We start from the raw sequence: 257,804 nt of genomic DNA on the forward strand, positions 1-257,804 counted from the left end.
CAAGTAAGGATGTGTTACAAAGAGAAATGTCATAAATATAAAATGATTTTTAAGGGAACCTTTTTTATTAAAATTTACAATATTAAAATATGACAGAAATTAAAATAAGAAAAATTTAATAAATTTCAAAATGACAGAAATTGTATAATCGAAATGGGTGTGTGTTTATTATTTATTTTAATGTCAAAAATATAAATTAAGGTGTCACAAGTGTAATAATTGAAAAATACTTGTTACTATATAGGCTATAAAATTCTGAGAATTTTATTATTTGAAAGAATTTGTTTGTCGAACAATTTTGTTAATAATAACTACAAAGAATTAAAAGAGTTCTATATAAAAGCAATGGGAACAGCATTTCCACGTGCAAAAAGAATTGCTTTACTATATAACAATGTTCAATCCAAAATAATCCATATGAAGGCCATAAAAGGGTATAGATTCAAATTAATATAAAAAGATAGCACTGATTTTACCAAATTTTTAATATCCTTCAATACTCTCAATAAAAGAAAGCCTACTCATCCAATTTGCAATTGTAATTTAAACTAAATTGATTAGATTTAGATCATGCTGAACTTATTCAAGGTGTACCAATACATTTTCCTTTGAAATTTCCAATCGAAATATATTACTTCTGAAAAAATTCAAATAATTTTGATTTGAAATTCTATACAGAGGCGTCTTTTGAAATTTGTTTTCCTAATTGATAATATTCCCTCCGTGCAACTGCAAATTATTTTCTTTTTGCAGTACGGGAGTGTTATTGTTGATAAACACACAAAAAATTCAAGATGATATCATATTCATATTGTTTTGTACTACAATTGTCTTAAATAACACACTATATAAAAATTCTGTGTCATAAATAAATATTCTCTTCTGTATCATAATTATTCTCTCATGAAAATTGAAAGATTCTCTCAATAATTTTATGAAAATGAACAGTTTGAGCTATGTTGGGCGAAATGAGGGCGAATTTTTTTATATTTTTTTTTTTCCATTTTCCCAATCTGACCAATAAAATTTTCGAATTAAATGATTGAAAAATTTTTGTGAACATTCTATAGTAGTTGGTGAGCTTTCTTTCGAATTCTAAAGGGAAAGCATAGTTTTAATGTTCTCGGATAATGGAAAATGTATTGGATTTTCCAATATGGATAATCGGTACAATTCCACTATTAATATTATGTTTTTTAATTTATAAGTATAGTAAGTTCAGACATCATAACATGGTACATTCTCTTCCCCATCCAATTTAAAACCCCATTAATTAGATTAATGGTGCGACATAGTCCTTAGTTGTGGTACACTTAAATTTTACTCAACTTAGTTCTAGTAGTTTTCTATAGTTCAGATTCATATTTTACAACTTTTGTCCCATAATATTTCATATATTTATTCATGTGGAAATTTTTTTGAATTAAAAAATATCCTGAAATAAATTTCAACTGATAAAAGACCTGTTAACATAAAAACATTTGAACAGAAAATTCTTATTTTATTTAAAATTTAACATTTTTAATGACGTGTTAACTACCATATTTATAATTGTTAGATTCCAGATTATCACAGTTTTTCACAGACACACACAAAAAGAGTCAAAATTTAATTTCATAAATTTTCGAAAAAAAACACATTTTTCCTCTTACTTTCTCCTGAAATATTTTGATAGTATGTGGAAGTAATTTTCAAATTTCAATTCTAACAAAATTTATAACTAATTCTAAAGATGTATGCGTATATAAGTGCTTAAGTGTATAATGATAATCCTAGTTATAGTTTCTTGTTGACTCTTTTGCAATTCTCATATATAATTGTATAATATGCTTTTGTTAAAAACAGAAAGAATAAGCAAAAGAAGAGAGAAAAAATGAAATGCTCTTTAAATTTTTCATTTACCTAAAATGGTTGTTTTTTTTTTTATGAAATTTACTTCGGAAATAATTCATCATTGTGTATATGCACCTATTCTCATATGGTAATGTAAAATATGGCTAAAATGATAAAAATTTTTGAAAACCCTAAACGATTTTCATGATATTTTAAATCTGATTCACATTGTTTCTTTGAATTCTTTTGTTCTAACCTATATATAACAAAACTATGAAGAGAATCAAAATTTTAAAAAAAAATTACAATTATATGCTTTACATTTTGCATTCATAAAATTATTTGAGGAAAAAAAATGATTTCTATAGAGTGGAAAAGAATTTCCATTGTTATACTTGTTATACAATCTCCAAAAATACTTCAAACTCTGTTTGATAGGGCAATCTTACGTTCAAAGAACTATATTTTATGCATAGGTACAGATGTATTCAAAATTTCGTAAGCCAATCTGTTGAAGTCAAACTGTTATACTCAATCAAATCTATTTTGGTATTTATTAAAGTAACATGAAATAGCAACATACAGCAGAATAGTTTTAATTCTATTTCAATTACGAATATAGACGACAATTTTTGTTATACATTTCTGATAGTTATTAGTACATAATATGAAAAAGCAAATATAAAAGTTCAATTCCATGAACATTCTTCAAGTAAATTTTGTAGATAGAACATTCAAAATACACAAAAAATTCACAGCCTAAAGTATAACAGTTGTATAACACTATTATATAACTGTTATACTTAGGGTATATAACAGAAAAATGCAGTAGCAAAGAACAAAACGCCCAAAATAAAATCCTTATCAATTTTCCTATACTAGTATAACAGTTGTATAACACTATTATATAACTGTTATACTTAGTATACAATAGCAATTTTATATAATTAATTTAATATTACTTTTTCTTGTTCAAAAAATATAGTAGCAAAGAACAAAATGCCTAAAATAAAATCCATATCAATTTTCCTATACTGAAATAAAAATTAAATTTTGGATTCAATCTGCAAAATACTCTGCTAATAGCAATCAAAACCAATATATACCGAGTATATCAAAGTATATACACGTTCATCATTTTAATACTCACATGACATTTAAATATTTTATTTACAAAATATTCAGAACTTCATAACTGGTATAATAATATGTTAATGCAAAACCCACAACTTAAATAATTTTGCCCTAGAACTATACAACATGCACCATAATACCTGTAAAATGTATGTATAGAGAAAATACCATAATATTTGAAAAATTTTCAACTATTAAAAAATAATTTGTATCTTCATTTTTGAAAAATGAAAATTTACCTGAACATACTAGTATAACATTGATATATTTTGTATGTATAACTACTATTTCACCTACTGATCGCATTTATAGGACCAAAAATATCGCTTACTTACAAAACTTGTTTTTTTTTTTACTTCTTTTTTTCTTGTTATCTGTATTACTGTCTACTTTTTTTATGTATCCTTGTTGAACTCCAGTAATGTTTTTTTCCTAACAGAATGATTTAGGGAATTTGTATAACTATACACAATTTACAACTAAAATCTATATATAAATATTAGTATGATATTACATATATGTGTATATGAATAAAATTATATAATATTATATACCTTAGAGCAAACAAGTCCTGGTTTTATAGTTATACCATTTTTTTTTCTAAAATTAGATACAAAAAAGAAAAAATTCATATTCAAAATTTTTCCTTAAAATAGTTAACACAAGTTACATGAATTTGTAATATTTTGTTATAAAGAGTGCAAATGTATGTGGTGTATAATCTGACAATTTCGAATACTATTATACTCTCTTCGTCTTTCCGATCACTCTGCTCTTTCTGTGTACGTATGTCTAATATAATATGTATATGACAATTTCCTTGAAGGAGTGCAGAAAATATAAATTTCGATACGATATGACTTTTGTGTCCTTTTTCTTCATTTTTATTACTATTTTTTTTGGTGTTCTTCCAATATTATGCCATTTTTATGGAGAAATATAAAAGTTTTCTAACAAAAAAAAAGGGATAATATGCATAAGTTATTCGTTTATATTTTTTTTTTGTTCCGCTTTTATTTTTCCTAATTTTCCTTCTTACCTTCACTTCTCGAATATCCTTTTATTTTTTCTGAATAATATGACTATCCTACATTGATATCATCCTCTAAAGGTATTACATGAATATGAAAAGAAATTATGAAATCAACTGACTTTTTTGAATGGTAAACGAGAAGAATTACGAGTATTTATCATCTGGAAAATTTCATAAAATCTACATTTTTGTTTTTTCATGTTATACAATATTATACACATATTATGAGTAAATCTATTCTCTTTCTCTCTCTTTATCGGCATATCATTCATATTTATACGTATGTAATTTTTGTTACTTCTCTATTTCTCTATTTGTTATCCTCAATATATATAGATATTAAATGAATAATCTATGTGAATATATTTAAAATACATGGCAACATATGCGATCCCCTTAAGGGATTTGAGAATTTAAATATTAGAAATGATTTTTTTTTTCTTCGATATTTTCTGTGGTTTTATTACTGTATAGTTTTATTAAAAATTATTAAATAAAATTTTTATATGAATAAAAAATTTAAATAATAAATTTTACGAAAAATTCATAGGCACATTTCTCACAATAAGTGGCATACAATTCGCAATCCCTAATTATATTCAATATTCTCACGATTCTTAAATTAAATTCTTAACAGTTTTTTCAAATGGAGTCATAGAGCGTCTATAAATAAAGGGAGACAAAATGAAAATGCAAGGTGAAATAAAAATGTCGCTAGATCATCAGACATTGAAAAATTTAAAATTAATAACTGTTTAAAAAATAACTGTTGCCTCGCCACTGTCATCATTGGTCTACAAAATTCTAAATGTTCATACAGATTTTTTAATATGTAATTCCCTTATGGTTTCTTAATTTAATGAGAAATAATTGAAAACTTGTACACCCAATAATATTAAACATCTGTATAAAAATTAAATATTATAAAAAACAAGAGGACAGTAATTCACTGTCCAGGCAGTAGTATAGTGTTATTGTTATGAAGAGAATTTAAATTTTTCAATTTTTTATGCTCTCACAATTAATATTATTAAACCACAATTAATTTATTAAAGATTTTAATCTTATAAATTTCTATATCAGGAATCCTAAATAAATTCTGCTTTTTATTGAATAACTATCATGACACTTACTATCATATACCATTAAAATACTTATATTAACAATATTATTAATTTTTTTACTCTCAATTTATTTTGAATTCTCATTTCATTTGTCTTTTATTTGATATTTTAAATTTCCGAAACATTGATTTGCTTGATGTCCCAGAAAAAGGTGCTATAATTAGGAAATTTATTATAAAGCGTATAACACCTTAGTACCTTCGTACCTTTACCAATATAATTATAATTGCTTCAGTAGTATATTATATATTATAGTATAGTATACAGCAATTAGTGCAACACTAACTAATATATAAATGGTATCGTATAAATATACTCGCGTATAACAGATTGGTATTGTGTTAATATAACAGGAAAAGGTCATATATGAAAACAAAATCTAATAAGAAATTTATGAAAGGAAATTATTAAAATCTAATTAAGGGATATAACAGTTAAATATTTAAGATATGATAGTAACTAAAATTCATGAAAAATTTCATAATATTATTTTTGACTTATTTTTAATAATAAAATATATTCTTGTCAAATTTTTCATATATGTATAACATTATTTAAAATTATTATATAATTAATTATAATTTTTAATTTAATAAATAATACTTTGTTAAATGAATTCAACAAGTTAAAAAAAATTAATAAAATTTTGTATAACAGTTTTAACAAATCCCTTTATAATAGATTACACTTTTGCAATTACTATAAAAAATAAACATATATTATAAAAATTTTCAAGTACCTACATATTTTCCAAATAATTTCGTTGGAATACACATTTCATCCTTGTATTTGACTGACTGACATAATGATAAATTCGTATGCCATTTTGATTTTAACAGTTTTCTTTTGTATTTTTCATCAACAGTTCATGGCAATTTGTATTAAGGATTTCTTATAATAAAACATATTCTATAAATTTTTCTCAAATAAAAATTATTTCATTTAATTTTCGTTTTAGTTTCTTTTTTAGTGATTTTTAAGTGCACTACAAGGATATAATAATATTTCAAGAGCATATACAAAAATATAAGTATACATATGAGATTTTTTAAGTAATTGTTTAATTGATCCCTGTTATAAAAATTGTGTTATATAAATAACAAATTTTTCGACATAATAAGTGGCAAAACAACAGAGCTGTAATAAGTAAATTAAGTATATTAAAAATACGATCCCACTAAAAAAATGGTTTATAGAAAATATTGTCAAAGCGAGATCATTATGGACCGCAGTGTGAAAAAATAATCAAATTTCATGTAGAACCAAGTTATATACGTATACGCCCTAACTCAATATAAATTTTCAACTCAACAAATTCTTGCATATTAGTCAAAATAAATAATTATTTTGAATTAATTTATTTAAAAATTTCCAAAACAAAACGAAATAAGCGAGGTGGATTTAATGAGAATTTGCTCAAATAATATTATTAAAGAAAACAATTTTAATATTCTCAAAAATTAACAATATTATTAAAAGAAGTAATGACATATAATATAAGGAAATGAGAGAGGGACGAGAAAAAATCGAAAATATTATACTCAACATCAGTTTTCTTTAGATTTCTCTGGGGTACGAATATTTTTTCAGTGATAGTTGATCTCACTTTCCCTTACTTAAATATTTGTGTCATGACATATGTGCAGTAAAGATTATTTATATAAACTCAACATAATATTTTCTAATTTCCATTCCAATATTTGACAACCTTATGGTGAAAAATTTTTACTTTTAATTTAAAATTCTGACTGATAACCCATAAATTATACATTGATCTGAACTTAATTTTCTATTCCTACTATAATAAATGTATAACAATAATAATTTCTCTCAGACATATATGAGAGAATATAAATTTGTATGAACATTTGCAAGAAGATTTCTTTAATATTAGATTTATAATATGGGCCAATGGTTATTATTATTCAAATGAAAAGCTAATGAAAACAAAAAAACAATAGAAGGGAAAATTTATTAAAAAAAAAAAAACAAAAAAATCATACAAACGAGACATGAAAAGAAGAGGCTAAAAATATCACTTGAAATACGAAATGTGAATACAAAAAAAAAGGATAATGAATGAAAAAAAAATTATTTTCCTTTCACTGCTTTTTTTTTGTCATTAAAATTCTGTCTTTAAATTTTTTTTTTTTTACATAAAAGTACCATAGGAGAAATATGATCCCTATAAATCAGGATTTCATAAAAAATTTTATGAAATGTATATATATATATACCCATATGAATATCACATACATACCCGTACATTTATATGCACTTATATTTTACACTTTACTCTGTTGGGTTTTTGCCTTTATTCATCATAATAATAAAATAGGATATATGAAAGGATAATGGAATATAAAAACCAAAAAATCAATATGAAATGGGCAGACAAAAAAATGCAATGAACTGAGGTGAAATATATAGATATATATAGATTTTCTTGCCGGTTTTTCTTGTTACGTAGGTTCGCATACATTCATTTAACAATTTATGACCTTTAAGGGAAAGCATATGTATATATATGTAGAATACTCCAATTCCAGTTGATTTAAAATGAAAAGAGATAGATTTAAATATAAAAATTTTTTTTTATTAATAGATGGGAAAAAAAACAAAATTATAACCGTATGCTTTTATAAAATTGAAAAACAAAAATAAAAAAAATTATTCATATCGTCTTTTATTGGATTGGATGTGTATTTCATATGAATTATTGCCTTATATAGATCAGACCTATTCCAAGTCCATTTTCGAATAAAACAGTTTTTTTTTTTCTCTCACATTAGATTTTAGTACTATTGTTTGCTCCTCATGAGTAAATTATGATCTTTAAAATTGGTGATTTATTAATTTCGGAGTATATTCCTAAAATTCGAAACTGGGGTATGTTATCATTTTACTGTTTATGATTAAATTTTTAAGCATTAAAAATGAAATTTAAAAAATTCATAAATTTTTGCTAATTTTACTAAATTCCAAATTCATGAGAGCAACAAATTTCCAAAAAATTTTCCAAAATTTCACCTGGGATGGTACTGATGTAAAGAAACGTTATGTTCCCTGTCTGTATATCGTATAATTTGTAAACTCTTTAAAAAGGATTACATAAATTAATTATTAGAAACTTAATAACTTAATAAATACTAAAATCGAATAAAATAATTAACATTTTGCCTATATAAATAAAATAATTTAATTTTATAATATTAAGTTTAACATTTGCTCAAGCTAAATTAAGCGAAAACTGAATTGAACACAACACAAATACCTCTAACATTTGAAATTAGAATTACAATTTAATATTGTTGTTAATTGTGAGAGCAAAAAAAAAAAAAATTATGTTGTATTGTATTGTAGCTTCCATTTTGTAGCAAATTAACAATTTTCTCTCTCATTTAAAAAATTGAGTATTTGTTACAGTAATCGTTACAGTATTTTAGCAACTTCATTATTATACTGTCAAATTAAAAACACAAGAGAACAATGTCATGTCATTGTATTTTTTTTTTGTTCTTAAAATACACTTATTAAATTGTCAAAATATTAATTAACTTTTTATTTGAAAAATTATGTTCATTCCTTCTGTTGTTAATTAATAAGTTTAAAATAGAAAGACAATAATAAGATTTTTAGTAATTAACAGATTCTCTCAATTTTTATCATAAATTCAAGTTCTCTTTAAGTTGGAAATAAACCGTATAACATATATTATATAATATGTGTGCATACAAAATGAGTGCAATTAAATTTTCTCTGACTTTCCACCAAAAAGCCTACGTCAATTCCTCTTCCCATATTTTCCGTCTAGAGAATGAAATTTCATATGAAATCATTTTATTTAACTGTTTATCAAATTATATTAAGATCTAGTATAATTTTCCTCCTGCGTATATTATGGCAATCACATTATTTCATTCAACTAACCACATTCCATAAATTCCGTAAGGAAATATTTTTATATGCAAATCTTGCACAATACATAAACTATAATAAAATTATTATTTTATTATATTTTTCCTAATTATATCCTGACTACCCCCTACTCTTTGCCAATAAATTCTTATTTAAATTGAAAACAAAAAATCTTCACTCCCATTCCCTACTACTTTTTTTTCTAATTTTTCTATCATTAAATTTAAATTTCACTTTTTTATATGATTTTCATCCATAAATTTCCCTTTAACCATTTTTACAGAATTGTATTATGCAACTGTTATATACATACATACATAAAATATAATAAAATGAGAATATAATATGGGCAACAATAAAAACATGAGAGAAAAAAAAACACCTGTTAGACATCATTCATAATATTCCCAATTTCCCATAATAGAGACTTTTGTGTACCTGTGCAAGTTTATTATGCAAAAAAAAAAATAAAAAAATAATTTTCTTTTTTTTATATTTTTTTTTTATAATAAAATTATATTTAAGTAGTTAAAAAGAACAAAACAATGTAAAGTATGTAGAATTTTTTTTTCTATATCGTAGAAGTAAATTAATCTTCATTATAATTGTAGTAGGTACACACACAGTACACATACACGTGTACACATTTTGTATAATAATGTGCATAACATAAACTTTTTACCGCAACAATAAAATAGCGAATCAGAAAATAGAGGGAGAAAGAGCAAAATTAAGAAAAAGGAAAAGAATAAAAGAAAACCACTTGATCTAATTTATCATAATTGTATTTAAATTTTAATTTTCTTGAATAATCTTACTGGTATGTAAGTATTGTATATGTACAGGGAAATTTGCTCAATATGAAACCAGTGTTTGTTCTTAAATTGAGTTTTAAAATACCCTTGGTAATTTTTTGAATTAATTATTCTCATATACTTAATTTGAATTTTTTAATTTAAAATTAAGCGTGAGTTTAATTAAAAGTGTCATCACAGTAACTGTTATGAAGTACAAATTTTAGAAATTCAAAAATTTAATCTTACTTGTTCTATTCAAGCTCGATTTACACGTGTACGTGAGTAATATAATTTAAAACACAAACTTGTTTTAGATTTTCTTGGACTTCTATAGGAATGAAATTAATTTTTCGTGGCTTCAATTCAAATCAGTATTGTTATGATAATATTTTTCAGATATTATTATTAAAATAGTAAATATTGAGTATGATTGCGAGTGGCACTTTTGCAAATACAGTATATTTTCAATTACGGAATACCATCCCTAAATATAGATAAAATTTTTTGTCAATTTTCTTTAAATTATCATTAAATCTCAATATACTTACACAACACATTTTATCATAACGATCAAACAACAATAAAATACCATAAAAAGAACAAAAATAATCAATAAAATTACATTTATAACATTAGGAAAAAATTTCCTTAAAAAAAAATTTTAAATTCATAGCACAAATTAAAAAAACAAAGAAAATCCTGTGTTGAGACATAAAAAAAAACTTTTCTATACGGATAATTACACTAAAGAGGCATTACCATCATCGTCATTATCATTTTCATTACACAACACTGGCAAAACCCAAAAAAAAAACAGAAACAACCAAAAATAAACTACCACAACATTTAACTGAAGGGAAATTTCGTATTTTGTTCTCTATTAAAATGAGAATTCTATTATAATTTCGGAATTTTTTTTTTAATAGCCTAATTCCTTTAGGCATATTGGAAATATTATATTGTAGGTATATATATAAAGAAATTCTGTTTTTTTTTTTCAAACTTTATAATAGTATTATTTACCTTTAATGTGCGATACTATGTATAATTTTTCTTTGTCTCTTGTTATTATTTAAATTCGTGTATAACAGAAATTTGCTTGTTATATGTGTTATGTGTGCTTGTTATATGTTTTTATTACACATAATAGTATTTTTCATAACACATATATAAAATAACATAAAATTAGATGACACAACAGTTTATAAGCAAGTTTAGTATAACAATAAATTTATTATTCTCAATTTTAATATATGTACTTAATGACAACAGAGCGTTACTGTTGTCATACTCATTTATTATTGTAGTATAGAATATTATTGGGATATTTTTTACTCTATAAAATTATTCATGTAATGAAATTTAATTTAGGTACAATTTGTTTTGGAAAGGCTGATATTAAAATTTAGAGAATTTGTTGTATTAGAATGGTTGTACATATTTTACTAGCATGCTATTAAAATTGCTGGTGTTAAAATATTATAATGAAGTATATTAAAATTTGCATCTTGCATTTTTTGAAATATAAATAATATCATATAAAGTAATTATAAATGTATATATAACAAATTTTACATATGTACTTGTATAACAATAAAATTTCTTAGATTACAATAACACCTACATTTATGAGTTGATCATACTTTTATGTCAAAAAAATCTAAGTACACGATGTGTGATGCATATAATATTATGTTTCTTTCAAAAACAAATAAAATTCTAAATGTATAACAGTTCAACCGTATAACACTCTTAATAAACTCTGTTATACAGGAACACGTTTCAAAGAGTATAGTTGAAGTGAATAGTTCATCAATTCCGGTAGTTGGCTTTTATAGTTTTATATGGAAAATTATAACAGAATGTCTAAACAAAATAATATTCTTTATGGAAACTATTTGCACTTGTTTGCAACAACTCGAGTTGTTGAATTCGATCGTTATTTGCTCCTTAAAGGAAGCAACCAAATTCAAATAATATGTTTGGATCCATAAATAACAATGTCGGTAAAATTATTTAATAAAATTATAAAATAAATCTTTATAATTCTTTATAATGTTTCCACTTCATAGCTAGAACATATTGAGTGTCATGTACAAAACTTTTAAAAGCATATACTTATGTATATGATTATTCATACTTATATAAACATGAATAACCCAAAACTTATATATTATAATACGACATCAAACATACCCATGTATGTACAAGCGAACTAATTTTCTTCCCGTATTTTTTGTAGTTGTTCTTGTACTTCTAATGCGTGGTACAAAATATAATTGTTTTATATAAATCTATAAGTCGCAGCACAGTGTTCTCTTCTCTATCATTTCATTATTTATATATGTATACGATATTGTAGTCACCAACTATTAAGTGTAGACGTCTATACAGCTCATAAAATTTCTTCTTTTAGTATGGTGATTTCATATTTTATCACTTTACTATACCCAAACAGTTATTAAATTCGGGAACTTTATTTATTGTTGTTATAACACTGTTGCTGTTATACGTGTTTTTTTTTTTTTGTTTTTGTGGCATTCATTATTTTCTCTTCTATATACACACTTCCTTATAGTTTTTTTTTTTCCAAAACTTTTTTCTAATATTCTTATTATTATTCTTGTGTTGTCAGTTTTGTGTATCATGTATTGTTATTGTATTAGGCAACATCATTGAATTTTCATTATTAAGAAAGTAAAAACACACAAAAAAGAAATAATAAAAAAAAAAAATGAAAAAGAGCGGAAAAATAAAAGACGAACACTCGTTTTTTTCCCACCAAAGACAACAACCACAAAACACACGCTTTCATTAGCATTTTAACATAAGTATAGAAAATTTACCGTGAAATTTAAGAGATTTTTGAATAATATGATCTTTATCGTGTTTTATAAGGATAAAAGAAAAAACAATTTTTTTGATATGTTTTCTCTTCCATTTTGTTTTTTAATTTCATTGGGTGCCACAGTTACTTTTTCCACTCAAATCATAAATATATTAAAAATACGAAGAAAGCCGAAGATTTGTATGTTTTCCTAATTATAGGATATAGTGTCAGTTGTTTTTTATTTTTAAAGGAATGTCAATGTTTTTTGGTTAGCTGAGCTTCCAAAATAAAAAAATTGACATGTACATAACGACATTAAGATTTCTGAATTCATTAATTTGACTGCTAATCAATCACTCTGTGAATTCAAGAGCTATAGTTTAAATCATTCAGTAGCGGAGAATGCAAAATCATGCGTATGAGAATCAATCAATATAAGAATGATAACGATTGTTGGCAAGTATACCCGTAGTATGTATACAAGATGTACACGAAGTTTATACGAAGAGTATACGAACTGTAAGAGAGCTTTATACGAAGGATATTTTTTCAGTTATACTCGTAAGTCTGTAGTTTAAATTTTATTTAGAAATTTGTTGAACAACCTTATATTCATCCGAACACTTTTCACGCGTTCAATGAAGATAACAATTTACATGTTGCTTTAAAAACGAACTAAAAAATTTATAATAATTTGTAATATTGTCACTTTTATGTGTTGTAATTATAGTTTGTATAATACGGATGATATAAAGAGTGATAAAACGAAAAATTATTAAGAATGAAAAAATTCATATAATAATATTAAATTACAGGTATATATACACACTGTAAACAGATATAATTTACATAAAATCTACATAATTATTACAAACATATATATACAAATTATGTAATATAATGTTCTCAAAAAAAGAGAAAATAAAAAGTAATAAAAATTCATTAGGTATATGGTTTACGATTATTATTGATGAGATGTTACAGATAACAGGAAAATATATTATATTATGCGCCTATTATGCTTGTATACAGCTATCTAGATAAAAATAACAGATGAGAACAATAAATTTTTTTATTGTTTTTGTTGACATTCTTAAGGTTAATTGGCGTATCTCTCTCTGTGTTTTTTTTTGTTTTTAATAATTAAAAAAAATTCCTTCTATTTTTATATAAGAATAATTTTGTAGGCGACACATTAATTTATTTTATAATTTTTATTGGATTCTGTTGAAGATTTTAATGCTGTTAACTGGGGTATTTAATGTTAAGATTTATAGGACATTATACACAATAGTGGCGATGATTGTTGAATATTTTGTAGAAAACCTGAAATAAATTTGAAAAATAAAATGAAAAATTCGAAAAACATTTATTATGAGATTGCAATGAGTGTAAAGGGAAAAATATTTTTAAGAGCCGTATTTCATTCAATTTCTTTATAATAACGTAGTGGGTGTGTCAGAGATATAATAGCTCTACGAATATTAGTTTGAGTTGCTAGCAAGATATAGTAAGAATATAGTAAACAATATAGCCCACAGCCTTATATTCAATTAAGAGTTTAATCTATTACTCATAGCTATAGTTTATAGCATTTTCCCGGCAACCTCTTAAATTACTCAATATGGAGCAATTTCTTTTACTTCTATTCCTACGTTTACAATTGATTTCTTTCGTAAAAGAAAATTTTTCATGGAATTCATTTACATTAATCGATTCCTTAATAATGTCTTTCCTGTTAGTGGTCCTAACATTTTCTTATTAATTTCTCAATTTCAAATTAAAATCCAAATTTTCTCACCATTAAGATCATTGATCAGAAATTATTACAAAGACTTTCATATACTAAAAAAATGTTCCTGTTTCTGATGCTGTCCAACAATTTTCTTCATATCTTGATCTTTCTCCTTTTTTTTATGTTTTTGTTATAATTTCCTTTTTGATTTCCCGCTCTCCATTATGAATATTGAACAATACACTCTTTTTTCATTTTTATGCTAAGATATTGATTTTTAATTTTTTACCGCATCTCTTTAAAAAACAGAAAAAAACATGGAAATGCTTTCTTATTTTTCCTACAAAATTAAACGATAATCAATTTGATGATGGCATTCATGTACATTTCAATCGTTTTTATTGAAAAGCAAAAAAAAAAAATAGGAGAGAAATGTGACACAGGAAATGATGAACTTTTTCTTTTTTCATCCTCTCTGTACTATTACTTGTGTTCTGTTATACGTTTTTTCTTTTTGTGCCAAAGAAAATTCCATTTAGAACAAAAAATTAAAAGAAAATCCATTTACACTAATCACCATCATAAACATTGTTATGGTTTTCCTACAACATTTTTTTCATATTCTCTATAAGCATATAAAAAAAAAATTTAAGTGTATAAAAACAGAATTCATGCCAAAAGTTGATGATACTTGCGTGTAATAGACAAGAGAAAAAAAAAATTTGTAATAGTAAAAATGTTGCAAAGAATTTTTCAAATGTTTTTCTTCGCATACTTTTATTTTTCTGCTTCATATTCATTTCAAACATTCATGCATAACATTTCTTCTCTTCTCTCGGCCCTTGCTCTTGATCTTGCTATTCATATTTTTTGCTGTAGAAAATTCTTTATTGATGTTTTCTTTGTTTTTTTCTCTTGTATAATATTTTGAATTTTCGTATATAGCCTTTAATGAACTGGAAAACAAAAAAAATTGCCAGGTTTTTTTTTTCTCTCTTATTTTACTCACACTCCTATTCATTTATTTCATGTTGCTGATATGATTGTATACACTGTGCTTAATTTACGTGTTGGTACACTTAATTAGATTTAGGAATTATATAGAAAAATATATATATACGTACGTATGCGTATGCTATGCGAAGAAAATGATTATTGGTATTCTGTTTTATACCATCATATCAGAGATCATACAACATTGGCATTGCTTTTATATCATCAGAGTAATGTTGATTGTTATTATCTGAAAACTTACTTAATTTTATTTAATCCATATATAGTATCCAATTTACTGTCCTGTATATACTTGGATGTATTTTGTTGTTTCTTGTTTAGTGTTTTGAAAAAGTAATCGGTAGCAGTATGATGGTTACAATATTTTAATTTCATTTAATTTTTTTTTTTTTTTGTGATACAAATAATAACGTTGTATAACAATTACTTAATGTATATATACTAATTACGAAATGTATATATACGTTTCTTGTATATGATTTAATTTTAATAAATATTATTTTTTCAAAAGTACAAGTATATAGATGAGAAAAAGAGTAAATACAATAAAGTAATTGGACTCAAAAGCTCGAAATTTTTATTATTGTATGCGTAAAATTTTTGCTCTACATATTTAATTAAATTAATTTTAGCTTAATCTAATTAAATGGAGTACATTTTTAATTAATTTTGTTGACGCTTTTTTAAAAAATTAAAAATAATTGAATTGATTTTTATCTTATAATAAATCATGGTATGTTTCTACGTACATACATATAAAAATAGTGCACACAATTTTAAATAGAAACAAGTTTACTCTTAGAATGTCAGAAATTTTAATTTAATTACACAAAATTTATGTAATGCATGATATAGTTTAGCAAATGCCCGATAGACTTCAAAACAATACATACAGAGAATAAGAGTAAGAAAGAAAAAAAAGAGAGTAAAAAAAGTTATTTATAGAACAAGATTCAAGAATAGTAAAAAAAGAATAAAAAAGAGTAGTAAGTATGAGGGTAAAAAAAGTGATTCTTAAGGGTAAAAAAAAATAATCCACAAGGGTAAAAGAGAGTAATTTGTGAGGGTAAAAAAGAGGTAATTTGTGAGTAAAAAAATTTTTAGGGGTAATAAAGAGTAATTTGTGAGTGTAAAAAAAAAGGTTTCGAGGGTGAAACAGGGAAATTTGAGAGGGTATAAAAGAGTAATTTTCATAAAATTGGACGGCAATCTATATTGTGAGAATTTGATCATCACTCCGGCAAATGGTGGATATAGAAAACGTCTGTTTTTTTTTTGTTTTAAATTATTTTCATAATTTTTTTCCAATATATATTAAAAATTAGACATTTGTCTTAATAAATATACCTTGAAGTCTAAAATTATGAAAGTGTGTAGTTGGTCAGTCATTCTTGAATCCCATAATTGCTGCAAAGGCAGTATGAATAACAAGTTCGATTTTAAGCTCAATTTTTTGTTTTTTAAAAATCACCAACTATTTGAAGTTGTAAAACGGTAACCCTGATGTAATATATTCTCAATTATAGACATCTATCGGAAAAATTATTAGTTAAATAGAGACTTGTATTTTGAATAGACTATATTGAAATTTAATGATTTGTTCCAGGTATTTTAACTCAAATTTACGCCAAACATATTTTATTTTATTTAGTAAAATTTTCAAGCGTTAAATTTGATTACAAATCAATTTGTAAATTAATTTTAAAGAATATTGTTTATAAATTACAAAAAATTTTTGTTCATTATTTATTGATGGATTTTCATCCCTATACACAATTCAATAAAATACACTTCTCATTCGAATTGATATTATGCCAAAAAAAACAATAACCAAATTTTGTGTACCTGCCCACACCTTTTAATTTCAATAATGTGCCTGCATATGAATGTATATACACCTATTACATTATATACAAATTTATACATAAATTTTCGATTTGTTTTACATTATTTTGCTCTTATTGTATTTTAGTTGCTTAACCGTTAACATCGTATTAAATATAGATATTTTAGGCTTTTCCACCAAGACATACGTTATTGCATTCCAGAGGATAGAAAACATTTTTGTGATATTTTCTATTACATATTCCATACATATCTTAATATTGAAACATATTCTCCAACAAAAAACAAAAAAGCGGAAAAGGAATGACTATGAAAAATCCGATAAACTCATAGAATTTATGTTATGGCATACACGTAGGTAAGTATGCCTCTAGTATGGATAGTAATAAAATACAGTGTACATTTTCGATTCTTTTCAATCAAATTGATTTTGTTTTTTATTTTTTCATGTTTTTGGATTCATTTATTATCATCGGGGCCCATGATTCAATATGTATTTGATGGTATTATCATTAAAATCATCATTGATGTTGTCATCAATAAGAGAATTTATTTGTACACCACCCCCATCTCTTCATTATATACATTAGAATGCTATATTATATTGACATATAGTATAGAAGATAAAAGTAAAAACTTGTCATCATCAAAATCTAAAAATTATATATACATGAGACATTATTATTACTATTATTATATTGTAGAACTAGATTATCGATTTATATGACAATTTTCATTCAAAATGTTATGTTTATGAATTTATATAGTGTTATTTGCTTTTTAGAATGATGTTTTGTGGTTTTGTATAATATTACATTATTTTGAAATTAAAATGAACTCAAATTCTCCGAGCATTTTAGAGGAAATATGTAAATTATTGTTTTTATTTTATTGACAATGTTTGGACTTAATTGTTGCTCAGGCGATTCGTAATGTTGTTGTTATAGTAAAACGGCTTAAAATTGTATAAAAAATGCTGTAACATAAATAGAATAAAATGATTGCATTTGAAAAAAAAAACTAGCATGTAAATTTCACAAATTTTCTAAATCAAAAAATCGTGCAAGGCATTCAATTCAATTAAGATTTGACGCAAACTGTTATTGCAAACAGAGTTGTCAACTGCAAAAATCCTAAAATCGTGTAATATTTGAAGCTTTGTGACAGAAATTTCGGAAAGAAAATAGTTCATTCCGTTTTCCAAATTTCTGACACCAAAATAAACTTTCTTCCTTTGACATTAAAATTTTTAATGAAAAAATTTTCAAAATTTAAATTGTCAATCCTTTAATTTTGTAATGTCAAACCATCTGTTTGAAAAATTGAATTGAAATTTGTTTAGGTATTCTTGTTTTTCTATTTTCATTGAAAATTTCTCAATTTAGAGTATGTAACTATCATCAATTTTGATATTTGAATATCTATCCCCTAAAATTAATCGATTTTTCTTGTTTTGAAATCTAGGCAAATTTACAAAAAAATGTGTGTCAACACCATTCAAGTACAAATGTTTAAATACATACACGTATATTATGTAGAATTTTTGTGTATTAAATCAGATTGAGGCAATTTTACAGTAGAATAAAACTCGGAAAAAAGAAACCCCTAATCTCTAATATCGTAAGTATTGTGTCGTTGGTGCTTAACCAAAAAAATAAAATAAAAATGAAAACATTTTATTTGAATACCTACAAAATAACAAAAAATAAAACGAAATAAATACGAAACAAGTAATTCAAGTGTATCATAATAATAGCACCATCGTCATCATCATCATCAGAAAAAAACCCAGAAAAATATACGGAAGAAATGATGAAAAAAAAAAGCGTCAAGCTTAGGACAAGCAATCATCAGAACGAAAATGTAAGCATCCAAACCAGAATCCAATTTTTAGAAATACAATATTTTCCTTATCCAAAGGAATTTTAAATCGGGTACAATAGGGAATAAAATGAGGGTATGAGATTTAGATAAAGTGGAATTTTATCGGAAATAATTTTTTTTTTGTTCCTTTCTTATGCTTTTGTTTTTGCCATTTATGTGTTGCCGTTTATATTTTCTCATTTTATTTGATTTTTCTTTTCTTATTTGAAAATGCAAGTAATATATAGATGGTATGTAAATTAGGCATACGAACAATGTATTACAACATGTATGATATGCGTATATTTGCATACATACATGTATGTATGCATATAAAACGTGTATTATATGCGTATATATATTGAATATTATTATACAGATATAGAATTGTTAATGATATTTTGAAAGCTAAATGTGGGTTCTTCTTTACTTGCATGATAATATAATCAGAATTAAACAAGAGTATGTATAACAACAGCTACAACAGCAATATAAATAATAAAATGTAGAAAAGAACAATAATAAAATGTAAAATGTAAAAAATTTTATATGTAAAAACAACAATATCATATGACACTACGGGTAGCCATCATTGTTTATCATCAATATACTATCACCATATCTATCATTATTTTTATCATTATCATGATCATCATCATAATAATCATTATGTATATTTCTATATCTGAATAAGAACAATCATTATTATCATTATTATCAATCTATATGTTCTATATTTTGTATATTATGCATGCTATGTGTTTGTTGTGAGTTGTAGTTTATATTATTATGGTTGTTTTTTTTTGTATATTATTGGTGTAATTTTGATTTAAATTTGAATCTGTCTACAACAGTGTGGGAAGTTATCAAAATATAAGAGAAAAAAAAATTGAATATAAAAGGAGAAAATGCGTTGGTTATTTTTGTTTTTTTTTCTTGTGTGCTGGAATTGGAATTGGAAATGAGATGAGATGAATATGGAGTCAGCATTTTTCTTTTCTTTTGTTATTGTATTTTGATTTTATTTTGTCTTTTTCTTATTAATATAAAATTTATTATTGTTATTTTTTTGGTGTAGAAGTCGAGCTGTTGTGCGATTCCTCGATTTTTATTTTAAGTATTATAAAGTGATTTTTATTTTACTGTTGATTGTTTAGGGTTTTCAATCTGATTTTCTATTGTTTAGTTGTTATTTTTTTTATTATTTTTATTAATTTTTCTCTTGTAATTTGTACAAAAGAGATTAAATGAATATTATCAGGTTAGAACAAAATTAACTTTCTTATATTAGCAAAGGTCACTCAATGGCAGTTCTTTTTATTTTGAAAATTTGATTCTAAAAGCTAGAACCATAATGTTACCAATTCAATGTAAAATTCAAATTAACTTTTTACTGATTTACTCTTGTGTGAGAGGCTAATTTTTAGATTTCTCTATTTTGTCTCAAATAAGATGTTTCAATATCGCGCCAATTAAATACGACTGATTATCTACCTTAAGCACATTGGAATGTCAAATTATTAAATTTCACTTAGCGGAAATATTCACTTAAGAAAAAATTTATTGATTTAGCTTTGATTCAAACCTTTGCTACAAACATTTTTGGAGTCTTATAGGAAAAGTATTAAAAAAATTTGTTTTTAGAACCGAAAAATGAAGGTCGTACCATTTTTTTATGTTTAAACACTTAAATAAACTTTCCTCATATTTTAAGACTTTATAAATGTGAATTTGATTCTCGTATTTTTGACATTAAATTGATGATGTTAACTAATATTTTGATACAAGAACTGTAGGAAGTCTACCAATTTCCTCTATTTTTTTTATCATTTCGTATTCAGCATTTTCTATGAAAAATTCTTAATACTTAGTATGCAATTGAAATTACAAGTCATAATATCACGATAAGTCCTTTGATCGTACATTTTTTTTTTGGTTCAACTTTTTGTTTCTAATCCTTTATTATAACATGATTGTTTTTATCATGGTGATTTAAATGTATAAGTCTGGATTTTATGATTCTCATTTATACACGCACATACATACATGTTATCTCGTATGTGCTTTGAAAACAAAAAAGTTCCCGTTGTGCTGAAATTGTACTTTTTTCTTAACCCATGTTTCATATTTTGTTGTTGGTTTTATTTAATACTTTTGATGATGAGGTGTTAGAATTTGACAGTTATGGTGCTAGATTTAACTAAAATAGCAATTTTTTTTTGCTTTCCTTGGTTATATATACATAAAAAACGTGTTATTTGTATATGAAAAGTCATTCAAGGGGTTATATTTTTTTTTTTCAATAAATGAAGATAATTCCATACGTGTTGTTTTCTTTTTTTTTGTTAATAATCCGAAAAATAAATGACAACTCTATTTAAATTTTTGTGTGTGTACATACATGCCTATACTATTAAAAGCAGAAACGAAATGATAATAATAATATTATGATGGAATTTTGTCGGAAAAAAAAGGGGAGAAAATAAGACTAATAGGCAGATTAAATTATATAAAGATTGTCAAATAAAGTGTTAACTATTAGCTAAACATGAAAATTATCAAGAGAGAAAATGGCCAGTTAATGCTAAAAGCAATGAACAAAATGAATGTTTTTGATGTTTATATTACCCATGTTATACATACATATGTATATATGCATATTTGTATATTGTATATGTGTGTCACGTGTGTATCAAATAGAATAAAGTATTATTATAAACACACAAATTTAAAGTAGCAGCAATAGTAAGCAGCTCTTTCATTTATGTTATATTGCGGTAAATTGTGTCATAAAATATAACAGCAATGAGAATATTACAATATTAAAGGATAAAATTGTAATTTAAACTCACATTAAAAATATACTTGAAAATTTTTACATTTGAATGATTGTGATTTATTTAGTCGTTATATAAATTACCAAACCAAAATTTCCTAATAAGGAAGTTTGAGAATAAGTAAATAAACATTTATTTCTTATATCATGGAAATTTTTTGGATAACATAAGAAAAAAAAAAATTGTAATTTCTAAACATCAAATTCTTTCAATCATTTACATTTACTTTAAAATTCACAATATAATATTTTATAAATTACAACTATTGGCAACACGAAATTATAGAATATACAAATAACTATTAATTATTATTTAAGATTTGTCAAAAATTGTGTCACCTCTCAAAAAATATTCATATTCTCAATGAATATTCACCTCCTCATTCTCCAATCCTTTCACCTTTCCCAACTCTTCACCACTCCCACCATCTCACCACTCATTCAGCTATCACAGTACATAAAAAGTGACCATTTTACGCGCAAAAATAAAAATTTAACATACTTATATTATTGTGTACATTATACAGAATTTTTGTAATTACACAATAGAACTACATTTTTTTTAAGTGGCGCTGTTTTAAATTAAAAAACTTAATATACTCACTACTGTCGCTCAAAAAAGTAGCTGTGAATTTACAAAAATTGTCTTATCTACAGCACTATTAATTATGTAAACTATATATACATTGTTGTTAATGTTTATATTAATTGAAATTCAAAAATATCGATTCTCGATATCGATTTTCTTTTATTAAATGTCATTTTTAAATAAATTTCATATTACGTTGAAGATGACAACCGCAGTATAGTTATTTTATTTTTAATATCTCAATCTCTTATTAATTTTAATAAAAAATAAATGATGTTCGTGTGTATCTATTTCAATTAATAAAAATTTATATAAAAAATATTAAATTAAATTGTATTTTATAATTGAAAATATAAAAATAATGTTTTCCTTTTCTTTTATTTTTAGGTAAATAAGACACACACATCAAAATTAATTTAATAATTAAAGCTGTACAAAATTTCAAATTGATGGTCATATTTTAAAGTCCATAGCTATATGAGATAAGCTCGGTGAGTGAATGAATATTATTTGAAATTAAAAAATGTTTTTGAATTGATATACAAACACTCAAATACAAATGCCACGAACATATATGTACATAATCATGTAGAAGGAGAAATTTTTATTGATTCTTAATTGATATTGATATGTTCTTGTCAATATTATTAGACAATTAAAAATTATTAAATTTGAAAATGTTCAAATTTGTTAGTTCCAAATTTTTCGTATATATTTATATACATATATTAGTATATTTAATAATTGTATACACCATGTTGTTGTCCAACATAAATTAAAATGAATTGGGATGGAAGCAATCATTTTGAAAAAATTTTATCTAAAATTCATTAATTGATTCGAACGGGTAAGAAATATGGCTCGATTGCTGGAAAATGAATGCATATGTACATATTTACAGTAGCTTTATACTTATATATTTTACATAGCAACTTGTAAATCTGGTTCAAATCCTAATATTAGATCACAATACTCATAATACAATCAATACTTAATTTCCAGTTCATTAACAATAAATTGTTGTTCTCTTAATATTTTGTCAGATAAAAGAAAGAAATTCATCTTTTATAGTTTACATACTTACATATTTTTTGTTTTCTTCACAAATATTCTACGTGGGTGCATAATATAAACTTAAAACAAATTCTGAAAAACTTGAAATTTCCATTGATAATATTTTCCCAATTGATACTCAAAAATTTCTTTACAAACCCAAAAAAAAAAACACTAAGGATGTTTGCATAGTACCTATTCTTGTAAAGTATAAAAAAAACGAATGTAATCATTCTGAATGAAATCAAAATTCAAGAACATATTATTACTTAAAGAACATACTTAAATATTCAATTTTTATTACATTGTTACAACATCCCAAAAAAAAAAACAACTAAAATTCTACAGCATCACCTTCTGGCTCACTTTATTTTTTTTTCTCTATATCACAAATTGTTATGCAATAAAAACAAAAAATGCACTGAAAAAATTTTTTTTTCTTGTTGATGATTTTTATCTTCGAAACGCATGCTAAGAATTTCAAAAATTTTTCTAATGAACTAAAATTGTTTTTTTGAGAAAATCAAAATCAGAAATGTATAAGACAAATCAAAAGTGCTTTGATTTTTAGATGAATATATGGTACAGAAACCACGAGTACGCGAATTTAAAAACTATTAGAAATCTTTGTAAATACAAAATGAAAATTGATTTTTTCAGTCGATTAAAAATTATAGTTTAAATTTTTGTCTGCAAGTAGATTGTATTCAAAATATTTAGATTTTTAAAATTAAATTGAAAAATTCTTCAAATATTTCATTCGAAATCATTCGAAAAAGGAATTCTTATGGTATATAGCAACTAGTTAGTTGATGCAAAAACGAATATTGATTTAATGGGTCAAAATAAGAGCATGCTACAAAAGAAAATAGTTGATCTGTATAAAGATTAACGGACGTCTATGTGTATAACAAATTTTTTAATATTGTTAAATATTGTAAAAAACTTGCAACTAGTTTGATTTTTTAAAATGAGCGATTCCACAATAAATTTTTGAATGTTCCTATGAATTTATAAAAAATAGTCAGCTCTCCAGATAACTAAAGAGCAAAAGAGAGTATTCGGGTGTCCATCTAGCACATGAAAGTTGAACAAAATGCATTAGTGGAGTATGCATTATGAAAGCCATAGCGTAGAGCATAGGCAAATACATATATAGATTTTTGTGATTGCATATTGCTATTTACGTCCTTTTAATCTAGTATATTTTTGTAAAATAAATACTTAATTATACAATCAATGGGCTCTACGAGTATTATTTCTGGGTATATTCTTTTGCGTTATGCATCTCTCTTATTGCGCTTTAATAGAAATTTTTAATTATATAGATTGCATTTTCTCCAGAGTTAAGCTTAAATCAGTCAATTAGTTGTGGTAAACCTATTGTTGCCATACATTATAATGAATTATCTTTGGAAATTGCATTCGCTTTATATAAATATTTTTAAAATTATTAAAATAAAAACATTTTGCAAATACTGAATGCAAATACTTTAATAATAATAAAAATGATGTCAAATGAACTATAAACTTCAATAATTTAAATATTGTGAATCAATAATTTTGATATTTTAAAAATTTGAATTAATTTTTTTTTTTTGTTGTAATTTTATTAAAATTTCATATTTATGAACTTGACATATGTATGCAGGCCCGGTTCTAATTTGTTCGGTGCCCTAAACAATTTTCAATAAGTTTACCCACTTTTTCAATTCTTTCATATAGCAGTGAAAAATTTGAAATAAAAATTGCACATTGCCCACAATAAATCATTTTCTTGTAACTTTAAGTTTTCAATAGCGCCCCTGTTTTCCAGCGCTCATTTCAAATGTTTATAATTCATATATACGAGATACGTCACTGTATGTTTGTATATAGCCTGTTGCAAATAAAATATGCAAGATTTTATTATTTGAAATGAAATGCATAATATTATAAGCCATCTGTTTTAAACAGCATTAATAATTTAAAATAATAATTAAGATTATCAAGAAAATAATTATAAAAAAAGGAATTTTTAATTTTAATTTTTCACAAAAAAAGCAGAAAATATTTTTTTTTTTGTTTAAAAATTGACATTTTGAATTTTCTTTTAAAATAAAATATTTACTTTTGAATAATTTTTGTATTTTCATAAAAAAGTAATTTATTTTTAAAAATCACTCAAATTTCGTAGTAGTGACTATAAATGCAATTATATATGCAGCATTAAAACTAAATTAGTCAGAATATTGTTTGTTCCAAATATATAAAACACTATACTTAATGAATAATAAATAATATTAAAATTTTCTGAGCATATAACAAAAATCTGTTAGACATCTGTTATGTGCTAACAATTATTTCTATCTTAATAGCAATATTATAAATGTTCGAATAACATGTACGCTTGAACCGAAATTATTTTTTCCGTAACATTTCGAATAGCTTAGCGTCACGTAAAAATTTATCGAATGTCGAAAGTGACGCAAATAACCAGCAATACGTATACTCTGCTTATAGTTTTTTGAAAAATGGCATTTATAAATTTCCGAACTGTACGAAGTATAAATACTTTAAGTGTATGTTTGAATATAAGGCATATAAGGGCAAAGTTTTAACGTTATTTAAAAGCTAGTTTAGTTTCATCTTTGAAAATCGATAATAATTCAGAATGTTAAGATCAGGGTAAAAAGTTTATCTAAGCAAAGAGTCTACATAACCTCATTTTGAATCTAAACTGATTTTATATAGAGTTAAATATTGTTTTTCATAATTTCAAAGAGTTATTCTTCATTTTTGTCAAACGTAGATTAAATAATTGATTTTATACAAAAAAAATATGCCTACAAATAACACAGTAAATAACAACAATAAGTGAACATTTTAATTATATACACAATATTATTTCATATATAAGTACTATATTATGTATGTATGTATACTATGTATTTAAGTGAAATTGTTTCATATAAAATACACAAGAAAATTAATAATATAATTTCATTTTTAATGTATAAGAATTAAAAAGAAAAACATTTTAAGTTTTTCATACTCATAAAATTGAAAATAATTATTTTAAAATAAAGCTGATTTTATTATTATAATTTATAAGGATTTCTTATACCTTTATATTCTTACATTACACTTTAATTGTATAACAGTTTGTACATATGTAATATCTTTGTAAGTGCTCAATACTTATGTACCTTTAAGGATTTACATTTTTACTCACTTTAATTATATTCTTTGAAAATTTTTTTTATTACCCTTTATACGATTTCTATATACGATTGAAACAACTTGTAGTTACATACTCTAATAATATTACCATATAACATGGTGTTTTTCCACTGTAGATTCATATATAATTAAAGAAATATATAATAAATATAATATGTAGCATGCCTATCATATGAACTATAGAGTACTAACGTCTTTGGCTTAAATCCAAAATGCATACCCATAAACTTGTCCTGCTTGTATTCAAAAACTTGGATAGCTGTTGCTTTTACTCATATATTTAGGCAGGTGTTACTTGTATACCCTTAAATCGAGACGGCTATTGTTTGTACCCATAAATTTAAGCACCTGTTTCTTGTATCCATAGACACGTGCAGACCATACTATTACAGCTACTTCTTAATGGAAATCAAACATTTTAAGTGTACATTTTGTATTTTAAATATCGATACTTAATTATTATTATTATTGTAAGTACTTGAAAATAAAGTTATTAAATGAAATTAAAAATAAAATATTATTAAATAAAACTGATTACATTATGTATATGTATGAACATATTTTATATACATATGCTTGAAGAGCATTTAATTGAAACATATAACAGTTTTATGTGTCATTCATTTTTAAGGCATTCATAAAATAATAATTTTTTATATCTGTTTTTTTTTTTTGCATTATAATCTTATGTTATTTTTAAGTCAGAAAATGTGCACAGAATTAAATTTATTATACAGTGACATAATATACATTATACTTATACATAAAACGTATTATAAATTATAATTCCATGATAAAGAATGGCTTTTATATTCAATTTTTCTAAATATTTTAAAAATTACACTTAATCTTTTAATATTCATACATTTTTTCTTATATAATGCAGTTTAAAATTCATAAAAAATATTGAAAATCCTTCTTTTAACCTGAAATTTATGAGATATACGGCAAATATGCCCCATATAACACATTAATTTATTATGTATAACTTAAAATTCTATTTCAAATTAAAAATTTTAAGTAAGACGAATAAAATAAGGATCAAAATATTAACCATTCCTGAAAAGTTTGAGCATTAAAATTGTAAGATAGAATATTTTTCAACAAAATTTTAAAATAAAGAGTTACAGAATAGGGTTAAAATTAATTTCATATTCAAGTAAATAAAATCTAATTCCTTTACATTTATTCCTTTTTTTATACCCGTACGAACGTATGTTCGAAGGGTATACTAAATTTGCCTTACCGTTTGTAACGCTAAGAAATAACGGTGTTAGATATAGACTCAAGTGTATGTTTTTGATCAGCGTCAAATTCTGAGTTGATTTAGCTTTGTCTGTCCGTCCGTCCGTCCGTCCGTCCGTCCCAACGATAACTCAAAAACTAATAGAGCTAAGTTCACCAAATTTTCACAAATGATTTACTGTAGTAAGTGCCAGAACCCTATTTAAATTGGACATGATCGGGGTACCGGTTCGGGTAGCTGCCATACAACTTCAAAATTTATTTGGCTATATCTCAGAAACTATAAAAGTTGTGGTATTGAAATTTCACACAAACGAATATATTAGTAGGGCCAATGTGTCTCATAAAAGTCGTTGAAATTACTTGGCTCCTTCTGGTACCTGCCATACAACTTCAAAAGTTATTTGGCTATATTTTAGAAACTATAAAAGCTGTGATATTGAGATTTCACACAGGTGAATATATTAGTAGGGCCGATGTGCTTAATAAAATTCGTTAAAATTCCTTGGCTCCTTCTGGTACCTGCCATATAACTTCAAAAGTTATTTGACTATATTTCAGAAACTATTAAAGCTATGGTATTGAAATTTCACACAAGCGAATATATTAGTAGGGCCAATGTGTCTCATAAAAGTCGTTGAAATTACTTGGCTCCTTCTGGTACCTGCCATACAACTTCAAAAGTTATTTGGCTATATCTCAGAAACTATAAAGCTGTGATATTGAGATTTCACACAAGTGAATATATTAGTAGGGCCGATGTGCTTGATAAAATTCGCTAAAATTCCTTGGCTCTTTCTGGTAGCTGCCATACAACTTCAATAGTAGTTTGGCACAACCAGTATTTTGAAAAACACATACGAGTAGTACTGAAATTTTGCATAAATTAATATGGTAATACGGCAACTTAAAGTCATAGTCTGCCCTATAGTTAGTTATGGCACATTAGTTATTCGCACATAGGATAACAAATTCGTACGGGTATCACAGAGTTGACAAGGTCAACTCTATTTTTTTTCTCGTTTTTAATTATACTTCTTTATAAAAAAAAAACTTAATTTTTATTCAACTAATTGAGAACTTCTTCTTATATATAACCATATTATTAAAATAATCTTAGAAAATTTTCGTATTGTAAAAGCACATAGTATAAGAATTTAAATATTTTCAAAGTTTTCAATACCATAATAGTTTTAATGGGAAATAAAATTCTCTTTGATTTCTATATATGTGCTCTCTTTCTATTTCTTAGCATTGATACTCGTAATAATAATTTTTTGGTATACTTACGAAATACTAAGAATTTTGTATATAGAATTTTTCAATTAAAGTATTTCATACTAAATAAGGCTTTATTATTATAGGCTTAAAAATAAAATACTAATAATAATATTCTTTTATTATACTATAATGTATAGAATTAAATAGGTAAGAAAATTAGAATCTTCTTTATTTTCATTATAGAAAAGTTTTATATTCTTAAAGTTTTTAGTTAAGATTTCAAATCTTTTTCCAAAATAATGTTGAGATCTCTTTGTGAAATTTCTTGAAATTTAAAGCAATTTCACGTACATATTATTTATAGTATACAGGTAAAAGGTATTTTAGGATTAATTTTCTTGAAAATTAGTTCTATTGTAATTTTCTACACATATAAGAATATTTAAATAGAACTCGTTTTTCTGCAATAGAGAGAAAATTTTGAGATTCAACGAATTAAATATTATTAAGAATTTGATAAATTAGAATTTAATAAATTAGGAAATGTTTGATAATATTTTAGCTTTTACGAAATTTAATTAAATTAAAAAAAAATTTTGTTAAAATTTGTAAATTAAATCATTAAAAATGTATTCAGTTTCAGATAGAATACATGTTCAAATTATTCGAGGGCACTAAGGTCAATTTCCATATTATACTTGAAAATTATTTTTAAATTATGAAAAATTAATATTATTACAGAGGCCTAGACGGTGTAATGTATTTCAATGATATTCGTAGACTTCTAATATAAAATTAATTTCGAATAACAAAATTTCAAAATTTAATTTCGAATATACCTTTATATTATGAATATTTTGGAAATATCATTATTATAGAATTCTAAAATGTTGAAGGGAGAGAAAATAAAAGCCTATATATACTTCCAAAATTATATTTTAAATTAAATTTTAATTCCTAGGGCCATTAACATTCACGATTGTCGTTTATATTTTATGAAATACAGAAATTTCAATTAAATTTCTAATATAGATGAAAAAGACATATAGTAATTAAAAATATTTTTAATAAATTAATTTAGATTCGAAATTATATACCTTGTGAGGCCACATATAAAAGTATTTCTAATTTATTTGCAAACTGATTTCTGTCCGATAATTTATTTTCATATTGTATATTTCTATAGTTTTAGTTTTTTCATAATATGATAATAAGATTCCACGAAATTCGTTCTTGTACTATTTAAGTAGAAAATTTTCATACAGTAAATAAATTTATGAAAATTTTAAATTTCAAAAATAATAATTTCAAAATTCACATAAATAATATTATGTAGGTGTAGTGGAGGGAACACCTGAACTTTCCTCACTCCATTTACTTAATTAAGCAACATTTTCAAGTTAATTTTGAAAATTTTTGTAATATATAAGAGTATTAAAATCTATTTGCTTCTATTTTTTTTGTAATTTTTGTAAATTAAAATTTTCAATTGTGATGCGTGCTATTATAATTAATAAGTATCCAAAAATATAATTATTAAATTAATTGTTTATATTTATTAAACAATAAAATTTTTTAAAATGTGGGTATACAAGTTGTCATACTACTTAATAAATTTAAATTAAATGAACAATATTTGTAATATATAAATAAATATTAGGGCTTTTTAATAGCTTGTTAAACTAGATCAATGCTAGAATTTGGAATTCATTGATAATTTTCCATATATTAATTAAGAGAACAAATTTTAGCATTAAATATGGGTCCCATACGTGTATAACAGAAAATTGTCAGGATCATTTTTAGATAGCAGTCAATTCAGAATGTGTTAAATATTTTTCGTTGTCTTTGAACACAGACTTATCTTAGTGATTCTAATAAAATTACAGAACAACCTGTATATACACAAAAGATATTTAAAATCTCTAAATTTTAAAAAAAATTTCAATTACAGAATATTATAATTATTTTTTAATTATTATATTTATTTTTTGAGAAATACAATATGAATATGCATGTGTTTGACAAGAAAACAAAAAAAAAACATTATGTTAATTGGTATGGAAAATAATTATATAATAGGTATATATATAAAAAAAAAAATAAATAAATGATTTTTCATTTGAAAATACAATATAATTGAACAAAATTATTATCCTCTATATATTGAGAGTTAAATTTGGCGAAACAAAACAGTGAACAATTTTATATTATAAAAAAATTATAATAATTATAATAAAAATAATATAGTGGGTGTGGTAGATGACACAGAGTTCGATAAACTTTACCCAGGAATATAGAATTATTTGGTATAAAATTAATATCTAAAATGATAATCTTCTTTTTAATGGATTAGAGTAGCATGCTTATTTTATTTCAAAGTCTGCAGAATCGGTTTCGTAATCCAAGTCAAAATCTAGGACTATATCAATATTTATTTATAATATTCCAAAATAATTTGAATTGCAGTCAAATCAAAATTATTTGCAATCAATTCTGCAAACCCATTCTTAGTTAATATTATTATAGTAAAGAACAAGTAAAAACGTTTCAGTCGGTATAAACCGATTGAATTATACCCTGCACCTTTCATTGCGGTAAGAGCAATTACTCGAACCTGTGAAACTATTTTATATGAAGCATATGAATGTCTGACCCATAATTGGACACACGTCTGTCAAGTCATGAATCTAACGTCATGAACTAAATTGAACAAGCTTCATGAATCTAACTTTATTATTTTTCCAAGTATTTAAAATTTGCTTTTGGAGTTGCGTGGCAGCCATCCGAACCGGTCCCGTCATCCTATTAAAATTTTTATAGCATAGATAGAATGTTTTTGCGTATTCCCTTTGTATTTGGTATTGCGTATCTCGTTTTTTTTTTTCTAAAATGCTTACAAAATTTATTCACTTTGTTTTTGAAAGTGAAACGTTCAGTCGATAATTTTAGAAAAAATGCAAAATCCAATTAGAAATAGTGAAAATATTGAGAGCTCTTATTTGAAAGTGAATAAAAAGTGAGTAAAAAAGCGAGATGAACGATCAGGCTGTTAATGTGTTATTCAGTCAATAATATTATAAGGCCACGGAAATTTAACAAACATGGCATTTATCTCATTTATTGCCGGTTTTGATTCAGAAATCTAATTCCCTTTCAATTACATATATTACAAAATATTTTCTCTACATCCTGTATACTTCATTAATTTTGTATCATATGCCTTATGTGTTATATGTATATCATTTTCAATTATTATTAAATTTTATTTTTACAAAAAAAAAAAATATGTATAATAACATTGATTATATAAATATCAATTAGTATTTTATCGAAACGACCTATTATTTTTATAATATTTAATTATTTTTAATATTGAATGAATATATTGATTCAAAATAATAATAATAATAACAAGTAAATGTAATATTATATGAGTATTTTAAATAAATAATTAAAAAATAAAAAAATTAAAAATATAAAATACAATAATAATTATTTTAATGCAGTATAACTTACTTATGTTTATGATAATACAAAAATCGAATATTAATATTTAAACATAAACAAATTTGATCCCTTCCCTATAATCCCTTCCATATAAGTAATATATTCATATGGGAATTAAGATATGAACAGTGCCTTAAATTAAAATTTTTAACATCAAAATTGCTATAACTAAAAAAAGAAAATTATAGTAAAATATTTTGTTTTAAATTCAAACACAATTCACCTGATCTAATTGTATAACCAGCTAGGTAATTTTATAATGGAATCTTACTATGGTGATCCTTTTTTACAACATCAAATACAATTGAACTATTCCGGCAATATTAAGCCCTTCAATTCTTTAATCACTCTCTTGAAAAGAAAAAAACATTTAATTTTTAGATACTAATTTCAATATAAACCAGATTAAAATATATTATACAAAAAGTATCATATATAACTTTAATCCTATTTAAATTGAAATTAATAATTAAAAATAATATTCCGATTTTACAATACATTAATTTTATTTGAAAACCAATTAATAATGTGCATAAAATTTTATATAGATTTTATAAATGGATTTGATTATATGACTGGAATTTTATTAAATATATTATGTATAATTGGTTTTTTTCTTTCTAAATAAATTGGGTATTAGCCTTTTAATGTAAATTAAATTTATTAAAGAAAAATCTGCATGCTAAATTAAAATTCATTTGTGATGCGTTTTCGGTATCTAAAAATACAATATAATTTTAAATTATTTTGCAAAAATTTATTAAATTTTATGGTTAAATTTTTAAAAAATTTAAACTTAGATTTCTATAAATTTTGAGAAATTCTTGAAAAGTTGGTTCCACAATTGGGCAATTTATTTGCAGGTCAGTTTAATTGTATCTCGTACTAATAAAGTAACAAGGAAGGTGTTTTAATTTATTTACTTTTTATTAAAAATTAAAATTCTGATGAAATTTTCTTATTTTGTTCGCATTTTATGTATGTGACACTTATAAAAAAACTAAAAACTGACAACGACAGTACAATATTCTGACATCATCAACATTTTCAATTCACACTATTCACAATATTTAAAGTAGATGAAATGTGGCGCCACCCTGTGAACATTAGATATAATGCAAATGTGTATATATAAGTAGACATGAGTTTAGTCCTTCGTGCCCCGGTCGCTGAATTTACATCGCTGCGTACTTGATCTGCCATTTTTTTTTATAAATATGAGTTAAAGGGCCCATGCACAGTGACAAACCACGATAGAACCGTTAGTGAAGAGCGGCTCCGCCTTACAATGTCAGGAAAGCCCGCGATCTGTCGACTAAAGATAGAATGGCTCACTCTCGGACCAGGCTCGACTTCGACCATTTACACCCAACTTCGCCAGAATAACTGCAATATAGCTTTAAGGTCATAAATTTTAATTTCAAATTCAATACATATAATATTTCCGCCTTTTGTTTTCATCACAGTATATCATTCTACGACGCAGAGTGTAGTCATACAGCATAATAAATTGCTAATAATGATATTATAAAATTAAAATTTCATTATTTTAATTTTCAAAATTTAATTATATAAAAGCTTATTTTAAAATTAACTTATTTTTATTTTAAAAATTTTCTATAACTATCAATTATTATTATTGAATTTTCCTTATATCTCCAATATCTATATGTTATATAAATAATAATATTTTCTTGTAAAATAAATCAACTTGTATAATAATATAATAAATCAATCAAGGTCTAAAAAGAATTGAAGTCATTATTTTCTTCTTTTTGTTATTCTGCTGTTTATAGGTTATGTAAATGATAAGATCACAAGGATAAAACTACACATTGTTGTGACAAGAGTATAAAAGAAAATGGCGTTAAAACTATTATACTAAATGTTATAAAAGCGTTCTTGTAATATACAGAGTATTTTTCATTGAATTTGAGGAAAAGGGGGGGGGGGGGGGGGAGGAACTGGTACATTTTCCATTCTCTCTCTTACTCTTTCTATTTCTTTTGCTACTTATTTTCTTTTTGTTTTTCCTTCTGAATATTTAATTTTTAAGAAATTTTCTTCGTTTTCAAGACTTTAAATTCAAATTTTTAATTTTACAAAGTCTATCCGTCCACTATTATTTTACCATTTTTAGGATTTAGAAAAGATACTTGATTTAATAATTTTAAAACTAAAGCTGTTCACCCGAAATTTTTTTATTATATTAAAATCCAGTTTTGCTTGTGAAAACAGTAGCTTAAACTGCAATACACAGTAAGAAAACGAAATCGCATGCCGATCCCTTTCCTATAATCCAGTAAAGTACGACTTCAACAAGTTGCCTGATATTTTGCTGAATAAATCGAAAATGAAAAACCTTTTCTATTATATGAATTTATCTCGACAAATGGCTTCAATATTTTTAAACGTAAAATGAATGTCAAGTCGTTGTTATTTAAATTTATAGGTTAGGTTTTGCTTCTGTATAACAGAATTTTCAATTAGAAAAGCGTTCTATAAGTAATTTTAAGGATTGAACTTTTGTTCCATTGAAGATAAACTCAATTTTTAAACAGAAAATCAAATTTATTTTTACGATATTAAAAATATTTTCTTTCCAATAAATTCTGCATATATCGGAAGTTAATTATTAAAATATTGCACTCTATTATAAAAATGCATTATAACATCAACTTTTCAATTATTTTTTAATGCATTTATTTTCTTTATTCGCAATGTTATCTCAGAGATTTTTAAATATTCATGTAGACTTTTGTATACGGAAAAGTTTCCTTTTTAAACTTTTTTTTATTATAATTCTTTTGCATACATTAAATAAAGTTGGGTCAAACCAATGGTTTGTATTGTAGCACTTTTCCCTTCAACAAGTGAAAATTCTGCTTTTAAATACAGTCTATATATACCTATCACACTATTGTATTAAAATTATTTTCATTCATATACAAAGCTATTTCAAAAAAGGATTGCATATATTTAGGATGACGCATATATGCAGTCTTTGAAATAAAGCAAAAATTAATATAAAGAGGGGTTAACATAATGCTCGATTTTAAGGGTTAATTGTGTGAGTTAAGAAAAATAATTATATTTTTTAATGTCATGGAATTTACCGTTAGCTTTTTGCGTTTATAGAAATTTGAAAAAGCTTGCGGTTTCGGAAATATAAGGTGTCAAAAATTCAAATTTTACAAATTTCAAGTGGCCATAACTTGAGAGGGGGTGGAGATGGAAAAAAATTTTCTTCAAACGAAATGAAGCATTTATTAATGTCTAAAAGCTCCAAAAATTTCAAGCTTCTACAGGCTGGGGTCTAGAAGAAAAACGGCATCAAAAATTTGGAAAAAAAGGACTTTAGATAACGGTAAATTTGAACGGCCATTTCGTTTTTCTAAAGTTTAACTATAGTATACCGCGGTAGGGTAAGCAAGCCACTGCCTTTCTGCGTTTGCAAAATTTCAAAAATGCTTGTGGTTTCATTGCAACAAATAGTTAAAGTAGGCTATTTTTAGTGCTTTGGGGGGGTATAACTTCTAAAGGGGGGGAGATAGGTAAAAATTTTGTTCTACGAAAATAAGTTTCTAGTAAATATCTATGTACGTATTAAATTTCAGCTTTCTATCTTTAAGAATGTAGAAGTTTTGTAAACAGACACACGGACGGACGGACGGACGGACGGACGGACGGACGGACGGACGGACGGACGGACGGACGGACGGACGGACAGAGTGAAACTAATAAGCACTTTTTTTCAAAAAATTTTTGGAAAAGTGCTAAAAACTATAATGCTCTTGAATCTTTCAAAGATCTTAATTTTAAATTCAATTTTCTTATAAACAAATTAGTTTTACTTTAATGTTTTTTAATAAAATATGAAATTCAAGTATATTCATTCTATATTTTTTTGTATATATACAGCAGATATTTATCCGTGTATTATAGATTTAGTAGTTATTTTCTTTAAACTTCAATACAATATGTGATCAATATTCATAAATAGAGCCATAACAAAGAATATATAATAATACCGGTAAGAATATATGTGTTATGTAAGGAAAAATGTAATGTGAGAGTAGAAAAAACAAGGAATCCTCTTCAAGGACTCTTAACTAATTTGATTTTTCTAATAAATAAATTACATTTTAACATGTTACAGTGAATTTCTGAAATAAATTTATAAAGTAAATTGACTGTAATTTGCTATTCTTTAAGACGTTAAATTGAATTAATTGATCGATTGAATATTGTTTATTCAGCAGAGAAATTTTCTTAAAAGATTGTTTATCAAAAATGAATTTATTCGCTGAATAGAAAGCGACCACAAATATAATTCAAAATAAATCAAAAAAGCGGCCTTTCTGAATTTCTCTCTTTCAATAGGGCGGACTTTACGGTGTTCATTGAGATAAAAGCCGATCATTTTGGTATACGTAAGCATTATGACGAAAAAATGAAAATTGACAGAAATAGAAATTTAATGAGTCGTCGTTACCTGGAAGAAGAAGAGACTATCCCGTGTGTTATGCAAAAATCTGTTGACCAGTACGAGACTGGCTGTGTTTTAATCCATTTATTTACGGTAAAAAGAAATTATAGGATTGTGTATGTACTATCCTATAGTGAGAATTGATACAGGCTTTAAGGAATATCAGTGCCCTCGACGTGTTTTAGTTTATTTAAGGTATATTCCTACTATTTCGAATTAAAGAAAAAAATATACTTAGAATTAATGAGATGGAATCTCGTTCATAAATTGTAACAAATCCAAAATTATATAAAATAAATAAGATTTTTTTTTTTGCATGAATGGTTGGGTGATGACAATTCAATTCGAATTATGAAATAAGATATTTCCGTTACAAATAGTGAAAGTTTTCATTATAATGAATAAGAAAATTAAAACTGATCATCTGATTTGCTTTGGTTTTCATCTACAGGTTTATTTTAGTCTTTTACTTAGCACTACCAATATTAAGAAGTTTGAAAACTTATGCATATGTTTTCTGGCTAAACAATAAAAGATAGAAGTTTTGTAAGAGCTTTCTAATTAAACAATAAGAGAAAATAATATTTCTACAAAATTTATTATTTTCGATAGTACAACTCATGGCATGGACGTAAGGCTAATTTTAAATTAGAAAAAAATCTTTTACATATAAAATATTTTTAAATCTACAAGTCCTTTTACATAAGTAGATCAAGTATACAGTCCATTTTTATGAAAAAATCATTAAAATTTTTCCACTTAAAGTATTGATTGAGTCAATGTTCTTAAACCAAATAAACCTGAGTTCCTTATACAAAATAATTTGAGTGCAAATTGAAGGATTAAATCATTAAAAATAATTAATTTATTACCACTTATTAACCTTCTTTTATCTAAATTTTATATTTTTGTCATAAAACATGAATTTCATTGTATTTTTGAAGGACGAAAATATTTTAAGATTATTTTTTGTACAAGTATGCAGTACAAAATAAAATAAATGTGAAGTATTTTTTTTTTATCTTGGAATCTTAGAATTTGAAAATAACAATGGATACTTTCAAAAATAATTTTATTTTAGTACTAAAAATTTATATTTTTATTTTTTTTTCCTTTTGTTTTATTTTGTACAAGAATATCATTATTTTAATTAGAATTTTTATTTTTCTGTTATATTAGAAAGTTCTATTGTAAATACATGTATGTACTCTATGTTATTGTATTACACGATGGAATAGTACCTCTATAAAAATAGATCATTATATTTTCTTAAAATTCAAGATTTTTCTATAGTAATCAGATTTATGTACGATATCAATTAATTTACTTGAGTTCAAAAATTATGATTAAGCAAGATTTTTCGGTTTGATTATAACAACTAGTTGTACTTGAATTTTCCGATACGATAGCCTACTGACGTAAGATTAATTCCAAAAATCATTAATTGAATAGTTGACATAATTTATTCTAAGAGAAAACAATTGTATAACAGTTTATATATTTTTGTATAACAGTTTCATATATGTATAACAGTTATTTTCTATGGTCACCTGTAAAGCTTCTTACTTTTATAGATCCCCTTCCTAATTCACAAAATCATTAATCGGATAAAAATCTATATAATTATTTGTATAACAGTTTTATATATATCTTAATATGTACATAAAATATGAAAAATTGAATATTATTACTATAACCACTTATAATCTTACTCTTACAAATCCCTTAATTCGTACAATCATTATATGTAAAAAATATTTTGACTTCGTTATCTTTAACGTAGAAAGGAAGACAAGAAACCAAAAATAAAAAAAAAAAAATGGATCCTTTCCTCTTATATACAATCCTGAATTTCCTTTCCAAATTTAGCATCCATATATTCATCTATACTCTATTTACACTTTATATAATAGAATAATCAATCATATATGTACATAATAATATATTTAAAGGAAGAAGGATACATATATTACACATGTATTCACATATAACTTATATTCACATACATATTTATATAACAGTATATTATTGATTTGCAAAACCTTTTATACTAAAGACTGACTGTGTTAAAATTACATGTGTTTTTATTATTTTTTTTTTTATTTTTCTTTTATCAAATCCTAAGTTATAATAGAAAATTATGGAATACAATAAAAAAAAAATAAAAAAAAAAATAAAATAATATGAGAAAAATTTCAGGAAAACAAAGTTGAGAAAAAAAAATAAAAAAAAAAATAAATAGAACGGAATTGAAGATAACAGAAAATAACATTTACACAGCAACGGTAACGAATAACGGTAAAAACGATAACGAATAAAATGATCAAGAGAAGTCGAAAATGTCTAACATTTTATTATGAAAAAAAAAATATATATATATATTTTTTTTTTGTTAAATTTTTACAGGAAACAACGATAAACTTCTTCTTTAACTCATGATATTTTTTAATGGGTACATGAATAAAAGGAAATTATATTATTCTCTATTATATATAGAATATAAAATTGTGTACATGTACAATTGCTTCTAGTTGTAGAATAACATATGGTCTTATATATATACATCCAATACAAGAACCTGATGCCTTAACAATATGTTATGACCGAGAGCATTTTATATTTTCTAAAATTAATATTTAAAAAATTTCAATGAATTCAGTTTTATTAGTCAAGCAAAGGAATTATTAAATAGCTTGGAAATGCTTTTGATTAAATGTTTTTTTTTTTAAATTTCACAAAAAAAATCAAAATACCGGCAGAAATGCAAAATTGAAGAACTGTAAGAACTTGATATTGTTTGTGATCGAACTTAATTATCTACGTTAAAAAATCGAGTTTAATTGAATGCAGATTATTTATAGAAAACTGTTATACAAATTTGAATTCTATCCTAAGGATAGATGATAATTTTATTGCACTCAGTCCTAATTATATCTGGGCTCTGATTTTAATTAAGTGATCAATTTCTGACTTAAAATTTTTATATAATTTTCTTCTAGTAATAATTGTTATGACAAATATCAATTTTATTCACAACAATTTAAATGGTTTTCACTTTCATTTTCCTACAAAAATATTAAATTTCCTTTAATTAAAAGTTTAATATCTGCATATTTACACACTTGTATCTCAAATGCGTACATTACATTCTATTAAAGATTTTCTATATTATGTATATAATATAATAGAACTATTATATTATATAATATTAATTCCATATGTAAAAAGTACACAATAAAATTCGACCTGAACATGTTGATATTTGCATATTAATTTACATAAACACAATGTACACAATTATATATATATTATATTTATACATATTCATTTGAAAAGTGCTATATCATGTTCCCATCCTTAAAAAGAAACCTAAAAAAATTTTAAAGCTCTTAAATAAACATATAAATCAATAATTTCGTATGTCATCTTATTTATAATAAATTTTTTTGTTTCATAAATTTTATCTGTTATACATATTATGTATACATGGTATATTGTTTTTGTAACACATAAACCTACATTAAATATATATAATGGTCTTGTTTTTGATTTTGAAAAAGGAATCATATCTTATACATCCATATACATATATGAATATGTATAATAGAAATTGAACTATTATACTGTCATAGTTTTAATATATAAAAACATGATTATAATGTGTACAGATCTATTTATTATAGTTGTATAAAATATGTATATTTATATTTGTATATTTACTTTTATACATAATACAATATTATGTTATAAAATGTTATAATATCATTAGATATTTATCATAGGGAACATAACATAGACAGGACATTAAAATATTGATTTATTAATAATATTATTATTTTGCATTTTTTTTTTTTTTTTTGATGAGCATATATGGTGTTCCGTAAAGCAAACCAGAAATAGAGAGCGTGATAGTATCGAGTATATAAACAGTGCCAATATTGAAATACAATTCTCAAACGTAGTAAAGAAAAATTTATAAATTGAATGTTGTTTTGCAGGAAAATTCTGTTATACAATATACAAATAGCCTATTAATTAATATAATAGAATTTAACCTTTATTTTATATTGAAAAATATAATAATAACCATTAGGACTAAACGCACATTAATGCATTATTTTACAATCTGCTTTATGTATAACAGATGTTGATGAAAGTGTTATACTGGTGAAGTGTTATACTTTAAAAATATTACAAGTACAATATCCTAATGTTTGTATCTCTATACATTTTTAATAATTTAAAAGTGTATCATTCTTTAACAACACCAGTTTATGATTTATATAATAGTTGAGAGAACAGGACTTACACAAATTTATTCCAGTAGATGGCTTTATATTTCTTGTATGGCAAATAAAAATCAAACTCTTGTAATTCCATTAAAATTACAAAACTTAGTAAATATTTAATTGTGATTTTTGCAATATTTTTCAAAATTATAACAAAAAAAAATAATATAATTTCCAAAAAAAAAATAGCCATAAATTTTCAAGAAAATTTCAAATTGAATTTCAACTTTAATTACAAAATAGTGCGATTACAATTAATTTAAATCGAAAAAAAAAATTCTTATAAATCGAGCACATCCATAACAATTATTTGAATTGACTCATTTCCACTCAAAATCATTTTAATTCCCTGAACACACTCTATAAAATCATAATTCTAAAATTGCTATTAAAAACAAAAAATTAAAAAGAAGACAAGAAAAATATCCTATAATTTATAAATGATTATTATAAAGTATGGATGAAGAAAGGATGTAGTTATAGTAACCATGTTGTTTTAAAAGAAAAAAAAAAATTTATAAAATTTATATACTATACATAGTATATAAGAAGAAATAAATCAAAAACTTTAATACCACTTTAGAAAATTACTAACTGTAATTGACTTACTTTTATATTTTATGCATAAATAATATTATTAATGTAAATTTATGTACATATACAAGGATAATAAAGAAAATAGATTTTATTAAAAATGAATTTTTTCTTTTTATAACAAAATTATTAAATGATTGCTATTATTATTATACATATAAAAATTAAAATTGTTATACAAAATATATAATTATTGCAAACTGTTATACTTTAACATCTTAAGTTTATTTATACAATTTAGGTATCAGTACTTGTCTTATATTTATAACATAAATTAAAAATATTGTAATACCTAAATGAATGTTAATTATTAAGGAAATATTTATCTTTCAAATTCATATATGTGTACGTAGATATATTATGCAATTATTATATTTATGAAGGTAATATGATAAAATTTTTACATAAAATCTTACATATAGAATTTTAATATTTTCATATTTTATATGAAAGTTTAAATTATGTTGGGTATAAGAATCTTCGGCAATAATATTATGACATGATAATGGAGCATAAGATGTTATGGTGAATTTTAATACAATTTGATATTATGTGAAAATTTTTTATAGAAATCTTAAAGATCAATTTAGTTTTTAATATGTTATGAAAATTAATTTGTTTTTTCATAAAATTTATTTAAATGCATTTAATTTTTCTTAACAAAACTTTTTCGAATTAAAAATTATTTAATATAACAGATAATTTAAATTAATTTGAATGAAACCAATGATTTGAAAAGGGGTCTTTTATCTTCAAGAAGTGGAAATATTGCTTATAGTCAACAATCTAGTAAATAATTTATTGTAAATTACTTTCACTTATATTATACCAAAATATTTAAAAAAAATTGCATACCTTACGGATGAGACAAAAAAAAATTAAAGAAGAACATAATGGTGAATTTTGGCGATTAAGCAAGTGAATTATAATAAATAATGATATTTTTTCATATCGTGGAATATACCATTATCTTTTTGCTTTAATAGAAATTTGAAAAAGCTTGTTGCTTTAGAAATGTAAGAAGCCGAAATTCAAGTTTCGCCAAAAATTTACGCTTTGGAATGGATAGACGAATGGCCGGAAAAAGTGAAGCTCATAAACTTTTTTTTATAGAAATATTGATGAATATTAAGGCATAATTCTGGTTAGTGAAGTAATTCAGGAGCTTTATTGCCTTAACATTGCAAAAAAATATGTTTTCAATCAAATTCTTAAATCAATTAATAATATGTTCGTATAGTAAAGAATAGCCTTCATTAAAACCCTTAATAATTCATTTAAATTATTTCAGAAATTTTATTTAATATTATAGAAAATTTTTGTATTTAATTGCTTTTTTTATAATAATTGTTATACCCGCATCATGTAATTTTTATTAATGCGTTTCATATATACTGAAAGTCATTATTTACATATTAATATTATAATAATTACTATATAATACGAATTTATAAAGCTATATACAGATGTAAATCAGTATTATTAAAAATAATATAAAATTCACATAAATCATAAGAAAACAAGAACAAGAACAGAAATAATATTTTTAATCTACTTGAATTTCTGAATAAAATAATTGAGTTCTTTTGTTTTTTTAAAAAAAAAATGTATATTTTTTTACAAATTTTATAACCAATTCATTATAAATTTAATGTTGTAAAATTACAGGGACCATTATACTATACGTACATTCTAATTTGTTTTTATAACGATACCTGTTCAATTGTTTATAAACGTGTTGGGCTCAATGTGGTTCAGAACAGTTTGAATTCATTTTACAAATGATTAATTTTGTAATAAAAATAAAAAAATTTTTGTTCATTAACAATACGATTTTGTTCTTTTTTAAAGAAATCTCAAGTTGAGCTGATGCTATATTTAAGAACCAGCTCCTAGCAATGTGAACTAGAAAAAAAAAATTAGAAAGTGTAAAAATAAATTTTAATTCTGACAATGAACCAATAAAAAAATCATAAATTTCAGAAAACCAGCATTTTTAATCCAGTTCCTCTATTCCACGTATAGTCCGGGTATTTCTGTACTACAAATACGCTACACTGTTATATGAAAGATTATTTACTAGCAAATAATAACAATTCAATAATGATGAGCACATATACACAATATTATGTATACTCACCTTACAAATCTCACAAAACTAACATATTAATTTTCTACATTAATGTATATTTGTATTAAAATTTTTATTTTATATTTTTATTAATTTTATTTATTTAAAAAAAAAAAATAAATAATTTCATATGCATGCATAAATTTATACATAAATATTTTTTAATAATATTATGTGAGAGAGAGAAAATTTCTATTAGATTTATTCATCTATATGATAAATTAATTTTGAATAACAATATAATTATTAACTATTATTATTACATAACATGTATAATTGCATTGCAGACATAATGTCTTAATAATATTATAATGTTGATTAACATTCATAATAATTACATATAAATTTTATAAGTACTGAAATGTGATAAGACTATGGAATTAATCTTGTATTAAATTTAATATTATATACCATACTATGGTATAGAAAGCATTAATGAAGTTTATAATACATAGGACATATTTTATTTCTGAATCAATATTTTTAAAGATAAATTTAACAAATAAGAATATAATTGAAAAATTTTAACATGTTACTTAAAAAATAATTTCATATCTGCCATCAGTTTGATATTATAAGAGATTTGAGGATGCCGCTAATAAGACGAAAAATATTCATATAATATGACGTTGCCAGTGAGATTTTTTGCATTTTAATATTACTAGCGCCGCCTATAGTTGCCACAATATATTATAAAAACTTACAAATTGTATTATACATATATAAAATAATTGTTATTTTACTGCGATAGATGGTGTAAATATGTTTTTAGTGGGAGTTCATGTAAAATTTTGAATATTTTAGTGTTTATAGGTTAGTTTTTATATTTGTATAACAAAAATTTTATTTTAAAACTACCCAAAATTTTTCTTTGTAATTACTTTTGTGTAATAATCAATTTCTTTATACATTATTACGCAAAAATAGTATCAATTTCTATATTAAGACGCTAATATAACAGTTTTCAGTAAATTTTAAAAATATAAATTGTTTATACTTTGTAACTCAATATTATATTGACATATCATTCGTATTTTTTAATAAAACTCTGTTGTTGATGGAAAATATCTTTTCAATATATCAAAAGTAAACAAATATACCACAATATCCTAACAATAAAGAAACTAAAAATTATACAAATTAATTCTGCAATTGCCATTTTGTTTCTGTTTTTTCTTCTTTATATATAACATTATTTGACAAATAAATAAATAACTTTCTATATATTTTAATAATAATGGCATTCATTTTTAAATATTTGTGTATATCACATACACTTTAATGTATACAAATAAAGAATATTTTCATATATTAAAATATTAATATTATCTCATATATTTCAAAAATAATATTTAATATTTTTTGATATATTTACATTTCTTTCAATTTTGTTATAATATACTGCAAACATGAAAAAATTTTCATATACGAGTATAAAATTTTGAATTTTTTTTTTCTCTTTTTGAGAATGAAACAAATATCGCATTTATATAACAAATATTCTTAATGGTAATACTCGTATGACAAATATTTAATATTTTTGGGTAATACAAAAATGTTGTACATATATACATTCATAAATCATAATACGTTATACTATTATATATGTACAATAATAATACTCTTCAGCATTATATTTATTCAACTTGTCAAATAACAATAATATGAGTGAAAAGTAGAAAAAAAGATCTAAAGATCATGGAATATTAATTTTTAATTTTTAATATTTAGATCAGATTTTAATATGAATAGAAGAATTAAAAATAATTTTTGAAAATTAATGTTATACAAAATTTAATTTAATTAAAAAAAATTATTAAAGAATATTTTCAAAAGGTGATTTTGTTTACAATCAATTTTGTGATAGTTTAAGAAAAATTCCGTACGCGTCGCTAACATACAATTCACAATTTATATCAATAATTTAATTTATGCGATATTGAAAAATTAAAATCAATTATACCATTCATTTTCTAAATATACGATATTAGATTATTTGTCATATTCGATTTCAAGACAAAACAAGACTCTTTTTTGACAAAATTTCATTTCTTATTGTGAATGAAAAACAACTTAATCTTATATGAAAACTATAGTTGAAAAGTTTATATTTCATATAAAATTCATAAATATTATTGGAAATACACTCCGGCTGCAGCACGAAATGAAACATTATGAAACCAAATTTGAAATTTTAGTTGAGAAGTTCATTGAATACGTAAAAAATTAAATAATTCACACTACAACAAAAATGAACTACATTTTTCTAATAATTCTGTTATAAATTAAATTTTTAGGAGTATTTCATTTCGGTCAAAGTAAAATAAATTAAAGAAATCTTCGTCTATATTGCATAAAAAATATTTTCTAACTCCTAAATTAAGTTTCATATTTAAATTCTATATTTAGTTTTTTTTTTTTTCCTTCATTTGATTTGTTTAACTCAAGACATGGGAATAAACATTTAAATATAAAATAGAAAATTATCACCACAACAATATTAGAATTTTTTTTTTTTCGTATCCTTGTTAAATTAATTTGTTTTATGTAATAAATGATGTATGCAAGTATATAGTAAATTATTAATACAGTAAAATCTATTTATATTGATTGCTTAGCATCTGCTATTTTAATAATTTTTAATATTTTTAAAATAAATTGACAATCTTAAATAATTCATAATTAAATTCAAAACAATTTGTGAATATGCGTTCCAGTATAATACGGAATACCAGAGGCCTGGGACAATAGACAACTGCTGGAAATTTTGACATTTCATTCAAATTTTAGATTATTAAATTTTGAAATATTTAACAGAGCGTTTATTCGAATATTTTAAGTAGTGCTTACGTTCCTAGTTCCTAAAATAGTTTAAGTCTAGCCGGTATAGCATATACTAAATATTTTAGAAATAGTTGAGCAGTTGTTTGTAAATAGAATGCCGTTTTCCCCTAGAAATTATTTATATTATTTAAATATAAATTATTCGATATTTATTTTTCATATGAAAATATTATGAAACCATCTACCGGAATTAATATGAACAATAATTGCATATATACGTATTTCCAAACAGAACACGAGCCCAATATAAAAATGTTTTATTGTATGTATTGCATTTTACATATAAGTAGTGTATCACATATCATCTGTGTAAACAGAAAATTGGATCTCACTTATAACTATAACAAAATCTCATATATATTCATATATGTATATATATATACACGCACACACACAAATCTATTTATTCTTATGGGTCAAATTAAGATAATTCTTAAATTTTTCTTGTTTGTTATTCTTGTGGTGTTCATTTTTTGCTTACTTTGCATTAAGGATATTTTTACAAAATAAATAAAAATATATGTAGATATAGAAGAAAAACAAAAATCCTTTTACATTTATTTATTCTTTTCTTTTGATTTTTTTTCATTTTTTTTATTTACAAATACTTACTTCTTAAATATATTTATGTGAATGTTACGTATATGTATATAAAGAAAATCTCCAATATGTGCTTCCAAATGTGCTTCTTCTAACTCAAAACTAGAAAATAAATTATTTACGTTTTGAAGAAGAGGATGAAAACCATAACAGCACTCTTTACCATATTATCGTCGATCTTAATTTGAATAGTATAGAAAAAATTATATGCATGTAGTTGAGAGAGCTGTTGTTGTACGATGTGATATATATCAGAGCTACAACTTATATAATTTCGAAATTTTTTCCTTTGTACGTGATAAACTAATAAAAAATTGTTTGTACTCTATATTTTTAAGAAAAATGTTTGTGTCAGTAGAAAAAAATTGTTATAGAATTCAATTATAATATTTTTTTGATATTATTTTGGTTTTAGTAATAGATGTTCTTCTGCTATATACTGTATATTATTGTGTGACATTTAGCCATTATATTGATATATATGTATTATATTTTGTATATATGTATATGAATGGTTATATGTAGTAGTCATGAATAAAAAAATAATTTGTTCATTCATAAATTATTGTAAATTATGACAATTATGTCATAATAATAATATGTTATACCAACAATTGCGCGCACACAATGCAAACAACTCAAATGTTATACTTTACAGTTATATAAGGGAATTATGCTGAATTTAAAGCTGAAAAATTGATAAAATAAATTAAGCATGGAAGAACGAAATTTCTTTCCGGATTCAATTATCATTGTTGAGATAAAGATTTACTATTTAAAAGACAGAGAGAGCTAACAATGACTCATCCAGAGAGTTGAATCATTGCTAGAGCCTACTAAATTGAAATTAATATATTAAACGACAGCACTACTCTTATTATTTTTGTTAAATTCTCAGATATTAGACTCAGATTAGCTATGAATTCAATAAAAACGGAAAACGCTTCAGATAATTCAGATAAAAACAGTAAAATATTTTCGCCAAAAAAAGTAAACTGATTTTCAATTAAAACTTATTGTACCGTGTGAGTATAACAGATTATGTCTGTGTAATCGTATATAATTCTGCATCTGTGTACTTTCAGTCTAATCGTATATAATATTAATATAAAAGAGAACAGGGAATTGTTATTCGATTTCAGTGTCATCTATATCTTAATATTTCGCTTTGTGGCGACATCTTTATCGTAATATCTCGACATCTGAATCTCTGGTATCTATAAATTCAAGGTGATTGCGTTTACATAACGTTGTTACCCTTACATAATATTGTTTTATGAAAAAAAAACTAAGTAATTTTTCAAGAGAGCAAAACTTATTGTGCTCTTTCAATTTAATCTTATTAAAATATCAATAAATCATAAAATTTTCCAATAAGATTTAAGAGAATTTAAGAGAAAATGGTTTAAATACAAATGGACATTTTGTTTTCAAATATTTCTTAAAAAAATTTAAAGCCAAAAAATTACTTCTTATAGTTTCAAAACATAATCTTAATGGAAAACACCAACTCTAACAGTAAAACTTTTTTTGTTCTTATAAAATTCATTTTCAATTTGTGCAATACACTTATGTACGTACTTATACACACCCACACACACACACACATAATCGGATAGTGAAAAATTTTAACTTTTCTAAAGTACATGACTTGTACAGCATGTTGCCGTCAAAACTATTTAATGTTTTATGTTTTTTTTTTCCATTTTGATTTCTAACATATTTCATATATATAAGGAAATCTTTCCAGAAAACAACCAGGGAATTTACACTTCTTCTTGTTATCGTCTAACAAAATATCTTGTATATGTATTTTAACATTATTATGATCCTTTTATTCTTATAGGTGCATATAAAAATAACCATAATTATATTTTTAAAGAAAACTTTTTAATAATATGAAATGAAAAATTATACACAATATATAGGATGAAAAGAATAAATTTCCAAGAATAAATATGAACAAAACTTTAAATCAGGCTGTCAATGGTTATTATAGCTAGATTCAAAACACCTGCATCCTTTTTCCTTTTGCGAAGAAAGGCAATAGAACTAAAAATAAAACTAGGAGAAAATAAATAAATAAATAGTTTTGAACGATTGCTCTAACAAGCAAGTATGCATTTGCAAAGCTTTATATAATTAGAAATATTTTGAAATGTTAAAGAGCATTTTTTTATGCACTCAATTATATTAGAGCGGTTATATGGAGGCAAGCACTTAAAAGCAAATAACGTAACACGAAAAATAGATAATAAAGGAAAGTCCAAAATCGATAAGAACTGTAAGCATAGGGAGTAATTACGGAGGGTAAAAAATTTTGATATGAGAGTAAAGAGAGTAGTATGAGAGGGTAGAAAAGAGTAATTTTGAAGAAGTAAGATAACTTGAGAATTTGAAAAAAAAAGTAAGCTGAGAGTCTAAAAACAAAAATTTAGAGGGTAAAAAAGGGTAACTTAAGAGGGTAAAAAAGAGTAAATCTTTGTTCCCACCGTAAAAAAAGCGTAACTCGAGGAAGTAATGAAAGGGAAATTTAAATTAAATTACAAAGAGTGAATAAGAATAATTTTCTTAAAATTTTAGAGTAATTTTAATTGTTAGAGGAATGTCAGTATCGTAAATGTAAAACTTTATACAAATTTACTCTAAACATATAATTTTTCTACTTTCATCTGTATTCTAAATTTTCTTTAATTAAAATCTGAAATATTTAATTCTCAAAATTTCTATTTTCCTCACTCCCAAAATAAAATTTTGATTTTCTCAATAAATTTACTTTTATACATAATTTCTCATGTTGTCTACATAAGATCACCCCAATTTAGTTATGTTAGAATACAAATACGTACAAATATTGTATTAAGCTACCATAGATAAATTATTCTCAAAAGATATATAATAGATACATGACTTCCATTTGTATATCATTGCAACCACATATCTTAATTGAGAGCAAAAAACTAGACAGGAAGAAAGGAAAAAAATAAAATAATAAAAAAAAAATATATAAAAAACAATATAGAGAAGAAGTTTAATAAAAATAAAGAAGCTGTAAATTTTTTTTAAGAAAATTATTTTGGTCAGATAAAAGGTGCATACCATATGAAAAACATACACTAATGTATACGTACCGTATATAAATATAGATGAATATATAAATAGGATTTCGAATAGATTTAGTTACGATACAGATTTTATTTATGTAATAAAGTGTTATTCTGAAAAATTATTTGCGATTTATTTGCTTGTTAATTTAAAATTAAAGTGTAATATTTATAAAAAATAAAAATATATTTGAAGTGGATAATTTCAAAAATGTGAGGCAAATTTAAATTTATTTCAATTAAATTATGAAAATCAATTTAGAATTATAAGTATAGTATTATAATTGCGAAATCGTTTATCAAATATTTTTTACGTTATTAAATGTTAAAATATTAAAATTATTTTCCTTAACAATATTTTTTTAGTTAAATCAAATAATTGCTACTCCTTACTTAATTCACGTGAACAATGTAATGCAATACAAAGCATTATATGCAAGTGATACCAAATAATAGACTGGAAAAGCGAAATTATTCCATGTGTCTGCTATTTTAGAACAAGATAGAGCAAAAAGATTTTATGTATAGGCTTACTTTTCGAAAATGAGTTTCATAGACTACTTCTACTCACTCATATTATAATTTCTTTCAGAACAAGTACTCTTAACACCTCACATTTCTTATATTTTATCTTGTTCTTTTAAAATTACTTTTCTTACTTGTAGTATAAAAGTTTTCGTCCTTATACTGTAAAACGAAAAAACTTTTCAATAATTTAAACTATACTAGACTATGGCTTATAACTTTTATAGTGTTATATTTAACCGCAAATATTGTTTTCTTGTTTTTCTTTGATTTGTTTGTTTTCTTATATTTTTTATTCTTTTATAACTTTTTAGTCATGTATTGTGGTTCCGATTACATGGGTTAACTTTTGAAAATCTTAACTTTTAATAACATTATAAAAGTATAGTGTATATATATATATATATATATATGAGCTTGTTAACCCATTGATTCATATTGATAGGTCATGTGTTATACTTTTTTTTGCCTCTGTTGTTTTATATGAACTTTAATTGTGTTTTTACTGTATTCTCACGTTTATTAATTTTTTACCAGAACAAACGGAATTAATTTTATGAAAACTTTTTTTTCATGTTTATTCATATGTAAGATAATTGAGCTTTCAAGTGTTATTAGCTAGCATTAATAGCTACTGTAAGGTCTAGGATTTAGAATATAAAATTTGTGACTCTTGGCAGTTTAAAAACTATGCTTAAATTAAGTAAATTAATCAAAATACAAAAAATTTTATTTTTAAGTAATTGGGAACTCGGTTCTGTAGGGGTTAAAGCACATAAAGTATAAAAATAAATTAATACTAACCAAGAGAATAAATACATGACGTTTTAAAACAAAAAAAGGAATATAAGAGAAATTTATTTTTCTCTTTCTTTTAAAAAACTTTTTTTTTTCTATTGCTTGTGTGTGTTTTATTTTGCAGTTATACACGTTAAAAAATTTTCAATGTTATCAAACAACAAAAAATTTATTGGATGTTTTGCTCAAAATAATTTTTGTTTAAAATTTTTATTTTGCCCACATATACAGAAACAATAAAATGAAATTACTAAAAAATTTATTTGTTTCTTTTTCTTTAATGGTTTATTTTTTTTTTGTTATACCTTTAAGAAATTTGAAATTTTTATTATCCTTTTTTTTTTAATATAAAATTGCATTTTATTTATATTTAATTGTAAAATTTTATTTTGAGAATAAAAAAAAAAGGTTATTCTTTCAAAAATCGAAACATTTACAATTTGCTTTTAATTTATTTTGCGGTCTGGTTTTCTGTTATTGCGGTTTGAAGGAAATTTTTTTCTTATGTGGGAGTTTTTTTTAAATCAATATTTTATTAATTTTCTTTCTTGTTATATTACAAATACTGCCCAGTTTTTCTTTTTTGGAAAATCAGTAATTTTCTTATGTGGTTTCTTAAATAAATTTGAGAATAAATAATTGAAATGTAATTGATTTGTATTGAAAGAACATCAAAATGTTGATTTTGAGATAAAATTTAAAATTGCTTAAAAATATTTTAAAAAATTTGATAATAATATGAAAGAAGCTCAAAAAATTTTAATCATTAAATTCCAATAATTTAAATCATGTTCTAATGTAATTTTGCTTGATCAAAAACTGAATTTATTCAATTTAATTTCATTACTTTTATTAATACTTTCCCAGAAGTTAATTAACTTTTTGTATAACAGTTTTCTCTAACTGTTATACAGAAAATTTTAATACTGACTACACAAAAAGTTAATAAAATTTTGTATAACAGTTTTGATTAACTGTTATACAAAATGTTTCAAAATGAAATCATATTCTGTTTTCCATTGAAAAAGAATTTTAACAAAATTTTAAAAATATTTTTTGAATATTTTTATATCAAACTATTCTATTATATGAAAAAATATTGCAGAAACACCTCACATATTAATATTTTAAGTTTGTGTCTGTGGTATATAAGTAGATGCAAAAACTGTAAACCTATATTGATTTTGTGTAATGAGGTTAAGAATGGAAAAATGGGTTTTTTGGTTGAATTATTTTTGAAAATTAATTTTATAAGAAAAAAAGAAAAAATGAAATTATAACATAAGTTTAATACTCACATTATATGTATTTAGTGATAATTCTATATCTTGTTTAAAGTATTATGGTAACAGAGGTGTTAAAATTTTATTTCACCAAAACACTAACAATATAATGACAATTAAAGCGAGTAATAAGAGAAAAATAAAAAAAATATTTAAAAACTTTTTAAAAGTTTGAGAGTAAATTTTACTTTGAGAAAATTTGTGATATAAGAAAATAGTTTGTAAATGTAATAGAGCTAACAGGAAGGTGAAAGAATTGAAAATATTTTATTTCCGAACTGGTCTCGAACTTTCTGCTTTTCCGAACTTTCTGCTTTTCGGATCTATCTGTTCTGCTTTAACTCTTAAGTGTATTATAAAATTTCCAATCTTATATTTCTTTCGAGAAATAGTTAATCACACTGAAAGACCATAAGTCAAGGGCCTTAACATTATAAAAATAAAATATCCCAAAAAATTTAAAAGATTATTCAAAAATTGTTTTAATTTTAAAAATAATTTAAAAAAAGTTTTATTTAAAATTAATTTTCATGTTAAAATTACTATTTATTTCAAATCTTATAGCAATTTATTACAGAATGCAGGTGTTTACACTATTTGTGATAAAAAAAAATGCTTTTAATTTATATCAATTGTATTTAGAATGGTATTGTGTGTGTACATTCATATAAATACTTTTTATATATGCCCTATTAAGGGAAGTGATACATAAATCAAATTGGTTTTTATAATGAAAATTTTTTTGTTTTGTTGAAAAACACAAAAGAATTTCCTTTATTGATTTAAAATTTTGAAAAAAAACAATAACCTTTCCTCCCAGCTTAACATTAGAATTTTATTCTTTTCTATAAATAAATTTATTTATAATTTCCCCTATATACGAAATAATTGTATTGTTGAAACAAAAACAATTTTCATGTAAATTAAATAAATCAAAAGATCAAAAGAAATATACACACAGAAAAAACAATGTAAGAAAACAATTAATTAAAAATATTCCAAATTTAGAATATTGAAACAATATGAAAGAATAGAATAGAAACTAAATTGTAAGAGTAGGGAAATGTATTCATTTGCGAGTATAGAAAAAGAGCCCAAATAAAATGGGTCTCTAGTCATATATTAAACAGCATATTTCATTCAGTGAGTTCTTTGAAATCTCATAATATAATTCATCTATTTTATTTTTTGAGACGGATTACAGTTACTTGCGCCGCGCCATCTATTCAAACTTGTAATAATTATAATAAGTTTGGAGTTATTTTTTCCCAAAACTACATAATATTTGAGTCGAGACTCTCTCCTTGTAAATGAGCCAGCCATACATGCTTTATTAATTACTTTTTCTGTTGGATTCAGTTAGTATTATCTTTGATAAATGTTTTAGTTTTAAGATTTTATGAGGTTTAACTTGTGATTGTTTTTGGATCTTTGTTATATTGGTCACTTTTGTTTCATATAAAGAAGTTCAACTGTAATTCTCATTTAGAAATTTTAATTAAATTTTACATTTTATCACTTATTTTTACTTAAGTAAAAAAAATTTATTTATATTAAAAAAAATAATAAACACAATAATATTAATGGAAATTTTCACGATCTGCTAAATATAAAAGAAACTAGTATAAGTAGTTAAAATTTACTTAAATAAATTAAAATTCAGATAAATGATGGCAGATTTCCTGTTATAGAATATAAATTTATTTAGTATAGTGATATACATATATATACATTCAATTTGTCACGACGTAATGTAACACTAAGAAAGAAACATTTGCTTGCTCAGAATTAAATTATAAGTCAATCTAGCTATGTTCGTCACGCACGGGTAGTGTGTTGTTGAAGTGGTCATTTAAGAATGGAAAACTATAGAGATTTGAAATTTGATGTACATGCAAATTTGGGTATTGAAAATGAATAAGATTGGTCTACTAAAACTGTGACCTCCTGTATAAGTTTTTAACGGTAGAGATTATCTTAAATATAGATCTTAAACCATTATAAAAACGTTAAAAACTAATCTGGATCCAATAAGTATGCAATATTTTTTAAAATGGTGAAAATTTTTTTATGAGCATACATTTTACCGTTATTTTAGTATTTATACCCTTATCAAGTAAATTGTGTATTTAATAATTTCATTGTGCTTTTAATTTATGATTTAATTTTCAAATCATTTTCATTAAATTTTATAATTTTTGTAATTTTTGAAATATTAATAATTTACTTTAATTTTTACTTTCAGGTAATGAAGAATTTTTATTGAGAAAATATTAAAAATTCACAATGGTGAGTTATTTCGAACATATTATTTTTTAAATGACTCTCTTCTGTCAATGAATAAAAAACGTTATTGCCGGCTTTAATCTGTATATAAAATGCAAAAATTTCCGCCCCGAATTCTAAAATTTAATTTCATTGTATATAGGCCGGAAACGAATTTCTTACCATTAGCCTTAAAAGAATCTATACGGAAACACAGAACAGCATAACTAATAGTAGCAGCAACTACATATTTTATTACATACTTCCGTTTTCTCGTTTCCCCAAATGCTTAAACACATATAACATGGTACGTAACGCATTAATATGTTTAGTCTTGTTTTCAATTCCTCTTGGATATTAAAAATTATATAGAGAATAAAGAAACCGTTTCATGGTATTTAACATTAGAATAAAAAACTTCAAGTCTGTGTTACCGTTATTCTGTTCTTTTGATTTAACGTGGTTTAATTTTCGATCACAAACAATTAAATGATAAAAATGCTTTTAAGCAAATTTTTAAACCATGTGAATACGTTACTCATTTGTATTTTAAATATAAGAACTTGAGGCAATTTTCACACACAATAAGCAAAAATTAAAAAAACAATCCTAGGCAAAAAAAAAAAAAAAACAAATTAAATAAAAATAAGGAATTATCCCAGAATACCCAGAGGCCTATAACAATTCGAAGAATAAAATCGAATTAGGTCTTCCGCATTAGGTTATCCTATTTATTCCTTTTCTTCCTTTGATCCCGTTCATTCTCACAATCAAAATATTTTTATAACAATCCAAGAAATTTTCCATTCCTTTAATTTTTATCATTTTAATAAAAGTTCCATTTTATCATAAAAATTCATTTGATACACAGAAGAATAAAGAAAACTGAAAATAAAATTGAAAATTTCATTAAAAATTTTAAACAATTCCAAAAAGAAAAAAAATTGTTTTCATGTTCCATTTCTCTAATTTTTTATAAAATTTGATGATTATTGAATTTGGCCCTTTATAAGAAATTAATTTTTTGTTCTAAGAAAAAAAATAAACATTAACAATTCCCAAAATCGAACCAAAATTTTATTAAAAGTAGAGCAATTTTAAAGAATTTAAGCACTACTAAAATATTAATAAATAGCCATTTTGGCTTCTGTACAATCATAGTCCATTTGTTATACTAAAATTTATTTTTATGTTTGTTGTGGGAATTAAATTCAGGGACTAAGCACATCATCTCAACGATCTGGCTCACAGAGTTTTCTATTTGTAATGTACCCAAGGAATTAGCACTAATTGTTGTAAAAGAACTAAATCTAAAAGTTAATTTCAATTAAATCTTAAGTGTTACATTCATTAACTTTAATATTAAAGGATTTATTGACTTAGTTTCAATATTTTTTTTATATGTATAACAAAGACTTTCTAAAAAATTCCAGTGAATAAACAGAAAAAGAAAGTTTTACAACTAAAATAACCAACCTTTGTGTGTCATAGGTAAAATAAATTTTGAAGTTTTTTTTTTTCAAAGAATTAAGGATTTATTTAGTTGAACTTTACAGGTGTTTGTTTTGTTTTCTCTTTCATTTTTGTTTCTTGTTATCCTATGTTATTCCTTAAGCCCATTTGAAATGAGTAATTATTGGAACTTAACACTTAAATAGAATTATTATATTAAATAAATACTAAAATATCCTTTTTCTAATTCTATATACAGTGAAGAGAAAATGAAAATTCAAACTAAACTTCGAATAATATTTTAAGTACCTAATACAACAGAGAAGAAAATTTTTTCTTTTTATTGTATTTCGGCCGTGTAAGTTATAAATTCATTACCATGAAGATTAATACCAATATTTTATAGGATATAATTTTTATAAAATATCAATAGGCGTTGCCGAAATCATGTATTTCGATGATGATCAAAAGGTCGAATGTAGATTGATAGGTGCGAAGAAAAAGTCATCTATAATTTCTTCATATCTCTGTTGCTCAGTTAATAGAACGTTCACATTGAAAAAGTTACTACTCAGTCACTAGCTAAAAACTAATCTGAGTCCCATTTTTTTATCGTTGAAACAATAACTCAGTTGATAGAACGTCCACCTGTAAAGCTACTCCTAAGTCACTGATTCGATTTCAAGCTGAAATCTGATTTGAATCCAAAGTTTTAATCGTTAAAACAATTGCTTAGTTGATAGAACGTTCACCTGAACAGCTACTACTAAGTCATTGGTTCGAGTCCATAATAAAATCTGGTTTGAGTCCAATCTCTTAATAATTCATTTTAACCACAGAATCCATCTGTTTTGTAGTCGTACTTTTGTCGAGTTATTTTGTTTTCTTGTTCGTAGTTTCAAACCAATTTAGAACGATTAATGTTATCAGCTGCTTATCAGAAGAACTCAGCTTTTTATTTATGTAAAAACAAAATTATACTTTTGGTTCTGTTCCTCAAATTCTTTTTTGAAAGCATTGAAATTAAATAATGACTTAAAAACAAGGAAAATATCAAAATTAAAATTAAGGATTTGCTCGATTGATTAAGAGAAAAATTATTCAAGCAGAAAAAAAAGAGGGAAACTTTTGTTTTTTTGGCCTCATCTTTTGCTCAAATTTCTTTTTCTCTTTTGTTTTTTTTTTAGATTTTTTTTTTTATTTTTTTGTAATTTTTTTTATTTTATTTTTGTTATTTTTATTTTTACTCTACATGTCTTTCTCTATCTCTTTTAATTTTGAATCTTTTCTTAAAATTCCCGTTTATCTCTTACATTCTCGTTAAAATCTATTCCAATCCAGTAATATTTTCTACGTAGATCTCATTTACCTTTTGTTTTATTTTTATTTTTTATAATATTTGATCCTTGTAAATTGTAATTCTCAAAAAAAAAATATAATAAGAAAATATAAAAGAATCGAACGGACATTCGATTTTTTATGTGTCTAAGCACAAGGTTCATAATCCGCTTTTAATATAGGAGGAGTAAAAAATATACTCGTACTCAATTTTGAGTCTTCGAATAAGTTCGAATCGAATATGAGTTTTTATTTTTTTTATTTTTCCATTCTCTCTTACGTTTTCCTTGTTTTTTGTTTGCGGTTCATTGAATTTCAAAAGACATAATAAATAAATATTTCTTATATAATATGTTAAAAAGGAGAAAAGGAGAGAGGGATTCCAAAAAAGGATACAATATTGTTAAATAGATGCACACCATTAGAGAATAAATATTTATATTAAAAATAAAATAAAATGAAAATAAATAAAGTATTTAATTTATTTAAACACACATACGTACACACTCATTCCCTCGTTTATCATTTGAAAAATTTTCTAAATTCTTCTTGAAAAATGTAAAATAAAAAGTTAAAAAATCAACAACAACAACAACCTTATGATATTTTTTGTCTTATTCTTTCTTTTTATTATTAAGTCATTAATATTTATAGTAAATGAGAGAAAAAAAAAAGGTTTATTTACTTGATTCCCAAGGGACTAAGAATTTTTATTTTTGCATAACTCTGTATACCCTTTACATACACATATGCATGCTTAAATATACAAAGTGTGCGAGACCAGATTGTGCTCATGAAGTTAGTGATAGAATGGATCTAGGCATATAAGACATAATGGCAACATTTTTATTTCTCCGTCTCCCTCTTGAAGTGGGAACATTATGGGATTGAAATCGGGAAGGAGACGGAACCATATTTAAACAATATGGAATTGAATGATTTGTCGAAATTGCCGCATAACTAACGTGAAAGCCGATATTTCGCCTGAACTAACGCAGATTTAACAATATGAGAGATAGGAAGGAGGGCCAAAATATCTCCTCCTGCAGTACCATCGAATCTCAGATACCCTGTATTAAAATTTTATATATTGTTTTTTCTTTTTTTGTTTTTGTTTTTATTAAGAGATTTTAATCGATGAACAGATCAAAGAAAGAATACAAATTCACATGCTCTTTTAAATTGACTACACATAATACTCTTATACACATAATGCTCTTGTATATGTACGACATTATACCTTAATATTTTTGGAATTGATTGAGAAAAGGTTAACATAACATTTTGGTTTTCGATTATTTGATCTTTTGACCATAATAAAGATAAATTTTTTAAATTTATTTTTTTTTTTTTTTGTTCTTCTTAAAGGATTATGAGTATATTTTTTTTTGTTTTCGTAATAAAAGTATATTAAAATTTATTTATTAGATTTTTATTAAATTTAAAATATTAATATTATGTGAGAAATATTTTAATACTCTAATAAATTTTTTGAATTAAAAATTTTCATTTATTTTTCATTTGGAATGGATGAGGAAGGTGAGACAAATAAATGAAAGTAAATGTAAGGTTAGATTATGAATTATGTATAAGATTCCTTGTCAATTTTGGATTCTGGAAATTAATTTTCAAAAAATTTTCTTGTGAAATATTGTATTTCTAATTTAAATGAAAATCAACAGTAATCTTTAAATATAATTTAATAAAATATTAATAATTCTATTTTTAAAAACAATTTTTAACTCATCTAATAATGTAAAAAAAGTGAGTGGTTTGCAAAATTTTGTGAGTGAAGTATAATAAGTAAAAATCACAAAGCAATCTTCTCAAGTTAGAGTAGTTTTCCAAGACTCATTTTGGAAATCCTGAAATTGAAATTTACTTGATGATATTAATGTTATCTCTACAAGATACTCGAATTTGTCAGAAGGATAGGTGTTGAAGGAGTGTTTTAGGTATGATATGTGTAAGGAGAGGCCCAATAGATCCACTTCTTGGAATGCGGTGCATTATTAAACTATGTAAAATCATCAGTGATTAGCAGGAAGTCAATAACAAATAACATCTTTCTTTCAAGTACTCACTAAATTTTAAAAATAATTTTAATAATTTATTTTAAATAGATTAGTATCTATAATTTCTCTATATATTATCTCTAAAATTTCTCTTTATAGTCTCCATAATTTTCAAAATTATAAGAATGCAGCCGGTTTCTAAATATATAAAGTAAATATTTCTTAAATACAATAGGGAAACTTTAAAGAGAACTATTTTCTTGCTCTTTCAGTAAGAGCCATTGAAAGACATTGTTAATTTTTTAAAAAAATTTAATAAATAACAAAATATGTTTTTCATTATCTAAAGCAGGGGAAAAAAACAAGAACTCAAATTTATTTTTGGTATAAACGAGCAGTTTATCTTTTGTTTTTTTCATTTATTATGGAGCCTACACACGCTAGTAACACAATAGCACAAAATCTCAATTTTACTAAACTATACCCGAAAAAAAAATTTTTTTCAAAGAAACAATTATGATAATAAAGAATTTTTTTGTTTTTGTTGTTTTTTTTTCTCTTATAATATAATTTTCGTTAAAATTCATTGAGATCTCTTCATATTAATTCAAGAGTATATATACAAGAGGAAAGCACCATAAACTTCAAAAGAATGAGAAGAACCATTCACAACAACAAGAGAAAAAATTTTTGTGTTTCTGTTTTTCTTCTAAAATTTTCTTTTTCCTGTTTTAATGTAATAAAATTCCATAGCGTAACAACATAAAAACCATTTAAATATTTCAATTTAACCTTGACGGTTGTTATTGTATACCTTACACTATGTATATGTATATGTATACATAAGAATAATATTAAACTAAAGATATACTTGTAAAATGATATACCAAAAACCTTTTTATTATTATTATTTTTTTTTTGCCTTACAAATATTTTTGAAATATCCTTTTTACAATAAGAAAAAACAAAGCAACAACAAAAAAATTAATATAAAATTTTCCCGGAAATTCTCTAAAAACCAAAACTTTTATCACAAATTTATCAAATATCAAAAACAAAACATCATCATCAATCAATATCAATAATCATCATAAAAGTATCATTAAAAGCTGTCCGCCATTATTTATTTTCCTATTGTCTAAGAAGTGATATTTTTCTTGCAATTTCTGTTTTTTGTTTTTTTTTTTTTCTTTTTATTTTTCTACCTTATTAAATAAGACAAAAGAATAGAAAGTTTTTCTTGTTTTGTTAAAGAAGAAAGTCGTCATAGACTTGAAATTTTTTTGTTTTTGTTCTGTTCAGTTTAGTTTAATTTTTATATTGTTGTCTGATGGTAGCGCGATGACAGTAACATTATACAAAAAACAAGAATAATGGGAAAATAAATTAAAAAGAAAAAATAAAATAAGAAAATTTAAGGAAATTCCTTAAATTCATTTGTCAACTTTTTCCTATTCTCGATTTCATTAAATTTTTTTTTCGAATTAAATTACGTAAAATAAATTTGGATCAAATTAATTCGTTTTATAAAGAAGGGAATTTTCGTTAAAAAAAACTGTGTCAGCGTGGCTTACAACAACTTCTGGAACAACTTATAGTTCCGAATTTGACAAAAATTGAAATTTTAACCATTTTCAGAGTGAAACAACATGAGAGAAGAAAAAGGTTGAGCGAGATTCTAAATTAACTGAAGTATTAAGTTTATATGTTTCAATGTCTTTGGAAGAAAAAAATTGTTCATGTTTTCGACACTATAGCTTCTCGAATAATGACATTTTTTGAATTTGTGTTATACGGGGTTACAGACGACTACAGTCTCTAGTAGGAAAGAGAAATCAAAATTTTTTTTCGAATGAAGGAGACCCGCTATGAAGGCATATTCATATCTTACAGGTTTCCACCTCAAAGAGTGTAGAATTTTCCAAAAAAAACGCATAAATAGAGAATCAAAATAGCATAGTGAAATTATAAAGCACATTTTCTTTTTTTTAATTTTCTTAAAAATGCGAACTGAAGCCATCAGTAAAGTTATTCATTCAAAATTCAAAAGAATTTTCATTTAAAACAAAAAAAAAATCATAAAAAATCAAGTAAAGTTTCAATGAATGTACAAGTAACCTCTGCAACACTTGAAAAATTATTGTTTATATCCTTAAAAAAAGGATACATATTTAAAGTGTATCGACTTTTTTATTTCGGATTTTTTCTACTTTTACTCTTCTTCTTATCAATTTTAAATCTTTGTTTTATAAAGTATATATACGAAAAAAAAGTACTTCTTAATATTGTATTATGGATTAAATTTTGTATGAAAGCAGAATATTTTTATATAAGGGTTAAGAAATGAGAGAAGAAGGGAATTACGTGACAGCACAAAAAAAAAAAATTTTTTTACTTTTTTTTTGGTAAAAATGAAAGAAAACAAATCAAAAATGTAAAACGGGGAAAAATTTTATTTTGGCAATAAAAATTTTCTTCATTCTTTTTAACAAAAATTTATTGGTTTATGTCTTAGATAAATGTTTCCGTTTTCGTTGCGTTTTTTTTTGTTTTTTGGACAATATAATTGTTCTTTGGGGAATAATGATTTATTATAGATTGTGCCATTTTTAATGGTTCCAAGTATACCTTTGTTCTTTATTAAACTCAATATAAATTAAGCATTACTATGAGCAAAGAAAATTTGATTTATCATGGCATTGTTTACGACGATAATTTAAATATTAAATTCAGAAATATTTTGTTCTTTACTTAACTTTAACCAACACTATACTTTTCCGAGAGGACTTTATGATATTTTACTACAAACAAACAATAATAATGAAATTATATTAGTATATTGCCCCTGAAAATATGCAATTTTATTTATTTTTAATCCCTTTCATATTTTCAACATTTTAAACTTTTGGATGTTAATCTGGTAAATTACGCGCATCAAGAAGTGAGTTATGGGATTCGCATCGAGGGTTAATTGAGTAATTACCCGAAATTATAGCGAAACCATCTTATGGTAACTATTATTTTTTTTTAACAAACCAGTTTAGTTTTTGTTCTATAGACACACCTAATTTCTTCTTAAATTTTTGTATCTTCCTAATTTTATTCTCTCAAAAAAATCAGCTTAATTGAAAATGAATTCCGAATTTTACAATATCATTCCTTTTCCTTCAAGGGTTACATACCTCTTCCAACTTATTCACAATAAATTTTATCTGTTTCTTACGTTTCATCATTATTATTATAAAATTTTCTTCTTGAAACCAACATAACTTCGCCTCAAATTTAAAATTTAATTACAAAATTCATTTAAAATTATTTTAAATTTTTTCATAACTTTTATAATTCTATTTCAGAAATAACAAGATACAATTTAAAAAAAAAAAATAAATCAAAAAACAGCACAAATAAATTATTTTGAAGTCACAGTATTAAAACTTTTCTAAATTTCATTCACTCTGCACACTTCTTCCATTCGTTGTACAACAAAGAAAAGACAAAAAAAAACACCAAAAGCATAGTAAAAGGTTTATGAAAAACAAAAAAAAAATTCACTTGAAAATTTTCTTAAACTTTATTTTTGACCGATTTTTTATTTTTTGGTTTTCTCTTCTTGTTTTTCTTCTTTTGTTGAATATTTAATCCCATATCCTTTAACAAAAGAAAAACATTATAATATAAAAATTATTTATGGAGACAATCAGTGGAAGACCTTATAAAAAAGAGAGAAAAATTAAGAAAAAATTTCAACTTTTAAATAAGTGAAAAACCAACATTGAAAATGAATGCTTTCAAAAAGGACGAAAACAAAAAAAAAATGAAAAACATGGTGTGGCAAAAATTTCAACATTAAAGGTTGAGGATTTTGAAAATAAATTCAATTTTTTTTTTGCTTTTAAGTCTTGATAAAGGTTTAATTTTTTGGGGTTTTGTAAATAAAAGAGAAAAAATGTAAACGAATGGATTTAAATTAAAATAACAAGGAAAAATTTTTTTTGGTTGATCCTTAGAATTTTTGGTTTAAAATGGTTGGGTTTTGAAATTAAATTAAATTTGAGGAAAAAATGCATTTTATATTTCTGTTAGAATTTCATTAAGTAAAAGGTATTGAATATGTGAAATATTTGATAAGGTGAAGACATTTCTGTCATACAAACCTCTAGAATTATGGATGAGGTCCAAAATCTAAATAATTTCGATTAAAATTTTTAAATAATAATCGCAAAATCAGGACTTACTTAAAACTTTTTGAATTTTAATGACTGTGAAATTTTGAAAACTCTCCTATTTCAGAATATTTGAATTTTTTTATTTCAATTTCTCCTACAGTTATGCAATTCATAGCACAAATATTAAAGTCGTTACGCAATAAATTCTGGAAATAACTCGTGCATTTAAATACAAAAGAATATTATTCATGTTTAGAGTCTTCTATTTCGTGAAATATAAAATTTTTTACTCTTTACGAATATTTCTTCTAAAGTTATGCAATTGATAAGATGAAAATATTCTTCTTTATTAACTCATTCATCAAAATGTAGTAGGATCAAATATGTACAATTTTTCAATTCAACCTCTAGTGCATGCTTCTCAATTCTCTACTAAATTCACTTTTCAATTCAACCCCAACAGGTAATCAACAATCGAGAAGACAACCTATTACATTCAATTTTTATTAGCCGTTCTTCTCATCTGTTTACATTATGAATGAAATACCAATTCCATACATCTAAACTGATTTGTAAGCCATAAATTGGAAGAGGAATGGTCGAATGATTTTAGAAAATTTAAGTTAATGATTTTGTTGAAATTGCAAATTTTAAATGTATATACAAAAAAATTGATATTATAATCAATATGAAAATTGAGAAAATTTCAAAGCCTTATTAAACCATTGAAAGAGAGGTGAAAAACGGTCTTAAAACTGTAATTAGAGAGAAAAAACAAAAGAAGAAAGAGGATATTTTCGGGATAAAATTTTTTTGGTTTCTCGTTTTTCTCCTAATTTCTTTTGGATTTTATTGATTACATAAGGGTTTCTTTTTCCAAATTCAAGGTCAACATTTGCCCATTAAATATTTACGTTTTTTTTTTTTTGTTTTTTTTCTTACAATTTTCTTATTGACGTCACAATGGTAATCATTTTTTGGTTTTTTCTCTTTAAATTTTTGAAAATTAAATTTATTTTTATAACAATTCTTTGAAGAAATTAAAGTTTATAGGTTCTCTTATTTTATCTTTAAATTAAATTATAATATTTTTTAAATTTATTGTGGTGAACAATTGATCAATTATTTAATAAATTTTTGGTATTGGTAAAATAATTGATTGAAAATTATTTTTTAATAATGTTCTATGGGAATATAAAAGAACATTAAGTTAATTTATGATTTCTTAAAATAATTTATATTAATTGCATATGTTTAGGCGTTATTGTATATTTTATTTCTTTCTATAATTATTTAAGTTGGGTTGAATTTTAAATTCTGATACTTCCTGATATAATGAAATTTACAATGCAATTACAAGTTTTTCAAGTGGAAAATTTTTTTTAATAATTACTAAAATAATTGATGGCGTAGGTGGAAAGAAACAGAATTTTTATAAAATTTTTAAAATTGAATCGAAATTTAATTGCAAATTATATAAAAAGTTCACGAATTTCTTTTAATCATACGGAAGTTGTTGTCCACAGTGATAAAAGTTATGTGATGACAACTATTTTCCAGTTTAGACTCACCTGAAACCGTTCCAAAAAATTAAATTCAAATAGAGTAAATTAAAATTTATTTTCTCTTTTGATATATGATTTATTTGGATTTAAAGTAGAAAATAAAGATCTCCACCTTCCTCAGAAAATAAACATCTGTTGTCGGTGTTAGAATTATATCCCTTTTAAATGGTGTGCAGTCTCTAAATGATCATATAATTAAAGCTTCATAAAAGGGTTAATCTTTTAAGCACAATAAAGTGGAAATATTTTGTAATTAAAAACTAATGAAATTTTATTCCACCTTATTATAAAATTATTTTTTAATTCTTTAATATCCTTATTTAGTAAGGACCTTATAAATATACAAATTTTAACTAGTACTAAACTATATATTGAAATACTGTGGTAGAAGGAAAGTCTAACCAAACATAGGAGATTTGGTTCATGTCATATTTTACGACATTTTATTTAAAATTTTAAAGCATAATTAAAAAAAAAAGGAAAAAAGATCCTCAGGTAAAAATAGCACTCACTATATCAAAATAAATTTGAAGTAGGAATTTTATTAAAATGTCAGCTTTGTAATTTCTTTGAAACTTCATTATTTTCTAAGAAAAATATGAAAAACTTTTAATATGCACCTAGAAAAAATATTAATAATTTAATTAGAAGACTTTTTACTCGCATAATTAATTTGAATATCCTTTTAGGATACGAGAAACTTTTGTGAAATTGTAATTAGTTCTCTACTTGTATCGAAAGCTTTAGCAAAATCTTTTATTTTTAAGTAAATTTTTAATTATTTCACTTTGTGTGAAGTTTAAAATAATTTTTTTAAAATTTAAAAACTGTTTATCTGGAAAAATCAATATTGCCCCTAAAAGTATGCAATTTTTAAAATTTTCAAAAAAAGCTATTTTCATCAAATGAATTCAAAATTTTCAAAAAAAGCTATTTTCATTAAAATAGCAAAATTACAAATATAATATATTGGTTTCAGATGAAATGAAATTTAAATTTGAAAAATTCATTTGAAATAATTAATCTTTAATTTCAATCCAAATTGGAAATACAAATTCATATATTTTCCATCAAATCTTGATTTTGTTCCAGTTCAATACTTCATTTAATATTGTTATCTTGTAATTTACTCGGACAACTATTAATTTCCTTTTTTTTTTCATATAAAATAATTTTTACTTTCTTTAAGAAACTTTTTGATCCTTAACTAATAACCGAACAATAACATAACCATACACACATTTAAAATGGAAGAGAAAATAGAAAAATATTATAGAAATTAAAATTTCATTTAAAACACCATCTGTTGATGTCATCCTTTATTTTTATAAAATAAAATTACAACAACAATAATAATAATAAAATGGAAAAAGTAAAACATTATTACTACAGTCTTTCTTTTTTTTTTTGCTTCTCATTTTTGTGTTTTATAAGTGTCCTTTTTTTCTGTGTTCGAATGCTTCATCATATTGGTAACTGAGAAGAAAATATGAATTTTATAATTAACAATGAATTTTATTAAATCAAGAATATCCTTGTGTATATTTTAATATTATAAGGATATTATGCTTGTTTTTGTAAATAATTTGTATAAATGTATGTGATTTGTAAATTTTATTAAAACATTGACATTTTTTTTTTTTATTAAAAATTATTTAAAAAGGAGACATAGAAAATTGAGTAGACAAAATAAATTGACATTTTCTGAAATAATTTTTTTTTTCTAATTCGACACTTCAAATTCTTTTACCAGAGTCTACAATTTATTATTGTTTAACTGGTTGAAATTTTGGGGTTGAAGTGTTAAAGGAGGAGTGAAATAGGAAAAAGGGGATTTTTAAGTTGTAAAATTTTTTATGGAAAATTTTTTAATATCACATCCTTTTTATCAATTTTGTCTAATAATAAGAATTTTTTTTTTGTCTACATTTACAGATTGTTTAACATGTCATGAATTTCATGTCCTTTTTATTTTTTTTTTGGTTACTGATTTCTCTTTTGTGATTCTTTTCGTGTGTGTTTTTAGCTTGCTTAACAGAAATGTTTTATATTTTCAAATAATTTTCTGATTTGTAAGCAAAAAATTAAATTTTCTTATTAGAAATTTTATGCAACAGATGATTTTCTTATAATTTAAATAATTTTTAAAATCAATTTAAATTTTCCCTTAAAATTTTGAATATTTCACATTTTGCATATATATTGAATTTTGCTCAATGGGAGCAAAACGCACTTGATGCTTTTCAAAAATTTTTAAAACAATATTGTGAATTTTTCATATTAAGACTTTTGCTAAGGACCATTCTTTTAAAATTTTTAAAAAAATTGGATTTAAGAACCCTGAATTTTCGAATTTTTTACTGTAACTTATCCAATACTCATTGTTTCAATAAAACCTGGGTATTCAATTAAATTTTTGTAAAATAATCTCAAGCATTTGATGAAAAAATTTTTTCTTAAATAATTTTTTTTTACTAATCATCAAATTCTAACTATATATTCTACTTATAATCCTCATATTCCCATATTCCCCGCATATTATATTCAAAAACAAATAACTTAATATAGAAAATAAATAAATAAGTATAGAAAAGAACAACAATAAGAAGAACAACAAAATATTTTTGTAAAAGTATATAAAATTCTAATTAATTGATATAAGATTTATTTGTTGTTCATTCTTTGAATTCATAATGACCATACACGGGGTGTATGGTATATGTAGGTACCATAAGAAGAAATTTGTAACAAAATTACATGAATAATGTCCTTGTAATATTTACAAAATTTATTAAATATAACCTGAAAAGAAAAACAAAAATTCTATTGACATTAAATGACCTTCAAATACAATTAGAGTTTTGCCATTATTTATTGATTTTAATATTCAATATACATACATACTTATATTAATTTTGAGAAAACATTCATAAATTTTACTTTAATACCTAAAAATTCAACTAAAATTCTTTGAAAATTATTTATTTCGAAAAACCTTTTCAAAAAACTTTTATATATAAAAATTTGTAAAAACCTTTTGATAAGTTTTTTCATTCACTTTCCTTAATTGATTACAAAATTAAATTTCTATTATTTATATATATGTATATATATATATATATATAAGTAATATATAATTATAAATTTATTTAATTTCATTTACACACAAGCACACGAGATTTTCTAACTTCAGAAACATGAAAAATTATTAGTATAAGAAATCTTAACACTCATTCCATTCAATATTTGTAACATTCTCATTCCATTATTACTCAATTCTTACTCTATTCTCACTTCATTCTCACTCCATTCTCACTCTATTCAATTATAACTACATGCATGACAGTAAAACGAAAAAAAAAATTTTTTTTTGGCTGTAAAAAGGTAAATGGCCGTTTCAATGTCTTTATGTCATTATGTCAATTGTATAATAATAATTTTAACAAAATTACGAAAATTTATGAGATTTTGGGGGTTTTGTAAATTTCTTTTCTGCCTCATGTACACCTACATATGTATATAAATACACGTATTTACTTTAATTCTATTAACTATTATTGAATTTTCCTGTTAGTTGTAATTGTTACTTGTTATACATGGTTTTCTTTTATAATTTTGCTACTTACTTGCTCGTATGTAATATTAAATATACAAAAATAGAGCTATATTATATAAGATTCACGTGTTTAAAATAAATTTTCAAGAGAAAAATTTTTTTAACATTTTATCCTACATAGCTATAAATCAATAAATGATTTGACACGTGATATATTAAAAGTTTTTCTTAACTTTACCACTTGACTTATTTTTTGTTTTTTTCTCTTCTCTAAAAATATTATTGTAACTTTCTCCTCTCTTATATAATATGTATATGTATGTATGTATATATACTTAGTAACTATATATATATATTTATTTAATATGAGTAATTGCTTTATTTGTCTTGATTTTGGTTAAAACATGTTTGTTAAAAACTTGAGCAATATAAGAAATTTTTTTTTGTTCTTTCCAATTTAATATTATTTTGAAGTTTTAACTGCTTGTGGTGAGGAGAATGAGATTTGTAAACTAGTATGAATTTTATAATTTTTATTATTAAATTAGCTGCGAGATTTAAGAACTTTATTCTGAAGAAAATTTCTCATACTGTTCATTGTTAACATTTTAATGAAATATTGGCTCTGTAATTAAACTTGTTTTAACGAAATTCGTATACTGTAAGCTTTTAAAAACTCCTTGACATCTCTTCTAAGCCGATATTTATGCAATAACATTAATCAAATTGTTTTAGAATAGTTTCACAATTGTCCATAGAGTTTTGAAGTTCTATAACAGATATGTATTATAAGATTTATTGCAAATACAAGCAAATTTTATTCACTATTCCTATGAAAGCCATACACATAAATAGATAGCGCCAAATTATTTTTTAACTTTTAAGGTAAATAAGCTGTAAGAATTTGTACAAAATATAGCAAAATTTTATAAAATATATTCTAAATCGATTCTGAATTTAATGCTAATTAAAAACCTATACTTGTACCCATTTTGTTTATGACATTACAAATGTAGTCGTAAATTTATAATACCCTTCGAAGATTCATTTGTAAGCGTATAAATATAACAGTTTCGCATTAAAATATTAATCAACTAATAAATATTTCGAAATAATGAAAGTAATTCGAGAGTATAAAAAAATTCACTTGAGTTGTTAAAACTTACATATAAATAAAAGATTCCATTAACATATAATAGACTCAAACTGTTATACAAGTATAACAATTATTAATGATTAGTTCTTTCATTCATTTTTATATAACAGTAAGCTATTATTACTATCCCGCTGCAAGTATAGAATAAAAATGCAATTGAAAAAGATGAATTTTCCAGGTACAAGTACCAAATACATAAGACAATGCAAGTGAATCCAATTATTCTCTCAAGTCATACTATTTTAATAAAAGCAAATGCCATATTTTAGATAAAAGGACTATCTGCTAATGCAGTAAACATTTAACATCCTTTAAAATTTAGTTCTAATGTTATGAAAACCATGATTGACTATTAAAAATATGATGGGCACATTGATAGGTTTGAAATTTTTGGCTTGGATCCTTACATTATATTTTTAATACAACAAAATATTTTCCTATAATATTCTATTATAAATTACTGTACTACATCCCAACTGTTTTATAATATAAACTTGGCAAATTTTTAGTGTTTATTTGCAAAATTTATCAAAATCATAATTTCAATTTATTAATACAATCTTTTAGTAAGATTCGTAAAAGAACACATCATGTCCATTAACTTATTTTCTTGTATGTTCTTTCTTACACAACACTATATATATATATATATGTATACAAAAAGAAAAACTATATAACTATAAACATAAAATAAATGTAATAACAAAATGATTCTGACAGGATTTACTTTATAATAATCCTTGAAAAAAATTAAAAGCAAAAACAAAAAATAAAAAAATTAACAATATAACTAACATACTTTATAAAATAAATCAAAGCAAAAAATTGTTAAGATATTTAGAAAATCTTTAAAGAATTTCATAAGTTTGGGATTAATGTCTCTTAAGATTTTTAATTTTTATTTCAATTCTTTGGATAATACCGCAGTAACTTCTTTTATTTCTTATTTTATTGTTCATTTAAAAGGATATTATAAAGTTATTAAATTGGATTGAGAGAAAAAAAGAAAACTTAAAAGGCTAATCTTTTTGATGCTTTCTTATTGTTGCATTTGGAAGAAGAATTTCTCAAAATATTACTTAGAGATTTATTGTTATATTAAAAATTTAGTGTTTTTGATTAAATTTTTTTAAAAATACATGAATTATGAAATGGCTCAAATTTTAATTGAGTAATAAAATTTATTTTGAATATTAAAATAAAGGACCCTATTCTCTTTCAACCTGATTTGCCAAAATTTTTGACTAAATTAAAAAAATCGGAAAAACAGTTACTTATACTTGAATTATTATTAAGCTTTCCCTAATAATTTCACATAAGAATTGAAGCGGTATTCAGAATACGTTGATGCAATTACATTGATTTCAAATTTGGCTCCAACAAAGATCCGATATATTAATTTTCAGAACATCTTTTCTAAGAAACAAATTGCATTACTGCCGGAAATCAAAATATAACAAAAATACCGTCTAATAGATAATCTCTTTTTAAGAGTATAACACTTATATATCCTCGAAATAGTTGAAAATAATTTGCAAATATATCGCTATTTCGTATATATTAACAATCTTTTATACTATCTGTATAACAGTTGGGACTGTAACACGTAATTTTTATATAAAAATAATATAAAGCCATCTACTGAAATAAATGAGCGTTATTACTCCTACCACCTAGTATTTTACGAAAATTTATGCAATTGAGAGTAAGAGAATTATAATAGTGTTATAATATTATTTAAAGTGTTATACATTTTGAGTATTTTATATAATTTTATGATTATAAAAAAGTCATTTTACATTTTTAAAATGAGCTCAATAAATTATTAAAATTTATTTTTGAAAAATTTTTATTATTATAAAAAACGCAATAATATTTTGATTATTGCATATTTCTAGGTACTATATTCAAAATATTTATTGTAAATGGTATAAAAGAAAAAAAAATATTGAAAATTGTAATAAAATTTATTGATCTAAATAGAAAATTTATTGAATGTTTTTTTTTCTTGTATCCCTTTTAAAGCAATAAATGCTCACTTCACTCTCTATACAGGTTTCGATTTATCTTCATATTTCTTTGAATTTTTTTTTATATTTTAAGATGATAAGATAAGAAAAAAAATTTCTAATTTTATATTCAATCTTATATCAGCACATTATATAAGACTTTTTATTTATACTTATGTATACATATTTTGTATAGGGTGATATAGAGTAGTGACCTACACTAAAATTTGAGAGTACATGGAACTTGTTTAGAGTAGAGGACTACTTTTTATATTAAGCTGACTTGAATAAAATATGAAGGGCATTCAATGAACGTGTCCGTTTTCAGACGGTCTTATTTTACAAGATATTATTACACACGGTATTATTTGCAAGCAATATATTGAATGAAAATCCCTGCCACATGAAGCTCATTTTTTGTCGTTTAGTTCAATATTATATGCCCCAGAGAAAGAAGGTATTTCTTTTATACTTAGATTATAAGTTATGTTAGGCTGACGCGACCATCCTATTATACACTTATGCCCGATATATCCATTGTGATACCGTTCGAATCACGTTTTTATTTTTTGCCTACCATCACGTTCGTATTGCCACCATCATATTACCAGGTTGAGTTTTAAATAAAACCAGTTTGAACTTTCGGCATTTACATTCTGTAGGTCTTTAACTCACAAAAATAAAGTAGAGCAAAGGAATATCTGCTTTCCCTATGCAATAAAGCAACCGTCTCCACTGCCTTCTCGTCACCCCAGCTGCTGCAGAGAATATAATTGAGGCGTCTCATCGCCCTGATATGTTCACATATCATACAATTCTGCGTTATAATCCCCATTACAGTTTTGCTACAGTCCCGAGAGAGTAATATCAAATATGCCATGCGGTCTCACTTATATACTTAATTCCATTCTCCATCTATTGATTTTCAAGAAAAACGATGGAAAAACAGTGAATATGCGGCAAATACAGGGTTTTTCAATTATAAACTAATAGTGTTTATGAAAAACAGATAAGAAACTTGGAAATCCTGAAAATTTTACATTGTTCGATCAAACTCATCAAAATATCTATAAGAGACGAAATTATGAATAATTTTTCTTTGCGCTCATAATGCAAACTTAACAAATTTTGAATTTAAATTCAATTTATCTTTTAAAATTAAAAAAAAAAACACTAATACATCACTGTTTTGGAACATTTATCATTTTACATCTCAAATTTTACAATATTTTTTATGTTTTGTACACTTTGTAAGTATATTTGAAATTTTTTCTATAAAGATTGAGTAGATAAGTTATAAGATGAGAAAAAAATGAGAATTTCATAAGTGCCAATAATTCTTTTTCTTTTATCTCTTATCAAGAATATTGAATATTTCTCTAACAGACAACACTAAAGAACATGATTCATACGAATAATAAAAGAAACAAACGAAAATGAAACAAAATACAAAACATCACCGTTATTACCTTTACAACAAAGCAATAGAAATATTGAAATTTTGCAATACCAATTCAACTTCGTCATTTTTATTATCGTGAATAAACACAAAGAAAAACTTCGATTAAATTGTGTCTTCCGAGTCCAATTTTAAAATAGTACAAAGGAAAAGATGAGTAGAAGAGGCGATGATGATTTTCCATGTGTCATTTTTTTACCATTTTGAAAAAATTTCTTTCGACACGTCACTTACAATAAAAGGAGAAACTTTTTTTTTTTTATTTTTTTTTAGTTTTGAAATTTATATACTAAAAAAAGAAGGAAAAGATGTAGGTAAACTTTTTAAATTTATTTATTTATTTACCTTTTTTATTTATTTTTATTTATTTATTTATTTTGCTAACACTTTAATAATATTTATCTTAAAAGAGAAATGAGAATGAAAGAAAGAAAAAGTAAAAGAAAACAAAATGAAATTGAAACAAATTTTTCAAAAATAATTCAAGAGAAAATTAGATGATCAAATAAGAGGGGACAAAGAAATAGAAAAAAAAAAAAACTAATGAAATTGATTTTCGTCCATTAAAATTCAACTTTGTAATGTGACATTGACGTGTGCGTCATAATCTCACTAAACGAGTTAATGAGTACTTTATGTTTTCTCAACACTAAAATTATTCAATAGAATACAACGATTTGACATGTTTTATATGACAACAATATGATTATTCCAGTTTTAAGAATTTTAAATTTTGTTACTAGAGAAGACAAATAAGATGTTTAATTGAGAACCTTATTCTCTTTTTAATTTCCCATTCAATAAGTGAGAGACAAATGAATGAAAATATTGATTGTACTTCATTTGATTTCATCGATTCCGAAATATACACACAAAAAAAATCACTTTCTCTACTTAAATAGTTCAAGCAAAGAGAAAAAAATGAATTCTTACCCAGAGCTTTATATAGGTGGCGTATAATCGATTTTCTCTTTTCTTTATAAAATTTGTTCGATTTTTATCAATTCTAAAGAGTTAAACAGGTCTTTATCTCCCCTCCGCCTCACTCTATCTCTCTCACTCTCTCTGCAAACAATGTTTTTGATTGATAAAGTTTTTTTTTTGTTCATTGAATGACACAATCTCAAAGAACTTTTTTTTAAAACATTAATTTAATATTTGACATTTATTACTATGTACAAATATATTTACAAATACATGTATAAGCTATTCGCAGCCTTATAAACACATGTGTAATATGACGAGCAGTTTATGCTATTTATAGTGACAAAAATCTCCCATTAGATTTGCCCTATATATGTACATGCTCTTGTATAAGAAAAACTTTCTTTTAACATTAAAGGATTTTTGTGGATCGAGTATTTTTTTTTAAAGATTTCTTGGTATTGTAATGGAAGACGGTAATAAAAGTTAAAAAAAAAAATATTTCCTTTACCCCTCATGGAGCATAAAACTTTAGTCTTATTTTTAAAATTTTTTGATTCTACAAATAGTTATGTGTGTTTGTTCTATATGCATATTGTACATAGAAATGTACATATACATAAGCAGTTTATACATGTGAATAAAAAAAAAGTAAATATTATTAAATTTATTTTTTATTTCCATTTTGTATTTTTTATTAAAGTTTTATTTTTTCTTACCTTTTCTATATTTTTTTTGTACTCTATAAGAAGGTTGGAAGAGGGAGGGGGAGGAGGGTTGTAACCTAACATTGTTTCCTAATTTTTATTTATTTTATATTTGTTCTATTTTTTTTGTCTATTTTATTCATATCACGTGTTGATACATGAATTTCCTATAAACATTAAAACCAACAATCCGAAAAAATAAAAAATACAAATATAACTGTTATACATAAAACTCTATATTTATATTATTTTTATAAGTGTGCGTAGGGGTATGTATTCAAATTAATTTTTTAGTAGATTTGCTATTTTAGTAGCGTATATAAAGTATAAGAGAGAGATTTACTTATGTGTATATAAGGCGAAAGTATATAATATTTTTATAGACTATACTAATTTTATAAATGAATAAATTTAAAATAATTAATTTTTATTTAAAATGATGTTCCATGATGAATTTTGACTATATATTTAATAAACTAGAAATTAATCTTAATCAGTTTCCAATGTAATATGAATTCTGAACTATATATGCTGACTATATGAATATTTTAGGGAAACTCATTGAATCTAAAGAAGAATAATTATAAAATGAGAATAACCAAATATGAGGAGTTCCATATGAGGAACAGGACTGTAATTAATGAGTAGAACATAAGGGATGTATAGAGAGAATGAACACGTTATTGAGAATTTATTAATGTAAAGTAAGGCATATGGTACACTGAGTACAAACGAAAAAATTGTGTTATTAAACAAGACCAAATCAAATATATTGTAAGAATCTAGCAAACAATTACGATTACATAAATATTTTAAATGTTACCGTAAACGTGTAATGTATAATCTGCGACATATTTTATAAATGCCAGTGGCAGGCAAAAATACACAATATAGTGAAAGAAAAGCTATTTGAACAGCAACAGAACTATAGATAATTAATCAATAGAAATAAGAGATTTAAGAAGATTCAGTTCTCTCATATTAAATTGCAATTTAATAAAAAGGTAAAATGAGTAGAACAAAAAAAACGGTAATTAGTAAAATATAAGAGATATGTGACGTAAATAAATTAATTATTAAGTGTATAAATTATTACCAAGAGTGAAAGCTATTATTTTAAGTAAAAACGAGAAAAAAAGTAGAGTTGACTTTGTCAACTCTGTGATACCCGTACGAATTTGTTGTCCTATGTGCGAGTAACTAATGTGCCATAACTAACTATGGGGCAGACTATGACTTTAAATTGCCGTATTAACATATTAATTTATGCAAAATTTCAGTACTATGTGTTTTTCAAAATACTGGTTGTGCCAAACTACTATTGAAGTTGTATGCCAGCTACCAGAAAGAGCCAAGAAATTTTAGCGAATTTTATCAAGCACATCGGCCCTACTAATATATTCACTTGTGTGAAATCTCAATATCACAGCTTTTATAGTTTCTGAGATATATAGCCAAATAACTTTTGAAGTTGTATGGCAGGTACCAGAAGGAGCCAAGTAATTTCAACAACTTTTATGAGACACAATGGCCCTACTAATATATTCGTTCGTGTGAAATTTCAATACCATAGCTTTAATAGTTTCTGAAATATAGTCAAATAACTTTTGAAGTTGTATGGCAGGTACCAGAAGGAGCCAAGTAATTTGAACGACTTTTATGAGACACATTGGCCCTACTAATATATTCGTTTTTGTGAAATTTCAATACCATAGCTTTAATAGTTTCTGAAATATAGTCAAATAACTTTTGAAGTTGTATGGCAGGTACCAGAAGGAGCCAAGTAATTTCAACGACTTTTATGACACACATTGCCCCTATTAATATATTCGTTTGTGTGAAATTTCAATACCATAGCTTCAATAGTTTCTGAAATATAGTCAAATAACTTTTGAAGTTGTATGGCAGGTACCAGAAGGAGCCAAGTAATTTCAACGACTTTTATGAGACACATTGGCCCTACTAATATATTCGTTTGTGTAAAATTTCAATACCACAACTTTTATAGTTTCTGAGATATAGCCAAATAAATTTTGAAGTTGTATGGCAGCTACCCGAACCGGTACACCGATCACGTCCAATTTAAATAGGGTTCTGGCACTTACTACAATAAATCATTTGTGAAAATTTGGTGAACTTAGCTCAATTAGTTTTTGAGTTATCGTTCGGACGGACGGACGGACGGACGGACGGACGGACGGACGGACGGACGGACAGACAAAGCTAAATCAACTCAGAATTTGACGCTGATCAAAAACATACACTTGAGTCTATATCTAACACCGTTATTTCTTAGCGTTACAAACGGTAAGGCAAATTTAGTATACCCTTCGAACATACGTTCGTACGGGTATAAAAATTTAAACTGTATAATAAAGCAAGTGGAATATATTGTAAAAAATTGCTAAATATTAAATTTAAATTTCAATTTCATTTTTATATGAGAATTTGTAAGAATTGAAATTATTGAATTTGGAATCCAGATTATATTCTCTCATTTCCGAGAAATTTAAAATATTTTCTTTCAATCATAATGAGAGCAAATCTAATTAATGAAAAATTGAATGACAAATGGATTATGCTCTCAAATATCTCAGTGGCAATCTAATCACATATACTCTACAAATATATTTGAATTAATCCAAAATAATCAATAATAATCACACTATACTCAATACATACTTGTTGTTTTAAAAATGACAGAAATTTTTTTCGTATAAAAGTAATAAAGTTAAAAGAAAAACAAATTTATTTTCTTTAGAAAAAAACTTGTTTACATTTTCATAAGTACAATCCAAAAAAGAAAGAAGCTGACATACTAATAAAATTACCTAGAAATTGCATATATATGTATTTAATATGTATGTAAAAAGTAACAAGTAAAAAAAAAATATTATGTAAAACAAAGTAATAAGAAGCCATTTTTCTCCATCATTTAGAAAACAAAACCACAACATATAAAAAAATTTTCTCTTTAAAACTAAATTTAGAAAACAAGAAAAAAAATGTAAAAAATGAAAACATTTACGAATATTATACTTTTTTTTTCTTGTTCTACTGCTACCCACACACCATACACCCTCATATACACAAATGTTTTCCTTATACAATCCTTTTTAGTTTCCTTTTCTTTTCATTTCGTTTCGTTTCGGTTTTTTTTTAATATTGTTATTATTTATAGAGGTTTTTCTTTTAAATTTTACAAAAAAAAAAAAAAACTTTCCCGCTTTTCATTTTGTTTTTCATACTTTTTTTTTTTTAATTTTTCTTCTTTTGAATTCGTTTAGAATATTTGTAATATTTTTAAAAGTATTTTACATACAAACATGTACATGTGATATATGCATGTACTACGATACATTTGCATATATTTAGGAATAAGCATGTTATGTATGCACGTACAACGTGTTATTCAATGTGTATATTTAGAAAGACAACACCATACGAGTATTACCCAAAAGTGTGGTGTTACTCAAACAAAATGTTACATGGAATACGTAATATAATTTTAAATTTAAAATTTTCTTAAGAAACCATCAGCATTAAATAATATACAAAATTTAATTTTTAAACTGTTAACTATATTTGAAGTTCCAATCAGAAATGCTATCAAATTTATTTGTGACAATGCTATACGTTGAATATTTCAATAAATTGCATTGCAATGTAAGGTAGTCCCCAAAATTAAACACTAATATTTCATTAGAATTTCAGTTTAAATTATTTTTATAGAACCACAATTCTACAAGATATAACAAAAGAGCAAAAATATAACCAAAACAGTGTTCCAATTTCAAATTTAATATGAATTTTTTAATTTTTTGTATTATAGAGCTAAGTAGATAAATTTTATATTAATCTCGTAAAATGTCTAAGGCATAGCAGTTAGACTACATAATCATAGAGAAATAAACTATGATTTCTTGTAACTAAGCTCAGAACAATTAGAATTTAATAAAAGCTCAGAAATTTTCCAATTGTAATCGAAAAATTATAGAATTTTTTTAATAATCATCGCTCTATTTCATATTATGTTGGCAAAATTAATACAAATTTTAAAATTTCCTAATTGAAACACCATTTACGTACATAATATTTATTCTTATTACCCACACATAGACAAAACAAAAAAAATTTCAAATTCTTCAAAAAAAAATTTTTTTTTATTTTCATATTTTTGGTTATTTTTTCATTTTTATATTTTTTGAAAATTGATACAAAAGAGGAAACATTTTTCATTTCTTATTTAAAACAAAAAAAAAAAGGAAAAACTAACGAAAACAAAAAAAAACAAATAAATGTAAAAATGAAACAAAAATAAACTATAGAAGATGAAGAGAAAAATAAAAAGCAACATCACAAGCAAAGCTGAGATAAACAAGAAAAAAAAATGAGAGAAAAACACAAAAAGAAAATATCATGAGATAAATTTATCTCATATGATAATGCGTTGCGTGTGCAACATTTTTATTTTAGTTTTCTCTTTCTTTCTCATTTTATTTTTATTTTAGAAATTCTTCTTCATCTCCTCTTAACGTTTTCCTCTCCACCTCTTCGAAAACTTGAAACATGCTAAAATTGAAAACTTGAAACTCGTATTATATATTGTATAGATCCACAATATTACACGTAGAAGGAAGTGACATATACATAGTGTATTTCACGTATACAACACACGTAATATTTGTGTATATAGTACAAATTTTATACATGAGTAACTGTTATAAATTTAACATTATTTTTTGTTATTTATTTTCGATTGTTGCATTTTAGAGGCAAAATGAAAAGATAATAACAAAAATAAAATATATGTGAAATGAGAGAGAGAGAGAGCAAAAAAAAAACAAAATTTTTAATATCAAGGATAATAATAGAGTAACTATGGAATATATAGAACAAAATATGCAAAAATATATATATGTAAAATAATGTAAAAGAAAAAGGATAACAAAATATTTAAATAAAATGAAAAATGAATAAAAAAAAAAACATGAAAAGAAAAATAATAAAAAAAAATTTGAAAATAAAGTTTATTGGCCTGGTTGGTAGTATTCATGAATGAATAACATTTTATAACGGGTCAACTATTTCTATACAGATACAATTTTCATATATATATATGTGTATGTATGTGTATGTTCGGCTTATAGCATGAATGTAATTTTATAACTTTTTAAAGTTGGATAGTTTTGTTGTTCTTGTTGATTTAGTTTTGTGTTTTACTATTTTTAAATATAGGCTTATTATTTTTTTCTTGGTTTTGATGCGGCAATCTCTCTGACCTCATTTTTTTCTCTCTCACTACTTCTCTGTTTTGTTTTTTTATTATTTTAATTTTTCATCTCTTATTCATAATTTTTTTTCTACTTCTTTTATTTTATATTTTAGTTATTATTTATTCATAATGCGTTTTCAACGTTTAAAATTATTTTTTGATCTCTTTTTGTTATTTTCTTGTTGTTTTTTTTTTTTTGCTAGCCGTTTTTTAAACATAAAAATTTCATTATATTATTTCATATTTTTTTTTCATTTTATTCAAAATTATTATATTTATAAATATTTTTTACATTCTCTGAACATTTTTGTTTAGTTGTATAATAATTTTTTAAATAAAAACAAAAAATTCTGAGAAATATTTATGAAAGAAAGTTTCGTTTTTTTTTTCTGCTCGTTTTTTGTAATTTTTGTTTTTCTCTAAAAGGATAAAATTAGACTGGAAAGAAATAATTTTAATGTTAGACTTCAAAGTTCAAAATATATAATAAGCGACGAGTTATTTAAGCAACGAAAAAAAGAAGAATTTTAAATAAAATTTGTAAAATAACAGAAAGATAATGAAATGCAAAGAATAAAAGTTTTAAATTAAATTTTCATAAAGAAAAAAAGCATAATAATAATAAACAATAAAATTTTTCATATAGAAAAATTATATTGTTTATTTTGGAAAATTAAAATGTTCTAATTTATCATTGAAATTATAAAATGATGCCATCATTTTATAACCTTAGAAATTATTGGAAAGAGAACAACTACATGGAGTATACATGTAAAATAATAAATAAAAAACAACTCATTTGAAATTTACCATTTTTTGGAAACTCTCCAAAAAAGTCTCCACTAGTGGAGAGTTTGGAGACTTTGGAGATTATTTACAGTTATTGCTTATAATATGAAATTTTAACAAAATTATCATATAAATTATGAAAACTTGATTTCAGTCTAAAGTTTCGATTTTTAATGTTAGATTTTTAATTTTCTCCATTCCAATTACAAAAACTGTATTATATGGTATACTATCACACTAGTACAAACTGTATTATATGGTATACTATCAAACTTTATTATATAGTATACTATCATACTAGTACAGTGTATAACATACAATAATAACCAGGAGTATTTTATCAAGAGTAAATCATGTTAAAATGAAGAAAAAAATTTTGTATTTGACCAGAGACTTTTTATTCTTCATCAAGAACACTATACTCGTGTAAAATATTGTAGAATACAATATCGTTAGCAATTTTGTATAATATTAAAAAAAAATAATAAAATATTCCCTATATATAATTTTAACAACAATTTATTAAAAATGATAAATGAGAAAATTTTTATTAATTCATAAAGTTTTATACAAAAAAAAAAACTTGTGGGCGTTATTTTATTGTGCGGGTATAACATTTATGTCAGAAAACTTGAGTATTTTTGTTTTTTAATATTTATATTATGGAACTCCAACTGACAACAATATAAATGTATTCACATATATACATTCATAATTCAAGTGTTATACACAGAATTTTGTTATCTATAATGTCACTACTATGGCATTTTATTGTTTGACAATCTAAATAAAAATTTTGTAAATTATTATCAAAAATATATTGTGTCCTTTGACTGACCAAAAAAAAATATACAGTCTATGTACATAAAATATAAATTCTAGCACATATTTTGTATATAAATTGAGAATAAAAGAAAATTATGGATGTTCTTAGTAATAATTTTTTTTTATTGTAATGACAACACATTAAGCCACACCCGAGTGAGCATATTAATAAAACAGTCGAACCTCATTCATACGAATCACTATTTCATATTAAAAATAGTTTGTGTTAAGGAGAATTTTATCTTGCGGTGGTTTGTGCTATAATGGTTTGACTGTATGTGATAAAAGTTATTGAAGGGACATATAGTATTATACATGAGCATGTCTAGAGCCTGTCATACGAAATTGGAAATTTTCTAGGATTCGCTCACATATTATCACATGGTGTACAGCAATTTCGTCCCGAATGTTGAGCTCCAGCTTAGAATTACTCTTATTCCATTTAATTACTTTTTGTGGAGGTTTTTCTTAACATTTGTATCTATATTTTTGTTGACAAATGAATGATGTTCCATCAGTAATCCTTATTACAACTGATATACATATCATATAATACATTCAATTTATTGTTATACACTTACAAATTAAAATCAATGCCCAAAACACATCTCATGTCCCGTTCATAAAACATGATAACTGAAAATACGAAAATATTTCAAAAAAATACTATGAATATTCTTATAAAATTTATGCTGATTAATAAATGGCTTAGTTACATAAAATCACGGAATTCACTAGATTTTAGATTTTATATTTGATTTACTATTATATTAATATTATTAACTATTACATTGTTAATAATTTTGTTGCCAAAAGCTGTTTAAATATTTCTGTTTTTCATATAATATGCTAATTTAATAATATTTTATCTCTCTTTATTTGTACCACAAGAAAATTTATTATAACATTCTCGTATATGGCGATTGTTAATAAAAATAATCTTATATACATTTCAAAAACAATCATCCTTGTTAAAGACTATGAACAGTCGTATATTGTTATGCTATAGCACATAAAATAAGAATTATATCCGCATAATCTCCATACAAAATAACACATAACAAATACAGAGTGTTTCGTTTGCAGCCCAAGTTATTGCATTCTGCAATGACCGCGCGGAAATATTGTATGATTGCACTAAATTTCACTGGTTGTTCTTTGACATATTGCTAGTTCAGTATAGTATTTTTTTTTTAACTTTTTTTTTTCTCCACGGGGACCGAGGCCCTTAGGCCCCCTCACGTTGACCCATAGGATCCTAGGCCCCTGACAAACCGCAGCATGGCAGCCACATCAAGCTACGAGATCCTCCCCGGGGTCACAAAGCCACCCCGAAGCATCTCAGTCGCAGGCGAGAAAGTCACACAGTAAGTGCTCCATGGTTTCGTCCTCCTCCAGGCATAAACGGCAGACCTCATCCGCCACCCTGCCCATCCTTTTTAGGTGGACCCTCGAGAGGCAGTGTTCAATGAGAACCCCCACTTATGTCTTCAAATTTGGTCAGACCATACAAGAAGCATTTTCACCAAAGTAATAATATATCCGTTTCCCTTCTCTCTTCTCTCAAAATTTACCCATTTTATTGGTCAAATACTTGGTTTCTCTGCATTTTTAGCTAATTACAAGACTACTTTTTGACAATAAACATACTCAGTTAGGCAGACGTTTCATTGATTCACGTTTCATACATAATGAAGCCCTAAGTAAAACTTAATTTTCATTTATTTGTATTGGATTAAAAAATCAACCATCCTCTAAAAAGTTCAAAGACAATTAAATTTAAATTTGACAATTCCTATTTGACAACTAAATATGGTTATCACAGTTCTGATTATTTTCCAGTATAAAATTTCATCATTTTTCATTATTTTATAGTTGAAATTAATGTCTGCACAAAATTTATAGTTAGATGGAAACACTTTACATTTTGAAGTTAAAGAGTTGCCGTCTTATTTTAAAAATTTTCTTGTTATCATGGTTGCGGTTTTAATTAAACACTCTGTTAAATGTTAGGAGTTATTTCAATATAGTTATACAATATTCATAATTCATAAATTATATTAGATTGATTGTATACTACAGTGTGACCATAATTATTTGTTTTTCATTTTGATGTGGTTTATATTAAATGGCTAAATACAAAATGGCTGTATAATTGTAGATACATTATGTTACATTGCAGTACATAATATATTCAAATTAATAAGGAAAAATAATATTTGTAGCTTGATTGATTTAATTAATTGATCTGCATAGCATATTTTAATATACAAGACTTTTTGTTATTTAGCTGCAATATTGTAGCAAATTTCATTATTACTTATTAGAATAAAATACTTAGTAAAATAATATATATATTATACTTATGTATTATACGTATAACAATAACCATTATAATTGTATAATAGTAGTGTATTTTAATTTGATATTAAGAATTAATTTATGATAGAAATATGAAATTGAAAATATATTTTGTAACCAAATATTGTGTTGCAAGTTCTATAATATAAAAATTTCTATATGATGTGTTTGTATTTGTGTAATCAACAAATAAAATATCTTCTTTATTCTCAATAATAAATTCTCAAAATGAGATAATTTTGAAATTGGGGAAAAATTTAATTTTATGAATGTGGTTTTATACTCCTAGCCATTCTATATACTTAAAATTTTATATAATATTATTTTTACTGTTATACTCGTTATGGTAATAATGATAATATAATTTTATTATTAAATTAGAGAAACTAATTAAGTTTATTTTAGAAAAGAATATTGTTTTTTATTCTTTTGTATATAAATGATATTATAAATTATAATTGCTTTATAGAGAATCGGTTTATGTACATAATTGTTTATAATTATATAAAATATATTCAACACTTGCATACCTATATGCATTCAACATGAGGAATAAGCAGTATAGAAGTTTTTAAATCAAAATACAAAGTAAACATTACTTTGCTCTAATTTTTTACACTTTATTTTACTTTTTCACAATAATATAACTTTGAGAGTAATTACCCACAAAAAGAGTAATTACCCACAATGTGGGTAAATATTTGATTCTCGTTCTCGTAAGGACGAAAAGGTTGAGAGTGTAGTATCTGGTGAAAGGGATAGCTTTCTGCTAAGCGTATTTAAAAATCTGAATATGCTCTCTGTGTTTTCTCTTGATTGTTAAATGTAAAAATGATATGAAACGATTGATAATGCCCACATGCTTTACGAATACTAGGCACAACACCATGTATGGCATTAGTTAACTATTATCAGAAAAGTACAGAAGTAGTCGTAGGGTCAAAGGGTTTTAAAACGTATTGTTATACTGCACATTAATCCATCAATACTGTTATATAACAGCTATTCAATAAATTCGTAGAATAAAATACACCCTTCAAAAAAATTGCACCACCAAATATTTTTTAAGCCAAAAAAAAAAAAAAATGGAAAGCACTTTTGTGACTTCCCATATATTATACGGTCTTCATTTATTACAAATCTTTAAAAAGTATATAACAGATCCGATAACCAAAAAAATAAAATCTATAAACTTAATCTAAATTTATTCACTTAATATATCGTCCTTTTTTTATATTTGAAATTTTCATCATCATTCACACTTTCTTCTTTTTTTTTTTTATAAATGTAAATATTTTTCAATTGCTTCTCCAAAAAAAGAAAAAAAAATTAAATCTTTTTACATATCGTTTAGTATTAAAGGGATTATTAGATTTTCAATTCGATTATTTTCTATATTATATCCTTTAAAATATCCTTTTATACTTGTATAATATTTTATAATACTTTTATATGGTATTGAAAATATAAGGAGAATAAAATTTTGTAATGATTTTGAACTTAACACTGTATGTATAGGTTATATGTATAGGAACATGTATTGGAATCCATATACTCGTACAAGTATATATGTGTTATATAGGATCATAAAAATAATAAAAATTTACTATTGTTAAAAATTGGGTGAATTTTATATTGAGGGCAAAATGAATGAGAAAAAACAAATTTCTACTTGATTTAACGGACATAAAAGCAAATAATATTTTATTGACTTTTCTTATATACATACGTATATAAATTTTCTTCAAATTATCCTTTATAGAAAAGAAATAAAATTGTATAAGTAGACATTTTTTTTCTCCCATTTTTTTTTTAGAAAACTTAAAGTTATAAATTTAAATAAGAAGAAATTATAATTATAATATTAAGAAGGATTTATTTAAAATGAAATTTTAGAATTTAAGCTGAAATTATATGTTAACAATTTTAATTTGGATATACTGTTATACAATTATATATTTTATATAAGTATTATACAGATATATATTTTATATTTTGGTTATAATAGGAATAACTGAACTTTATTTCTATTTAGAATTTTAAATAAATTTAAAGGATTTGATGATGATAAAAGTATTTACTTTATTTGCTTAGACTCTGGTCGGATTATTTGTTCGCTAGTACTGACTATATACGTACATGTGGCAACCCTTTCTCATCGATATTTGAGATTATTTCTTAAGAGTCTAGCTCCTTGATTACTATACCTTATAGAGATGACCATGGCCTTATTGACATACTTCTTGTTAAAATATTCCTCTTTTTACAGATATAATGCATAAATATCCGCCTGATAGATATGCTAAACTACGTTCTTATCCCATACTCTTCAGATTAAACCTCATCTTAAGACCAGCATTTAGTCTAGAATGTATCTGTTCGCGTATACCATTCATGTTTCATTCACATTGATTTCCTTGCTAATATAAAATTTTATATTATATGTACTTACATTTTCTTTGGACTAATTTCGCTAGTCTACTGAACCTAAATATATAAATTTATTATAGAAGAAATTTTAAAAATTTCGATAGCTGAATGAAGAGCTGAATTTTCAAATCTATACAAATAACATTGAGAGTGGTTCAAATATCTAAATATTTCATAAGCATTACTTGTAAATTTTTCTAAATTTATTAAAATATACGCCCATTTCATTGTTATTTAAAGTAATTATCTAACTATTCTTTACTGTCATGATATTGTTATTAAATTGAATAAGAATTCCATTACTGTTGAATTTATTTTTCTCATTTCATATTCTCATTTGAAAGAAAAATTTCCAAAAATTAAATTTTTAATTCAGGTTTAATTGTAGAGTTCATTTAAAATTTTATTAATAATTATTCAAATAAATTGCTTTTTTTATAAAAAAAAGCAATTTTTTTCTTCATATCATATAAAGTATAAAGTCATTAATTTAAAAATTGCCACCAGGAAAAAAAGTTATATATGTATGTATATAATACCATACACTTATACAATGAATAACAAATTTGTTCAATTAATTTGTATAATTATTTTCCAATATTTGCAATCAATTGTTATACAATTTATTATATAACAGCATATTATGTATATTTAAATAAAGTGACAAATGTACATTCATTCAGAAATCAGATCGAAAATTTAATTAAATCATTTATTACAAATTTTGACTTTTATATTAAAATTTCCAAATATGTTATAAAATATAAAAATTTAAAAAATTTTTTAAATAAATTCAAAAACTCAACGTAATTTGTTAAATAAAATTTTTGTTTTTAAAATGTTCAATCTCACGCTTTCCCCGGATGGTTGACGGAGTGAAATTTGCATTTAAAAAACAGCATATTTAAACGCACTTATATTAAGTTAACCGCATTATCAATCGAGTTTTGTTTTTCATCAAAAACAGAGCATAGAAATGTTTGGGATTTCCTGAATGATCTCACAGCAGAAAGCTGCACGTCTTTACTGCAATATTTAGTAGCTATTCTTTATAGAGAAAAGTAATTAGTATGACTATTTATTAGTATAATGTTATGCATTTAATCGTTAACGAAAACTAGAGAGTAAACGCACTTAAATTAAAGTTTCACTTAGTGTTTACTTTCGCTGCTGTTGTAAGCAAATCAAATGTATATATATAATATAAATTCTCTTTTTATCAAGAAATTAAAATCGAGTATTACAATATTTTAAAATTAAATATTTATTATATTAATAATTTTTTATATATTTTATAATAAAATTACAAATCTATATAAAATACTAATTTAATAATATTTATTATTTTTTTTTTTATTTACAGATCTTTAACAATTACTCAGCAACTAATAAATAATAGATGAAAATTGAGAAAGTGATTTGGTTTGCTCTATTAACATGACAGTAAATAATAAAAATTCTCAATATTAAATTGCTTCAAAAAAGCTGCATTGTACTCTTCTACAAATTATTAACATAACAATACAATAATAACAAAATAACCCAACGATAATTGCAACTCATATTTTACTCTCTATAAATTTTATTACTCAGCAACAAAATAATTATGATAATTTCATATTTATTGCCTTGTCTCTGAAACACTGTAAACATTTTTGATGCCACATTAATAATGCCATATACATAAACATTATAAATTAAATAATATACAAAAATATTATAATTAATTAAATTGTGATCAAAAATATTAAATAATAATAAAAATACGAGTAATTAATAATTTTTTTTTTTTTTAGTTTTTAAAAACAATTAATCATTAATTTTATAATTCAAAAAATATTTTAATAAAAATTATTAAAATTGTTGCTCTAATTGCTATACAAATTAAATGTTTATAGGAAAAAATATGAGAGTCAACATTTTAAAAGAATTATGAGAATATTAATGAAATAATTAAAATATATTTTATTTAATAAAAATAATTATTAAAATTAAATGATAATATAGTTAACAATAAATTAAAAAATTAATAAATATTTAAATTATAATAAAATAGTAAAAATCATTTTACAAACAAATAAAATCGAACAATAGTGAATACAAAATTTGTTTCTGAATTCTTTGAAATCAAAAATTTTTTATTATACATCACAAACACTTATATAACACATAATATGAAATATGTGTATAAAAGAAGTTACCATATCCTTCCTTTTTTCTTATAATATAAAAAATTCAATTGAAAATTATATTTAAAAAAAAAATATTTGAATATTTTTGTATCAACTTATAATTTTTATATTTTATTGAAATTTATTCAACTTGAAAAATATCATTTTTCTCTTCTTTTCTTATGAACTTATATACAAAATTTTCTCATCATCATACACAATAATTATTTGTTTTATAAGAGAAAATTGAACGTGTATAAAAGAAGATAGAAAAACACAATTTCTCTTTCAATTCTACATACATTTATTTTTTTTTAAATCAAATGAAAATTTATTTGAACTGAAAATAGAGAAATAAAGAAACAATAATATTAATATAGAAATAAAATTTAAAAATTAAATTTAAAATATTTAAATTTTGTTAAAAAACTATTAAAAGAGAAAGAGAATAGAAGTAAATTAATGTGTTCTTAAGAGATACACTGAAAGAAATTTGTGTAGGCAAAAAGCACAACGACTGAATATAAAAAATAAGAATTAAAAGAAAATTTCAATATTTTTTTTAAATTTTAAAATAATAATTAAAATATTTCAAATAATTTATAGGGCAAAAATAAAGAAGAAAGAAAACTTTTTAATAAAATATTTTCTCCAAATTATTCTCCAATTTTTTTTTTTTTTTTTTAAATGTATTATAAAAGAAATTTAATATTTTTTAATTATATAATATTAAAAATAAACTTATTTTCAATATTAAAATTGAAATTTAAATAAAACAATGGCAATTGATTTTCATTGTTTTAAAAAAATTGTTGTTTATTATAAAATTTGGAAGCATATCAAGTGGCGATTATATCAAAATTTTTTTGATTATTAATAAAATACCAATAATTATATCCTGTGAAAAAAAAAATTTGTGAATTTCATTTTGGTAATTTTTATTTAAAATACACAAAAAAAAAAACAAGTAATTGATTCCATCAAGAAATTTATAATTGAAAAACTTTATAAGAGAAGAATAGAAGAAAATTTTTAACAAGAAAAAAATTAAAATTGAAGAATAAATAAAAACAGAATATTGGAAAAAAAATTTATTTAATAACTTTTGAAAACCAAATAATTAAAATATATTATTGAAGAAATTTAAAACCAGAGAGAAATTTTTACTCTTAAGAGAATTAATTTTCAACAAAAAAAAAAATTTTGGGGAACAATTTTTTCCTTTTTCCCCTTGGTTTGTTTTTGGTTTTTGAATTGAAAGAGAGTTTTTTGGAAATTTTTTTTGGCAGAAGAATAACCCCCGATTTTGTTCAGGTAATTATTAAAAATTTGAAAATCTAAAATTACAATTATTGTTTTTGTACTTTCGGTTTTCAAAATATAAAATATTAAATTACAAAATTTGCTTAAATATTTTATGTGAGCTAATCCGAAAATATAGAATCAACATTTTTTTAATAAGAAATTGCATTCACATTACTACGATATTGTGATAGCGACAGTTGCACTATCAATATATCGAAATATTATTTCAATTTTTGATATTAGATTTAAATTTCTAATAGTAGCAAGGTACACTAACAGTAACTATGATGTAAGAAAGTTTTAATAGTAGCTATGATATGAGTGGCTTCTAACAGTAGCTATGATATAAAAAAGTTAAATAAAAAAATTATTTAATTAAATACATCATATTTTTTCATAGACACCTAGCAGCAGGTCTTCATGAACCCTTGGAGATCTATATTCCACTTTGAGAATAACTGATTTATTGCATTAATTTAAATTTGGTAGCTTATATTTCGATTGTTTTGACTTTGCCAATGCACACAACCAATGGCAACGCAATATTTACTTGAAATTTAATTTTTTTTTTGTTATTCCAATGCAACATACCATATTACAATTAAAAATGGCAAATGTCATTGAAAAAAAATTAAAAATGTAAACAAAAAATGAATAGAATGCAATCAAAAAGCAAATCAATAGAATTATTGAAAATTAAACAAGTGACGTAATATAAGACTAATATTAAAATTACATTACTGTTGCTGTCACAACAATGTAGAGTGAATTGCGCTAACGATTTATAACTGCTCGTTACTCTTTAGGCTACCGCTGTTGCATTATATTTTCAATATAATTTTAATAAATCCATGTAATTTCCTTTTGAATTGCATTTTATTGAATAAAATTCAAAAATATTAGATTTTAGCGAATTAAGTTTAGGGAGTCTCTAGAAACAAGCTTGAAATCGAAATAAAGGAAGAGTGAGTGTGTAGCTCGAAATATATATATTTTTTTTAAGCACCAAAATTTGCAAATCACAATGCATTTACCACATTTACACATAACACTCATAAAAAATTTTTACTCCCAAAAAAACTTGTGTTAACAAAACCAAACATTTGCAAAAAACAAAAATTTTTTTTTTAATAAATTTGTTATACAAAAACAAAATAGGAATATGGCCGGACAATTATGTGTTGGGCATAATTGTAAAATTAATATTTTTTTTTTTGTTGTGTTTTTTTGTTTTTGTTATATTGTGCACAATTATGTCATTTTTTTGACTTGTTCCCAATGATTAATTTGACTAATTTTGATTGTATGTTTGTTTTTTTCCAATATTTTTGTTTTTTAACCGATAAAATATAAAATTAATTGATGCTCTTACATGTAATTAAATGTTAAATGTACAGAAATTATTAAAAACATAATTGTGAAACAAATCGATTTTTGATTTTTTTTTTTTTATATAATAACATAAGTGAGTGGTTAATTGTTAAAAATTGGTTTTGTATAACAAAAAAAATAAAAATGGGAAAAAATAAGGATTGAGTGAAGTATGGGGCATTTTTAAAATGAAAAATTTTTATGTTATAATGAGAATACCGGGAAATTTTTTTGATATTATTAAGAGACCGGTTCCAAACGTAAATGAAATTCAGATATTAAAATTAAATTTAGGATTACATAAAATCCTATAGTCACATTTGAATGAGAGAAATTCCAAAAGACTACAATGGGTTGTAGTACAAGAAATGTTCGCTCGCATTGAAAAGAAATTTTTTTTCTGTGTATATACAATAAAACGTCATATAAGATCACACCGAACTACACAGAATTTAGTAACGTGCCACAATTGAAATAGTGCTGAACAACACTGCGTTAATACACTAAAGTATTTATATCGTATGAAGCTTTATTTTCATATTTTCATATTGTAATTCTTGACCAGTACAAAAAAAAACTCCATTTTTCAATACGAGTACAAAATTCATATTTTCCTTGTATACCCGTTATTAATTTGCGGTCTATAATAAAATTATAGACCAGTATTTCGAATAAAAAAAGAAAATATAATATAATTGATATTCAGATTAAATTTCAAAAATGATTTAATAAAATTTACGAATACTATACATACGTATATAATTTTTACATACATATATGTACGTATATATATGTACGGCTACAATATGAAGTACTTAAATGTTTACAAATTCAATTTTACATTTCATTGAATTGAAAATGACAAAATAAAGGCAGATTGTTATTTAATCAATAAAAAAAAAGTAAAAAATCAATAATTATTTTTTGAATATATTAAAAAAATTGTAAACAGTATTTGGTTGAATAAATTTCAAATTAAAAAATTAAATTCGGACCAGTCCGAAATTGGTGTCCTAAAATATTACATAAATTCTCATGTTTCATTCCGAAATTTTAATCGTAACACGAATTGCATACTTTGTCGTTTATTTGTCAGAGTCACGGTGTTGTAATTTTAAAAATTTTAGTTTAACTATATTATAGTCGAAATTACATTGCAATTCAAAAAGTAAAATAAATATCACTGTCGAATTCGGAGTTGTCATCATGCTGTTTAATTTTCAAAAGCTGTTAAAATAAAAATTTTTTTCGTATTACTGCTGTATTGCGATCATATTACGCAGAAATCTGAAATCGGTGCCAAACTGTCGAAATATAAAGATTTTGTATTTCATTTGGATTCAAACTCGAAAATTCAATTATATTATGTATTTTTAAGAGCTTGTATACAAAGGTTACGGCCGAAATCTGAGTTATATCCAAAATTTAAAGAAAACGAAAAAGTTTTGCAACCAAATAAGATTTCGCAAATTCACTCTCTCTGAAAATTCTGAATTTAATTGGTACTTACATAATAACATTATTCAAATAATAAGTCATAATTGCCATTTTATATTCGTTTAATTCATATACAGTGCCGAGACAATTTTCTCATACCATACATAACATTTTTGTAATACTTAGTTTTAACAGTGCACAAACACATTAAATGCAAAATCATTAAAAGTAATAACAATTTAACCTCACACTATAATATGGAAGGAAATTTTTTACCTGAATTTTAACACCTATATACAATTATTATTGCAGTATAGTAAATAATACATTTAGAGTACAAATGTAATAATAATAAAACATATTTATTAAAAATCGGCCAAAAAATCAACGAAAAATTGGTATCCGCATTATAAAAAGATTTTACATATACTCACAAATAAATAAATTCATACATATATAAAAAAAAAACATAATAATGTTGCATTAAATAAAAAGTCAATAATAAAAAAAAATTTTAATTTTTTTTCCATTTCAGGAAAATTAAGTCAAAAACAAAAATTAATATCCAACCAAACACTTACTCGTTATACGTTAATGAACCTTTTATAAAAAAATTTATATATATCAACTGAATATACGAAATATTGTGCACCTTTACACCTATAACACATACCTACTTATTTAATAATATAAAAACAACAAGCAAATTAAGCTTCTCTCTCTCTCTCTCTCTCTCTATTAAAATTAAACTCTTCTGTTTTTTATTTCAAATTAATTGGGTTACAAATAAATCCAGTCATAAAGCAGGCAAGGCAAGCCAGAGACATAAACATAAATATAATTAATATAATTATAAAGGACGAGAGAAAAACAAAAACAACAGCATCCAGAAACAACAAGAAAAAAATTTTATAATTGATTTCATTCGATTCATTTAAATTAAACAATTTTTTTTCGTTTTTTTCAATGCATCTGCAATTTTTATATTTATGTAGCCGCATTCACCAATTTTCATTTTACATATTCAATTATTTTGTATGTAATGTTCTTTTGATAAATGCCTCCTGGTGAAATTTTTTTTAATTTTTGTTTTAATTATTATTTTTTTTTTCCTGGATTTCAGTTTTACATCCATATACTACCAAAACCAACCATATTATTTTAACCAACAATTTTATTGACAATGAATTGTAATAAATGATTATCTACAAAATTTCCGATATAAAAATTTTTTGGTTTTTATTTTTGATTTTCATACATTAAATTTAAATTATTTTCGAAAAAAAAATAAATATAAAAAAAAAACACTAAAAAATAACAAGAAGAACACGTCTCCTTTTCATCACCAATTAAAATCCAAAAAAAAAATTTTGAGAATATAAAACAATAAACAAATTATATACAAAGAGAGAAAGAGAAACAGAGAGTACGAGAGAGAAAAATATAAGAGAGAAAACGGGCAACATTAATTTGATTTTAAAAAAAAAAATTTTTTTAAATAAATTTTGTCATAATGATTATATCAGAAAAAAAATCACCAATATGGAGAACAAAATCATTAAAACATCACCAACAACAACAACATCAACAACAGCACCAGCAATCAAATACCATTTTAACAAATGGAACAATAAATAATAATTATAATTTATCTAATTCAAAAACATCACTATTATCAACATCATCATCAACAGATGATCTATTAAATTCTACATCATCAAATTTATTATCACCAATATTATCTGCGACATCATCACAAAATCTAACAACAACAACAAATAATACTGTAACATCAACAACAGTAACAAATCATATACAAAATAGTCCAATAGCAACAACATATCTACCAGGATTATCATCATATAATAATAACAATAATAATAAAACAACAATTTCAACAACTAGTTTACATTATAATAATGAATTAGTAAATGATAATAATCTAGATATAAATAAACATCAACATAAACAATTGTTATCTGGAACGTCATCAAAACAACAGCAATCAAATTTTAATGAAGAAGAAAAAATTTCAAAAATAAAATTAAATTCTAAATCATCAACATCATCATCACAATCAACAACAGTAGCATCACCATCATCATTATTATTATCATATGATGACCCACAACAAAATACTCCGTTATTAGAACAAAATCATGATTTAACAATAACATCAGAAAAAATAACACAAGGAGAAACAAAATTAAAAAATTTTAAAAATACCAAAGATATAACATCAATATTAATAGATGACAAAAATAATATAAATAATAATAACAGTAATAGTAATAATCATAATAATAGTAATGATCATCATATAGAATGTCATTCATCAACATTAAAATTATCAACAAAAAAATTTAATGGAACAACTGCCATAACACAAAAATCTTTAATATCAAATAGTAGCAGTTATCAAAAACATAATAATAATTTTAATGATAATAGTAGTGATAATAACAATGATAACACAACAACGATATCAAATAGAAATATAAATAATGATTATGATAATTATTACAATAATGATGATGATGATGATGACAATGATATAGATAATTTAAGTACGAAAAATTTAATATCAATGGATTATAATAGTAATAATCAATACAATAAAAACAATAGTAATAGTAAAATTTATAATAATAATAAAATACATACAAATTCAATATTATCAACAAATACTATAACAAGTGGTTTTAGTAACAATAACAATAATAATAGTGGAAATAGTAATAATAATAAAAAATTAAATGATAATAATGAAAATAATAACAGTAATAGTAATATTATAAATAATAATAATAGTAATGGCAGCTATGGAAATGGAAAAATATATAATAGTATAAATAATAGTAATTTATATAATAGTAATTTTAATATAAATAGTGATAATAGTAATAATACAAATATAAATAGTAATATTAATAATAATATTAATAGTAATAGTAATAGCACTAATAATAGCAGCAATAGCAGTAGTGGTGGTGATGATGATGATAATAGAAATTTTCAAAAACAAAAATATCATTATTCTTATCATACATTCGGTAATAATAATAGCAGTACCACATATTTAGCTAGATGTTGCCTTAGATTTCCATTATTAAAATCGATAAATGTTAAACGTTGTGTACTTGGTTTACTTGTTGTAACACTTGTTACAATATTTTATTATACACATTATGTTGATAATGGAGTTTTTGTTGGGTAAGTTATTTATAAATTTTTTTTCATATTTTTATGTAATTTTTTTTAATATTAAACAAAAAAAAATTTTTCCCCTTTTTAATATGTGATTTGATTGTATTAAGAAAATTTTTAAATTAAACTAAATATTCTTGCATTTTGTTACTTACATCATTCTGGCTCTTCTTACATATAAAACCAAAGTTAAAACGTATAAAATTTGATAAACTTAATCTACTCATTTCTAATTTCGAAATTGAGTATTTTTCAAATATATTTTAAATTGCTATAAAGAGAGATCTTCAGCAATGTTTGAATATTTCCGAAATATTTTGAAAATATTCGATTACCATCCTCTATTATTGCTATTTACCCCTTATTATATTATTGAGTCATGTAAATAAATCAGAATAATTTTCTCAAAGCGAAAACAATTAATATAGTCGTCTCATTTAACTCATCTCATATATTGATTGAGTCATTTATTAAAAAATATTTCGCAACCAGAATTTGATCTTAAGGAATTCCGTTCTCAGATTCAGCTACTATCTCTCGGAATAAAGGAGGCCCTACTAAAAGTTACTTTGTCTAACCACGCTATAATACTAAAGGCAAAGTATGGTAAGCAAAGTGTATAACAGTTTAGTTTATCGCTCTTACATGATTCAACATACCAAATTTATTCATCATGGTACCTACTTTGATTAATTACTTTACAGATTACTATCTCCTCTCTTTAGAATTTCTTATTAATATATTTGTAACCGTCAGATTCATAATGCAGAGGACCCTTGTTGTTGAAACATAAAAATATGATTTTTTTTAATCTGAAATTTAATATAGCATTTTCAATTTTAATTTTCTTTTACATTTCTTTTTTTTCTGAAATAATAAATTGGACATCTGGATTTTTTCTCATTATTCATTTAAAATTACTCTTTCAAGAAAATATTTACTATTCACCATTTTTGCTTTTTTGCAGCAGCCCTCCTTATTATGGTGGATATAAAACGTTATCATTACTTTGCACTTTAATTTGTTTATTTTTATTTTATTTTTATTTTTCTACCATTTTTCCTTTATAAATTCTTTTTTATACTTCAACAATTTTGTTATTTTTATTTTTCTCTTTTATAATTCGCTGGGCTGTAAACGCGCTACTAAAAACAAAAACATTAATCTTATCCAAAACTTTACAAATTTATTATAGTTTTTTCCCCTCACTCATTTGCTCCCTCTCTATGCTTTTTATTCTCTTTTTGAAAGTTATATTGTATAAATAAGAGGGAGGGTGAAATTTAGGTTGCAACAAAAAAAAAAATCATTGAAAGCAAGAGAAAAATATCCTTTTAAAATGAAATCATAATCATGAATAGTTCTGAAACGGAAATGCGAAAAAACGCCTAGCCTAGAATTTAAATGGTATATTGTATAATGTAAAAACTCATATACAAGCGCAAGTTATCTATTAAAATTCTCATATAAATTGCATTTAACTGTTAACTATATGCATGTACTGTGTATGCAGACGAAAGAAAAACAAAGAATAATAAGAAAAAGAGCAACAGAAAGTAACGACTTCGTTTTTACTTTTTTACTTTACTTGCGTTTGCCATTTTATAAAAAATAAGTGCTATAAGTATGCTATGCTTTCTCTCGAAAGGTAATTGTTACATTTTTTTTCTTATATTTTCTCTTTTTGATTCTCTTTGTTTTCGCAAATACTGCAATTTACCCTTTATTTATATTTACATTTAATTTTTTTTTTAATTTATTTTGAAGTAATAATAATAAATTGAGGGAACTTAAAATAGAATGCAGTTGTGCCATATAGTGCCAAGAATGCTGTTAATTCAGGTTATGTTTGATTTAAGATAAGGTCTTGAGAGAATTGTTTTAGTAATTTGATAGACGTATTACAACAATAACAAAGATATTCTAAAAAGAAATTTAGTCTCCCCAATTTGAATGTGCTAAGCAAAAGAATCTCCTCATTTTGTTCCCAAAACTTCGTACTCTAAAATAAGTTAAAGTTTTATTATATAAAGAGTAATTTATTCCACAAAGTGTCTAAATGTGATATATTGCTGCGAAATGTGGCACCTGCAGTAGCTGAATTTTTTGTAGCTTTGGCATAGTCCGCCTGTAATATTCCTGTTCCAAATATAAAGCTCAAGATATTCCCATTTGAGTTGTAACACAGTTAACAAAAGCTTAGGAAATCCTGTCTAAAACAATTGTGACGTCGGAACGCTAGTACTGGACAGTCGGAAAGGATGTGTGCGATGGTTTTGTGTCCCCACAAAATCAGCACTTGGAGAATCCCGATTTCTCCAACCAATGCAGGTCATGTTTTACTAGATTCAATGAAAAAACTTGCGGTAGCACGAATCTGGTTCCTTTCCCTATCCAACAACTCAGCGGTGAACTTTCCTGAGCGTGATAGAAGAAAAAACTTCGAATGACTCTTTCGTGTTCCGTCAGTAAAATTTGCATTCCGCAGTCAGTAAGCAGGCAAGCCTAGTCCCGACGGCGGAAGAAGACAGGCTACAGAAAGGGAGCGGCTACACGAAGTCGGCCCCAGATCCCCTCTGCGACAACTTATCGGCAAACTCGTTTCCAGCATCTGGGCAGACACCCAAACGAATGATGAAAATTTTAAATTTTTTTTGAGCACGAGTGCTATACTATATTATAAAAATAGTTACTTTTCATTGTAATAAAATTTTAAATTGCCAGAAGAAAGTACAACTTTAATTATTTTAAAAATTTTATCACCATATTACAATTATATTTCAATATTTAAGTGCAAATAAAATAAAGCTACTATATTGTAAGTGTTAAATTTAATAGGTTTCTCTTTAAAATAAATACATACATATAAGGAAACGGAAGTACGTAATATGTATGTGTCTACTGTAATATTAACTACACTGTAAATTATATGCATATTTAAACATTTTACATATAGTACTACGAGTAAAAGAGAACATAATTTTTTAAATCGGCATTGCCGACTCTTCATTTGAAAATTATTTTATTTATTATGTTCAATCTTGTAGTAAAATTCGCATTCGGTAGATTTCTTGGCACAACGTAACATTAATTTTATATTAAATAACTTCCTGTCAAAGCCAGGCATGAACAAAGAAGATGGACCACCGTTTCTTCCTCTTCCTCATTACAGCAACTCCTGCAGAGATCGTTCGCAACTTTGATTAGCTTGTCCATCTTTGATTAGCTTAATCAACTGCCACGTTACGTAGCAGCAGCCTGTGCGTACTCGGAGGCATTGCAAGGTCCTCCTGTTCAGGTGGAACCCCAAGAGTCGTCCCATGCCTCGCAAGCTCGTCTACCCTACAGTTTCCTTAGTCATTCGTTATGTCCCGAAATCTCAATCAGGTGTTTCTAAAAGTAGGTGTTTCTTATTCTAACGCCCTTATCGCTGCCTGGCTGTCGGTGAACATACTGATTCCTTTGAAGAATATTATATTGACAAACAGCCAGCGCATAACTTCACTTATTGCAACCACTTCCGCCTGAAAGACGCTACAGTAGTCCGACACACGAAAGGTAATCTCAATGCCGAGCTGCTCGGAGAGGAACTTCTTTGCTCAAATTTGAAAATTCTCATTGTTTATGCAAAATGTGCTTCATTCAGTATTCAATTATTACTTTGTCAACATTATTTCGGTATATGAAGCTCATTTACTCCCGAAGTTATGAAAATTCAAAATTATAATCACGATTTTAAACCTTATTTACTTGAAACTTTTAATTTTTCAACTTAACAACTTACTTATTTAAGTAAGTTAACAATATTTCTGTCCTATACTATAAAATTTTCAGAAAGAAATAATTTTTTTCTTTCATTTATTTTAAATCTTTTTTATACTGTAAAAACTGTTAAGACTGTTAAAATGAATGAAAATAGTTTTTTGAAATAATTTATACTTGAGAGAAAGAAATGAGACTGAACGGAAACTGTGTATATACTGAGAAAAAAAAAGAAAGAAATTTTTTTTTTTTTGTATTTTGTCATTAAATTAAATTAATGTTATGGAAAATACCTTTAGTTTCTCTATTCCTGTTTCTCACATCCACTTAATATTATTATTATTTTTGTAAATATAACGGTATTATGTTAAATCTTAAATTATATATAGTATAACAGTAAAAGAAAGTATAAAAAAAAAAAAATCCTTACATTTATCATATACATTTACTGATTTTATATCCGGTTTCCTTTTATTTTTCAACACGAAACAAACAAAGAAATTGCATACAATTATATACTGTTATATGATATATACATACATGCATACAGGAGAGTTTAATTTTCCAGGAAATAAAATTTAATAAGAAAAGTATTTATTTTTTTTTTTGCTTTGTTGAAAAATAAGGATAATTTCGAATCATCAAGTTATTTATATATGGTGGAAAAAGAGAAATACTTACCTCAGGTGATTTTCTAAAGTAATTTTTTTTTATTATATTAATTGTTATATTATAAAACAAAGTATGTTAAAAGGTCATATAACTACATAACTGTTATATACGGTGAGAGTAAAATATATTATATAAAAATTATTCTAGATTTTCTAATTAATTATTAAAATGATAAAAAGAGAAAAACAAGTTAAATAAAATTGAAAATTTTGAAAAGATTGCAATTAACCATAAGTCTATTACAGAACTATTTTAAGAACGATTTTAATACTTAAAGTGTAGTATAATTAATATAAGGAAATTATTGTAAGAGAAGGATTATAAGAGAAAGTCTTCTATCAATACAATATGTATACGAAATTAAGTTGAATTAAACTGACATATTGTTGTATTAATTAATTTTTCTAAGAGAAAAATAAAAAGATTATTTAATTCTAATTCAGGGACGTATTCAATTCAATATTTAATAATATTGTTATTTAAGAAAAAGAGCTCAGGATTCCAAATCTATCATAATTATAATTTCCAATTAAAATTCTAAATCTACAATCATTCGGTTTCGGTTCGTTTCAAACCGAAAATGTGCTCGTTCAATAAGACAATTTGAATGTTTTTTAAAAAAAAAAAAATTACTCAATTATAAATAGGAAAAAATGAGTAATTGAGTCTTTTCTCAAAATTGCTCAAAATTATTTTTTTGTTTCCTAATTTTTCTCGGATTTTTAATGTCATTTAAAAATTTTGCGAAAAATTTATTAATTAATTTACATAATTAGCTTTCTATATTTATTATGCATAAAGAGAAATTTATAAGAATTTCTTAATTCATGAATCATGAGTGTAAAATTAATATTTTAACTCATAAGAGAATAAACTATATCTCACATCAATCAATTGTAAATTTTTGATACGCTCATAATATATTTAATTTCAAATGCGCGTCATCACCTGTGTTAAAATTAATTTGATTAAAATTTTCCAAAAAAAATTTTTAAACTTTCAATAATTATGACACAAATTATAATTCATCTCATTTTTTTTTCCCCGTTCGCTTTATATTCTCATTTGTTCACATAATTGAGAGAATATGTTGCCATTTCTATTAATCTGGTTTTAGTAAAGAAAATATTGTACTCAAACAAATTGAGATTTTATTTTGACAATTAATTAAAGTGAAAAAAAACAATTTTTTTCTTGTCACTTAAATTATCATAAGAGTGTTAATTGAATGCTCAGTCAATGTTGCCTTATACTTTATTAAAGTTTAAGTATTTACGTAAATATTTGAAAACTAAAATAATTAGTGTGAATTTTTTTTTTTTTGACATCTTCTCTGTTTGACAATGTATAGATCAAATATTTGAAGAAAGTATTTGAAAATTTAGTCAAAATTTGGTTTTTTGCTGTTTACTTTTCTTATCTGGCACGTGAGAATTTTTTAATGAATTTTAATGAACAAAATTATTTTATTTGACGACGTTCGTGCCTTAACAAATTGAACTTTTATATGGAATGTTATGCATTTGTTAAATCTTCAAATTCTGTGTATGTACATAAAATATATCGAGTACTAATTTGGTGAATGCCACGTTTGTATATCTAGTACTGGCAAGTAATAGAAAAAAAAATATTTAAATAAATTGCTTACTCTTCTTTATTCTAGTAATTTTAGATTTTCTCACCTTTAAATCAATGAATTCTATATGTTTCCAAAGTGAACTTGTCAATTTTTACAGTTTACTGAGAGTCCAATTGAAGTGATCATGACGTTCATTATTGAGAATTTTGAATAATAATAAAATAAATTTTAAAAAATTTTGCTTAACTTCCATTTGGAAATATTCAAAAAATACCTTTAAAATGCGTGTTGTATGACAGTATGAAATATACCTAAAATTTTTGTACTTTATATTCAAATACATAAAAATTTGTTATATCCGCAATGAACTTGTGTATAACACTAATATGCTAATTAAAAATTTAATAAATTAAAGCTAACATGAGCAATTCTTTTTTTTTTATACTTATTCTTATTTTTTGTTATAAAATTTATTTTAAAATAAATAATATTAATAAATTAGATCTCCAAGGTCTAAAATATTCTGAGTTTATAACAAGAAATTCTGATAAATATACAACTTATTTTACAAATACACCATCTGTTGTTAATTTTATAAACCTTCAAAATAAGTGACATCAATCGATCAATTTACTCTTCTAATTTCTTAATATTTGACAAAATATGAAATTGAATTTTTTTTTTTGAGAAATTTATACTCGTGTTCCCTTCACTTTTGTTAGAGAACATGGATACACACATGAGTTTTATGCTTATATTGTTGAGGATTTAAGAGCATGCTATTTTTTGTAGTTTAGCTGTAAAAAAATGGCTTCAAAATTTTTAAATATCTCGCGCAAAATATCTGGTTTTTGATTGAAAATTGTAAAAAATTCACCTAGAAAGGCTCTTATCTTTTCTAAATAAGTGTTAATTACTGTCATTGCGTATAGAAAAATCACAAAACTACATAAAAAATTTTAAATTTATTTTGAGTGTTTCAATTTTAAATTGACCTCAGTTCTCAATACTCTAATAATTTCAATTAAAAGAATTTAAAAATTCTTATATTCTCTAAACCCCCACTATTTACTTAACAACATAATAATGAAAACTACACAAAATTTTCTCTATTCCCTCTTTATCCATAAAGTGAAAATTGAAGTTTGACTCAACTTTTTTGTTTTTACAATTTATCCCACAAAAATTAATGTCGGCAATCCTTCATTTGTATACACATTTAATAACTTTCTCAACTCAACTAAATGTATAAAAGTTTGAGTGTATATATCTACACACAATATATTGCATATATGTGTATGAAAAAGAGAAGGGCTCTTAAACTCCTTGTAGTCATTATTACTTTTACGCTTACTATTCAATTTTTGTTTCACTTTTGTTTTTCTTGCCATCAATTCACTTTGTAAGTTAGTTTGTGTATTATAAAACTCCTCACTAATATTTGCAAGTCATATACAATTTATACTTGCTAAAGGTAAAGTATAGTAAAAATAAAATATTTTATGTATAAAAGCTTACCTCATAGGAAATATTTTTTGTGGTTTTTTTCTTCATATTTTTCCCTAAATTTTTCAGTTAAAACTTTTTCATATATAGAATGAATTCTACAAAATTAAAGTACGGTAAATGAAAATAACGGGGAAAAAAAATTCCAGTTGTACTATCTAATGTGGCAAATCAACTTCATTCATCGTGTTTTAACTCATTAACAAAACAGGAAGGAATATACTTTTTATTTTGTTCTCATACTGCAATGTAGCAAAAATTTATTAATGTATAGAAGTACAGGATGTGCTGTTGTAATGTGGAACAAATAAATTTCTGTACTATTAACGATTTTAAAAAGTCGCAAGCTTCTAGTCAAACTTGTACATTTTTCATTGAGTGTGAACCATTCTGCAGTAAATTGTATGACTGGGAATATAATCTATAATGTGCAATTTGTCGTAAAACTCTATCGTAAACTTTATCGTAAAATTTTGCGACAGATTATTTTTCTGTTCAATTTATTTATTTTAAATTCGAATTCGATTCCGGCCCTGATCACGACCTAAATTCCATTTTTTTATCCTAGATTCTGCCAATTCCCTCTACGTTCAAAATTTTCGATTACAACTCTATTAAATTTCTACACCCCACCCCGTGCGATAAGTAATTTGGAATTTGGAACACTTTATATAGAAAAAATATTTTAAAAAAAAAATTCTTTTTGCATAAAAAATGAAGGGAACACAAAAGGGTTAATGTTCTTTTTTCCCCCTTACTTTACATTAGTTTAAAATAGTTACTAGCAAATATTTTAGTACATTTACACATAGACAAAAGTACAAAACAAAAAAAAAAGGACCACATTTTGCGCACTTTCACAACAAGTACAAATGACGATAATTGCAAAACAAGTTATAAAACAATTTTGTTAAAAGTTTTCTTTTAAGGGTAAAAAAAAACATTTTCATAATGCTTTTTTACTTAGGACATAACAAATTACGAGTATAACCATCATTCGCTTATCAACGCTACCCTATAAATTTGCTTTTTTTTGTTTGTTATTTTTTTGTTTTATTTTGAATGAAGTTTTTAAAGGAAAAATAAAAAAATTAGAGAAAGTGGCCGTAAAATAATAAAGTTAGATATAATTCATTTCCTAGTTTGTTGGTTACTACAAAACTTTACAGGGTTAATCTGTAACGTGGTGATAATCTCTTAGGAGCAAAAAGGAGAGACAATTTTATGAAAGAAGTCGTCGGTTGGTAGCAAAAGGGGTGGTGGACGCAAATGAATATTTAACCCCCGCAAATTCCAATTGAAAATTTTTGGTTTCGTGAAAAAAGTGTATCGACTTACATGGCTACAACTTCCAAAATTATTAACCGATTTGAAAAAATTATTATGCAATGGATTTTTTCTGGAAATCGTTCAATTTGTAACCGAATTATCCCGGAAACGGGGTATCGCACAAAAAAAAATTATTAAAAAGGAGTTTGGAGACCAACTCAAAATCTTTCAAATTATGAAAAAAAAACAATTAATAGGGTAAATTTTTTAGTAATTGGCCATTTTGGAAAAAAAAATTTTACGTTTTTTTTGGATTAAATATTCATTTGCGGTTACTCTTTCATCCCGTCTCGCCCCCACGAACGATTCTTTTTATAAAATTATCCCACTTTTCTACCTCCAAGAGATCATATCACGTTACAATATCACTCTGTGTACTTATACTGACATGCTAATGCTTATAATGTTGTTGAAATAACACAACTTTAGTATTAACAACTTTTTAAAATGTATTAAAGGGTCATATATTTTATTATGATTCTTGTGTAACAACATTTTTTTTTAATTTCTTTTTAAGTAATTAATTTGTTAAAAATATGGCAATTAGAAAAGTCTTTAAAAAGAATTTTTAAGTGAATGTACAAGGTAGCGATTTAAAATTGTGTTTCTTTCAGAAGGCAACAAAATATATAGAAAATAAATGTTTATGGCTAATTATTTAATTTGAAAGCTTCAATAAATTTCAATTAAAATTTAAAACATTGCTAATTATAAAGGACCCCTTTATAATTTTTGGAGGTGATTTTAATTATGAATTAAAGAAAATTATTAAAATACAATACTAAATTTACTGATTATGATTACAAGGCCTAAGGACGATTTTATTATAAATTATTCCTATTGAAATTAAACTAATAAATAAAATAAAATACAGGGACCTAACTAAATTCTTCATCTTGTATAATGCAAACTCTTAAATTATTTTGCAAATAAATTTTGTAAGTCAAAAAAAAAAAAATTATAGAACAAAATTTTTAACATGTTTTCCAGCATGTTGTCTTTAATGTTATGTTATTTTTTACTTACAAGTAATATTATATTTTATGTTGCATTATACATACATTAAATTTATTGTAGCAACAAGAAAAACCACAATATACAATTTATATATATATGTATATAATAAATAAAATACAAAATTTTAAAATTCAATTTTACATTGCAAACATTTAAAATACTGTTATTTTCCTGTACATTAATATTAAATGTACATGCATATGTAAATATTTATAAATACATTAATTATGAAATTGGGTTTTTTTTTTATTAAAAAACTACATATTAAAATTAAGTTATACCACAAAACTACAAAATACTCTACTCTATACTCTCTCTATTTGTGGTATATTTTACTGTAAATATATTATTTGTTTTTATATATAACAAAAATATTGTTACAGAAAATATTGAAAACCTTTTATTTTAATAATTTGCGTTTAAGATAATGAAGATTGTTTGATTTTTTTTTGTTATACGTATAACAGACCTATTTATAAACTTCATTTAACATCATAATTATTAGTAATTTATATTGAATAATATGTTATACAAGATGATACGTAATTATATTATAAAAGTCTCTCTTTTCCCAATGTTTTGAGTGAAAATATACTTTCATTTATTTTATTTATTTATTATTATATGTATTCTAGATTCAGCCACTCATAATTTAAAAGAGAAGCGATTAATTAAGTTGATATTTTAAAAATTTTACCTGATATTTTGTAATTATTTTGGGAGATGAGATAAAAAGATTATTTTAATAAAATAATGGGAATAATTTAATTTAAAATAAGAGTATTATAATATGAAGAATTAGAATTGAGAACTCGTAATATTTAAAATTACTGTCCAAATCTTTGTAGACAAAGATCGGTTTTCAAATTTTCAAATTTATGAGTTTCTTAAAAAATTTATTCTGAAAATAAGAAAGGAATTTTAATAAAAAATCTCTTAATTTGAAACTCTCTCTCACTTTTTTCAACATAATTTTACTGCACATTTAAAATTAATTAAATCCCTAAAAGTATGCAATTTTAATTAATTTTTTAAAATGCTACAATTATAAAATATTTTATATTTGAAATTGAGTTTTAATACAAAAACTTTACGAAAATTTAAAATTCAATTAATTAATGAAAATATAAACGAAAAATTAATAATTTTAAGAATAACTTATTCAAATTTTGTATAATTTATCAATTTCATGCTGATAATTTGCATAATTTATTATATGATTTGAAAACCATTGCTTCTAACTCACAAATTAAGTTAATTTTACAATTAAATACTAAGCTCGTTGCTTCCAATATTCGTTTTTCATTTCTTAATTAACAATCACTTATTCTGATTATGAACTTGGACGAGTAATTGGATAATTTGTTGGAATTCTATTATTCTGCATTGAATAAAACTTAGTGAAATTTAAACATCAAATATATATTAAATTTTAACTAAATTAGTGAATATTTGTGAACAATCAATTTACAATTAGTATTAATAGTAATTTATAAGTAACACACTCTGTGTTATTTCAAATTTTCTAAACCAAACTTGTAAAAATCCAATATAAAAGTAATACAAAAATTTATTAAGATCAATTTGACTAATTTGTATATACCCCAACACATTCCTACAAATACATCGTGCCTACTTTTCTCATATATTCTTTTCCATTTGTTACTGTTTTTTCCTTAATTTTGTATCCAAAATATTTCAGAATATAATCAGGTTCCTTTATTTCACATATTATTAGTATTAAAGAATGATTCTTATAAATTACGATAAATAAACGTGCCCATTTGAAAATAAGAAAGTGATAAGAATGTTTTATATTTAATAAGTTTAGTCCTTATATACTTCTTAACTTTCATCTATAAACACAACCGTATATCTGATATATTTATATACAAATTTACTTTCATAAAACTTCTTACTCTTTCTTAAACTCTTCCGGGTGTTCTTTAATATCCTTACAAAAAAAAATACTTCTTATTCCTATTCTATAATATTCTAACTTTCTTTTTAAAATTCTCATCATCTTTTCATCTACATATAATATAAGGATATAGGCTAAACGAAAAATTTGAAATCAAAATTCCATTTTTAGGATTCCTGGAGGGCTTCTTTTTTCTTTTATTCTCGTATTTTCTTTATTTATCCTTAATATTTTGTTTCTCAAGAAAAAAAAAACAAAGAAAAGAAATGAAACCACAAACAATAATATTAAGAAAAACGAAAAGGAAATACAATAAAAACAAAATATCTCTTAATAGGAGACATCAGCAGAAAACGAAAAAAATGAAATACTAAGAAACGTGCAACAAAAGAATAAAGGATTAAAATACAATATGAAAAAAACAAAAAAAGAAATTTACGAAATTTGTATTTAGTGAAAGTTCCGGCAATTTATTTATGTTTTCACATAAGTTCTTATCATATTTCTACAATATACAGAGAGAGAGAGAGAGAGAATCTTAATATTTAAGTAAATGTGATTATCAAAAATTCTTCCATTCTGCATCATCAGAATGTTAGAAGAATATTGCTATTTATCAAGTTTTCATTAATATTTTCGATAATGTAATGGGTGATTTTCATTTATTTTAAAATTTCGAGGAAAACCCGGAAAAATTGAGAATTTCTGCATACCGGTAATTATTACTTACGTCTATAGGTCACAATAAGTACGGTTTGGCGGATCCATTCCAATAGACTGAACTGAGAAATTTTTCAACACATTTTAAAAAGAGCGAATATTTTCGAATTTATTGAAACCTTCAATATTGTTTTCTACTTTTGAAATCCTTACCGGATATTTGATAGAAACAGCAATTATCACGCAGCCTTAATTCAGAGAGAACATTAATCTTGAATTTTCAAATAGCATTATTTCAGCAACAAAATAACAAGTGTCCCAAACATAAAATTAATTGCCAACTAGATCCATTGCTATTTATAATATTTTCTTCGGGCGCCAGCGTCTATTGTGAATTTAAAAACAAAATATATAATTTCATGATTTACCTTTAGAACAATCACCCTCTATTTATTTTTTTAAGGAAAAATTTTTCCAATACTCGAATATAATTTAAATTTATGATGATTGTGTATTAAATGATTGTGTTATGGTTTTGCATTAAAATTACTCTTAATTCACAATAATAATTTAATTTTTTTTTTTGGGAAAAAAAAAATAATTTAAATCACAAATCTATAATTTCAATTTTTTTACGAAATTATTATTAATAGAGGGCAGAGTTTCTATTATATTTGATAACTTGATTTAAGAGCTTTAGAAAATTAGATATTAAGGCGAATTTCTGTTCTTGTTCTTTTAATGAATTTTGTGAATTGTTTGCTAGAAATTATAATTTGATTTTAATCTGAATTACTGAATTTTCTTAAAAAATTTCGCCCAAATTTATGAAATTCGGTAGTACAATAGTCCAAATCAAGTTAAAAATATTCAATTTCCAGGATTAATCAGATATAATTGAATTCGGTTGTCAATTTTGGAAAAATTAACGAAAGCCCAATTTTTATATTAATTTTGAGTATTTATTGATAATTAGCATACTCCGAACCTTACAAAAATTTATTTTTTATTTGAATTAAAAAAACTTAAGAGCTACTACAATTTTAACCGATTTTAACCAATAAATGCGTACCCCAAAAAGTATGCAATTTTTTGTAAAATATTTTTATCTGCTCAAATTACGAATAAATTGATTTTAATTCGAAAAATTGCTTAAAATAAAATTAATTTCGAATTATTTGCCTATAACATACTTCAATTAGTCCTGATTTTTCGACTTTCATGAAACAGTAATGAGAAAGGGATGAAAATATTTCAAAAATTTTGATTACTAAAAAATTCATTCCCAGAAACTTTTTTATTTACAAAACATTTCCCTTCATTCAAAGGATATGTGATGTCAATGAACACATTTATGATTTCAAAATTACTCACAAGTTTACTGTATTTAAAATACAAAAAACGTAGTATAAGCAGAGCTCTTTTTAATGGCCCCCATTCTCTACATATTTAAAAAAAAATTAAAATAAAAACCAAAGTGGATAAACTTAACAGTTTTCTAATTTTCTACTTCTCTTTTCCTCTGAATAACATTTTTTTTTTTGTCATTTTCATTTATGTGCTCGTCTTCTTCTTTTTCTTTTGAATCCCTGATTCTTATTTCAATTCCTTGTTGCTGCTATATAGGAAATAAGAATAGTATAAAAAGATTTCAAAGAACAAATGTTGATTCTTTATGACCACTAAAAAAAAAACAAAAAGACATACATGTGTACATTTGAATTTTATTTTTTTTTCCTGGTTTCTTTAATAAAGTTTATGAAGCGAACAGCAATGAAAGTTAAAAGGACAATAGTAGTAAAGTTTCTTAATAATATTGGTATACTTGTACAACTTTTCTTTATAGTCTTTAGCAACAATTTATTTGTATATAAGGAAGAAAAGGAAGAAATAATAAAAACTTCGAGAAAATATTAGGAAGTTAACGATGTTTAAAGCTTTAAGTTAAATTTAATACCATCACAGTAAGTTTTGCAGCTGTTTGTCAGAGAAAATTAGAAAAAAATAAAATTTAACCCTTTCATTACAGTTCCAAGTATTGTGGATTTAAATCGATTCATAGGCTATTCGGGTAAATTTCTGATAGATTATGAATGAATTGAGTTACAAATTTCACGATTGAACTTTAAAGGCCGCATTACTGCATTACCAAATTCAATTAATTTTAAAGTATCGTACTTCATTTTTTAATAATCCAATTTTACAGAATTATGATTGTTATTTCAATGGCGTTATATAGGGAAAATATTAATCAATTGAGATCTAGCATATTCTACTGTTCCAGAATATAATCTAAGTAATGAATTCGTGTGGTTTGATGAGAAAATTTCAGATTTCAGTAAGAATTTTTTTTTCAAAAATAATCTAAATTATTAAATGATTGAATCTAGCTAGATTGAATGTATGTTTTTATTACTTCTGTTATTTATTTGGTAGAGTGTCCGCCTTGAAAGCAATTGATCACTAGGTTAAATCCCGTTTAAGGAAAAGTAGTGTTGTAATTTTTCTCTCCAGACTCGTTCCTTTGATTTTGTCATTCATCTGTTCTGCATATTAAATGAAAAAATTTTTCATAAAAAATTTATTTATAATTTACCGTAAAAAAAAATATATACCTTTTGTTCGAATTACCCTTACATACTCCAGGACCCGAAACAAATTCAGTAAATATCTCTGGTACACATGCTTTTGAAATTGTACGGTATGGTGTGCGCGATTAATTCGAAATTAACGAAAACACTACTGGCATTTTACAGGTTACTGGAGTAATCACAAGAATCACAAAATTTAAAGATCTCTACTCTAGACGCACAGATTTCAATTCCACTGTTGTTGACTACACTTCCTATTAATGCTGATTCTGATTTCTTTTTAATTAATTTTTGAAGTTATTTTCATTTTACAGACAATTTACTTACAATTCTACTGAAATATTCGAAAATTATACTAATTGATTGCCTTATTTTTTTTTAAGAATTTTTTTTTCAACCTTATTTTGTAGATTTCTAATCACAAGAACACACGTATTGTGTTATGTAATTTTATAATTTAATAGCAAATACTTTATCTCTCACTTACAAAATAAGCACATCCGTAAAGGAAAATGCAGTCATATTTTTCCTTTAAGTATGAGCGTAGTAAGCAAAGTCTTTAAAACTTACATATATAAAAAATTTTTTCTAATTTTTTTATTCTCTATTTTTTCAATTTTTTTTCTATTTTTGTATCATGTATACCGTAATACTTTAAACACGTTCTTATTTTAATTCTTGATTTATTTCATCTACAATACCAAAAATAAAAAAATTACAAAACAAATGTTTTATTTTACGAGAAAAAAAAAGAAAACTTATGCAAAGCTTTATTAAATCTCTAATGGGCACATAGAACCAAAACAAAACCAACAAGAAAAAACAAAGAACCCGAAAATAGAAAACAAAAAAAAAATCAGTGTAAAACTCTTGGGGATAACATAACACAAGTCCCAGGATAGTGTACACGCTTAGGTGATTTTAACAAATAAAACAATGATTAAAAGAAATAGAGGAAGAGACCGAACATTTTTTTCTTGTTTTTTTTTCTTAGTTCCTACAAAATAAAACAAAATAAAAATATTGTTCTGCATTTTATTTTTTTATTTTTAGTTTTTAGAAAAATTCCTTTTATTATGGTTTTAAATTTTCTACCAGAATCGTAACCCTGTATATGATAAGTTCAGCATATCATAAGTTCGCATCTATAACATGCATAATTTTTGTAGTTTGAGTGTTATTTTAACTTTTTAGAAATATATTTGATCCGGAGTATTGTTGTCTCAAAACATTTTTTTCAAAAATTCAAAAACCTACTGGGATTTCAATGATAGTTTTCGGTACAGTTCTCAAATACACAAATGAAGTAATTCTTTAATTACCATTTTGGAGGAATCTTAAATTAATTATCTTAAAACTGGCATATTTAATAGTGTATTGAGCCTTAGTAGTGAATATTTTTTTGAATAAGGAAAAAATAAGAGCTACATTTTCCTGTTTTTACAAAAACTCAGTTAAGGAGACAGAAAAAAATTAAATTACCAAGGGTTCGGATAAATAAGTGATATTTTACAAAGTTTGAAGGGTTAAAACTCGGACTAAAATCAGGACACTGCAGGTAACTTATCACATTCCTGCATTTCCCTGCATTTAAAAATTTATTATGATTTATGTATAATAAGTTTGACCAAAACTTGCAGTCTCACAACTTCAGAAAGTTATTAATTGAAGAGTAGTGAAATAATTTACGTCAAAATTTTAATTTAAATCAAAATTTTTTGCTATTCACAGTGTGAGATTTGTTTGGAAAGCAAATTTTCGTAAATAACAAAAGTTAACAAAATAAATTTAGTAAAAATATTTTAACTTTAAATATGAAATACTAGTATTTCCCCCATAAGTATGCAATATTCGATTTTGATTTCCGTCCTTTTGTGGAATATTTCCAAATATTTTTTTATTTTGACTAAAATTATGATACAAATTTTATTCATGTGAATTTCATTAAAATGACCAACCATTACAAAATTCCAGAATAAGAACAGAATGACAGTCAATTTTGCCCCTAAAAGTATGCAAAATTTTGTATAATTTTCAAACATATTTTTTTTTTAATTTAGTCACAAATTAACATATTTAAACGGGTAATTCTAATGAAATCACATAATAATTTTTAATCCTTCTGAATTACTATACCTCAAATCCCATTAATTCACTTTTGAAGCTCCCCCGTTTTTGAGTATTTTAAACTTCGAATTCATTCCACAACACAATATTCACTTTTAATATACTCAGAAATTCCATAAGAGATGAAAAAATTTCATAGTATACTTTTAGAAATATTTTGTAAGGATACCTTAAGACAAAACAATAAAAACAAAGCAAAAAATTTAAAAAAAAAAACTAAAAAAAATTCTTTAAAATTTTCTATAAGAATTTTGTTTTTGTTTTTTTTTTCACTAACATTATATAAAATGTCCTTTTTCTGTTATAAACTTGTGATTCATAGTGAAATAAATAAACAAAGAAAGGAAGCAATATCCTTGATTTAGTTTCACAAACACAAAAAAACAAGAAAAAAAACCAAGAAGAAGAAACAAGAAACGTTTACCTTCTGCTGCTCTTCCTTGCATTGTTCAAATTTTTCTTTACAATAAAAAAAAAAAATTTTCCATTTCTTTTTTTTCATTTTTGTTTTTTTTTTGTTGGTACATTCGGTATGGTTCCATTTTTAGATTTTTCCTGTAATTTCTTTCTTACTTTTTTGTTTTTTGCATTTTTATTATTATTTTTCTTCTGTATCTTTTAGAGGAAAAGTTTTGAATCTACACACATACACACATTTATTTTTAAGTTTATTTGTGAATCGTTTCTTTACTTTTCTATTTTACACTCTATTTAAAGTAGGAAAACAATGAAATAAAAAAAAAAATCTAAAAATTTTAAATTTTTTGTTTTTTAAAAAGTTTCCATTTATGTTATGTTTTTCCTGTTTCTTGTTGTTATTTTTGTTGGTTTCATATTACTTACTTAAAGGATTCCATTCTTAAATAAAAATACAAGTTATTTATATTTAGGTGGTATATATACGAGTATGTTAGTAATCTTCTCGAAAATATCAAATTTTTGTTACACATATTGTGCTCTATAGAAAATTTCCTGTTGCAAGAACAAGAATTTTGTATAAGCTCTAAGGGATAAAAATTAATTTATTTGGCTGCAATTGTAATATTAACATTAAATTTTGTGTTATAAGAATCACGTTATTACGGAAATATTTAGAATAAACCAAGGTATAGTGTAGGAAGAAGCAATATTGTAATTATTCGTGTATGTAAGTTATAAATTCTTTGTTTGAATTTTATTGAATTTTTGTGCAGTAGAAATTTTAGCTAACTGTTAATCAGGATTTACAGGGTACAAGAATTTTTTATGAAAAACATTCATGTTAATATTTTAGCAATATTAATTGTGAAAAATTTTACAATATTTTCAATATTTTATAGAATTATGAATGTTCCACAAAAATCCGCTGTCCTGCTTGTATCATATCCGCTGTTTATCATATGTAAGAGAAATTTAAAACAAGACCAAAATTAATGAAAAATATAAATGAGGCTTAAATTATTAAAAACAAGTAATTTAAAAAAATCTTTGATGAAAAATTTTCGAAATGAATTAATTAATGTCTTCCTACTTCTGGGGTGACTTACATCAAAGAAGTATTAAGTATGTGATAGTGGTTCATTTGTATGTCTTAAGGAAGTAAGGAATTGAAAGGTATTTGACCTGCTGAGGGGTTGTGCTGAGTAATTGGAAATTTTGTGTCTGTTTACATATAGAGGCCATGTATTGATCGTTCAGGTCATGTTTGAATTTATTGAAATTTCATAAAACATATACAATATTTCATAAAACAGTGAAGAAAAACATGTTTTATATTATTCTATGCTTTAAATTAAGTATTAAATTTCGAATCAGATTGAGATTTTGAGTAGTTGCGAAACAAGGACTTAACTACTTAAAAATATTTAATTATCCTTAATATTTTAATATAAAATTTTCCAAATTTTCATTTTTTCAATATTCAGTATCTTCAAATTTACATTTTACAAACTTATTTCAAATTGCAATAAAAATTAAAAAATTTTTTGATCTGAAAAATAAATCCCAAAAATTAAGTTTTTTCAATTATCATTTGAGAATCAAATTAAAAAATATTTAATACACTTAAATTTTAATAAAATCAATGTGGCGGGTATAAGCCAAGGATTCTTTCAATAATATTTTAAAATAAAAGAAATAATAATGATTATGTAATGATAATACGAGTATAACCTAAATGTGCAATTTCACCTACTCTGCCCCCTCCCCTTTCCGGCCATTCCTTCCCACTGCAGTCCTTTTCTCATGTCTTTCCTTATCATACAATAACAATCAAACAAATACGAAAACTAAAATAATTTCCAATATATACGGAAAAATTCTCTCCAATTATTCTCAATGGGAATATTGAAAAGAAAAAAAAAATTTTATTGAACTCGTTTTATTTGCAAATAAAATAAAAATTTTAAATGTATCCAGGGCAGGCAGGAATCAATAAAAAAAATTTCTTTTCAAAGTTTAAAAGATAAAAAGTTGAAAGGACCAATTGCATACGGTTGTTATTTCAAATAATTTAGAGCATTGGGAAGGGAGAGGTCTACAAAAATTATTTTAATTTCAATCACTGATTTTTAATATTGTAATTACAATTCTTGTTTATATTTTAAGTAAATAGGACCATTTCTGAAGGAAATTTTCTGATATGAATTACAAAATTTAATTTTGCATCCTAATTTATTTTTAAAAATCTATTTTTTCATCTAATGAAATATTTGGGGTTGAATTTTTTTTTAATTTGCAAAAAATTTAATTGAAAAATGTGGTTAGGGTGGAAATAACCATATTAATTAGGCAACTCAACAACTCAAAGAGATCATGCAACAATTGACAGAGATTCATATAGTTCCCTCTAGAAATTTTTTGTTTTAAGTGAACCACGTTATAAAAAAAAATTGTTATCAAACTTGAATTGTGCAAAATTTGAATGGATTTTGGAATATAATAAAATTATTTTTGAATACAAATACGTTAAACATAGCAGGGAACTTATATTATAGTTTGCGAGTACTCTAAGTTGCATGCTATAACATACTCTAAGCAAGTTTATGAAAATGCACAGACAAGGTTAACCTCACTAATAAATCACTACTGAGCAATCACACATTTCATGTCTGTATCTAAAATTTCTATTTATGAGAGTTAAAAATGTAATATCGTAACTGGTAAATTTAAAGAAAAGGAGTTTCATTTTTAATTAGAAAAAAAATTGTCTCTGGATTATTCTCAGTAGATTGCTCAATAAATGTATCTCAGTAGAAGATAATAGATTCTAGATTGCTGGTACATCTCCTCCATCTATACCTCATTACAGCCTGAGCAGGACAGTCATACAGAATATGGTCGTCTCCTCGTCACCCCAGTAGAATCTACACAAAAACGGAATCCGATTTGCCCAATTATATTTCTCCGGATAATGTCCAGTAAAGAAACTACATAGGTTTGTATTATTACAACCCGATTTCGACCCATACCTGTGCCGCTCTCAGTAATAAAACATTGGCCATTAAAATGAATATTGTAGCCGTAATCAATTTTATTAAAATTTTAACTACATTTTACAATCTAAATTAAAGCTATTACGATGTTTTTTTTAATTTAGATCTTATCTAGAATCAATTTATAAAATATTTCTACAAATAATATTGACTTGCACATTAAACTTTGAACTTGTACTTCTAGTATCTGCATTTAAAATTAAAGAAACGATAAGCCAGCAAGAACACATGTAAATTTTTTATGAAAATTAAATATAAAAAAAATAAAAACATTTTCAAACTTTTCTTATGGCTCCTTTGAATTGCATGAAATAGGAAACAAAATATGAAAGTTTCAAAGATCAAAAAAAAAAAAAAACTTTTATCGTTTCATGTACGAGTCGATAGTTTTTATTACTTTTATATTTTTTTATTGGGAAATTGATTCTTTTCCTTATAAGTTCATAAAGTATTAAAATCAAATATTTTAAAAATTTGTTCAAAGTATAAACAGTGCGATGCTTGTAAAGCAAATATTTGTGAAAAATTGGGTAATTTAAAAATTGGGCCAAAGCGGTTAACTCAAAAATTGGGCCGAATTGGAAATTTTTTGTTAAAAGATTAATCGAATATCGCGATGTGAGACACCACTTACAACAGGCATCTCTTCAAGAGAGGAACACTCTGAAAACTTCAAATCTCAAAAGAGAATCCAAACAAAGCTTAAAGGGAATATAACTTTATATGATCAAAATGTCTAAATGATTTTGACAAATCGGACGGACACACGAGACAATCTACATTCCGAAAAGCAACAGTAAAAAGGTGGAAAGGTTTTGATATATAGTTTTGATGAATCGAACATACGAGACAACCTACATTCCGAAAAGCAACAGTAAAAAAGGTTGAATTGATTTTAAAAGGAAAATTCTTTGGCATGCCACAATTGTAACTTTTTCGTGGCTTTTTTTTCATTTACTTATGGTCAATACAGCCCGTGTGTTAATAATTGTTTCTTAATCATAAAAGGAAATCCGAATCTTTAAAAAATTCAATCGATTCATTACTGCAACGATGTTACAAGTTCAATTTTTAAATCTCTTCCAAAGAATCAGTAGAGATTTGGGTTAGAGAAGTCTGTCTTGCTCATTATTCCACAAACACATTTGCCAATGGACTTGAATACACAATGGGTTGTTCACACAAAAATACTCTAAATCCTTTTATATGAAATAATCATTTATTTATTCAGGTTTTGTTTTTTTTTTTCGTTTTTTAGAAAATTCATTCCTTTTACTAGACGATAAAAATTGAATCGTGATTTGATTTTCAATTCGATTTAATTTTTTTATCAAAGTTATTGGAAAATAAAAGATGAAAAAATGAAAAACAAAAACCATTGAATTTGAAAATATCCCGCGATTTCAATAACAATAATAAAAGAATTTCCTTTTGTTAAAATTTCTTCTCTTTACTCCGTTTCTCACTCATACACTGCAATCATACGTATAGGTGGAAAACGATTCAGGCAAACAAAATTATTTTTTATACAATTTTTTGCTTTGATTATTCTATTTAGACTCTGGCTTTTTGTTTTGTTTTCTTGCAATTCAATTCGCATATAGCAGTAAATAAGCACAGTCTCGTTAGTTAGATATTTTTTACTTGAACATCGAGCTTTTGAATTCTCTTTGATATTAAACATTTCTAACAAAAAGTATAATTTGATCTTGTATGATGCGATTTGATCTGGTATGATCGTGTATGACCGGGTATGATCTGGTATGAAAAGGTATGAAATCAAAAATTTATTATTACGCTATACAATTTGGTATGATTTCGTTGGATCAGGTATGATCTGGTTTGAACAATTATGATTTGGTTCGATCAAGTATAATCTGTTTTGAACAGGTATGATTTGGTTCGATCAGGTATGATCAGGTTGGATCCGGTTTAATCTGTTTCCAAAACTTGAATAAATCGGAAGTTTTACAACAGTTTTTACTATTTAGATGAAAAAATTAAGCAGACCGTCTTTTTCTTTCATAGTGTAATAACAATTGAGTTGCTTGAATATTCAAACTTGTTGTATAAATTTATTGAACAGTAATGTATGTTTTGTCTCTAATATAATATCAAACTAAAAAGCTAAAAGCGAAATGAAATTTTCTCTTGAAAATGAAATCAATTCAAGAGTAAATGTACATACAATTTTGTATTTTATTGCCAATACTTTTTAGAAAATAGACAATATTTTTGCTTTTCTTCCTTTTATTCCAAAGAAATAGAGGAAAGTTTGAGTTTTCTTTTACTTAAAACATGCCAATATTGAAAGTGTTAGAAGTTAAATACAGTGGTGCCTTTTATCATAACAATTGAAAATTGATATCCACATTTTTTGTTATTTTCTTTTTTTTCTTTGTTTGAAATTCAAAAAAAAAATCTAAAGAGTTCTCCTTTATAGAAATGATTATAGGGTGTTTTTGAATAAATAATATTATAGTGTTGAATTTTTTTTTCATACATTTTGTTCCGTCTTATTTAATACTTTCACATTTCCACTTTCATCTTTGAAAATCAGTTTTATTTAAATAAAAATTCAATTTAATAAAAAACATTTCAATAAAAATTTAAATTTTTAATCGAGATTTTATTGAATTTTTTATCAATGATTTTAACAATATATTCCATTTTAAGGTATGCGCACCATCTATATGCTCTAAGACAGCAGGGTGGCATTATTGGCTCTCTAGTCGACTCAGGTTACATATTTTTGTGTAGATTCTGCTGTCACGGTGAGGAGACGATCATATATATTCTGTGTGAATGTTCTGCTCTGATCGTTGGGAGATGCAGAGGGTTTGGGCGGGAATTTCTGCTCGCATTCCTGAGGGATATCTCCGGGTATTTGCTTAGAACCGGGGTAACGTAAGCGGGATATGGGGAAACTATTTACTTTCGTAAATAAACTATTTACTAATTATTTCAAATATTTTCTTTTGTCTTAAAAAAATTTTATTTTGTTTTGAAAATTTTCAACAACTTTTTTAATAAACTCACAATATTTTTTTAATAAACTCACTCATAATATTTTCTAAAGTTTAAATTTTATTAAAGGTGGTTAAAAATTTGTCACTGGAACCCAAAATGAGTAGATCCTCTCTGATTGCTATTCATTTTTCTATCACTAACTTGTAAAATCCGGCAGTAATTTTATAATAACTAACTACAGGCCACCTATCAGAATCAACTCATTTTTGTGAAGAACTTGTATCATTCCCAATACTTTTCTAGGGATTAAGTCCAGGTATGCTCCCTCCGTCCAATGAAAATGATCTATCTCTTCTAATTTAAAGAGGAGAGAAGAAAATTTTAAATTTACGAACATTAATTGCAAACAGAAATTAAATAAAATATTTTAAATGAATTTTTATTACTGGAATTATTCGAGCTTTAATATTTTCCCAGTTCACTTTCACTCACATCAATATGTAAACCTATATCCATAAGAACAAATCTCAAATAATTATTGAATATAAAAGCTATCACGTGTACCAAAAAACTACTCTACTTTCTAGTGGTTCTTTTTATTTAAAATACAAATCATTTATACAGAAAATATAGGTTAATTTATTATGATAGAATTTAATATTATACATTATTGTTATATTTTTTTTTTGTATTGCAATACAATAATAAAAAAAACCTACATAATATCGAGTATAGTCATAATATTTAGTTTTCTATTTATAGAAATTAAGCCTTAAGGCACATATTCTTTAATGAATGAATTTTTGTTTTTTTATTTTTTTGCTAATAACAGTAAATTAACAAGAAATCATGTATGAGAATCCATTGTATATATTATGTTTTGTTGTGTTATAATTGTTTTATTTATAATTGTACCCAGTTTTAATTTAACGTTTATAATCTCAAATATTAAAATATAAATGCAAAATGGCGTATGGAAATTTTTTCATGTCGTCTTTAATGGCGAAAGTTAAATTGAATTTATTTATAATTAAAAATAATTATCATTTCTGATTGACCTGACCATTGACGCAGTGGTTATGGTACGGGTTCTTTAATCGAAGAGTTTCGAGTTTAAACCCTCGTCAGGGGTTTTTGATGGCAGGCTAGTCACCTACCTAGTTAATAAAATCTATGACGCAGCCAGACTATGATTGAAAAAGGAAAAAGGATTGGAGATTTCTCTTAAAAATTTTTTTGAAAAAATATGAATGTTAAAAAGGAAATGCTCATAGCTATCTAACATTGTCCATGTTCAACTGACATATTATAAAACAATACATAGGATATTTTGTGATTCTCATCCCCATCTACATTAGTCCTATATCCAGAGGCCCATGACAAACCGCAATATAGAAGCCGTGAGATCTTCCACAGGGTCATAAAGCCCCCCCCCCCCCCTGAGGCACCCCAGTCAAAGGCGAGCAATTGCCTCGCAATCACATAAAGAATGTTCCATCGTTTCGTCTTCCTCCAGGCACAAACAACAGACCAAGTCCTCCGTCCTGCCCATTCTTTTCAGAGGGACCATCAAGAGGCAGTGCCCAGTAAGGACACCCACCAATAACCTCAAACCTAGACGACCAAGCATGACCAGCATATCCTTGTAAAAAGGTTATAGATCGATTTTCCTGACCAAGGCCGATATCTTTAGAAACTGGACTTGAATCTGAATGAAAATCATGACTTAGCCTAATTCGACAATTAATTTCACAATTCGAGGAAACTCTAATAAAAGTTTTATACATCTTATATTAAGTAGAGCGCCTAGTGGTATGCTAATCAGGTCCCAAATCCACTTTGTAATTAAATTTTAATTTCTTTCACATTCATCTTCACCAACCTCTCGCACATTTATCCTCACCAACCTCTGAATAATTTCGCTCAATTTCTCTAAATTAAATCCTTTGCTTTAATAGTATAGAACCAATTTTATTGTTCTTTTGTACAGTAGTATCCCATAATTGTCATTTGAATAAATAAATAAATAAAATAATATTCTATTTTCCATAATAAGCAGCATTTATAATGCGCCAATTCTATTAAAATGTATAAACAATTACTTATTCCATGCTATATTTTTCCCCCATTTTGTTTTGTGTTTTTTTTTAACATAAACAGCAATAATTTTCATATCCTCGGTTCATTTTCTGTTCATAATTTTCAATAACTGTGTATTTTGTTGGTTTATTTTTTCACTTATATTTTCTATTTCTTGTTTTGCAACATTCCATACATAATAAATTTTTTTTTCAATGAAATGAATTTTAATTCAAGAGGAACCTAAAAAAACGAAAAAAAAAACAAACATGAGAAAATTTTTTTTTGTATAAAATATTTGGGTCATGAATAATTACCAAGTTTGTGTATATTTTTTTTTGAGTATATAGCGGCGAAAAATAAAAGAAAACAAAAATATCCTTTTTTTTTGTCTTCGTTTCCAATATGTAGGCAGTAATGATTACCCTAATGGGGGAATAATCGTGTAAATTGGGAATGAAAAATGTCGAAATTTTTTTTTTGTTTTCTTTTAGAAATTTTCATGTTTTTCTTTTATTGTCTATTTTGACAATATTTTCTGAATAATAAAAGAAAATATTTATGCACTGACCTATTAACTGAGGCAAATATTGTAATGTCGCTTTAATGTAGAAAGTGAAATATTGAAATTTTATTTAAAAATTCTGAATAAGTTTTGTATTTGGGTGCAATAAGCTTATAATTTAAAATTGATGCAGTATGGAGAGAAAGAAAAATTAAAATTTTAGTGTTTAAAAATAAGCAAATAGAAGCTTGCAACTTACTGTCTAAGATCGGACGTTACGAGTCTTATTTCCCTTATGTATATATAGGAACAGAGACTGAATAGAGACTGAGACAGGTTTAAAATATTGTAGTATTCTTGATGGCATAATTGAGAAATGTGATAGAAATTTCAATATCATTACAATCACACCGCAAAAAATTTTGTTAGTTAAGACAATATAGTTAAGGCTATAAGTGATAAATTGAAATATTTCAGTTTTAACATCACATGAAAATTGTAATATACGATACGTTAGTATAAAAAAATTCGTCAATTTTAAAATTAGTCTATCAAGCTGATTTCAAAACTGTTATATCTGGTGAGTTGTTTGGAAAAAAGTGTTAACGAAGAATGCTTTGCAGATAAGTCAAATTAATGATCCAATAATAAGCTGGAAAAAGAGAATTTCCCCTTGAAAGTGAACGGCTCATCCATCTATACTAACCAACATTCCAATTAGTACTTACAACTCTCCTGTTATTGGCCTTTTGTTCTAAACTTTCATTTTCTAAAAGGGGGTCGTGCAAAATTTCAAAAAATTTTCAATTTTTTGACAAGGTAGGGGGTGGGGCAAAATTTTAAAAAATTTTCAAATTTTTGACAAGGTCGTGCAAAATTTTAAAAAATTTTCAATTTTTTGTCAAGGAAGGGCGTTTTGCAAAATTTTAAAAAATTTTCAATTTTTTCCCAAGGAAGAGCGTTTTGCAAAATTTTAAAAAATTTTCAATTTTTTGACAATGTAGAGGGTCATGAGAATTATTATTAAGAAATTAAGAAATTTTCTAAAATATTCAATGTCATTTTTTCAATGAAATATTCTAAAAATTTCAATGTCATTAATAATTTTTTAAAAATTTTCACCGAAAATCCTAAATATTTAATTTGAACTTGAAAATCACTCGTGTTTATTATTTTCTAGCCATAAATATTTGATTAATATTCATTATTGAGACTTGTGTGCGTTCCTCCGCAAAAAAATTCTGGAATAATTTCTCAAAATAATTATATTTGTGTTGTCCTATTCCCTCTGTATATATAAAAGATGAAAACTGACATTCAAATGACCGTTCATTCATGACCGTCATGAATTTTTTATAACCAAAATAATCTCTAGGTTTCTTAAATAATTTCAGGAAAAAAAATTTTTTTTTTTTAAATGCCTTTTCCTTTGAGGTTTCTATAAAAATAAAAAATAAATTATTTATTATTTTTTTTTTGTATTGTAACCTTAGTTACCAGAATTTACAGACCAAAGTCTCCTCCTTGTGGCCGTATAATTAAAAAGTTTCTTTTTTTCTCTCATTTCTTCTCTTCCTTTCATTTTTGTTTATTTGTTTTTTAAAGTTTCCTTTAGAGTTTTTATTTTTTTAATTGTAAAACATTTTTTTTTTCTGTTTTGGTTATTTTTTTTTTTTACTCTGCTATACTTTTTAACTGAAAATCTAATTAATAGATCATTAATTTTTATTTATATTTACACAATAAAGAAAAGAGAGAAAAATAAAAACTCAAAACTGTAATTGGATTGTTCTCATTCTCATTTACTTGCTACTTTTTCATTACTGTTATTTTTCTCTTTTCTCATCACTTCTTATACCATGCTACCGTATATACCCGCCGCCATTTTATTATTTGAGTCCGTCTTTCCATCGTTAAGGTAATTATAGTAAATAAATTAATTTTTTTTTGTGATTCACATTTTTGTTGTTTTTTCCTTTACTTCCTAAGAAACACACTCACTAACACGTCATATTCACTTATATATTTCGGTTTAAAACGAAAGCCGAAAGCAATTTTTAAGTTTTTAAGAAAGAGATAAAAATCAAAAAAAAAAAATTTTTCCCATCTTTATTAAGAATAAAGACGGAATATCGCCGTTCATTCCTCTTCCGTTTGTGTTTGTTTATGAAAAATAAAAAAAAAATTGGGAGAAAATAAAACTTTTACTATAAAATTAAGAGAAAAAAGAAAACTAGAAGAGGAAAAGAAATTGATGAGCATAAAAAAACAAGAACTTAGAAAGAAAAATTAAAAGCAAAGGTTCATTAAAACTAAACTTAATATTTTTATGCTGCAAGTATTTATGCACCTAGGTATCGACTTTTACAATGACATTCTCTTTATGTAATTATAGCATTGTGTTCCGATTTCAACTTAAATTACGTCATATTTATGCACGTAATGAATAAGCAATTCTATTATACGAATATTATTAAAAAATAAGATTAACCCATTACGAACCAAACTCTTTCTGTGCGAATGACTTTTTGTGAACAAATGATTTTTCACATGAAATTTTTGTTAAATTCCATTTGAATTTAACAAAAATTTGATGTGAACACCACAATACCGGGCCGCATTCTTGAAGTGTTGCCCGAATATGATGTTTAGAATTAGTTAATACTTTTAAATCGACCCGTGAGTAAGAGTCAAAGACCTGAAATCTTTCAAAAATTGATCAAAACCGTTTCATTCTAATAGTAAATTCAGATATAAATTTTTGGTTAATTCAGCTAAAAATGAGGTACACACAAGCGTATACAGTCAAACTGATAGCCATACAAGCAAACATACAGAGTTTATGGTATGCATTTCAGTCGGAAAAAAGAAGAATTTAGGGCAAATATTTCTTTTTTGTCATAATATTATTGAGTTAATTCTAATTACTTACCACTTTCTTGTCTTGAAATCTTAAAAGAACTATGAAATTTTTTTGAATATTTCAAAAGATCATCCATCCTTCTCTTAACCTTCAAATGTCAGCCGAATGTCATTCATAACCCTTTTGGAATATATTGCAAATATATGTGTTGTGTTTTCCATATTTCTTATATGGCTTTCGACTAAAAAAATGATTATAAAAGCAACAGTTTACCCTTTTATCTTTTAACAAAATTTACAAACTATTTTTTCGAATTTACACAATCAAATGTTATACTGTATAGGAGAGTTTTGATTCAAAAACTTATGTAATCTTTATATAACTTTTTAACTTGTTAATGATTGCCATTTTTGATTTATTTTTCTTTTTAAAAATAATTCATATAGAAGATATTGCAAAAATTTTTCAAAAAAAAAAAAAAAATTATTCTTTTTTACTTGAAAAAAGATTAAAAAACTTTTTCCTTCTTAATACAATCAAAATATCAAAGTAAAGTTTCCGTTTCTTCTTTAACTTTAATTCACTCTGTATCAGAAAATTTTCTTTTCTTGCTCTCTCTCTTTTTATTTTCTTTAATATTATTTACTTCATTTATTTATTTATTTTTCTTTTTGAAGAGAAAAATCACAACAATAACAAAAGAAAGAAGAGAGAATAAGAAAAGTTTAAATGAAAATTTCAATAAAAATTTTTTGTCTTTCTTTTTTGTTCTGTCTCCTTCTCTCATTTTTGATTTTCTTTCTTTTTTTTCTAGATTGATTCATCGTGATACTAGACCGGCACCTTTAATACATTGTAGAATGTTAAATGGTGGTAATAATAAACAAATTGTATCAGCACAAACACCAGATCATCGATCTGAAGCTAGATTACGTATTGATCCAAAAGTTTTGGTATTTGTTGAAACAACTTATTCTCGTTTAGGACGTGATATTGCTGAATTGTTAGTTTATAATCGTATAAAGTAAGTATATATTATAAATTTATATATGAATTCAGAATAGTATGTAAGATTATAGTATATAAGATTATTAATATACATAAACATATATATATATATACATAAATATTTTTGAATATAGTGAGAATATGTGGGTAGTTTTTTGACATGTGTATTTGTTTAACAAGAAACATGAAAAAGGCAAAAAAAAAATTTGATTGAACTATCTGAAATTTTGTATCAAAATAAGAGTAAATCCTTTTATTTTGTTTATATTGTAAATAATACCCTACCTTACTTCTGGAATCAGTTAATTTTTGATGGCCATTAACTGCAGAGGGTTTTGATAGGAAGTGAAATAATTATACTATTTTTTTTAGTCCAACATGCTTTGGGTCTAATATAATAGTTCAATCTCTTAAACATTCGTGTTTCGCTTCAACATGTAGGTGATCTAGAAAATTTTAGAAAAGTCTTTTAAAACTACAGCCCTTTATAACCGTATTGACATAATCAGCTAATAATGTCATTTGGCACATTTATACTCGTACAAACGTTAAAATTCTGCCCAGACTCCGGTATATATGAGTAATATTTTTTAAAAAATTTATAATCCTTGAATTTTTCACTCCGTTTATTAAACTGTGTCCGAATCCAAAATTTCGACAATTACCCTAAACTGGAGTGGCTTCTTGGCAAAGATGCTGAAATTTATAATTGAAATGTATTGACTTCGATGATTTTCTGCGAGATGGCGGGAATTCTACTTCAACACCCCTTCGTTGACTCACTAATTAAGAAACTACCTCAAAACCCAACTGATCTATTCCAATATTGCACTTTAAACGCCTTGACTCCAGATGCGAAATTCCGAAACCTCGATTCTATATTTTAATTTAAAATTCATTATATATTTTAATTTCTGACTGTTATAGGGTTGGGTGTAAATCTTATATTTATAGTTGAGCATGTTATAATAAAGTTGACAGAAACAAAATTTTGCTTGCTTCAAAATTTTGTAAAGTAGCAAATTTTTTGCTTTTCATTTTTATAGTAAACATTTTGATTTATTTTTTCATTTTTTTTTTTTAAATTTATATTTATTTTAACAAATTGAAATATTTATCTATATAATATTTTTATTTTGTTACTAGTTTATAACAAATTGATGTAAATGTCATTGTTTTTTGTTTATATATTCTTTTTTTTTGTTTTTTAAATGGGATATGTACATAAGACCCAAATAATGTAATTTTGTAAATAAATCTAGTGAATGGTATGTATGCATAAAATGTGAGGACAAATTTTTCAAATATAAATATTTTTCAAATTAATATTTTTTTGAATAAAATTTCAATAATAAAATAGAAAATGGCAGGATATTATAAATTAAATCATTTATTTTTATTATTCTTTTCAAAAAATAAAATTATTTTTTTCATAAATGCAATAGCTACAATTTCAAAAAATTGCATATATTACGGCGAAATGAATTGACTACGATAGCAATTCAGTAGATTGTTATAAGAAAAATTTACACAAATAACTATATTATTGGAAAAAATTGCATACTTTTAGGGAACGCATGGAATTTACTGTAAAGGGTACATGGCTTGGATGAACGCATGGAATTTACTGGCAATTTGCTACAAGGCTCATTAATAAATTTGTAAAGGGTATATGACTTAGCAGTTTTTTTTTATTTGAACTATACAATCCAATTTCCAACTAAGAATTCATTATTCAGAACTCCTTAAATATTCATGAACTTCTCTTTGAAGATTCATTCATTTTAACATAACATTCAAAAATATTAAGATTGCGTTTATTTCTGTAATATTTCTTGATTTCAAAACTGATTTCTGACATTCTAAATAGTTCTGATTATAGAAATTTGACTGTAATATGGTTGTAATTATGATGACATTGCATAAATTCGAATTTACATATATGAACAAATATTTTTCTTAGATATTCACACGAGAATCCTTTACCAATTTAAATTTCATAATATGAAAAAAATTTATTTATTTTTTCTTTATTACACCATCATTTTGTTTTTTTAATCATCTCAAATTTTTAAAATCTCTCTATTAAATTTTTTTCATAATTAAACCATATAAAAAATTTAATTTACATTCCTTCTTAAAGCATGATGTAAAACAAGAAGGTAGCGCCCACCCTTAAAATCATAATTACGTAATGTGTCATGTAAGATTTGCATTAAAAAAATTTTTCATATACTTTTAGAATTTGCATAAAATTACTAATTTTTACTTAAAAATTCATAATTTTAGAAACGCCAAAAAAACAAACGGCAATAAAATTTATGAATAAAGAAATTAAGGCTTGTCCTTTGTTTTTAATATGGTAGAGAATTTTCCCTTATACATAGAAAAACAATCGGAATTTTCTTCAATTTTCTTTTCCATTTTTTTTTTTTTTGCTTTCTTTTTTGATGTTATCCTTTTAACACGTACAAGAATTCGCATGTTTTACAAACATTTCCCATACAATATAAAATGAAAATCTTAAAAATAATTTTACACGATATGAGAAAAAAAAACCTTCAGTTGAATTTTTTTGCGTTTTTTTTTTACGCTAGCGCGTATATTTTTGAACATTTCGTTTCTTGAGGTTTTGTTCTGTTAAAAGGTTTTTAGTTTCTTTTTTTTTTTAGTTTTGCTCGTAAATGACTTTTGATTCATTTATATCCGGATTTATGGGATAGGCACGTAAGCATAAATTTCCGGACTTTTGTAATTTTTGACATTCATATTAAAATATAAAAATAAAAATATTATTCATGCCATCCATGTTAGTCTAGCACGTACATATATAGAAAATATTAAGGTGAAAAAGATTAAACAAAAGATTATGCATCTTAGATATGTCAGTATTAGTAAGACATTGTGAAGTTTTTTACTATTTTCTTTTAATATTGAATAACTATATTTATAAAATTAAATTTTTTGTTAAATTATTAAATAAAGGGTATTTGTATTTAATTCTCGTTCCTAATTTAGCAAATAAGGGGATTCATTTAAAAATATCCGCAAATTTGTAATTCAAGAGGTTTAAAATTCTATAATAATAGTTCTAGATTAAATATATAAGGTCATTCAACATGTTGTTCACACCTAGATGTTGTTTTACAAAGCATGCAAAAATTTAGTTAAAAAAACTTTTAGTAGGTCAATAATGAATTTTTGTTTAAAATGCAGATTATTACAATCATATTTGAAAAATTATACTACTTAAATGTCCCTCACAAGCACATATACAAGTTGTTATACGAAAAACAAAAATTTTTAAAGGCTCCCTCCCAGAATATCACATTGAGTGCAGCAATTCCATTCCAAATGTTGTGTTATTATCAACGATGGAATTGTTCTATCTTCAGTTAAATATTACTTTTCCTGGAGTTCCTTAAAAAGTAAAATTTCCTTATAATTTAAATTCCTAATTAGAATTGCAGAATTGAAATGAAAATTTCAAGAATTTTCAATTACCGCAGTCGTGACTAAAATTCAAAACTTGGCGTCGCAATATTGTTGACATATTTTATCGAACTAATATTTGAATAACACATAAAAGTTAATAAACTTCTGAGTTTTGAGTATGAAGACAGAACTAAAACTGTTTTACATATGAATTATAAACGGTTGATTAATATAAAATTATTATAAAAGATCATTAGGCTATAACACTAGTAAAAAGGCAATAAAATGACTAAACAACCTAATTTTCTATTATCTAACGACCTAAATTAAATTAACAACCTAATTTAAGTACAAAATTTTCTATTTAAAAATTTCTTAATAAATTAAGTCCTTTTGGAAATTTTTCTAAATTAAATGAACTGTGATCATCAATTGGAACAAATTTGGTATATGCAAAATCATTATAATTAGAACTTCTTATGAAAAATTTAAATAGTAGGGTAAGAGGGTTAAAACATCATTTAATAATAATTTTTACATAATTATAATAATTTCCTTTAATAATACTTTTACAACTCCACAATTTTTCCATTAATTCAAGACAAAAAAGCATCAAAATGGAAAACATTACATTTTCACTATAAAATTTTCAAAAAAAAATTTCTTCTATTTAAAAATTCTTAGTTGTTATTTTGCTCAAGAAAAAGTGGTAAATTTTCAGCTCATTAAAAATTTAAAACGCTCCTGTAGTCAAAAGTAAAACCGAAAAAGAACAGTAGCAAAAAGAGCAATAAAAATTCAAAATTTCAAAAGGTAAAAAAATATTTGTTTTCTTTACTTTTCAAAAAAAAAAAAAGAAAAGTCATCATCACAAGTTCTACTTAAATTATTCCTAAAATAAACAAGTTTTTCTGGGTGTGTACCGCCCTCTCTAATACAGTAATAAATTTAAGTTGCATCTAAAAGTCAATAGATATTATTACTGTTACCTTTACAAGTTGAATTTTTTTTTTTTATTTTAAAAACAAAAAGTTTTAAATTGACGTTGAGCAACAAAGAATATTTTTGTGAATCCTTACCATAGGATATTTGCTCAATATGTTCAAAATGTGAAGAAATTAATTCATTCGAAAGTTGATTAAAACGCTATGATTTAAAATTAAAAAATAAAGCGAGCCCTTAATTTAATTGACTAGAATCAAATTAAGTGACTCCACACAATTTATAAAAATTTATTGTGATATTTAAATCTTAAACTTTGATTGAACTCATATATATTTAATAAATATTAAGTAATTTAATGCCATGCCAAACATTATAAGGACTACAATTCTTTGCACCTGAAAATATGCAAATTAATATTAATGAAAAAAATATTCTATTTGCAATACCTTAAAATACATCCTTAATTCCTGTACAATTTAAAATTCAAATACCCATATTACCGTAAGTTGAATTTCTTATTTAGTTCTTCTTCTTTCTCCTCCTCCTCCTCTTTTTTTTCATTTCTTCCTCAACTTTTCTTCATTTGAACTGATACCTCCTCGTTCTCCGCTCCAACTTCCACTCCCTCTCCTTCTCTTCTCTTTCATTCACCTTTCCCTCCTCCATTCACCATTCATTCCTCCTCCATTCACCATTCATCATTTCCCTCCTCCATTCACCATTCGAACTGATGTTAAAAGTGTTATTTTAATGTCTTGTTCTATTTAAGGCAAATATTTCTGCTCCCCCTAAAAAAAGGGAAAAAACAAATAAACACAACTATAAAAAATAATTTGAATGATCATAAAAAATGAATAAACTGAGAACTATAAATAACAACAACAAAAAATAAAAACTACAACTTAAAAAAAATGAATCGGAAATTCAAAAAGTGAACAAATCGTAATGAAATTCAAATGAACACAAGCCACAAAAAAAAAAAAATATTTTTACTCTTTTTTTTTTCTAGAGGATTTTTTTATGATAAATTTTCGTGTTCTCCTCTACTTTAATGCTGTTTTCTTTTGGCGGTGGTTTTTATTTGCGATAAGAATTTTCCATTAAGAAATTGTTTTTTTTTTTTCTGTTGCTATTTTTTTGTGTCCTCTATACAAATTTCCTATAGTTTTCTAATTATTCTATTTTTAAAATAGAAAAAACATAAGTCAAATTACAATTTTTAAGCATTTTTTTTTGTTCTTTGATTGCATGACCGCTTTTATTTTACTTTCTCTCTCTCTCTCTCAATTAACACTATCTTAAAATAAGTGTAATAAATCATTTAAAACCCATATAAATGGGTCTAAATTATTTTTTTTTTATTACGAATGGAAAACATTAAATTTGGCAGTCTATATTGGAATGATAAAGCAATTTGTTTGGAATTTTTTTTTTTTTTGAGTGTATTAAAACAAACGCATGTGCTCATTGAATTAAATTGAATTTCTGAAAATTTCTGAATTTTGGAACATTTAATTTTTTACTAGAACTTCGGTTCGGTCAAACAAGGCTATTTACAAAACAATTGATGAATTAATTTTATATTCTTAAATGTTTTATTGTAATTTTTAACATAAATTTTTTTACAGTGTACATACTTATATTACTCTTGTAAATTATTCTATTCGATTGTCGGCAGAATGCAATAGTTGTTCACTATTATAATAGTAGCATTATCACAAGAGTAGTAACAGTAAGAAGAAAAGACAAAAAATATTCGTCTTCATTTAAATATTAAAAAAAGAAAAGATGAAAAAAAGGACAACACTATAGCTATAAAAAGAAATTGTGAAATGGAAATATTTTCTCTATAAAAAAGGGGAGGGGGATGGAAGAAACTCAGAAATTAAAAATAAAATCAAAAATTGAAAGAAAAAGAAAGTTTTGATTTTCATAAGTTTTTGATTGAATTTTATTTGAAAAAAATTTCTAAAAAAAAAAAATTATTGCATTACTGAAAAAGACGAAGAAAAAATAGTAGAAAAAAAGAGAAGAGCAGCAAATAGCAACAGCAATGAGTACCAAATATTTTCAATTCTTTCTCTCTCCTTTTTTTTTTTTGCAACAACTTTGCGGAAAAAAACGATGTTCATTGATTGATTCTTGTAGAATTTTTTTTTTTTATTTTTCTAGTATTCGCTTTTCTTCTTTAGTCTCCTGTATTGCTCACATTTTTTTTCCAATTTGAAAATTTTCTCAGTATATTTTACTTTCTTCGATAATCAAATTTTTTTGTTTTCTTTAGAATTCTTCCAAAAATTTTAAAATTAGCTATAACACTATTGTCATTCTTATAAATTGAAGAATAACACAAATATTTAGTAATTTCTGGTTATGAAGATTTTGGGAAAAAAAATTAATAAAATATTTTGAAATTGTAACGTGAAAAATTCTTTCTCGAATTAATGATTGCTATTTTGTCCATATCCCTCCATTAGAATATTGTCTTCAGAGGAGCGCTGTTGCTATTTGAATAAAGAGTATGATTTGAATATTATAGATAGAAAAACCTCCATTTTTTATAAATAACTTTTCTTTGAATCAAAAATAATAGTATACTTAATTTATTATAAATTTGTCAAAATTCAGAAAATCATAGTTTAGTGATCCCAAGTTCTATTTAAATTTTGTGAGCTCAAATCTATATTTGTGTTAAATTGGTTAATTTGTTACTATACAAAATTTAAAAACGACGGAAGCAATAGAGGATAATAACAGTTACATTATTTGATACCGGAAAATAATTCAAACTCTTTCAGTTTCTTTTGATAGCTTTCGAAGACAAGAAAGTTACGTTAACGCAAATTCTCAACGTTTTACTCTGTTTACATCGAAATATTTTACTCTCAATTTCGTCCTCTCATAATTCTCTTTATTTTACCATAATTTTTAAAGTTTACATGAAAATAGGGACTGTCATAAGTTGACAATGTGTTGTATATCGCAATAGTAAAGTATAAATTACGATAACTGCTGAGAATACTGTTATGAATAATTTTTAATAACAAAATACTTGCATAACAATTATTGTATATTTCTAGATTCGTTCAAATTTTATTAAATTATTTATGAAAATTATTTTACTAATTTTTATTCTGCACTATACACAAAATTACGTTATATAAAATATTTTGAAAAAAAAAAATTTTTACAACTACCATTAATCATTACTTTGATTTTATTGCACTTTGACATACTTTTAAAAATTTTTAGTCATTTTAATTTTTGTTTTTTTTTGATTTACTTTAAATTTGTTTTGTAAAAAGGGCCCCAGAAGTTTTGAGTTCCCTTCAGTATATTTTGGTACATTTTTTTTGTTTTTCTTATTTTTTTTTGTATTTTTGAATTTTTAATGTTTGAACATTAATAATTTTTGTTTTGGGAATTTTTTTCTTCGTTATATTTCTTTCCCGTTTAATTTTATTAGCTCACTGCTACCCCCTACAGTATTCATTTTTGAAATTTTTCCCATATTATTATAATAAACGAAAATATACACACACTCACACATTTAGATACATGTACACATAGATATCATCGCATATTTTTTTTTTAATTTATTTGAAAACATTTGAAATGCGAAAAGTTTTATAATATTTTTTTTTTTAATTTTCTTCTTATTTCCTCCATTTTTTTTTTATTTTGACAATAAATTTTTTGGCACGTTTTATTAAGGATATTTTTTTCCCGCATAATATATGTATATCGTATTTAAAAAGCAACTGACAGGATGTTTTTAAAAAAAAAACGCATTGGGAATGGGGAAGTTTGGGGGTTTTGAAATATACAGGAAATGATAAAAATTCCAATCACTTGAGCAAAAGGAAGATAAATATTTCGATTGCCTCAAAGGACTGAATTGTTAGTTCTCAAAATTTTGACAACAAAAATTATTCTATAAATTACATTTACTTTATGTCAGTGAATTATTCTATAATATTGTCAAAATTAATTGAAAAATTTCGGACTATGATACAAAGCTGGATATTTTCATAAATGTTCTTAAGGCTTTAAAAATTATTGATAGTTCTTGTTACTAGACATAAAAATTTAATTGAATTTTATCAAGCTCATATTTTTATCGTAATATTCAAATAAATGGTAGAGGTTTGCCATTAAACACTCTGTATAAGAAAATGTAAATTATTCAGAAGAATACGAATTATTTTCCTTAATTTTCCACCATTGATATTGTCTTAAATTAAATTTATTTACAAAATTGATAAAATAACAATATTTAAAAAAGAATATTTTTTAAAATTAAAAATAAAATTTGATTTTATCAAGTATAATTTAAGGAAAATTATAATTACATGTACATAATTTAATATACAATTCAATTCATTTATAAAGTCTTACAACAAATAATAAAAATTATTTGTTATTATGATGTTGAATGTAGTTGGGACGGCAAAATTTAATTTTTCTTCATAATATTTGAAAAAGCGTTCAGAATTCTCTGTGAATGTAATTATTACTTGATATTCTTGTGATTACAAGAACTTTTCCAAACTAGAATCAGGCAAAATACCCTTATTAAAATAATTTAGTGTTAAAATAAGTTTTAAAAAAAATTCACCTGTAAGAAATTAAAAAGTAATGGCAATTTATCTTGTGTTGTAAATGTAAACACAATTCCTAAATAATATAAATTAACAACAACTTCAAATTACTGGCCCATAGCGACATCTATGATTTAATGCGAAATCACAAAAAAATTTTCAAAATCATGCGAATTTCAAATTCTTGAATAAAAATTTTAATTTAAATTCTAGGAGTTCAAATAAAATTTTTTCCCTTCAAATTATTTACTCGTAATTTTCTCAGAAATATTAATTTTGACTTACACAGTTTTCCCTGGTTGCCACACAAATGTATTTAAATATAAAAAAAAAAAAAAATTAATTAATTGAAATTATAAAATATTTTTTTTCGTGTTTTATTTTGCTTTTTAAGAAGAATTCATTAATAATTCAAGAACAATAACGTCCCTTGCTTGACTTGTTTCGGAAATTATTTTTAAATAAAATTTATATTTCCTGCGATGATGACCTTCTCATCCCCTTATTATTGTAATCTTATATTGTTGAACGAGAATCTAAATATTTTTTATTCTATAATTCGTTTTGTAATATGTGAACGAATGTTTTTTGTTTAAAAAAAAAAATAAATGGAAAATTAAAATGAAAAATTGTCTTAAATTTTTATTACAATATTTTCATAAAAATTAAAATAAAAAAAAATCGAATATGGTCAACACATAATCGACCGCAATGTGTACTGTCTAGTTTAGAGAACATGTTACAGAAGTTTATGAAAATGCATTTTGAGCACTTCTTAATAATTTTAAGGAATTTAGTAAAATTTTAATTAACATACGTAGCAAAATGTAAATATCTACCCAGAGTACCTGACTATAAGGAGAAGCACCTAGTAAATTTGGTTCTTAGTAGATTTTCGATTTGTGCTATCCGAATTCGGTAAAGAATTCCGCTGTGAGTTTCGATAACGAACAGAACTGAAATATTAATTTTCAAGTATTTTCATCAATTAGTTCCGTAGATATGGTAAAAAATGTGAAATGCAGGCGTTCACACATAGGCCGACAAATAGACAGGGAGGAAGAAAAATAGACACACCGACATCTTTCTAAAAATAGTTTAATTTACGCTTCCCTTCTATGGAAAATTACGTTCCCACTCGACATCCGAAATTTGGTGCTATCACATAACCTCCCTTATTGTATGCAAAACGGTCGGTAAAAAAAGAAACAGTAAAATAAATAATAAAAATAATAATTTTTAAATTGAAAAAGTTTAGGAAAATATAAAAAAAAAACTGGGTAACATTTGTTATAAATTAACCGAATTTTAAATATTTAAAATAAAGTGAAAAGGTTTTCCGATAATTCAAGTATTCTGGTGATATTAAGAAATATGTGACACTCTTTTAATTATTCAGAAGGACATAGAATTTTAAGTACGTTAGTATAATGAAGAAAAATTATATTTCTAATTTTAGTTTTATGACCTTTAAATAAATTTATGCAATTGATGATGAGCGGTTTAAAGAGACTATAGAATTCAAATTGACCCTACAATTGTATAAGATTATTTCTAATTTATGATAAATTCTGATAAATTCCAATATAGCACCTATTTTCCCAATGTAAGGAATTATCCAGGGTGTATCATAAATCTTTACACTTAAAATTAATTTAAATTCACTTAATCCAATATAAAGGATTCAAATTTAATGCTATTCAATTTGATGCTATTTTTAAAATTATTTTATAATTATTAATTTACGAAGTATTTTATTAATAAAATCTATTAATTTTTTATTTGAATATAATTTAAATTAAATATTTGTAAATTCTTTAAAAAAAAAATTAATAATTTTAAGCCAAATATTTTTCATAATCTCCTTTGGCAAATAAATTTCGAATACAAATTAATGAAATTCTTAAAATAAATAAAACGATAATAATTTTAGTAAATATTTATAATTTTCAGAATTTTAAAAGAAAATAATTAATAAAATAAATTAAATTTCTTAGAAATTTATAATAATATTCAGAAACGTAATGAAATTTTTTCTATAAACCTTATAATATCCTTTAAGTTGTATATGTAAATTATTGTGAATTTTTAATCGCATATCGAAAATTCAAAGAGGATTTAAAGAAGAAATTAAATATTTTGTATAGTTTTCTTATATTACTCTTAATCACCATACTGTTTTTCATTGTACCTTTTAATTAATTTCTAAAAATTTTCAATTAAATCCAAAAAAATTAAAATTATCTCAAATATAAAGAAATCGCTCCCTAAAAGTATGCAATATTTTTTTGAATTTCCATATAGCATTTAAAAATGGGACTCAAAAAAAAAATTTTTTTAAAGCACAAAAGATAATGTGTAAAGAAAAGTCAATGAGAGTAAAAAAGAGTAAAAGTGGGTAAAAAAGAGTAAAAAGGAGTAGAAAAAGGAATAAGCAAAATTTCGAACGAAAATTATATTTAAATTAAAATAACCTTCATAGAGTAAAATTGTACTCTTGTTTTGAATGATTTTCCACTTTATACGCGTTTTTTCTACTATATTAACTATTATTGATTGGTGGACGTGACCGTAGCAAAAGGTCCAGCGAACACCAATTAGCATAAATTTGATGTTTTGCTACCCCTACCCCGTGATTTACGGCAGGCTAGTCAACTACCTAGTTAAACTCTATGACGCTATGAAACTAGTGCATGAGAAATCATGCACTAGCCCCTATGCTCCTTCTAGGAGTGAACAAAGGAAAAAAAAAAAAAAAAACCCCGTGATAAACTTTATGGCGCAATGTAACTGGGTCATGACTATCTATGATGTCATGCAATAGCCCTATAATCGACCTAGGAGTGAAAAAGGAAAAAAAAAACCCCCCGTGATCAACAGGCCATAATCAAATATACGATTTCAAATGCATGTAAGATGTAAGTCATCCGGTTCTCTTCAGGAATCTATCTGAATCTCCGATGCTAATCATTGGTATCTCATCCAACCCCGCCACACTTGTTCTGCCTTACGTGACCAGTTTAACCCCGTCCAGAGTCGAACAATTGCAGATTAATACGTCGTATTAAAGAGCAATACACAAGTTTTCACTAATTTTCTTATTTTTGTTGAAAATTGGCTAAAAAGCAAATATTGAGTAAAGAGCAAAAATGCTAAATATTGTGTAAAGAGCAAAACTCATACGAAATCAAATAAAATTCATTCTCTGCAATATCCAAAATTCAACATATATAATGTGAGTTACTTTATTTACTACAGCTTCCTATGATTTCAAATGATTTTAATACAATGTATTTGTATTCTTTATTAATTATATTTAATTCATAATTTAAATTAATATGATTTTTATTACCTTAGTTTCATATCAATTGAAAATAACCATTTATGAATAATATTCATTTTAAATTACACACAATTAATCCAATTCACATTAAAAATTCATTCTTCATTAATTATTTGAAATAATCATTAACTTAATTTTCAATCATTATTAACTATGAATTTTAATAATTACTTTAATATAAAAATTTAACCAAATATTATACGCATTCAATTTCGATATTCAAAAGCAATTTCAATTATACTGTAAAATTATTTTAAAGTAATTAAAATTTTTGGATTTAAAAAAAATTCAAATAATTTCTATCTAAAAATAGAAAATCATAATTAATTGAAAATTATGAAAAAAAATAATTTATGAATTAAGAATATTTGTATTTGAAGTTGATTAATTTGGAAAGTATCAATTAAATTATATCAAAAAATTTTTATTTAATTATGCCGAAATAATAAGTATATTTTGAAATTTTTGAGGAAATATTTAAGAAAGAAAATATCAAAGTAAATTAAAATATATTTATAAATTATAAATATTATTTTCATACCAAAATATTTCCATTATTACATAGCTCGTATAATATCCTAAATAATATTAATAATAATTTTGATTTATAATAAAATTTTCTTATTAATATAGACATTTAAATGGCAATACTACTAAAATAATAATATTAATTATAATAAAGAATATTCCGAAATTCAATAATAATTATTTCATTTTCAATTTGGAAACAAATAGAAAATACAGAGTGACATAAAGTGATTTAAAGTGGACTGATGAATGTGAGAGGAAATTGTGAATAAAATTTCTATTTCCGATTTTTAATTCATATACATGTAATTAATAAGATTTTTACTGCATATTTGGTATTATCTTGAAGTTCAGATGAATAGATTCGTGTAATGAACATTGCATCTTGTTAATTACAATTTTAGTTTTGCATCTAATTATTTTTTTAAAGGAAAAAATGTGTTACATCCCTGTAATATTCCATATATCGAGTAGATATGTTTCAATTTCATATTTCGAGTAAAGTAATTTCGTCAACTGGAATTAGAGTGAGAAAAAAGTAGAAAATTTCACATTATCTGGTTTAAATAAGATCCTACTATCATTCCTATTAACAAATATCCTCCATATTTTCTGATTTTTTCATGCCTTACATGATTAATTTCTGAGAAAATCGTTGAACAATATTTCTCAAACATTTTGTGATTTTTCGGATAAAAACTCAATAGAACTTCATTTGTCCTATAATCCGCAATATGAATACAATTCTTTATGTTGTTTTCTGAAGATCTTTTAGGGAAATATGGTTGAGACCAAAAATATCGCATTATCGAAGCAAATTTATGCCTTATAACACAAAACAAGCACAACTGCTTTAATTTTATTTTTTCTTTCAAATCTTTACCCAAAAATTTCTCAAACCTTTCATCACCCTATATTAATAATTATAAATGAAAAAATTTTTATATGTATACAAACATATATATGAAACAAATTATTTACAAATTATTATTCTTATTTAATTTTCATAAAAAGAACATAATAATGTGCCTATGAACAAATAAGAAACTATCATAATAAATTACAATATTGATTAATTTTAATAATACGAGTATATCAAAAATATTTTTTCATTAAAGATTAATTTAAATTCAATAAAAAAATATTAGTAAATAAATTTAATATAGGTATAAAATAAGAAAAGTCCTATATATTAAGGAAAAAATATATTATTATAAGCATTGTATATATGTTTATCCCAATAATCTAATCACATATATACCGAAAATATTACAGAACACTATATACAGTAATATTAAAATACCAATATCATACAAGCTTTCAATCAAAAATCTTTAATATAATACGAGTATTTGTGACCAAAATTCATCACAAGGATCAAAATAAAATTTTGTTATATCTTCTATCTATTAATATAAGTATATAAAATTATCCTTTAACTTAATGCCTACATTATACACATCTTAAAAATTACATGTCCTAAAATTCCATATATGTATGTGTGTAAGCAGTATGGGATTCATGCAGGAGAGAATAAAAAGAAAAATCTCGATTAATAGTGATATGATCTGTATCTCAGAATCTCGATACTAATTTGAAAACTTTTTCAATTCATATAGAATGTAAAACATAATAAAATTTTAGCGAAACATGGGGGGTAGAAATTTGAGTTGTTTAACAAACCTAGTTTATGGATTGATTATTGAGATTTGCGTAGATTGTAGATTTTTACCTCCCTCTCGAGTGCATGACGCAAATCATTAAGTTTAACGAGCGATAAAAACTACATATTTGTCATTAACTTAAATATTCGCAAACTAAAATATGTGATTGAAATTCATAAAAAAGTTCATTGGGTTATTCTGTAAAATGCTCAAATCTGATAGAGCAAACTGATATAAAATTACAACGTAAATGCAGTTGAAATTATGCTTTTTTCCAAAACAAATTTGAAATATTTGAGCAAATTTTCAGAGATCGGGTTTTTCTCATCTTGTCTATCGCATGATTCTAAATTCTATTTTGAATAACCAATAATGTGAGATAGCAGTTTTTTCAAGTAATATTGAAGAAGTATGTTATCAATGCAAATTTCATTTTCATTATCATTTTCATTAAAAAAATTTTTTTTTGTATTAGCAAATTTTTTCAAAACTAACCTCAATTCCATTTTCCTTTATACTTTCACTGACTTTGCCCTATACTGTATTTTAAATATCACATATAATAAAAATAAATTATGATGCCTTCAACAATTCCTTAAATTTTTAAATAATGTTATTTGTACGTCCTCAAGCTATTTTATTTAAATATATGTATGTATGTATGTACACAAAATTTCTCAAAATTTCAAACTAACTATATTACAAAAATTTACCATAGCAGTTATAGCTTTATTTACTACACAGACAGTAGCCATAAATATAGTTCTAAACCTAATATATTGAAAAAAAATTCTAATAAATAAAATTTATACATAATGAACTCTTTACAATACATATTAAATAATATAATTTCATACATATATTTATATGGTAGCCTATATATAGTTGTAACATTATCAGATATAAAATATTTACATTATAAGATTTATAAGCTCAAAATTTTATTAATATTTTCACTATATATAAAACTGCAATATATTATAAAAATTAATGCATTTGGAAATTCATGATCTCATCAGAATATTATCGTAAAGTATATTGCGTTCAATGATGAAATTCATCAATTCATCTCATTTCGTATTGGATATCCATTCATTGTTGAGAAAAATAATTGTTGCTTATGGTCCGCTTGCTTGACTACAATCTTTTGTATACAGTAGCTCTGCAAAACAAATGAGTAAAAATTTGATAATAGTAGCAGGTATCGCCTGGTACTTATTATTGTAAATTTTTGGTCAATATTTCGTATTATTCAGTATTTTTCTCCGGATTCGATATAAAATGTCTAATATCCTTTCATTTACATTAATATCATTTTTTTAACATTCTTTAACATTATACGTACATTGTTTTTTGAACGGCATTCCTTTTATATACGCACTCTTGTATAATTATTCCTTACCATAAACACATACAGATATATATGGTCATGTACAAGTTCAATATAAAATTAAATTTATATACATATGTCATAGGTATATAGTAATGAATTTAACAAAAGCCAATTATTCTATAATATTATTTTTGTGTCTTATATTTATATATATATATATATATATAGAAATTATGTTATTCATTTTTAGAATACAACAATGTGATATGCTATATACAAGGATCTTATATTATAATAAAGGATATAAAAAAATTCTTTAAAAAAAAAATCTTGAAACTCTTTAAATCAAATACGAGTAGTGACTGTGATAAAAGGGAGTAAAGAATTTCATTATCTTAGCCGAAAGAAATGGAAAATTTATACATGGGCATGTACAAAAAGATATCTATATACATATATATTTTTTAATAATAATATATGCCTTACAGGAAACAACAATGAATTCTAATAGAGATCAAGAGACTTAAATAAGCTCGTTAAACTTAATAAATTCACTTTTCATTTGATCTTTACTCATGCATGCTTATACATACTTACATAATATGTACTTGTACACGCATAATATATTCTTTAAAAATATATTATATTTGTATGTATGTATGTGCATGTATGACCTAAATATGTACCCACATATATACATATAATAATTTATTTGGAACGAACTTACTATGTGTGCTCATATAGCAAGAAAGTAGTGCAACGGGGGATAATTATTTCTTTATTGAACCATTTTCTCTTTTAACATACAACACAAAAAAAACAATGTATTCATTAATAGATGTGTGTACATATGTTTGTCTTTTTATAAAAATAATTTATAATGAAAATACTTGAGTCGCTATACATGTATGTATAACAAAAAAAAAAAATCTTTTATACTTCTTTTGCCTTGTTGTCCTTAATAAATTGCATTAAGAAGTCCACTTTCAAAAGAGAAAAAAAAAAATATATCAAAATATATAACAAGTACAAAGTATAGAAAAAATAGGCTATTAAAAAAAAATATAACAGAAAATTATAAAGATTTTTATTTTGAAAATTACTTTATAATTTTTAAAATTTTATTAAATAATTTGTAAATTAAATATGAAGAAAATATGTAGTTCAATGTTTAAATGATTATTTTAAAATAAGGATCAAAATATTGAAATATTTCTATTATATTCACAATGGAATAATGACAAAATGAGATTCATTTGGAAAATTCATTTTCTCTCTCTACTAAATTTTCATTCGAAACAAACGGCAATATTGTTAAATATGCAAAACGTCATCTATAGTTTGTATTAATAATTAAAATTTACTCCTCAAAACTTTCTCAAATTAAAATGCTCTCATTCTCCGCATTTACACTTCTCGATAATTTCTTATTTCTCTTTTCTCATCTTCAGAATTTTAAAATATTGACTTGAAATATTGATTTCCAAAACATATTAACTAAATTTTTTTTAAATATTTTCCCACATTTCCGGAAAATTCGATCAGAAAGTTTATGAAAGAGTAATTGGGTAAGTAAAAAAATTAGAATAATGCACCTTATTTTCGTTTCTGTGGGAAATTTCTAGTCCATTCTTTTAAATTTAAGAAAAATGTGTTAACATCAAACGAATATGGTGTTCATCTCTTTTTGCCACAAAACATATGTTACGTTTTATCGACCACCATAGCCAGGACCTTAATAATATGGTTTTTAATAATAATAATAATATTGAACAATTTACAGGTCATATAGCACTCTTTACAATTTATTGTAAATTCATGTATATTTTCTCTTTATGTACAATATTTTTTTTTCATCTTTCTAATTATTCAAAAATAGTAGAATTAATTACCGCGTGCCTAATGAATTCTCTAATTGAATCTCTATTCTTCTATAGCTTTTAATATTCTTAAATTAGAATTTTCTTATTTGTAAAGATTTTTAGTAAATATTTTTATAATATTTAAGAGCAAATTGTACTTAAAGTATATGCAATATTTCTCAAAGAAAAATTGATTTTCCGAACAAAATATTTCTGAAATATTTTAAAAATCTCGTGAACTTTAAATTATTCCATTATATATTTTAATAATTTTTGAAAAAAATTTTAACTTATTTCCATTTAGTTTCATTTATTAAGTTTTAAAAAATTCAAAAAATATTTTTGAATAAAAATTACCAAATATCCTGCAAATTTTCTTTCTCTTTCAGAAGAATTTCAAACTAACAAACTTAATTTGAATGCATTTATCTAAGCATACACGTATACACTTATATATTTATATATACCTAGTGTGTATTCACATAAAATGTCCTTCAGTATAATATTATTTAACTGGTCCTTATTTGATAAAAGAATTATTATATAATACTTTTCTTTGTATAAAATAACAAAGTAACCCCATTTCAGTTAAAACACAAAAATCGAACAAAAAAAAAAATATTTTTCTACAGAAAAATTAAATAGAAAAGGTTTTTCCTTAAATTTTTACTTTTTTATACTCTTAACTTAATTTTTTTTTGCATATATGTGGTTAAGTATGTAGTCTGATATCAAATTTTATCTCATTTTTTTACATAAAGACATGCCCATTTTATTCTTTCATACTAAATAAAAATGTATAGTAGCTATTTCAATAATCGTTACAACATTATATGTATATATGTATGAATGTTTTAAATAAATAAAATTCTTTTTGATTTCCAAACATGCAATAAAAGATGAAAATTTTATTTTTTTTATAATATTATATAACATGTTATTGTAACAATGATCCTTGAAATGGGCAATCTAGAACTATTTTTAGAATAAAACAAATATGTAAGCAATGTCTGGGTGAAATTGGATAATTCTTAATTTGTCTATGGTTTGAGTTCAAAAATTAATTGCCTAATTCGAAAAATCTACCTGTTAACTCTCATAACTCTTAAAATAATTGTGGTACGACAATAAAATTTTAACAAAATATTGTTTGATTCAAGGAAAATTCAAATTTTTAAATAATATTGAAATATCAAAAAATTTGACTTAATCGATTTTTGCTTTTGACAATACAGTTTTAATTCATATTAATTAAATATCAAATACAGCTTAATCTGTGTTTTATTATATCAGACGAATTGCTAAGGTCAAACATCAATTGCCACGTAAATTAATATTGCATGAAAGAACCAAAATAATCATCATTAAGCGCACAAAAGTATGTTTATCATTTATGTAGTAATTTTTCTATGTACATAATCTGATAGTCACAAAAAAAAACAGTAGTCAAACATAATTCATATTTCTAGAAACTACAGACCTCAAAGCACTCTTATCAACACAAATATCAAAAAAACCAGAGTTAGAATTTACGTCATTCAATATTCTAGTCAATGGCTCATTCCTACCACAATTTACTGTAATGGGGAATATTAAAAAACTCTACTGACCTCAAGCTCTTCAAATTCTCTCCAAAAAAAAACATCTGCTCTAACAAAAACGCAAAACAATGTTACCCGAAACAAGTTGATGAGTAAAAACGTCAGAATAATCGACAGCGAGTCTGGTAATAATAACCTATCTCCATACGACGTCAACTTGAGAGCATGCAATACAAAACAAAAAAATCTCATCTGAACGGATGCGATCCTAGAAATCCGGATGATATCAATAGGAGCCCAAATCTGTATACGATTCAGGTTTCAATAAAAGACGTTCCCTATATATGGAAAACAATTAAAGCTCAACTTTATTAAGCCTAATTATACAAAAGTATTGTTTTAAGTTCTTGCAACATTTCTGTAAATCTCAGCTTGTTGATATATAAATAGTCAGCGAATTAACAAATAATTTAAAGCGTTTTTTTTATTTATGTGCATGCGATTATATTGCTTTATACGTATTACATCAAATCTCCCATATTCTCAATAATAAACTGCTTCGAACACTGTCACTATCACTCAAATTATTATTGAATTTCTCAATTGTTTGGCATCCACTGCCTTTCACAGTGCTTCATTTTAGGTATAAGTGTAAGGAAACTCCCATAATCACATTTACAATCACTAATATCAGATATAGATCTATAACCATTGAGAATACAATTACGAGTAATCTCTGTTTATCGAAAATTTCTCCAAATTTAAACAAAATTGCCCCCAAAACAAAACTAGATTCATATTTTTTTTTATATATTTTGTTTCAGGACAAACACAAAAAAAAATTCAAATCCTTTAATATTCATTATGGTCGTTAAAAAGGCGGTTTATATCTAAAAAAAAAAAAAACATTTCTACATTGTATACATAGAAAAATTCTTAAGAATTACTCCCTAAAAAAACAAAAACGAAAAAAAATTCGGATTTCATAGTAAAAATTTCCTAAATATTTCATCCTTTTAATCCTTTTTCTTGTTCTCTTCTCCTATTTTTTTTTTTTGCAAATAGAACGTAAAATATAAGAGTATAATATGATAGATTAGATATGTGAGTTTGTTTGTGTGTGTGTGTGTGTGTAACAAAGAAAAAAATTAGGGAAACTATTTACTCTGATGGTTTTTGATGAATTCAAGTGAACATAAACTTTTCCAATTCAATTGACTTTGATATAGGGAAGAAGAAGTTTTTCGTTTTTTAGAGAAAAAAAAATATAAAAGAAAAAGTTTTTATTCTTTTCTTTTTTTTTTATGTGGTTTTTCACTCAAATATTTGCTATTTACTTTGTATTCTAAATTTTTTTATAGAATTTTATGTTTTTTTTGTTTTTATTTAAATTTTTTATTTTCTGTATTTTTCCTAAAAAAAATTTACCTTTTGAAGTTTAGAAAATTTTTTTTTTTGAACACATCATATAAGAAATGGTATTATAAATATTATGATTAATTTTTTTGTATACAGTTAATTTTCATTGGTTTGGAAAATTGTGATAAGTACAATAGGGAATTTGTACTTTATAACTAGAAAAATTTAGATTGGAATCATTTTAATATTTTTCTTAAACACAAGGCATACAACCTTAAAGATTTTCTAATAAACATTTATTTTCCATTAGGTGATTATAAAAATATGTGATGAAACTTAATCCAGCCCCAGAATAATAAAAAATTTTATTGCCTTTGTTAAATAACTGCTGCGCTAAATGTTAGCCAGCATAAACCACAAAATTCTTTGGAAAGTATTAGAAAGTATTGGAAAATTTAACAATATTCTCATAAACTACAACTTGACCTCTTGTCATTTATAACAAAATTCAAAACATACCAAGAAAGTATAAGAAAATTTTAATAATAATTGACGAATAAAATATAAAAATTCTTATAGATGATATTCCAAACAAAATTACTGTAATTATCAAAAATTTCAAAACAATTTTTATAGTAAAATAAATTTTTTTGAATTTTAATGCAAATATTAGTCTAAATTTGCAATTATACGGATTACCGGGGTTTTAAATTTTCTGGAATGCAATAACACAAATCAGCTTCCGAATAAATTCGGTATACGAATTTTAATTATTAATATTAATTTACTTTATTTATTAGAGAATTGAATATTTTGCAGAATTAAATCTTCTCGGTTTGAGGTTTCTCCTTATACACATATTTTATGCGAAAACGATGCACGTTCTTAAGACTCTTAATAATATAATATAATTTTAATCTCAGCCACAACTAATAAGTAATTCCAATAAAAAATCTGAAGCTTTCCAAAATATTATCAATACGTCACCAACTCAATTCAGCAATTTTTAATTGAAAGAAGCCTCAGTGCAGCTCATTTTACTTGAAAACATATAAATGAGCTTAATAGCCGTGAGTCATGTTAATAGATTTTATCAAAACTTTTTTTTTTCTAAATTATTTCAAGGGTGAATTAAGCATTAATATCATAATTTTAGATCATATACACACGCACATTGATTATCGCAAAAATAAATCATATTTTTCATTTTCTACAATAAATTTATCCTAAAGTTATGCAATCTAACCAGTTCACTTTTATATTAATCTTTAATTTTTTTTTTTTTTTTGGTTTTACTATTGTTAATAACTTCAACATCAAAAGGACATAAAAAAATTTCAAGGATAAATAGTTGAATGGTTTTTCGAAAAAAAACATTTTTTTTTGTGATTCCGTTCTAATTTTTCTGATAGAACCTTTCTTTTGTTTTTTGGATTTTCGTTCTCTCTCTAAATAGTTTTAGGGCATTTAAACTTGAGTTTATATTTGCGTATCTAGATAAAAGTTTTTTTTAGGTTCCTAAAAAAAAGAAACAATAAAAAGAGAGTAAATTGTTTGGAATTCATTTTGTGCTACCATTGAGGAAGAAAAAAAAAAAATTTTCCTCCTTTTGTTTTTTTTCCTATTTAAATTAAAATTTTTGTTTTTTAATGTTTTGAAATCCTAGTTTATGAGCTTTTTCCCTCATTTTAAATAATGAAAATGAAAAAGAGAACAAACGAAAATTTTTATAGAGTTTCCTTTTTTTTTGTGTGTATCCTTTTTTAGTTAATTTTATTATTTTCTTGACACCTGAATTTTTTAAATATTCCACACTCATCCGTAGTTTTCTTCTCATTTTTTATTCATTTTTTTGTTGTAGTTGTTTTTGAATATTTAATTTAAATCGCGGTCAGTTTTTTTTTCTGTTTTGTTCTACTATATCGGAAACGAGTAGGGAAATAATAAATTTTTATTATAAAAATTATTCACAAAGAGAAAATTTTTTTTTAATGAACAGTAAAGTTTTGATAAAAAATCAACCAAGTGAACACATGAAATGTATTTAAATTAAGGTCCTTTTTGATAATTTTCTAAATTCTGATATTCCATTCCTAATTTGTTTAATGTTTAATTAAACAAGCCTTTTAATTAATAATTAGGAAAGTTAGAGTTGAAACTTTCACTGAACTTGTAAAAAAATTAAGTTCAATGAACAAAATAAAATTTGTAAATGTTGAATTATGCCAAACATAAAGTTCAAAATTTAATTGAAAAATAAAATTTATTAAAAGGAAAATCTACGAAAGTATGAAAAATTCAAATTTATAACAAAATTATGAGGTTTTCTTTCAACAGCAAATTCTTTTTTATCAGGTAACAGTGAACAAAATTTAGACGAAATTTTAATTCTATTCTAGTTCCTTCCTTATAAATTTTCCATTGATTGCGTGAAGAATTAGGGAAGGAAATAGAGAAGCGGTGATCGGAGCGCTGGAGAACCCTTCCAGAGCTTCGACCGGCGAAAAAGCATCTCAGAGATTTCGACCAGGAATACTTTGTGAAAATCATACGGTGAGGCAGGAATCAAGTGAGAATTCTCACCGGAATCTTGACCGGGAATTGCAGGCTAGGGAGTTACCTTATGAGGTTGGGTGTAGAAATTGAAGATGCTTGCAGATTTTGCGGAGAAAACAAGAAGGTCTTGGCTCACTTTCTGGAAGATTGCAGAAACCTTACCCACAGTGGAAGGGAAATGCTGGGGATTTGGGTACTTTGTCGAAGGGTGGTTCTAGAAAGGATTTTGTAGGGGCTTATCCCACACCTAGTTGGAGGGTTTGCACAATAGATCTTTTTATACTGGTCACGGTACTTAGTTTATTAACCCCTTCCTTGCAATTAAAAATAGAATGTGGCAAAAAATATTTTTATATCGGCTAGTCTAAGTTAACTTTTATGCTAATTCTAAACTTTTAAAATATTTGCAATAAAATTTTATTATAGGGCCATAAAAAATGTATACTGCTCATAAAAATAAAATGTGATACCTTCGATTGCACTATTGACTTATAATCATAGATTTTGTTAAATTTAAGAGCAATGTTACATATAGAACACTCAAATGAATACACGACGTACATTACATTAAAACTGTTCTAAATCCAATTATTAATAAAATTTTCAATATCAAAATAATTAAATTTAAAATTATTCTTCTAGAAAATATCAAATTTATTTTGAAATCTAAATGAGTTCGAATTTACAATACCTATACACCTTTATAAAATAATATTGTACATAAAAAAAAACCGAACAGCTCTTTGATATTAAAATCTCAAAATACCACAAATTAGATAACATTAAAAAAGGAAACAAAAATTTAAATAATTAAATTTATTAACTGGATTTTAACTAAATTAACAAAATGAAGAACTTTTTTTTTTTTGTAAATTTTATTAACAATTCTTTTTTTTTATTTTAACCATCAAAGCTAAAAATTCCTGATGTTAAAATTTTCAACTTAATACACTCAATATTATAATGCAAGTTATAATACAATATGCATAAAAATTCATTAAAACATAATTAAAAGGTTCTTTTGAAATATAATTTATTTTATATTGTACAGTGTTTTTCAATTAATATAAAGAATTATAATATGAAGTTTCTAGAGTGACAGTGACGGATCTACTATATATGCAAAATAAGCATTTGTAAAGGGCGTCGGAAAACTAGGGCGCCTTTGAAAACTTAAAAAAAAACTAAAATTTTTTAAAAGTTTAGTGTTTTGAAAAACACCAGTATGTGTTTTTCAAACATTTTTTCTTGAACAAATATATACAAACATAGTAAGGCAAAAAGTTAAAAGTTTAATTCGAGGCTAATGTAATTCCATGAATGATCTTGCATTCAGCGTGATAAAATTACAAGAAATAATTTTTCATTATGCACATAGTGCAATTTTTATTGCATATTTTTTATAAGTGAATGGCGGAGCAGAGCGCACATTCTGGAAATCGCATATAACCCTGAACAAGCCCGAATCGGGCCTACTTAAGACTCTATATTGTGTTTTTTCTTTTCTAAATTTTTAATGTTAATTTTCAATATTTCTCACATTTATTAAATTCAATTTTGCAATACATTTACTCCTCGTTTATGAATTTTTTAATGAACAATTGAAACTTATATCCTAATTAGCATATAGCTATGCTTAATGTATAACATTTCTTATATAATAAGAACTAAATCGAATGTGTAGTAATTGCATAATTGCTTAAATTTTCTAAAACGCCCACTGAATATACTGTGAAACTATTGATTAGTATCTCGTACGAGTAATCGTAGAATAATTACAATTAATCCCAGAATCTTATATTTCGAGTAAAAATTTCTGAAAATATGAATATAATTTTAAAAATTTTTCTTAAAATAATAAATTTAAAATAAAATTTTATTTACAATATGTTGAAAAATGCCATGTTCAAATATTTTGAAAAACTCTGTACTAAATATGTATGTAATTTATATACATGATTATCAAATGAACATGTTAGGTTGTATAACAGTAATATAATACATTATCGTTCATTTATACAATAATTTTTCATCTGCAATTATAATAACTTTAAATATTTAAATTTACCACCAAAAATGAGAAAAAAAAATTACAAAATCATAAAACTTATTTGAGCTGATTTAAATTATTAAAATTATAATAAAAAACAGAATGAAAACACGAAAGAATGGTGAAAAATTTTAAAAACTTTGGTAAAACAAGAAAAAAAAAGTTACAAATTTTGATTCGAACAGCATATAATCGACCGGTTTAATAAAATTAATATCGGGTAAACTGTGGTGAATAAAATTTTTCAACTTTAATTATGTCAAATAGCTATACATAATGTTATTTAATAAGTTTTCTAATACTTTATTTCTAAATTATAGAATTCTGTTATATTTCTTATACTCTCATACTCTCATACTACATTTTTCAGTTTCAACCCAATTATTTCCATTTTACGGGGCACATTTTATAGTTTCTGTTTTGTTTTAGATACAATGGGAAATATTATTTATTATGCCAAGGGATTGATTAATTATTCTTAATTGAATTGTGAGAAAAATTTGACCAATCGATGTTTTATGTAAAATATTCTACAAGTAGAAAAAGGCAGAACGCTTAGTTAGTTTAATTAAAATTAAAGAGTATATCATTTCTCAATTAAACACAACCATTCAGAACTAAAATCAATAGTTGCAAAATTAACAATTTGCAATTTGACTCTATTCTTGAATTATGTAAGATCCATGGAAATGTGCTGTTTTATTTCTAGATGACTTGCATTAAATTTGTTATATTGAATTTTTGATATGAAAACAATGCTTTATCTTGTTGTATAATCCATTCAATTTTCATAAAAAAATTCTCAATTTTAAAATTATATCAGTCAGGATATAATATTTTCTCATATACTAGTTCATATTCTTATATTGTTTTTCTTGTTTTTAATATGCCAACAAATATTTTCATTTTGGCTTTTTCATCACCAAAAAAAACAAAAAAAAAATAAATTTTAACTTTTTTGTTTGATTTTTTTTTTTACTACTTTTTAACTCTAAATATGTTGTTAGGTTAACCCAACCAAAAATATACAACCATGTCAATTCATCCGAAAAATTATTACAAAAAATAATAATAATAATAATTGTGAAAAAGTAGGAAAAAAAATAACAAAAGAGAAGTAAACAAAAAAATTTTGTTATTGCACATATCCTTTTTTTGTTTTTCATTTTTATTTTTTTATTTTTGCATTATTGGGATAGTCTTTCCTTTAATTTCTCTTCCTCTATGCATTCCTTCTTTTTTCTATATAAAATTTTCACTAATATTATGGATATCAAAATGAATAAGAGAAGCATGAATAATAAGCACAAAAAAAATAAATAAATATTTTTTTTTTTGGTTTTCTTGTTGTTTTTAAATTTCAGAGAGTCAAAAAAAAAATGAAAAACAGAAGCATAACATTATCTCTTGACGTAAACTTTACGGTTCAATAATTTCCTATGCAATAATATTTTATATCCTTTCTAGTTATATTTTATATCCTTAAAAGATGCATCGCAAATATATATATACATTCGTATATATATATTATATATATATATATATATATATAATATATATATATATATTATATATATTATATATACAATATATATATATATAATATTATATATATATATTATATATATAAATGCAAATATATTGCATAAATAATAAAATATATTTTCGTAAATGTTATATAAATTTTGATATTATATTTTCTTTAATATATACATAGGTATATGCAGGCCCGGTTCTGATTTGTTCGACGCCCTGTGCGGTTTCTAAAATGTGCGCTTCTCTCGCTTTCAAAGTAGTTAACAATATCAAAAACAATTGCAAATGTCGCATAATATTTGCGCCCCTGTTTCCCAGCGCTCATTGTATATATATGGTATATATTATATATTAATATATATATATGGTATTTTATGATCTTTGCTTATGCTGGTGCTAGGTATATGATTCATATTTTCTATAGTATAGAATTTTGTGTGTTTATTTTGGGGTTTTTTGGTTTACGTCACATAACATGAATGATGTCCATGAATGTAATATAATGTCCAGTAAACATATTTATAAAATATGAGTGTGTCCATTATTACGGTTTTATAAAAAATATTATTCGTATATTTATGTTATGAATTTTTCAATAATTTAAATATTATGAGGTAATATTATGAAAAGTATGATAAATTTTATGAAAACCCAACATATTTGACAAGCAAAAGGATTATTACGAGTACATTGAGTATACAACCTCAATTTTTAGAGTAATTTTTCTTGGACAATATTGTTCCCTTTAATCTATTTTTATGGAAAGATTCACTAATCTTAATGCAAATGCAAAATTTCCTAAAAATATTTTAGCCAATTTTTTTTCAATTAAATTTATTGCGAATTCCAGTAATTTCTCATATACTATAGAAATTTTTTTACTTTTAAATTTTCCCCCAAAAATAAAATATTAAGTAGGGCAAAAATTTTTTTATATTTTTAAAATTAAAATAATAAAATGTCCTTGAATAAAAATGCAAAATATAAAATTAATAAAATATAAAAAAATACCGGAATATATGGAAAAATAATAATATTTTTTAAATGTAAGTGGTGTAAATTTCGAATTTTACAATTTTTATCCACCGCATTTTTTTTTTTGCAAAAAATTATTATTTCTTTTTAACAATTTACTTCTTATGATAAAAATATGCTTTTAATATTTTATTACCTCACATTTATTCAACTTAAATTTTTTTGTTATAAATTATATTTATTGTATTTGTATTTCGTGTGCAAATAATTTCACACCATACATATTATCATCATAATAATCATAATTTAAAAATTAAATAAAAATTCGAAACAAATTAAAAGGTTTTTATAGTAGCCAATTTCCTTGCAAGAGAAAATAGATTTTTCAAAAAAAGAAACTGTGTTCTACGTATGTTCGTCGTTCTCATTTTGACATCATATTAATGCATATTTAATATTGCATACATTTAGGATGATAACAAAATTGCATAACTTTAGGATTACAACAAAATTGAATTATACTATAAATTTTGAAATATAATCTGAAAAATTGAATTTTATTCTAATTTTTCTGGTAAGATTTCCAGTGAAGGAATGGTAGGGAGCGGGAACGGAGGGGGTTCAAATATTCTTCTACAAAAAATAGACTTGTCAGCAGAACTCTTTTGTATTTAAAATTTCTATTTTCTATTTTAATAGGACACCATAATTTTGTAAATGGCCGCACCAAAGGACTGACAAACGAAGAGTATATAACTTTTTTGAATGTAAATTTTTTTTCCCAATTTCATTGAAAATGTGCTTTTTAAAATTATGCTCTTTTTTTTTTGTCTTCTTTCAAATATTGCATTTTATATTTTTGGCCTGAATTTTTTCCTGCAATTTATCTTTCATTGTATTTAACAATATTATTGAAAAAAAAAGGAAAACAAGGACACGAAGAAAAAAAAATGTTAAAGAATTTTTTGAATTCTGATATTTTATATCACAACATACGTGTACACATATATGCCCCGATATATGTATCCAAATTTCATATTCAAAGATTATCTTTATATTGTTAGCTCCACATATATTTCTTTTTTTGTGTTAAATAATATTTTGGACATAATACGAGCTATTGCATACCATTATATGCCATGTCAGGCGGAAAAACTATATACAATATTCTTTGTATTTGAGATGATAAAAGAAAAAAAAAATAAGAAGTAAAAATAAAACAGGAAATATATTCAATTTCATGTTAAGGAGCCCCGAAATGCAAAACAAAAAAAAAATAGGAAAAGGAAGAACAAAAAATAAAGAACAAAATAGTCAGCACACAAATAATATAGATGGAAAGATTGGATTCAGTTTATATCCTTGAAAATTCTTGTTACATATTATATGGAAAATTTAAATGCATTATATTCATAATAATAATATTAATGTGTATATAATGGCGATTTACTATAAAAATTTCCCCATAACAATATCCTCGATTATGGCAGGCAGCAATCAAAATATATTTTTTTTGTTTTTTAAAAGTAAAGCGAAATTATTTTAATAAATTTTAATTAAAAACAGAAGTATAATATTTTTTATATTCATAATATTCAAAAATTATTAAGAATATTAAGAAAACTCATTAAATTATAAGGATATGTTAATGGTATTAAAATTATATATGTCCTTTATTTTCTCCAATTTTTAATATTAATAAAATAATTATGTAAGCTGCGAGGAAAATTTTTTTAAATCCCGCGTATACAGATTATTATCAATTATTTTTCTTAAATTGAATTCAAGTAAAATGATGTTCATTTAAGTAAAATAAAATTATACAGGCTAATTATTAATATTGCAGGGATTTTTTTCCCTTTGAAAATTTGTGATTGATTCTCTTATTTACATGATATATACGGTAGGATCCAATTAAATTTCATTTATATTAGTACAAAATTAATGAATTTTGGGCACATTTTTTTGTGAGATTTAAATAGCTATTAAAAATATTTCTTAATAAGAACTTGAATTGTTGTACATTCTAAGACCACAATGTTGTGTTTACAATTATACAATTTAAAAGTATTAATTCATATAATTTAATTCATAATAATTTTCAATATAATATGCAAAACAATATTTCTATTCCATACCTTTTAAATTTCATTAAAACTTTCTCATTACAAAAATTTTCATTTGAAAACAATCAACAATACACAAAAATTTTTCATAATAAAAAAATTTTTTCACATTTCAAAAAAAAAAAAACTTTCATTGAAAATAATTGAAAATTTTTTCCCATTTCCCTCGCACCAATCCATAAAAGAAATCTCCTTTCTTTTGTTTTTAAATCCATATTTGCTGCACGTGCCTTTTATGCTTATGGTGATGCTCTATAGTGGTCAATATAATAAAAATTAATAAAATAACAATGAAGGTATAAAATTTTCTATAAAAAAAAAAGATTTTTTCATATATTTTTTTTTTGTTTCAATAAAAATATAAAATAAACACACAAACATTTCTACCATAACGTGAAAAATCATCATCATTAATATTATATTTTTCACCATTTAAACAATAACAAAATTGATTATATTGCCATAATAATAGAATATTTACGATATACAGTAAAAATCGGCTATATCGTATTTCATTTATAACGAAAAACTGGTTATAACGAATGCTTTTATTATTCAGCGACGTTTCTGTTTACATAGTAATAAAATTGGTTATAATTAATAACTCAACTTAAGCGACATCTAGTTTGTTATGTACATACCTAGCAAAAACAGTTTTTGACGTAAAATAAATGTCATTTTCATTTAGTTTTAATTCTCATCTTGATTTTGAAATTGAAGAGTAAATAAAACAATGATTAAAATTGAAAAGTAACACATATTTTTTATATGTATAACGGTTTATGACGATAATCGGCTATAACGGTAATTTTTTCTGGTCCCTTGAGTGAATATTATAACCGATTTCTACTGTATGTATACAAAACCAAATACAATACACAATATGATTAAATATATGAACGCATTGTATAACAAGCACACAAAAATAACAATATAATAATTTTAAAATTGTTTTTATTATAATACAAAAAGAGAGCGAGAGCGAGAGAAAAGAATTTTCGTGATTTCTGGTTTCTTGATTCATTGTTAAAAAAAAAAAACAGGGCTTTTTTGTATTATTATAATTTTTATTATTGTTGTTATTGTTATAAAATGCAATATCAATGCGGTAATATTGGTACATGTGGTAGCGGTTTTCTGCAATGTTATTATATTTTGGTTTTTTTGGTTGTTTGGTTGCAATTTTGTTTTTGTTTTTTCAATATTTTCAATATTATTGCAAACATATACGAAAATAATAAGAAAAATGAAAAAAAAAAAATAATCATAATACCAATTTTCCGTTGTTAATTTCCTTTTTCTATTGCTATTATTCATATTTGGTATATAATAATTTTTGTTATATACTTTTTGATTTTTTTTTGTTATATATAGGTTTTGTAAGCTGTTATACTTATGTATGTATGTAAATATATAGAAATTATTATTATCTGAAAATTTAAAGGATTACTATAGAGAATATTGAGGAAAATTTTATTTTTTTTTTATTTTTGTAAATAAGAATTTACCGCAACAAAATTGCAGTGGTTATAAAATTTTAATAAAAAATAAAAAATAAGGAATTAAAAAATAGCTATGGTGATTTAATCAAAATTACCATTTTGAATAACAACGCAGTCATTATTCTTTCTTTAAACCTTTAAAAGAAATTTTATTTGAATTAATATTACGTTCACAAAATAATTGCATAATTTTAGGGGAATTTGTAGAATTTGATTTCTTGTGAAAAAATGTTCTTTGTGCCTAACCTATTAATTTATCAATACAATATGAGAATTTTAAAAATAGGTACATTATAGATATAGAGCACTAGTTGAGAGTAATATTTTGCAGCCACTGGTCTCCTTCATTAGTTTCCTTTAAATGGCTTTATTTTAATTTTTGCAAAAATATATGGAGATTAGTTTACTAAAATAAAATTATTTTGAATTTTTAACATTCATTAAGGTTTTCCTATTAAAATTTTATACGATATCTCAATATTTCTAATTTCAAATTTATTTATCGTAAAATCCATTAAACACCAAAAATTGTTTACATAAATAATTTTAAATTGTTTACTGTATTTCACATATTTGGTATTTTTAGCTCTCCTTTGGCACATTTTCTCTCTTCCTTTTAAATTGTTTTTTCTTAAAATCACCATTTTGAAAAGCCACAGTCATTATTCTTTCTGCAGAGCTCTAAAAGAATTTTATTTGATTTAATTGAATAACTAAATAATTAAATAAAAAAAAATATAGAAAGAAGAGGGAAATTAAAAAAAATTAATGTGATTTGAGTTTAAGTCGTGCAAAAGGCTTTTTCATAACACATTTGTTAGAATAACACCTCCTCCTCACGTCATAATAATAATAGTATAGTGTTACAATCACATTTGATCATTAAAAGTAGGTGTTTGTTTTCTTGATTTATAATATGTACACAAAATGATAATTTTTATAAACACCAACTTAATTGTGAACCTTATATAATTCTCATGGTGAAAAATTCAAAATGTGAAACGTGAGCCAAATATATCACGTATATAATATTGTACAACAAAAACAAATTTTTGTGTTCCTTAATATATTAAATTCATTAACTCATTTGTCATATGGAAGAAGGAGGTTGAAAATGTGATTTCTTAAGTCTATAAGGACTTTTGTAAATTATAAGGTCAAGTTTGCTTTGAATAATTAATTATAATGTTAATAACCTCTAAATAATAATTTTTTTTTTTCATACACACCTAGTATTTAATTTAATAATTAAATTTGAATTTTTTTTATTTTCTAGGTACAAAATAGAAGTAGCCGGTAAAAGTCTACCAGTACTTACAAATTTAGATAAAGGACGTTATGGTGTTATTGTATTTGAAAATTTAGATAAATATTTACATATGGATAAATGGAATCGTGAATTATTAGATAAATATTGTCGTGAATATTCAGTTGGTATTGTTGGTTTTGTAAGTCCTAGTGAAGAAACTTTAGTTGCAGCACAATTACGTGGTTTTCCAGTTTATATACATACAAATTTAAGATTACGTGATGCTAGTTTAAATCCAGCATCATCTGTATTACGTTTAACAAGAGCTGGTGATACAGCATGGGGTCTATTACCTGGTGATGATTGGGCAATATTTCAACATAATCATTCAACATATGAACCAATTGAATGGGCACAACGTAATACACAAGAATATCTAACTGATGGTATTGGACAAGTACAACCACCATTAGCAACTGTATTACAAGATCATGGACAATTTGATGGTATACAAAGAATATTTTTTGGTAGCAGTCTTAGATTTTGGTTACATCGTTTATTATTTTTGGATGCATTATCATATCTAAGTCATGGACAATTAAGTTTAAGTTTAAATCGTATGATATTAGTTGATATCGATGATATATTTGTTGGTGAAAAAGGTACAAGATTAAGACCTGATGATGTATTAGCATTAATAGCAACACAAAAAAGAATTGCTGAAATGGTACCAGGTTTTAGATTTAATTTAGGTTTTTCTGGTAAATATTATCATCATGGGACACATGAAGAGAATTTAGGTAAGAAATTTTTATATTTTATTAAATTTTAATAATAATTTTTTTTTTAATTAATTTCATGTGCAGGTGACGATTTACTATTACGAAATATTGGTGAATTTAATTGGTTCTCACATATGTGGAATCATCAACAACCTCACCTATATGAAAATTTAACAATTCTAATGAATGAAATGTTACAAAATTATGGTTTTGCAAAAGATCATGGTATACCAACTGATTCAAGTTATTCTGTATCACCACATCATTCTGGTGTATATCCAGCTCATGAACTATTATATACAGCATGGAAAAAAGTATGGAATATAAAAGTAACATCAACTGAAGAATATCCACATTTAAGACCGGCACGTTTACGTCGAGGTTTTATACATCGTAATATAATGGTATTGCCACGTCAAACATGCGGTCTATTTACACATACAATGTATATTGATCGTTATCCGGGCGGACGTGATAAATTAGATGAATCAATACAAGGTGGTGAATTATTTCAAACAATTGTATATAATCCAATAAATATATTTATGACACATATGTCAAATTATGGTTCAGATCGTTTAGCATTATATACATTTGAATCGGTTATAAAATTTTTACGTTGTTGGACAAATTTAAAATTAAGTTCAGCACCGCCATTACAATTAGGTGAAACATATTTTCGTTTACATCCAGAAGAAAGTGATCCAGTATGGGGTAATCCATGTGAAGATCCAAGACATTTAAAAATCTGGTCAAAACAAAAAGATTGTGATTCATTGCCAAAATTTCTAGTCATTGGACCACAAAAGACTGGTACAACAGCACTATATACATTTTTAAGTATGCACCCAAGTATAGCTAGTAATATACCAAGTCCAGATACATTTGAAGAAATACAATTTTTTAATGGTAATAATTATTATCGTGGCTTAGATTGGTATATGACATTTTTTCCAACAACATCAAATACAACAACAAAATATATGTTTGAAAAATCAGCAACATATTTTGATGGTGATTTAGTACCAAGACGTTCACATGCATTATTACCGCATGCTAAAATTGTTACAATTTTAATATCACCAGCTAAAAGAGCATATTCATGGTATCAGCATACAAAAGCACATGGTGATTTAATTGCAAATAATTATAGTTTTTATCAGGTGAGTTGTTTTTTTTTTTTATTGTTTTATAATGAATGATTTAAATTATTAAAAAAATATTTCGGATTAAAATTGATTTCAAATAATTTAAGGTTAAGATTGTTTATTCGGGCTGTAATTGAATACAATAAATTGTTATGTTAACCCTTAACTGCGGAGATCAGTTTAAACTTAAACTTCTTCAATAGAGTTATAAATTTCATAACTAAAACTTATACGCTCAAGAGGGCTAAACTATTATTCTAAAAGAAAATTTTACACTATACCCACAGTTCAAAGCTAATGTTAAGGCTACTCGGGTATGACACTTTAATTCTGGCATTAAATATTTACTGCTCATATTTAATATTATTTAAATATTAAAAATGAACTCCAGAACTAAATGACACTCACTACCTTTGAAAATAATATAAAATTCTATTGTTCATGGTACTTAAATCAAACGCCAAATTTTAATTGACATATCATTGTTATGCCAATAGAATAACTATTGACATATTGATTGCTGTTACAAACTATATTTGAAAATTATTTTAAATAAAAAAAATAAATTAAAAATTGCATGTCCTTAAAAAACATATTTAAATGCTTATAGAATTTTACAGGTAATTAAGTCCATTTTGATTTTACACAATTTAAAATGCAATATAAATTTAAATATTAAAAAAAAAAAATTATTTCAACTCAATAAGTGCTACTCAATATTAAAACTATAATTTTAAAATCAAAATTTGAACTTTGAAATAAAAAAAAATTAGAATTTTAAAGAGGTGCGGTAGTATTGTAAATGAACATGAATTATTCAAATTTTATATTGAAAAGCAATGACAATATCCGGAATAAATTCCACTGATTGATTTTAGAAAAACTCGCAATTCATTTGAAAATTAACAAAAAAATTTAATGGAGTTTTAATGTCAAAATAAATTTTTCATTTTATTTATTTTATAACACTAGAAATAAATTTAAAAAAATTTTTTTTGTATTTTGAATATTTTAATAGTTTTCTAGAATTTTCAAATTATTTTTTCATTATTTTGCAATATTTTTTGGGCCAGTAGATTTGTTCCCTACAATTTATATTGAATATTCTTCGTCACATATAATTAAATATTCAATATTGAATCTGGAATTTTTATTGGAAATTAATAGAAATTACAGGATTTAATCTTAACTGCCAAAATTGAACTATTATTCCAGTTGTAGTATATTTTTTCAAATTTTTTGAACAAGGCAACACTATCAAAATTTTTTATATAAATATTCTTAATTATATTGAATTTGTAGGTGTACTGCAATGTTTGTATTTTTATAAGAAATTGTAAATAAATTTTAAAATTACATTATCTTACACATTATATCGGACATTATATACCGTCCGCCGCCGGCAATTGAAAATACCTGTCTAGATTAAGCTTGACGAGACTGAACGAGAAATTGAAAATTGTTGTATCGGGAATTTCGATAAATTCTTTAAAGGAATAGAATGGCTTAAAAAACCGACCAGCGTAATCGTACGTTTAATGACGTCCTGCTAATCAAGAGGTTATATAGGCAAAATGTCACCAACCAACCAACCAATCATGTGTATTAAAAATTTTAACAGTATAACAGTATAAAAATTGTTCATTTTTCTGAACAATATCAGAATTTGTTGCTCTTCTATGTATTTTTATACTCTTTTTCTAAAATAATTATTATAATAATTTTTGAGTATGCTCTTCGTACAAACATACAAATATAAAATATATATTTAAAACTAATTAAAAGCAAAATTTCTTTATCTTTTCTTTTAATTTTTCCCTTGTGTTTTTTTCCCCCCCATTTTTCTCTCTTACTTTTTCTTTGCTATCTTGTTACCTATTTAGGATATTTGACGCTCTCTCTATCTCTCTCATTTATATATGAAAATATTCTATTCAACTTCTCAGTTTTTTTTTTCTGTTCTAATTTAATTTTGGACATATCTTAATTATTTCCGCCTTCATTCTCTTCAATTTTTTTTTCACTCATTTTTTTTTTCTACGTTCTTTCAGTTTAGTTGCTTGTGTACCAATCATTTTGTGTTCGTCCTTTTTAATTTGCAAAATGACACTTCTCAACTATCATCTTTTTTTTCTATATATATATTTTTATATATATATTTAAATATATATATATATATATACAGAAAATTAAAAGTCACTGATGGCTGATGGTGCAACAAATTCATGAATCTATCAAGATAAAATAAAAGACAAAAAAAAAAACACCAAAGAAAACGGAAAAAAAGAGAACATGGAGGAAAGAAAAAGGTTATTTCTTGCTTAGCTAACAAAGAAATAACCATTTTATTTCCGGTTTTTTTTTTATTCGATTTTTTTTTTTCATTTTTAGTTTCACTTCCTTTTGAAGTAAAATAAACTTGAAAAAGAAGCAACAGAAAAAAAAAAGAATGAAGGAAAAATGTAATGAAATGAGTAATGAAAAAAGGACATGACACGATTTAAATGATAACAGTTAAATATATACATAAAAAAAAAATAAAAATGTAAAGAGAAAAAATATTGTAAAAATTAACCGGATAACCTTAAGGATATCAATTGCTAAGACAACTAAATTAATCAATAATGCATTCTTGTGCTTATTGTAAACTCTTCAATGCTCTCGTAAATTAAATTTAATACAATTTGTACTGCATATAATGCGCATAATGCAAATTGTTTGTATAACAAATTGATTTCAATGTAGATTTCATGTCAACAAATTGAAAATTCCACTCACACATACTACAAATCACCTTCATAATAAGTGAATCTAATGTCAACAACAGTGATAAATAACAATTAGTGTGTACAGTTCAAGACTCAACCGGAGACTCCGCAAAATGAAGAGCAAAAATAATAATGAAAGAGAATAAATGTCATTATTAGACAATTTGCTTCTCTCATTAAAAAATACATTCCTTTTTCAAATATTTTAATATGTGAGTAATTTTTATTGTATGCAATGCCCTGTGAGAATTAATTGGAAATTTTTTCCCTCTGTTTTTTTATATTTGACACCTTACTCATGATGTATTACTTAGTTGTCATACATCAAAATATTGCAATGTTGTCAGTGATAATTTAATTTGTTATTTGATCATTGAAATTGACATAAATGATTTAACGGGTAAATGAGTGAATAACTACTCATCTATGATTTTATTACTCGAAATCTATTCATGAATATTTTTGCATACCTTTCTAAAATTACAAAATGTATTACAAATGGAATTTTAAATTAATTTTTCTCTACATTTAAATTAAATTTTTTACATAAGATTTTATAATAAATTTTTCTAAGTGTAAAAGAAAAGACCATTGATAAAATTCAATTTGTATTTGACTTATTTGAAAAAAAAAAAGAACACACAAGAATTAAAAACGTGCAGATAAGATGAAAAATTGCGGAAAATGAATAAAGAGATTTTTCGAAGGGCAAAAATAACCCCATTAATTTGTGATGTCTTTCTTGCTTTTTTTTTTTGGTTGGTATTTTGTAAGTTTCACGAGCGTTATTAATTTAAAGAATTTTTTTTTCTTTTCATTGTTATCATTTTAAACGACATTGAAAATAAAAAAAAAATTTTAAATAATAATTTCATTTAAATTCTTAAATTATTGTGAAAACGTGTGCAACCAGCAAAAAAAAAAAAGAGAATAAGAACCTGACCTCGTTTCTAAATTAAAGTTACTTTTTTTTTAATTTATAACAGTTTTTATTGGCTGTATAACAGTATAGGTATATATAACAGTTATTTGTATAACAGTTTTATAAAAAGCAAATCATTTTAGTTTAATTTTAATTTGTAAAGCTTATGTCATTATTCGCCGTGACTTTTAAATTCTAATTTAAATATTAAAAAATGCAGCTTTGACTATAACATTGTTGACAACAATATTTAGAGCGAGAATACTGAGAGCTTATATTTTTGATGAATTTTTTTCGTAAATATAAAATAACATGTTAATCACAATTATTAATCTTTATTCTCTCAGCAGCAAATAAATTTTAAATGAGAAGGACAGACATATCGTTTGCTTTCATCTTACTCAAATTGATTAATTAATAATATTGAGAGAGCAAAGTAAAATTTCATTAAGTTCAATGCCACATTTATTTTAATTTTGTAATAATTACTTTCTCATTAATTTCTCTTAGTAAAGCCATTGCTTGACAAATTTTCTATATATGCACTTGAACGTAAAATTTTCTACTGTCTGTGTCAGAGTTAATCTAGAAGAAATGCAAGATTCTGACCACTCATGAATCAATTTATTTCTTTTTTCAATATTATTTTTTAAATAACTAATTATAAAGTAAAGAATTTTTAGACATTTTAAACTTCGAAAATATGTAAAAATTCTTGCTAAAGTCAACGTACTCTCATAACTCCATTTGACACTATAAGTCATACATAATACACAATGTGTGTGTGTATAAAATTTGTTCTCATAAAGTTTACAATTTTTTTCCAATAATATACAAAATAAAAAAAAAATTTCAATTAATTTCTGCAATATATAAAAAATATTTAAATATTTTTGCCATATGCAATTAAAAAGTTTCAAACTATTTTAAAATTTACTACACAGAGAAAAAATGAGAAATGCACTTGAATATTTCACTTGAATAATTGAACTATATTGAGAGAACTTTTTATACTGTATGTAAACTATAAATGACCGAAAGTTCACCAGATCAACCGAAATTTTTAATGTTTCAGAAAATTTTGATATTCTCTTTTAATATAAATAGTTTTTTTTTTGCATTCCATTGCACAAAATTATACCGAGACCAAATATGATGAACTTTTCTTTCCTGTATATAAGGGAGTAAAAGAGATGCGTTAAAATTTTTTCGTTTTTCTTTTATAATAAAAGAGAACAAAAAAATAAAAATTCTGTTGAAATGGCGAATGCAAAAATTGCAAATAAATTTTTCAACTGGACAATAATTGTATCTCTAGACTCTAACGACCATAAAATTCCATTGAATGCAAAAAAAAAATAAAAATAAAGAGAAGAAAACTATGAGAGAAAAATTATTTTGCCTTTTTTAAGCTTAAGAATAGTATAGGAAAAGTTTATTGTTATGAAAATTAGGACATAAATCCAAGGATATTTTTTTTTCCATTACAAATAATAATTAAAAGTTGAAGAAAACAAATTTTGTGTTTTTTATTTTTGTTTTTCATATTCAACTTGCATTGACACAAAATTCTAAATTTTTTTTTTACTTTTATTCTTGAATATGATTTTCGGTATGTTTGCACAAATCAAAGGCAAGATTTTTTATTTGAAACTAAGATAAATCGATATTTTCAATCCTGTTCATTCTTTCGACTTCTCATAATACTAGTAGGTCATCATAAATTTAAGAATATTAATTTTTTCTTGCTTATTTAATCCGTATAAGATTACGTTTTTATATTTTACAATAAGAATCAAATATTGATTATCGAAATTATTAAAGAAGATGAAAGTACATGAATGGAAATTTAAAAAAAAAATCGATAATTATATTTTAAGGCTACAAGGATATTAAGGAAATTTTATTTATATTTTAAAGAATTCATTTAAAAACGTTGTACGTCTCTCATTACCAAATTAAATAGATAAAAAATTTTCCAATTTTAGCGAAATTTTTTTTTCTGTATTCCACTTGGGAGCGCAGGATTTCCACTTGATTTCTTGTTTTCTTTTCGTGTATATTTCCTTAACTTGGATTCATTGTTTAGCACCAACCTTATGGATCGAATCAACGTCAAATTTATAATTAGAATAATTAATATTAGAAAAACAAATGCAATATTTTCTAAGTAATCCCAAATTTATTCTAAAAAATTTAAAAAAAAATACTGTTCCTTTATTAATTTATTTAAAAATTTTTTATTTTAATATTTAAAAGCCTATAGAATCCACAATAATTTCATTGTCTTGGGAACAATTCCAATAATTTCTTTTAAAATTAATTTAAGATTTCCTTGAAACTTTATTATTATTTTACAAAAAAACAAAAAAAGCAAACCAAAAAATTTGAAAACAAAAACAAAAATTTTAAAATAAATTTTAATATTCTTAAAAATGTCTTTATAAAAATATAAAAATTTTGAATTTTCTTTCTTAATTAAGTTTAATATTTTGAAATATTTCATAAAACCTCAAATAAAATATTCTCAGAAAGTAACAGTATTAATAAATAAGTCAAAACAATATGTCAAATAAGTTATAAGATCCCAAAACGAGAATAGAAAATTGACAGAAGAAAACAATTTAATTGATCTCATTGATATCATGCAGAGAGTTTTAGTCACTCTTACTGATTTTTGTTAAATTCATTTGTGTTCGCATCATTTCAAATTGCGATGACTTTAAATGTAACTCTGCTCTATATACACGAACTGATTTAAGATCATAATGAATAAAAGAGCATTAATTAATTGAGTGAATGTAGGGTAGTTTACGAAAATGTGGTGTGAAAGTAAGAAGAAATAATCATAGATTTAGTATGAGGCATATAATTACGATAAATGAGGGTAATACTAGAAAATTTGGTTCTAGTATAAAAAAAAGTAATAGCACATTTAAAATGGAGGGTAATTACGTGTAGTTCGGGTAAATATGTGAAATTATGTTTGAGGGTAGAAAAGAGTAAAAAGTGATGGTGAATAAAGGGTAATTACTCACAATACGGAGGATGTATATGAGGATTGCACGAAATTTTGCACATTAGGATTAGTTTTTTTCTAGTTCAGCACTGTAAATGGGTAATAATTTAATAGATAATTATTATTACGCTACAATATATAGAGTTGTTGCCCAATAAAGAGATGCTGCACTATATGAGTAATTTTAAAATACGACGACATTTTACCTAAGATATTACAACAAAATTTTTCGAAAATTTATTTAATCAAAACGCTGATAGAAATGAGCAGAATGGAACCGCCGCACCTTTCATGCAAAGTCTAAAAACCAATTGTTAGCATGAAATTTCCAATTTTAACTTTAGTATTCGCTCTAATTCTTTATTGAATTTTACTGTAATTCTCAAATTGTAATAAAATTTAAATTTTTTTTTTATAATTAACAACAAAATAAAACATAAATTTCATATTTTAAGTGACAAATTCCCAAAATAAAAGTAGAACACAGAATAATTTATCATTTTACACATCATAATAAAAAATTGTCAGCGCTCATATAAAAAAAAAATCTCAATTGACTTTTAATAAAGGACACTTTCAAATTATTTTATTTTTGAACAAATTACTCAACCCTTCAATGTCATTTTATTCTTCCTTAGATTTTTTTTTCTATTTTCCTTCTCAGATTTTATCAATTTCTTACTTTGTTTCTTTGTTTAGGGTGCCGAATTTACTTGTCCAACTTGAGGAGTTAAAATTCTTATTCTTTTTTTCAAATTAAATTCAAATTGCCTATGTGAGTCCTACCATATATCCAGTTTTCCTTCTTATATAAGTTAATTATTTTATTATTACTAAAGAAAAAAGAAAAATAAATTTAAAACTTTTTTGTAAAAATTTTTTTTACCCCCAACAGAAAAAAAGATCCCTGTGTTTTTTTATTGTTATTCCAATACCCTTTTTCTGGTTTTATTTCACTAATTTTCTTAAAATTTACGCACACAATATATTCTTAACGACAGAAAAATTAAATATGCGAAATAAAGGATGAAAGAAAGGAAAAAAATATTTTAAAATTCAATCTTACTACGAAAGAAATGGCAAAAAAAAAATTAGACCTACTTTCTTCCCTTTTCTTATTTTTCCTTTTGTTAATATAATTAAGTCTTTCGAAAATATACGAGAAAATAATTTTCTTGCTCTACAAATAATAAAGTTTTGTATGTGGAAAAAAAGAGAGAAAAATTAAATAATAAAATTATAAAGAAGACGTGAAAATTAAAACTCACAATATTTGGAAGGGTAAAAAAACCCCGTTTTTACGTATTTGCTTACAATTTCTTAATGTGATGGACTTTTGAGATGAATAGAACAACATTACTCTTTGACTTCTCAATAATATGAAATCATATTATAATTTCGTAAAGTTAAAATTTTTAATTACTCACACGAGTGTATTGAAAATATGAAGTGTTAAAGATTAATACAAAATAAACTTTAGGTTTTTGTTTTTAAATAATATTAAAAGCAGTGTTCAATTTCAGTCTAAAATTACAACAATAAATTATTGAAGGAGCGTAAGTAGTCTCAGTATAATTAGAGAAAAACTTCAAAAGTGAATTGTACTCGTTTCACTTAAAGCGTAAAAATCACTTCACAATTCTCACCAATTCTAGAAAAATTCTCACCAAATCGAGTGAACTTTACTCCACTACATCGAACATTTTAAAATAAATTTTATGCTGTGTAAGAAGCTCCTTTTCCTTTGTTTTACAACGAAAGTTATAAGCAAAAACACGTGAGCAAGTACAAATTATCGGGCATTAACACCAAACTTTCTTAATAAAAATTTTCCCATTCATGATTCTCTAAATGATTTTGTACTGATTACTGAACCACACCATGTATAACTAAAATCATAAATTATAATAAAACACAAATTTCATTAATCTAATTTTACTTAATTTTTAACATATAATTAAAAAAACATTTTTAAATAAAAGTTCTTCCTATATCTTCCATTTATCTTTAGTATTGCAATATTAAATTGTAATTATATACATATAAATATATATTTACATAATATGTGTATAATTAAATGTATTTCACCTTAAAATTTTAATTTTTTCTCGTCCTTAATCAAATAATTTATTTATTTATATAATAAATACCTCATTTTATTATTTAAAAACAAAAGCAAAAAAAAAAAAAAATTAAAATTTAATAAGAGCAAAAAAATTGTTGACCTATATTTTAAGAAAAATATTCCCATGCATTATTAAAATGTACACAAAATCATTTACATATACATTTATGCAACATATATACATATACAATGAATGGAATTATACCATAAAACTCAATATATTCTTTAAATATGTATATGTACAAGGAATGTATTTCTTACAGCCTCTAGCTATAAAATTTATGACTGCTTTCGAATAAACAGTAATTAATTCCAGTTTATATAGTGCCCTGTCTTCAAAATTGCAGTAATACGACAATATTGCTATATAAATTGTGTATCAATTTTGTATTACTGCATAAAATGTTTTGCGGTTGTATTAAACTGAAACTGTAAGTAAATAAAACAAATCGGAATTGAATAGCTGTTTGAAGTGCTGGAGTAGATTTTTTTGGAACAGAGGTACCCTAAGAAACTAGTCCTTTACCATATCAGAGCAACTTTTTTACGGTTGTAGGGCTCTGACCCGGAAGAGGAGTGAAATTCTAAGGGGCTACATATTCACTGCGGCACAGTTGCCGTCGATCAAGCCTTAAAAATTACGGAAGCTCATTATAGGAGCGACGGGGCTCGAGGGGCGTTCTTGGAGCGTCGCCGAAACTTAAAGAGCTAGAACGCAATATACGCTTGTCGCAATGCATTCTTCTCGTATTTGTATACAGTCTATAAATCTATAAATCTGTAATTTATAAATATAAATAAAATGAATATGTTGCAAACCATTTTGTTAATATTTTTAATATTATTTTTAAATATGTAAATTCAATAATTTTGATTGATCCAGATCATAAAATTCCTCGAAAATCTTATATAGTTAATCAAAAAATTTCAAAGAAGGGATATGTATTCAAACCACATTGCAATTTAATGTAAACAAATAAGAAAGTGAGCAGAGTTTTATGTATATCCCGGTAAAATGTTATTGAAAACAGCAAAAGTATTGATATTCCATCATCTGTAAGATATATAGGACTATAAGTGCTGTTATTGTTTTAAAAAGAAAATTAATAGAGAATAAGAATATAGATTTTAAATTTTTAACAGGTTTACCCTAAACTCAAATATTTTATTAATTCAGTTAATTCGCAGCTTTATAAAAAAACCCTATTGTAATTCATTCACTGCCCTGTTACATTTATATACGCCTATACATATGGCTACCTAAATACATAGAATAATTTTATATTAATAAAATTTTTTATATAATTTTCTCTATTTTTCTTATATACATAATTTCGTTCTAATTTTCATAATATTATTTTCCATTTTATTAACCCAACTTAATTTCAATTTAATTCACATATACCTACTAGTTGTTTTTAATATAATTTTATTTATTTTATGATTAACTTCGTTAAATAATCACTATTATAAAATTTTACCATAGCAATAATAGTAATAATAATATTAACAGCAACAATAATAACTACAACAGTAACTACAAGCATTCACTAACAAAAATATAAACAGCATAATATTAAAGCTATACAAATTATATTTGTACATGTAGAAAGAAGCAGCATCTGCCACAATATTAACCATATTTTCAAAAAAAAAATGCTTTTTTTTGCCTTGTTACCATTATACCCAACTATTTTCACCTTGTTACCATTACCCATTTCCTGTAACACTTTCCTTTCATAGTATTTTATTTTCTTGTTTTGTTTTTGTTTTATTTTTACAATATTTCCTTAATCAAAAAAAAAAAAAATTTAATTTTTTTTTTTTGTTGGCAACATTCAACAGAATATTTTTTTTTTCAATTTTACAATATTTTCGTACATTATTATTGTGTATAACATTGAAAATTGTACAGTGTAATTTGCAAGGATGGTGAATGTAGCATATAGTTATTGCTAGTAATTGTAGTTATATAGGAGATGTTAAGAAAAAGGAAGATGTGGAGAAAACGGAAGGATTTTGAATTATTTTTATTTTTGCTTATTTCTTTTTTTTGTTCGGAAAGCAACAGCTTCTTGACCTAAAACTTGAAATTGTCCTTTTTATATTTTTCTAAATAAAATTTTTTGTATATAAGAACATAATATTTTCAAATTACATAATGTATTTATTTATGGAGACATACATTACTAATGTGTATGTGTATGTGCTTAAGAAATTAAAATAATAATTCATTCATTTGGAAAGTAATTAAAATTGTCGCTAATTTTTATATATTTTTAATGTATGTGTAATGTAGGCTTAAAAAGTAGTATATACCCCCTTTTTACAAACTATTATACAAAATATAATTATTATTATACATAATACACCAAACATACATAATAATATTAAATAAATTAAAACCAGAAAAAAATTATTAATATTTTAATAGCACATCCTTTTTATAAAAATTTTTTTTTTTTTTTTTTTTGAAAGTTTTTCCTTAAAATAAAAATAATTATAATACAAAAATAAAAAGAGTTAAAGTACAAACAATTTAACATAAATATTTTAATTAAAAATACAAAAATTATGAATTTATATAGTTAAATGGTGTAACTCTAAGGAGCTAGAACTTAGCTACTAATATAATAAATGGTGGGTTTGTAATGAATTATCAGTTCGGAATAGAGATGTAATTAATTTGTATTGCATTAAATTTCGATTTTGCATGACAGTCACAACAATAATCGATTCTTATTTAAACTGTTTTAAGGGTATTCACCACTTATTCACCACTATTTTTTGTTTATTCACCACACTCTCTTCAGTTTACTAAGTTTTCATTCGTAATTTTCATTGTATAAAAATTTCACTCTAATACCAGTGTTATAGCAATAATTAATTTTTGTTTTATTTTACCACTTATTCACCACTTATTTTTTATTATTCACCATACTCTTCTCAGTTTAACAGAGTTTTTTATTCGTAATTACCATTGTATAAAAATTTCATTCTTATATCAGTGTTATACCAATAATTAATTTTTCTCTTATTTTATCTTTTATACACCACTATTTTATGTTTATTCACCACACTCTTCTCAGTTTAATAAGGCTTTTATTCATGATTTGCGTCATGTAAAAATTTTTGCTCAAATATCATAGTTATAATACAATAATTAATTTTTGCCTTATTATCTACCATGAACGTATATCACACTTATACTCACCACTATACTATATTATTCCATTAATATAATATTTTTAACAGACACAGTTATGATTTCGTGTCAAAATTCCAAGCACCTTTTGAACTTTAATAAATTTCCCTTATCCATGTGTAAATAACTTAAGTGAACTTATACACGTTTTCAGACACCTTTTCAATATCTTCAATAGCCTCTATTACTCTATAAATAATAGTAGATGTCACGCAAACCAAAAATGAACTCATTATCATTAAGGTTAACTAATTTTTATAGTATAATTGAAAAATAATATCCTCTTTTTTTTTTTATTAAACATTTCCTTTTTATATTTTCTTTAACATCTTAAAAACGGAAGATCATAACTCTAATATCCTTTTTAAATAATTAAAATGTGAAAGAAAAAAAATAGAGGAAGAATTTTAAAATAGGAAAATACAAAATGGAAATGACCTATAAAAAAAAATTTAATTTTTTTTTTCGGTCATCACAATTAAAAAGAATTTTTCTTTTCGTTTTTTTTTTTTTTTTGCTCTTTCTTTATAGGGAAAACCAGTCACAGAAAATAGAATAAGAACAAGTGAACAATAAAAGAAAAATACGTCCTGTTTTCTGTTATTTTTTGTAATTTTCCCCACTCCGTCAAAAACGAATCTGTTCTTTCTCACCCATATATTTTCCTCCGTTCGGTTTTCTTATTTTCCCCAAGCAAAACAATGAAAATAATAACCAAATCCTTGATGAAAATAAAAATAAGAAAAACAAACAAAAATTCCTTAGACATTTTTCGCAGTGATGATATTTTTTTTTTACAAAAATTCTAAGAATGATGTTTGTTTTCTATTTTTTTTTTTTAAAGAAGAAAAATTATTATCATTGCAAAAACCGAAGAAAATGTATTTGTTAAAAACACCCACACAAACGCACACAGTGTTAAAGAAAAACAAAAAAGGACGAATACAAAAGGAAGTTATTTAAGTAAAAATTATATTTAAAATGCGAAGAAATAAAATTATAAAATTAAAAAAAATATATATAGAAGAAAATTTGTATATAGAGTACAAGTAAATACAGAGCAGCGCTTAAAATATTTTAATAATTTAGACAGGAAAAGAAGAGACAGGCAACCTAAAATGAATTTGTTTTTTTTGTAAGAAAATGAATTTCCTTAGTGATTTACTTAAATGATAAGATCCTTGAATTTTTTTAATATCTATTTTGGTATGTGTTTTCCTCTATATCTCACATATTTTATTAATTATGTATTTGCGAAAAAATAAAAACAAAAATAATGAAAAGGTAAACTGAAATTCCTATGCTACATGGCAGATTAGTTAAAATTAAAATAGATTGAAAAAATTTTTTTTTGCTATAAAAAAAAAATTAAATATTTTTCTTTACAAATAAGGACAATTTTTTATTGGGAATTACAAACAAAATAATAAAATATTAAAATATATGAAAAATGAATTTAATTTATAAAAGAAAAATGGTGGAATAAAAAAGTTTTGAAAATTTTCAATTCAACTATTATTTTTTTTTTTTTTATTAATTAAATTTAAACTTTAATAATTAAATTTTTTTTTTTTCCAAAATAGTTTGTTCCTTTGCAATTAATATGAACATTAAAAATGTAATATTGTGAATAATTTACAGAAAATGTTAACAATTTTACTCATAAACTTTATGTAATACTAGTAATTTGTTACATAATTACTATAATTCTACAGTTGAGTAAAATACATATAAATTAGTGTTGCCGTTGTGGTAGAAAAATATTTTTTTTAATAACAAATTAATAATTCACAATAGCAAATACATAACTAATAAATTTTAATTTTTTTTTTCAAATTTATATAATTAATGATACCCCTAAAAATATGCAATTTTTATTATAATCTCATATATGTTTATTTTAAACAAAAATATTTATATTAACCATTTGTAAACTTTTGTGGGTTATCGATAAATATGTAAAATACTTAAATTGCCTACTTACAAGAAGAAAAACAAGTTTTGATATGCAATGAATTTGTAGGGAATTTTATGTACCTATATTATAATAGGTTTCAGAAGCAAAGAGGCGTAAGTCACAATGTGAATTATGCCACTTTGCTTTTGAAAAATCAAAAAAATTTTTATAAAAGCAAAAGTACTTTTGTGAAAAATAAATAGGAAAAAAGCTATTTCGAAACTGGAAACTAATATTACTGATTTTAGAAGATGTACATAACCGATTGCAACAAAAAAAAAAAAATTTTTTATTTGTGGCTCATGCCGCTCTGCTTCTGAGACATATATGATTGAGTTTTTAGAAATTTTTTGAAATCAAATGTTTTGGATTTTGAAGTTGAATGGGCTGCACTTTGCCAATAGCTAATCTATATGATCATTGTGTAAATAGTTTATAGTGATATACAGAAGAGAATTTTTGGTAATTACACAATAGAACAATTTTTTTGAGGGGCACTGATCAGTATTAAATTTTTTAATTTAAAACAACGCCACTCAAAAAAGTTCTACTGTATAATTGCAAAAATTGTCATCTGTATACCACTATAAACTATATTTTTATTAAATAATTTACAATAATTTTTAAAATGCAATATGGAGTAATTTTTCTCACTTGAAAATATTATTAAACAAATGATGATTATTCACTTTCTTCTCATTTAGCGAGTGAAGTAAGTGAAATACCGAGATTCATGATTACGCTCTTAATTTTTTATTTAAATTGAAAAGACCGTACAATTAAGTTTTAATAAAAAAATTTCTAAGTTTATCTAAAATTTTTAAAAATTTTATTTAACCGGGTACTTGCATAATTTTTTCCGAATTTCGTTGGATGAAAAATTTAAATTTGGAGAGCTCTAATATTTTAATACCTCAATATTAGTACTACATAAATCGTCTTAAACAATTTTGCCTCATTTCCACAAATAAATTTAAAAATAAAAAGGACAATTCATTCAAATTTTTCTTTTACAATTTTTTTTTTTATTTATTTATGTTCGTTTAACGTTAAACAAGAGATTTCCTTTTCCTATACGAAAAAAATATAAACGGAAAAGAGCCCAACATTAAAGGAAATGAAAATAAAATTATAAATTTTTGGAGATATTTTCCAACACACACACAAAAAACACAAAAAAATAAAATTAATGCAATAAAAAAACAATGAAAAAGAAAAAATGAAATTAAATAAATTTTAGGAAAATTTTTCAAATCACAAAATAAAACATAAGAAACAAAAAAAGAAAAATTAAAAATTATTTGAAACTTTTTTTTTGTTTCTTCTTTTTGAAACAGGATGAAATGAAAACTCGAATATAAAGTTAAGAATTAATGAAGCTGTTATTTTTTTTTTCAAATCCTTGGAACAAAAAAAAAAAAATTAATATACTTGAAAAGTCTAAGAACTGATGATATTTATAAATTTATTTTTTTTTTCTCTCAAACATTTTTGGTGGCCCCTAAAGCAACAAAGTTTATTACTTTACTTTTTTTGTTTTTATTTTTTTTTTTTTGTTTAAATGTAAGCTTTCATTTTTCCGCTTTATTATTATTTCCAACAACGCTTCTATTATTTTAAATCGTGTTGTATTAAATTAAGAAAACAAAAGAATAATAATAATAATAAAAAAAAAAATAAAATACAAATGTTGCTATATTTGAAATGAAGAAAGAATTTAGAAAAATTCAGAAATAAAATGACATCCGGCCAATTTTAAGATACATGTACAAAAATATAGTTTATTCCATTCAGCACGTTTGCTCATTCACTTGACCCACCTGCAATCACAATTGGATACAACTGAAGTTTTAAAAGTCTGTATTTTAAGAGTTTTTAATTGCTAAACCCAAAGTCGAAATCGAAAAACAAAAAAAAAAGTTGCTTATAAAAATTTTTAAACAGAATTATTACGGAGTCGGAATCGAAGTCAAAAATAAAATAAAAAAAAAATAAAAGTTGAAATCGGAGACCAAAAATTTTAAAACCGGTTGTTCGCCCCATCTATTTTAACAATTTTATATAAATGCCAATTACTAAGCTAATTTATTGGAACACCCTATTTTTTTCCAATATTATTTGTTATAGGAGCTTAATATAGAGTTAATAGTGTTAAAAACGAGACCATTTTAAATGGTCCAATCTAAAAATTTTAAAATTATATTAAGAAATCGTGCATAACGGCATCTATAATGAAATAATTTTACTATAATTGAAGTTGTTTATAAATTGGTACTATAAAAGTTTCATTTTAATTTTATACAAGAATCGTCTTATCTACTTTTTATCATACGAACCCTAATAATATAACGATACCTAGACCATAGATACCTATGGTTGTGAATATTTCTTTGTATTTTATAAATTTCTTTAATAATTCGAAATTGCCAGGGCTTTCATATCAAAAATTCATAGATTAATTTCTACTTCATGTATAACATTGCCAACCGTTCAGTTTATTAATTATTTTCTTTACTACTCTTTTTGGGAAACAGCAAGGAGTTAGGAGAGTTAAAAACAAATTTCTACTACTAATATGAACGGAATAACAAATTTATTACCTCTCTTTTCGATGACACTCGTATAAGAACAACGTAGACGTATGAATTACACGACTAGTGTAACACGGTATAAAACAAAATGTGATATATGCTTCCTTCACAAAAATAAAAGAGAATAAAAAACAAAAATTTACTCGTCACTTATCCAAAGTTACTGTAGGTATATAAAAAATTTTTATTATTTTTTAAAAATTTCTAACCTTTCTAAATACTTAGAATATAAAAATTAATTTTTTAAATGTTTTGAAATCACTTTTCATTTAAAAAATTGTTTATTTTATGTTGTGTACCCAAATCTCAAGTGAATTTTATATATGACGTGTGATAAATTTCAATAAAACTGCCACCACTTGCGATATACAAAAAAAACAAAATAATTTCAATATTTAAAACTTTTTGTTGGTTCGGTTCGTAACTGGTTGGTTTTCAATGTATTGTGCCATGTGTGTATGAAAATTATGTGTTAGGTATTGTTTATTTAAACCCATATGAAAATTTCGTAAAAGCAAAATTTTTTTATGAAGCAAGAATAAGGCGACAGGAGAATAATGAATAAACCAAGATACTGTTTTGATTTTTAAAAGCGTAGCACCGTTTAAATTTTTTAGTGATTGTGTTTCGTTAGTGTTGTTATACTCTTTTACAAGAGTAAAAGTTTTAAATCAGTTGAATTTCCATTTTTTGTGTGTATATTCAAAGGTAGGGCACGTATAACTTAATTTTTTAAAGCATTATTTTCAAGAATTTCAATATTTTTTGTTTTGTTTTAATACCCATTACTGATTTAAGAATAAAAAAGAAACGTTACACAAATAATTTTATTTGTTTTCGATTCTTTATTTAAGAAGATTTTCTCAAAATACAAATAAAATATAAATTTCTTTTTGTTAAATAAAAGGTGTCGAAATTTTAATTTTAAAAAAGGATTTTTGAATTAAAATAATCAAGAAATTACTTTAAAATTATCAATTTTTAATTGATATTAATTGAAAAATAGTTTCCTAATTTGTTTTTTTAAATTTTTAAAAGCAGTTTTAACAAAACAGAATGTGAAAAGACAATATTTTATTCAAGATCGTTTCTAACTTTATCGACGCCCTATGAGATTTTCAAAAATTGCGCCCCCCATTTCTTTTAAAGCAATCAATCACTTTCTTGTAACTTTATCATGCTTCATTCAGGATTAGTCATAGAATTAAAGCCTGGGAAAAATAGAGAAAAAAAATTTAGTTTTTTTTTTTTTAAATTTTCAATTGCGCCTCCGTTTTTCGGCGCCCATTGCAAATTCATTCTTTGCAAACGTAGTAGATCCGGTACTGGTTTTGTTAAAGGAATTATAAGAAAATTATCATTTAAAGTAGAATTTAAAACGAGAACTATAATAAGCTATTCTGTTTCTTCAAAAATATTTTTCTTATATTTTTTTCTAATATTGATAGAAAATGTGTCATCCACTTACAATTCTAAATACGATATCTAATATATGGTATTTAGAATTACGGGTATTATCTAATATGTTGTATTTAGAATTGCGAGAAATATTTCTAGAATTTTTACTTTTATTATTTAATAGAAAAATATATAATTTTTGGCTAACTATGCACTTTTACTTTATAAGATATTTAAATCATTTGTTATTTTTGGAATTTATGACCTCGTAACTCTTTTTTTTTTCTCTCATAATATTTTCAATTACAATACATACATAACATATATTTTAAATTATTCCGCGGATAAAAACTTTTATTTTATTATAAAAATTCAAATTTTATAAAAATTCAATTTTTATTTTATTTTTTCTATTTTCATCTCCTTACGTTGTTTACTTTGTATATATCCATTTTGAAGTTATTTTGGAATAATATTTTTATGCATGTATGTATGTACATAAAGAAAAACAGCATTTTCTTTTTATTATTTTTTTTTAAATTTAAATATTTGAATTGAAAGTGGGCGTAAAGATAACCAAACAATATGATGACAAAGTATGTATACAAAAAAAATAATAATAAAAGGAGAGTGTATAAATAAATGACATTAAAAAGAGAAAATTTTAATGTACCGTCTTCCATAAGTTATTTAAAAGAGGCGTCATTTTCCCATAAGAAAAAAATATTAACGACTGCACAGTGTGGTGGTTTTTATATTCATTTTTGTCTTGATTTGGGATAACAGAAAAAAGGAAAATTCCAGCTCAAAATTCATAAAAATTTGACAATCATTTGTCAAATAAGCTAAAATAATGGTTAAAGTCTGCAAAATTGCCACGGATTTATGCACTTTTCTGATAGTTATTGATTTATATTGATTGGTTTCACTCCATAGTTCATATGCGGCATTGTTACTGAAGGTCATAGTTCATATGCGGCAATTTTATTTGTAAACGAGCTAGTTAAGGCATAACTGAGTCCCGTTTATGAACACAATTTTACGATAAAAAAATATGAGCTGAGAATTATTTTTCACAGCAATAATTCTTAATTACTATTTGATATCAGTTTTCAAGTATAGATATATTTGATCATAAATTTATAAATTTCAAAAATTGAGGTCACGATACAAATATATTAAATGTTGTGGGTAATTACCCAAATTGAGGGTAATTACCCACTACGTTGAAAATTAAAGCCATTTCAATATAAAATTGCTGAAAATGTTTAAATAAAGAAATAAATTCAGTTTCAGGGTAAAAAAAAAGAGTGATCAAATTTGAAAGTGATTTTAGTTGTTTGATTTTGCATCAATGGTTCAGTGGCTTGATTGATTTTTTTGTGAACACTCTACTTATGAATGAGTAAATAAATTTCAAATTCCAATTTAAAAATTCCATTTGCCATGATTATAAATGGAACAGAGTAAATCAAAACACTTACATAATACACTTTCGAAAACTTATAAACCTTAAAATCGCGTACAAAAAATTTTTTACGATAACCTCAGCGAATTTTTTTTTACACTATTTCAAGATTTATAGAATTTTAAAATTATTTTTTTATTTTAAAGTTTTTCTATTAAAAATTACATAAAATTTTATATTTTTCCAAAAAGAAACGAAGAATATAACAAATTTTTTTTTTTAGATTAATAAAAAGGTTTTAAGTTCGCCATTCAGTTACACTCCCACTTAAAAATGAAACATAATTTTTTCTCAATTTTTCAATGTACTTGTTTGCTCTTCATTTTTTTTTTTTGTAAATATTGCAAAAAAAAAATTTTTTCAGTGCTAAAATGTTTAAATAAAATGAAAACAAATTTACATAATGTAGACATGAAAAATAAAAATTTGAAAAATCAGAATAAAAAGAAAGGATGAAATTTTTGGAGCAAACATTGAAAAGGAGTGAAAAATTACCTTTGTATATGAAATTATTGTGTGGATATTATTTTTTATTATTAATATTGTATGTATGTATTTATACACAATACATAATGCTTATATAAAATATTAGCAAATTTTATCAAAATTGTCATTTCGTTAAATGGTTTTCCATTTCATACCAAAAATTATACAATAAAATATTTTGCAATCAAACATGTTCGAAATGGTATTCAAACAAATCACTTTAATATTAAATTTATGATTCTGTTTAATAAATAAAGTTGTATTCAATTTATGTTTCTTTAAGAAATTTCTGCTAGCTGATCCAATTTAAACCTGCTTGACTTCAATGTTTTAATAAATTTATTAAACCTTATAAATATGCCTAAAGTACCATGTCAATGAAACTTTGTATGATTGCATTTTAAAATGTCTATAATTCAATTGACTATTTAAATTATGACGAATTTGTATACCACATTACTTTTGAATTCTTACAAAAAAAAAAAAAAAATTTGAAAGACATCATTGCTACCATCTGGAATTCCTAAAATAAATTAGTGAATTATTAATAAAAACTTCATGCCCAGGAGATTCTCTTAGTTTTCAGTCCATACTTTCGACCTTGTCTCCATGGTTGCAATTGCCTGATATCACAAAGTTTTAGTATTTGCCAATATCGCTCTCAATATCATTAAACCTACTACAATCCCATCACTACGGCAAAATAGAATCCCGAATATTAAATGCAATAGACGGCAACTCAAAAAACCTAAAACGGTTTTCTTTTTGTTTCACCTACTTACATTACTTTCACGTTAAGTTTTAAATAGCAATTTTTTATTTTAAAAAATTTTCAATTTTTTAACAAAATATTTTTGCTTTTCTTTTTCAATTCCATTTTCATTTAAATTTTAATTTTTTTGAGAACATCAAAAAGGATATGGGCGCAATTCAATTTTTTTTTTTTTTTTCAAAAATATTGAAAAATTTTATTGTTATTACCTTTAATATTTTGGTGCTTATCAATTTTATATTGAAATGAATAAAATCGATTGAAAATTTTTTTTTTGTGTATTTTTTCATTATTAGAATACAATTCTGTTGTATATTATATACGCAGAGTGTCGAAGACTCGATGATACCCCCGAACCAAGGTAATAGAATACGAACTAAACATACTAATTTTATAGAGCTTCATAATGAGTATACACACTAAATTTGCATTGCCTATTATATTTCCCTCAGTTGTAAATAAAAATACAATAATTGAACCATTTTCTAAGAAAGACTAAATTTTGAGGGCTCATAACTTAGGAAAAAGTTAAATGCCAATTTCCTCGTACACCTTATATAATATATTGAGTACTACTAAATGTAAACAACATAAATTAGAGAGTAAATATATTTAAAAAAAATAAACATAAGCGTGTAATGGAGGAGCATACGTTCGATAATAGATTCATGATAAACAAAAATTTCATGTTATTACAAAATTTCATTATTCGAGATATTAAATACAGAAAAAACTGTGTTCCATTAAAATGAATAACTAAAAATATTCTAAGCGGGACTATCTTTAGTTAAGATTCTTAAAAATTAGAAATTAAATGGAAATTTGCATACTTTTCGGGGCTGTTTAATTTTCTTTTCCAATTCAATTGGAAATTTTGAAAACCAAATTTTTGTTGCAAATATTTATGAAAATCTATTAGACGCAATTACCTTACTCTATTAAATAATTCAAAATGAGAAGAGACTTTTTGTAATTCCTAAATAATAATTCAAATAATCAATGATTTTTTTTCTAAATTTAGAAAATAAGAGAAAATAAAAATACCATAGTTATTTTTAACATTTATAAAATTATGATTTTAAAACCAAAGAAACGTGATCATTGGTTATTTTTGAAATGAAAAATATTATATAAAGATTTTCCAGATTTTTATATTTTGCGAATGGGGAAGGACTTTCTAAACTAAAAATAAAAAAAAAATATTTTATTTTTTCTTTTTATTATTTACAAATGACAATTAATACAAAAACAAATTTAATAATTAAATTCATACAAAATGGAAAAAAATATTTCAAAAAACAAATTCAAACAATAAAAATAAAGTCCTTTTTATTCAATATTAATTTACAAAAAAAAAAATTCAATATGCTTAACCAAATATAGCAAGACAACAATTGTATAATTGACACCTTTAAGATATCAAAAATTTTTAAGTTAAAATTATTTTAAGTGGAAAATCAAAGCTATTGAAATAATGGATTTCCTATGAAATGTAAAAAATTCTTTAAGAAATCCTCAAATATCACTTAAATTGTGTAAAAATCGCCAAAAATTAATTGTGTAAAAAATTGTGTATTATAAACTACTGCCAATAATCATAATCATTAAGGGGAAGATATTAAAAGCAAACCCTGGTAATATTTCAAAACGATACTGTATGCTGTACAATTAATGGAAAATTGGAACTATTTAACAAATAATTATTTAAAAATGGCTGTCTCTACATAAAATTTTGAGTATTAACAGGAGTTTGTATAGTTGGGACAGCAAATTAGTCAATTGTGAAGGGAGGTATTATCCAAGAATATGTCCTATAAGCAAATTTTTCTGAATAATATGCCGAAAATAAGGCGTTAAATACTGAAGATCAGACATTCTCCTTTCTTATATGGTTTATATGTAGTAATTGAGAATGTCTTGTACAAGGGTTGCTAGGGAAAAAATTAATTATATTTTAATGCAATTGACTAAATTTTTTTAAGGTAAAATTTTCATTATTGTTAATAATTTAACATTTTTGTATTACATACACTATGTTAAAGCTTTTGCATCCGAAAATCCGAAATCATAATTAAAATTCTAATTATTAATGAAATACCAAAAAAAAATTATTTCAATTGTTTTTCTCTGATTTTTCCGGATCAAAAATTATTGTACGCAAAATACTCCTTTTTAGTATAGAAAATGTTGAGATGCACAGAGGCATATTTTTTTTTTTTATTAATTTAAAAACCTTCTAAATAAAATCACAAATTATTTATAATACCCAATTATTATTATTACCTTCATAAACCAATTGTATTCGCAGAAAAACAGAGAACAATAAAAAAAAGCCAAGGATCGTAAATAAAATAAAAAATAATAATAATAAAAAAGTCAGTAAATAACAACGAAAATCAACGAAATTAAAATTTTCCATTGAAAAAGTGTAAATAATTGTTTTACTTTTATTTTTTTTAATTTGGTTGCTAACGAATTCGTGATTATTTTTCGCAATTTTCATGAAAAATTTTCCCTATATTTGTTTTTGTGTTTCTCATTTTTTTTTTGTAATTTTATTTTTATGTATTTTGCCTTAAGCTTTCATTCAATTAGAAATTCTAATTAATTTAAAATAAGTAATTAAATTGAAAAAAAAAAATTAAAAAAATTTTTTTTACAAATTTGGAATTGCGTTAATGGTGATTATAATTTATTGTTATAACGATTTCCTTGACATCTACAGTTATTTATGCCACTGTTATGTCGTTGGATTATAAAATATTTTTCAATTTCCTAGTTACTTTCAAAAAATAATCGTCAATATTGTAATGTAATAAGATAAGAAATGGCCAGTTTACGGGTCGATAATGAGAAAATGTAGAATTACATTATTCCTCCGAAATTCATGTTAAGGAGAATGAAGCTCGAGTTTTCAATCGGCAGGCCAGATTTAATTAGAACATATTAAAACTATTGTAATTAACAGGTATTCTCTCTATTCGCATTCTCCTTTGTGAATATTAGAAAGATTTAAAGGCAATTGAGAAACACTAGATTTATCCTAGATTTTTCTCAAAAAATTATGTAGACTATTAGTAGTCTAATTATATTAGACTTGGTCAAACACGAAAGAATGTTTACGAATACAAATGAAATTAAAACGACCTTATCCCGAACCCAAACAAAAATGAAGACAAAATGTAAAGAATTTAATTTTAGAATTGAGAAAGAATTTTAAGAGAGAAAAAATTTTAAGAGAACAGAACGTATGCTATTATGCTTTGTATTCATATAGGACTTTATTCTCTTATATTGAATTGAATTTTTAAATGTTTCATACAGCCCCCCTCCCTCAACCGCTTTGAGTCCATGTTTAATCGGGCATGTACGCGATTTTTCTAATTTTTTAATTATTTTTAATTCTTTTCTTTAATTTCAACATTGTTAACTAACGTGATATAGAATGTCAGTAACGTTGTAACACAGTCGATAATTAAAATCACTTATTACAATAGCCTATGCAAAAGTGAAGAATAAACAATAACATTTTGATAATAAAAGAAATTTTCTACTTTATACTGAATAAAACTAAGTTAAAGGAATGAAGGATAATAAGGTTACACGATTTTTTATTTTTTAAAATAACAAAAATAAAAAACCCAAAAATGCCCTCTAAAAAAATTCAACAGTTCTTATTCTATATCGTCCAGTTGCCTTTTCTAGAGAGTTTATTTTTAATTAAAATTTCTAAGAAATGAACGTTCTTTTCCCCCTCTTTATTTTTCTTCAATATTTTTCTTTCGAATCCTTTTGTACATATTCAAATGTACAGTTGTTATATTCCTCGGGAAAACAAAAAACCAAAAAGTCAAAGTGAAAAAATATTGAAACTTAAAATGAAAATGAAATGGAATAAAAAAACAAAAGAAAGGTTCTATTTATACACGATTTTAATTTAATGAAGAGGAAAAATAAAAATAAAAAAAATGGCAAAACTGAAAATCAAAATGTGAAAAATTCATTAGAATTGCAAATAATAAAATTACCTACTATACACCCATTTTGTTTTTTTAATGAAATGAGTTCCGTATTCATTTATTTTTGTTTTCTGTTTTTGTTTCAAAATAAATAAGTCGATATCCTTTTTAATGATTGCATTCCATGCAATAAGAGAGGTATTGTTTCTATACTAAATTTTGCATTTTTCCACCGCTGTTCTCAAATCTCGAATCAGTATAGCTCAGTTCGTATAAAATCTGTATAAAAAGTCACAACTCGATATTCTTTCAGATCGAATTTTGTAAGTTAATATCAGTAAGTCAATTAATATAGTATCCGCTCACAAACTGGCAACTCAATATACTTCTATTATCTACTTTCGTAAGTTAAAGTCAGTAGCTCATTTAGAAGTTCGATGTATATTTGAATCTATGTCTGTATCTCAGCTTCAGTATAACTCAATTGCTTATAAAACGACAATCTACTTCTGTAGCTCAAGAGGTATAGCATGGCTATATAGAAAGTTGCAAAGTGGCAAATTAGTATATTCCTACACAAATTTACATCATTAGCTGATTTGGTATGAGTGTCCGAATAAAAAGCGGCTTAAAATTCATTGGTGTTATTCAACAAATATACTGTATGGTTGATATTTTTTGTTGACCACATCATTTTTACTTCTAATTTTTTACTTTTAACTTTTTGTTAATTTTTTTTTTTTTCTTACAGATTCTGATTGAAATCCTATTTTTTACACAGTTTGTTTGAAATTGCAATATTATTACTTTAGAGTTATTAAGTTAAATTGAATTTTTTTTAAAGATTACAAATAGTAATTTTGATTTGAAATGGAAAAAACCAATAAAAATGTTACAAAAACGAGTGCGATTGTTAAAGAATTTAAACCTGAAAATTTTTACATTACTAATTACTTTTGCATTAGATTTGAAAGTTTTTATGTAAATTATTCACTTATTCCTCTGCATTCATACATTTATTAGTTAATATAGGAACACTGCTTTTGCAATAATTTTTTAAATGAAGTTTATGCGTTCTACGCCTTTTAGATATTAGAAAAATGCTGCACAATTGGGTAGTATAGAATATTTACATTATAATGATGCATAAAATACATATATAGGATGCGTGAAATTGTTGAAGAAATAAAAGTATTAGTTATTGAAAATGTAAATTTCATAATTTCCTATAACCTACCTAAATGTAATATTACGCATTATAAGGGTAATTACCCAAAACTGCGAGTAGATTATGGGTAAAGAGTAATTCCGCCAAAAGCAGGTATATTACATAAAGTAACGGTGGTTTTTAAATGATAATTACTACGAAATGTGAGTAATTACCTAAAACAAGTATAATGCAAGAGAGGATAAAATTTGTTGAGAATTAAAGCAATTTGAGGGTAAAAATAATAAAAATAAAGAATCAAATTTATGATAAAATTTTTTTGTTTTTGAGGATTAATACCGAGTCCTATTGAATTAAAGTGTTGCCATTTATACATAATACATATAACGACATCTACATTAAAATAGAAAGAAGTTGTGCTGCTTAACAATGCGTGTATTACGTGCTCACTCTGTCGTCGTAGTTTTTATATAATTTTGAAATATAATAGTGTTATATTTTGCATTTATATAACGGGTATAACATTAAAAATAATATATTTTTTATTTATTATAATTTAATTTATTTTATTTTTTTTAATTCCATACAATTTTTATATTTGTCAATTTTATTGTTTTTTGTTTAAATTGCAATAAAATAATTTAAAATTATTATTTTCCTTTGACAAAGGAAATCCTTTTAAATTTTTATTGTTTTTTTTTTAATTTTTTTTTTACAATTTACAATTATGATATTTTAATTTTTTAATTACATTATTTAAAATTTTATATAGTATTTATTTAAATAACATATCAATTACAAATTACCAGAAATTAAAATTTGATATTTAATTTATTGTTATCCTATTCGGATACACAAAAAAAAAAAATTGGAAGAGAAAAACTACATAAACGCAATTTATTTCAAAAAAGGGATCCTTTTTTAGTTTTTTTATTTAGGAGCTTATAAAAGCGAGCAAAAAATAATTTTTTTAATAATGAAATAAAATACTTTATTTTTATACAAATTTATTTGGTAATATAGAAAGGATAATATCCTTTTTTTTTAAATTAAATATAAAATTTAATTTTTTGAAATTATGAAAATAAAATAATTGTAGTAGATTATAAAATACAAGAGATTTGAGACGCGATGACATTAACGAAGCAGGGTGAAAAGTTTTATAGAACGAATTTCTATAAATTTGGGTGGTAATTACCGAAAAAAGCACCAAGTTCTTTAAAACTTGTCTCTATAAGAGTGTGACAAAATTCTTTAAAACTTGTGTCTATGTATAAGAGTGTATAAGAGTGGTATAAGAGTTGTCAGTCTATAGATAGTTATACTGCACAGTATTCCAGCTGGAAGAACTTGCGATTCTATTGTGTTTAAAAGAAAATGAAAATATTTTGCAAGTTACTGTGGATTTGCTTTATGGTTTTGCATAAGTTAACTGTTTCGAACGCTTATTTAAAGATCAAATCAAAGTGAAATACGGGGAATTATGGCCGCGAACGTAGTAGTAATGGAGGCTTCTAAAATCGATATTATGAGGTCTTCAACATTTTATTAATTGTTTATTATTATCATCTAGAAGAGATTAAAAGACTGGTTAGAGTTGAAATATAATTTAAACAGAATGAAATACCGACAATTGAAATCGTTCTTACCCTTAGAAAAGAGAAGGTTCGTTTTGTAAATTGTGCGATGTAGCAGATCAAATATCACTTCATATTACATGCAACTGCGATGCGCTAACTAGAAAGTTTCTTTTACATCTTAATCATAGTTATCCGGTATCTTTGAGTATTGTGTTTAACTCACTGTGTAATATCTCATGGTTCTTTGGAGAAACACACTTGGATTTGTAGTAAAATACATTTAATGTTTATTTTTTTAAAATGTTCCCTTTCTTAATTTTGCTTAAATAGTTTTAGCCGCTTCCGTTCGCTTTTGAACATTTAATTATTACCAACTTTTTAATAACATGAAATGAATTTATGATTGATTAGTAAAAAAATTACAATTAAAATTTCTAATTTTTACATTTCATTAGAGGAAATTGTATTTGGATTTTCTCATTAAAAAATTAGAAATTTTTAATTGTTAAATGAGAAGAAAAACTATAATAATTTTCAATCAAAATTTTATTTACATTATGTACGCAGAGATCTATTTCTACAACGGAAACTTAAATCAACCACAATTTTTCAAAATCCGGATGGAACCGGAAAATTGAACTGCGCGGAATCAAAAATATGAAAATCCTTTTTGCGTTTTTCTTTGTTTGTTAATAATTTTCATTTATGTTTTTTTTTTCTGTTTGTGCGGTTTTTCATTTTAATATCTTCTTTATAATAAGGACTAAAGTTACAAAATATATTTAAGCACCACAAAAAAAAGGGGTATGAACTGAGGGAAGCAAAACAAAAAAAAACAAGTAAAAATTGAAATAAAAACTTGGCGATTACAGATTGTCGTCTTCATTATTATGGTCAATTTGTTAAATATCCTTTTGTTATTATTCTTGTGTTTTCCTTTATTTTTTTATTTCAGTATACTTAATTTTGTTTATTTTGATCCTTTTTTTTTTGGCATTCTCATTTTTCTCTTAGTATTTTATTTCTTTCTTCTTTATACCTTATTATTTATGATTATTTTTTCATACTGTTCAGGTTTCATTCGGATCCTTCATTTTTTCTGATTTTTTCTCTGATTTTTATTATTATATGATCTCTTTTCGCGGAAAAATTAATCTCGTCCTCTGCTCATTTTGTTTTTTTTTTTTGATTTTTCAGATTTTGTTTTTTGGTTTTGGTTTTATACTCTTTTATATATAATTTATTGTATCCTAGGAGAGTTGGTCAGTATTTAAAGTTATAGTATAATTATATGTGTATAATAATAATTATATTCATACGAGCCCATGTTCCATGAAATTTATAAAGAAAATATAGACTTGGAAAAAATCTTAATTAAAAATAATGACAAAAGATATCAAATGAAAGGAAATTCGTTGGGCGATATATGATAAACATGATGATAATCGATAGACAATTAGAATTATCATAAATATATTCTCCTCAGTTTAAATATGCAGCCCAAAAAATTCAGTCCATTATTTATTTGTTGGCTCAGAATTAAATCGAGCGGTTGTAAGTCTATACCGGCTGATTCAAAAAGGTTTTAAACAAAATATACCATTGGTTAGAGGGCCGAAAATGGGTAAAACTTTTGTTCCGGACTAGGTCTTAAATCTACAGGATTTCCAAGTTTACAAGGATTTTAACAAATTTTCACGAAATTTTTACTTCTTCAAGTTTTTTTTTGCTTGTAGCTTCCGTTCCGAAAAAGGTAGAGGTTTCAAACAAAAAATTTTTCAAAGGCCTAGTAAATTAGAGCCTAAAATTAGCAAGTATTTGACTTGGTATTTTATGTACATTCAGAATACCAAGCATTCGAAATTTAGGAATTTAGGAAAAATCAAATTTTTCCCTTTTTTTTGATTTTTTTAAGTTTTTTTTAAAGTTTTTTAAATTTGTACGGAATTTTTTTGAAACTATGAAATTTTTATTTACAAAATTTTGGCCTGCTTTAGTTAAAGTCCTGAAATGTTAAAAAATCTTTTATGGCACAGAAGACATGTTAAGATTAAAGGTTTAGTAAAATGTATAGGAACTCAAAAAATTGTCACAATTTTTGATTTTTCTTGATTTTAAGTGAGTCTATTTCGCTCTTCACGTTTTCCAAACATTTTTTTTTTGAGATTTTAATATAAGGTTTAAATAAAAATGTAACAACAATTCTTTTGAATTTAGTTAGGACTCGTGTCTGTTTACATTAATTCTCTTTTCGGCAGCATAGTGTATGGGGACTCGTACAGAAGCAAAATATTAAATATAAAAATGTTTTTAACATATTTTTTCGTTTAATGTAAATATGGTCAAAAAAATTTTTTTTTTTATTATGTTATTATGATTTTATAATATCCTTTATACATACATAATATAAAACTTATTAATTTTTGGTGATTTAAAATTTTTTTCTCATTCTCTCTTTTATGTATGGTTTTTGTTCATATCGATGTGGTATGATTTTGAATTATATTATAAGAATGCCTCTGTATTATAAGGATCCTTAGAGTAAGTATTGAGTTGGTTTTAAAGCTAACCATGCGTACTAATGACATCTTTGCATATACTTTGCCTTATTTACAAAAATTCATTATTATTGTTATACTTTCTTTCAATTTAGCTTATAAGAAATAGGGATCCAATAAGATTATTTAAATATATAATACTACCTTTAATACTGATTATGTTGATCTTAAATTAAATGTACATATAGTAATTTTATGGACATATACATGTTATCAAAATAAATATAAATTGTAATCAAAATTTCTAAAAAAAAAAATTAATTATAAACCAAAATCAAGGATATCTTTTACATAGAAATTCTATTGAATATTACAAATTAATAAAATATATTTTATATTACTTAAGTACACATATTTAAATTAAAGTCATGTATAGGTATCCTTTAGAAATTCCGAAAATTATTTCTATATATATATATACCATGATTATAATCTCATATTTAAATAAAGGATAACATTTTCAATTGAATATATGATCGTTAAGATACAAAAATAATGTACAACCTAATATGAAAAGAAAATTTCAATTCAAATTGAAATTTTCCAATTAATAATTTTCAAACCCTTTTTACTTTTCCAATAATTATATATATATATATATATATATATATATATATATATATATATATATATATATATATATATATATATATATATATATATATATATATATATATATATGTATATAAATCTTTAATATATAAGGTGTTTTTTCTTAATTCTATAGTAAAAGTTAAAAAATTGAATTTGAAATTTATTAATATGTCATTAATATTTTAAAGTTATTTCGAGTAAATTGCCACACGTATTCTTTTTGACAAAACAGTTTCTTAATAGCAAATTTTCGATTACTTTTACGTTCACTACTGGCTATATAGCAACCTTAACCTCAAATGCATCAACGGCTACATGTACTACTATAGGCATTCTCCTGTAAAATTCAATGACTTGACCAGCTATCTGATAAAATAATTGCTAAAACGAATTAAGTCAACAATTTTGTAAGGATTAGGCATATGTTCTCATGGAAAATATCATTAATAATGGGACGGTAAAGATCTCCGTTAACTGTAATACGAGCTTTTACCTCATTTTTTTTGGGAAATAAGGTTTAATGCTGCTGTCAACGTATAAACCTTCTCAATTCATTTTCTGGTATATAATGCAATTTGTACGGTCTCATTTTGGATTAGTATCACTCTATATGTACGAATTTGGCCTATTAATTATTATTATTAATTAAATAGGCCGAAAATTGTAAGGTAAAATAAATATGACTAATTTTTAAAGTGACGACCTTCTTCTACCAAGTAATTGTGATGAATTTGAAAACATTTCTCAATTGTTTGATTTTCATTTGATTGTCTCAATCCTCAATAACAACTAGTTTGACAGTCAGCTATTCTTAATCTGTTTCTAAACAAAATAGGACACCCTATATAAAATATATTACATAAATTGTAATGTAATATTATTATTATAACAAAAACTTAATATGAAAATTGAAAATGTAAATGATATCCTTGTCTATAAAATGTTAATAAAGAATAATAAAGGCACAATATTCTTATTTATACACACATACATATATAGAGCAAAGCATATTACATTATCATTTTATTAAAATTTCTGTTTATTTATTATTATATTTATATAATGAGGATTTGTAATTATTATTCGGTATTCAAAATAAAGTTGCTTAGCAATATAAGTTATAAATTTAATTTTCAATTGAATATTTTATTATAATAGGATTAATTAATAAAATATATCTCATGTATAATGACTTTATATTATAATTAAAACAAAATCTTTACACGTATAACACTATTATAATGTATAAATCTGTATATAACAAAGACATTTTGTAAAAATAGAATAAAGGATTCACTCTTGTAATTCAATATAGTGAATCAACTGTAACAGGTTCAGTAATTCAACAAGTTGCAATTTCTTAGAAAATTCTTGTATTTGTTGAATAATTAAAGGTTTTTTAGAATTGCTATTATACTTCAAATTTAAAAGTTCATACTTAAGTTTATCTTATAAATAGCTTAAATAACTTGTTTTAATCATTATACTGTTATAATTATTACTGTTGATTCACTATTATAAAAGTTCATGTTAAATTTTATGTCATAAATATCATTAAACTTTTGAAATTTGAAAACTTATTTAACTGTTATATTATATAACAGTTTGATTTACATTGAAATATGTAGAACAGACATACATAATATAACAGATAAAAATGTTATATTTGCTTGAAAACGTAATCTGAGTTATAACTTTATAACTATCAAATATTGTTTTATAAAGTTCTATCATACTATTTGTATGATCAAAGTTCTATCATACAAAATGTATTTGCTCAAGATTTTATGATTTTTTCTTGATTTATTTTAAATCTGATGAAAGTTTGATTTAACAAATAACTTTCTTTCTAATTTAAGATTTTCTTAATCAACATATTATACAAGTTATTTAATAACACACACATTTTGTTATACAAATTGTATGATGGTTTGTTGTACAATAAATTTTACTAACTAAACTCGCATTAAATCAAAATTTTTATTTATAAATTTTAAAAATTAAATGAAATAAATTCATAATCTCATTATATTATCAAGGTCTAAAATTTTTATTATTAAAATTCATATACACAGAAAATTTTTCATTTAATAATTAATCAAATTCATTAGGTTTAATATTTGAAATATCATCATATATATTATTAAAATCATGAAAAAATATAACATTAAATTTATAATTTTTTTTTTTTTTGAATAAATATTGAATAAATTTATTTTGCCTATTGATTATCTATAATAAATTATATACTGTATATATATAATTTATTTATATACAATATAAAAATTATACAATTATGTTAATCGAAATATACATAGAAATAAAATTTCCATGTCATTCTACAATCATAATTCAATTTGTAATAAAATTCTAATGTCAATTTCTCACTTTTACTTCACAATACGAATATGAAATCGAAAATATTCAATCACAATAATTAACAATTGAATTGAAAATAGAAAAGAAAAAAATCTAAATATTTTCATCTTTTCCTTTTCCGAAACCTATGAATTTGAATAATTTTTTCTCTTTTACAAATAAAATTCGAAAAGAATTCGACAATCATTTAGAATAGCTGTGTAAAAGTAAAATGAAAAAAGGTCCCTATATATTTCTATTTTTATATATACAATAAAAGAAAAAGAAAATACCAAAACAAAAATATTAACAGGTATTACAATAGATTAAGCGCTTGTACAGATTTTCATTCACACCAATCATTTTCTTTTTTATACAAAATTCTGTATTACAAAATGAAAATATTGCATGCGATCAAATATTTAATCCTAATATAGTTAGTAAAGAAATAATATGAAATATAACAAACATTGAGCTATAATAAAACAAAAATGTTTTGAATTCAAACTTGTTTCGTTCATACAAAAAGTTGCAGAGAGTTTGAAGTTCAAATTCGTTCAAAAATATTTGTTTGCAACAAAAATTCTGTTTTCAATCTCGATTTTTAAAATATTCTTATTTCTTAAGCATTTTAAACAAAATTATTGTGTTTGCAACATTAACCGTAAAATACATGTTGCAGTTCGAACACAACCAATATTTTAAATAAAAATTATGACATTGATGAAATCATACTATTTACTGTGATCATATTCGCAAATCATTCTGTTCAATTCAAAATAAAGTATTAATCAAAATAATAATAATAAAGTAATTAATACTTGCTAAAATACTAACTATGTATGATGCAACAACAAACAAGCTTTACTCAATGTAATATCAATACCAAAAGTATTGGAAGTTTTAAATAAAATACCCGATAATATATTGATAAAAGAATGTGTTGAAATTATTTTGTTCATTTCGGAATTTACTGATTTATCTCTCTTCCTCTCCCTTTCTTTTAATTTCTATCCATCTCCCTCTAACCTTTAGTAATGTTATATGAATTTCTTCTTTGGTTCTATTTTTGTAAATTTTTCCTTTAATTTCTTGAATATTTACCTTCATACAATTTTTACATTGAATAATGGTGTTAATTTATTGATTTGCAAAGTAAAAAAGAAGAGCAAAGAATGGAAACTTCTTTACAATTTTTGAAAAATTCATTTAGAATATTATACTATTACTGGGTATGATGAGTTGATTGTTACAATTGAAATTTTTCAAACAATAAAGTATTGGTAGTCAAACATTAACAGAAATGAAAAATCGCACCAGAGGTTAAACATTAATAGGAAATAAGAAATTTAAATTTAAATTCTTTTTTGTGAAAATCACGTAGAAGATATTTTGTAATAATTAAAACACTAAAATTTATTTGAAATCAGTATATACACCGAACACTAAATTTTAATTGATTATAATTAAAATAAATTATTTTTTATTTATTCTTTCTATTTAATTTTAATTACAGGTGATAACTGCTAGTGATACAGCACCAAAAGCATTAAAAGATTTAAGAAATCGTTGTTTAAATCCTGGTAAATATGCTCAACATTTAGAACGTTGGTTAGCATATTATCCAGCACAACAATTACATATTATTGATGGTGAACAATTAAAATCAAATCCAATTGATGTTATGAATGAATTACAAAGGTTTCTTAAAATACAACCACCATATGATTATTCAAAACATTTACGTTTTGATAATAAAAAAGGTTTTTATTGTCAAGTTGTTAATGATAATCGTAATAAATGTTTAGGTAAATCAAAAGGTCGTCAATATCCGCCCATGGATGATAGAAGTTTAAAATTATTACAAAGGTAAGTTACATATTCACATATATGAGAAAATCTTTATTCTAAGGTTTCCAAATCAAATTAAATAATGGGCTTGTCTTAAACAGGCACAGAGTGATACTTAAAATATTAAAAAGTTAAAAAAAATCAGTCGAAATTGATTTTGAGCTCCTGTAACTCTGAACCTGTTGAGCTGTGAACATCGTCTCCATACAAAAGTTTTGTTTACTATTGAGTCTCCATACAAAAGTTTTGTCTACTACCGCAATTTACTATCTTAAATCATAGTTTTTAACTAAAATGAAAGTTACCTAGCGCGTAGGCAACAAGATTGAAATTTTTTTATTTTGTTTTAAATTTCCAATTATGTTAAAAAAAATAATTCTAGGCATTATTCTAATCTATTTATTCTTTTCACAAAAATCTCTATAGAATTTAAAGAAAATTGTCCTTCTCTTTATGTATAAATAATAATAAAAATGTTACAATTTTAATGTAGAAAAATATATTTTTATAAGCAGCCGCCTCATCCCCACCTTGCACAATATTTTTAATCTATATATACATGCATAATTTAGAATTGGACAAGAATATAGAAAATCTCTTAGGAAATATATGGAATACGATTTCAAGAATTCTTTTTTATATTTTATTACCCTTAATGTTTTTCAATCAGTATAGCTAGATGTAGGTATATTAAAATGTGTTTTTTGAATCTCCCAACACGCAATTTTCTAATTTATAAAATAGATCAAAAACAAATAAAATAAAACAAAATATAAAGGGAACAAAAGAATCTTATGTATACCTACTATTAAAATTAAAGTAAATAAGACTTAAAAGAATCAGAGACGACAATAATAATATGAAAAAAAACATTTAATGTCGATATAAATTCGTATATATGCGTACAAATTTAGATATATCAATAATTTAATGACCATCAACTGAAATAGATCCTTGTAAAAGAGTCATCCATAACTTTTTTAAGTCCATTGTAATACTAATCTTATTACCCTTATTACCGTTCCGTTTTATTTTTAATTTTTTACTCTTTGATTCTCTCTCTTATCAAACATTTTTATTCAATCATTGAACCGGCAGTATAATTTTAGGGATACACCACATTCACATACAGAGTTTACTTAATATTTAAAATTTTTATGTATTCCATATTTTGATTTTTAAAGTACGAAAATATGCGACTCTTTTTTCTCATACCTATATATATTTCTGGTATATATCATATATATTCTATATATATGATATATACCAGAAATATATGTATATTTATATATATATATATATATATATATATATACCTAGATAGAATATATATACATATATATATATATATATATATATATATATATATATATATATATATATATATGTATATACGTATATATATATATATACACCTAGATATATACCATATATAATATACTATATATTACGTATAATTATACTATTATACATAAGAAGAAATAAAAATGAATACAGATCTTTTACAGTACATATTTAATTTTACCACTTTTCCAATTTAAAAATTTAAAAAAAAAAATGGTGTTTGTTCACCCTGTCCATGTTCAGTCCATTTTTTGACATTTAAATATTCTAAAAAATTCCATTTTTTGACTACTTTTTGTACCAGAACCGCAAACATTTTTTAAATTAAGCAAAACTAAGGAAAGTAGGAACTGCCTTCTTCTATAACACAATAGTATAGTCAAACATCAAAAAAATTAAAAAAAGTAACTGTTAAAATTAACCGTTATCAAAATCTCGACTATAGTTTTTTTAAATATTTGATATTATTTTTCCTTTGTACGTAAGTTGTAGAAGTCCGACATTTTAAAAGCTTTTAGACACTAATAAATAATTTATTTCATTAGAAGAAATTTATTTTTTCCATCTCCAAGGAGACGGTCCATATTTTTCCATCTCCAAGGAGACGGTCCATATTTTTCCATCTTTTTTCCAAGGAGAGGATCCTTGCAAGTTATTGCCTCTCGATTTGATAAGTTATTGCCATTCAATTGCTCTATGATTTGACTTAAGAAATTTGACAGACAAAAATGTGAAATACGAAAAATATAAAAGTAAATTTTCAAAAATCTTATTTAAAATTAAATACCAATTTTGTTTTTTCCCTCACATATTTTTTTTTTAGATCACACACTTTACTTTCAAATTTTATTACTCCTGCTGATATATCCTGATTTTCAGGAGTGTTGAAAGAATATGTCCTTTCGAGAATAATTTTTATTACTTTTGTCTCTCGCTCTTTTTATGTTACACATATTTTATTTTTGGTTCTTTACTTTATTTCAATCATACTCTTGATATATACAATGGTATTATAGGTACTATGCGAGTAGGATACCTTAAATATGTAAATAAGAATTAAATTGAATATACAAATAAAAAATAAGAAAACCTTTTGACTTATGTATAAAATATATATACTTTATTATTATTGTATATATGTAGATTTATATTATAGTATATATATAAAATTTACAGTATATTTAAATTGAAAATTAATGGTTTAAAAAAAGCAAAAAAGAAACTGTCCTTCCATTAAATTTAATGCTTATTTGTAAATTTTATTATTTTGTTATTTGTTTTAAGAAAAAAAAGAGAGGATTTTTTTTTCCTTATTTTGTGTATTTCGAAAATAAAAAGATTCATCTTCATCTTTTATATATATAATATAAAAAATATAAGAACATTAAACGGTAAATATACATTTTGTATTTGTGTATATAGTCGAAAATGGGCAGGATACAAAGATTCCAATATATTTATATGAACACACAGGTTGTAACAAGTAATTTCAGCGTTGATTCTTTGATCAATTTCCAACAAATAATTTTCTTATTATGGAAGAAGGGAGGGGCAGGGGCTCAGATATACTCATTTTCGAGTTACAGCCTGTAAAAAAAAATAGGTACCAAATGTTTTCTGCATATAAATAAGAGTTTATAACTTCGGAACCATGAGACATGGGTACCCAACCATACAATTTTTAATTAGAAATTGATCAAAAAATTATTCCTGAAATAATTTGCCACCTTATACGAAACACCCTGTATGTACTTCCTTTTGCTTGTTATATATATGTATTTTTCTGCTATACAATATATATAATACATACTTACCAAATTGTTATTTCAATTTCTCATTTTAAAAATAAAAGTTCCATCTGGTTAGCTCGAATTTTCTGAAATGTAAACATCTTTTAAAAAAAAATATTTTTAGTCCATTTGATCTTCTTAATATTATTTTAAATATATTATGTAACAAAAGTTATATATATCACTTTACAATATATATATTATGTATTATAAATGAGATATATATTAGATATTGTATTATATATATATATATATATATATATATATATATATATATATATATATATATGTATATATATATATCACATGTATTATGGTATATTATACAATCGATACTGATATTATTGTAGAGGATATATGTTTGATATGTATACTCGTATATATATATCAAACATATATCCTCTACAACAATATCAGTATCGATTGTATAATATACCATAATACATGTGATATATATATATATATATATATATATATATATACATTTTAATGATAAGCTGATAAAGAAATTTGAAATTAAACAACTGATGCTTTTATAAAGTACGAAATTAAATATATTGTTATTATAAGGACAATAATATAGTATATAATAAAAAATTATTTTCAAAAAAAATGTTATTCTTATAATTAATTATTCCAAATTCATTTTGACATATACATAAACTATTCCTCTTTCAAACACGAAAAAATTTTGAAATTGCAATATAAGTACAATTTATATCTTTGTGATTTATTTATAATTTGATTTTGGGCGTGAAATTGAATACAATACTCAACTATTACTTAATGATGCTTTAAATTGAAAATATTAAACATTTGAAAAAAAATATTGAATATAAAAATTAAATATTGAACGACTTCTAATATCAATACTTTTATAAGAGCTATTGCAAAATTTGACAATATTGCAGATAAGCAACCGTAATACCACACAACGCAATTGGAAAAATTTTTTTCGAGATATAAGATAAAATTTCATTTTTCAGCTAAAACAAATTACCTTAAGAACGGAGATACATCAGATTCCCCATATGCAATGCTGATCCAGCTTAGGCCAAAATAGTTTTGTTCGCAATTACATGTAGTTCCACTTCCTATTGGTTTGTCCTATTATCGCTAACTTTTTTGTGTACCAGTACGTACACAGAGGCAAAACTGCATTTTTCTGTTTGGACCTTCAGAATTGTTCCATACCTTGTGAGCTCTTGTTTATCTAGTGTTTACAATTATATTTTACAATTAATAATGCATTTTACATAGCAGTAGAATACGAACAATGTTTGTTTCGTTTGAATAATTTATTTTCCAGTAATTTTCATAAAAATATTCGACTATTTTTAATATTTTTAAAAGGATATTATATCTGCAATATATATTTAATAAATTTCCTCTATATACATAAATGGAAATTAAAAGAAAAATTTTTTGACAATCTATTAAAACAAGTAAAATTCAAAAAGTACTTGATAATTTTTTTTTTATAAAAATTTAAAAAATAATAATTGTAATAGCTTTTTTCGCATTGGGATTTGACCAAGTTTTATTAAAACTTTTGAGTTTTATTAAAACTTAAAATAAAAACCTGCCCTATCGATAATTTGAATAATTAAAAAATGAGAAAGTTTAAATACATATACAATTTTTAAGTATGTATACACAATATTTAAGTTTGTAAATACAATTTTCCCGTAAATAATATATGTATGTAATATATAAGTGTATATATCTAATATATAAATATATATATATATATATGTATTATATAAGTGTATATATATTAATATATAAGTACACAAACTTATATAACATATATATACTTATCTGATATTGAAAATGAAACTTCCAATTATACAAATTTAAAACCAAATTTTTGTTCTATTAAATGCCAAAACTTCCAATTTTTAATAATAGAATTGCTTGAACATGGAATCCACAGCGTATATATGTGGAATCCACATTTATACTTCAATTACTTATATAAATAGAAATCTCTACAATAATTTGGGAATTTTTTAAGTCTTTGAATTTTCTGAATTTTTCTCCTTTTCTTGCAGTAATTATAATTTCTCTTAATAATTTCAATTCTTTTATCTTCTCTCTTGAACATTTATTCAATTCATTGTCAATTATGGCACAATATGGTAATATCTACCACATTAATATTAAAAGAACCCAATTCATACACATATCTACATTTATTCCATTCAATTCCTATTCTAAATATTTTTAATTTTTTCAAAATAAAATAAATATCAATAATGGTTTTTTAAATATGTGATAAGACAATAATAGGTCCCACACACAGAAAAATATTTTTTCTAAAAGAGAAAATAAAAAATATCGAAATAGCAGTTAGACTGAATACTTTGTATTGGCAAAAAAAAAATTTCATTCAAAAAATTTTATATTTTAAAGTACCATTTTTATACTTAAACAGAAAACGATAATTACCATATATGAATATATACATATGTACAAAATTTACATTAAAAATAAAAAATAAATGTCATTAATATTAAGATGGTAATTTATTGATACGCCAAATAAAAAATTACATATTTAGAGTAAATATTTTAATTTTAAAATTTAGAGCAAATTCTCATTTTATTTCCAGTTATCAACAAATTGTTATTGTACAATAATGTACTCAATATTTCACGCTTGGCAATTTGTAATCAAAATTGGTATTTTAATTTGACTGCGATTTTTTAATTTGTATTACACATTATTTTTATTTTGTATAAATAATAAAATATAATATTATTTTCAATTCTTTTTATAAAATAATTCATGATATTAAAATAATAATGGTTTTTTTATTAATTTAACAAAAAACGTATATTAGTAACTCTCTCCCATCATTTTGAGAGTCATTAATCATTCATTAATAATATACAGAGTCATTAACTTGTATGAGAAAATATCCCTTTTTTCGGATTCTGGAATAAATCTTATATACGCCATACGGTATTTCAATATTGAAGAACTAAATACGAGGGTGGTAACCCTTATAAAAATTATATTTTTTAAATTTTTTTTAATCACCTTTAAATTTATTTATTTCGTAAATTGCACTGTACAAATAAACACAGGATTATCCTGTATATACGTGCATCGTACTATAATATGTAAATATTTAATATTTCTCCATTTATCATATGGAATTTAATTTCTATTTTACCTTTTCTACTTATATAAAAAAAAGTAACCAAAAGTTGATGTAATACAATGAAAATTATTCATGTACTTAAAGTATATATGTGTAATATATGCTCTAGCTTCCTGTTTAAATGAAGCGATCACCACTGCGGTCACTAATACTATTTTAAACTTTTAAAAAATTATTTAAAATTTTTGTTTTTATTTTTTAAGTCTTGCCAAATTTGTACAAGATACATAAATTTTTTTTTATAACTCACTGTTTTGTTTTTATTATTCATAAAGGCAAATTTTAAATTCAATGGTTGAATTCGCATTTGCAATTCTAGTAAAGATCTTCCATGTAACTCAGAAATCCAATCTTAAACTCAACCAAAATTCACTTATACAATTTGCAGACTGAAACTTTGATGTGATTCTCAAAAATACTTCAACAAAAATGCTGATCCCCGATGACAAAACATAAATTTTATTATAATATTAAAAACTTTGAATCCCATACTACCGCTCTTAAAACCCTTGATCTGACTGGAACTTTGCAAGTTCTGAAAAGGTGGTTCCCGCAATATTAAACAGATAAAATCATTTCAATATTAGAAATTACCTGAGTACCATTCTACCACTATTAAAATTATTTCAAATTCTTCAGAAAAAGAGAGTCAACAATATGATCGAAATTTATTGAAATATAACGTAGCTTTTTCAGAAATTGTAATCCTTAATTAATCTTAAAAAAAAATCAAATGGAAAAGAGAAATATTATACAGTGGTTTCAAAGAACTTTATCAATTTTGGTAATTGTATAAAAGCTATTTTTCCCTCTCACAGCTCTTTTTCTAATTAACATCAATTTTCAATTCCAATCGATTTTAATCCTTATTAAAAACACAATTTTTTAAATCAACAATACAACAAAAAACATTTACTCAAAGATTATATAAAAATGATTTTTAACTACACTGTAACATTTTATGTAAAAAAATAAAAAAAAAAAATTTCCAAACTGTTTCCTATAATATGTTACAAGCTCTATCAGTTAATCCCAGATAATTCTGTTTTTTGTTTTGTTTTAATTGAAAAAAAAAAAAATAAATTAAGAGTTATAGACTCGGAAAAGAGGTTGTATTCGGCGTAAAAGAAAAAATCAGTATGAAAACAAAAAAAAAATTAAAACAATTTTAAATTTTTTACAATTACATAAAATAAAAAAATTTATACAATTTTTTTACATACAGATGAAAAAAAAAAACAACAAAATAAACCTTTATTTATTAACTTTACCTACATAAAATTTTTTTCTTTTACAAAATTTTTCCTATCTTTTCGCATTTTTTTTTTTGTTCTATAGATTTGTGCGGGAAACCAAAAAACATTTATTACAGGTGCTACAATAAGCCATAATAAAAAATAAAAAATGTAAAATTTTATTCAATTTTTTTTGTAATTTTTTACTATTTTTCTTATTTTTTACCATTAAAATAAAAAAAAATCGAAAAGGTTTTGTTCAGACAGACAAAAAACAAATAGAAAAAGCAAAGTTATGCTCTTTTTTAATCCAAAAAGTTAAAAACTTTAAAATTCGTTGCAATTAAATTTTTGCTTTCTGTAACAGAAAAAAAAAAAACTATTTTTTTCCTAACCAGACAAATTTATTAAAGAAAAACTTAAATATTTTGGATAAGCGAACCAAAAAAATAAAAGTAACAAAAAGTAAAAATCGTTTTAAATTCTACTTAGAAGTGAGGTTTTAAATTAAAATGGAAAAAACTCGTTTTATCTACATAAAAATTTACCATTAAAATGTGTTGAGGGATTTTGCAAAAAAAAAAAAAAAATATTCTTAAAGCCCTTAAAAAATTTTTAAAAAAATAAAAATCAAAAACTTTTAATTAATAATTTTAAGTGAATCTTTCAAAGTACTTTTTTTTCTTTTGGAAAAATTTTTAGTGTTTAACAGTCTAACAATTTTCTTTTTCTTAATTTGTAAGAAATAAAATTTAGAAAAATTAGAATTTTTTAATAAAACTTAAATGTTAGGAATCTTAACCGGTTTTCGAGAAATTCGAGCTGATTATATTGAGGGTCGGAAAAAGATAGATCCGGCAAAGTACTACAATGAAGCAAATCTCAATTACTACTAGCCTAAAGCCTAATGTATATTATGCACAATTACCAAAAATTTTATTAAAGATTTTAAATACTTATTTTTTCAAAAAATAATTCTTATATAAGTTAAATACAAATTTAAAATGAAACTAATTACACCAATTTACACTGTTCAACACATAGTTAAAAATGTTTAAATTTCCTTTGAAAAACTTTCTTTTACGTAAACTTTCTATAAGAAAGCAAATGATAACATAAAAATTAAAGCTAGTTGAACAGTGTAAAACCATGATAGAAATATATTAAAATAGTTTAAGAAAATTGACAACACATTGTCAAATTATTCTTAAGTGCTACAATCCAATATAATACGGTTTTTAAAAGCAAATCAAAAACTTAATTATAAACAATAAAAAAACTTAAATAATATATTTTTGGAATTAATTTTTTTTTTTAAATTCTAATGGAAAATATGAGATCAATTTATGATTTTAGTTTACAAAATGATATTTTCAACATTATTAGTTTGCATTTACAATTTAATTTAGTATTTAATACATAAATACATATTTCTTAATTCTTAAATATAATTGTAAATTTTATATTAAAGGCTACATTATTCTTAAATATTTATAAAAAAAATATTGTTATTAAATACAAATTTATTAAATTTACATTATTTATTATAAAATTTTCCTATTTTTTTTTTTTTCTGCTTTGTACAGATTTTACCTCAGTCACAATACAGCCTTAGTCAAATTATTAAAAAAATTAGGTTCAAGACCAATTCCACAATGGTTAAAAGATGATCTATCAACAACATCATGAGGTTACGCCATTCATCATAATAAAATATCACGTCATAAAAGAAAACGTAAAAAATTACAACGTCAAACAAAACAACATTATTCTGATAATAATTACTATAATAATAACAATAATAATAATATAATTAATTCAATTAATAAATATAATAAAATCAGTGTAAAAAATATTTTTAAATGTCTGATACTCTTAAATAATTGTTAAAATTATAGTAAGTATATAAAATTAAAATGAACATTAATTTTTAAATATTTGTATAGAAATAATATTATATGTATATTGTAAAATAAACAAAATATGTAATTAATTCAAAATACTAATAAAAAAAATAAAATTTATTAATATAATAAAATTATTTAATATAAGTTAAAAAAAGAAAAAGAATTACAAGTAAATTATTAAGCAATAATTCAAAAACATATTGAAAAAAAAAATGCAAAAAAAAAAAAAAAAAATATTAAAACAAAAAATTATGTAAAAAATATTTTAATAAAAATTCTCTGTAAAATAAAAATTTTAAATGTAAAATGTATAAAATATATAATATAATTATAATAATTAAATTTTAAAAATTTATTACTAATAATTTTAAAAAATAATTAGTAAAATATACTAGTAAATAAATAAATTAATTATATATATATAGAAATGGGCTTTTAGAAATTAAATTAAATTAAAATTAATTAAATTATATGTCAAAATAAATAATTTTTTTTTTGTTTTTTTTTTTTTTATAAAAATATTTGAATATTTCTTTTTCTATATTATAATAAAAATTAATTATGTAATAAAAGGACATAGAAATATTATTTCTTTTAGAAATGAATATGAAAATAATATAAAATATAATAAATAAAATGTACATATTATTTATAAATGAATGTACATTAAATAAAAGTTCTTATGTTTATAATATTATAATAAAATTACTTTTAAAGCTAACATAATAAATATAAAATAGAGAAAAGTAATATACTAAATGCAGTAATATCCTTATTATTAAACTAGTCAATATTTTTTTATTTGCATACAAACACGCCTACAATACAATATTAAATTTTCATATTACTATTATAAGTAATATAAATTTTTTTTTTTTAATTTCTCATTTACAATATTTGAATTTTAATTTTAAATATTTAATTATTTTTTTATACATTTTGAAGAGATAAATATTTTAACATAATTTGTAGGGAATGAATACCTACTTACAATTTCCGATTGTTAAAATTTTAAAAATTCAATAAATCCCTAATAAAATTTAAGCTAATAAATTTATTTTATTTGTAATTAAAAAATATATTTAACTACTAAATTTTATTTATAAAATTTATTTTAAATACATAATTGAATTAATAATGGATCCAATATTTTCACTAACATTCTCTTAAAATGGAAACCATTATAATTTTATTACAAATTTTAAATTATACTCATATTTACATATTATACTTAACAATTTTGGTATTTAATAAAATTTTATTTTTTTTTTGTTAGTAATAAATTAAAAGTAACATATGATATCATGTTGTTTTTATAATTTAAATTTTTAATATTCAAATTAGTATTCAAATTTTTAATAGATTTCATAATATGGTAACATAATAAAAATTTACAAATATAGCTTAAATTTTATATTGAATATAATTTTTTATATGTAAATGTAATTACATAAATAATATGGAAAATTAAATTTCAAATTTGTAAGACTAAATTATTAAATTTAAAGAGTTTAAGAAATGTAGGTAGTTAATTTTATAAATCTTATGCTAATAAAGCTTCAATATTTTACCCACATTATTTTTCATTTACAATTTTATTTATTAATATTATAAAAAATATAAAATACTGAATAGTATTTTAAAAATAAATAAAATATCGGAAAATTTTAACATTGACTAGTTGAAAAATATTAAGTTGACTAATAATAATGAATAATTTTAGTTAATAGATTAATAATACATAATAAATTATATATAAAAAAAAATCAAAAAAATAAATAAATAACGCTTTATATAATAAAATTTTGATATAAATGAATGTGGTATTTATAATACCAATAATTTCATTATATAATAGAAAATTAATATAATTTTCTTTTTTAATTTTTATTTTAAAAAAAATATTGTATATTTATATTGAATTTTTCTTTTCATTTGTTTTTATATATATTTGTATACATAATATATTTCAATTGAAATTTAATATAAAATGCAGTAAACTAATTACATTATTAAAAAAATTAATTTGGCTTGCAAATATTACAAATTCAATTATTATTAAAATTATTTTATTACTCTCTTATTATATTCTTCTTATTTTTTTACATTTTAATGTAATTTATGTTTCATTTATGTTCTTGTAAACGAAAATATTATTGTAAATTCAATAATACCAATGCCAAAAAAAATTGTTTTTCTTTTATTAATTCGATATATTTAGGAGCACATAAATAGTATGTCCTTCCTTATAAGATCTACTGTATAAATACTTATTTATGTTTAACACAAATATAAATATATACCCATATTCCCTTAAATACATCACTTATTAGTTATTACAAACAGGATATTTTTAGGTTTTAAGTATAGAATTCTAAATTCTAAAATTGTTTTTTCAATTCTTCTAGAAAATACAAAAAAAAAATTAAGAGAATATGGGAATCACAAATTATACGAAATGGTAAATTATAATATTATATTTTTTTTTGTGTACCTAAAATTTTAAACTAATAAATTATTTTTTTTGTTCAATTAAAACCTAAAAATATATATATGTATATATTATGTATTGTATATATAAATGAGAATTGAAAAAATATTAACTTATAAAGTTATGTAAGGGTTTACTTTAAGAAAGAGAAAAAACAAAAGAGTTAAAAACAAAACACAAAATATAATTATATATGATGTTCAATTAATTTTATTAAATTTTTTACATTTATTTTTCTGTTAAAAAAAAAAATAATAATATTTTCAAATATTCAAAATTAATATAAATCCATTTATAATAGCGTGATTACAAGAAAAATTTATTTGCAGAAGAATAAGCATGTAAAAATGATTAATAATAAGTTTAAATAATTAATAACATTTTAAACTGGATTAAATAAATTTAATAACATTAATATTGTCTATATTTTAGAATTCTATTAAAATTTTATTTAAAGATTTTTCGTATTTTCAATTACAACTATCAAAAATCCTCTACATCACTATAATTATCATACAAATCAAAAATTAAAAATATAAAAAATTTCCTTATTAAATTTATTTTATGAAATTTATTAAACGAAATTTATTAAATTTATTAAATGAAGATATATTATTTTCATAATTTTAGAAAAAGCAAAATTAATTTTTATTTTCTTTAATAAAAATAAAAAACATCAAGTGTACATAATAAAAACAGAATTATATGAAAATCATAAATATTAAAATATTCAGAAATAAAATGGAAATTTCGAAAATTCATAAAATTCAGATGATCGCGCTTTATATTTAGAATATCAAGATCAAAATTAAATACTAATTTTTCTAATTTATTTTTTAATATTAATGCAAATCAAGAAACAGTATATAAAAAAATTAATTTGAAAATTAAAAAGAAAAGAAATTATTCCATTATAATGTACCTAAAATAAAGAAAATAGTTTAAATTATTAATAAATTGATTACATATTTTATACCAATTTTTATATTTTTTTTTTCAATTTTATTTGGTTTTTTCAATGTTCAATTTAAATAATTCGCTCCTTTACTATACATAAATTACAAAAAATTCTTCTACTTCTTATACTGCACATTTTAATTATTTTTTAAAAATGTTAATTTCTTTCTAATATTTTATATTTAATAATATATTTCATAATTTATTATGAAAAATGTTAAAATATTTAAAAATATCTTTCAGAAAGAAAACAAAAATAAAAATTCTATTTTAGTGATATTTTTTCAAGAAAAAATAAAAATGTAAATTAGAAAAAAAATAGAAAAGAAAAAAATAATATAAAATGTACAATTATTAATTTTAAAGCAAAAAGAAACAAAATTATACAAAACTAAAAATTAAATGATGTAAATGTATATTATATAAGAAAAAAAAAATTGCTGTATACTAAAATTAAGATTCAATGAGAAGCTAATTTAGATTCAGAAATGGAAAAAAAGAAATAAAAAAGAAAATTTATGAATTAAACCCTTTGCAGACAATAAAGAAACTCGATTAAAAAAAATAAAAAAAAAAATTAAGTTTTTTATTTTGAAGGCAATAATGCAGTCTTTTAAAATCATGTATACAAAAAAAATGAGTCAAAATTTGAGAAACCATCATCCTTGTTTGTACGGAATATATTTTAATGAATTTTATATTTCAAATGACGGTGAATAAAGGATGGAATAATAACAGGTATGAGAACCATTTTAGTATCTTTACAGCATTTAATCTTGTTCAAAGGCAATATTAGTAATCAAAGGCACTAGATTTCGACACTAATTTTGGTGTCGTTTTCATAATTAATTTTACTTGCCTACAGAGATGTTAACGTACCGATCAATTATTTGTTCCATTACTTATTAAAATTTCTAAAAAAAAATATATATATATATCAAGAGTAGATGACATTATACAACTGATATGATTAACCATTAAAATTGGTAACCAATTTAGCCGTTTGAAATATGGTACATCTTATTATCTTATTACTAATTATTAGTATTACAAATCATAGAGAATTATTAATCTAATGTGGGTACATTAATAATAGGTAATTGAAATTAAAAATAACCTACAAAATACATTAAATGATTTAAATCAATATATTAACCATATATACATATGTATATATATATATAAACAATAAAATTAAAAATATATTCTTGCTTTATATAAAATCATTGATATAATGAAGATGGGATATAATATTTTTAAATTAACAAATCAATTACCTATTACAGAAAATTTAAATTTAAAAATTTGTATTTATTTCATCAATTTATTTCAATTAATTTGTCGTCAATTATATTCTAATTAAAACAAAATTATATGTTAGTACATACATATAAAATTAAAATCGATTCAGTCCAACTTATTTTAAAAAATATTAATATCTATTGTCATTAAGAAAATTAAGAATATTATTCATTATAAAAAATATAAAAGTAAAAATAATAAACAAAAACATTCACAACTCTTTCATTAATAACATATAAAAAAACAAAAAAAAAAAATATATTGCTTTTGGCCTTATTTTGTCAGTTCCACTTTAGTCATAATTTTCGTTCTACATAAATTTCTAGAGAAATTCTTAAATCGATCTTCTTCAAAATCATCTTTTAATGATGAATTTTTGATTATTATTTTTAATTTTTCTGTTGACGGTTTATATGATATTTTCGAATCAGGAATATTACGTGCTGTAGAATAATATTGCATCCATTGACCATGATGACAATAAAATACTTGTGACATTTTTGGATTGGTCATGATTATACTTGAAGTTGAATTTTTATATATTGAATTTAGTTTAGCATCAAATTCTTCAGTGGACATAATTTTTTTTTCACTTTGGAGTTTTTGAATAAAATTAAAAATAAACTAAAATGAAAATATTTTTGTTTATTATTGATTTGATTTTAAATTTTTTTTAGAAGGTACGTGTTTATGCTCTACCCTTCACTAATTCAACATAACCTAATATATTGTAAAATAAATAACGTAACGGTTAAACCGTTTCATTCATTTAATATACCTAATTTATACTGTAGAAAAGTACAAGAACAAAACTCTTTCATCCGGCAAATTTCCTCAAAAATAAAAGTTTAAATTAATCTTTCAATAAAAATAATTTTATTGTTCGGATTTAAAATATTTTTCAAAACTTTTTTAATTTAAATATTTTATTTGTCACACACTTCACATAGCACATGAATTTTTCACTTATTATGACAAAACATATTTGTTGTCAAAATTTTTAATTTTAACCATGTTCACACAAGTCATTTAAACATCACTTTCAATATTACCCAATTCGAAAATATTAACCTGAACAATATAATTGATAATACGAGTATTGATTTGTAAGTGTTAGAATATTACTTCTTTCAATTTAAGCAGTAACAGTTTTAAAGAAAAGTGCACGAAAACTAAGTTTAAAATTAAAGATGAGTTGAAGTTGATGAGAGAGAAGTTCTACTTATATTATATTATTACGGATATTTGTGAAGTAGAGTGCCTAGATTTGATATTATTAATATCAGTTTAACTAATTGTAGTTTAAAGATCTTAGACAACGTAAAATATTTCTTTTTGAAAATGTCACAAAATAAGTTTGTAACATGAGATTTTGGAATTATTGTCTTTAAGGAACCGCAAAAGCTCCCTGACGAAACATATTACTCTTTTTAAGGAGATAATTTTTTAAGTTAACATTTTTAAAAGTTTCATACATATATGAATTTATGAATAAAAATCCCATATATATTACAAAAAAGGTATTTTGATAATTTATATTAAGCATTTAGATAATTTTTTAATTAGTAACTTTTGATTACTAATTAATTAACAATTATGTTTAATTGGAATTGTAAGTTTTCTAACTGACAGAAGAGGCGCTTTCAATCATTGATTATTTACGAATCAAAACGTCAAAAATGAATGTCACTACATTTAATTTTATTTCGAATTCGGCAAGTCATTTTCCTAATATTTCCATAATTTTATGGTAGTTAAGTGAATGTTTTAAAATTGATAATTTATTTTCACATAGAGTTGAAAAGCCAACATCATAAACAAAGCAATAAAAATACCCTTAATTACGGAATTTATACATTGTTTTTAAAATAAAAGGGGATAATTGTAATTTTATACGATGGCCGTACGTTCAATTAATGACGAAACACATTTTCAATCGGAATTAAGTGCAGCTGGAGTAAAATTGGTTGTGGTAGACTTTACGGCACAATGGTAATACATATATTAATAATTTTTCAAATGAAGTTTAATGTGAACTTACGAAATAGGTGTGGTCCTTGCCAAAGAATTGCACCGCAATTTGAACAATTACCTAGTAAATATCCACAAGCAGTATTCTTAAAAGTTGATGTTGATAAATGTCAAGATACTGCAATGACGCAAGGTGTGTCTGCAATGCCTACTTTTATACTGTATAGAAACAAAGTAAGTAAATTCAATTATTGCTCTATGTATATAGTTTTTTTTTTATTAAGTCACTCAAAGTTTTTCAATTTATAGACAAAAGTCGATAGATTACAAGGTGCAGATATTTTAGGTTTGGAAGCTAAAATAAAACAGCATATTGGAAGTGAGGAATCTTCTGGCGAGGATTGTGGCCAAGGTTTACTTGAACTTAATGCATTTATTCAAAAAGATCAGTGTGAGTGTTTAAATGAATCTGATGATCATCCATTACAGCATTGTTTAACCAATGTTCCTGGATTTTTACAATCTGATGTTGACGAAGAATTAATTATATCGGTAACATTTAACCAAGCTGTAAAAATTCATTCACTAAGAATTGAAGGTCCTCCAAATTTAGGACCAAAAGAAATAAAATTATTTATTAACCAACCAAGAACAATAGATTTTGACATGGCAGAATCTTGCACTTCCGTACAAGATTTAACGTTAGTTCTTTAATCAATAATATGTACACAGAATTTTTTTAACAAGAAAAAATTTCTTTATAGGCTCACTCCATCTGATTTAGAAGGCAACGCTGTAAACTTAAAATATGTTAAATTTCAAAACGTAACTAACATTCAAGTGTTTGTGAGAAATAATCAGAGTGGTGGTGAGATTACACGAATCGATCGTTTAAGTTTTATTGGTTCACCTTTAGCTACAACAAAGATGGAGGACTTTAAACGTGTTTCTGGCAAAAAAGGAGAAAGTCATTAATTATTCATTACAAATCATAGATATTTGATCAAATCATTTTTGTTTATTTAGAAAATATAAAATAAAAACAAGTTTCATGAAAAAAAATATAGAAAAACGAATTTTATAAAATAATTTCTTTTTTTTTGCACAATGAAGATCCTGTCACCAACTACTTCAAATTTCTAAAAACCAGCAATACGATCACATAAACTTTTCCAAGCTTTTTCTGCTTGATATTTTGTATATTCATAACTCCATTCAGATGAAAATATGACATTGGATTTTTTGACGAATTCTTTGTTATGAGGTTGATTTTCAATTCTCTTTCTAGCTTCTTCTTCGGACAATTTATTACGTTCTTGCACTCTTTTAATCGCTGTATTTGGTGAAATTATCATGGACCATACTTCATGACACTCTTTTTCCCATCCAGCTCGTAATAACAGAGCGGCTTCCAACACAACTATCTTTACATCCTTCAACTCCGAAATTTTTCGTTTTACTTCTTTCATTATCGCTGGCCAAACCAAATTATTTAATATTTCTAATTCTTTTGAATCATTAAAAACTATAGCTCCTAATTTTTTTCTGTCAATTTTATTATTAGAATCAATTATATCTCGCCCAAAATGTGCAATAATGCTTTCATATGCTGGTGTGCCTGGTTCATAAACTTCATGTGCAACCTTATCACAGTCTATTACAAACGCTCCCATTTCCCCAAGTCTTTGTGCCATCACACTTTTTCCCGAACCTATACTCCCTGTTAAACCAATAATGTAGGGCTGTTTAGACAAGTTTACTCGTGGCTAAAATATACAATATTATGTTTTATTAAAAACTCAAAACATTAAGTATGTAGATGCAAATAAGAAATACATACTGCAGGCTCTTGAAGTAATGTTCCTAAAAGATCCATTCTTAAATTACAAGAACTTATTTTAGATTCCTTATGTTTATTATTTTCATCTATATCAGCTTCAGCTAACTTAATAGTAAAAATTTCCAATTCTTTCAAGCCATTCTCTTTTCGAATTTCGTTTACTTTTAAAGCTCCCTTATATGTTTCTGCACTTACTATTATCATATCCATATTAGGATCTGATTTGGTGGGCCCAAAAGCATCTTGTATAACAACAACTTCATACTGAAGATTGGAATCAATTTCCGAAAGGAAATTTTTAACATCATTAATTCTTTGCTCGGTAGGTAAAATTAATTCTGTAAGCGTTTTATCTACAAAATATAAAATTTTATTATTTGAAATTTTACCATAATAATTTTAAATAATATTCTTACTGTGCAACATATTTTCATCAGTTACACCAACAACAAGTCTTTTACAAGCTCTTAGAACAGCTTCCGTCAAAAAGATTTTATGACCTGTATGAATTCTATCAAATGTTCCACCCAAAACTACAGTATCATATGTTTTATATTCCATATTTTCAGCATTGTTACAATCAATTTCGAAACATGGGCGAGTTTCATTGCTTAAAATAACTTCCGGTTTATCAATTTGATAAAATTTTTTTAAAGAATCACATATTTCAGAAAATTGTCCGTCACAAAAAATATGCTGGACATTTCGCAACTCGGAGAATTTTTGCTTTTTAATCGGATCAACGAGTATTCGTACATCTATAGTGGAATCATAATATGATGAATCCAAATAAATTTCTCTTATCACTGAACTCCATTGAGGCACTTGTACTTTGACCTCTGAAGGAATATTTAAATGTATATAAAGATTTTTAATAAGTTTTTTAATTTCTGTAATTGCAGTTTTAATATTTTTAATATTTGATAAAACTAATATCCCAGCAGGTTTCATATTTAATTGAATTATAATGTATGAAATAATGACCCAATTTTTTATGGTACAATTAAAAACAAATAATTATAAATAAACATATGAACCAAATGTCAAAATCTTCATCGTGTCGAAAATTTAATAAGAAAACAATAAAGAATGATACGTCAAATCAAAGTAATAGATGAATTGGAAATAGACTGAAAATGCAAAAAATTAACTTCAGCCAAAAATTGGAAAACAGCTGAGTTCTCATTTTTAGATTCTTATAGCCAAATACTTCACTATCAAAAGAACTTTTTGAACGCTCCAAATTTTTGGGAAAGTGCAGCAAACATTTCACATATTAGCTTTATACAATTAGATTTTGTCTTTTTTTTTTAATGAAAATTCGCAGCTTAGAAAGAAGTGAAACTGAGTTATTAACTTGTATACCTGAGGCATTTTTTAATTTTTATTTTATTATGTAATATTTATTGATATCGCAGTTACATTCACAGGATACTTGAAAATAATTACAATCAACGAATTAGTATTGTTAATTTTTTTGTTAGTCGATATACACAAGCATCATATTGTATCAAACCACAAATTTAAAAACATATTAAACTTATTTTTGAATCAACAGAAAGCGCCTCCTCTTAATCTTTTATTTTGATTTTTTTGGAAATTTAAGCAACGCTACAAATAACCACATTGCAACAATATCATTGTAAATTTTGTTTTGTTGCTACTTCCTTTCGGCTTCTATACTTACTTGTAGTTTATAATCAGTTTGTTAACGGAATTCTTAAAAAATTACAGCGACACCACATCTAACTACAGAAGTATACAAAATGTCAATTATTGCAATTGATTACTACACATTACATTTAAACTTATTACCACATTGCAACATGTTACATATTTTATGATGTTAAACAATATAACAACAAAATAGATTTTTCCTAATAAGAATAAAAACCTTTTTCTTGAGGATAATATTACAAAGTTGAAACTAAGCAGAAAACCTAATGGAGAAGTAAACTAGTGAAAAAGATGCAAGATGTCTGGTCATTCTCTTGTAGAAGTTTTAAGAATTCTTGAAAGTCAAAATCTAACAGAATTAGATGACACAAAAAAGGCCATTGCAAAAGTATCCAATGAAATATCAAAAAACAAGGAAAATATTAAAATCCATATTGAAAAAAACTTTAACAATTTATATTCAAATGTAAACAGTACTGAAAATATACTAAACGAAGGCGAAAATATAATACGAGAGGTAAGTAAGTGGGTATACCGTAGCCTCAAAACTAAAAATTGTGAATTAATCAATACTTTTTAGGTGAAAAATATTCTTAAAGAAATTGAAAATGAAACTAAATTACAATTGCAAATGAGTGATAATGAAATTGAACATTTTAAAGAGGAATTACTTGAAATTTTTCTTGGTTTGAAAATCGCTCAGAAACTTTTAAAAATTGATGAATTGTTTGAACAGCTTGAAGAGATAAAAAAAACCGAAGACACTCTTGTAATAATGGAAATAGTAGGTAAATTAAAAAGTTTAATATTTGATGGAAACGACAAAGTATTACCACGATTAGTGTGTTATCAGCAAATAAAAGTAAAATATTATACAGAATCTGAAATGCTTCTATGCAATTTAAATCAACAATTTGATGAATTAGTTAAACTAGAGGAAAATATTTCAAATGATGATATTAAAATAACAACAATTAAAATTTCTAAAGATCAAAATAAATTAAAAAATATTATCATCGGTTTATTCAACGCTAAATATAATCCTACAAAAATTTGTTCGTTTTTATTAAGTAAAACCTTCGAACCTATAATAAAAACAGAGGTTTCTTTAAATTTTAATGAAGACAATATATGTGAATATAATGAATTAATACTATCATATAAGGTAAAAAGTTTAACCATGGATCTTGAAAAACCTAATTACAATACAGTTTTAGATAATATAGTAAAAGTATTAAATTTTCTTCATATTATTAATATTCAAATTTCAGAAACAATATGTGTTTTTAAAATATTTGGCAAATTTTTGAAAGATAGATTTTTGGAATCATTAATAAATAAATGTTTAGTGCACTCCATTCCAGATGTATCAGAAGAAATGAGAGATTCCACTTTCATAAAAGATATATTAAAGTTTAATGAAATTTTAATTGATTTTCAATTAATTGATATTAATAAAGATAAAGAATTGATTTCATTTATTGATAATGTTGTTATGCTTTCAAAAAATCGATTTCATAAGAAATGTATTGATGAAGCAATAAATATTATGAAAAAGGATCTATATAATATGGTTCGTGTTGAGAAAAGCGTTTCTTCAGACTTGGTAAACCAAAAATATGCATTTCCACAATGTATGGTATCTAAAAGTATATTGGTAAGTTTGCAATTATTAAAATATTGTATAAATAAAATATTCTTATTTTAAAATTTGAAAATTTTCAGGAATTAGTTACTTTATTGAATAAAATAATTGAGGAAGAAGATGAGAAAAGCTTTGCAGTTATTTCTTCAATCATAAATTATTATATTGAAGAAGTTCCAAAATATCATGAAAAGATGTTAAAAAGTATTCCGCAACAAACTGCTTTATTTTTTAATAATACTATGCATTTAGCAAATTGGCTATTATCACATTTTGATGATGATAATGGAGAAGTACAAAATCTATTTCAATTATTAGAAAATTTAGCTTCAGAGTATTTTGCAAAAGAAGTTGAAACACAACATAATAACTTGTATACATTTTTTAAGAATTTTGGTAAAATTTCAATTTTAATATGATGTCAAGATATTTTCCACTTTTCATTTTTAAAGATTTATCGGATGCCGTTTCCGAATTGGGGTCTGAAACACAAAAAGTTATTCTACAATGTTTACGTCAATTGGATTTATTAAAGAATGTTTGGCAATCTATATTAACAGATGACATGTACAATAATACTATGTTAAATTTAATTGATGATTTTTGCAAGGAGCTTATAAAAAATATAATGATAATTGAAGATATATCATCTGCAGTATCAACAGAACTTGTAGAAATTATTGACATTATTGAAGAAAGAATTCCGCGTTTATTCGAAGTACAAAACCATATAATTTAGTTATTTTTCAAGAACGATTTAAATTCTTTATATTTTCAGGATCAAAATATTATAATTCAAGCAAAATTTTGGCTTAAGTTAAAACAACTTAAAACTATATTGGGTGCCAGCATGTTACAGATAACGGAATTATGGCTAGATGGTGTTGGACCATTAAGTTTAAATTTTAAAGCTGAAGAAATTAGACACCTTATAAGAGCACTTTTTCAAAATACGGAAAGAAGGGCAAATACACTAGCTTCTATTATATAAAATTTAAATACTTGAATAGTATTCAGCTTTTATGGGTATACGTCATGTTTTCAGAAAACTAATGTTAACAATGTTAAATTACAATTTTAATAAAATATTTCTTTTTCAGTCCAAAAAATTTTGTGTTTTTATTACATTTTCCTACTATCTATATACATACGTATTAATATGGTCTTATATGTGATTGAGTTGCATGAGTTAATATCCACGATTTTTTATCTTTAGCCTTCATTGCCATTTGCTTATGTCTAGGATGTGTTTTACATAGAACATGCAATCTCTGTTGCCTCATTACAAAAAAGCAGTCCTTACATCTTCTTTTTAATCTTCCCTTAACCTAAAAACATACAAATTAGTATATACATTTTTTGTTAATTTATGTTTATTAATATTACTTTAAATCCTGCTACTTGATTTATCAAAAAAGAAACGGGTTGTAAAATTTGCGATTTTTGTATAAAAGTTTGCGAAGGCATTATTGGTAGACCATTATTGTACGGCACTAAAGCTGTTTGCGTAATAAAATTTTGAAGCGAAGTGAAAGTCCTTGCAGCTAAATGTGTAAAATTGCTTCGAAAACCGATATTAATTATTTTATTAAATATCATTTTTATTTAAATAAATTAATATATTTAAAAAATTATCAATACAGTATTCGAACTAACAAAATATTCTGTATTCTATTCACAAAATAATGACATATGACATATTTGTAAATTCACAATTGAATAATAGAATTGAACTGAAAAGTTAGCACTACATAACTATAACACTCTTTGTGAAATCAGTAGTTCTTTTTCTAAGCAACTAATGCTCAATGTTTCACATTATTGTTAAATATATGGTATTAAATTATATAACGCGACTTAGAAGAACGAGTCTAAATTTTTACATAAATTTTTATGAATACAATGTATGTATGTACATAATGTATAAAATGAAATCAAAATCAAATAATTATGATACATATTTATATTTGACACTTTTTTGTAAGTTTGTTGGGTGACCTGAAATTTATTTTATCAGCTGATTTGTGTTTACTAGAATTTATGCTTCATATGTTCTGTCAATGTCAAAAACATTGTAGTATACTATGCATTTCTTTTAAAAGTCGTGAAAAACAACACACTAGGTGCTTTACCTAATTAGAATTTAACCAAAAAAAAAATTCTTTAAAACAAAATCACATTTTCTAAATTAAATTTTTTAAGCCAAAAATATAAATAGTACATGTAAATAAAAGTAGAAATTGTTTAAATGACTACAATAGTAAAAAATGCCTTATTCTCACATATATCGGGTAAAAGTTTTATGTTTCCATGTACATTAACACTAACTCAAATACGTGAAAGAGGCTATTTGGTCAAACCAAGATTAAAAAATCCATCTTGGTTCGTAAAAAAAAATTATTTAGCGAATGAAGATTTATTAACACACGAAAACAAAAATTTCGTACAAGAAGTCGTTAAAGAACAATATGTATTGTCGAATGAAAAAAGTTTGGTGAAACTCAACGAATTCAAAGAAGTAGAATGGTCACCAAAATTGAGAAGAACTGGAGTTTTAGCTAGAAAAATTGGTCAATATCCAATGTGGTTAAAAAATGGGGATCGCATCCTTACGACTTTATTGCAAGTTGTCGATAATCACGTCATTAAGTATATTCCACCAGAGCAGTTTGATCCACCAAGAAAAACAGTGCAATTTAAACAAAGGGTTATTAAAAAGGAAAATAAACTTGGCTGCCTACTAGTAGGGGCTGAAAATGAGGATCCATCAGTTTTAACGAAAGAGTACTGTGGATTATTTAAAGATTCTGGTATTATGCCAAAGAAACATCTGGCTAGATTTGTTATATCTCCTGAAGCAGCATTAAGTCCTGGTACACCATTAAACGTTACACATTTCAGGGTAGGTGATTTTGTTGATGTTCGAGGCAAAACCATTGATCGTGGTTTTCAAGGCGTTGTGAAGCGCTGGGGATTTAAGGGTCAGCCAGCTTCACACGGAGTGACAAAAACTCACAGGCGCCCTGGAAATATTGGTGGAGGGGGTGAAAAAGGTCGTGTTTGGCCTGGTACCAAAATGCCTGGTCATATGGGCAACAGATGGAGAGTATTGAAAGGCTTAAAAATATGGCGTATGAATACCAAATATAATGTAATGTGGGTTCGGGGATGCTGTATACCTGGTGAAACAAACAGTTTAGTTTATATTTATGACACGATATTGCCACTTCCGCGTAGGAAAATATCACCGCCTTTTCCAACCAGTAACTTCGATGACTCTGAAGATATCCCAGAAGAAATTTTGTGCGAAGAACTTCACAATTTCAAAGATCCATCCCTAGATTTTAAGGAGGAAAGCAAGGCAAAGTGAAATATGTATAAATTTTTTATTAACTAAAAGAAATACGAATAAAAATTTTGAATCAAAGTTTTTTAATATTATTAATGAAGTTATTAATAATTAAAATTGAGGAAAATGCACACAATTATAAATTGGTTGTTGGAATTAATGGGTGTATTCAGAATTATGTTTTGACCACTTATTTTAATATTTCTTTTTTATAGATAAAAACCCAGATACATTTGAAAAGTATTTAGCATTATCTAAAGAATGTACTTCTGCTGCTTGAGGGTTTACTATTTCCAGTCCTTGCAAAGGGGTAAAAGCTACAGATGATGCTGTTCCGCATATTTGTCTTTTAACTGTTGTACTACCACCATAAACCTGTTGTTTTTGTAAATTTTTTTGTAATGTCTTGCTTATCCTTACTTTTGTTTTTTCGTCCACTTGTGGCAAACGTATTCGCCCAGCTCCAGATTTACCAATAGTACCACGATTGTAACCAAGATCTTCTTGGTATGCATCTTCATCAATATCTCCGAAATTCATTCTATTGGCATTTTTTCGTAATTCTGTTAAAGCGTATCGTTCTTTCATTTTTCTGACACGTTTACCACCCCTCTTCTTTTTTGAAACTTCAATTGGTTTTGGTAAAGGTTTAATAAATTTTACTGGAGGAGGTTCTTGTAATTTATCAAGCTTTTTTTCTATGTCTTCCTTCAATCTCAAACCTATCTCGCCATGAATTGATTCGTGGCATACATCTACACGCACAGCTAAAGCGCATTTGGCTGCTACCAATCGTGCGGCTTTCCTGCGTAAATCTGGTGGCGTGTCTTGCACAATTTGAGAAAAATATATTAAACCTGTATGTGGAAGCATTTGAACTTTGGAAAATCCAGAAAGAGTCTTTTTTTGTGCTCCCAACACTAATATATTGCATGCCGGTATTTTGGAAAGCTTCACCAAACCTCCAGCAATCCCTAGAATTTTAGCAGCAATGGAAGCGCCTATTATCATTGATAAATTTGGTGCTATATATGACATTCTACTTTCAACATATTCGAATATTTTCATTTTAAAATTATTAAGATCAATAGCCATATCGCAGGCTTCATTAATTTGCTGTAATTCTTCTGGTGCCAGAAATGTACCTTGCGTTGTTGAAGCTGTGACTGAAACAATCATTATTGTAGCTTGTGTTAAAATTTGTTGTAGTTTTTCATTGTTTTTGATTTGATCTAAATCATTGCCTAGCTCTTTTACAGCACTTAAATATTCCATTTCACCGATAATTAATGAGTCCAGTTCAGGAAAACGCTTTTGATATTTTTCTTTTGTAAATTTATGGATAATTGATATTTCATTATCAATGTCAGCTGCTAAGTAATTGGCTTCAACTATCAGTTGATATTCTGGATCAGACTCTAAATTTCCAATCATATTAACTAAATTTTCGGGATTTGTTGCACCTTCAATCATATTTAAAATACTTTGTAGACGTTCAGAATCTCTTAATTTACATAAATTTCTAATAGAAAAGGTGTTGGTATCGGGCAACGGTGTATTCGTCTCAAATTCAGTTGAGTTCACTTGAAATTTTTGTGTACTTTTGAGTAAATCTTGAAGATCATCACCATCGTCTTCCTCCAGATCAGCAATTAATTCATCAGCCAAAGACATATTTTATACTTTTCTTTCTTTTTCGTAAATGCAAAATTTTAACGTTTCGCAACGTTGTTGATTCCTTCCTTAATATTTGTTTTTTATATATTAATCATGTTTATTAAATTGTTGTTTTTAATCAACATGATAAATTGACAATAGAAGCTGTCATAAATGTCAAATGTCATTGCTGTAGGGATTGGGCTAGTACTAAATCTACTATTAATTGAATGAACTGATTAATGAATATTTTGTTCTTTCATTTAAAAATCTTGCTGGTATTTGTCATTCAAGTTGAAATGAAGCATGACCAATTCCAAATAACAAAAACTTAATTTTTGTGCCATATTATATTATGAAATTGTTTTCATGTGAAGCATTTTGCTTTGTAAATTAAATTTTAATTATTGCTTACTAATTATTTTTCAATTTTTGACATTGTTTTGATGGAATTTGTTAAAATAATATGATTGTTTAATATGTATGTATGTAAGTACTTGTTCAATTGCAATATATCCATTTTAGAATTTTTTCCAAAGAAAAAATAATTACTAAATACATGTACACATAATTAAAAATTCGCAAAAATATTTAATTAACTTAAAAATATTTTATTTTATTTTATTTGACTGGAAATTAATCGATGTACAATTTAATAGTTTCCATCACTACTTCAATATATATTTGACATATAAAATAGAAGTTCCAAAAGAAAAGAAAATCGATTATGAATTATTGTAATGACTAACGCTAAATAATAAATAAATAATTTTCATTTTAAATAAATATTATTAACGAAATTAAGAAAGAAAAAAACAAAACAGTATCTCATCAGAATAAAAATAAACAATGGAAGCTGTTCCAAGACTTCAAATGTTGAGCTTTGCTCTTAAAATTAGTCCAGAAGGGACATCGTTTTCCAATTTGAAAAGGGTAAAGAATTTGTAATTAAATTTAAAATTATTGTGCAAAATTAAATACTTATTAAAAATTAGAAGTAAAATGAGCAAGGATTGTGAAAAATTGCTTTTTTTTCAAGTATAATATTAGGAAACATAATTCTATATCTATTGAGAAAAAACAAAGGATTTAAGATACTTATTGTTTTGAAACCTTTATTCTGAAATTACTTACGTCATTATGTTTTCTTTAATTAAATAATTTTAAAATCCTTAAATAAATAATATTTGTTATTTCAGATTATTGCTGAATGTTATCAAGAAGATGCAGAATCATATTCAAAAGAAGTTTATACTTTAGAATCTTTAAGAAATGCTGCTATGCGACCGGAAAAGGATACAAATGGTTGTAAAATATTGAAACGCTATTATTCTCAATTACATGCATTAATAAATAGATTTCCTCAAATATCTGAAAGAAATTTATTTACATTTCAATGGAAAGATTTAAATGTTAATAATATAACAGAAACCAATGATATAAGATATGAAATGGCTGCTGTTCTTTATAATATTGCTGTTTTACATACTGAAGTTGGTGCGACCGTGCAACGTACTGACATTGAAGGAATGAAATTAGCTTGTACACATTTTCAATGTGCTGCATGGGCATTTGGTGAATTAAAAGAAAAATTTCAAAATATTAATTCAAATACAGATTTTATGACACCGGAATTATTAGTTTTTATGCAACAAATATCATTTGCTCAAGCTCAAGAATGTATTTTAGAAAAAAGTTTAATTGATAATCGTAAACCAATAATTGTAGCTAGAGTAACAGCACAAATTATTAATTATTATAGTACAGCTTTAGTTGTACTATTAAGTGGTGGTGATGATGGTTTTATATTTTCACAAGTTATCGATAATAATACATTGAAATTATGGAAAAAATATGTTAAATTTAAAATATCATATTTAAGTTGTATATTATCATTATATCAAGGGCAACATTCAGAAGAACAACAAAAAATGGGTGAACGTGTTGCTCTATATCAAGCGGCTGTTGATAAATTAGAGGAAGCAAGAAAAGAAAGTAAAGGTATGTAAGAGTTTTTAATATATTTATATAAAATTTATTGTAAATGAATAATTTTATATTTTTGTCACTTTCACTCTATTTCATTTACCTATAATATCGTATTTTCAATTCGTTGATTTGAAATCGTTGTAAAATTTTGTTTTAACTTCATAATAATGCAGTAAATATGAGACTGAAATACTTTTATCAATTTTTTGTTAATTTCCATGAAATCTTATTGAAAAAACAAACAAGAAAAACACAATTAAATAAAATATTCTAAATTTAAAATTAAAAACAAAAATGAAAATGTGAAAAGCATTTATCGACCATTGACCATATTATCATCTTCTATACACTTATTTATTTTATATAAATGTTTATATTTTATATCAAAATGAGGTCGCTTAATAAAATTTATATTCATTTATTCTTTAATTTATTTAGATATGTACAATGTTATCATTCTAATAATGATGAAAATTTCCAAAAAAAAAAACAAAATTTTTAAATACTTGCAATAAGATTATTAAACTATATTATTTCCATGGTAGTTAGTTCGAAACAAAGCGACATCACCTTATAAATTTTAATTTAAAAATAGTATGATCATTCAAATTTTTGATATTATCATGAATTTTTTTTTTTTCAAAATTATTATAGTACCCAAATATATTTTGTTTTGTCTAATGATCTTGAATTAAAATTTTTTTCTTTCTGGTTCGTACTATTATGAACTTACATAAATATTAAGGTCATAAACTTGTTTTGTTTTCTCGATATTTCAAAAAACATTTTTACATTCAATATGTTTGATTTACAATCGTAAATCAAAAATCTATATACATATATGTAGATATTAATTAACACATAAAAGAATAGAATTATAAATATTTTCATATAAATGTACATCAGTAGGTATTTATGTACTATTATTGTGTATATATAGATCTAAATGGGCAGAGATAATTTTAAAATGATGAGTCACATGTTTCATAGGTACAATAATTGCTTTTCATTATTAAAATGCTAGAATAATTTTTTTTTCTTGTATTAATATGGTAGATTTCTGAAAATTAATTGAATTTTTAAAACTAGATTTAAATCAAATTATGTCTGTTTAACTTCAGAAAAGGCTGTTTTGCTTTTCCAAAATGTTTGTAAATTTTTGTGTTTTTTATTAAACATCGCGATTGTGAGTAGTTACCTATCTACCTCCTACCTAATTATAGGGAAAAATACAAAAAAAAATTAAAGCTTCTACATTTTATTTGGCAATTTTCCAATATTTTAACTTGATTTTCATATGGGTGTTGATTTAGTCTTGTTTTATCCATTAAATTAATTCTTATTTTGTTTTGTTTCTCTGTATCTAATAACTTTAACCCGTAATAATGTGTGTTATTTTCCTCCACGTTTCATAAGCGTGTAATAAAATTTTCTATAATTTAAAAAATATTTATTTGCTGAGACCAAAGGGCAATTCATGATAAAAAAAGATGAAAATTAAAATTTTGAATTTTTTTCTTTATTTTTTTTTTGTTTTTGTTTTAATTCCAATTTTATTGCCAATCATATATAAAATATAAAAGGTATAAGTTATAAAAAATAATTTTTCTAAAGGATTTTGGTACATAATGACTAGTCATTGATATGAAAATACAATTACTTAATTATTAGAAAACAAAAGCACACAACATTAAAAAAAAAGATAAATAAATAAATAAATAAATATGTAAATATAGAAATATAAAGGTAAATATCAAACCAATATTTTTATTATAACAAAAGTTTTTATCTTTAAAATTTTTATTTCGATATTTACTATATTACCACTTAATAAATTTAGAATAGGCATGTGATATTAACAACAAAAAAATTTAAGAATATTTTTAACTTTTAATATTTAACAAAATTAATTTAAAGCGTATGAATATTGAAGTAATATTGTTAGTATTCTGTTTACAATCTCTTAATAATTACAATTTTTTTTGAAAATTTTATAATTTTTATATCTGTTTATCTTAAAGAAAAACATTTAATTTAAAAATTTTCAAAGAATTCTTAATTTTTATGTAATTGAAGCATAACAGTACCATATTCCCCAGTTAGCATCCAATTTGAATCTTTTTCAAATAATTTTTCAGCTAAACCTTCTTCAAGACCACATATTAAATCGGCTTTAACTGTACGTAATGAGCAAATATTTGTTGGATTAAAACCTCTTAAACATGTTTCAAATTTTTCAGTATAATCCCATGTAAAATCACCTAATAATTTTCGATAATTTAAATCACCTTTAATAATTAATAAATGTGCTTCAGATAATTTATCATATAAATGCGGTGCAATCTCTTTCATTCTATAATATTCATACGGTGAAATAAAAAATCGATCTGGTTCTAACAAAATAAATTTCCCTTGATCGACAAGTGATTTCCATTTATTACCAATTAATTTTAATTCTTCGTTATTATTTTCATATAAATATTTTAAAACCCATTCAAAATCTTCTGGCGTTGTATCTGATATAAACCATGGTATTGCTTTAATATAAAAACGAATTTTAGTCGCTAATTTATGTTCGATTATATATTCGGCTAACAAAAAATCAGTAAAAAGTTCATAACCAGCATTATCACATATAAAATCAATATATCGTTCACCAGTATATTTTTGTGATATTAAATTCCATATTTCTTCAGCCTGATCAATTAATATGTATTCTTTTAAATGGTCTACTGCTTCTAATTGATCACCAGTTTGTTTGATATCTTTACCTTCAGTAATTGATAAATCACATTTATTACCCCATAAATCAAGGTATAATAATTTTTTAAAGTATTTATCAATATCACTATCTAATGTTAGTGTTTGACGAGTACTCTTAACAAGTGATACAATTGAATCTTTTGATCCAATTAATGCTTTCTGTTTGGAAGATTTGAAATAATCAAAATTTTTTAATGTGGTAGTAGCTTCAAAAATTGTTTTTAAACGACGATACAAATAACATTCAGCCCATAGCCAACACGTTGAAAAATATGTTCTTTCATTTTCTGGTAACGAGCTCAAGAATATATTCCAAGTAGATTTATCGATTTCATTCGTCTCTAAAGGATATAGTTCTTTATCTGTTTGCAATTGATATTTTAATTCTGATATATTTCCAACGACTATTTTTAGCTCTTCACGTGCTTCTTCACTACATTCATTTATAATTGTATCTTTGTTCTGTGATAAATCATCAATTACTTTTGTTAATATTACTGGAAGTCGTTCACGTAATGTGTAATAAGCAAAACTCTGTTTGTACCTTCCTATCATAATAGAATGTCTAGGACATTTATCATCAATAATATTAGCATTTCTTTCAAATTCGACCATTTTGAATAAAATACTTTTATTTGAATCTTTTTCTGAATAATTAAACTGTTTAGCACTTATTTAAAAACGAAACTAAACTGATTAGAAGCAAAAAGTTTTATTTTTAGTCGAATAAAAATTCTCTTAACAAAAAGAAAAAAAGTCATTAATAAATCGGGAAGTCCATGTAGCACATGTTGCTAAGTGGAATTTTGACAAGGTCAATATATAATGTTTCATCAACATTGTTGTGGAACTTGTAGATTTTGTAAGTTTTCTATTAAATATCCGGAAATAATTTTTGCAAAAGCTTTAAACTGTTAAAAATTCTTAATATAAACTAAAAATTAATATTTTTGTTACTATTGTAGTAAATAAAATTAAAATAAAACATATTTCAATTTTAATTTTAAAGGTCTCCCAAATCAAAAGGAGATAATAGAAGCATTAACGTTTACAGGAGATGTAGTTGAAGGAAAACGTAAAAATGCAAAAAATGAAAATGAATTTATATACCATGAAGCCGTTCCAGAATTTTCTGATATTACTGCTGTACAAGGAGCTAATTTGGTTAATGGTACAAGTTTTAGTGTCACTGATCCCGAAATATTTGGGGAAGATATATTTGCTAGACTTGTTCCAATGAAGGCTCATGAAGCTAGCTCATTATATAGCGAAGAAAAAGCTAAAATTCTACGAGATATTGGTGCAAAATTGGAAGAAAAAGATAATGAGCTTTCAGTATTTATGAGTTCATTAAATATCGATAACTTAAATGTTAGTGAAGAACAGGCAAATAAAATTCCCCAAGGTATTGTTGACCGTTGTGCTCTTTTAAATGCGAAACCAAATGCGATACCTGACTTAATAGCATCAATGTCAAATTTAGCAGAAATATGTGTTGATGTTGAGACAAATTTACGTGATATTAAAGAAATTCTTGATGAGGAAGAATCTAAAGAAAAACAATATCAACAATCCACAGGTGTCCATAGACCAAATACACATTTTACAGAATTAACAAGAGAATTTCAAAAATATTTGGAAGCACATCAAAGAGCTGGCGATAGTAATGATACATTACGTAAAGCTATGGAACTGCATGTTAACAATTTGAAAATTTTATCAAAGCCATTACAAGAAATACAGCAAAGTATTCCAAAATTAAGTGGACATGTTAACGATGAAATGTTCAAAGAGCTAAAATTGATTTTAAATAAAGTAAATGAAATGAAAGCGCAACGGGCACAATTTCATGCAGATTTGCGAATATCGATTAACTCAGATGATATAACTAGTAAAGTTATAGCGCATGGTAACAACGACTTAAAAGAACTTTTCAAAAAGGAATTGGGGAAACATGATCACAATGTTAAACTAATCGAACAAAACTTAACTGCGCAAACTAATATTTTGACAGCGTTGACTGATGCATATGCTAAATGTGCTTCATCTCTGAAAACTATGAGTGATGTTAAGCTTAAAAAAGAAAATTTCTTTTCATCTCTTGCGGCTTCATATGATGTTTATGAAGATTTATTAGCGAAAAGTGCTAAAGGTAAGTAATAAGAATGAAACAATTTTCGGTTAAATTTAATTGATTTAAATTTTTAGGTTTGGAATTCTACAAGAAATTGCAAGGAAATATTCAAAAATTATTAACGAGAGTGAAAGCTGCAAGGGATGTTCAAGAAGAAGATAGGAAACAAAGAATCAAGTCAACTACGCTTGCTAAAAATTATCCAGAACTATCGCCTTCTGTTATTTCTTCTGCAGCACCCGCAAAAGAAATCGGAAGTACACCGAAATTAAAGGATTATTTAAAGGATCACAACACATCACTGAAAAATTTTTCGGGATATTCAAAAGTTTCCGATCCATCCAGTATGAATCATATTCCATCAATAAGACCTAACCCTTTAGGATCCGAAAATCCCGCGGCTGCTGCCTGTATTAAATCCACAACGAGCATTTCTGCTCCAACCAATCATTCCACTTATACTCCTGTGGGTCCAATGGACCCCCCTCCACCGTATACACCACTCCCCTCAATGTCTAATACAGGTTACGATTCAATGGGATTTGTTAACCCAATTTATCAAAACGCAGCCACAAACCACCCAAGTAATCCGTATTATATTGGTAATTATCAGCAAGCTGCTCAACAAATTCCGAATATGTATAGTAATGCAACGCAAAATCGATTGCAAAATCTGACGCATTTGCCACAACAACAAGTTCAACAACATTCAACATCGGTTCAACCAGTTTCAATAGCACAGGCAACATCTTTACCACAACAAACATTGGTTCCGCAACAAGGACAGCAAGGTGCATTACAACAAAATTCCATGTTGCTACAACAAGCTTCGCAATCACAATCACAAGTAGAGCAATATAAGTTACAGTCTTTTCAAAATTCATCATTGCAAAACCCAAATATGGCAAGCAATTCAATAACTTATTCGTCTGGTTATGGGTCTTCGCAAATTCCACCAACAAATTTACAGCAGCAACAACTTTATCAGGAACATTTACAACAACAAGTTCAAAAACAACAATCTCAACAGACGTCCTATTCTCCTTATCAAGTAAATCCAATGCTGCAAAATTTGTCTGCAGGCCAAAATGCCACTTTCATTCAAAATCAAATGAAAAATCTAACCATTAGAGCAGAATCACCTCAACAACCTATAACAAACTCATATTATCAGCAGTCATCATCACCTCAATATAATGTTCAGAATGTTCAAACTCAGTTTTCCCAAAATGTTGATCAAAATCAAAACGTAGCATCAGTGCAACAACAACAAAAACCTTCTCGAAATTTTGATCAATCATATCAAATTCAAAACTCACAATCTCAATTTCCCAGTATTCACTCACAATCGCAGCAACATTTAAATCAGATTGTTCAACAAAATCAGCAACAACAAAATGCTGCAAATACAAAGCGGACTGATGTCAATTCTGCCGAACAACAATATTCAAATCAAACAGTACCCCAAAATTATATTGGGCAATCAAATGCAGTAAATTTTTCGGTTCATCAGAACAATCCACATCAGTTTAGTACTCAAACAACAGTTCAGCAACAAATGCAACAGCAACAGCAGCTTCAACAACAACATCAACAAAACATGCAACAACAGCAACAACAGCCACCACAGCAGCAACAACATAATCAGCAGCAACAGCAACATCAAAAACAGCAATTGCAACAATTGCAGCAGTATCAGCAACAGTTTCCAAATTCTTCGAATTTTCAATATCCTCAACAAAATTCATCCATACCCTCTCAAATTTCAGCTTTTGGTTCACATCCGGGTTACTCCTTCAATCAATCAAGTGGTCAATACCAATATGGAAGTGGTTACCAATACGCTTCCAATAATACGGGACAAGGACAATATACGAATTCCACTAACTTTCAAGAGAATAAAGCTAGTAATACAACAAATGTTAATCAATTAGCAATTAGTTCTGGACTTAGTTCAAACTATGATAAACAGGTTCACTTTTAGATTATTTTCTTATAATGAATGAAAATAATTTCTTTATTTTATATTCCCTATTTTTACTTAGTGTAATAATACAAACCAAAAACCGTCGGTCGATGAAAATAACTATTCAAGTTCACAAAACGTTTTATATGCTAACAATACGTACCAACAGCCACTGCCGCCATTTACAGGTGGAATGACACAAAAACAACAAGATCACTTACAACCTATGATTCCAAACTCATCCCCTTTAACATATGTGCAAAGTAACAATAATAATAAAACTGAGACTACTACCAGCTCATCAGACGGTACGTAATATATATTATGAAATAAAAGAGTTTAAATGTTATTAAAGTTTTGTATTACAGGTTCTCAATTAAAACAAGAAAACAAGGAAGAAAAGACCACACAACAAACACCGAATCCGCAAGGAACACAAAACAAATCTTTACCATCTAATCAGTCATCAGCTAAGTTGAAAGCTAAACCAAAATCAACAAAAACAAATGTGGATTTATTAACTGATACAAATGATAATAACACGGTTCCAGTATTACCAGTTCCAGTTTTACAACCTTTGGTGGCAGTTAATAGATCAACAGAAACGACTGAATCTAAATTAAATAATTTAGTTAATGCGAGTACTGTCACAGACAGTAAACGTCAATCAATTAGTGGTGATATTGATAGCGGAATATCAGGAGATGGAAAGAATACAGATAGTAAAAAAATTCAACAGATCAATGAATCTACTGTTATAACTAGTACACCATCTTTTCAAAACGATACACAATTTTCATCGATCGATCGTAAATTCAGTTGTGATAATATATCTATTCATTCAGATTTAAGCTCTTTAGATCAAAATTTTGATTGGGATTCGGTTTCAATACAATCAAATGAAAAACTTTCAACATCAAATGATGTGAACAATGTTAATAGTTCAAAATCAAGTATTAATACAAATCAACAAAAACCAATAAGTACTGATCCTTTTGATGATTCTAATATTCTTAAATATTTTCATAAGGAAGTTGAACATTATGAAAAAGTAATCGATTCTTTGGGTGTTAAAATGCTAAATGGTAATACACCATTATATAATAAATGGAAAGATTTACAAGATCTTTTAATGAAAGATGAATCGAAACGTAGTGCAAATATTGCAAAATTATTCCCAGAAAAAAATCGAGCTCCCGATTCTATACCTTATGATCATGCAAGAGTCGTACTAGAACGGACAACTGACGACTATATTAATGCTGCATACGTAAAGGTAAAATATGTGTTATGAAAAATATAAATTTTTAGTTGAAATTAAATCTTATTTTATCACTTAAGTAAATTTAAAGTAATGTTAATACATACATATTATATTATGCGTAAATTGAATGTATTTTTAAATATTTGTAATATCAAAATTCCGCTGATATTAAGAGCTGAAAACAACCATAGTATTGTAATTTTTTTTTTTACACAAACTTACCAGAACTATCATATTTCTTCCTTTCTTTTACTTTAAAGTTTCAAAGGGAGTTTAAGTTGGTAAGTGGTAGTAAAATTGTATCCAAAACAAAATAAAAATATGATTTTGAATATTGCTCGAAATATCATGTGTAATTTATTTATGCACATTCATTTTAAAGTTTTAAGTACTATTAGGGAATTTTCACATTTTTTAAAAAAACAGAAGTAGTTTTACAATTTTATTTTGTGTATGTTTTAATATAGTTTTTTAATTTTCTTTATTTATTTTTAAATAAAATTTCTTGGTACAATTTGAATATATAGGATTTGGGACCAGGATGTCCCGCTATGATATTAGCGCAAACACCTTTACAAAATACAATAAATGATTTTTGGTCCATGGTTTGGAATCATAAAGTTAGAACAGTTGTTTGTCTTCATACTCCAAATGAGGTAAAAATTAAAAACTTAAAGAATATGCTTTAGTTTTATATTTTAATTTATTTATAATTTTTATTACAGATTTTAGACACATATTGGCCTCAAAATAATGATAAAGAATTACATTTTGATGATTTCTCTATAGAATTCGTTAAACAATATGATTTATCACATTGTATTGAATATAATTTAAAATTAACGATGAATGGAGTTGATGCTATATTAAATTTATCTTTATTACAAATAAAATCGTGGAGTAAAAAGTAATTTTTATTTTTAATACTTAAAAACAAAAAAAAATTTAGATAATTTTAATTTTAAAACAAATTTCAAAAATTCTTTTTTTGTTTTAGTGCTCCAACTCATATTTTAGAGATATCACGAAATATATTGACAACTCAAAAACAAAGAAATCAAGAATTTAATTCGAATTCACCATTAATAATGAATTGTTTAACAGGTTCAGAACGTTCAGGATTAGTTGCTTTAGCAATATGTGCTATTTTGTCAACAAAAACTAGAAGACCAACTATTATTGGTAAATAAAAAATAATCTTTATTCAATTTGATTTCGTTACGATGGTTTTTTTTTATATATATTTTTTTTTTTACTAAAGATGTTGTGGATATTTGGTATCGAATATGTTCACAACGAAAAAATGCTCTAAAAGACGCTAATAATTTAGAATTATCCATGAAAATTGTTTTATGTCATGCACATAATGTTTTAAATCAACGTGAGTATAAAAAAAATGTATTGTTTAACCAGGTCCTATGTTAATTTTTGAAAATTCTTTTAGGTGGTATCATGACTTCGTATCAAATGAAAATTGCCCAAACAGTAGCCGCAACCGAAAAAGAAGAAGCAAAAGATCCACTTAGAGAATTAGATCCTTTATGGAAGTTGAAACAGGAGAAATAAATTTCATTATAATATTTAATACTATTTTTACAATCATTATTCAAACAAAAAAAATAATACATACATACATATTTCTTAAAATTATTAACAATGGAAAAAATAAACTGATATGGTACTAGCTAGTTTATTATTGTTTTTACAAAATAAATATTAAAATTAAATATTTTATTCTTATACATAATCAAAAATAAATGTTATTTCATATTATACTAATAATTATTACAATAACTCTTATTCTGTTCTGTGAAAGTTACATATTTTTTCTTTTTCAGAAATAAAAATTTCAAAAATTTATCATGTTTTTATTTTATACATTTAGTAGATTCACTAAATTGATTTTTACAAATTAACGTCAAACTATTACAAGTGATTGTCTTATGGCTACAGACTTATAGTAATATTTTTTTTGGTACAACCTTTAAAATCACACTTTTTAGTAATTGGTGATCATCACCTTTTGGTAAAACTTAGGAAATACCATTATGTCTCAATTTTTGCGACATTCCACCACTCGAGCACAGCGAAGTGCTTATTACAAAAGCGCGATATTCAATATTTTGAAGCAGTATACAGAAATTGTAGGCAATACAAAATTTAAAAAAATAAAATGACTAGTAAGATCATAGATTATAAAAATATTTGTAAAGACAAAAATTAGTAAATAAGAGAAGTCTAGGATATTCTGCAGTTTGGTCACAAGTGACCCATTGTTTTTTTCATTAAAACAAGTTTTGATTTTGTACATGTATCTATATATTTGTCCATTAGTATTATAATTCTAAAACAAATATTAATTTGTTTTCTTAAATTTTCTTAAAATATAAAATCTGTATCAATCTTTTTTTAGAGAAAATACGTAGGTAAACCTTAAATTAAAAAACAATCTTTTGTTTTTGCATTATAAAATTCAAAAATTATTTAAGAAATTTTAATTGAAATTTTCACTCTTTGACCTTTGGTGGTGGTCTGTATACTCCGACTACTACAGCATGATCTCTTTCATATGGTTCAAGAGTAATTTGTTCTTGTGGTTTCAATTTATCTGCAATCATTTTTTTCACTTCCGATGCAAATACAGCTTCTGGTTGGGCTGTTGAATCTATACAAGATGCCTTTATTGATATAACAAAATGACCACCATTTTTTAAGAAATGTTGGGCATTTAATGCTACTATTCTACCTTGATCTGGTTGCGCTACATCAGCAAATATTGTATCAACCATTCCCACTAACATTCTATATTTATGCGGGTGACGTGCATCTTCGATTATTGGTATAATATTGGTACGTTTTTTTGCTACATTTATTAAATCACGACCCGAACGATGTGAAAATTCTACAGCATAAACTAAACCTTCCGGTCCAACAATATCAGAGACATGAGAAACTGTGGTACCAGATGCAGCCCCTAAATATAAAACTTTGGTTCCCGGAGGCATATGAATTTTATCAACTCCACCTAATATTGCAGCAGCTAACTTTGAACGAAAAGGATTCCAAACACGATATTCAATCTTTTCACCATCTGTGTCAACGGAAATGCGTTTTTCACCATAAACTTCAGATCCAGGAACAAAATTTCTAGTAACAAGAGCATCTTCTTTTCCTCGAGCAATAAAAACTCCTTCATGGCGATGTGGTTCTATAACAACTGTTTTTCCTCCTTTCATACCACCTCCTCGTCCTCCTCTTCCACCGAAACCACCCCTACCTCCACCACCTCTGCCACCTCCTCCTCGTCCTCCACCACCTCCACGACCACCTCCACCACCACCACGGCCACCTCCTCCAAATTTCCCACCGCCACCGCCACCGCCGCCACCACGACCAAATTTTCCACCTCCTCCTCCACCGCCACCTCCTCCAAACTTTCCACCTCCACCTCCGCCGCCACCTCCTCTTCCTCCAAAACCTCCTTTACCACCTCCTCCACCGCCACCTCGTGGTGAGAATCCTGGTCGACCCATCTATGTCCAATATATTATAAATATGAAACACAAAAAAAATAACTCCAAAAAATCAAAGCCGAGATAACGATGTTCCAGCTATTTATTTCACGTGTTTATTATAAACAAACCAAATTGAGGTTAAACGCTTTGACGTTAATATTATGTATAATTTAAATGACTTTCAAACAAAACATGGAAACAGAGATAGCAAAACAAAATGTTAAAAAACTTTGACATGAAATTCCGACAGCAGCGACATTTACTGCAGATGCATAAAGTTGTATTATAAAATGGTGATTTTGGTTTTTCATTTTTAAGAATTGTTTTTTTGTTAATTTGACATACATATTATTTCACGCATTAAGTGCATTTATTTTTACTCCTATGTGAGGTAATGAAAAATATTTGATAGAAAAAGAGAAAATTTTACACATTTATGATATGAGTTAATAAAAATTTTATTAAATCATTAATAAAATAATGTTATATCAAAAATGGATAAGTAATTTTATTTAATGAGCGAACTTATTTCATTCTTTTTATGGTATTTAAATTGAATTTAAAATTTGAAAAGAAAATTGACTCTTTGCAAATTTGCAAGAGATAACTTTATATAAGGGATGTGCATGAAAAGGTGAAGATCTGTTTAAAAAATTCACAATATTTGATTTTAAATCCTTTTGCATATTTATAAATTATGCTCCTTGTTAAATTTGACATTTCATTACTAAGTCGTATAGATTTAGATTTAAATCGGAATTGATTTTTTTTTCAAGTCAAAAAAGGTTAGAAAGAAAATAATTATAATATTAAAATCAAAATGCCAATAAACATTTCACTTTACTAGTTAACATTTATTTCATCTGTTACTTTGTTCATATGCGGCTTGAAGACGTCTTCAAGTGAATTTCGAGCTTATATAAATGCTATTTGACTTGAAGTTGTAATTTGTTTCAATTTTCTACTGAATGTGTTTACACGACGATTTAGGGATCAGTTGTTGACATACATTTAATTAACATAAATCGTTGTATGCAAGGCGAATGAAATGTATGTCAACCTTTCACACAAAATTAGTCGTGTAAACATAGGCATTTGAAATTCATTGAAGGTAGTTTTGTTATTCGAATGATAAATTTTGCAATTAATATCGAATTATTCGACAGTTTCCATCTCTATAACGGTTTATAAGTTTTATGAAAAATATTTCAAAATCACATTTTTCATCAAAAACATTTTAAATTTTTAATATTTTAATTTTAAAAATGTGATATTTGGCAAGGTAAGAAAAAGTAATGTCTAATTTGCCTTTATAAAAGATTCATTTAAAGTTTTAGGTGCTTTGATGAAGAAAATCAAACTTAAAAATCTTGTAGCTTAGCGATTTAAATTATGAATGACTCCATTTTTGAGAATTTATGTACATACATTCATATATGTACATACATATATATAAAAAGCGCGTTAGCCTTCATACATAAATAATATGTATAACTATGTATGCATATGTATGGCATCTTTATTAGATGTATAATTATGTTGATCAGTTTGGGAATAAAAAGGAATTGCTGTAAATGGACTTGACTTGGGTAGAATTCTTTTAACTTAGTATGTATATATATTGGAATGGACCATATCATAATTTATTAAACCAGAATACTGCGTATACAACCGTTTGTATCCCGAAGTAGCAAGAATTCAGATTTCCCGTCATGTCTACAATGCATTGAATGATTGCATGAATTGAAAGATGCATTGAATTTATTCAAAATTTTTACAGCGGTTATAGTTTTTTAGCGATTAAAACAAAAACGGAAACCAAAAATTTATTACTATCTTTGCTTAATTTCCTTTAAATGTTTTTATTTTTCTTTATACAGCTATATATTACAAAACAATATGTAAGTATATGTAAGTACCATGAACATAATTATGTAGATTTGTGTCGAAATTAGTTTAAAAAATTGTATTTTAGATGGTAAAATAACTCGTGGCATTTCATCCTTTGATTTTCTTTCTTGTAGCTTTTCATGCTTTAATACTTTTATTTTTGTACATTTGTACATATGCACGTACATACATTAATAAATATGTATTTACTAACAATTATACATATGTATGTATATATTTTTTATATTTTAGGTGGATGAAATTTCTTCGAAATCCTTGATGGTTGATAATACTATTTCGAAATTGTATAATGATACTGTGATAATGATTTTTGCACTTTACTTTATTAATCAAAAAATACCAGCAAATACGACAAAGCTAAAATACACATGCAAGAAATAAAGTAATGAATAAATTAAAATATACTTATGCTCCTACCAACCATCTGTTTTTTCAATTCAATATGAAGGACGCTGTAAGTAAATTCATTGTACCTACACCATTCTACGTTATTTTATATACCATATTTCAAACTATTTACATATAAGTATACATATATACGTTATATAATATGTATGCAGGTTGGTGTAAATAATTTGAATTAAGTAAATAGGTATAATATCGATTCAATGGTAAAATCATTCTGATATTCAGAATGAACTATATATGTACAAGCATCTTGCATTCGCTTACAATGTAAAAATAAAGTAAGAAGTTAAAGAACAATGTGATGTCATTGAAATTTCATTGAAATTTTTAGTATTTTATTCATTATTAACTATATAGTCATAAGTACATACGTATTATAATGACCATATTATGCTTAATCTTTCCAGTGAGCTTATTTTATATTTCTAATAATGGTATTCGAGTTTCACTCTTTACAATATTGATTCTTGTATTTAATGCACAAATGTAACAGTAAAACATATAATAATAGAAATTTAATTTTATTTTATTTCATATTTTAGATTTACAAATATTATTGGAGAATGCTATAGTTAGGCTTACCTACCCACATATATTACCTAAGGTTTTTCGTCGGAATAGAAATGGTTTCGAATTAAGAAAAAGGATTTCTTTTTAATTTTTAACCGTTGATGGTAACGGTTTGTGCTCCTCCTTTTCAAAAAAAAGGACAAATAATTCAGAGGGCCACATCAAGAAATAATTCTAAAAGCTTGTCAATCTTTACAAGGTGAGCAATGAATTTGATTTATTTCCTAAAATTGTAATTGATAATCAAACGAATTAGGCACGTGCCTACATATACAAATGTATATTTTAATTATTTTTAATTTAATTAATTGTTTAAAGCAGTTGATATCTGAAAATATTAGCATTTTACTTAATCTAATTTACATTTAAAATTTAAACTATTGTCCCAAATATGTATTTTATATTTTTTATTTAAAGTATCTTAATTAAATTCCACCTTATACTTTCATATTTAAACAAAGGGAGTCATGAGTCAATAAAGAAATTAAATAAATTTTAAATAACATATTTTTAAATAATTTTTAAATTTCAGAAAAGAGAAAATTCAATGAATCAGAATTCCACTTTGAAAATATTTTCAGAGATTTTTTTTAATTTTTGTTTTTATTTTAGAGTTTAAAAAACTTCATTATAGAAAACTGAACCGTATCAAATATAGAAAGAAAAGCAAAAAAAAACAAATATTAAAGACATTTTCTTGTCTCGACTTTTCTATTTTTAATTTACACAGTATAAAAAATATAAAATAAAAGGAAATAAAAAAAATACCAATTACAAGTACGCCACTGTTAAAAAATTTAATAAAAATGGAAAAAAAGCGAAATGATCAAAAAGTGAAAATTATTTTTAGCTTAAGAAAGGCAACCGTACGCACTTAATAGATATTTTAGTATCGCCTTAATTTTTTCATACATTCATCCATAGAATTAAGTTCAAATAAGATTTCAAGATATTGCACTTTAATTTTAATTTTTATTGTATTCCTATACCTATGTACATTTAAATATGCATATAATTTTAATTCATTTATAAAAGTATAATTTTTTTTTTAAATTGTTATTTAAAGAAAAATTTTAAAAAACCTTAATTATTTACCCAAAAAAATAAATAGAATTAGAGTCATATATGGTGCATATTTCTGGATTTTTCAGATTTAATGTTCTTATTTATACTGTAGCTAAAAAAAAAAAAATAGCAAAATGATGATTAATTCTTATTAAAGTTTTTGTTTTAAATATTCTTAAAAGTTTTTATTCTATTAAAAAAAATCAATGATAAATATGTGATGAAAATAAATAACATAATAATCTTGAAATGGTAAGGAAATTGAATTAAATTTAGTCATCATGTTCTTTTTCAAAAAAATATTGCAAAACATTTGAAATAGAATATTAATAAATATAAAGAGGGTGCGCCACTCAACAGTTCTTTCGCAGTAGTACTTTGCTTTTTGGGTCCTCCTTCTGTAATTATGAGCTCTCAAAGTTGAAGTTTCTGAAAACCATTTAATTATATTTGTATTAATTGATCTGGAAATGTGTCAAGTAAAGGCATCCTAGTTTGCTCATTTTGAAGATAATGAAATTTCCTTTCTAACAGTAAGCCGCTTCGTCTGGAGTCATTGTGTCACCCTACTGTGGGAGTACTGTTAAGTCTCAAACACTCATGAGTGTACATATTGTCATAATTTACTATGGAAAATTTAGTTTTTACTTTTTTTTTTTTTTACTTTTGTTTTATTAATTGCTTTTCTTTGAAAAATTTTAGGCCGTTGACGAATAATATTTGTTTCTATTTTTGATAATGTTAAAGTATAAAAATAAAATAACACATTATAAAAATACGGAAATAAATGTGTACATACATATTTAATTACATAAACATAATATATTTATTTATGTTTAAAATTCTGTATATATTTGTATGTATACATATATGTATACCCTTTCATTTTCATTCTCTTTTATGACCCTGGCGTCATTTTGGCGTCAAAATTCTTAAAATTACATAATTAATGTATAAATGTAATCTAATAAATCATATACGAATATTTAAATTAGATCAGAATATTTAAAATTGTAAATTATAAAATTACTATTTTTAAATACACATAAAAAAGTTTAGACTTATTTTATAAAAGCACATTTTAGTATAAATGGATGTGTAGAGAAACTTTTATCAAATAACAAAGTTTACTGGCTTTTTGTAGTTATTTTATATTTTTTTGAGGTACACGTACACTATTATTGATTAATAGTGATCATCTAGTTAAGAAAATTTTGAATATAAAAATTTTTTTTTACAGTCACCTAAGTGATATATGTACTGACTTTATAATAAAATCGAAATTTTCTTTAAGTAATATACATAATTGAATATTATAATTTCATAATAAATTCTTTTTATTTAAAAATTTAGATAATAATAATGGAAATGAAAAGATGACACGTGATTATATTATGGACAATAAGAAGAGATGATACTGCATATGACATGTGGGAAAATTTTAGAAAATATGAGACAGCTGTTTATTTCAGCATTAAGTGTGATGTCAAAAATGTGCAATAAAACAGCATAGAGTCAAAAATAAGCAACTATATATTAGTTCAACGAGTTTCATTATTTATACGAAGGGAAAAAGAAACTATGAGTGATGATTATGATTTATGGATTTCTAGTTATTAAAGGTTAATAATAAAAAGTTGGAAATTAAACATGAAAGAGTGGAGAACTTTAATTGTATGCTTCTTTTTATAAACTGTGCTCTTTAACTTGTTTATATCAGGGAATATACGTTACATTATATTATGTAAGGTAATTTTTTTTTGTACATAATTGTAATTTTGATCAAACCAAGTATCATTTATTTTTTGAAGCTTAGTGTAATTTTTATCGCTTGGAGATTGTGATAATTTTTTTTAATGATTTTGCATATTTTCTATTCATAGACATTTGATGAAAAATTTTGTAATTTCTATAGAATACAATTCCAAATTCAACACCAAGGATCTCAAAGTTTAGATAACACAATATTCTTATTTAAAATAATCTCAAAATATTTAAGATAATAGGGTGACTTCCTTTTAATATACTATAAATTAATTATAAAATATAGAACAATGAAAAATGATAAAACTTATTTACGTTTGATTTAAATTTAAGAGAAACAAAGATAATTACGCTTATTAAAACGATTCATTGTTTTTGTGTATAAAAATTCTATTGTATATATTTTAGGAAAAACCAATTACCCAAACAAAATTAATTTTATTTCACTTTTATATATTTGTATGTATAAATAAAAATTCTATTGAAATTTTTCATGATAATCATTTTCATACATTGAAAACTTTTACATAATACAGAAAAACAAAAAAAAATCTAAAATTTCATATATGTATGTAATTAAGTGGTTAATTATGTGTGTCATTTTCATAGAAATCATTTGAATATAGTCTGAATTTTCTATATAAACTAAATATTATTTATTTAATTCTTTATCATCTTTGTTTTTTCCATATAATATAAGAAAATTATTTTGTTAATCATTTTGTATACACACTTGATATTATTAAGAAATTTATAGTAAATAAAATTATAAATAAATTTATAGTAAATATTAATTTTTCCGAAATATAATTTTTTTTTTTTTTTTTGTTATTGGTGTGAAAAGAAAACTTATTCCTTTTATTCGGAATAAAATACTTTTATTTTTCGCTAATATATTTCGTGCGCTACATACGCACTTTATCAAAGCTGATTTTCTTCTAAAGTACAATTTATTATTGACTTAAATTGTTATTAAAAACTCAGTTTTTTTGGCAATAATTGAAACAAATGTAATTTAATATGCATATATAAGAACTTAAGTTTAACATTCAGTTTATTGGAAGTATAAACTAAAACATGCATATTATATATTGATAAAATAAGTAAAATAAAGAGAAATTTCAAAGCTAGTTCATACCAATTATGACAAGTAATTTTTTTTTTTAAAATTGAAAGCCTATCAACTAATTTAAGTATTGTTATATAATTTTTGTGATTATTAATTATAAATACTCGAAAAATACTTTAGAAACATAGGATGTCAATAATTATACAAAATTTTTAGAGTGTCAATAACTGTACTCGTTACACTATGCACTTTTTTTTTCTTTTAAACTAAGAGCTTTTAACAAATATTCAGATTTGATACCTGTTAAATACATTTAATATTTTTATTTATTCTTACTTTTTTTTTTAGCTCGAAAAAGCTCGACGAATTTAAATATAAAAAAACACCCACCTTGTATGAAAATGTTTTAAAAATCCGTCAATATTTTTATAAATTTTATGCTATATGGAACTATATAGTGTAGGATGATAAACCAGGAAATATTTTTCAGTAAAGAGCAAAAAAAAAAATATAAAAATTTATTTATATATAATTGTGTACGTACATACATATAGTCAATCACATTATATATTTTTCGGGGTTCATATATAAATATTTTGGAAGATTGATGATGGCGATTTGGAAATTTTTCTTTTATACAATAAACAATGTTAGTATATTCGTTGTCATATCATAAAATATAAAATAAGAAATGTGGAAAAATTTTCGGAAAAACTGCAAAAGTCTTCAACCTGTATGAATTAAAAAAAATATTTTTCTATGCATTTATAAGTAAAGTAAAGCATTATAGATAATATGTGTGTGGTCGTTGCATAATATTGTAATTAATGCTTTTGAATAATATTTGTACTTTAACAAAATGAAATCAATTTAAAAATTTCATATATTTATAAAGATATTTGCATAATAATAAAATTTTTAATTTATGTTATCTACTATATTTGTAAACTTATTCTAATTCAATTATCTCAGATACATTTGCTCTATTATGGAATTCATTTGATATTCCAATTAAATTTAATTAATTTCTTGGGTTTAGAACAATTCTAAAACATATTTACATAACTAACGAAATGTAAATAATTATTCTTTTAAATATAAATGGATTCTTTATAAATATTCTAATAGAATTGTGAGCCTAAGTAAAAAAGTGAGCAAAAAATGAGCTAAAAACCATTAAAATCTAAATGAATTTAAATGAAATTTTAAAAATGTCATTGCGGTCGATAAAAAAACGCAAAAAAATTATTATTTTAATTTTTCAAATTATTTTCAAAATATTTGTTTTACTTTTTTATTTTTTTTTGCAAATTCTAATCTTTTTTTATGATTATTATTTTCGCCAAAATTGCAAAATTTAAAATGTTTTGTCATTATTTTTTTTTAAATGGTTTTCACTATCTTTGTTGTTACGCTTTAGCTAAAAGAAAAACAACTTAAAATAATATAAAAATTTTAAGTAAATTCAAAATTTTATTATAAATTTTTCAATATTGATTCATTTGACCTAGGAATTGCCAAAAAACAAAAGAAAACAAGAATAAATGTTTGATTAAATTTTACACAATAATTGTTTTTTTTTTTACGACCACGGAATCGTTAGACACTAGTGCCAATGCCAAAACATTCTTTTTGATTTTTCATAACTTTGTTTTTATAAATACAATATAATGCTTTTCGTTCTTTAGTATCAATTAGGTATGTGAAAAAAATTTAATATTATAAATTTTGAAAATATTTTCAGAAATCAATTTAAATTTGTATATACTTATATTTAAAAAGCACTTAAACTAAATACAAATTTTTGTCCTCTTCCAATAGAATTGTTAATCGACTCAACACTATCCCAGTTAATTTTAAATGGGATTCAAAAACAGTGCTATTGTTTCATTGGGGATTAAATACAATGTGTATGTCTATGTAGATTGTAGATGTTCAAGGAAACCGAATGGTGGGCAAAAGGACATTGTCATATGGGCTACCGAAGTTGTTCGTAACAATTGTTATTATAGCCAACTCACGCTCATGTATGTACCATACATATTATACGTTAATATGATTTGCAATATTTTAAATAAAATATTTTTCAATTGAACGTATAAAATTCTAAATGTAATCAGTAAGATATTATAAAATTCATAAATATTTTCATATATAATTTTTAGACAAAGATCAATAAAATTAAGAACACCATAACATTTCTTTATCAACATTGTACTTGACAAGTATAAAATATTCTAAGATGCTATTAAAATATTCAAGGTTTGCATTGGTCATTATCGCTAGATTTTTATTTTGCTTGTTTTAAATATTTCAAAAAATAGTATTGGAATTTAAGCATTGATATAACGAAATAATTTTATTTTCATCACAATATATTTTCTTTTGTATAGCCAGGAGGGCTAAGAATGGAAATGTTATAATATTATTTCTGATGCTATAAGTATATAAGAATCTTTGTTTTAAAAAAAAATTTTAAATGTTGCATTTTAATAATTTATTATTTTTGTTTTTTTTTACACTAAAAATTTTACCACCACATCAAGTCAATATACTTTTTGTTAACAAAATTAAACAAAGATTTGTATATAATTAATGTAAATATAAAGATTGCATTAAATGAATAACATATTGCGTTTTTACAACGGGCCTATGTATATATTCTCTGTAATATTTTAATATTGGATCCTCGCACAGGTTTTAAAATAAACATTATGAAAAATTAAAATAAAATATTTTGAAAATAGAATTTACGATTACATTAATAATTACATACGGCTATATAAAATGTATGTGTTGTATAAATATATTGTATATAATGTTTTGTGTTATTTAAACTGAAAAATTGTACTCTGCTAGAGACTTGTTCGCTTCCAATCATTTATTATTAAATTTTTCATATTTTCATTTTAGCATAAGACTAAAATATGACGTGTTGTACGTGTGTCAACACACAAGTGTTGATTAAAAATATGATCTTGTATTTTTAGTTTTTTATTATTTTTTTTTTTTACAAAATTTTCATTGCATGCATACGTTTGCGTATATTAACATTGTCATGATAGTATGGTGGCAATGCGCGCTGGTTAAACAATTTATACATAATTTTCTTTTATAATATTGAAAAGAAGAAGAAAAGACTGCGGTAAAAAAATTTCAAGCGTTTAAAAATTTCAGTACATTTTTCTCTTGTGTACATGCATGTATAATTTATGTGTACATGTATGTATTTTGTATAAAGGACGAAAATAGATTTTTATTATAAATTGTTGATGTTCTTATTCTTTTTTATTTTTATTTCTTATACATTTTTTATACAAAAAACAAAAATTGATGATCATAAAGTCTCGTGAAAAGAGCATTCACATTTCTCGATAATTATAATCTTATTTGTACATATACTTGTATGAAGCGCATAGTGGAGTGGATATTTTTATATTTGTGTATATAATTAGGTACCTACATAGGTATATAACATATAAATGTAATATATTTAAAAGATCATCGGCAGGAGAGTATTGAGTTCTTTTTTTTTTGTTATTTCAATTTTTTTTTTAAACAAATTGTTTTTGAAAATTATTTGTGAACCGGAATAATAGCTGAGTTTACAAAAGCAAGAAATTATATTTCTTATTAAAAAAAAATTTTAATGCTTAGTTTGGAAATTTTAAATATTTTTAGAAATTTAAATCTCGATTATTAATTTGTATTCATATTTCAACCATTATATTGAGTTAATTATTCGAGCGAGATCCAGAATTCTGAAGTATTTGTATTTTATTTTATTGAGAGCATATGAAAACTATGAAATAAGCCTTGTGAAGTATCGTAGAACGCTATGAAATTTTGATAAAATTTTACTTTCACGATTTAATTTCGGGAAAAGGAGCAGTTTTAGAATGCGTGTTGCTATATTTTAGAAAACAGTCTTAGATAACGTTTCTCTTTCTCAGGTACAGATTTTTAATTTACTCCCAATTATTTTTTATTAAATTTTAATAAACTGATTGTGCACTTTCGATATTTTTAAGTATCATTGTACCTTCTAATAAAATATCATGTAAATATAAAGGTATTTTTAGAATAAACAACCAAGAAAAAAAAAAAAACTAAAAACATTAAAGTAAAAATTTAAAAATCTTTAAGGAGAGGAAATTCTAATACTATGATTATTTGTTTGTGATCTTTTTCTCATCTTTGTATGTACATATTTTGGTTTTTTTATTTTTTTTTTTTTATTTTTGAAAATTTATATTAAGAAAAATGAAAGAAAGAGAAAAAAAAGAAACTATTTAACATGAAAAACTCACAATTTTATTTTTGAATGAAAGCAAATACAGTTGAATTGAAATTCATTTGATAGTTCTGATATTGAATATTTTTCTGTATTGTCAAATCTTGTATATCAAATTGTTGTTGAACCGGACATCATTCAGTTCTCATGAATCAGAATCATGAAAATCTTATCAGTGAGAGGAAATATCAAAATAAAATTCTCACTTTCTTGAATTAGAATTGTCAACTTTTTCAATTGTAGATTTCTCATTTTATCAAGCAAGCTCATTAATTTGAAAACCAAATAAGAGCGATTTCCTGTGTGGAATGTCAAAATTCCGTTTCACTGTGGTTTTAGGTTAAAGACGGAAATCGTTCGCCGTTGATGTTCACTGCTTTGGTTCTGTTTTGTACAATTATTTTAAAGACATTTTTTTCAAACGGTGATTGAAAAAATGTGTCAGAGAATTTAATTATGCATATTATTATTTTCAAAATTACTAGATTCTACTGTACTTATTTTACTCTTTTATAGAATTGCAGAATTTTCCTTTTAAATATATTTTTATTTTTGGTTTTCTTTTTCTATTCTGCTTGTGTGTGTTGGTTTTTGTTATTTTGCTAGTATATAACATAGGTTTCTGACACCCTCAGAGTCTGCGTAATTTAATTTAAAAATTGGAAATTTTTTTTCGAAAATTTGTTTTTTTTTTATTATTTTTAAAAAATTTTTTTTTTTTGTATTTTTTAGTGAGCACGACGGATGTCTCACTCAATTCACTCATTATTAATACGGTACGATGTAAGGAATTTTTGTGTGTTTTTTTTTTTGGATTTCTTCTTAAATTTTTAACTAAACACACTAATATATGTATGTATATCCATGAAATGTTTTACGGCAGTGGTTAAAATTAAATTTAAAAAAGAAAAACAATAAAAAAAAATCTTATGTATTTTTCAATTTTAATTAAAAATAAGTATAAAAAAAATACGAGCGATTTATTTTTTTTTATTATTTTGAAACCGATGGGGCCGCCGATTATAATAAAATAAAAAGCTGGAATTCTTAAATATTTTCGAAAAAAATTCATTTCGATCAGTTTCATTCGGATATTCGAAATGAATAAACGTGATTTTAAAAAAACACTTATTAAATTTTTTTTAAATAATTTATTTAAAAATAAAATTATTAAATTTAAATAAATTAACAAAAAAATAAAGCAAAAAAAAAATTTTTTTTTGTCTAATTTAAATTGAAAATATTAAAAAAGAGAATAAAAATAATAATTAAAAATTTTTAATTTAATCTTTTTTTTTTTTACAATTTTTAAAAATAAAATTTACAATAAATTCAATCTAATTTATAAAGAAAAAAGTGTCATATTTTTTAATGTTAAACTTAAGTTTATTGATTACTTGTATTTGATTTTATTTATTATTAATCATTTGATTTTGAAAAAAAAAAGTAATTTTGTACAAGGATTAAAATTGTATTAATATTTTTTAAGGATTTATATTAAAAAAAGAAATTAAGTAAGTATTTATGTTTAATAAAATAAAAATTGTATTTACTTACAAAAAAAAACAAATAATTTGAATTTTAAAATTTTGCTAAATTGAAGTATTTACGTATTATTGAAAAATTCGATTTAGTTTTAGATTTGAAATAGTTTTACTAATTGTATTTTAGAAAATATTCTAAATTTTAGAATATAATATAATAAATTTCAATTTTATCCGTAAATATTTGTAAAAAATTAATTTGTAGACAAACTGAAATCGTATACATAATATAAAGAACTAATTTCTTTATTTATTTTTATTTACCACTAAAATGTGCTGATCTAATACATTTTCGCAAAAAGTATTTAGTCCAAATGTGTACACATATGTATTTCACAAAAAAAAAATTTATAATTAAATTAATTTGCATTAGAATTTTTATTTTATTTATTAGAAAAATATTTCGAAAATATTTTAATTTTTTAAAATTATTTTCCAATCATCTCGTAGAATTATATTCAATTAATTAAGAATAAGTTGATTCGCATAGATATTTAATAAACATCTAATATATTTGTAATTATTTTGATATCTTATAACAGAAAATATAATTAAATATTTAATTTAGAAAAATTTTGTAATATTGCAATATTCATAATATAATAAAATTTTATTTAAATTAAAATCATATGTAATTAGCTGTTATCAGGATAAAACTTAAGAATTAAAAATATGAAATTTAAAAAATATAAATGTGATAATAAAATTAAGAGGAAATTTTTAAAATATTATTATAATTTAAATAAAAAAAAGTAAATGAAATATTTGTAATTTTCTTTACTATTGTATTTTCTTATATTTAATTATTAAATTTTCAAAATATTTATTTCAAATTTATTATATAATAATGTAATGCATAAAATAATTGATTGTATATATGTACATACATATCTACATTAATACACAAAAAAATTTATATTGTAATGTCAATAAATTATTATGAAAAAATTAAATATTTATAAAATTTTCATAATAAATTTTATTTAAATGAGCGGAAATGTCAAAATAATAATAATAAATTAATTAGATGTTTTTTTTTAATACTTAATTATTCAATATATGTATGTGTATAATTAAACAAATTTATTAAAAATATTATAAAGATTGAATTGAATTTAAACGAAATTAAAGCTAAAATAAATATTACTTGATAATGCCATAGTATTATTTAAAATTATTTTTCAATAATAAAAATTTGAAGAAAAAAAAAAAATTGCATTGAAATATACAAAAAATAAAATTTCTTTTTTTTGATTGGAATTTTCCGTTTCAAAATAATATTAGACACAAAAAAATCAATTAAGTGTTGATATTTTTGATTGAAATTTTTTTTGAATTACAAATGATTTTTATTATATATGTACATAGTTATATGAAAAATGTCTAAAATTATGAATAAATTTTCTTTTTAAATAATTAAAATGAAAAGTAATTGAAGTTGAAATATTGTATTTTGTATATATGCACATATATATATACATAGCTTATAAATTATTTTTTTTTTTATAATTATAAATGAGAAAAAATTTTTTTGAATTTAGAATTATTTTTAGGTTATTTTTTGATTTTATTTTTAATTACAAACATTCTGTTTTTTTTTTTCTTAAATTAATAATAAAATTGTTCATTACAATAATTATATAATAATTTTGACATATATCAATTGACAGCATACTGCATAGAAAGGAATTATTACCATATACTAATTATATTTGACAAAGTTAAAATCATAGGAATTTTCATAAACGCAATATAATATCATGATATACAGGCTATGCTAAACCAATTTGTTCATAAACATCACTAAATTTTTGCAATATAGTGAAATTAGTAAGAGTAATTTTATTAATTTATATAAATTGATTTTATATATAATTGTTAAAAGCTTATTTATCGATTAAAGTTTTTGCAGTATTGCGTTTCGTAGTTATTTGGCGTTTATGATCTAATTGACAGAAAAATTATTCAATTGGTTGCTGTTTATTAAAATATTTATTTAGCAAATTATTGCTTTGTATTTTATTGTAAAATATAGCAAATTTATTAAGAGAGATTTAGGGCTAGTTATTTACATTGATAACCATTGATGCTAATTATTAAGTAGCAATTACAGTTGTAATGAAGTACTTATAATAAATATTTTAATTTTTCTATTAAAAATTTTTAAAAAAATTAGTGTATTAGAATTTTTTGACGAAAAAAAATTCATTATTGTTTTAACTATAATAATTATTATTATAGTTATATTCGTCTTCATTTTAATTATTGCACTCTAATAATTTTTATTCAATAAAATATTACAAATAATCGTATATATTTTTAAAAATTTCAATTTTCCAACTAAAATTTAAAGAAAAAATATACAGAAGTAGGTTAAAGAAGCAGTTTCTTTTTTCTTATTTTTCTGATTACAATCAACCTTTTAATTCAATTAATTGTCAAAATTTTATAATAATTTGATATATATATTTTTTTTTTAATTTGGAGCCGTTTTGCGTTTTCTTTTGATTTTCATTTTATGAAAAACACTTTAAATTTCGTAAAAAAATAATTTTTTTTTTTAAATTATTAAAATAATTTTTTTTCTTTGAAAAATTATTACAAATTTTTTTGTACATATGTATGTATGTGAAACATGCATGCACCATAAATACATTATTATGTTTTGGCTATTTTCCATATTATTTGAAAAATGAAAATGATCTTTCTAAGTGAAATGGGTGACCAATCAAACATTTATTAAATTAATACAATAGATTTGAATAAAATAAATTTATTTGAGAATGAAAAAAACTGAAAAAATATTTTTCAAATTTTAAAATATACAAATGCCCCCCAAAAGAAACAACATACTGTATAACAGTACAGATATATATCAAGAAAATAAATTTGTTTTTTTCTTTTTGATTCTATATTTTCTATATAGTAATATAAATAAATTATATTAATAAAAATATAAATATTTAAAATAAAAATGATTAATAAATAAAAATGATATGAATTTTTATTATAACAGGTGCAAAAAACAAATATAAAAAAACGGCAATTTTTATATTAAATATGAAAAAAACTTTAAAATTACATAATATAAAGGAAAAAGAGGGTGATTTAAATTGAAAAATATGGAAAGTTTTAAAAGTAAAGCAATTTTTTAGAGAATCATCAAATTTTTTAAGTTAATATAATTTTAAAAGCGCATTTTATTTGAAAAATTTCTAAAGTTAACCCTTTTACGGGTAACGTTCAATATAAAACATTTTTCTTTAACGATCACCCCGCCCTCTATTTAAAATTCTTTTTATTCCAAAATTATTTTTGTTTAGTAAACGAGTCTCAAATATTTAGATTGTCTTTTCCAAATGTTACTAAAATAATTTAAGTATAATAAACGAAACAAAAAATGCTAGTAATATCACACATTAGATGGTAAAATAGATAAAATATTATACAAATGTAGTACCGTTTTATATACATTAGTTTATAATAATATGCGGAAGACAATTTTTGTAACTGCACAATAGAACTACATTTTTTGAGTGGCGCTGTTTTAAATCAAAAAAAACCTTAATATTAACTATCGCCCCTCAAAAAACCAGCTTTTTGTGTAATTACAAAAATTGTCTTCTGCACTATAAACTATATACACGGTGGTAGTACATAGTTCTATGAACCAAATAAAATTTGAATGAAGGTAATTTAATGTAAAATAATTAAATTTTTATATCAATTTATGACATTTTTCAAAAACAAATGGCAAAATTAAATAATAATATTATTGAAATAGATAGAAAAAATAAGAAAAAAAAAAAATCAAAAATTATTTTGTAATGATTTCAACTTTAATTAATGATAATTAGGATTGTCCTTTAATATTTCATTAAAATATATTAGATGTATATAAATATCTACATTTACAAATTCATAGCTACATAGGTAACCATAGGTAATATATATGAATGAGTTGAATTCAAATTAGATCGTCAAATTAATTTATTTGATATTTTTTATGTAAGAATTTTTTTAGTTTTCCTTTAACACTACTATAGAAATAAAATATTTTCTAATGTTTTTAATTTGATTGTAATTAATTTCATGCATAATTAATTGATTGGCTACGTTATTCTTATTTACATATTTATATAATATATATAAATATATATATACATATATATGTAAATGTAATATTTATAATATTATCGTTTTACGTGTTTCTTTACACTTATATACTCAATAAAATTTTTGTTTAAAAGGTCATTTAAATTTTAAATTAAATTTTTAAATTTTCTTAAAATAATTTTTAAATTCTACTAGTACCATAAAGAAATTTGTTAAAATTAAATTTAAAAATTTCTGTCTTTTTTTTTATTTTGTTGTATTTTATTTAAAATTAAAAGAGTACCTGTTAACTTTTACTGCATAATTACAATTTTATTTAATTACACTATGAATATATATTATTGTATATGAATAAATAATAATTGCATAATTTAAATTTTTGAATTTTTTCAAATTACTTGGATTTGATGTAAGAAAATATTAATGTTTTAAAAAGAAAATATTAAAATGACGACATTTTTAGTGTAAGCGTTAGCATTTTATTTTTAATATTAAAATGTGTTGAAGTATGTAAAGAATAATTTTTCTTTTTAATTTTTCTTTTAATAAATTATTGTTTACTGTTACAATTATTTAAGAATATTTGATAAAATGTTTAAAAATATTTATTTATATTTTATGAATTTTAATTAAAAAATAAAGTGATTAATTTTTACTCCTTAATTTATTCATATTTTTTGATTTGTTTAATTAAAATTTTCTTATAAAAGTAGTTTTCAATGCTTCAAATTTTATAAATAACGGTAAATAATGAAATATTTCTTTAATTTGCTGTTTAATTTTTGTAATTTTAATTTTTAGACAAATTATACAGGATTTGTTTGCTGGTGTTATTGAATCGAAATCAATTATGACTGATTTGAAATTTCGTCGTAATGTCCGAACATGGGCCATTGTGTTGGTTTCTGTTTTATATACTTAAAACTGAACGTTTATTATTAATATAATAAGTAAATTAATTGTAGAGTAAATTTGGTGGGCAATTAATTTCACATTTTCAATTTTAGAATTTGGAATGTTTTTTTAGACAATATTTTTTTAGCGCTTTCAAGGCTAAATTATTTTAAATTCTTAATCTAGTAATAGAATAGTTGTTTGATTTGCAAAACAGGGTTTTTGACTTCAATTATAACATTAATTACTAAAATTGTTTTACAAGCATGATCAATCACTAATAGATCATTTAATATATTAATTATAGTATATATTTAAAAATATATTTATATTGGCACACTTATATTTAAATAAAATTGAGTAAATTTCTTTTTAAACACAATAAATTAAAATAACTTTTACATTAATTCAATCTAAATATTTTGTTGTAAAAGAATTTTATTTTAATTCAATTACAAAAATAAAAATATTTTTATTTACTTTAATTTCATTTTGTTCTATTTTTAATTTATAATATACATGTACATATAATATGAACTTTTCCGAATGGTTCAAAGTTTTAGAAAGTGAACTAAAATTTATGTTTTAATTTAATTAAATTTATTATATTTTCTTTATATTTTAATTAATTATGTATATATATACCACTTAGTATTTAATTGTTTTGGTATATTTTTAAATTTTTTTTTTTTCTTGGTACCAGTTAAAAATTGAAATTTGCCAAAAAAAAAAAAATTAAAAATATTGGCAGAAAATAATATCATTAAACTTAAACTTAAACTTATTTACTTATATGTATATATGTATATATTAAGTATTAAAATTTTTTATTTATTTTATCATATTAAAAAAGAAAATTATATGAACTTGTTTGAATAGTTCTTTGACCTATTAAATTATGATTTTTTTTATTTTTAATATTTTTAGAAATTGTTAAGTATATAAATAGAATTTTAATCGAAAAACAAAATAAAATGGAAATTTCATGAAATTATTAAAAAATAAAAAAGAATTTGTCATAATTTCTTTCAAAAAGATATTTCTGTTTTATATAAAAATCCGATCAAAAGAACCATTAAAAGTTCATTTAAAATATTTTTAAAAAAAATTTTTTCTTCACAGTATTTAATATTACTATTATACACCAATGATTTCAATTTCTCATAATATAACATTTTACATTAAATATAGAAAAACAAGAATAAAAATAAAATTTTTAAATTACGTAAAATACAAAAAAAAAACAAAATTTGTTCTACCTAATTACGAAATTGTTAACATTTTGCATTTACCTTTAATTTTTGTCAAATTACCATCATCATCTCTTAAAAAATATTTATTGTATAGAAAATTTAAAAAAAGAAAAAATTAAAAACAAAAAAAAAAAATTTAGATCGTAAGCCAAAAACAAAAAATTATTTTGATTTTACATTAAAGTGTTACCACAGTGGTTGTTGCAAGTGGTAGTGAAATATTTTCAAATAAATAAAATTTCATTTTTCGAATTTATTTTTAATGCTTGAATTAAATTTTTTTATTTGTTTTCGGCTAATTTTAAAAAATTATAATGTGGAATTTTGATTCTGTTTTTAAATAATCAAAAACGTACATTTTATTTTATATGTACAATAATTTTTGTATATTTGGTTATACATACATATATATGTATTAATTCGGTAAAGTTAGTTAAGTTAATCTAGCTTAAAATTTGAGATAAGGTATAATAACATTATTTGATTTTTCTTTATTCAAATCTATAAACTTGAATTTCAACTCCATCCGGAAAATAATTTTCTGGCTGCCAAATAGAAAAATATAGAGAAAATTGTATAGGTTAATTTCGAAAATAATTAAACTTAATTTATTCGAAGCCAGTTATCTTCGAATTGAATCGAATTTAAATCATTTTGCATCTTTGCTATAAATACTAACCATATTAGGTAATTATTTGTATAATTTTATATTTAGTATACAAAATGTATAATTTTATTTTACTATAATAATCTTTGAAATTTGTAATTTAAAAATTAAACCAATTTAAGTAATTTATACTGAAAAATTGAGTAGTACTTATATATTATTAATTATAATGAAAATTACATATATATAATATTAAGGAAGTAAAGAGCTAATCAAGCAAGCAAAAAGAGCTGGATGTGCGGAGTGGTGGGGGAGGGGCAGAAAAAAGATGGTGAAAGAAAATTACAAAATGTCAGAGAAAAATTAATAGCAACACATTGCATCTGCCTGCTATCAACTTAAAAAGTGGTGGATCGCATTCTTTTTTTTTTCATCTTTGTACATAATTTTCAAAATTTTTAATTTTTCACATTCTGTTTTATAATGACGCAAATTTTAATTTTTTCTCTCTTGTTTTCTTTTATAATTATCTTTTCGTATACGTACCGTACGTCCATATAGTGAATATTGGTCCGCATTTTTTTTGTTATTTTTAATTTTTTTTATTGTATATAGGAGTATTTTTCTAATTTTTTTTTTGTTTTTCTTTATATTTTCAGAAAATTTTTATATGTACATATGTATAATAGATTTATAAATACGGTTAAGTGGTGTAGCAGGTTGTTTCACCTTTTTGACCAACGTAATTTGGTGTTTTTTTTTATTTTTCTTTCAATTGTGGTTTTTGTTTTCAAAAATATTTCGCGTTTTTATATTTGTTTTTTGTTCACACAGTGGTGAAAATTTTTCAAATACGACGGATGTGATTTTATTTAATTTGAATTTTTATTCTTTTTTGGTTGTTGTTATTGTTTAATTAGTTTTTTTTTTTGTTAAATATCTTCAAAATATTTATTTTCTTTTCTAATTTTAATGTACTTAAAATATTGCAGTGTACATATATATATGTTATATGTTAATGATATGTTTGTATAGGTTTAAACGTAATTAAAAATAATTTTTTTTTTTGATTATATTAAATTTTTTTTTATATTTACATAGGTACATAATTAATACAATTAAAGTACTTGTATATTTATTTTTATTTCTTATTCACTTAAAAGTACATATTTCAATTTAGATGGCTCATGGCTCTTAAATAATTCATGGCACTATTGTGATAATTAGCGCACAATATATTGAAAATGACTAATTATTGTTAAATTTTATTTTCAAATATATTTATGTATTAATGTATGCATATGTATGTATTGTACATAAATGCAATTTAGATTTTGGTATATAATATTATTATTGGTCATTAATTAAGTCATTAATTTAATTAATACATATACTATATATAATTAAATATAAGGGCAATCATTGAATAAAAATATTTGTATTTAGAAAATTAAAATTGAATCGAATTGAAAAATTCGTATTTCATTTTGAAAATTTAAGTAGTTTTATTCATTTTGATTTATTATTATTAATTATCTAGAATTAATTCTTATTTTAGCCTCAATTTATTATACGAGTAATTAGGTATGAAATAAAATTAATAATTAATTACAACTCAAATTTTATATACAATGATTAATTAAAAAAAAAAAATTACTTTTTTATTTTTTTTAGATTTCAAATTGAAATTGAAAATGATTCACTGGTGTTATTCTTGAAAAATATTG

At 24.0% G+C, this 257,804-nt stretch overlaps 11 protein-coding genes across 13 annotated transcripts in view; 6 read left to right on the forward strand and 5 right to left on the reverse strand.

Annotated features, from left to right (window-relative positions):
- The first annotated feature begins 90,962 nt into the window (after positions 1-90,962).
- Positions 90,963-206,072, forward strand: LOC129612831 (bifunctional heparan sulfate N-deacetylase/N-sulfotransferase). Its single transcript, XM_055526615.1, has 7 exons — positions 90,963-91,236; positions 94,571-97,248; positions 127,111-127,320; positions 159,937-160,709; positions 160,776-161,854; positions 196,284-196,636; positions 205,743-206,072. Exons 2-7 carry the CDS (start codon positions 95,549-95,551, stop codon positions 205,843-205,845), a joined length of 4,218 nt encoding a protein of 1,405 aa, XP_055382590.1. The 5' UTR covers positions 90,963-91,236; positions 94,571-95,548; the 3' UTR covers positions 205,846-206,072.
- Positions 206,073-212,525: 6,453 nt separating this feature from the next.
- Positions 212,526-213,846, forward strand: LOC129612803 (thioredoxin-like protein 1). The gene is made up of 4 exons (XM_055526580.1): positions 212,526-212,805; positions 212,862-213,018; positions 213,094-213,485; positions 213,549-213,846. The coding sequence occupies exons 1-4, from the start codon at positions 212,711-212,713 to the stop codon at positions 213,757-213,759; spliced, it is 855 nt and encodes a 284-aa protein (XP_055382555.1). The 5' UTR covers positions 212,526-212,710; the 3' UTR covers positions 213,760-213,846.
- Positions 213,783-215,671, reverse strand: LOC129612802 (bifunctional coenzyme A synthase). Its single transcript, XM_055526579.1, has 3 exons — positions 215,041-215,671; positions 214,625-214,977; positions 213,783-214,550 (listed from the first exon to the last, which is right to left on the reverse strand). Exons 1-3 carry the CDS (start codon positions 215,573-215,575, stop codon positions 213,924-213,926), a joined length of 1,515 nt encoding a protein of 504 aa, XP_055382554.1. The 5' UTR covers positions 215,576-215,671; the 3' UTR covers positions 213,783-213,923.
- A 780-nt stretch (positions 215,672-216,451) lies between these two features.
- Positions 216,452-219,049, forward strand: LOC129612851 (centromere/kinetochore protein zw10-like). Its single transcript, XM_055526637.1, has 5 exons — positions 216,452-216,818; positions 216,882-217,958; positions 218,027-218,342; positions 218,399-218,664; positions 218,725-219,049. The coding sequence occupies exons 1-5, from the start codon at positions 216,600-216,602 to the stop codon at positions 218,935-218,937; spliced, it is 2,091 nt and encodes a 696-aa protein (XP_055382612.1). The 5' UTR covers positions 216,452-216,599; the 3' UTR covers positions 218,938-219,049.
- Positions 219,050-219,053: 4 nt separating this feature from the next.
- On the reverse strand, positions 219,054-219,626 carry LOC129612852 (uncharacterized). The gene is made up of 2 exons (XM_055526638.1): positions 219,333-219,626; positions 219,054-219,274 (listed from the first exon to the last, which is right to left on the reverse strand). The coding sequence occupies exons 1-2, from the start codon at positions 219,543-219,545 to the stop codon at positions 219,101-219,103; spliced, it is 387 nt and encodes a 128-aa protein (XP_055382613.1). The 5' UTR covers positions 219,546-219,626; the 3' UTR covers positions 219,054-219,100.
- Positions 219,627-220,044: 418 nt separating this feature from the next.
- LOC129612797 (39S ribosomal protein L3, mitochondrial) lies at positions 220,045-221,387 on the forward strand. The gene has a single exon (XM_055526574.1). The coding sequence runs from the start codon at positions 220,195-220,197 to the stop codon at positions 221,314-221,316; it is 1,122 nt and encodes a 373-aa protein (XP_055382549.1). The 5' UTR covers positions 220,045-220,194; the 3' UTR covers positions 221,317-221,387.
- Positions 221,364-223,078, reverse strand: LOC129612796 (U4/U6 small nuclear ribonucleoprotein Prp31). The gene has a single exon (XM_055526573.1). It carries the CDS (start codon positions 222,967-222,969, stop codon positions 221,491-221,493), a length of 1,479 nt encoding a protein of 492 aa, XP_055382548.1. The 5' UTR covers positions 222,970-223,078; the 3' UTR covers positions 221,364-221,490.
- Positions 223,079-223,674: 596 nt separating this feature from the next.
- On the forward strand, positions 223,675-234,925 carry LOC129612904 (tyrosine-protein phosphatase non-receptor type 23). Of its 2 annotated transcripts, XM_055526736.1 has the most exons (12): positions 223,675-223,884; positions 224,151-224,952; positions 228,713-229,855; positions 229,912-231,809; positions 231,883-232,111; positions 232,172-233,079; positions 233,328-233,348; positions 233,595-233,723; positions 233,793-233,974; positions 234,065-234,249; positions 234,329-234,448; positions 234,512-234,925. In XM_055526736.1, the coding sequence occupies exons 1-12, from the start codon at positions 223,801-223,803 to the stop codon at positions 234,631-234,633; spliced, it is 5,823 nt and encodes a 1,940-aa protein (XP_055382711.1). In that variant the 5' UTR covers positions 223,675-223,800; the 3' UTR covers positions 234,634-234,925. The 2 variants fall into 2 exon arrangements, with proteins under 2 accessions (XP_055382711.1, XP_055382713.1); XM_055526738.1 differs by lacking the exon at positions 233,328-233,348.
- Positions 226,641-228,432, reverse strand: LOC129612905 (damage-control phosphatase ARMT1-like). Its single transcript, XM_055526739.1, has one exon. It carries the CDS (start codon positions 228,316-228,318, stop codon positions 226,996-226,998), a length of 1,323 nt encoding a protein of 440 aa, XP_055382714.1. The 5' UTR covers positions 228,319-228,432; the 3' UTR covers positions 226,641-226,995.
- Positions 234,926-235,362: 437 nt separating the features above from the next.
- Positions 235,363-236,746, reverse strand: LOC129612906 (rRNA 2'-O-methyltransferase fibrillarin). Its single transcript, XM_055526740.1, has one exon. The coding sequence runs from the start codon at positions 236,598-236,600 to the stop codon at positions 235,575-235,577; it is 1,026 nt and encodes a 341-aa protein (XP_055382715.1). The 5' UTR covers positions 236,601-236,746; the 3' UTR covers positions 235,363-235,574.
- A 12,291-nt stretch (positions 236,747-249,037) lies between these two features.
- Positions 249,038-257,804, forward strand: part of LOC129612854 (hybrid signal transduction histidine kinase M-like) — a 17,450-nt gene continuing 8,683 nt past the window's right edge. Inside the window, exon 1 of one of the 2 annotated variants that reach the window (XM_055526641.1) lies at positions 249,038-249,177. The gene's annotated coding sequence lies outside the window, so the exon portion shown is untranslated. Of the gene's footprint in view, positions 249,178-257,793 lie in introns of those variants that run through there. The other variant, XM_055526642.1, reaches the window with a different exon arrangement.

This window comes from Condylostylus longicornis, unplaced genomic scaffold, assembly GCF_029603195.1.
Source record: "Condylostylus longicornis isolate FDR11 unplaced genomic scaffold, ASM2960319v2 ptg000077l, whole genome shotgun sequence".
NCBI lineage: Eukaryota > Metazoa > Arthropoda > Insecta > Diptera > Dolichopodidae > Condylostylus > Condylostylus longicornis.

Excerpts from the sequence above, each read along its gene's own strand:
- LOC129612831 (XM_055526615.1), top strand. The coding sequence starts at position 95,549 with ATGATTATATCAGAAAAAAAATCACCAATATGGAGAACAAAATCATTA. Across the intron at positions 97,249-127,110 it reads GATAATGGAGTTTTTGTTGG|ATTGATTCATCGTGATACTA; the intron begins GTAAGTTATTTA and ends TTTTTTTTCTAG. Across the intron at positions 161,855-196,283 it reads ATAATTATAGTTTTTATCAG|GTGATAACTGCTAGTGATAC; the intron begins GTGAGTTGTTTT and ends TTTTAATTACAG.
- LOC129612803 (XM_055526580.1), top strand. The coding sequence starts at position 212,711 with ATGGCCGTACGTTCAATTAATGACGAAACACATTTTCAATCGGAATTA. Across the intron at positions 213,019-213,093 it reads TTATACTGTATAGAAACAAA|ACAAAAGTCGATAGATTACA; the intron begins GTAAGTAAATTC and ends TTCAATTTATAG. Across the intron at positions 213,486-213,548 it reads ACTTCCGTACAAGATTTAAC|GCTCACTCCATCTGATTTAG; the intron begins GTTAGTTCTTTA and ends ATTTCTTTATAG.
- LOC129612802 (XM_055526579.1), bottom strand. The coding sequence starts at position 215,575 with ATGAAACCTGCTGGGATATTAGTTTTATCAAATATTAAAAATATTAAA. Across the intron at positions 214,978-215,040 it reads TGATGAAAATATGTTGCACA|ATAAAACGCTTACAGAATTA; the intron begins GTAAGAATATTA and ends TATATTTTGTAG. Across the intron at positions 214,551-214,624 it reads CATTACTTCAAGAGCCTGCA|CCACGAGTAAACTTGTCTAA; the intron begins GTATGTATTTCT and ends TGTATATTTTAG.
- LOC129612851 (XM_055526637.1), top strand. The coding sequence starts at position 216,600 with ATGTCTGGTCATTCTCTTGTAGAAGTTTTAAGAATTCTTGAAAGTCAA. Across the intron at positions 216,819-216,881 it reads GCGAAAATATAATACGAGAG|GTGAAAAATATTCTTAAAGA; the intron begins GTAAGTAAGTGG and ends AATACTTTTTAG. Across the intron at positions 217,959-218,026 it reads TGGTATCTAAAAGTATATTG|GAATTAGTTACTTTATTGAA; the intron begins GTAAGTTTGCAA and ends GAAAATTTTCAG.
- LOC129612852 (XM_055526638.1), bottom strand. The coding sequence starts at position 219,545 with ATGATATTTAATAAAATAATTAATATCGGTTTTCGAAGCAATTTTACA. Across the intron at positions 219,275-219,332 it reads ATCAAGTAGCAGGATTTAAA|GTTAAGGGAAGATTAAAAAG; the intron begins GTAATATTAATA and ends GTATGTTTTTAG.
- LOC129612797 (XM_055526574.1), top strand. The coding sequence starts at position 220,195 with ATGACTACAATAGTAAAAAATGCCTTATTCTCACATATATCGGGTAAA.
- LOC129612796 (XM_055526573.1), bottom strand. The coding sequence starts at position 222,969 with ATGTCTTTGGCTGATGAATTAATTGCTGATCTGGAGGAAGACGATGGT.
- LOC129612904 (XM_055526736.1), top strand. The coding sequence starts at position 223,801 with ATGGAAGCTGTTCCAAGACTTCAAATGTTGAGCTTTGCTCTTAAAATT. Across the intron at positions 229,856-229,911 it reads ATTAGCGAAAAGTGCTAAAG|GTTTGGAATTCTACAAGAAA; the intron begins GTAAGTAATAAG and ends TTAAATTTTTAG. Across the intron at positions 234,449-234,511 it reads ACATAATGTTTTAAATCAAC|GTGGTATCATGACTTCGTAT; the intron begins GTGAGTATAAAA and ends AAATTCTTTTAG.
- LOC129612905 (XM_055526739.1), bottom strand. The coding sequence starts at position 228,318 with ATGGTCGAATTTGAAAGAAATGCTAATATTATTGATGATAAATGTCCT.
- LOC129612906 (XM_055526740.1), bottom strand. The coding sequence starts at position 236,600 with ATGGGTCGACCAGGATTCTCACCACGAGGTGGCGGTGGAGGAGGTGGT.